Source organism: Heterocephalus glaber, unplaced genomic scaffold (assembly GCF_053883595.1).
Source record: "Heterocephalus glaber isolate CG9 unplaced genomic scaffold, H.glaber_assembly_v1.0 deba00001531, whole genome shotgun sequence".
Lineage (NCBI taxonomy): Eukaryota > Metazoa > Chordata > Mammalia > Rodentia > Bathyergidae > Heterocephalus > Heterocephalus glaber.
In genome coordinates this window covers 18,148,932-18,436,306 of record NW_028258329.1, presented here as the reverse complement: position 1 = coordinate 18,436,306, position 287,375 = coordinate 18,148,932, and the positions used below count along the sequence as shown (strand labels likewise).

Below are 287,375 nucleotides of genomic sequence, written 5' to 3'. Positions count from 1 at the left end.
CTACTGATTTTTAAAATCCCAACCTACACAATCAAAGAAATAGATGACCTGCATTATTAGCAGGATAATCCAAGCAAGAGGGAGTAAGATACATCTGCAGGAAAGCTTGATATTTTTACACACAGCCTCAAGGGAGACCCAAAGGGGTTCAGGAGCTAAAAAGAGCATTCAAGGAAAGGGCCCCCTCTCTCCCTTCCTGTGTATTTAAGCAAGAAGCCTAGCTCTCCCAAGCTCAATTCTGCGGTGCTTTTTCTGTAGTTAAATGACGTTAATGTGATGTTAATGTACCTCTTCATCAATGAAACCTCTGAAAAAGATAACTTCCATTTAAAAAAAATTTTGTCATTGGACCCGAGGTGAAATAAATCAAAAACAAAAGTGCAAAAAATATGTAGGTTTTTAAGAAAGAGGGCCAGGGATATAGCTGCCACCTCCAGGTGCCTGAGACAGCAAAGATAACAGCTGTGGGGTAGGACGGGGGTGAGTACAACCAAACTTGGGAGTAAGAGCAGGGGCCAGGGCCAGAAAGCAGAGGAGACAGGTCTTTTACAAAAAACGACCCCAGGCTCCCCGTCCCCAAACTTCCATCCAACTTGTTAACTCCACCCGAAAAGAGAGAGAAGGTCCAAGAAATGTCTCCCTGTGCATTTCCATGTCATACAAAGAACCAGGGTTTGACCAGAGGTGGAGGAGAGCAGTTTGGCTCATGGCACCCCTAACTCATGAGGGGAACAAAAACTAGGTTGCAGGCTGGGTAGGTGGAGAGGCTGGCCAGTGAGAGAGTGGCTCCGTTGCCACGAAGATGGAGGCAGAGAGGAAGTTCTAATTAGCGCAAGCAGGCACCTTCCATTAATAGCTCTCCACCGCTTCTGGATGCCACTGAGGGCAGCCAAGTTGGAAGGCGTGAGGCTCACCTGTCCCCAGCTCATTAACAGACCTTGGGTGAGAACAGGGCTCTCCTGCCCAAACCTGCGACCTCCCCGAAAAAAATCTAATTACAGCTCTGACTTCTGTGCCCATCTAGAGGGAGTGTATTTAAGCCAAGTTCAATGTTCCTGTACATACATTCAGACAGGCTTTGCAGGACAGTGTTCCCTCTAAACTTGAATTCTTTCTAAAAAAAAAAAAAGTGCTGGCACACATTCCATTTCTATGAAACTCTAGATAGAAAAAAGTAAACTAGGGACAGAAGATATCAAAAGTGGGCCGCAGATAGGTATTTGGCGAGAAGAGGCAAGGGAGAAGTTTCTGGGGACAGGGAAATGCTACCTTGAGTGTTGGCTGCATGGGTGTAAATGTGTTTCTCAGAACCTATGGAGCTGTATTCCTTTGCCTATTTCTAAATGGAAATTATACCCCTAGGAATACTATATACACGTATAGGTTTATGTAAGCGTGTGTGTCTGCAGATCACACACACACACACACACACACACACACGCATACAAAGGTCTCAGCCGCTGACTGATCTCTCCATAGTCTGATCTCCTTGATGTGAAGGTTCACACCCTTTTCAAGGGTCACAGTGGAAAAAGGGGCCAGAGCAGATGGGGAGACAGGGCTGTGCACATCTCAAAACACAGGGCCTTGGCCGGTGGAGTGGGGAGAAGGAATGTCTGAATTGAATCAATTAGCTGCAGAAAACTTCAGAAAAGAAGTAAGGCCCTTCATAAAAACAAAGCCCGCTCCTTAATCCCCAAAGGCAATCCTCTCCCCATTCCCATGGCCATTCCTCAGTAAACAAAGAAATCCCTCCTTCCACATCCACACCTCAATATTCATTATGAGCTGACATTTGAGGCGCATTCCAGCCTCCCAGAGTGCCCTAATGACTGGGAACTCTAGGGCACGTGACAGAGGGGTTTTCCTCTCTCTCTCTTTCTCTGTGCACCTCCTCAGCCCTTCCCACGACAGCCTGTTTTCTTTCCTCCTCCTCTCCCTTTCTTCTTTTCTTCAAATTAGTGAATAAGCAAACCCATACCAAGCAAATCAAAGCAAAGACATCACTAACTCCACTTTGTTCATTTATTTTGACAAGTGCAGTTTAATTTTAATTATTTATGATAATACTTCATAGTAGATGAGTAAATGTGCTGGGGTATATTTGGTAACATTAATGAAGTCTGCCTAATAGGAACCTTCACTCCCGCACCCTGCCTAGAGAGCTACCTGGTGGAGAGGTGGGTGAGACCACTGGTCTGTGGTAGGATTTGCAATATTTTTGGGGGGCAGGGAGGGGAAACTTAATGGGTTTGAGGATTAGCAGAGGGAAAATTAACCTGATTCTAGAGAAGAGGCAAATAAGTAAGCCCATAATCGTGTGTCGATGTGGATTGTGTGTATTTAAACACTGAGAGAACACACTTTGGCGATAAGAAGGCCCAGGCTTGTGAACATGCCACATGCATATTTACACATGAATCTCAAATGTTCAGATCAGCAGAGGCCCAAAGAAATTAGGCTCTGGGCAATTAAAAATTGAAATAAAAATAGAAAATGGGATACACATAGTCCTGTATCTCTTCAAACTAAGGTTTCTCCTACTTATCACATGCCTCAAGTAGGCAAACACAGGGAAAAATTTGGAAGATAATAAAATGGTAGGCCACTTCTCCAGCTGATGGTTACACAGGAATGGTCCCTTCAACACACAATGAACCATGAAATGCAAGTCTTGGTCCACATCACGTCTTTTTTTGGGGGGGGTACTGGGGATCGAACTCTGGACCTTGTGCTTGCAAAGCAGGGGACGGAACCACTGAGCTAAGTCCCTGGCCCCACCACATCATTTTAAATAGGGTTGGGCTGGAGTGTAGCTCAGTGGTAGAGCCAATGCCTGATAAGCAATTCCTGGGTTCAATCCCCAACACCACAAAAATAAATAAGTATGGCTCATTTTATTAACCCCCACTCTGATTGCTAATGTAAGTGTATGATTCTGTATGTAGGCTACACATACACACAGAATGGGTATGTTCTATCTACATCTGTGCAATCATTGGGTCCAAACAGATAGGTATCTGGTATACCTCGAGATCCATGCTGTAAAGCATTTACATTAAAATTATCTATAGTAAAAACTATTTAAGTCATAACAAAATTATGGTTGATGAGACTATAAAGAAATATTTGACCCTTTATTAAAAACAAAAACGTACCAAGGGGCCAGGAATTTAGCTCAGTGGCATAGCAACCCTAAGTACAAGGTCCTGAGTTCGATCTGGGTTCCAAAAAAAACAAAAAAAGGTAAGGAGGGCTTCCTGTTTGTCATCTCTGCAGGGTCTGCCCACACCCAGGACAGTTTAAGGATATTTTAAGAGAGAGGTGAGGCACTACCTGCCTCAGGGCGAGTTGAGGATTCTCCCAGAGATGAAAGACCTGGGTTTGGTATAGCTTCTGGGGCAAGAACCATGAACTTTGCCTTTCCTAGTTTATTTTACTGATGATCCCAGTGGGGAAACCAGTTCCTCTCCACAACTAAGGGACCCCAAAGGCTAAGAGGAGGAGCTCCTTTCTTGGCACACAGCCCTGTGAAGTTAGTAATGCGGCTCCAGAACTTGCTTATCCCTGAACCTGGGCACCCCTAAGGTGTGTCACAACACTCTCTCTGAGCAGATGGCGGTCTTGGTCAGTTGAGATTGTCATGGGTCCAAGGCACCTGGCCCTCAGCTTTCTTTCTCCGTTGGCCCCAAGCTCTTCTATCCCTTCTCCTTAAAGCCATGGCCTGGCTCTGGCGTGGGAAAGGCGGCTTGGAGCTTTTCACAAATCCAGTATCCCCTTGAACCAAAACCAATTAGCCTGGCCCAAGGTCCTGTCATTGAGGCCCTGGCCCTCTTTTCAAACCCCCGCGGCTCAATTGCGGTGAGGGGCTGGCCAGTGAATGCAGGGACCACTTAAAGTGGTGCTTAAGCCGGACCAGGCTGGAAGGAAGGAGCCAGTGCTCTAGGAGCTACAGCAGCCCATTCTCAGCGCCACTGACCAAGGTTTTGTTTCAGCCATAGCCCCCACCCACCCTGGCTCTATTCTGAACGACTCTCCCCTCCTCTCAGATTCCCAGCTGTCTGGAGAAACGAAAAGCTGGCTCTAAGAAGCTGGTGAGACACCCAAACTTGGCTGCTCTGGATAGAAAAGGCATCCCCAAAGGGGATGAATCCTGCCCCCAAAGCTCTTGCCTTCCCTGCAATGACAGACCACCCACTGTATACTCAGTGCTTGTCATAGATGCCTCTCTCTGCACAGCTGCCCATCCTCTGGATGAAAAAACTAAGACTTGGGAGAAGTGACTTGCCCCAAATCACAAGACTTAGCAGTAAGGCAGTTTGAGGGAGCCTTTGGGAGGGGGGGGTTCTGAACACCACTTTTTTAGGAACAGAGAGAAAAAGACCAAGATAGACCTTCATATCAAGATGAGAGAAACCAAGGCAAGCTCGTTCTCCGAGGATGAAAAACTTACAGAAAAGCAGCTCCAGGGTGAGCCCAGCTCCCTCAGAGGCCCTGTCCATATCAGCTATTCTCCAGCACTGGACCCAGCAGAAGCAACCCTAGCCAGAATGGGATGGGCGTGGGAATGAGGTGCCATAGCCCACCTTCAGGCCCCCAAAATTGCACTTGTCCTCACCTTTCCTTCACATCACTTTAGGTGGAGTGAAGACTCTCACCCTCTATGATGAGTAGCACTGCCAGGGTGCCCTGGCAGTCGCCATGGTGATGCACATCCCACCTTAGGCCAGAGCTGGTTGGTCATTTATCTAGGCTGGAGGGGGTGTTGGTGGTTCAAATCAGGGTGGGATGGGGGACAGAGATACCCTCCAGATATACACCATCAAACAGGCACTTGGGAGAAGCCAATGGGGAAGAGGAAGGCTATTAAAATGGCGCCTCCGCCTTGGCCTCCGCAGGGCTGCAGCTCAGGGTGCACGCACCCGGGTTGGAGAAATCCCAGACGTTTTCTTGGCGGCCTCCTCTGGGCCTAGAGGGTGCAAAACCCTGCCTGGGCTGCTCCAGGGCTCCTGGCCCGTCCAGGTCCAGGGCACACAGAGCACCTGGGCCAGCAGCACGAAGGGTGGAGGAGTCCTGGGCCACAGGCCCAAGGGCATGGGGCAGTGGCTTGCCTCTAATCCCGCTGCGTGTGGGATCGGCTGGATCAGGGAATTAGTGTTGTAACTTCGGATTAGTGACGCTCGCTAAATGAGTGCCTAATTCTGACCCTTCATGCTTTTCAGCATCTCCGCTGGGTCCTGGGAGGCCTCCTGGCCTGGCTCCCTCTGAGCTCTCCTCCCATTTCTGGGAGGTCCAACTGTGGCCCCAGAGGACTCTCCGGCCAGGAGGGATCAGGCCTTGGGGTGGCACCATAGCTACCTCCTCCGAAGGCAGATGCCTATCTGTCTTAAGGTGTTTGGGGCTGAGACTTCATGGGCCAGGGAGAAAGATGCCTCTCCCACCACAGTGGCTGCCCTGATTGCTGTCCTGCCAGGGGGCCTGCTGTGCAACCTTTGGTGAGACACTGGGTCTTTTTGTGCATGGTATTTCTAGGTGTAACCTGAAAGGGGCTGGATGACCAGCATCTCTGAGACCCCAACCAAGTCCATCTTCCAAACTGTAGTTTCAGCCGCATCCTCAGGATCCCCAAAGCCTTTTTGGATGGAGAGGGAGTATCACAAATTGGAGGTACAAGTGGAGTCCAAACTTGGGGAGCAGTGTCCAGAGGAGGCTTGGAGCTGACATCAGAATAGAGGCAGAAAAGGCTGAGGAGGACTCAGGCCCTGCTAGCCCCTCCAGGCCCAGATGAACCAGAGGGGTCAATGAACGAAGTGCCAATTTTTGAGCCTGTGCCTTGGGCTTCAAGTACCAAGGGATTTAAACATGGCTCTATTAGGGGAGAGTATTCACACTGTGTGTCTAAAATGGGTGGGTGTTGGGAGATCAGGATTTGGATGTTCTTCCTTTTTCCCCTGCTACCCCCGTCTTCTCTTTATAGAGGGAGGTTTGCATTAGCAGATTTTCGTAGAAAGCGGAAAAAACGCTGAATTCCCCATGGCTCAGACTTCTCCTCCATCAGACCCCCAACCGGGGTCCAGGCCTGCCCAGACAGCAGTGTGAGAACCTGGTATTTAAAAACAACACTCATTTGAACTGTGTAGACACAGCTGTGAGGCTGCAGAGCCACTTGGCTCCTGAAGGACTGTTTCTTGCAAAATGGCAAAGGAGTGGGGGTGGTGGGAGGAAAACACATAAGTCCTGGGGTCCGGGACCTGCCCAAGCCTCAGCCTGGCCATGAGAGATGGAGGCAGGGAGCACTGGGCACACAGGCGGGAAGTGTTGCTCTGGTTTCCTCCAAAATGAGGTCACCATCGGAGCACAGGCTCCCAGGTAGCTGGAAAGGGAAGGCAGGCCCAGGGGAAGCGGCACTGGGCCTCGTGGGTCCCAAAACACACTGGGCACCCTTCATCAGCCTCTAGCCAAGAAAAAGAGAGGATGACCTTTCAACGTGGGGGAGGGAGTACAATAGGATTCATGAAAATCTACCCTGTGGTAATCTCTGAGGATGAGAGCTGGCAACAAAGGTAGGAAACCAAGAGACTTTCCCTGCCTGATCTTTTGTTTGTTTTGTTTTTATTTTAATTTTATTGCCAATCGCTAGCACATTCACCTGTTTCAAAATCTGAAAGGAAATGCAGTGAGAAGTCTCTCTCCACCCTCTGCCTCGGCCACACCGCTCCCTCCTCAGAGCTGATGGGTTTCCCTTTTGTACCTTTTGAATTTTTGCCTTTTACACACATAAGCTTTTTTTCAAAATAATTTTGTTAAGCAGATCATAAAAAGGGCTTGAAGGAGTGAAGGTAGAAAAAGATTTCAATGATTACAAGGGGACTGGGCAGGTTCTGGAGAGAGGCAAGGAGGAAAACAACAACCTTATAAACTGAGGAGAGGCTCTGGGGTAGGAACTGAGCCAAGGTGCCGGAAGGCGGAAGGCGAGCTAGGGCCCTGCTCTGCACTTCTGAGCTGTGTGACCCTGAAGGGGTCACTTCCTACCTGATGGCCTATGTCTTTTTGTGTGCAATGGACAAGGAATGAGGTCAGGTCTGGGTGGTGGCTCAAGTGCCTTCCAGGTCATCATAGCACTTACATACTCCTCTACCCAGAAAGCCCCCCAAGCCACCAGAGTCCATTCCCTGCAGCCAGGCTTAGTAGATCTCCAACCACTAAGGGGAGAGCCCAGGGGGCTTCCCAAGCTTCAGGACCAGCCAGAGAGGGGAGGGAAGAGAGTGTCAGGGAGGAGAATGACCCAAAGGCAGATAAGAACCTCAAAAGGGACCCTGGTGCTACACGAGGCCTAGACCCCCATGCAAAGAGCAGTGGCACGCCCCACTCCCTGAACCCAGCTAGGAGGGGTTGGGAGCCTGACTGGCCGGTGTGCAGCATTGGGTTGCCATGGGAACGGAATTCAGATTTCCCCCAATTGCTTTTTTATTTGCTAGACATTGTAATACATCTTATGTTGCCACGACTTGGGGTGGGGAGGAGGGAGCTGCAGAGAGCTTGCCTGCACCTTGGCCACTTGGGGAAGTTGGGGAGGTGACTGAGGGAGTGGCCCGGCCAGGCAGGGCTGGCAAAGAGGTAAGGGCAGACTGGGCTCGGGCCCTCCCGCCCATCGCCCACCCGCCCATCGCCCACCCGCCGGCGCTTGGTTTGTATGCAGGGCAAGGCAGGGCCGGTCGGTCTGGGAGGGAGGCTCCCGCCTCGGCCCCTTGCCATTGAGCACACTCCCCGCCAGTTCTGCTCCGCTTCACGCTGCACACAGACCCCCCAACTGCACACAAAGGCAGCTGCCAGAGCCGGTGAAAAGTGATCAAATTATCAAGAACTTGACCTCACCGAGGGGCGAAGCTCCAGCAACCCCCCAGCCGTATGCTAATGGCGCTCAGGGGCTGACTCGTCGAATAATTCGATAAAGGCCGCATTGTTAGCGGCAGGGCAGCCCCCTGCCCACTCCTTCACTCCCTCACCCCACCCCCTACCGGCCGCTGTCTCTCTCTCATCGCATTTGCATCCCAAAATCCCCGTCCGCAGCTCCGGGCGCGAATTGTTCGAGCCTGATTTATGGGGTGAAGGCGAAGACTGGCGCCTTCCCCGCCAGCGACCCTTCTGCAACCCCAGCCCCCTCCCTGTTCCCAGCCCGCTCCACTTTGGGGTTCCAGCTCCGGCACTGGGGGATGGGAAAGAGAAGGAATAGTGAGGAAGCCGGGCGAGCTCCTCTGGGGTAGGTACGAAAGTGGCCCCGGAGAGTTGAGGTCAGATACCTGGTCCGGGCGCTGCCGCTCCATCGGGCTGGACTCCGCTGGGCCGGCGCGAGCTCTTCTTGGCTTCTCTGGCTCGTGCCGGCCGGGACGGCTGCCCAGGCAGTTGATCGCACGCAGAAGTTGTGAGAGTCATTTCTACTTTCGGTTATCTAGCTTTATGACGGCTCTGTGGCACTCATACAGCTAGATAACCAAAGAGAGAAACCGGCCTCCCTTCGCTGCTGCGCTGTGGGCCCAAGTGCCGCTGCCAGCTGGGCCCGGGGCCCGGAGCGGGAGCAGCTCCCGGAGCCCGGGGCGCACGCGGAGCACCAGAGGGGACGGACGGACACACAGACACGCTGACTCCCGTGAGCAAGGCCGGCAACCCGCGCCCAGTTCCCTTCCTCCTCTCCCTCCCAGCATGTTCCTCCCCGGCTTCCCGTCCGTGCGCTCGCGGTCCGCGCCGACGGCGTCCCGGGGCGCATGGAGGGCACCGCGCCGCGCGCTTCGGCAGCCCCGGGCGCCCTGGCCGCCCCCGGCGCACTGGACCGCCAGCCCTCCTCTCACAGACTAATCGCCCCGCGGGGAAGTGACGTCAGGCCAGGGATCGGCCAATCGCAGGCTCCCATTCAAATCCCAGCCCCCTTCCCGCGCTCGGCACCACCCTGCCTTACAATGGCCTCGGCGTTCACGGCTTCCCCGCCCCGAGGGCAGGGGAACGACCCCTCTGCTTTCCGAAGCGTTGGAGCTTCGTACCTGGGTGTGCATTGCTTGGCTTTTCTCCCGAACTCCTCTGCCTTTCCCCAAGGCCTGGGGAGAAGGGCAGCCACCGAGGATCACCAGTTAGGGAGTCAAGTATTCAGGTGAAGAGATTTGGGGGTGCGCGGCGTGGGGCGTGGTCGCTCCAGGGCGTGGAGCTGCTAGGTGGACAGTTAGAACCATTTTACCTTTAACTTCTCTCTTCCTCCCTCCCTGCCTAGCACTTTGCGGTAGATTCCGTCCAAGCTGCGGAGACCGGAGTTAGGGGAAGAAATACATCCTAGTGTGTGGGGGTCAGTGTCACACAAACAGCGCCTCGCTTGCAAAGATGCCTAAGCCATGCTCCAGTCTGGCCAAGCCCAGTCCTGGCCCTCGGTACCAGGCCACTGGGTCCCTCTTCTCCCGCTGTTCCAGGTGCATCTAAGGGTATACAACGGGATTTTGTCTGGAGTCTTAGAGGTGTCCTAGGCCAGAACTAGGCTCCTGGTTAAATCCCTATTCCATGGAAAAGAAAACACAAAGCATGTATCTGCCTCTTTCTCCACCCTTAGCACACACCTGGCCGCACACTGCCAGTGGCAGCGATAAGGCAAAAGGACTGGATCTCCCAGAGCCACCCTACAACGGAGCCTGGCAGGAGAACTGGTGCCCTCGGGCAGCCTTCCAAATGAGCCTTCTTGCTCACCCCACACCACACCCTTCCTCCTTGCTGCCGTGCCAGCTCTCTTGCCTGGGGCCCTCTGATTCACCTCCACTTTCCAGCCATCGCTGGGCACAAAGGGTTAAATATGAAAACAGCACTATCCTTGCTCCCAGAAAAACCTTATGTTTAAGAGCTACAGAGACCACCCGACCTGGAACAGGCTGGTGGATTCCCAGATTCCCGCAGTTAGCATAGGACGAGTCCCAGAGACCTCGCTTCTGCAGCATTCCCCGGAGCCACAAAGACTTGGGCCGATGCGCTCAGGCAGATCCATTTTCTTGGGGCCTGGGGTGCTGGGTCACTCAGCCAGACAAATCCCTGCAGAATGGGTTCCAAAGGAGAGGCTCAAAGTGGGCCGTTTGGAAAGGACTTCACTATTTTTCTACACACTCCATTCTCTTGTATTCTCTAAAAATGACATCTGGATCTTGTCAAGCTTATCTCTCATCTGTTCTCTGTTCATTCTGACCCTAAATCTAAGGCAGGCTGCACCCTATACCCACCCCAGCCAGTGGGGTATGGTTGAACTAGCCTAGCATTCTTGTGCCTCCCCTCCAAATCTCATTTTGCAGACACACCCCTTTCTCCAGAAGGTGAGCAAGGGCCAGACAGAGCTGAAAGAGCAGAGAAACCAAGAGGCCTGCGGATCACAGGGCTCAGGAAGGAACTGCTCGAATTTGGGCCTGAGACAGTTAATTCAGAAGGATTTCTACAATTGGGAGGCACCCCTTGCATCCCCTCCTCCAGGAGCTCCAGGAATCCACACCCTCTTTCCTCCTAGATGTGGTGTCTGTGTGGGTGGCCTCCTGAGCCCCAGTCCTTCTGTCCACCCTGGGGTGGGAAGGGAGGGGCTGCAGAGGTGGGGGAGGGGTGCTGGATGGCTCACCTGAGAGGGAGGGTGGGGAGAGAGGGAGCGAGAAGGAAGAGAGAATGAGCAATGAGCCCCTCGGAGTGTGATTTAAGCTGGATGCCGCACAAAATGGCTCCTCAGTGAGGTGCATGGTAACAGCACGGGAGACCCAGCCTGCAAGCCCAGGGCTGGCTGGGGCTCTGAGAGAAAGATGAAAAACTCCATTTGGATTCAGTTCAGATGTGGGAGGCCACTGTCACCAGATCCAAGTCTCTGCTGCCTTTTTGGGAAACCCAGTCTCTTGTGGGGAGCAGGGCAGCCAGAGAGAGGCTCCCACACCCTGCTAGGTGGAACCTGTCCTGGATCACTGAGCCCTCCAACTCCACCTTCTGACACCACGTGGGCCCAGGAACCCCCACTCTCAGCAAGAAGGCTCCAGTGACACTGGCCCTCAGGGCCAGAGGCTGCTGCTGGGAGGAGCTGTTCTGGTGGGTCAGGGAAGCTGAGTGGCCATGACCCACAGCTAGTGGCCAGCACCTGTACACAGCCTGGATGGCATCCAGGCTGACATCGAGCAGAGACACACTGTGCGGGGCTGGGATCCCAGCTGAGTGTCAGGCTAGCTACTGGGCAGGCCAAGCCTAAGTAAGGAGAAGCTGACCAGCCTTGGCTCTGACGGCTGCTCATCTGCACCTCAAACTGGGTCCGAGCTCTGTGTGCTTCTTCCCAGGCCACATCTTTGGTCTTGGCCTACATCCCTAGCCAAGCCCCTAAGTCCCAGGAGAGCAGGTCTCTCGGCCACTGGTAGCTGTAGCCTGGCCCTGGCCATGGTGCTGAGAGCTGCCCACCAGTCCTCCCTGTGAGGTCCCATTTGCCCCTAGCTTCCTCTGTCTCCTTGCTGAGGTCCCCACCTGAGCTCCAGGGTGCCTGTGGCCAGGAGAAGAAGCTAGCAGACAACCCTGATGACTAGGCTTCTCCACCACAGGAACTCCATTTTCCATATCAAAACCTCCACTGAGGAACAGAGAGCTCTTTGGCTGGGAATACCTTCTCCTGTGTCAGGATCAACAGAAATGCCCATTTTTGGGGCAATCTCCACATGTGCCCTTTGACACTGGAAATGTGCACAACACTCCCTTGCACACCTGGCCCAGATACGGTGCAGCAGCTGGCTCGGGTCGGTAACTGCTACCTTGCCTGTGCATGTACTTGTGCACACAAATGCCATGTGCTCCTGTGCCCACCGGCTGGGGTGGCCACTTGAATACCCAGCTGGCCTTGGCCCAAGTTCCTGTTCCTTAACAGTAGTTACACAGCTCAGTGCAGAGGTCCTGACAAAGGCCTGGAGTAGGCCTCCTCCCTTTTCAGGACCCAGCAAGTTAAGGGATTAAGTGGCAGGAGAGGGGCAGTCCAGACCCTAAGCAACCACCCTGTGCAGACACCCTCCTCCTGCAACCAGGCTTGCCCTGGTTCAGACACTGGGAGCCTGAGCTCAACAGACAATGCAGCCCCTTGGTCTGACATTTGGCCTTGAACTGGTGTTCCTTTCCAGAGCTCTCAGGGTCTTAGTTAGGGGGCTATATCCAGCCACAACCCAGGCTGTCCAGGTGTCCTATTTCTCTCCCTCCCTTGCTCCATCAGGCCCAAGCTTTCATTAAGCTGATCTTCCTATTGTCTGGAGGCTGCGGGGACCCAGGGCTGAGTAACCCAGTGTTGGGCTAGTTCAGAGGGAGCCTGCTCCTCGAACCCAGGGGTGCTGAGAAGCCTCTATACTCTCCTTCTCCCACGAGTGACTAGTTGGGCAGTAGGGCCCTCTCTGGCATCCATATCCAGCCTCTCTCTCCTCAGCAGCTGAGGGGTAGGCAGCCAGGGTCTGGGCTCCAGGGAGGCCTAGGCTGAGCAGGAACCTGGAAATACCTCTCCTGAGAAGGCTTGGGCAAAGCAGGGGCCCTCCTCTGGGATCTCCAGCAATCACTGTTGCTCATGGAGGCTGGAGGTGAGCCCAGTATGACATGTCCCATCTCGGTGCCCACTAGCCTACCCTCTGGTCTCTGCCCCTTGATTGAAAGCCAGACCCTCTAACTCCATCCTCTTCTCTGTGGCTTAATTCTTCACCTCCTCCAGGATATGATGCTCAAAAAGGGTCTCCCCTTCAGGCCTCGCACCTCCATTTCTCCCCAGTCACCAGGGCTCAGGGAACGCATTTCTGGATCACCTACTGCTCCTGCGATGTGACCCCAGCCTCTCCCTGTTCCGCTTCCTCCCGACTCTGCTGAGGCCGGGCCGGACCAGCCTTCTCCCAGAGAAGCCCCACCAGTCTCCACCTCTTGGCCACCCTCACTCTTCCCCAGCTCAAAGAAGGGCAGGCTGGAGGAGGCTGCAGACACTCACACACGGATCCAAAAGGCCTGTTCTGGAGCAAACAGAGTGGGGGAGCAGTACAGAAAGGATTTCCCAACAACTTCTCATCTCAGGGGGGAAAACATATCATAAATCTTGTCTAGAGTGGGTTCTGTGTGTTGTATTTCCCCCTAATGTTCTGTTTTCCTAGGAAGCCACTTTCTAGGTTACTTTGTGTGCGGAGGGGGTGGAGGAAGAAAAGAGAGAGAGCCAGGGGTAGGTGCCAGGGAAGGACCGGGACTCCCCAGGAACCTCACTTCAGAAAGATTCTCTTTTCTCCCAAACCTGTCTTCAGGCCACAACTTCCATCCCACCCCAAGTCCTCACCTGCAGCACTTCCCACTGTCCCACGACCCTTGACCTTGGCCTTGCAGGTTTGCCGGGGACAACTGAGCCCCGGCTCCCACCCGCCGGGCAGCCAAGGGAAGCCGGGAGCCTCGGGAGCTGCCCACGGGGGCGCGCAGGAATGCCCCAGCCCCCTCGCCCAGTCCAGCCCAGCTCCTAGCCGCTGCCCTAGTCCAGCCCCCCGACCTGGCACCCTAGCCCTGGCTCCTCGGCCTTGAGAGGCAGCAGCAGGCAGTGGCACTTACGGACCCGGAAGGGGGCCAGGGCCCCACGAGGCGACGGCGGGGGTGGGGCGGCTGCGGTGACAGTGGCTTCGCGGTCCCGGATCAGGCGAGTCCCCGGGCTCAGGCCCAGCTCCGGCCGCCCTCCAGGCGGCCCACCCTGCGCGGGCGCATGGCCGAGAGTGCTGGCGGCCGACGCGGCAGCGGGGGCACGGGGGCTCCGGGCCGCGCGCCGCTTCTCCGGGCTCTGAGCGGCTCCCAGCGCCGCCTGCTCGGGCGGGCACGGCCCGCAGTGACGTCAGCGCGGCTCCCCCCGCCCCCTCCCTTCACCCCGACCAGTGCGGAATGGAGGGGGCGGAGGCTGCTGCCGGGGGGCGCCCCAGCCCCGCGCCCCGGCCCTCCTTGCCCCCGCCGCCGGCCTCCCTGCCTTTCCCGGGGAGTCGCCGCGTCCTCGGCCCTCACCCTACGCCCCGCGCCGCTAGGCTCTCCCAGAGCCACCAAGGACCCGGAGGTGGCGGCGAGCAGCCCGTTGGGAGCCTCGCCGGCGGCTCCTGGCTCAGAGACCCCGGCTGCTTTTGGAAGAATGGAGGGCGCAGAGGCTGGGGGGCGACTGCGCTCTGGGTGCAAAGAGGGCGCTTTATCCCCCCTCCCCCCGGAGGCTGAGGGTGTCCACGATGGCTTAGCCGGTCCTGGGGTCCTCACTTGGGCTCAGAAGGTATCTCTTAGCTCTTGGGAACGTGTCTCGTTTGAGACTGGGGGTGCTGGATTCCAGGTTGGGTCTCCCCTCCCCGAGACCCAGCGCCTTGTCCACCCCCACGCCGGGGCCGCGCGCCTGCAACTCTCCGGGCTAGGAACTGCCCCGCGCCGCTGTCCAAATGCTGAACCCGGCCTCCCCGGGGCGCGCTCCCGACGCCCGGCCACCCACCGCTCGGCGCCGTCGCAGGGGCAAGCAAGGGGTCCTGGGACCTGAGGCGCGGAGCCCCTGCTAACTTTAGAGCTCCAAGAAGACGTTGGGAAGCTCCAGGAAGGGGGGAGAGAGGTCAAAGGGAGGCGAGAGCCGAGAGGGCCGACTCAACCGAGCGCCTGCCACCCTGAACCACCGTCTTCCCCACGAGCCTGGGTGGCTCGTCCCAGGAATCTCCTCAGTCTGTTACTGTTTCTCCCACCGTCACAACAGGGAAGGTCCCTCCGGCTGAACTTGTCAGTGGGTCTCCCCATCTATCTCGAGCCAGAAAGACAGACCAAGTTCATGAGCAACGCCGTTAACCCCTTGCGACCGACCGCCTCACCGCGGGGTCAGGGAGGGCGGGCTCTGTCTCTGATTCCAGAGGCACCGCCTCCCAGAAGCGGTGGCTGCTGCCGCTCCTTCCTTCTCTCTTCCTTCTTTCCTAACCATCTATTCTGTCATTTTATTTATTTCTTTTGGTGTCCACTCTCTTCATTTCCTCTTCTTCTAAGTTAACTTGATACCAGCATAACTGTTTCTAAAGGCCCTCTTTCCCTCTCATTTTGTGACTATGCTCATTATGGAAAATTTAGTAAGTTCAGAAAAATATAATAAAATAATACTTGGCCTTAATTTGTACACCTAGAGGCCTGACCTTAAAATTTAAAAATGAATATCCTCATTAGGTGAATGTAGATTGCTTGTTTGTGTGGATTGGGAGGAGAGAGAGAGAGAGAGAGAGAGAGAGAGAGAGAGTAATTAATCTATTTTCTCTGCTAGAATGGGGGAAGGAACAACAAAAACAAGTTCTGAGAAAACCATTAAGGGATCAGAATTGGTGACCTGTTCCAGAGTCTTTCTAGAGGGATCACAGAGAGACTTGTGACACTGGGCTAGACACAGGGACCCAAAGAGAGGCTGGAGTTAGAAAATATGGTGGGAACCAGGGCAGGGCTGGAAGCTTCCTCCCACCCTCACTCACTGGGCCCTACTTGGGCCTCTAAAGCCCAGGGAGGCCAGGGGAACCCTGGCCAGACCAGCGTAGCAACTTGGCCAGGAGCCTGTGTGTATGCGGAGTGCCCCTGCCCGGCCTCGCTGTGGAACCCCAGCCATCTCCCCGGAACTTTTCTCCCTTCCCTCCCTGCGATCTGCAGACTGGGCGGCTCTTCCCCCTCCCCCACTTCCCATTGAATTCCTGGCGTCTGGTAGCTGGCGGCAACTAGGGCGACCTACCAACTTTTCCCCTGGGCATTTTCTTACCCCCTTCACCCCCCAGTGCTTTCTTTTTTTTCTCTCAGCGCTCCTTTTGAAAAGAGGCACCCAGGCCGAGAACGTGTTCTGCAGTTTAACTACTTCCAAATTCTTTGTTCAGGTCACCCCGGGACTCCATTGTCCGCTACTGCGAGCGCGGGACTGCTGGCGGGTGCGCCTTGCCGGGCAGGCCTGAATCCATTAGGCCGCCGCCCGGGCCCCTGCCCATTGACGCACCCGCTTCCCGCTGGCACCCGCGGCCCCGCCCTCCGGGGCCCTCCGCTCCCGCCCTCCGCTGCCTTTCTGTGGGCACAGTGGTGGAGTCCCAGGATGCTGTAGGTCCGCATTGGGGGTTAGCTGGGTCTCACCCTGTCTGCAGCGAGTGGGGCTCAGCCCAGTATGATGCTCGCCCACCCATCCCAGCCCGACGCCCTCATTCTCTCCCTTTCAGGCCCCCGTGCCTTGCGGCTGGGCGCTTATCCTGCTGGGTAGCGTGTGAGGGTCAGCAGGCCGGACCTTGGGGGGGAGCAGCAGGTACCTCCTCAGATCTCTCCCGCTTCCCCGCTGTGCTCTTACAGCTTGCTTTCCCTTCCTCTTTGGGGACCACACCCCCAGTTCGTGTTCCAAAACCTGTCTGGAATTGAGAGAAGAAAGCGTCCAGTTTCGGGGTACAGAGTGCCACTCGGCTTTGTGCCAGGAGTCACCCTTAGAGTCCCGTCCCGGCAGCATGGCGACTCTTCCCCAGCCCAGTGGGGAAGGGGGAAGAGATGCTCTGATCATGCTGTCCAGGCTCCTGAGGTACCAGAGCGAAGCTGAGAGCCCCCCGGGACTCAGAGCACCCCATAATCTCTTCCTCTCCTCGCTCAGATGCCGGGGAGGCAGAGGGGTCTAAGGCCCGCGGGGAACTGAGCTCAATAGTGGGCGCCTGGGAACGGACTCCGAGGTCCTGCACCCTGCCAGCGCCCAGCGAGCTGCGGTCCCTGAAGCCCTGTAGGGACAGGAGAGGCCGAGGGTTGGCCTTGAACCCACGGAAGAACGAGAGGGTTGAGGAGGATGCCGTGCCCAGAGCCGGCGCCCAGGTGAGGGCTGGCTGCTGTTAAGGTATCTATTTCTGAGCACGAAGGTTCCTTTCGCTCCGAGGCCTCGCAGACTCCAAGCCCTGGGCCAAGGCCGCGGGGGAGCGGGATGCAGAGACTTCGTGGAATCGGCTGCGGCCGGGATGGGTGGCAGGGCGCCCCCGAGCCGCCCCACTCCACCGGGTTCCAGGCCCGACACCCTCGCAGCGGAGACCTGGCCACACTCCACGAGGCTCTTGCAGGAGACCCCCACGCTCTAACCCAATGCCTCCTCCCCGCGTCCTCCCCGCCGGCGCCAGGATCTCCAGTGGCTGTCCTGAACCGGCGGCGGTGGCGCAGGCTGAGCGCTGTCCAGCAGCGCGCTCTGGCGGCCCTTCTCGGGAGACGCAGGTGCACGCGGCTCAGGCTGGCGTGTCGGCGGGGAAAACTCGGGAGGACTCAGGGTGTAGCGGGCATGAGGGAGCCCGGGGAGAGCCGGCCATCTCGCCCCGCTCCTCTTTGCATCTCAAACTCCACCGGTCAAGTCACTGGCATTCGAGGGTCGCCAGGACCTGGGATTTCAGGATCTTGCCCCCGATTTGTGTACCCCCTTCAACCGAAGCATCAGTCCCCTCCGGCTGCACCCTCTCCGTGGCTGGGGAATGCTCAGTAGGGTCATTACTTGATCAAGGTCACCCAGCTAGAGGTTGACACGGGCAGAACTCGGCCTCAGGCCTGTTCTACTCTACTCCCCCTCATCTCCTTTCCCACCTGGATGAGCACAGTCTTCTTCTAGAACTCAAAGTCCTCAGAATGCTGGGAAGAAGCCTATTTAATAAATGCGCATTTGATCATGGGTCTTTCCTGCTTGAAATCCTTCCTTGGGCCCTATCCAAGTCCCATGTCCCTCATAAGCAGACCCTATGACCTGTGACCTGACCCCATGCCAGTTCTGCCACACTCCCACCATGGTCTCCCCAAGGCCAGGGTCTGGCCCAGGCCTGTCTTTGTGTGTACCTTCAGTTCCTCTGCCTGGGATGTCTCTCTCCCAGGGACCTTTACAATTCTGGGTGGCCCACACTCTGTGAAAGCTCCAGACCCAGACATACCCATCCGAGTTCCCTCCAGTGAGGAGGCCACATGGGCACCCAGCCCAGTCCCCAGCCAGCCTGAGTCTCCCAGGTCCTCTTCTGAGCACTAAAGGGAGACCCAGGCTGGGAAGTCAGCAGGGGGCAGGGAGCCTAGGGGAGTCTGGCCTTGTGGCATTGGTGACATGCTCAGCCCAGGGAGCAGAAAGCCAGAGGGGCAGAGCAGAGAGACACCCAGGGGCTTCGGGGAGAGAGCGAGTCCTGGACCCAAGACCTGGCATTGTTCCAAAGCAGTGCAGCCCAGGGGTTTCCAGTGAGGCCTGGGCATGCACGCCACCATGTGGCAATTGTGACAAACAGTTGACAGTCCACTTGGGCTCTGGTTCCCTGGGACAGACTTGTGGACTGGGTGAGGACTGCTAACAGTTAACACTTGCTGAGTGGGTGGGTTGTCATGCCACATGTGGTGCTCGGCGCCTCATTTTTAATCTGTTATCTAAGCCTCAGCAATAGGTGCTGCTGTTATACTCATTCAACCAAGGGGGAAACCCAGGCACAGAGAGGGTAAGTGATTTGTCACAAGTCAGCTAAGTTAATGGCTGACTCACGATAGGGGTGTCTAAATTTGTAACCACTATGTTACACTGCCTCTTAACAATAGTCTTTTATTGTTCCTTTTCCAGTTTAAAATAATCCAAATACGTGTAAAACCACCCACCCAGAACTTATCAGACTCTGCTGTAAGCCTTTCTCAACTCTTCTCCTTCCTCTACAAGGAAGGAAACCTGTCCCATCCAACTCCACATTCCCAGCTCCTTGCAGAGAAGACATGTTCAACATTTAAGACCTGAGAAGCTGTGGAAATACCTGACCTTTTTCTGCATATTTTCACTGCTCCCTTAGCAAGGTCTGGTATCTCTCTTCCAGAGACTCCAACAAAAAAGGCTTTGAATATTCCACACACAATCACCCTGTACCATGTACCCTGGGGAGAGTTTTGGAGGAAAAATAAATCCAGGCTTTCTTGTGACCACAAACTTATTGCAAAACAATAAGTTGCTAGCAAGGACACTAAACATGCTAATAAAATGCCAGGCTGTGCTATATCAACGGTTCAAAAGTCTGGCTCAGCTCTGATATTGTGCTATACAAATGGAAAGCTAAAAAACTTTTTTTATCTGGACTCCCTGGAAGCTTGGATTCTGGATATGAATTAGTGGTACCAGGAATCAAACTCAGGGCCTTGTGCTTGCCAGTCAGGCGCAGCACCACTGACCTAAAGCCCTGGCCCAATAATCCCACTGTTTGGGAAGCTGAGGCAGGAGGATCACATGTCTTGCCTGGGGAGCTTAACAAGAGCCTATCTGAAAAAATAAATAAATAAAAGGGGTTGGGGATGTAGCTCAGGGCAAAGGCCCTGGGTTCAATCTCCAGCGCATATATATACATATATATATATATGTACATATATGTATATATATGTATATATATGGTAAAAATATTAGCCTTTTTTTTTTTTTTTGCAGTACTGGTCTTTTTTTTCTTTTTTTCTTTTTGGTAGCAGGGATGGAACTCTGGACCTTGTACTTTCCAGGCAGGCATGGTGCCACTAAGCTACATCCCTGGCCCTTTTTGCAGGGTCTCCTGCATGCCTGGCATGTGCTCTACCACTAAGCAACATCTCCATTCCATGAATTTTCTCGTTTTGGGGATGAGGTCTTGACAAGTTGCCCAGCTGTCTTTGGATTGCAGTCCTCCTGCCTCAGCCTCCAGAGTAGCTGGCATTACAGATATGCAGCACGGCTGCCACCTAGATGTATGTTTAGATTCTCAAGTGCTCCCCAGGAGGGCGCAGTGCCTACAGTGCTCATCAGTCACCTCTGGGTTGCTGTGGCCCCAGCTTGTGCCCTGCACCCTGTGACAATAGCACAGTGAGCTCAATCTGCTTATGATGCAGTTCTCAGAACATGTCCCTGCCACTACGGGATGACAGCATGAGGCACACACATGTGCATGCGTCTGTTCACAGGTGCACCTCACCCATTGGTCCTGCTTCTCTGGGCAGCCCCAACTACCACATCTAAGCTGGGCCAGGCCGGGTCAGCAGCAGTGAGGCCGGGCCACAAGCCCAATTCAGGGCTGGGAGGGAGGGGGATGGCACCTGGGGACACACAGGCAAGGACCCAGCCCGAGGTTCCCTGGGACAGGCTGACACACCTGACCCCCAGCCCAGCAGACACCACGAGACAGTGGAACATGGTGGCCTCTTCAGAGCCTTCCCAGTGCCACCAGGGAGAAGAGGGTTGGCCTCCCTGGTGCCTATGGGGGTGGGTGGAGTTGCTCAGCAGCTCTTCTGGGGACCCTGAGCCTGTACAAATATCCTGTTCTCCACTCTCGTCCCCAGTCCCCACTTGCTGCTCATCTACTGTGGGGCATGGGGTAACTAATAACCTATTTATAGCTGAGTTGTCACATCTGTAAAAATAGGTTTGGTGGCAGTCCCCTCTTGAGGGGCTAGTAAAAGCATTGAGCTGGGGTTGTGGCTCACACCTGTAATCCAAACACTCCAGAGGCTGAGGCAGGAGGATTTCAAGTTTGAGTCCAGGCTGAGCAACTTAGAGTTACCAAGAATTTTTCTCAAAATAAAAAAGGACTCACAAGGCTGAGGCAAGGAGGACTGTAGTTAGTTTGAGGCAGCCTGGGTTGCATAGTGAGTTCAAGGCCAGCCTGGACTGCATAGAAAGGCCTTGTTTCAAAAAAAATAAAATAAAATAAAAATTAAAAAGGGACTGAGGTACTGAAAATCCTTGTATGCTTGCTATGTGACTTGCTCCCCCATTTGACCCCCATTTAATCAATACTACCTGCTTGACTGTACTTGTAATCTTATTGGTTGGTTGTGGTTTTGTCCCACCTCATGCCCACCTTGTAAATTTCCATTGGGTCTTTTTTTTTTGGTACCAGGGATGGAACTCAGGACCTTGTACGTTCGAGGCAGGTGCAGTGCCACTGAGCTAAATCCCCAGCCCAAATCTTTTTTTTTGGTACTGGGGATGGAACTTGGGTCCCTGTGCTTGCTTAGCAGGCGGTGAAACCACTGAGCTAAATCCCCGGCTCTATTGGGTCTTATAGTTTTGTTCCACTTTGTACCTGCCTCACCACATGGCTTTCCTGTATAAAACATCTTTGAAAAGTGGAGTGAGAGCGGGCAACCCACTTTCCTGTCCTCCTTCTGGTTCTCTTAAAGAGTGAAACTTTCTTTCTCTCAATAAATTTTTCCTACTCTTAAAAAAAAGGAGGGGGGGGGGACTGAGGGAGTAGCTCAGTGCTATGGCCCTGGGTTCAATTCCCAATACTGTCAAAGAAAGAAAGAAAGAAGTGAGATAATTATTAGAGAGTGCTGGGTACAACACCTGCATCAGGTGATCAGTCCCTGTCAGCCACTGGCTTTTCCTACAGCCACAGCCCACTGTTCTCTTTGATGTGGCCTGAGAAACTAGGACTGCATAAGGCAGAGGTTGTCAGTGGCTCCATCTGCCTGGCCCGGCAACAGCCTTCTGCTGGGTAGTAAGCCCCCCATTGCTGTAGGTAAGTAAGCAGAGCCAAGAGCGTGTGAGAATCAGGCAGGGATGACCTTGGGCAGCAGCTCTTCTGGGGCTTCAGGAACTGTGTTAAAGCCTGTGTGCTGTGCACAGATTTCAATGCATTGGTACCGCTGCTGTCCCCACCTTACAGATGAATAAACTGAGGCCCAGGAGGTTAAGTAACTCGTTGACGTTCGCACAGTGCTAGGAAGTGGTACAGGCAGGACTCGGATCTAGTTCTAACCACCCACTGTGTCCGCCCTTCACGGTTCCCCTGGGTCTTGGTTAGAACTGTCCTTCATTGCTCAAATGGAGATGCCAGGAGTTCAGGGTGTATTCTAGGGACCCGCTGGCATCGATAGGTCTCCATGGGTCGACAAACTGTGTAACTTGTCCCTGAATCCACGTGAGACGTTCCCGGGGGCTCAGGAATAGAGGACTTCGGTCACCGCCCAGAGCCCAGGAGGAAGGTCCATCGGCATTGATGTAATTCCAGCTATGTCCACAGGGAGGTGCTACTGTGACAAAAGCCTCGGACTAAACAAGGCACCCCCAAATCTGTCGTGGTGGTGCAGGCCTGCAATCCCTGCACTCTGAGAGGCTGAGGTAGGAGGACTGCAGGTTCAGGCCTAGCTTGGGGAGCAAGTACTTACTTAGCAAGACCCTGATTCAAATTAAAAAAATAAAAAAGGGCTGGAGGTGTGAAAGCCCTGAGTTCAATCCCCTGTACTGCAAAAAGAAAAGGAGGAAGAAGAGGAGGGGGAGGGGGAGGGGGAAGGGAGGGAGGAGGAGGAGGAGGAAAAAGAAGAAGAAGGAGGAGGAGGAGGAGGAGGAGGAGGAGGAGAAGGAGAGGAAGAAGAAAAATGCAGAGTCCCTTGTTCCCGACCCCATTTCCCTCAACCAGGGCACTTCAGGACCTGCCTCAGTACTATGCTTGGGGGCACATCTTACACAGCAAACTCAACAACAACAAAAAGCACACCAAAATACATAAATAAAAAATCAGTCCAGAACAGGCTCACAAAGGAGATTTATTTCCACCTTGAGAACTGAGCTGAGAGGGCCGGTTATCGCCTCATCCAACCTCTCAGGATTTCCAGCCTGAGGGTCAGGGTTGGGGGTGGGTGGCCGAGCGCTCACCCGGAGCTTGTGAGACCCTGGGTTCCATCTGCAGCACTGCAAAGCAAAAAGGAAAAAAACTGCCACTCTGTGAACGTTCTCAAATGAGTGTTGAGTCTGGAGTTACAAACAGGAGGGCAGACAAATTCACAGTGCAGAACCCATGACTAATATACACTGACTGTATGAAGTGTATTTTCTAACATTTTTACAGTCAATCGTTTTTATGAAAGGTTTTTTTTGGGGGTAAATAGCCAAAAATATTGATTACTAAAAAAACCCTGGGAGTTGGAATGCTCACTGATTAAGCTTTCACCTCCTGGTGTTTCCGCTTGCTGCCCGGGTTCCTTAGGTGGAGCTCAAGTGGCCGAACTCTGGTCCAGGGAGGTGGCCTCAGAATGGGATATGGCAGGGGCAGAGGAGGACACATTCCTCCCAAGGGTGCCCCAAATTCGGACGTGGGCAGGGAGCAGGTAGAGGAGGGAATAGGGGTTCTCAAAAGCCCCCATCTAGGGGCCGGGGATTTAGTTCAGTGGTTTCGCTGCCTGCTACGCAAGCATATAGACCCAAGTTAGAGCCCCGGTACCAAAAAAAAAAAAAAGCCCCCCTCTAACAGTGGTGAATGTGGCCCTGGCCTTCTCGCTGTCATCCATGGGGCTGCAGGCTGGGGGCTCTGGTGGACGCTCTCTCCCCTCCAGAGATCCTGCAGGGAGCAGCAGAGCTTGCAGCATGGCCACATGGAAGTCCCCAAAGCAAGGGGTATGAATCCTGTCCTCACCTGTCCACCTTTGTGCCCTTTTCCCCCAAGCTGGCCGGCCCAGCACTGGGTCAGGTGACAGCAGGATGGGACCCGAGAACCTGGCCAAATGACTTCTCTTCATGTGCCTCAACCTCCAGAAGGCATTGTCCCAGGACTGAGCCAGCCTGCCTGACCCCGAGCAGGGACAGTCCATGCAGAGGGCCCTCTACCCCTGAGCCTCGATGGCCACACTGAGGCTAGAGCCCTGCCTGTCCTAGCGGCAAGCACACTGGGACACCAATGCCAGAGCTACCTCACAGACCAGCCAGGCCCCAGCATCTCACAGAGGGGAAAACCAATCACTTAGGATTCTTGGCCACAAGCACCAGAAACCTAATTCAATCCAACTTTGGCAGGCAGGAGGGGAGTTGATTGGGAAGCACCGCCAGACTGCAGAAAGGGAAGGGACAGCAGGAGCCTGATGTCATCGGGGCCCTGTCTGCCCTCCACTCCTCTCTCCACATCACATGTCCACTGCGGCAGCAGCGGTGCTGACCTTGCAGCTGCCCCTCTTTGGCCTGGTCTTCTGGCCAGTGACAAAAATCCCAGCTGCAGCCTCAGATGGCCTGGCTGAGATCAGGTGTCATCCATGCAGGCCTGGGTGTCCTCGTTGGAGCCTGCAGCTCTTTTCAGACCACACGTGGGAATAGCAGCATGTGCGTCTGGAGGAGGAGCAGCGACACAGATGTGGTTGCCACAGGAATCAGGCTGACTTGAGCACCACCGCCCCTGCCCACTATCAACTATTCCCTGGTTATCTGGAGAGAGAATGACTGTTTTTTTCCCTTCCTTCTTTCTGTCCCTTCTTCCTCTCATCTAGGTGAGGATTTTACCACTGAGCTACATCCCAACTTCTAAGTAGTTTTTGGAATGAGTAGAAAGTTCAAAATTCAAAACTGGAAACCCAGGTATGGTGACACACGCCTGTAATTCCAGCTACCTGGGAGGATGGGCAGGAGGATCACAAGTTGGACTCCAGCCTGAACAACTTAGTGAGACCCTGTCTCAAAATTAAAAATAAAAAGAGATGAGGACGTCGCTCAGTTGTAGAACACTTGGCTCAGTCCCCAGTACCACCCCCCCGCCACACACACACACACACACACACACACACACACACACACACAGGCTACAGCAGAGCAGGACTGCAGTGAGAGGCCTCCTCTCCCAACCACATTCCTCACCGGGAGACAGGGCTGTGTCCTGGTTTTCAGGGGAAGGGGTGGAGCCTTGAGCCCCTCAGGAGTTTCCAGATAGATATGAGGTCTGGAGATGACGGAGAGCCACTGTTTGCCGTTTCCTCAGGCCCAGGGGGCTCTGGCCTCCTCTCCCCTGCCTCGGGCCCCCCAGCCGAGCCTTGAGGGAGGCCCAGGTGACCCCATGCCATTCCTGACAGGGGTTGGAACTGTCTTCAGCCTCCACAAGGCTTTCCCCTCTCTGCCCCCAGCTGGTGGGGCTCAGAAGCAGATTCTGGGGCTCCAGCCTGACAGCTCCTCCCCCATGTCCAGGTCTCTCTGCAGCCCATTAGCCCAGGACTGGCATGGAGCCAGAGCACCTTGATAGGTCCTCAGAGACTGGCCTGTGCCAGGAGTGGCCCTGAATGAGGACAAACCAGGACAGCCAGATCCCACCAACCCCATGGCTCAGGGATGGGGATCCCCACACACATCCCAGGTTCGTCTGTCAGACCCTGGCCATGCTTCCTTGGCCTTTGCTGACATTTGAGATAGCTGAGTCTCTCTGCAAACCCACGGAGGGTAGCTGATCTGTCTTCATTTCCTGTGAGTTCCAGGGGCTACAGGCCTCACCCAGGGCCCCCACACTGGGCATCCCCTCGTCTGGGCCCACCTGGCTCCAGCAGCAGTGTCCCCAGGGTGCCTGGCCCAGGCTCCCCTGGCAGCCATGTCTTCTGCTTTCCAAGGTGCTGCTGGTCCCTGAGCTGATGGGTTTCAGGTCCTGGCCCCTGTCATTCAGCCCCTCCTCCCTGTGGCTCTGAACTCAAGGAGTAGGGCTGGGGCTGGTGGTGGTTGCTGGCATTTCTAAACATAGCCAGGCAGCAACTCTCTGGATCCCTGTCCCTAGGTCCCATGGAAAATATGAGCAACTTGGCCAGAGATGTGGATGGGGCACTTGCTCTCTGATGGATGCTGTGCTGGGCACAGGAAGGTCCCCAGTGTTTATGAAACAGTTCCTGCCCTCAATGCTGGGAGCCAGGGTGTTTCCTCCCACATTGAGGCTGAGTAGAAGATGATACATGTCATAGCAGATGTGCAAATACGATTGGACGGCTGTGTCTGCTGCATGCTGTGTATTGGAAAATGGCTCCATTCCCAGCCTCTTCTTTGTTCCCCCAGGAATTACAGGGGCGTGAAGGCTAAGAACTGCATTTCCCAGAAGCCTTTGCAGTTAGGGTCTTGGTGCTACTTACATTCTGCCCATGAAGAGCCCTGATGGGGCCTTGGCACATGTCAGTAAGCTCCTGACAGCAAGACTTGGTGGAACTCAAGCCCACAGGTCACACTGTCTGGTTACCTGCTTCATGTTGTGGTGGCAGCAACAGTGGCAGGTGGAGCAACAGTGACCTTCTTTCCTCCAGAATTTGGATCTAGATAGCAGCTGTGACAGTGTGACCTTAAAGGTAGTCACCATCTGAGGGCCACCCCTCCATCTCTTCTGATCACCTTTATTCACATAAGTAAAGCCTTGTATTATTTCTTTTTTGCTTGAAGTAACAGAAATGTTTCCTAGTTCCTCCTCTGAACTCTAAATGATACAGTGGGCACAGATAGAGGTAAAAACAAAATGTATCCAGGGCCAGGGATTTAGCTCAGTGGTACCACACCTGCTTCTCAAGAGCAAGGTCCTGAGTTCGATCCCCAGTACAAAAAAAAAAAAGAAAAAGAAATGTATCCCACTAGGGAAATTCATTGGTTCTGTGACTATTAATCATGGCATGTCAATGTGAATGGATTAATAAACACAGATTAGTGGAGCACGATTTTGGGCATGTCTGTGGATGACTGACATGGAGACCAGCAAACTGAGGGAAGAGAGTCCACCCCGGATGTGGGTGGCACTGACCAATAGGCATGTAGCTTGGACAAGATAAAAAGAGAAAGAAGGAAGTGTCCCTATTTGGAAGACCTCTTCTTCTCCATCACCTTTAGACATTGGGCCCCTTCCAATATGGTTTCACACCAGTAACTACAGAGAGCTTCCAGATCTTCAATCTTGGACTTATGCTTCATCCTGGATCCCTTCCTCTTGTTCTGGAGCTTTCCTCTTGGGCTGAGCAGCTAGCTGCTGGGTCTTCTGACTTCCCAGTGGATTGTCTCACATCTGATTCCATATACATCCACTGTGGAGTCTCCTGTCTCTGACCCTGTGAGCCTACCTCATACACCCCCTTACATAAGAATATGTATATATTTTATATTGATTCTGTCCCTCTAGAGGACCCTAACTAATCCAAGTCCATTTGACAAATATTGATCAGGCACCTGCTTTGTGCAGGCTGAGTGCTGGGTACCAGGCATATGAGAGAGTCCAGACTTAGCCCCTCCCTTGGGGAGCCCCAGGTTTGGTGGGGAGAGAGTTAAACAATCGAAGCCATGTGGTCCATGCACAAGGGAAGTGGGCGCTGGGGTCCGTGAGGATTCACCTGATGGAAACAGAGACCTGTCCAGATATTTAATTAGAAAGAGACCTAGCACAGGAAATAAGGTGCTTACAAATGGTTGGAAGGGCTGGATTGTGCTGCGTGTTGTAGAGAGAACTGCCCAGACTTCCAAGGCTAAGAGGGCCTGCCAGCTGCTTCACTATGAACACACTGCAGCTCTGGTGACCCCGGACTTGTTCCCTCAGATAAGATGGGCTCCGGTCTCCTCTCCTGCTTCTTGAAAGAAGACACAATTGGGATGCTTTGCCACGGTCCAGCTAGGCTCACCTGCCCTGGCCGAGCCTCACTTCGTTGACCTTTGGTCTCTTTCAAATCTGGCTGACCCATGGCTACCTTGGCTCAGATACCTGTGGGGATTCAGCCTGCTGTGGCCGGGGAGCATACCCATGTCCTGGGAGTGGGGGCTGAGAGGTGGTGGGCCCTGAAGGAAGGACCTGGGGCTGCTGACCTCATCAGACGCCAATCTAAGCTTCACCCTCCCTTTATGCTGGGACAATGACGCTAATGTGGTCACACCTAATGGTCCCACCGAAAGCACAGAATAGCACTCTATAATGATCGAACAGGGCCATCATCTTCCCTGAAGGACAGAAGACAGAATCTTCTCTTAAAATTCTGACAACCAAATGCAAAAGCAACACAGCCATTTGCTTCCAGCCTCAGGGTGTGGGAGAGGATGTCCTCCCCCAGACACCTTCCTGCAGAACCTTGCTTTCTTTTTCCTTGCTTTTTGTTCCTGTGATGGGGTGGACCACGTCTACAGAAGAGCAAAATTATTTACCCAAAGGAAATGTCTCTGCTGGAGAGATACATGGTTCTCTCCGTCCCATTTGCACTCAGGACTCCTGACATCTTAAACTGGACACCTGTGACAAACAAATTGCAAGAAACTCGTTTACCACCGAAGGCATGTAGATTGCTGCTGTAGGTCTGGGCAGCTGCTGAAGGTTAAGGCTGTTAGCCCGAGGTGGCACCATGTTCTGCACACCTGGCTGGCCTGCGGGGTTTGATGTCAGCACTTGCAATGAGCAGTTTTACAGCTAGCAAAACAGGCCACAGGGCCCTGGCCAGGACTCAGAGCCCACGGATGTTTCAATCCTTTGGGAACAGAGGGTTCTGCCCTTCTGTCTGGAAGGACATGCTGCCCAATGACGTGGCACCCAGGATAGGACCTTGCATTTCAGTGTCTACCTTTATGGAGACTTTTTTTTTAGTAATTGATAGAAATGTCATTTGGAAAAGTCAGTATATCCTGGGTGTGGTGGGACAGAGCTGAAGCAGTTTGAGACCAGCCTGGACAATTTAGCGAGACCCTGTCTTAAAAATAAAAAAGGGGCTGGGGACAGGAGTCAAGCATCCCTGAGTTTGATCCCCAGCGCTGAAAAATACTATGTGAAAGTATTCAGAAGTGTACCAGAGATAGCAATCTGATTTTTTCCCCTTTTAAAAAAACATATACTTAGATTGAGATTCTTAGAGCAATTTTTTTTTTTTCAGTGCGAGGGAGCAAACCCAGAGCCTCAGGTAACTCAGTTATGCCAGGCAAACACTCTACCACTGAGCTACATGCCTAGTCTGGTCATCAAAAATTTAAAAACTAAATTATCTTAGTCAGGCATGGTAGCACAAGCCTGTAATCTCAGAACTCTGGGAGGCTGAGGCAGGAGAATCACAAGTTCTAGCCCAGACTGGGCAATTTAGCAATTTAGGGAGATCCTGTTTCAAAATAGAAAGAGAGGGAGGGAGGAGGGAGAAGGGCTGGGGACATAGCTCAGTGCAAAGCCCAAGGTTCAATCCTCCTACTGAAAAAACAAAACCAACAAAAAGCCTGAACCAAATTGTCTTATTGATTCAGAACTTTGTCTTTGTCTCACACTAAGAGACCTGGACAGACTACTTCTTACATACTATACTGTTCAGGAAGTTTCATTCTTCTGATGGAAGAACTTATTTTTAGGTTTGGATTGTAAACTGTTCGGACTTTTTTTTTACCAGGACTTGTTATTTTTTATTTCATGTGTTAAATTAAATTGTACATTAGATGCATCTTGTATATTTTAATGTATAAATGATATATTATGTATTAGTAAAATATATAAAATACATTTATTTTTGAGACAGGGTCTCAAATTTAGCATTTCCTTCAGTTATGAGCTTAGTCAAACAGCCACAGTGGCATTAGAAATATCCGTGACTTTGTCCCCACGGGCAATCACAGATCATTTCTGAGCACATTACAGTTGCTGCAGATTTTTCAGAATGTTGTTTATATGCATAGTAATGGTTAGAAAGCTACATCAGAGACCCTGTGATTTAGTGAATTAACAAAAAAGCACATGTATCATTATGTTTCCTACTTATTCCTTCTAATATTCCCGTGTCTCCTTTCCTATGGTATCCCTGTGTGTTTTATGCATTCAGGAGCACTGGGTCTGACTATCTTGTCAAGTAGGATGCTGCTGGGCCTGCCGGGTGTCATGGGACCTGGAGGACCCCCCTGAGATCAGTCTCAGGAGACAGGTGGCCATCAAGAGTCCTGCCCCTCTCATAAAGCTGCTTCAGGCCAGCCTGGTTCCCTTGCCCTGGAATCAGAATCTTCAGCAAGGACAAAAATGGCTGAACCTGCTGATGGTGAGGGACCTTCCTGCCATGCTATACCTACTTTGTTTTGGGGTGCTGGCGATCAAACCCAGGACCTCCTGCCTGCTAAGCAAGCGCTGTAACCCTGAGCTGCACCCCAGTCCAGGTCTTTCTCAGCCCAGCTCCTCCCCTTTCCCTCCATCCTTTTCTAGGAATTTCCCTGCATTCTCCCGGAAAAGTCTGTCCCTAATGGTAATAACAGAAAAACCAGGCACATTTTCTTAAAATCCTTGGACCCTCTCCCCTGACACAGCAAGAGACAACGTTCCTTAGGACTCCCTTCCCCCAACAAAACACTGAGTTTTTTTTTCTATAGCATGCACCTCGATTGTAACTGAACGCATATTTATTTTTTCCAGTACTGGGGATTGAACCTGGAGCCTTTGCACTGAGCTACATCCCCAGCCCTTTTTATTTTTTCTTTTGAGAAAGGATCTCATTCTTGCTCTGTGCCATGGGCAGGCGATGTAGACCCTGATTTAAGGTCTACTCCCTGATTTAAACTGAGAGCTTTTCCTCTGGCCTTTTGTAAAAATGTAAAAGGTATAAGGTTATGTGATAACAAAAATTCCAACGTTGTAAAATCGTGCATTTCCAGTTGATTTTATTTTTTTTCCCCAAATACCACTGTGTATATTAAGTACACTTAGAAAAGTGTTTTTCATTCTTGAAAGACAAGATATGTATAGAGAGGGACCAGGGTCACTGGGCCAGCAGCTTGTCTCTTCCCCCACCTAAGGGGCAGGAGCAGGTAGGGCGCGCCCCAGCCCGCGGCGCCTGCGGAGGGGCGTGTTTCTCCGAACCTCACTCCTGAAAATGTCGAAGTCAGTTCTCGGCGTCTGGATATACCCATGAGCTGAAAGGCAGCTCTCATTTTGTTCCCGAGCAGCTGTGTGACCCCAGTCAGTCGAAAACGCCCCCGAGCCTCCCTCCCCACCCGGCTCTGGTGGTTGACACAGTGCCTCAGCCACGTGGCGCTTTAACCCAGCGGGGCGCGGGCAGCCGAAGCTCCGGGAGCACCAGGCGGCGGACGCGGAGACGCCTGGGGAGACCTGCGGACCTGGAGGCGGATCCAGTGGGCGGATCCAGTGGGCGGGGGCGGTGAGGGCCTGTGGGCAGAATCGGGTTCCTCCAGCGAGATCGCCCGGGCTAGGGGAAGCCGCACGGTGCTGGGTGCGGAGAGAGCTTCGCCTCGGCTACGAGTCCCGCCACGCGGCCACGCCGCCACGCCGCCACCTATCAGTTGATTATAAATCGGCACTTCCGCCTGGGAGATGCCTCACCAGCTGCGTGGGGCTCTCTGCTGCGCTAAGTTCTGGAGGTGCGCAGTCGCAACCTGGACACTAAGGCGGGCCCCTTCACCCGGACTCTGAGTGGGCGTGAGGGGTCAGCAGTTTCTGGAGTGTCCGGATTTGAAAGTGCGGTGAAAATCCGCAGTAGCGCTTACTGTACACTGCACGCTATTTCTAATGAGAATAATGGAAAAACGAAAAGTTAAAGGTACCCCTTTTGCGACCGCGGCAGGACTCGAACCTGCAATCTTCTGATCCGAAGTCAGACGCCTTATCCATTAGGCCACGCGGCCAACCGGCGATTGGTTTACTACAACTCGCTTACAACTACAAGTCGCTTACAGCTCCCAGCTCGCTCGGGACCGACTCACCCGCTTCATGAGTAGGGGGGTCGAGTCCCGGCGCCCGGCGTTCCGCAGGGAGCACCCGCCCGGAAGTCCCCGGCCCACCCCGCGTGCGGGCCGCTCCATTCTCGCCCCTCTTATTGGTCGCATGGAGTGCCTCCGCCCGCCTCCGGGGCAGCCGCGGGACTCAGCGGCCGCTGACGGGAAGTCACTGCTGCCAGCGAAGCGGGCTGCTCGACTTTGCCCTGCACGCTAGCCCGAGGCTGCGTAGGCCGCGCGGAGAGGGGTTTCGCATCTTCCGCCGGGGATCAGGGGTGTTGCGGACTGGGGAGCACTTGGCCGAGCGAGGTTTCCTGCGGGCTCGGCGGGGTGCAGTCGGCCCCTGAGCGGCGGCACGGTTCCTCCCTCTCTGGGCGGGGAGCGGGGCGGCGGCCAGTGCCAGGGTGGGGTGCGGACCCCAGGGTGCGGGCGGGGGGTTCGGGGCGCGGCTGCCGCTGGCGGATTTGAATCCTAGGGCCGAACTTTTCCGCTCTAGGCCCTGGGGCCGCGGCGGCCGCGACAATGGCAGCTGCCATCTGCCGAGCTCTTGCCGAGGGGGAGGGCAGGGCCGCGCGACTTGTGCGCCCGCTGTCCCCGACAGCAGTCCCTGGTGACAGGAAGACCCCGTAACCCCATTTTGCAGAGTAGGCAGTGGGGGCCTAAGGAGCTTGCCCAAGGTCACGCAGCTGGGGAGAGCCAGATCTGAGAACCAAGCCCGCCTCTTGCTTCTCCCGAAACCCCGCTGCAGCTCCCCAGTTCTCTGAGGAGCTCGTGTGGACCTGTTTCCCCGGGAGGGACTTTGGGATTTTTCCAAGGTGGTTTGAGGTTTAACAGAATATGTGCCCAAAGTGCCTGGCACAGGACCTGGGACTCCGTAAATGGTCAAGGAGCGACGGCTGTTAATTCAACACACCACACGTGTGATAACGCCTTGTGTCATCTATCTCCTGTAGGGTTTGTGGGAGGAAGGCAGGCATGGTCAGCCGCACTTCACTGCTTGGAAAACAGAGACAGGACGAGTCTCTCAGCCTGTAAACGCAGCCAAGCTGGAGCCCAAGGCCAGGTGTCCTGACTCCCAGCGGGGAGCTCCCTGCACTAACCATGAGCCGCCTGCTCTGGAAGAAGGTGGCCAGCGTCACCGTCGGGGCAGGGCCAGTTCCAGTATTGGGTCGCTGGGCCTCCAGCTCCGTCCACGTCCCCGTCCCCAGCGACGGGCAGCTGCAGTCGCAGCAGTTGCAAGGGCCATCCTCAGAGGGCGGGCAGCTACGGCACAACCCCTTGCACATCCAGATGCTCTCCAGAGGGCTGCACGAGCAAATCTTCGGGTGCGGAGGACCCAAGCCCGACGAGGCCGCCGTGCGCCGCAGTGTCGAGCACTTGCAGAGGCACGGGCTCTGGGGCCAGCCAGCCACGCCCTTGCCAGACGTGGAGCTGCGCCTGCCGCCGCTCTACGGGGGCAGCCTGGACCAGCACTTCCGCCTCCTGGCCCAGAAGCAGAGCTTGCCTTACCTGGAGGCGGCCGAATCGCTGCTGCAGGCCCAGCTGCCCCCCCAGCCCCAGAGCTGGGCCTGGGCGGAGGGTTGGACGCGGTACGGCCCCGAGGGGGAGGCCGTACCCGTGGACATCCCCGAGGAGCGGGCCCTGGTGTTCGACGTGGAGGTCTGCTTGGCAGAGGGAACTTGCCCCACATTGGCGGTGGCCATATCCCCCTCGGCCTGGTAAGTAGGGGTCAGGGACAAGGGAGGTTAGCTCGAGTAGGGGGCCCAGCTTAAAGGTTTGGTTCAATGAGTCTGCTGAGCCCTCGCTATGTGCTGGGTGCTCATCTGGGGACTGCTGGTGTGGTCAAATATGCAGGCTTTCCCCTGCTTCTGTGGGGCTCACTTTCTGGTGGGAAGGTGCCGGCAGTAAACAAACACCCAAGTGAATGTCAGGTGGAGATAGGACCATGCAGGGATTCATACAGTGTTTTGTACTTGAGAGCTACTGGGCCACTTGAGATGACCAAGATTTGGCTCCTCCACCCTCCCTCCCCTAATAGCTTCGGGAGAATTTAGTCTGAGAAGACATTGGCACGGTGTTTCTGTTTGGGCATGCTGTTGGTTATTGTGGGCAGGAGGAATCTCCCTTTTGTGGGACCATCCAGGCAATGTAAGATGTTCAGCACCCCCAGCCTCCCCCATGAGTGCCAAACCAAATCCCCTCCACCACTTCCAAATGCCCCCGGAGGTGGCATGCCCTTCACCACCCCTAGCTGAGACACATCCTTTCTTCCCCTAGTTTCCCAAGTGAGCATTTTGGTCCCAAACAGGTATATATCCAGTCTCTTTCTCTGCTTTTTAAGTAACTTTCTAAGTGCTACCCAAGTTTCTTTTTCCAACAATGATGGCAGTACTGTTTCTCCCCTTTTTTATTCTTCATTCCAGGATTAAAATACTATTTACAACCTTAATGCTTTCAGGCATGGCCAGCAAAAAAAGTTGGCAGTTTCTTTATTCCTATTGGAAGCTCCATCTTTGTAAAGAAAGCTGCGAAATGTTATATATGCAGTTGAAAATGGTGAAAGCATGGCTAAATAGATAAGGTAGGCATTAATGGCTGAAAAGAGCAAAACTGGATGATTTTGGATTGATTTAGTTCCAGTTATAATAAGAATCACAGTGCTTATTATGTAACTTGATGGTCAAATAAAGGGAAATACCGGCCATCATTTGAAAAGATGAAGTAGGCTTTGGTGGCTGAAAGAAAATTAGGAGACCAGTGACAAGAAAGATTGCTCTTTTGATCTGTTGGTCCTTTTTGGCCACTTTACTGAAAGTTCCCTTTTCTCTTCCTCCTCTTTTCTCTCTTTAACTTCTTCCATCTTCTTTCTCTTCCTGTTCTTCCCATTCTGCCCTCATTCTCATTCCATTCTTGCCACTGCTTAGGCTGCCCCATGGCGGAAGTCATTGTTGAGGACAGGGCTGTGCTGGGACCTCCCCTTAGTGGTGGTGGTGGTAGGGGTGCCAGATGGCATCCCATAGGTGCCCCACAGCTGTCCACTTGTAGCCCTTGGCGTGCCCCTGCCCCATGGCTGTGTGACTTTAGGTAGCTGAGTGGCCCACAGTTCCCAGGGCTGAAGGGAGCCTGAGCCTCCCACAGAGCGGCTTCAAAGGCTGCTGGTGAGGCTAGAGGGGTGTCACTTGGGGCCCCCGCATTTACTGGAAAGTCACAGGAAAACTGTAGGGTTAATGGCATGGATTCCAGCTCATCTTAATCTTATCTAGGGTGTGTGCACTTTGGGTTTTCTTTAAAATCACACATAAGTTTATAAGATGACTTCATGCACAGCTGTAGTCCTGTGTCTTGACACCAGTGTGGCTTTTTATTATAACTAAAGTCTCTCATGTCACCAAAGCCTCAGATATTTGGCATTCTTTACCCTTTTCTTCAGCGTTGTTTTTCAGCATTGTTTTTAAGGGCTTTGATGTGCTGGTGTAACTTCAGCTTGAGTCCACTGTTCAGAGTCTGAATTCGATTTTTCTGGGTTTGAAACAGGAACCTTTCTTCCAAAAAAACCAATTTTGTGTCATTGGGACAAATCTCCTGTCCCCCTTTCCATCAGAGTGCAGAGAGATCCTCCACAGCTGTGGTGTCCACACCACACATGTGGCTTGGCCACTCACCGATGCTGAGTGGGCCTTGACCCTAGGGACAGTCAGTGGCCACCTCGCACCCCGCCTGTGGGTCTCGAGCAGATCGCAGCCTTTCCCTGGTTGGTGTCAGGCCCTGTGGGCAGCGTTCATCCTCCACTCCCACCGGCACATATGCATACATCTCCCATCCCGGCGTCTCCTGCTCTCGTGAGGGAGTTGCTTCTGTGAGGTGCATGATTTGCTCTTTGTCCTTCAGAATCTTTGCAGCCGTCAGATGATTCATCCTCTACGTGTGTGCAGCATTTGTCATTTTTTTGTTTTTTGCCACTTTGAATTAAAAAATCTTCACTTTAGGTTCTGTTATTATCATCTTTGTCTCCTTTACTAGCACTTTGAACCCTGGCTGATTTGTGCTTAGACATGAGGGGTTGATCATATTTGTAAAACACCCAATGCAGATTCAGAATGGGCCCTAGAAATATTTGGATGACCCAGACCCAAACACCTTCGCATGGCACCCAGTGCCATGGTACTGGGCACCATTGCTATATGTGGGAGTTTGAAAGCAAAGCAGCCTGGTGATCCCTTCCCATGATGCAGCCCCCTCCCCCAAGGGTGAGCAGCATCCCTTGGTCTCACTTGTGTCCCTAGCTGCTAGTGCGGGACCTGGCATGCAGTGGTAGTTGTGCAGTGGGTAATGGAAAGTGGATGTGCCGTGCCTCCACACTCAGCCTGCCTGCTCTGCCCTCCCTCAGGTATTCCTGGTGCAGCCGGCGGCTGGTGGAAGAGCGTTACTCTTGGACCAGCCAGCTGTCGCCGGCTGACCTCATTCCGCTGGAGGTCCCTGCTGGTGCCAGCAGCTCCACCCAGCAGGATTGGCGGGAGCAGTTAGTGGTGGGCCACAACGTTTCCTTTGACCGAGCCCATATCAGAGAGCAGTACCGGATCCAGGTAAGGCTGGGGTCTGCAGTTCTGTACGTGGCAGGCAGGAGCCCCAGTAGGGTGGGGAAGCCATTGCTTCTGTGGCCACTGTCTCCATTTGATGCAGCAGCTGCAGGGTCTCCTGGTGACCCACTCTACATGGTCTCTGTGCCCAGTCTGTGGCAGCACTGGAGTTGGTGGCACTTTAGAGCTTAGCATAGGACTTTGGGGGGTCTGAGCCACAGCCGTGCCCCACACCCTGCCTCAGCCATAGATGTGCATGGTGAGTTCCTTAACCTCTCTAAGCCTCAGTTTCCTTTTGATAAAAAGAGGGCTGATAGAAACTCCCTTGGAGGATTTTTAGGAAGGTTTGAACATGCATACATGTCAGACACTCAGAACCATGCCTGGCATGCAGAGATGACAGTTTTTAAATTTTATTTATTTACTTTTTTTTTGGCGGTACTGGGGTTCAAACTCAGGGCCTTGCACTTGCAAGGCAGGCACGGTGCCACTGAGCTAAATCTTCGGCCCAGGTTTTTTTTTTAAAATTTTGATTAGTACATGATGATTACATCATTTGTTGGGAATAGGTACACATACATGATAACCCTTTTTTTTTTTTTAGTACCAGGGATCAAACTTGGGACCTTGCACTTTTGAGACACCAGGTGGCAGAACCACCGAGCTAAATCCCTGGCCCATAATAACACATTTTTTTTGGTACCAGGGATTGAACTCAGGACCTTGCGCTTTTGAGGCAGGCATAGCGCCACTGAGCTAAATCCCCTGCCCTGTTTTAATTCTTTTTATGTTCTCTTATCTTCCCCTTTCTGAAATGCTCTTTTTTCATTGTCTTCACAGTAGCCCTAGGAGAGAGGCAGGGCAGGGGAACTCACCCTTAGCCTGGGTGTTTGTGAGTAGCAGGGCTGGGCCTGGGGGCCACACTGGTAGTTCTGAAGGTCTTGTTTGGCCACCGTGTGCCTGGGTTGCTTGGATCTGCTGCTGGAAGCTGGGACTGAGCCAGGCCTGCACCTCCAAGGGTGGTAGGCTGTTGGCCCTAGGGCAGGCTTCTCACAGGCTGAGAGCAGACGCGAGCAAGCGTGAAGATTCTTTGTTGCTACAGTGGCTGTGTGCCAGGAGGGGAGGCCATGTGAGGAACTGAGGTGGGGCTGGGTTCAGGACCACTGCAGCAGTGGCTGCTTGACCCCTTGCCTATAGCCTGCCCTCCTTTCCAGGGCTCCCATATGCGATTTCTGGACACCATGAGCATGCACATGGCCATCTCAGGGCTAAGCGGCTTCCAGCGAAGTCTGTGGATGGCCGCTAAGCAGGGCAAGCGCAAGGCCCAGCACCCCACACAGCGAGGCCAGAAGTCTCCAGGCAAAACCACCGGCCCAGAGGTGAGACCCCACAGGGGATGGGTAGGAGCCTTCAGGCCAGCCTACCTGGCTGGCCACTGTCCAAGCTGACCTGCCATTCCCTTGCTGTGGTCCCCAGATCTCCTGCTGGGATTGGGTGGACATTAGCAGTGTCAACAACCTGGCTGATGTGCACAGCCTCTATGTGGGGGGGCCTCCCTTGGAGAAGGAGGCCCGCGAGCTATTTGTCAAGGGCAGCATGAAGGACATCCGGGAGAACTTCCAGGTATGGAAGGGAGCTCCAGGGTCATGGGCTGTGGCAGGCAGACCTGCAGCTGAGTGTGGGGAGGTTTAGCTGCCATTCCTGACCCTGAGACCTGGCAGTGGTAGTGGGTGCCTGCCCACCCAGAGCCTTCCTGTCACCTTGTGCTAGGACCTGATGCAGTACTGTGCCCAGGACGTGTGGGCCACCTATGAGGTTTTCCAGCAGCAGATGCCACTCTTCTTGGAGAGGTGAGGGGGAGGCCATGTGGGATCCCTGGGGATAAGTGGGTCCTGGTAGCTGGAATCAGGTGGCACCGGTTCTTGCTCAGGCTAGGGACTTAGCCTGTCTATGCAGAAAGAACAGAGCTCCTCTGTCTGGCGGTGTCCGTGGACCCCTGGACTCTGGGTTATGCTTATGTCTTGTGTGCCTGGTCCTGGTTTGTTAAACATCTCTGTACCCAGATCCTGAGCTGAGGGCTGAGGTTTATTAGTGAGTCACAAGCACCAGCCAGACCTGGCCCATGACTGACTTATCCTGCTCACTTGACTTGGGCAAGTTTCTTGGTTTCTGTGGGGCTCAGTGTTCCTGTTGTGGAGACGTGTGGACATGCTTAACTCCCCATGTGATCTTGGGGTGTGTGTGGTCATGCAGCAGGGCGTGGCCACTCTTCTGTGATCTGAGACTACCACTTTAGGCTGAGGATGGTAGCTTACTTCTGTGTGACAGATGAGGGACCTAATGCAGGGTTGGGTATCAGCCGAGCTGACTTCAGGGCTGTGCCATGGGGCTGGGTGGGGTGAACTTGCTAAACTGGCTCAGATAATTGGGCCAAAGCTTTAGCTCACATGGTCACATATGGCAGTGATGGTGTTTGTCCCCAAGGTGCCCCCACCCGGTGACTCTGGCCGGCATGCTGGAGATGGGTGTCTCCTACCTGCCTGTCAACCAGAACTGGGAGCGTTACCTGGCCGAGGCACAGAGCACCTATGAGGAGCTGCAGCGGGAGATGAAGAAGTCGCTGATGGACCTGGCCAATGATGCCTGCCAGCTGCTCTCAGGAGAGAGGTACCCGGGCCGCTGTGGGTGGGGACAGGCAGGCAGGAGCCCTGGCCTTTGTCAGTCTTAGCACCACCCTGCTGTGCAGATACAAGGAAGACCCCTGGCTCTGGGACCTGGAGTGGGACCTGCAAGAGTTTAAGCAGAAGAAGACAAAGAAGGTGAAGAAGGAGGAGCCTGTCACAGCCAGCAAGTTGCCCATCGAGGGGGCTGGGGCCCCTGGGGATCCCACGGATCAGGAAGGTGGGGAGCATGGGCGGGAGATGGGTCAGGGTGGTGCCTGGGATGGTCCTAGGGCCCAGGGGGCCCTTGGAATGGGTTCCTCCAGCCTCCTGGAGAGGAGTAGCCTGGGCAGTCTTCCTGAGAGTCCTTCCTCCTGGTCCTGACTCCCCGGCCCTGCACAGACCCCGGCCCCCCCAGTGAGGAAGAGGAGTTTCGGCAAAATATCACAGCTCAAGCCTGCTTGCAGCAGCTGAAGGGCACCACAGAGCTCCTGCCCAAGCGGCTCCAGCACCTTCCTGGACACCCTGGGTGAGCCTTGTCTCCCAACATATCCAGAGGCTGTCCTTGCACTGTCCCTACAAGACTGCTTGTCAGGGCTTCTGCATGAAGGCGACATGCGTGTTTGGTGCTATTCATTTACTCCATCTCCTGCTCCTGCTCTTACCAGCCCCACCAGCTCCCTCATCAGGTGCAGAGCCCCGAACACCTGCAGTGCCACCTGTGGCAGCCACCAGGGTGCAGACAGAGCTCCAGGCCTCCCTTTCAGTACAGTAGCTCTGTCTCCCTGGGAGGTGCAGGCATGCAGACAGTGCAGCAACAGGGGCCCATTAGTGAGACGCAGAGTGAGCAGTTCTGAGTGCTGAGAAGGGAGGTTCTTAGGGGAGGGATCTTCATCTGAGCCTCAGAGAGTGGCAGAGCTGAGGAGAAAGCAGCCAGAGTGAAGAGCAGGGTGCAGACTTGGTCCTGTGGCTTTCTCAGTCTCTGACAGTGAGTGCCTGGCACCTGCTGGCCTCTCATGGAGACAGCTCGGGAGGACCTGGTGGCTCAGGGTAGCAAGGAGGCAGATCTGTTCCCTTTGTGTGGAGGATATGGGAGACTTGGGGTACGGTTGGGGATCCTGAGCTCTTCCTAGTCCCATTGGGCTGACAGTCTTTCCTTTAGAGACAAAATCATTCTAGGAGATTCCATGGGAGCCTAATCGAAGTATCTCAAAGGAGGTGATGGTGACTTGTAGGCCTGGGTCACCAGAAAGCCCCAGGGCTTTGAGGGTGGTTGGCTGGGTCATGAAGACACGCTTTTCCTCCTGGTGGGATTAGGTGGTACCGGAAGCTCTGTCCCCGGCTAGATGACCCTGCGTGGACCCCGGGCCCCAGCCTCCTCAGCCTGCAGATGCGAGTCACACCTAAACTCATGGCAATGACCTGGGACGGCTTCCCCCTGCACTACTCAGAGCGTCATGGCTGGGGCTATCTTGTGCCCGGGCGGCGGGACAACCTGGCTAAGGTGCCAGAGTCGGCGGGGGTGGCCTGCCCCTACAGGTATGGCTCAGGCTGGGCTCTGGGAAAGAAGGGGCTGGAGGCTAGAGACCCTGGGCCTTTGCTGGAAAAAACAAGGTCAGCTCAGGCTGGTGGGAAGAACTGGGGTCCAGAAGTCTGGGTTCTAGTTCTTTTTTTTATGACTTACCTGACCCTATGGGCCTCCCTGCCCATATGTGGGGCCACTGAGGCATCAGAGTGGGGATGAAGGCCCATGCAGAGGGAGGGCTGTTGGAAGTGGCAGGGGAGAAGAAGGACTTTTTTTCCGGGTATAATTTGAGTCCTAATTATGTGGCAAGCCCTGTGTTAAAGAGCCCTTTATAAGGCTTACCTCATCTGTTCCCCAAGCAGCCTCATGAGATAGGGTGGTTACCCCATCTCATTGGGGACCAAACCCAGGACTCCCTACTTTGTGCATGCTAGGCAAGCACTTTGCCACTGAGGTACACCTGGTACCCCCGTTTTATAGTTGACAGCAGGCCTGTGGAAGTTAGTTGTGCTTGAGACCATAAACCAGTGGTGGTAAACCTATGGCACACGTGTTAATTGGTTTTTTAAGACGAAGGATGTTAATGTATGATTTTTTTAAAAAACTAAATCCTCAGTATTCAGGTTTAATTACAGTGTTAGCACTTTGTGATAATTAAGTGGGTTTTGGGTTGCAGTTTGGGCACTTATCCCCAAAAGGTTTGCCATCACTGCAACCCTGAGCTTTTGACAGGCAGGTGGAGGACAGTCATGGTACTTGAAGTGGTCTAGAATTAAGGGTCCTATTGCTTCGTGGCCTTTTGGCTAAGATCAAGTGTAGAATTAAGGGTCCTGGCTTCACAGATCAGAGTCCTTTGCACAAAAGGAGCTGCTCTGGGCCTTGTTCCTTTGAGGCCCTTGTGGATATTGAATTTGTTTTTGTTTTTTGGTACCGGGGACCAAACTCAGGTCCTTGCACTTGCAAGGCAGGCGCGGTGCCACTGAGCTAAATCCCCAGCCCTAGCCCTTTGTGGATAAATGTGCAGGAGCCAGCTTGCAGTGGGCCCTTGAGTCCTGACTTCCACTGCTCTGCGCCCAGGAACCTGGTGTACAATGTGCTGTGCCATTTTCAGTTTATCATTCCCTGTCTAAAAAGCAGGGGAAGCCCTGTCACTTGTGGCTCAGGGCAGATCCTGGGGACTGGGCAAAGGGGATTGTGGGAGGCCTGCAGAGTGGCTGCCAGTACTCAGGCTGCTGCTGTTCTCTGCCCAGAGCCATCGAGTCACTGTACCAGAAGCACCGTGTGGAACAAGGGAAGCAACAGCTACTGCCCCATGAAGCAGGATTGGCTGAGGAGTTCTTGCTCACTGACAGCAGTACCATGTGGCAGACGGTAAGTGCAGGCTCTGACCTAAGCTCTGGGGGCCTTTGGACCAAACCCTGGCCTGTCCCACCCGAGTACTGCACAGAGAAGGGCTGGTGGGTATGGGGCTGTGGAACCCCTGCCTTACTCCTCTGGTCCCTGGGCCCTTCCAGGTGGAAGAGCTGGGCTGCTTAGACCCGGAGGCAGAGGCCATTGTGGAGAACCTGCCCGCTGCAGGGCCAGCTTTGCCCCTAGTGCTGGTTGGTGAGCGGGCCTCAGCCCAGGGTCTCTGGGTGGATCCTGGGCAGCAGGGACTCCCTCATGCCCATGTAGCTTTTCCCCACCAGTGCCCCTAAGTCTGTAAGGGGGGTGGAAATGCTGTCCTACTCCCCCCACCTACCCTCGGGGCTCCACCCATGTTAGGAGGCCGAGGAGGAAGCCTGAGACCTCATACCTTGCTGTTGCTTCCCAGCTTACCTGGTCCCAGTTTCAGGCCCTTTTCCCACCCCCACCCCCTGGCCCTTGCTGAATGCAGGTGCTGGAACAGGGCATGATCTAGATGTGTGGCCCCACAGACTGCTGCTGGTGGCCCCAAAGGCAGCCAGCCCACGTATCACCATGGCAATGGACCCTACAACGATGTGAATGTCCCTGGCTGCTGGTTTTTCAAGCTGCCTCACAAGGTGTGTGTGCAGGTTCACACCTGTCCCCTGGCATCCTATGTGCCAGGCCCACAGCAGGCCTCCAGAGCGACTCAGACTAGGAGACTGTCCTTTCCTTGGGATGGCAGTGGTAGCAGACAGTGTTGTCATCTCTCTGAACTTCGGTTTTTCTTCCCTTGAACATTGGATGGCGAGGGGCATGGAGGTGGAATTAGGTGACGGGAATGGCAAGTGTCTGGCACATCTGGTGTAGGATAGGTCCTGTCAACTGAATGGTATTATTGTGATAGGAACAGGGTTTCCTTGTGTCTGTGTCTCTTAGTGCATGTATGTGTGTGTGTGACTGTGAGAGAAGGAGAAAAGATATTGTCCCCAAGTGTTTGAGGTTCTAGGCTCTTTGGGGAGGATCCAGGGTCTCCCCCCACCTGCCTCCTGCCACAGCTTCCTTTGGCTCCTCCAGGATGGTAACAGCTTTAATGTGGGCAGCCCCTTTGCCAAGGACTTCCTGCCCAAGATGGAGGACGGCACCCTGCAGGCTGGCCCAGGAGGTGCCAGTGGGCCCCGTGCCCTGGAAATCAATAAAATGATATCTTTCTGGAGGAATGCCCATAAACGTATCAGGTGGGCCACTGTGGGAGGGTAGACTTGGGTTTCTCCAGCCCTGGGATGACTCCCCCCGCTCCCCCCACTCTGCCCCCGGCTTCCCACCCTGACTCAGCCTAGGCCACCACAGAGGGACGTTGGAGGACCTTGATTGGCCCTCCCAGCTCCAGCTGAACCCCTTGGTTTAACAACCAGAGCCATAGGGTGCAGCTAAGGGCCCCGGAAGGCTGATGGCCTGTAAGCTCTGTGGCGGACTGGGAGTGAGGTCCTCTGGAGTGGGAATGGCAGGTGGATCTGTCTTGAAAGTCACAGGCTCACTCCTCACACAGTGGGACCTTGACAGGTGGGGCAGTCTGGCCTGGGGGAATGGGGGACAGAAGCATCCCAGAGGCCTGGCCCATCCCTAGATGGCCCACATTTCTGGTTGGTGTCTTGTGGAGTCCCAGGCTTTGGCTGAGCCAGGCAGTGAGGGGTCACAGCGACCCTGAAACTGAACTGGTGTGGGCTTTGGTAGAGCGTGGGTGGATTGTGCTCCCCATAGCTATGCCCGAGCTGCAGCCTGTCTATCTCTACAGCTCCCAGATGGTAGTGTGGCTGCCCAGGTCAGCTTTGCCCCGTGCTGTGACCAGGTATGGCTCTCTGGGTGGTCGTTGGGACAGCTGAGTGGAGAGAATCCTAGAGCCAGTGCAAGCAGCTGATCTTTCTGCCCCTCGCCCCATCCCAGGCATCCCAACTATGATGAGGAAGGCCGCTATGGGGCCATCCTGCCCCAGGTGGTGACTGCTGGCACCATCACCCGCCGGGCTGTGGAACCCACATGGCTCACTGCCAGCAATGCCCGGGTATGTGTCCTCTGCACCGGCCCCCATTCTTCCTCTCCCAGGTCCGGATTTCAGAGAGCCTCTGAGGATTTAGCAAGGAGCATGTGAAGGAACCTGAGGTCTGAGTCAGGTGGGACCCCCGTGTATTCCCTCAGCAGATGTGACTGGTGCCTGCTCCTGCCAGCAGTGGCAGGCATAAGAGCCACAGCTGTCATGGAGTTTGGATAAGGCCGTGAAGAGGAGGTGGCCAGGCACAGTGGGCTCCCTCACTGCCAGCCTGTTGCTGGGGACACTAGGCCTGGAACTGGAGTCCAGGGCAGTGCTGTCTGACCTTTTCTAAAGCCACCCCCTCACATGAGGCCCTAGTATGTGGTCAGGTCTGGCCCCAGGAAACACAGGAGGAGGAGTCATTTCGCTTTGATATCTGGTTGGGCCTGACCTCTCTCTTCCTGTAGCCCGACCGTGTAGGCAGTGAATTGAAAGCCATGGTGCAGGCCCCACCCGGCTATGTCCTCGTGGGTGCTGACGTGGATTCCCAGGAGCTGTGGATCGCAGCAGTGCTTGGAGACGCTCACTTTGCTGGCATCCATGGTGAGCTGGAGCCAGGCAGGGCTGAGGGAGGCAGCCCAGCCCTGCAAGCCTAGTGCTGGGCAGATCATCTTAGCTCTCTCCTGCCTTGTTCTCCAGGCTGCACAGCCTTCGGGTGGATGACACTACAGGGCAAGAAAAGCAATGGCACTGATCTTCACAGTAAGACTGCCTCCACCGTGGGGATCAGCCGAGAGCATGCCAAGGTCTTCAACTATGGCCGCATATATGGGGCTGGGCAGCCCTTTGCTGAGCGCCTGCTAATGCAGTTCAACCACCGGCTCACAAGGCAGGAGGCGGCTGAGAAGGCCCAGCAGATGTATGCCATCACCAAGGGCCTGCGCTGGTGAGGGCCCTCCCTGCCCACGTCAGCCCCCAGGACCTCAGGCCTGCTCTATGCTCCCCTTTTCTCTTGCCCACCACCTGAGCATGCTCTCCAAACCTCTGATCTAGCTGTGGGTGGCTTGTCTGTGGAGTGTGAGTTTTCCTAACAAGGTGAAGCTGTACTTCAGGTAGAACATCTACAGCATACAGTCACATTGGGGGTGTGTCTTAGACTGAGATGCCCACAGGAGTAAGAGCAAGCAGGTATGAGATGGTTGGCAGAACAGTGTGGGAGACTGGAGTGTAGACTGAGCGGCTGATGGAGGAAGCCTAGCTGGGTTCTAGTTTACTGGCCGGCTCTTGGGTTTATTTCCTCTGATAGTACTACACACTACATGCTCAGGACAGTCTGTGCAAGCCAGGGAGCAGAGGTGGAAGTTCATCTGTAGCCCCTTTAGGGAGCAGTGTATGTGTCCACCTTTGATGAGCTAACTGTGGAAACACTCCTCATGTAAGACTGAACACGAAGGAAACCATGAGCAGGGCTGTGACTGTCGGCACAGGAAGGGGAGCGAGCATTGTGCAGAGCACACAGGCGTTGGCTGAGGCTCGTGCTGATGGGCTGTGACTGGAGGCAAACGGCAGTGATGACAGAGGAGGCTGAGCCTTAGTTGTGGAGACCTCGAAAGGCATCAGAGTCCTAGATCACAGCCCAGATGGTGGGCAAACCTTGGTCCTCCCTAAGCAGGCAACACGTGGCTGTTGAGCCCTAGGGTCTGCAGGCTGGAGGGAAGCAGGAGGAATAAAGGGTGAGCCAGGTCTGGCTCTCCAGATGCCTTCTCCCACCCAGGGGTACCCATCCTCACCCTGCTCCCATCTGCAGTGCTGGCTGTGTCCCCCTGGGACAGCTCTGTCTGCCACCCAAGGACAGTAAGAACAGTGATGGCTCATGTTGGGAGTCTGTTCCTTGGGCTCCCATGGCGTAGCCCAGGCTTAGGGCCACAGGACCCCGAGTTCCTGTCTGGGCTGTACTTCTTCTAGTGCATGGCCCCAGCCCATCACTTAAGTCTCTCTGAGCCTGTTTCCTCCCCTGAATGTCCAGCCTGTGGGGGAGCAGCTTGACCCCCAGGGTGTACTCCCATGGGAACAACCACGGTGACAGTACCCCGACACTACCCCCAGGTATCGGCTGACAGAAGAGGGTGAGTGGCTGGTGCAACAGCTGGCCCTCCCCGTGGACAGGACTGAGGACGGCTGGGTTTCCCTGAAGGATCTGCGGAAGATCCAGAGAGAAGCTATAAGGAAGTGAGAACCTTCTGTGTGTCTGGAGTGAAGGGAGGGGTGCGCGCAGTCCAAGAACTGGGCCGCTTTGGGTTTTAGCTCTGAGATGCGGAAGACAAAGCCTGCCTATTTCTGGTTCCCCAGGTCACGCAGGAAGTGGGAGGTGGCTGCTGAGCGAGTGTGGATGGGGGGCACAGAGTCAGAAATGTTCAACAAGCTGGAGAGCATCGCCATGTCGGACACACCTCAAACCCCAGTGCTTGGCTGCCGCATCAGTCGCGCCCTGGAGCCCTCAACTGTCCGGGAGCAGGTATCTTGCTACCCTGGGGGCAGGCAGAGGTGGGTGTGGGACAGCACGGCTCCTGGTGGGCCTCACCCGACCCCAGAGCCAACTGCCTTGTGGGAGAGCCCATCTCACCTGCCCGCCTGGCCTGTCCAGTTTATGACAAGCAGAGTGAACTGGGTGGTGCAGAGCTCTGCTGTGGACTACTTGCACCTCATGCTGGTGGCCATGAAGTGGCTGTTTGAGGAGTTCGCCATTGACGGCCGCTTCTGCATCAGCATCCATGATGAGGTTCGCTACCTGGTGCGGGAGGAGGACCGCTACCGTGCTGCCCTGGCCCTGCAGATCACCAACCTCTTGACCAGGTACGAGGGGCCTGTGGCTGCGTGTTCCTGTGTGGGGCTTTGGGGAGACGCCTGTGGCATAGCCAAGCAGTCCTGAGTTTCCATTAACCCAGAAATGTTTCAGTTGTTTTAAAATTACAAAAGTTTATGGAAGTCCTAAAAAAATTGGCATCAACTTTAAGTTTTGTTAGCTTTGAAACGGTTGTAAACCAGTACTAGGTGACTGAGGTGGGTCAAGGTCAGGGAGGATGTCCCAATTCTGTTCTGAAAATCAACTGACAGGAGACTTGTCTCAATTTATAGGAAAGTGAGATGTTTTTCTTTTTACCCATTAATGTTTTAGAAAATATTGTCAATGGGGAAACACAAGTGTGACTTCTGAGCTGTATCTTCTTTATTTCTCAAATGCTGCCCCAGTGCAGTAAATCAAACTGGTAGCCTTTTCTACCAGTGAAGTTTGCCACACTGGAAGTGTGTGTTGGGTCCCTGCATGCATCTCAGCATTAGCAGGAATGCTGGGCTGTGGGGAGGCAGCACTGGCTCTGCTTCTTGTGCACAGCAGGGCATGGCTGTGACAGGAGACTGGTATCTTGCAGGTGCATGTTTGCCTACAAGCTGGGTCTGAACGATTTGCCCCAGTCAGTCGCCTTTTTCAGTGCGGTCGATATTGACCGGTGCCTCAGGAAGGAAGTGACCATGGATTGTAAAACTCCCTCCAACCAGAATGGGATGGAGAGGAGATACGGGATTCCACAGGGTGAGCACAATGCATCTGTTCTTTTACTCGCAGAGTGGGAGGTGGGAGACCAGAGAGTGGTCAAAGGCAGCAGGAAGCCTGGGGCCCCAGAGAAGAAATCTCACCTCATGTTGTATCAAGGCTATTTCAGTTTGTAAGGTACCTTTGGTCCCCAGTGCATGTGATGTTCAAATAACAAAGGGAAGTCTTTTTCCAGAAAGCAAGTAAATGAAGGGGGTTCCAGAGCTTCAAGTATTTCACCTGCACCTGTGCCCTCTTCAGCCACACCAGAAATGTTTAAACAGGATTTATTATGTAAGTCGAAGTGCACTGTTAGGTGAAAAGAACCCTGTACTAGAAATGTCAAACAAGTAAAACCCGAACAATAGATTTTAGAAGAAAATAAGATGAACTTACTTCATACAAGACAAAACAGATCCACCCAACACTACCATTCCTGCAAATGGTTCTCAACCCTTCCACACACTCTTTTTCTTAAATTTTAGTTTATGGTTGTCCAACTTCTGAGCTCTCAATTTTAATTCTCCAGGAAGCCTCCTGACCAGTGTGTGCTGTCTTTCAGGAGAAGCACTGGATATTTACCAGATAATTGAACTCACCAAAGGCTCCTTGGAAAAGCGAAGCCAGCCTGGCCCATAGCTCTGCCTGGAAGCCCTGTATTTGCTCCCGTGGAGCTTCATCCGGGCGGTGCAGGCTCCCAAATTCAGCCACGGTTCAGTAGAGGACCTGCTAAGATGACTCCTGAATGAAGGTGCAGTTGAGTGCAGTGGGTTCAGAACCAAGGTGCCAACATCGGTGAGGGCTTCAGGACAAGGGGCACTGCTGCTTGGTGATACAAAGGAATCAGAAGCCCCGAAGTTCATGTTAACTCAGGCATTTCGTTGTTTTCTTTTCTTCTTGGCTGGTTCTTGGTTCTGTTCCCTGGGCTCCGATGCAGTGCCCTAGAAGGGGAAAGTAATAAAGCTGCTCTAGGGCAGCGGAAATAAAACAAAACAAACCCCTTTGTTGTCTCTTCTGTCCCCCTTCCCACTCACGGGCAGTAATTCTGTTGAAGTGACAGGGGAGTTCCAAAGTAGAAGAGTGAGTGCCAATTGGCCCTCCTTGAACTCATGCCAAAGAGGTAAAGGTCCTGCGGCTGGCCTACAGTGTGATAATCTCAAGAATGCAGGTTCAACACTTTTGAGAAGCCAGAAAATCCACAATGTTTTATGTGAACTTTCACTTCTGAAATGGGGGTAGGCCACTGATTGTTACTTCTATTTAAACCTTAGATGAAAATATTAGGTCCTGGAGGTAAGAAAACACTGGGCTCTGTTTCAAGAACGATGCAGTGATGGGGGTGTGGCACTGTACCTGGTCAGACAGAAGGAGAGAGACAACACAGGGATGAAGTGGCAGAAGCCCTACCCACAGTATTCAGAGTGCTTGCTCCGAGAGCATGGGAAGGATGTAAACTGGTTACTGAGCCAGAAGGCTGGAGGAAGGAAACAAGGAGAGGCTCCAGGACAAGACTGGTTACTACTCTTTCTAGAAATGTCTATAGTCAAGACGTCATGGGACTTTGAACCTTTCCCTTGAGCTTCCTTTGCTTTCCTCTGATTATTGTTGCACCCTTTCCCTGGCTGTTGGTTGCTACCCTCCCGGTAATCTGTGGCTGCTCCCAAGCAGCCAGGAGGTGTGAGTGGGGCTTGCTGTGCGTGTTCCAGGCAGGAGCAGCACTGACCTCTTCATCTGCCTCCTCCCCGTCCTCTCTGAAAACCATGTCCAGGATGTTTCCTTTGATCTTGAAGTCTCGTGAGGTGCTGAGCTTCATGTGCTGCATCAGGTTCACCTGGATGGATTGCAAGCACAGGAACATTATTCACAGGTCTGTTGGGGCAGCAGCTGACACAATCTTAGCGTAGGCCTCTCTAGCCCTTCTGTTCCCAGCCCCCATCAGCTTCCCACCATGATGCTAAGTTCAGGCCATCTAATCAAATAGCAAAGAAACAGGAATGGATTGTGGCCTGATTTTTCTCCCACTGCAGCTGTGCGGGTTCCATTTGCAGATCCCCTCAACAGAGTAAGGGAAATGGGAACAAATAATAGGGTGTGTTTACCTTGGACTTTTTGGAAAGCTGGATTAGAAATTTTTCATATTGTTCTATGGCAAAGATGAGGTTAGGGATTGGCTTGGTCTCCCGAAGAACTCTGGCCTAAGGAAAAGAACGTAAGATTTACATTTCCAGTTCTATGGTTTTGGAAATTTTCCTGTACAGCAGAACTGCACATGGCTTTCGGGGGGAAAACTGGACTATTTCACAACTAAATGTAATTTTACTTATATACCAGTAGTCTTGGCAGCTAAATCTCGAAGGACCTAAATGCTAGTAGAGGTTGCACTGAGTCATTGTCTCATTTGTAATTCCTCTCTGTTGTCCAGAGAGGGACTATGGGCAGGGTCATTTGCAGAAATTAGCTGCCTGACTTCCTCTTTTTAAAACAATGAGTCCGGTCTGGCACTTCCTCTTTCCTTTTTGTATTCTGCACATGAATTCTCACTGCAGGGATCACATGTTTTTGCCCTGCATTTGAAATTTTTTATATATATTATATATTTTAATATATATATATTATATATATATTTATATATATATATAAATATATATATATATATACTGTTCAAGCCCATAAGGAAAAATATATCTTTTCATCTTTTAAAAATTATCTTGAAATAATTCTATACTGAATGTTCCGATTCATATTTTTTCGTAACTGCAGAATCCAGCCTTATAAATGTAGTACAATTTATTTAGCCAGTCTTCATGTATCCCATCCTGAGAGTATATTAACATTCTGAGAGTTTCAACAGGGTGCCATTTGGGATGACAACCTCCTATATATAGGCCTTTATAGTTTCTATATCCTAAAAGTGGAATTGTCAAATCAGTAGTTACTGCCAAATTGTCCCCTATAGAGGCTGCACTAATTTTTCCCTTTGCCAGAGAAGCACTCACTTTCCTGCATCCTCATCGATTCTTAAGAGATCCTGTCCTATAGGGAGTGTCTTCTGCACTCACCAGCTTTTCCTAAAAACAGTTTTAATGAAGAACTAATGACTGGCAACTATATTTTAGTGTCAGTAGCTTACCATGGCTGTGGCAACAGCAGTTTTCTCCTTTTTCTTTTCTCCTGAGTATTTCACGTCGCTATTCTTATTCTAAAGAAACAGAAACACATTGTCTCATTCCTAAAGGTTTTTCTGTAGTTAGAGGCTAGTGGTAACTTTCCTAGAAGGTAAGTACAATGGACAATGGGGATCACATCTGGGCGAGGACGATTTTCTTTGTAGCAGATGCTGGAAGATGAGAAAATTTTTGTGATGCTTGGTGATCCTCAGATGTTTCTGTGTTTCATGGTTAGGTGGGAGATCTGTTGCTCTTCGAGTTAACACACAGAAATAGAGGGCAGGACAGCCATTACTGTCCTGGGCCAGCCAAGGGACTGGTGAGGTACCAAAGGACAGTTCAAATGGGGGTTATCAAGGTGGTAGCAAGTGCAGGCATTTTCTTGCTGGGCTGATGGCTAAAAGGGCTCCACAAACAAGAAGCAGCCATTCCAGAGGCCATATATTTTCTAATTAGAGGCAATCACAGCTATATTTTTGGTGCAGTGTGGTTATCGTGCGCAACAAGAGTGGAAAGGGCCATACAAATGCTTCCCTGCACTGTAGATTACTGGGTAATAAAGAGCTCCTGGAGAGGAGGAAGAACTGATAAAGCAACCAAGAAGTGCAGAGTACCAACAAGGTAAAAGAATCACCACCTGAGCGAGCAGAGACTTGAGGGAAAAAACACCCAAGTTTAAAGTGTATGAAACACAGGAAGCTTCCACCTCAAAGGGTTTTCCATACCTTCTAGGAAAGGAACATGCCGTGTTCCACAGCAATAAGAAAGAGAAAAAGACCATGGGTTGGGGATGTAGTTCAGGGGTAGAGCACTTGTCCAGCATGCAAGAAGCCCTGGGTCCAATCCCTACCTTAGCAATGCCAAAAACAGAAACCAAAAGACCACCCAGAGCAATGACCCGAAAGTGCAGAGAAGCTATACCGCTGGAGGCAGGAGTGGCAGGGGGCTTATTCCACATGCTCTGTTTTGGAAAATAAGGGACAGCAGACTCTGAAGGGGCTGGCGGGAAGAAAGCTACTTTTGGCCCTGGAAGCCAGGGTAGAGAGGGAGGGGAGGGGAAGGAAAGCAGCCACAGACAGACCTCACTAGACTGTCGGGAAGTGAGCTGTCATCTAGCATGGTACCCTGCTGAGACTCCCTGAATGTAACCCTGTCTGCTGCCCACCCCTGCTGACATAGAAAGTACTAAAAATTAGAGCCGTGGGAAAAAATAGGAAAACAAACAAAAAGCTTAGAAAAGGGTATTAGAGCCAAAAGACAACATCACTGAAGGTTTGCATCTCTGGCAGGATGCTAAAGGCTTTGGTACAGTGGTTTTCAGTGTTTTCTTCCCAACAACTGTTGAACTAAGGCAGTGTGTTTGTGGTGGTGGTGGTGGTGGTGAGAATGAGAGAATTATAGCTCTGAAAGACACGGTGAACGTAATCCCCATTCCTACATAAGAGCTTGAGTTAATGGAAACACGGGCTATTGCCCAGGGTCACTCGTTAAGTAGATCACACAAAGAAAAATGGTTGGCTTGCATTGTCAGTAGGCATTAAGGCAAATAGGGAAGGAATACGATGCCCAGGGATAGAGGAAGCTGATTTTTGTGTAATTTAGGAAAAAGAACAGAACCTCCAAGATATCTGGGGCTTGACAGAAGAAAATGTGTGAGAATGGGGTGAGAAACACAAAAATCGCAACCGTCCAACATTTTACATGTATACAAATAGCAAATGATTCTACAGTGGCATGCACGGTGGCGGCTCGGGGGTTGGCAAACTACAGCCCATAGGACAAATCCAGCCCATGACCTTTTTTTTTTGGTCGTACTGAGGATTGAACCCAGGGCCTCAGGCATGCTAGGCAAGTGCTTTACCACTGAGGTACACCCCAGCCCTCTTCTATTTTTAAGAATAAATTTTCACTGCAACACAGCTATGTTCACTTACTTGTACTCTTGTCTATGGCTATTTTACAGAGTCCATGACCCACAAAGCCTAAAACATTTACTATCTGGCCCTATATAGAAAGTCTTCTGACCCCTGGTATATAGCCAAACTAGCTGGGGTCAAGTCTCAGCTGTGCCTCTTTTTTTGGGAGATACCGGGGATCGAAATTGGGACCTTTTGCTTGTGAGGCAGGCACCGGAACCACTGAGCTAAATCCCTGGCCAGCAGCTGTGCCTCTTACTAGCTGTCTGTTCTTGGACATTTCAATTAACCACTCTAATACAAGGCTAAATACTGATCACAAAACATAGCAGGGTGAATGAGAAGAACTGAACCATACAGGTGTAAGGCAAGGGCTATTAGTTGTTCTAACACATGAACAGAAACAGTGACATCTGGATTATAACAAGGTTGCTAAATATGGCCTAAGAGCAGTGTTTCCCCAGCTGAATTGTGGAACACTATTCTGCCAAATAGTAACATTTTTTTTTTTTAAGTTCTCAAATTTGTTCAGAAACTACCACTGAAGTTCTGTTGGACCTCTCCGGACCTTTCACATGTTAATGGGCACTGTGAGTCTCTAAGACAAGGAATGTGGTATCAATCTGTTTCTGAGAACTGTGTCAGTCTCTGGGATACTTTGAAATGCGGGCTTAAAAACATCAATAAGACCTTGGAGGCTAGGAGCTAAAAACCCCAATTTAGAAATAGAGGGTTATACCCTGTACAGACAGCAGATCTGACAGAATGGCAACCACATGAAAATTTACAAGCAAGAAGCTTGACAAAGCATGCCCACCAGCATTTGGGGGAGATAAAAAGAAAGCACTGAAAGTAAACTTAATGGGAGTAGGTTATAAACTGGCCAGAAACTGGATGACACATTCTTGACAGAGATCACAAAACTGGCCTAAAGGCAGAGTTACAGAGTGCCTCCGTATCTGCATGGTACTGGAACTCCTTCAGCTAAAGCCAGATGACAGGCCACTGGGCCACTGACTCTCAAGGGGAGGCGAGCAAGCTACCCACAGGAGGATGTCAGGCCTACAATGATGTGGGGGGAGTGATCAAGTGAAGCATCATTATCAAAACAGTCACAGACCATTACTTTAACAAACAGTTCCAGGATCCTGGCCAAAATTGACACTTAGTGGACCATTCTCTCTCATTCTCTAAAGATCAGTGACAGCCCTGAGTATGTTTATTGCAGCGACAAAGTAAGTGACCTTAGGAGACAGTATGCCTCCTGTCACTTCATGTGTTTAAGGGAGTGCTTCTCAGCCATGGGTGATTTTGCCCTGTTAAGTTCACTGGGTAATTTCTGGACAATTTTGCTTGTCTCCTACCAGTGTCTGGTAGGTTCAGAGGTCCAGGACACTGGTAAATGTCCTAACATGCACAGAATAGGCCCTACAGCAAAGAATTATCTGGCCCAACATGTCAACAGTAGTAAGGCTGAAACTCTGATTTAAGCAAAGAGTAAAGGAGGTTAAAATACTATAAGAACCTGATGGTATTTATGACCAGGTGACACTTAAAATTTCTCCAAACTCTGAAAAACTTTTACTTTATTAATTTAGAGGGGGTCAAGGCAAATGATAGAAGGGGCCCATAACCCTCTGTATCCCCAGAGGGTACTGCTGCTCCCTCAGACATCTGACCCCAGCCTTCTTCAGGTGGCTGCTGTCACAGGTACTCACACTCTGAAAGGGTGCCTGATGGCATGGATTTTCAGTCACCTAGAAATGAACCAAGCCACACAGCCAAAGCAAGCTTATTCCTTTCCTGCTCCAAATGCAAAGATATCAAATGCTTTCTTTCTCTAAATCAAAATGATTTCCTTGGTATGAATAAAAAACCTCGCTGCTACAAAGTCTTCAAGTCTTGGCTTAGTCTCAGATGGGCACTTCTGGCTTATGGTAAGTACAGAAAAAAATCTATGTGAACTCAAGCCAGGTGACCAAGTAGCCCCCTGGGAACACAGGGTCTTTCTTGAAGACAGACTTTGATACTGCCTCTGAATCACTTACCTGTACATAAGAAATGTAGGAATAACACAGGGGGGTCAGATGAGAACCAGACAGCTTTACCTGCAGCAGAGGAGGAGGAAATCAATGTTAAGTGTAGCAATAAAATGCTCTCCCATTCTTAGGAAAGCCATTCTCAACTTACCAGCTTTTCCATATTTTTTGGAATTCTTCCTGCACTCCGACACACCTGGAGATACTAATAACAAAAGATTCCCAGATTTAGCAGACCATCCTATGAAGCACAGGTGACTCTGTGGGGAAGCTTATGGAGTGTGACTCATCACTGACTAGAGAGAGCAAAGAAAACTCCATACGAAAGCCATGAACAGGCTTCCTTTTTCCCCTCTTCCAAAACTCCTAAGCTTCCTAGACAGCTTTCTGACTTGCTCAGCTCATTGTTTAGAAAATCTTTCAGACTGAGAATCTTTGCATCTTAGCAAACCAGCAACTTGGCTATTCCCTAAAAATGCCAATGAGAGGAAGAGGCTCTTAGTATTAACACTACAGCACCTTAATAGCCACAGCTGCACATGTAGCTAGAACTGCACATTCTAGAGATGGCCACACTGCTGTTTGGTACACTGTGGGGTGGTCTATGCCTTTCTAAGTATTCAATATAGATCATTTTATAGAATTAAACTATCTGCTTCCTATTACGTTCTGAATCTGCTGAGGACCAGAATACTGCAAGTGTTTCACTTAGTCCCTGCAATGAATGTACTGCAGGACTGTTTTGATCTTTCAAGAATCAGTGAGAATGAGTCGACTAAATACCATTAACTGACTAAGTGTTAGACTTTGTCAAGAGTGTCAAGGAAAGAGCTCTGTGAAAAAGAGTTCTCTTTCAATATGGTGTTGCTTACACACCAAGGAAATACAAGGTTCTGAAAGCAGATTTAGAATAATGCCATCAACTATTTTCTCCTGGCCTGCCCTACTGACCAAAGTAAAATGAAACCAAAACTTGCAAAGATACAGGCAAGAGCCCTGTTCACAGGTATTCTAAGCAGTGGGCTGCTGTCCCAGCCTCTGTTCCTGGCTAGTTGGGGTAGAGTGGAGGTGGGAGTGGCAGGGAACTCTGTCTCTCAGATACTCACATATCTGACAAGTGCCGTAAGGATGGTGTACATTCTGCACAAGTCCTTCAATAAGGTGTCCACACAGCTGCCTGAAGGCAGGGCCGTCTGCACCAGCTCATGGAAGAATGTCAGGAGTGTTCCCAGTTGCATGATGATGGCTTTCTCAGTGGGATGGTTTAGTAGGGTTACTTGAGAAGATGCCTCTTCTGAAGAGAAATAAGATTGGTATATTTCAACCAGTTTTATTTTCTAGTTAATAGTAAAGAAAATTAGGCATCAACTAAATACCATTAACTAGAAATGTGGTACAGAAAAGATCATTCATTTTGTAAAGTGAATCAATAATCAATCATGCTGTCACAAGCCACACTACCTTCTACTTTCATCACATCCGAATTTACCTCAAAAACAAAACAAAATAAAACACAATAAGGAATTTAGCTCAAGGGCTCTACTTTTATGCAGTCCAATTTAGATTCTGCCTTCATCACAATTCCTGGAGCTCCACCTGAAGACATTTTACCTGGAGGGGTTTCTTGGCTCACTTGTCCCTTAAGCCTAGCAATCAGCCAGTCCACTTCTTCCAGGACCTTCTCAGACTGACTCAGAACAAGTAACTGTGAAAGAAAAGAACATATGGCATAAGTCACTACACACAGTCGCTGGGGTAATATAACCATGGCTTCTACAAGTGGCATGCAGGCCTCAGGACAGAAGCTTCTGCAACTGACTTCACAAAGAGCAGAACAGAAGGAATGACAAGGTATTTCCCATGGACTGGGATCAGCACTTACACAGACAGTGGGAGCAGCTGTTTTCAAAGTCACCATTGCGAAGTGGTTTGTTTTTTCTACCTCTACATCCTGGGGAGGGAAAGAAGAGTAAGGCCCAAAGGCAGTAAGGCTGGTCCCTTGACCTCCATTCCCACAGAGGACACTGTACTGAAGCTGTGCTGCAGTACCCGGTCTATGTCTCCCAGCTGCCCGTGAATATCCTGGGACACGTCACGCAGCAGGGTGACAGGACTCTTAACCAAAGCATGGAGGCTGAAGAGCAAGCTCATCAAGCTCTTGCAAAACGAGGCATCTTCTAGGGGTATGAAAGAAAGAAAATTCAAGATAAGTTATAAACCAATCAGGTCGTGTGTGTGTGTGTGTGTATGTAACCAGAACAATTAGCTCATCATGCCTCAGTGTTGCACATACCAGACAGCTCCACTGCAGTCGCACCCCTTTATCCATGTGCCCAAGAAAGAAGTCACTCCCAACTAATAGTCACCATCACTGGGTCACAAGCACTCACATCAAGCACATTACCAGCACCCTAGCCCCCCACCCCACCAAGGAAACAGCTATACTGATGTTTAACAACACAGATGAGTTAATGATTCTGAAGTATGTCTAAATATAATCATACAGTGGGTGGTCTCTCTTATGCCTGGCTTTTGTTCTGCACTGTTTGTGAAATCCTCTCCATGTTGCTGTGTGCAGTCAGTGTTCGTGGAGCTATGTAGTTTTCCACTGTATAGCATCATAATTCCTTCATCCATTCTGCTGATGTACACCTCACTTAGCGTTCATCTTCACTTACTGAAGTAAGAGTGCTATGAGAATTCTTCCGCATACCTGCTCTGGCATTAGAACTGCTAGGTCATGGGTATGTTTAATTTTAGCAGGTAGATATTGCCAAACAGTTTCTAGAACAGTTACACCAATTTACTGGCACCAGCAGTGAATGGACAGAGCGGCTCTACATTCTTGCCCACACTTGGTAATTATTATGTACCTTCTTCATGCTGGCCACTCTGGTCAATGTGTAATGGGAGTATCTTTTCTTTTCTAAAAACTAGTTGATGACGATTATATATGAAGCTTTTAGGAAAGGTAGCAGGATACTTACCCTGGCTGTTTTCCTTGCAAATCTTAGATGTCCAGGATAACATCTGTACAAACTAAATAACAGATCGTTTAGATATTAAAGAAACATGCTAAAGGTTTAAGTGCTGTCAGAACAGAAGAGTCCTAGGCCTTTCCAAGTCTAGGCAAATGACCTTCCAAAATATATGCCTGAAGTGGTAATGTAAGAGAGCATAAAAATAAATCCAAACTTATGAGAATTATGAACACTATTCTAATGCAGCATATGACTTAATTCTCAGTGTCTGTGCATTAGTGGCCCAGCGTTCTGTGTCTGGATCCTACCTGAGCTTCCTCTGCCCCTACCATAGTGGTCTACAGCTAAGTCTCCTCCCCCATACTTCAGACAGCTTTAAGAATGCAAGACTAACAGAGAGGTGTGGGAGATGAAAATCCTTGGCTGTAAGGAAGGCAGAATTAGCTTCTAGGAGTCAAGAGGCCAAAGTTTAGAAGAAAGGAGACTTAAGTTTTGGAACAGCAGACATCTGAATCACCAGACACTTTCAGCTACAGCAGTTCTTTTATTGTTTGTTTGTTTTTGGTACTGGGGATTGAACTCTGGTCCTTGCACTTGCGCAGCAGGTGGTGAAACCACTGAGCTAAATCCCCAGACCCTATAGCAGTTCTTTGGAACAGGCTTTCAGCTACAAAGGCTCTGAGATGAAGTGAAACTTAAGTGCAAATGGCTGATAATTCAGTTTTCATTTGTTGAGAAGAGAAAGGTAAATTAAGAGACTAACTGAAAAAAAGAAAAGAGAGAGACTGAAGGTTCTTTATGAATTGACATTAAAAAATCTCCAGAATATAGCATTAAATGAAGTAAGCAGAAAGCAGAAGCAGCTTCCGTGCCAAGAGGGGCATGGCGGGGAATAGGACTCCAGCTTCACATTGGCTTGTACAGGTAGAGAAGCTCCTGAAAGACAGGAGACAGTGTTTACTTCCTTGGGAGGCAGAGGAGCTGAACAGATTGAGAACAAGACTGTGAGCGACACTTGCTGTAAATATCTTTATAATTTCTCGTTTTCAAATCACAGAACTTCACTACTCACTCAAAATTCAAATTAAAAATTAATGTGGATGGTATAGTGGCGAAGAGCAAATTAAATTTGTTCCTGCAACTATTAGCCTTTCCAAACGTATTTGTTTTCCCCCAAACTCCCTACAGCTCAAATTTCTGTCTCTGTGGTTCTTTCCCAGTCCTTTCCTCTCTACTGCGAGAGTTGCCATATGAAAACAAGAAGCTGAAAATCCAGTGGGAGTGAGCTGCTTGGAGCTGAGATGAAAATGGTAGAAAAGGAACTTTCTTCAAGATAACCTGCAACTAGGACATTAAGAGTCAGGCAGGTCTGCTTTCCAGCACTCACAGATCATAACCCGTCTGCCCCAGAGCAGCAGTTCCTGTGCAGAGGCTGACAGGAGGTGGCTTTTGAATGGTCTTCCTCACAGATCAGTATGTGGTTGGAGCACACAGTCCTTGCTCCTGGGATGCTCTTTACCTTCCAGCTGGGAAATACTGCCCAGTGGAACAGATCTGCCAAACATGGCCTTTCTCTTATTCCTGTGTGTAGATGCTCGTGTGGGTGGCACAATTCTAAGTGCATTTGTGCAAACCTACATGTACTTACAGACAACCTAACTCTACACTTGTTTCTGCTTTGGGACTATGGTCACACTTTCTGACTTAATCATCCTTTGTTGAATTCTCCCCAAACTAGTACTATACAACTTCACTCAGAAATCCAATGCTGAATATCAACTACTTTCTTCATAATTAACGTGCTTTCATCTTGGGAAAGGAGTGAACATCAAGAGATATCAAGACTGGGTTACAAACACAGAGACAAGCTGTGTGATGGCACATGCATGTAATCCCAGCACTCTGGGAAATGGGGCACGAGGATCACAGTAAGGAGGATCATAGTAAGATCCTATGTCAAAATAAAAACCAAAAATGGCTGGGGATACAGCTCATTGTGAAGATCCTGGGTTCAATTCCTAGCACTAGGGGCAAAAAAAAAAAGAACACTGAAAGCAACGATAAACATGAGAATATGAGGTTTTTTCTATAGTTTACAGTTTACTCCTCACAGCAGCCAAACAAAAGCCCCAGATGGCTGAATGTTATGGGGTAGAAATATTTGTAGGAAAAGATACATCTTAACTTTTTTGTTATATTCCCAAGGTGTTTTTTTTAATTAACTCAGATACATAATGAAATAGAGTATTTTAAATATGCTAGACTTCAGGAGGCTATGGCAATACATACTTTTGCAATGCAGTAATATTGCCTTCTGAGGGTTGCTAAAAGGCACCAAACAAGCAGCATAGTACCTGAGGAGATGAGGGCTCCAGGATCTTGGCCAAGGTGGACAGAACAGTGACCAGGAGGAGAGCTTCTTTGGTATTAAAATCTTCTCCACTGCTAAGTAAATTCAACAAGGACCTCTGAAAAAGGAACGTATTCACAGAACATTAGCAGACATGTTCCTAACAGGGAGAGGAGGCATCTAGCCAGAGATTCCTAAGATGGGACACAACAATTCAGAGCTACCAAATTCCCAAGAGGACAAAATATGATCATAAACCTGCATTGAGCAGTAGTTCTGTTTTTAAGTACAGACTGCAACTTCTCTAGAAACTATGAACTCTTTCTTCTCCAAGACCCTGTCAAATTTACATCAGGAATAAAGTGGCACACAATTTCTGGCAGTTCTCACCTCCCTGGATCCTATCCCTTTGCTCCAGGCAGAGACCATGCCCCGAACCCAGCATTCCCTATGCACATTCCCTAATAACTGAAATGCTACGTATTTTACCATTTCTCAGACTCTTCCTACTACAGTGGAAGCTCATGAGGGCAGACGTTTTCCTTTTCACTCCCTGCTATATCCCAGCAGCCATTCCTGGCACACGGTGAGTGCTTTGAAGGGCTCCAGGCTGTCTCTTTGTCACCTCAGACAGGGATTCTTGAAGGAAATGAGTTCTGCGGGATGTGGTGACCAAATCCATAGCCTCGTTAGGACCCTTTTAAATGTATTACCTCTCACTCCAAGAGCTAAGTCCTCTTGCTGGCATGACCCAGAAAAATAATTTTCTGTCCAACTCTGCTGTCTGTCCTTTGCAAGTGTCCTCAAGGTCAGTGTGGCAGCTTCCCAAGGCCTCTCACCTGAAACTGTCGGATCTGGAATGCTGCTCTCTGAGTAACACTGACTTCTGCATCTTCTTCTCCTTCCTTCTCTGTGACCTCTAGAAATAGAAAAGAACTCTGTCATCTTTGAAATTGACTCATTCTTTTTTGGTCTTTTAATAGCTAAAATTTTAGAAAGCCAAAAATGTGTGAAGGCAGATTTAAATGTATTTCTAAAATGCCATAATTTCCTTTCTTTTCCTTCCTTCCTCTCTTATCCTTACCCTTCCCTTTCCTGTGTGTGTTGGGGGGGGGGGGATGGAAAGTGGGGATTAGACCCAAGGTCCTTGCACTGAGATGTATCCTCAGCCCCTTCCTTTTTTTCTATTTTGAGACAGGGTCTCATTAAATTGCCAAGGTCTGTGTCACTAAATTGCTAAGGTCTGGACTCACACTTGCAATCTTCCTGCTTCAGCCTCCCAGAGTGCCATCACACCTAGCTCAAATTCTGTAATACTATATACCATTTTCCAGTCATTATTTATAGTTAAATGCAATCTAGTAAATGCCACTCCTGAGTCCACTGGCTGGCATTCCTTAGCTCTCAGGTGTCCTCTAGTAGGTGAACAAAGAGAATCCAGAGGTTTGGGTAGGAAGGAGAAACCTTCTTATCGATTCGAGCTGAAATGCCCACCCAGAGCCCTGAGAAACTGCTGAGTCCTGGGCTGATAGTACTGCTGTACAGCAGTGAGTATCTTCTGCAGACCCTCCAAGCACAGCAGCGAGATGCTCTTTCCTTTCTCCTTCTTCCCTGACTCTTCCACAGAAGTAGGAATTGAAGTGTATCTCCACAGCAAGACCCTAAAATGGGAGAAGAAATTTATTTGTAAAGGCAGTCTCCTTAAGGTAAATCTACATAGAGAAAAATTTGTGTCCTACAAGTGAACAGTTCTGTGAACTTCTAAAAACATACAGGTGTGAAATCTCCTCTCAATTAAGATATTTCCATCACTCCAAAAGTTCCTTTGGGCTCTTGGTAGTCAATTCTTTCTTCCCATTTCCAAACAACTAACAATCTAATTTTTGTCCCTATGGTGACACTTTTTACAAACTATCCTTTAAGGTGGTACCATGTAGCCAGGTGTGGTGGTGCATCCATTACCCTGGGACTCTGGAAGGCTGAGGCAGAAGGATGGCAAATTTGAGCATAGCCTGGGCAACTTAGCGACTTAGTCCCCATATCAAAATAAAAAATAAATAAAGGGCTGGAGACAGCCCAGTGTGAAGGCCCTGAATTTAACTCCCAGTACTGGGAAGAAAAAACAAGTGGTATCATTCCTTACCTAACCTTTTTCTTGGTACCGGGGATCAAACTCGGGTCCCTGTGCTTGTGGGGCAGGTGGCAGAACCACTGAGCTAAATCCCTGGCCCCTTACCTAACCTTCTGAGCCCAGCTCTCCATCTAGCGCATGCTTGTGAGAGTCACCCCGTTGCATGGATCAGTGTCTGTTCTGTTTTAAGGTTGGCTGTATCCCATTGGCAGTGGACAATTTTTGTTCTTTCTGAATTTTGCTATTACAAATAAAGCTGCTATGGACCTTTGTGTACAAGGCTGTATATGGACAGCTGCTTTCATTTCTTTTTGGGTAAATACCAAAAAGGGGTATGGGCAGATTACATAGTGGTTGTAAAACTTTTTAAGAAAATGTCACCAATATGCCATGATATATATGTATTACAAATTGCAAACATATACTAATTTAAAAAAAAGAAGAAAAATGTCACATTTTTTTCCAGAGTGGCTCTATCAGTTTACATTCTCAGTGGCAGTGTAGAAGCTCAAATTCCTCCACATCACATTCATGGCAACACTTTGGTATGGTCAATCTTTCAATTCTAGACATTCTGGTAAGTGTTTAGTGGTATCTCATTATGGCTTGAATGTATTTACTCATGTAGTAACACCTCCCCCCTTTCTGGTAATACAGTAAGATTTATATGTGGACTAAAAATCCACACCAAAGCAGGACTAGAAAAACACCAGTGATTGAAATTTCACTTCTCCTATTCTCCCACCCCAATCCTAGAGACTGAAACCAGGGCCCTCCCACTGAGCCCTTTAGTTTTAATTTTGAGACAGGGTCTCACTAAGTAACTAAGTTGTCCTTGTTGGGCTCAAATTTGTGATTCTCCTGCCTTAGCCTCCCAGAGTGCTGGGATTACAGGTGTATGGCACAATGCTTGGCTCACTTTCACTAAATTACTTTTGTTCCCATCCCCATTTCTTCTCTTGGGGACAGCAAGCAAGCAACCAAGAGGTTTTTGAGACTGGGAGCTGCTCACCGAGTTATGTCGCAGAGGTTCTGAAAGATCTTGTCTGGGTTTTGGCCATCAGGGCCACACACATGCCCTGTTTCTTTCAGCTGCTGCACCTTCTGCAGGGCCACATTCACTGCATAGCGCATGAACTCATTGCTGGACCTCAGAACAGACAGGCTCTCTTCATGGCTTTGGATATTATCTCTGGAGAGAGAGGAAAAGACAAAACAAAACAAGAAACATTCCCCTATGGTACTATACTTGGATCTGGAATTAGGCTTTCTAGGGACTGTTTAGAATGGCAGCAGCCAGCAAACCAAAAGGCAGGCTTTCTGGGCAGTCCAGGGTCTTTTATGGTCAATCTTAGCATTTCTTCATTTGCTCTGCCCTCCCCTAATCCTCTACACTTGGATAAAATTTCAATTTCAATTTTTTTTCTAGTACCAGAGATTGAACTTAGGACCTTGCACTTGCCAGGCAGGCACAGTGCCACTGAGCTACATCCCGGCCCTAAAATTTCAATGTTAGTCTTAGTCTTTTAGTTTTCTTGGTTGCCTCTCCCCTTTTTAAAATTCCATTTTTTCCTTTCTTCCTTTTTAATCTGTTGTGTTCAAACTATTTAGGTAGGTTTTCTTACAACACTTCACTGGAATTTATCCCTCTCTTTTACTGAGTAGTCCAGGCCCCCCTGCCCAGTACCGGGGATTGAACTCAGGATCTTGTGCTTGCGAGGCAGGCGTGGTGCCACTGAGCTTAATCCTGGCCCTAGGTTCTGTTTTTCTTTCTTTCTTTTTATTTTTTTGGTACCGGGAATCGAACTCGGGTCCTTCCGCTTGCGAAGCAGGAAGCAGAACCATTGAGCTAAATCCCCGGCCCAGGTTCTGTTTTTCTTTAATAATTTGAGGTACCTCTTTAAAATGCCTAACCACGATTGTCCCACCCCACTTTCATTCCAAGAACATTAAAAACTCCTAACATTTCTTACTGTGCACCTCGCAAGAACTGTGATGCTAAACTTGGGCGGTCCAAGTGAAACTGGGTAGGCAGTATCATCCCAGGCTACATTTACACATGCAAATAGAACCTTACCTGAAAAGAGCAGTGAGAAGATCAGACACAAATTTCATGGACCAAAAACTATCGTGTGTCTTGTTGGTCATTTTACCTTTGCCTTTACCAGCTTTTTCATTAAGGATATCAGAGAGTTTCTTGTAACACATAAACAAGCTCAGAATATCCTCAAATTTATGCTTACTGTGTAAAAAGAAATGAGATCATCAAGGTGAGTCATCAGAATATCGTGGTTTACTTTCATATACAATAAGGAAATCACAATTTTTCCCCCCACTATTGGGGGTTGAACCCAGGGCCTTCAAACTGCGTTATATCCCCAGCCCTTTTCTATTTTTTGAGACAGGCTCTCACTAAGTTGCTAAGTTGCCTGGGGTAGGCTTGACCTCGATCCTCTTGCCTCAGCCTCCATGTCTGGCACAATGTTTTTTTTAAACGTCATATTTAACACATAACATTACAAATGCATTAAGATTATTCCCAGATCACACCAATCTATGTAGATCTTTGTTTTCCCTTATTTGTACCAGTCAAGGCAGAGCACAAAAGTCTAATATTAACACTAATAAAAAATTCCCCTATTAAAATCAGGAATACTTGAGTCAGGATCTGGGAAATTTTGAATAAATAGAAGCCTGCAAGAGGGATAACATTCAAAGGCCCAATTGGCATATCCTGTGGTGTTTCTCTGGTGGAAAGAACATAGTTTGGTCTTATGCTAAATATCCATCTAAGAGACATTATCATGTGTTGTCTATGTAGTACCTAGCATACTGCTAGAAAAAAATCTCTTTAGATTTAGATATTAGAGTATTCGTTAAACTGTAAGTACAGTCATAACACCTTACCTGAAATTACTTATGGAGAAATTATATTCTATTAAAACCTCACAGATTCCCATCACAAGAGATGCACAGATATTGTTTTTGGTGCCAGTACCAGTGCTCTGAGAAAAATCTGCTGATTTATCCTAAAAGACACAAGATAAAAAATTAATGAATTACTAAAAAACTCCCTGATTCAAAACACCTGAGGATTTAGCTATTACCAGTTCAAAGTCTTCTAGCTCACTCTTAATCATTCTATTAGTAATGGACTCCAACATATCATCTAGTTCTTGGTAGAATCCCTCGTCTTCCTCCTCCTCATCTCCCTGCTGGAGGGGCAGCACTCTACTCTTGTACCAGGCCAAACAATGCTGAATGCAACACAGCAAGTAATCCTGTAGGAGAAAATAAATACATTAAGTGAATAATATTCTGAATGTTAAGGGACAACCTATAAACCTGCTGATGATCAGCCAAAATTCTTATAGATGAGGCTTAAGTTATTCATTAACATCATAAATTAAGTCTGAATTAGCAACTGAATAGTGGAATTGTTTTCTAAACCTTTCCCAAAGGAACTGGCCTCATAGGGTAGCTTACAGTTCAGAACGTGACATCAAATGTGCTGTCTTTCGTTTGACACGAGGTTTATAAGTTCACAGTCTCTAGCTCCTGAGCTCCAGGGACCATTGTAAAGATACAGGTATATGGTGATAGAATCTTTGGGAGACCAACACAGCATCTTAAATCTAAGCTGGGGATATCTCATAGCACAGAAGGTACAAAATGAAAACAGGATGTGACAGCTCAATCACTCCTCTCTTCCACCTCACCTGCCATGTGTTCTAAGTCACTTAGGGTGGGAAGTTTCAGTTTCTGTCCTTTTTTCTTATCTTTCTGAAGCAAAATAACAAGAATGGAAATAAAATTATCCGAAATCCTCTGAAGGTCCAACAGAGTGCCAATTCTAGCTCAGCCTACATCATATATTCCCCTTTAGATTAAGGAAGCAGGTCTCTGGGTTCAGGGTTCATCTGCTCTTAGGCAACACTGCCATTCCAAAGACACTTTTTTAGTATATATAATTGGAGATCCATTAATGAAAGGTAAGATGCTTTACAGAGGAAATTGTAAATGTCATGATTTATAAAGGGCTAACATTAAGAGATCTTCCCGAAAGATAAAGGTACTAATGAGTCTGAAATGATAAGCAGGGAAAATTTAAGAGTAAATATTCACTGGAAGAACTAGAAAGTGTTCTACAGGGAAAGGTATCTTTCTGAAGATCAACCTTTTCATTAACAGTAAACATAATGGTTATACTATAGGAGGAATACAAGGCTTACCAGTGGTTCTTGTAGAGAGATCTGATCTCCTTGGGCCAGAATACAAGCTTCTAATTTCAGAGGAGGCAGCAGATCAGGTTTCGGCTCATAGAACTGTTTTAACTGCATACAGTAAGGGTAAAAACCATTGTGCCTCATGAATACTTGTCATTTTTTTTTTTTAAACCGGTCAAGCTAATGGTACCTTCAATATCAAATCCCTCTAAGATACATTCCTCAATTGTCCAAAGAACAGTGTAGCAAAATTTACATTGCTTTGGCTCATCTATGTCTTCCTGTTCTTGCTTTAGGCAAAGTAGCAAAGTAATGGTAAGTATTATCTTTATTTCACTTTTACCATACTCTCCACCAATTCCTAAACTTGCACGGCAATCAGCATTTTCAGTAAAGCCCAGTGGTGAAAACAAAGGCTCCAGAGGGAGACTGTCTGAGTTCAAAATATCAGTGCTGTCTTTTTTTAAAATTTATTATTATTATTATTATTTTTGGTACCGGGGATGGAACTCAGGACCTCACGCTTGCCAGATAGATGCTATGCTGCTGAGCTAAATCCCCAGCCCAAATAAATTCAGTGCACACCACCCCGCCCCGCCCCATACCAGGGATTAAACTGAGGACCTTGCACTTGCAAGGCAGGCACCACTGAGCTAAATCCCAGCCCCACCTTTTATTATTATTTTGATAGTTATCCATATACCTTGGTTCTCACTTGAAAAATGATTATATTGTTAACATGAAGGCTATATAAGGATTAAACATGACAATACACATAGTGTTTCAACATATCTTGGCATACAATAGGGCTGAAAAATACTATTATTTATTTTTCTCCCCTTTTCTTTTGAAGTCTGAAGAATTTTATTGGTCTGTATGTTAACTTAAGTTGGGAAGCACTGCTCTATACCATCAAGCATAATTTTTTATTCTTTTAAAAAGTTTTTTATTCTTGTTAAACATGGGACTATAGATAATTTTACATAAGATTAATGCCAAGTTCCAATGAGAAGCTTTATGGACAGCTAAATTTCCACGTATCTAAGACCTTAATTTCAGCTTTTTTTTTGGTACCGGAGATCGAACTCGGGTCCTTGCACTTGTGCAGCAGGCGGCTAAACCACTGAGCTAAATCCCTGGCCCCTAAGACCTTCATTTCAAATGGAGCTTTCTTCAGAATTATCATGAAGCAATGGCTAAAGAGCAAAAGAGGGAATGAGTGAGAGTGAGCATGCTCCCATTTCTAGCAAAATGAATTAAAGGTCTAGACAATCCCTTCTGGTAGATAGCAATAAAAATTAGACAGCATATAGATTATATCTCAATAGAGCTACTTAAAAATATAATGCGTAATGAATAAATGTTGATAGTTTTATTTATATTCTCCATCTGAATTCCTCTCATTGTGATTATCCTTTGAAGTATTTCATAATGTAAAAACACCACTTTTAAAAACTGAGAAGTACAGAAAATGACCCAACACACACCCATGCATCTATGTCACTTGGAATGAACACATTTCAGTATGTTACTACACTTTCTGTAGGTCTTTTTCTTTCAGAGATATAACAGATACAGCTGCTGACAGCCTCTGCACAAATGGCTCTTCAACACGTCCTTCTACATAAGATGCTGACTGCTAACTCACAGGGGTTGCAGTTAGATGATGGCAACATGGCAGGCAGTCAGAGATGACTGAAATACAACCAGAATAGCATAGCATAACCAAGCACGTTCACAGCTTATTGGTTGGAAATTATTTTATATTTTGAGAAGTCTGGAAAACATCAATCACTTCTCAATATCTCATTATCTGATTTCCCTGTACTATCCATAAAAAGTATATTTTACCTGTGAGAGCAGAGTCTGCATAATTGAATTAGCCAGCTGCGAGTTCCTTCGAAGAACATCATAGAACCCCTAGGAAAAATCAGATCAATAAATAAGCTATTTCTTTATCTTATTCTCAGTTCTTTGATAAAAATGGAAACCACATTTGATAGAGGAAGAAACAATTCTGAAAGTGTAGGTTATCTAAATTAAAATTAGACCTCTTCATGATTACTCTGGCTTTGGAGTATGGGGATACCTCAGCTGTTGAACTCAGTTCATTCCAAATGCGTGATCAAAACCAAAAAGTTTGAGAACTGAATATATTCTTCCCATAACAACAGAAAACCAAATAATTGGTTCTGAGGCCCAAAAATTACACTTATAAATTCATTTTTCCAGGACCTTAACAAATTTCACAGTGATTTCTTTATGGATTCAGTTTTTTTTTGGTACTGGGGATCAAACTCGGGACCTTGTGCTTGCAAGGTAGGCAACGGAACCACTGAGCTAAATCTCCAGTGATTTCTCTTTATTTTTTTAAGTTTAATTTTTAATTTATTAGAACCAGTAAGTGATGATTTTAAAAGCAGAGTTCCCATCAAATTAACACGTAATTCAGGGCAACAATACATATAAAAAACCCCTAAATCTTAAGGCAGAAGTAAAACATTATAAAAACAGCACGTCTTTTACAGACTGTAGAATGTCAGATTTTTAAGAGATTCACATAGTACTTTATAGCACTACAATGTGTTAATAAAGTCAAAAATAGTATCCATTGGTCCAAGATTTTTTAGCCTGTAAAATGCCTCAGCTGCTCATTGAAGAAATTTTGCTGTTAAGTAACAGCTGTCACATAACCAAGAGACCACTTTTTTTTTTTGGTACCGGGGATGGAACTCGTGTCCTTGCGCTTGCAGGGCAGGTGCTGGAACCACTGAGCTAAATCCCTGGCCCCAAGTGACCATTTTTTATGTCAAAGGAACTATGGCCAGTAATCTTATGGTTTTCATTTGTAAAGATTTTAGAATATTAAATATGAAGTATTACTAGAAATATTTTTAGATTTAATCTCCCCATGCTAATTCCCAAAGGATGTATATCACTTCCCTTTAACTCCATTTAAAAATTCTGTGAACTGTTAATATCTATTCATTGTAGGCCTATCCTACTGAAAATGAAGGCATAAATTATTTACTTTGATATGGTAGAAAAACTGTAGTCAATTACTGCATCTTTTTCTGGTCACTAACTTCAAACTGAAGTCAAAGAAACTTTGCACCTCAACAAGTGAACTTGTACAAGTTTCAATTATGACTGGAACCTGGGCATGGAAGGCAGGGGGAGTTCGTGTTTGTTTGCCTGTTTTGTGGTGCTGGGGACGAAGCAGGCAAGTGCTCTATCACTCAAGAGATACTTTCAGCCCAATATTTCATACATACAGAGAATTAATAGTAGTCCTTCTGAAAAACAGAGTTAACAACCTTAAATTTCCTTCATGATCAACACCTTTTGTTTTTAGGGGATGGGATAAGGTGTAAAAGTACTTTAATCAGAAAACAAGGATTAACTAGCTTACACATTCTATTGAATAGTGTCAAAAAAGACAAAACGTATTTAAAATAATTTTGTAAGTCAAGCAAATGAGGTTGATGGCATCTTAACATAGTAATTACAAAGTTTCCTTTTTATTACAAACTTTAAGCTATTTTTATAAAATGGCTATACTTCACTGTACTTCTATCCTTATTTTTGCATTAATAAAAACTTGTTAAAATTTCTTGCGTAGCCAGGGATTTAGCTCAGGGGTTTCGCCACCTACTGCACAAGCGCAAGGATCCAAGTTCGATCCCTGGTACAAAAAAAAAAAAAACCTTGCGTAGTATTTCTGAAAAATACAGTCAAAGAGAATCACTAAAACTTTCAGGAAGGCTTTGAAATCCTGATTGTAAATTCATTTCCAAGTATATTTAGCCCCTTTCAGGACCTGGCATTTAAATCATGAATATCTTCTCCAATGCAAACTGTGAAAATAAAACTTCAGTCAGTGCTGACTATAAACAGTACTGGTATTATGGGGGAAAAAATGAAAATGCATTCAACAATTTCACGCTAAGTAAAAACAACATAAATATTTATGTCTTTGAAGGTTATCTCAACTTTCATGAGTCTTCAACTGAAAGCTAATCTGCCCAGACACATCAGCACTTATGTAAAATAGAAGGAGTAGGAAGGTAATTTTGTATACATGTTGCACATGCTTGGCACCCAGTTTCCCTTCCTTTATGTCACTATTCTAGGCATAACTCCTGGAAGAGCATGAAATGAAGGGCAGTCAGAACAGCACACCTGTTGGGCTCAAAAGAATACATTAGTGTATAAAACCTTCTCAGCTGAGTAACTGCTCTTACTGTGGTTATGCTATGTGCAACATATCATCTGTACAACCAGGTTCTCTTGCTATTTGTGGAAAAAATTAAGCTTAATAAAATGTGAAATATACATTAGTTTGCTGTAAATGCAAAGATTAACCATTTTTGGCTCAACTGTATCATAACCAAAAAAGTCTCTGCTTTAATAATACAATACGAAAAAATTCACATACGTACACAGGTACATTCCTTCATTAAAGGTTTTCCTTCAATCTACCTCAATGTATCTTTACAACAAAAGTGAAAAATGACAAAGTAGAAATGATTTCATTTTACAGCACTTTAGGTTTTGTGAAATTTTCCTTTAGGATTTAAAGGATATCATTGAAACACTGCTTTCCATAGTCTGCAGGATCCATCTGAAGCTCTCCTTCTTCATTTTGCTTCAACTTGTGGAAATCACCAACTCTACCCTTGGTGGCTTGCTTTAGTATATCCATTGGAATTCTGGGTTCTCTCTCCAAGTTTGAGCCAGGATTTAAATGCTGAAGAGGATTGGAAGGGTTCTGTTTTGAGGTACCAGGGTTGCCTTTGTAGTTTACATGTGAATCTAGACTCATATTTGGGGTGAGAGGTTGTCCAGTTGGAAGATGGGAGATTGTCTGATGATTTTCATGTTGAGAAACTAAAACAAAGGGCTTCCTTAGAGGTGGGAAGATCATCCACTTTAGCTAGGTCATTTTCTTCTACTCTAGGCATCCCTGCATCACCATCTTGTTTGATCTGCTCTTTTCCACGTGGAATATTATTACTTGAGGGTTCTTCATTCTTATCTGCAGCATTCTCATCTACTTTTGGAATATTTTTAGGTACTACATGATTGCTTCTACCCAATTCTTTTTCATCAGATTGAACCTTGGGGGCCTCTTGCTTTTGTTCTTGCAAAAACTGAACTGCTAACTTTTTAATATTTTCTTCATGCTGTGCTTAGTTCCTTGATCTGCTGTCCACACTGAAAACTTTCATATTCTAACCTCTTCACAAGGTTAAGTGTTGTTCTTTCTATAGTCCTGAAGCTGATCTTCTTGTCGCAGAAACTCCTGGTGAAGCTCAGCAAGTTGCTCTTTCATTTATTGATTTTTTAAAATATATATATTTATTGGTACATTTTAGGTATAAAAGACATTTACATTTATCATTGGGTGTTTGTATCAGAACATGATGTATCTTAGTTTTTATTTTTTTCTCCCATGTCTCTAGTTTCTCATTCTTTATGGCTGAGTAGTACTCCATTTTATAAAAAAACCACATCTTCTTTATCCAGTTTCCAGTTGATGGGCACTTGGGCTGTTTCCAAGCTTTAGCTATTACAAACTGTGCCATTATAAACATAGGTGCACATATATCACTGTGGTATGATTCTTTTAATTCTCTGGGGAAGATTCCCAGTAGGGGAATAGCTGGGTCAAATGGGACCTGTAGTCCTAGTTCTTTGAGGTATCTCCATACTGATTTCCACAGTGGTTGCAACAATCTACATTCCCACCAACAATGGAGAAGGGTTCCTTTCTCTCAACACCCCTGGCAGCATTTGTTATTGGTTGATTTCTTGATAGCAGCCATTCTTTGTGGGGTGAGGTGGAATCTCAGTGTTGTTTTCATTTGCATCTCTCGAATGACTAGTGATATTGAACATTTTTTCATGTATTTATTTGCTGTTTTCACTTCTTTGTCTGAGAAGTGTCTGTTCATTTCGGATGCCCATTTTTGAATTGGGTCTCTGAATTTGGGAGGCCTGATTTTTATCAGTTCTTTTTTTTTTTTCCCATTAAGTTTATTGGTACATTTTCGGTATAAAATAGTTACATTCATCATTGGGATCTTGCACCTTTACATAAGTATCTTGGTTCTTATTTTTTTCCCCTTCTCTTGCCCTCCCTTCACTGCCCCCCTCCACCCTTCCCTATTTGCAAAGACTTTGTTTCCATTTTTTTCCTTTTCTCATATTTTTTCTTTTCCCCTACTCTTCCCACTTCCCCTGCTCCTTTAGACCTTTTCTTCCTGTTACACAGTATCAATTATACATTTTTTAAATTACAATACCAAGATCTAGGAGACATTACCACAGATTTAACAGAATTTAAAAGGATACAGAAAGCATATTACAAAAATCTGTTTTGAAATAAATGTGACAACTTCTAAGAAGTACCTTGCAAGACAAATTAATGAAACTGACTCTGGAGGAAATATAAAATTTGAATAGCACCTATAAAAGAAAGTATATTCCTAGCTTGAAAACCTACCTATATGACAACAGCAGGCTCACAGACATTTTAACTGATAAATTATATCAAAAAATTAAAGCAGAAAAAAGAAGTAACACTTCTCCCCTCATTTTAGGAACTCAACATTGTGCTAATCCTAAAACTAGATAAAGATAATAGAAGAAAAAAGTATGAACATGGATAGAAATTTGTTTAACAAAACAAATAGAAGTCAGATCTGGCAGTATGTAGAAAGTGGTTTTGTTATAGGGATGGCTGTGTTGGTTCAGCATTGGAAGATCCATCCCCAAAAGTCATCATTTTAACAGAGGAAAGGAAAAAGCCGTATGATCCTGTCACTAGTTGGAGAAAAAGTATTGGACTAAATTCTACAGCTGTTCATGGTAAAAGCTATCAGAAGACTAGAAGTAGAACAGAACCTTGTCAACGGATTAAAGACATGTACTCCATTACTTCCTGCAAGAACGCCTTATATGAATGGAGAAGATACAATGCTTTCTCCTTAAGGTGGGGAACAAGGGCAGATATGCTTATTCTTTATCTGTCCATTAAACTTTGAAACCTAGGCCCCACCAAAATAGTCTGGCAATAAAATGACACAATTAGGATAGGACTGGTAAGGTAGAAGCAAAATCTTTATATGTCGATGAAATGATCAGCCACAGAGAAAATACTAAGAAATCTCTAGGAGCCCCTAGAACTTGTATTTGAATTTAACAGGATTAGAAAACACAAGGTATATATGAAAATTCAGGTCTATGTATACTTGCTATAAATGAAGAATTGGATATTGAAATTTAAAAGTTATGTAGGAGTACAAAGGACCTAGAAAAGTTAAAAAAAAACAAAACAGTGTTGGAAGACATTTAGTACCTAATTTTAAGACTTCTTCTAAAGCTACAGTAATCAAGGCAGTGTTGGTGTAAGGAAACACATATAGATCACTGGAATAAAACAGAGAATCTAGAAATAGAACCACACATATATGGTTCACTGAGTTTTGAAAGATTATTTAACATTAGCATTTTATAGAATATAAACTCAATTCAAGAGCAGAGGAAGAGATAGTGTTTTCAGCAAACGGCACTAGAACACCTGGTATCCGTATATAAAAAATTAACCTCAACCCTTTATTTCCATACATGAAAATAACTTGAAGGGATCTATGAACCTAAATAAGAAAGCCTAAAAGTATAAAACTTTAAGAAGAAATTATAAGGGAAAATGTTTATGAATTCAGGGTAGGCAAGAACTACCTAGGATACAAAAGACATGATGCATAAAAGAAAAAAATTGATAAATGAGATTCCATCAAAATTTAGAACTTTAAATGACATCATTAAAATGAAAAGTAGTCCTTAAACAGACCATATAACCTATGAGCAGAATATATAAAGAATTCTTAGAGCTCATTAATAGACAACTCAATTAAAAAGTAGACATAAGATGATAAATAGCCAGTACAGCACAAGGAAAGGTGTGCAGCTCTAGAATCAGAAAAATACTAACCAGTACAATAATAAGATTGAATTATATACTCATTAGGGAGATGAAATTAAAAGTTTTAAAAGCCTTGTCATGTCATGACTTTTTCTTTTTGTTGGATTCTCCCCCTTTGCATTTAATTTGTCATGCCCAATGGATTCATTCTGCTGGGCTTCCTGGGGTTGTGATCCTCATTGTCTTTTCCTAGGACATTGTCTAAAATTTTTTGGAGTGCCAGTCTGGTATTCATGAAGTTCCTGAGGTGCTCTCTTTCATCAAAGTATCTTATTTCTCCATCAATTTTGAAAGATAGTTTTGCAGGGTACATCAATCTGGGTTGGAGGCTGTTTTCCTTTAGGGCTTGAAATATGTCACTCCAAGCTCTTCTTGCCTTGAGGGTTTGCATTGAGAAGTCTGCTGTGATTCTGATGGGCTTTCCTTTGTATGTGATTTGTTTCTTTTCTCTCACTGCTTGTAGAATTTTGTTCTTCCGTTGGATTTCTGGAATTCTAACTATTATATGCCTATGTGTAGATTTTTTTTGATCAAGGCTATTTGGAGTCCTATATGCCTCACTTATCTGTATGTCAAGTTCTTTTCCCCTCCTTGGGAAGTTTTCTGCCATCACTTCTGCGAAGAGTTTTTTATGTCATCTGCACTCTCTCCTCTTTCTTCACTGACTCCAATCAGTCTTATGTTATTCTTCTTTGCATTGTCTAGCAGCTGCTGGATTGATTTCTTGTGTTCCTTTACAATTTTAAAGCATTATTTCTTTTCCTGGTCACTAATTGCAAACTTTTCTTCTATATCTGAAATTCTATCCTCACATTGGTTCATTCTGCTGCTCAGACTTTTGATGGAGTTTTTAATCTCCTGGAAATCTGTTTGCATCTGTTTTATGGATTCTATTTGTTTCCTATGTTGGGATTCCATCATGTTCCTCAGATCCTCTATTTTTTTTATCTGTGTCTTCTCTAGATTTATTAATCGTGTCTTGCACAGTGAGCACAATCTTTGCTGTTATCTGAGTAATTATTTCTGATTTCATTGTTCCCAGATCCTCTTTTGTTGCCAGTTCAGAGAGCCCAGGTGGTTGAGTATCAGATTGTTCCATCTTGTTTCCCTTTGGGCTTGCTGTAGGTGATCCAGAAGTCTGTTTTTGAGGCTTGTTTATGTGTCTTCTCATTTCCACGGGGCGGGGGGGGGGCTTCTGGCACCCGCATGGCTCCCCTTCTCTGCCCTAGGAGCTTGGGATGGCAGCGGGGGAGCTTCCTTCCGGGTGCTGGGACCAGCTCAGCTTCTCTGCCCTGGGAGCTTGGGATGGAGGCGGGGGAAGCTTCCTTCCGGGTGCTGGGACCGGCTCACCTTCTCTGCCCTAGGAGCTTGGGATCCTGGCAGGATCTTTTTCAAAGCCTTTACCAACAGATGGGTTGAGATCCACACTCACCTGTCCTGCCTCACACACCACTGAGTCTAGTCCTCTCCACACTGCTGAGGCTGCTTCTGAAGATCCCCACGGCCACGTGGTACCAGTGCCAGGACGGGTGCATAATGAGTGTGTGCCAGGGGGCCGCCAGGCAGCCCTCAGGGGATAGAGGTCCCGGTGGTGCAGGTCCCAGCTGCAGCGAGCTCCAGAGCGAATGCAGCACTGAGCCCGGCAGCTCCGGCTCCAGCAGAAAGCTTCAGTTCTCTATATATTCTTGATAGTAGACCTTTGTCTGGGCTACAGCTGCTAAATATTTCTTCCCACATTGTAGGCTGTCTCTTAACTCTGTTGGTGGTTTCTCTTGCAGTGCAGAAGCTTTTTAATAAGATGAGATCCCAGTTATTCTTTGTGTTAGCTTCGGTGCTACTGAAGATTTGTTCATAAAGTCTTTTCCTATGCCAAAGTCATCAAGAGTTCTACCTAACTTATCTTCCAGCAAGTTTAGTGTTTCTGACTTAATATTTAGATCTTTAATCCACTTCGATCTTAGTTTAGTGCACGGTGATAGGTATGGGTCTAGTTTTAACCTCTGACAGGCTGAAATCCAGTTTTTCCAACACCATTTATTAAATAGGCTAACTTTCCTCCAATGAGGGTGGTTGGCTCCTTTGTCAAAGATGAGGTGGCTGAGTATGTCTGGAGTTGTTTCTGCATCTTCTAATCTATTCCACTGATCTTCAGGTCTGTTTCTTTGCCAGTGCCATGCTGTTTTTATCACAGTAGCTTTGTAGTATAGTTTCAAGTTGGGGATTGTGATGCCCCCCAGCCATGTCTCTGAAGAGAACGATACAAAATACCAATGAATCAAAGAGTTGGGTTTTTGAAAGAATAAATTTAGCCAACCTTATCAAAAAAAGGAAAGAAAAGGCTCAAATTCATGCAATTAAGAATGAAAAAGGTGAAGCCACAACAAATCCAAAAGAAATCCAGAGAATCCTCAATACCTACTTTGAGAACCTGTACTCTAATAAAATGGAAAACACAGAAGAAATGGACAGATTCCTAGATACATACGAATTGCCAAAATTAAATGAAGAAGATATAGAAATTCTAAACACCCCAATAACAATGAGTGAAATTGAAAATGTAATAAAAAACTTAGCAACAAAGAAAAGCCCAGGTCCTGATGGCTTCACTACTGAATTCTACAAGACATTTAAAGAAGAACTAATGCCATTACTCTTTAAACTCATCAAGGAAATTGAAAGGGAAGCAAGGCTTCCAAATTCATTCCTGGAAGCAAGTGTTACTTTGATTCCAAAACCAGGGAAACACCAAACCCAAAAAGAGAACTACAGGCCAATCTCCCTAATGAACATAGATGCAAAAATCCTCAACAAGATACTGGCAAACAGAATACAGAGGGTCATTAAGAAGATCATACACCCTGACCAAGTTGGATTTATCCCAGGGATGCAAGGATGGTTCAACATACGTAAATCAATAAATGTAATATATTAACAGAGTCAAGGCCAAAAACCACATGATCATCTCAATAGATGCAGAAAAGGCATTTGACGAAATCCAACACCCATTCATGATAAAAATGCTACAGAAAATTGGAATAGGAGGTCTTTTATCTCAACCTGATTAAGGCTATCTATGAAAAACCAACAGCCAACATCATACTAAATGGTCAAACACTGAAAACTTTCATGCTAAAATCAGGAACAAGACAAGGATGCCCACTAACACCACTCCTGTTCAATACAGTTCTGAAAACATTAGCCAAAGCAATTAGACGAAAGAAATAAAAGGAATAAAGACAGGAAAGGAAAAAGTGAAACTGTCATTATTTGCTGATATGATACTTTACATAGAAGACCCAAAAAACTCAGTCAAAAGTCTTCTAGACCTAATTGACAGATTCAGTAGAGTAGCTGGATACAAGGTCAACACTCAAAAAACAATAGCCTTCTTATACGCAAATAACAGAGCCATTGAGAGAGAAATTTGGGAAATAACTCCTTTTACAATAGCATTTAAAAAAATGAAATATCTAGGAATCAACCTAACAAAGAAAGCAAAAGACCTCTACAACTGAAAACTACAGCACTCTGAAGAAAGAGATTGAAGAGGATATAAGAAAATGGAAAGATATCCCTTGTTCCTGGGTAGGAAGAACCAATATAGTGAAAATGGCCATACTTCCAAAACTACTATATAGATTCAATGCAATGCCAATTGAAATTCCAACAATATACTTCACAGAACTAGAGAAAACAATCCAAACATTCATTTGGAAACAGAAGAAACCTAGAATAATAAAAGGAATTCTAGGCAACAGAGGCAAGTTGCTCTTTTAAATGATGTGTGTCTGCCATCTGATGTATGTTGTTCTGTAGTTTAACCGTGTCAGCCTCGCACCTCCTTCCCAGGCTGTCCCTGGCCTGCAGCCAGCTACTGAGGCAGTCATAGTTGGTCTCCTTCTGGTCGATCTGTTTCTTGTGCGTGTCCACCAGGAGCAGATCTGGGTTGCGCTTCTCTAGACGCCTGTGGGCCACCTCTGTGCCCTGGATCTGACCCTGCAGCTCGGCCACCTCCTCCTGGAGCTGGACGTGGCAGGAAGAAATGCTCCAGTAGCTGAAGGCAAGGACGATGATCACCACGAGGAGCACCACCAGCAGGAAGGAGGGTAGGTGGCCACCGCCCCGGGCCCAAATCCACCATGAGGTTGAGCTGAGTGAGCTGAGCCCTGGGGCCCTGCCAACGACACCTGTGAGCAGGAACTCCTGGGCTCAGCAGCCAAGGTGAGGTGTGTTGGGGGCCAGCAGAGAGGGGCAGGGCCACAGTGATTTCTTTTAACTATCATGTTTCTCGCCAGTTTTCTTCTTAGCTTTACTGCTGGTATCACTAACTTTCTTTGGGGCTATGGTTATATTTTACACAAATAAAGTGAAAATTAAAAAAAGCAAAAGCACAATGATGAATGTTTTAATGCACTAACGCAAGCACTATATGTTGTTTGGAAGAGAGCAGCACTTAGACTGAAGCATCACCCCTTTTGTGCCAGTGGCCAGACAAGGCGTGACTCACTCTCTGCCCATGTAGGTTTTCTCAAGTCAGATTTTTGGTTCAACTATGGAGCAAAGTTACAAGCACTGGGCAGATTTTTTCCAAACTTTGCTGTCTTGAGTAGTGGAAAGTTCGAGTTTGGAGCCATTTGACAACCAGGGTATTACTGCACTTTGACTCCTACTGTCAGGTTTATGCTTAAGTATTTTACTTTTTATTTATTTTAAATATTTTATTTCAAGGGCTGGGGATTTAGCTCAGTGGTTCCACCGCTTGGCCACCTGCCTTGCAAGCGCAAAGGCCCGAGTTCGATCTCTAGTACCAAAAAAAAGTTAAATATTTTATTACAATTTCTAATTATTCAAATGCTAATATATAGAACTATAATTGATTTCTGCATGGTTACTGATCTTATATCCCATAAACTTACTTACTAAACTCATTTTGTTAGATTTTTTTGGTATTCCTTCTTTCTAAATCTGTATGCTTGTATATTTTTTTCTTGTCTTTTTACATCAGATAGGTCAACACTAAAATGCTGAAGAGAAAAGTTGAGAGAGAAAATACCTTTGTTCCTCATCATGAGGGAAAGCATTTTTTTTTTTCACAGTTTATATTAGATGTAGGTTTCATAGACACCCTTTATCAGAATGAGGAACTTGGCTCCTACTCCTATTTTGGTCAGGGTTTCTGAGAGACTTAATCATAAAGGAGTACCAAGCAAAGATTTTTTTAAGTGATTAAAAAATTCATTGGCTCACTGGTATTGGATCCCTAACACTGACTTCTCACCCTAATTTCAGTGCTTGCAAAAGTGTGCCAAGAGGCTTTAAAATGTTTCAGTCTTTTTTTTTTTTAATGTTTTAGTCTTTGACCCAGCACTGTGGTCATTCAAATGTCAGTCACAGTGAAAAACCTACACCAATGCTCCACAATAAACTTTTTTTTTTTGGTATCAGGGATCAAACTCAGGACCTTATGCTTGAGAGGCAGGCGGTGGAACCACTGAGCTAAATCCCCAGCCCACCACAATAAACTTTTAAATTACTATTCATCATTTGACATTAAAAATTGCATTAGGAAAATTTAATGAAATAGAAAAATAACTACATGTTAGGAGACAAAATATAAATCTTATTCCAATTTTGCACTAATATGCATATATGAGTGGTAGAATTAGCAATACTATTAAAATTTTTAAAAATGTTCTCCATTACAATGGTGTTCTCTGAAATAGCATTCATTTAATCTACTTATTAGATTATCTAATGCTCTCTTTCTTTCTGTAAAATACAAATGCTGAAATAAATGACATAGTAAATGACAGAAATAGTAGCATGTCCTCCAAGATCACACACTCAGATCTCACAGGGTGAGTTACACACTAATCAGAAGTGGTAGTTGTATTTGTCACCTATTTTCCCTAACTGGACAGTCATTATGTAATTTATGTGGTAAATCTATAAAGATCTAAAAACAAAGTGCAAAAAAGAAAAGTTGTTTTTATAAAAACTAACCTGAATGTTTTAGAAAGACTTAAGACTCTTAAAACTCTCTAAAAACAATTTCTGATGAATTCAGGGTAAGAAAACTTAATAAAAAGGTGGCAGACTGAACCCATCTAAAAGGTTTCTGTACCAAGTCTGTATCTGAAAAGTTTTTGTACAACTTCCAAGAATTAAGCTCAGTGGCACTGTGCCTGCCTCACAAACACAAGGTCCTGAAAATGCAAGGTACCAAAAAAAAAAAAAAAAAAAAAAAAAAAATATATATATATATATGGCCAGAAGCAATAAAATTAAGGGATGGCCTATACAAGAGACAGGAAGTTACAAAGAGCAAAGTTGCTGTAAATCAAAAGTCTGGCAAATTAGTAGCATATTTGAATATTTCAAATCAAAATATAAAAAGTAGCAACTGTTATTTACAATTACTCACCATATCTTTTTGATCCACTATCACAACCTACTGGTCCTAACTGCATAAGGGCTTAACTACTATACTTTCATAGTCAGAAAAAAAAGTTAACATAAAAAAAATATTATAATGGGGGGCACATTCTTTCCACTTTACTGACTTACCTCATAAAGCATGACTCGAACATCAGCTTGTTGGCCTAAGCATCTCCTCAAACTATCCATAATCTCAAGGCAAAAAGTTTCATTGGCAACAGAATTATAACGGCTGTGAATGTCCACATGAACCTGAAAGAGAAGCAAGTTTATGTCTAGTTTACCAATGTAATTTCCATCAAGGAAGAAAAAGAGCCTATGTTCTTCATCAAAGAAACTTATTAGAGTTGGCTTTCCTATGCTGAAACCCAGGACTGAGACAGACACTATCATTACCATCCAGTGATACATGTCATTCTGGTTTAGAATAAAAGTTTAAAAATATTTTAATAAAATCAACTCTTTCCTGTTCTCTAAGGTTTTCTTGACAATACCAGCTTCTTAGGAAGCACTGATCACTTTATTAGATACTATCAGAATTCGTCTTTTTACTAGCTTAAATTCCAGAGGCTTAGAGGCAGATATTCTTTTGTTCAGAAATGGACACAACAAGGAACTAACATGCTTTGTTTGATTTAAAATGTAATTGGCACTGGGTACGGTAGCACATGCTTGCAATCTCAGTTACTCCAGAGGCTGAGGCAGGTCACAAGTTTGAGGCCAGCCTAGGCAACTTAGTGAGGCCCTGTCTCAAAATAAAGTAAAATTAAAAGGGGGAGGGCCAGGGATTTAGCTCAGTGGTTTCACCACCTGCCTTGCAAGCATAAGATCCCGAGTTCGATCCCCGGTACCAAAAAAAAAAAAAAAATTAAAAAGGGGAAGGGTGGCTGGGACGTAGCTAAGAAGTAGAGTATTTGCCTAGCACAAAACAGGGCTTGGGTTCAATTCCCCAGTACTATAAAAAAAACAGAAAACCACAAAAATACTACCAAGAATTTCCTAATCCTTATTAATCTTTACACAAAGCATTATAGTGAGATATTCATATTGAGATCAAATCCAAGTTCTACCCTTTACTGAATATATGACCTTGGGCAAGTTATTTAATCTCAGTCTTAGTTTGTTTTTTTTTTGGTATCAGGGATCGAACTTGGGACCTTGCGCTTCCCAAGCAGGCAGCAGAACCACTGAGCTAAATTCCCAGACCCTAGTCTTTTTTTTTTTTTTTTTTGGTACCAGGGATTGAACTCAGGTTCTTGCACTTGCAAGGCAGGCGGCGAAACTGCTGAGCTAAATCTCTGGCCCTTAGTCTTTTTTTTTTAATCATTAAAATGGGGATAACAAACAAATGATACCCAGGGTTCTCAATATTTAATCTGTGCTATATGTTACCGACAAAAGTTGAATACAGTTATACTAGGGTAATAAAGGATTCCTAATGAAACTGTGGGATATATCCATTTATAAATTACATAGTAACATACACTATTTACATCATGAAGAAAATTTTATTGCTCCATCAATTTATGGTACATAGGGCCGGGGATTTAGCTCAGTGGTTTCGCTGCCTGCTGCGCAAGCACAAGGACCCAAGTTTGATCCCTGGTATCAAAAAAAAACAACCAAAAAAATTTTATGGTACATCATTTAAATCATGAAGATAATTTTATTGCTCCACAGCCTAGATCACCAAATTATTGTAAAAAGTTTTGATTTCTTAGATTACAAGGGTTAACAGATATGTAGATGCAAAGTAAATAAACTGACTTGTTTGTTTTTTGAGACATGGTCTTATTATGTCAGTCTGGCTGGTCTTGAACTCACTATGTAGCTCACGCTGGCCCTGAACTCATGCAGTCCTCCTGCCTCGACTCCCAAATGCTGGAATTACAGCTGTACGCTACCATGCCCAGTGTATTGACTTATTTTTAAGATGGGTATAATAATAGTATGTATCCTCAGAGAATTACTGTGAAGATTAAATGAGATAAGAAACATGAAGCACTTAAGTGTTAGATAGTGCAGTGCTTTTTAACAAAAAGGTAGCAATTATGAGCCATAAGTGCAAGCCACATATATAATTTAAAATTTTCTAGTAGTCATATTAACAAAGTAAAACACAACTACAACAGGTGAAATAAATTTTAATATATTTAACCCAAACATAACCAAAATATCTCAACATGTAACTAACATAATTACTGATGCTTTACATTCTTTCATTTCACACCAAATCATCAAAATCTGTAATTTTTATATATATAGCATAACTCAATCTGGACTAGCCACACTTTAGTCAAGTGTTTAGTTTCACAGCCACACTGAGGCTAGTGACCACTGCACTGGACAGTACAATCCAGCACACAGTAAGTCTGCTATTAGTAAGTCTTGGCTGATATTATTGTCATCAAGTTCTCAGTTTTAGGATCATTCTTACAACCGTAACAGGAATACAAGAAAATGACTTGCATATTTGGCTCCTGTATCAATGCCAGTGTGAACTTACCTGACTGACACCAATAGACTGACTGCACTGAGAGGATGACAGGCTACCTAAAACTTTGAAGTTCTTCAGGAGTAGCAAAAACCCAGCAACTGCAGACTTTCGGGCATCAAGCTGGCTAGCTCAGAAAATACACAGAAATACACAGAAAAGTTATTGAACATCACTAATTTCACAAGAATACGCAGAAAAATCCAGTTAGTTCCACACAAAGAAGGTATATGTATAAACAATGAAACACAAAACAAAACTGAATTTATATGCTCAAAATAAGCATCAACTGTTCAGATCAATTAGCAGTACAGGAATTCAGCTGGTTTGTTTGACAGCTACCTATCTCATGACTGCCTGTACTGTGCTTATCCTGCTCTTGAGTCTTTGTGGGGATGAGAGTAAGAGTGCTGAAGGGCAAAGGAAATCAAAGACTGCTGTGCCTGAAAGTGCTCCCCTCCACAAGGTCCCTTTCTTCACACAGGACTGCAGGACTCTGTGCCACATTAACCCTTTATCCAGAAAAATGACACATTTATCTGCTGGCTGCACTCAACTACTGATTCTTGTTACAGATGCTATGACACACAATCTTGGTCTATCAGCCATGCCTCTGGGTGTGAGATAACAGAATACTGTCTCTTCTAGAAAGAGATAACGACATGGCTACTTACTAGTTGTTACTCAGGATATTCATGAATATATTACGACATAGTCAACGTGACAATAGGGCTACTTTGGCCTCAACAAATGCTTTCCAAGTGTTGTCTTGTTTTATTTTCAGGAGACAGTATTGTCACCCCTACCTTATATATCATGAAATAAAGGCAGAGCGGCCAGGAGGCACTGGATGAGCTCTAAGCAGAACTTAGCCCCTCAACAAGTGACTGGGTCTATGGGGCCGGGGATCTAGCTCAGTGGTTTCGCTGCCTGCTACGCAAGCGAAAGGACCTGCATTCAATCCCCGGTACCCCCCCGCCAAAAAAACACAACTGACTGGGTCTAACTAGCCACTAGGTCATGTTCACTGAAATGAGATTCTTAAGTATATTCTTAACTAAATGCTTTTCCCTTTGGTGCTGTTGCGAGCTCAAGTGTCAGAGAATCTGGCAATGGAACTTTTCCCTGAAGCTTATTCTAAGGGTGGTACAGCAGAGGACTTGAGATCATAAACTCTGATGTAAGATTACTTCCACCTTCAACTACTGTTTGACCTCTGAAAAGTCACCAATCTTCTCTAAGCCTCAATTTCCTTATCTGGAAATTGGAACTGTTAATTTTTTCACTTCACAGGGTTGCCTTGGAGACTAAATGAAAAGAGCACATAAGGCACTCAGCATAACACCTTACTTAATGAGTGTACTCTGCTGGGTCAGGAATCTGCATGCCACTATGGACGATAGTACTGGGGGACAGCAGAGATATCTTTTAGTCCTAACATTAGAAGATGTAACTTCCTGTCATCACAAGGAATGCTCCATACCTGGCAAACATGGCTTTCCGAAGGACAAGTATCAAGGAGTCTCTCATAGACATGCTGACTTTGAGAAGTGGCTGAAGGAGGAAAATTCAATGGGTAAAAACAGGTAAAATGTCTCATTAGTTTTAACTAATTTTTACTCGATATTGCCAGCATTTGGCTTCTATCAGGAACTTTGGTTGTTTTACAGACATGATTACCCTTAAGAATAAACTGAAATTGCTGCAAATATCTTGTAGACTTACTGTATTCAATAATCTTCTAAGGGATTTTCTATTACTTCAGTAAATTGAAATGAGCTGAAGACAGAGAATAGTGCTATGAAGAAAAGTCAACTTGGTAAATAGTCTAGCTAGTGCTCTTTCCCTTTTAATACAAGGTTTTATATTTCAGACTCAAGGAAAACAGGATTTCTTGAACATATATATTTATAAAAAAATGTACCTAATAAAAAAAAATGTAGCAGTCTTTTACTAGACAATTAAACCAGTTTTGGCAAGTTAACTCGGTGTCAGACTTACCTGCACCGCCTTAAGTAGCCCGTGTACAGTCTGAAGGGGTAGGAGGGACAAATAGTCAAAAGCTTCTATGACTTTAGAAGAACAACCCTGAAGAACTAAGGGTGCATACATGATGACACTTGAAAGCAGGTCTACAAGACAGAATTCATAGTCAACTGCCACAAGTATTTAAACATATTTAAAATAAAAGGAAAATAAATATGGGGAAACAAATGTTAAGAAGTTTTGTTTCCTTTCTGAAGTCAAATATAGTGCAACAAAAAATTCTTACCAATTACACCTACATTCTCTTCAGTCAGTGTAACCAGGATACTTTTAGCACAAGACTTGGAAAATTAAGCCGTCTAAAAGAGCCAGGCACAGTGGCCCATAATCCCAGCTACTCAGGAGGCTAAGGCAAGAAGATTCAAGTTCAAGCCCAGCCTGGGCAACTTATTGAGACCCTGTCTCAAAATAAAAATATTAAAAAGGACTGGAAACAAAACATAACACACACACACACAAAAGAAAAAAACTTGTCTAAACAAAGGAAGATATCTATTGCGTGGCCCAAACAAATAACACATATCTTCCTATTTCAAAGCTAAAATAAATCTGTTAGTATTTGAAAATTTTTATTATGTGTAAACATAATCTGATCCTATTTGGAATATATAAAGCATAACACATGGGTCTCTTCTCTCAAGAATTCTAAGTTTAATTAGAAGCAAAAAAAAAAACTGTAAAAGAATTAAAAGTTACAGAATGATACCAAATATCTAGTAATTCCAAACATTTATTGCCTACCAAATGGTAGAGTTTAAATAGGTTCTCAAAGCAAGAGAGATCAACGTGAGTTGATGTATTTTAGGAAAGCAACGAGAAGGAATTTAAACAAGGTTCTGAAAGATGAGCACCACTCAGATGCACAAGGAACTGGAAAGGTCTATTGTATATAAAAGTACAAGAAAGGTTAAGAATACATTCCGAGGGTGATGGGGAGGTCAGTGGAACTGGGGTGAAGGATTCAGAAAAGTACGTACTTGAAATTAAAGTAGGATAAGTAGGCTGGAATCAAATTGTCACAGACTTGAAGATCCAGAATAAAGAGTTGAGAGTTTATAAATGAACATATTGATGAATTCAGAGGGACAGAATGGTATTTCAGGAAAATTAAATAATCTGGTGCCTATATGCAGGCTGAACTGCTGGCAAGGAAAAAAGAAGGCTTGGAAGCCAGTTAGAAAGCTGCAGCTCAATAAATTTAAGAGAATCAATGATATAAGGTATGTTCTCTGACCACAAATTAGAAATCAATAACAGAAAGATATCTAAAGGAAAAAAAACTTAAATATTTGGACACTAAATAACACATTTCTGGTTAAAGAACAAGTAACAGAAATTTATAAGTATTTGAAACTAAATGAAAATAAAATTTATGAGATGTAGCTAAAGCAATATTTAGTGGAAAAATTATACTTTAATGCTTGTGTTAAAAAAAAGGTCTCAAATTAATGACCTAAACTTCCAACCAAGAGTAAGAAGATTCAATATTGTTAAGACCCCAAACTGATCTACAGACTTAAGTCAACCTCCATTGAAACTCAAGCTATTTGGAACAATCATACTAAGTATTGGTGACAACATGGAGCAATTAAGAAACACTGCTAGAAGAGTGTAAGTAGTACCATCATTTTGGAAAAGTTTAGCAGTTTCTTAAACTACTACGCATGTATCTACTACATGATGTATCCAACTACTACTAGGTATTTTCCCAGGAGAAATGAAAGGAGGTCTATATGAAGACTTTGTTGTTGTTGTTGTAGTTTGTTTAGGGTTTTTTGGAGACAGGGTCTTGCTAAGCAGTCCAGGCTGCCCTTGAACTCATGGCAATCCTCTTGTCTCAGCTCCCATATGCTGCAATTACAGATGTGCACAACCATGCCTGGCACAGCACCTTTATTCATGATAGCCAAAATCCAGAAACAACTATCCCCAGGTGAATGGATAAACAAATTGTAGCTATGTATATATCATAGAATAATACTTAAAAAAGGAACCAACTACTGTATTAATACACATTAACAATCATGGATAAATCTCAAAAGAATTAAAAAAAAAAAAGAATTATGCTGTGTCAAAGAAGACAGACAAAAAGAGTACACTCTGTACTATTCCACTTACATAAAGATTCTTAAAAGGCATTTAAGGGATGGGGGTGTAGCTCCACAGTAGAGTATGTGCTTAGTATGCACAAAGTCCTGGATTCAATCCCCAGCACCAGCCTCCCATGTATGATTTTATAATGACAGAAAATTCATCAAATGAGATGGGAGGTAGAGAAGAAGGGAGACATGGAGAACAGAATGTCAAGACACTAGGAAGCAACTGTGTGTGACACATACATTCATCTTTACTGTGGTGATGGCTTCACAAGGGTATACATATGTCAAAAGAAATTAAATTGTTACACTTTAAATATGAAGATTATATTTCAATTATACCTTATGTGTTACTTTAAGTCTCAAACTTTGCAGAACCCTGACACTGAAGGGTACAAGACATAAAAAAAGTTACCACTAAAGGAAAAGGAAAAAAGTGGTCACAGGCAGGATAAGAAACTGTTATAATTACCAAAGAACCTATCTAAAAAGTTTTAGAGAAGTTGTAAACAGTGTTGAATGATACTGAAAAATTACAAAAGTAGGTGACTAAGAAAAAGGTAGTGAATTTATACATTAGGAGATATGTACTAAAAACAGCAAATTCAGAAGTTACCTAGAAGAAAAGTACTGGCTTCAGACTGTCTAGGGTTACAGTGGTAGAAGGATAGCACTCATTTGAGAAGTAATGGAGAGAGACGGGGAGAATGTTGATGCAAAATGGAAGTTTACTCAGTTAAATGCTCCCTTCCCTACCGACCACCAAAGACCATGTAAGGGGACTTACATCTCATTGGCATCATAACCAAAGGTACTTACTGTGCTACAAGGTACTGCATCATTCAATATTTTTCTAGGACCAAATCTTTACGATATTTAAAAGAGAATATTCCTAAGAACTGTATTCATCCTTTAAAAGTTCAGTACCTAAGGCTGGGGACTTAGCTCAGTGGTTCTGCCACCTGCCTCTCAGGCACAAGGTCCCGAGTTCGATCCCTGGTACCAAATTAGAAAAAAAAGTCCAGTACCTAAGAAATGATTGATGGGAGCAGAAGCTCTGGTAATAACCCTGTTGAGGACTTGCTCCAGAATTTCTTCTCGGATCACCTCATGGATCTAAAAACAAAGAGAACCAATAAAATATTCCTGGGTGACCTTCAACAAAATAAGTGCATCCGTACATGTCAGGCAGGATAAGAATATTTTGGATGTGAGTAGAATTCAACTGTTCATTTCACAGACATATAAGAACATTAATGTGAATCATCTGGAAAAACAGAATCACAACTCTGCCCTCATTCTGTGTTCAGATGATTCATTAACAATGTAATATTATGTTTATCAGCCTAAAAGTACAGATCACACAATACAAATGTGACATCTAAAGTTAGGCATCAAATAGAAATAATTCCACTTCAGCATCCATTACTGACTGCATCCATAACTTTTATTCTAAGAATTAAAATTCAAGGCCTGTGAAAATCTTTAGAAACTCAAAAAAAAAAAAAAAGAAAGAAAGAAAGAAACAAGTCAGGCATGGTGGTGCATGCCTCTAATTTCAGCAGTGTGGGAGGCTGAGGCAGGAGGACCCCAAGTTCGAGCCTAGCCTGGGCAAATTGGTGAAACCCTGTCTCAAAAATCAATCAATGGAACCTGTAGATGTAGTCAGTCAAAGGCCCTGGGGTCAATCGTAAGTATAAAAGAAGGAAAGAGAGGGAGGGGGGAATAAAAAAATTTACTCATTGCTTCTCAGTTTCAAGAAACAGAGCATTTGCGTAAAAAAAGACCCACTTTGAGGTGGGCATGTAGCACATTACCTATAGTCTCAGCTACTCAAAAGGCTGAGGCAGGGCTGGGGATTTAGTTCAGTGGTTCCACCGCCGCCTGCCTCCAAAGTACAAGGTCCTGAGTTCAATCCCCGGTATCAGAAAAAAAAAAAAAAAAAAAAAAAAAAAAAGGCTGAGGCAGGAGAATCCAGAATTTGAGGCCAGCTTGGCCAACTTATTGAGACTGTCTTAAACAAAAACTGCTGCAGATGGAGTTCAGAGTACAATTCTTGCCTAGGTGCAAGGTCCTGGGTTCAAATCTCCAGTTACAAAAAGGAAAAAAAAAAAAAGAAAAAAAGAAAAAGACCCATTCTGAATTTTCATTTGAATTTTCGTTAAAATTCTTAACTTGATTACTTTGAGGAACCGATTAATTTCTTTCAGATTTCAGATTGTTAGTAACTCAGCAATTATATGTTCTACAGATGTTCTACTAAAGCCAAGATCTGTGAAATCAAATGGAATCTTTAGTTTTGACAAATATGAATTTAAAACAAAAGTATATTCTAAGAAATTTTTAGTTATGTTACTATTAAAAAGGGTCATTTATATCATCAAATACTTACAACTCAAGGACTAATCTCTGCTGTTCTGGATAAAACATTAAATTTATATTTATATTAGCCTCCAAATAACATTTTTGGTAGACACTTTTGGTATATGTTTACATTAAACAACTGAATGTCAAAAAGATACCTTGCGGGGCCAGGGATTTAGCTCAGTGGCACCCCGCCTGCCTTGTAAGCACAAGGTGCTGAGTTCGATCCCTGGTACCAAAAAACAAATAAACAAAAAGATACATTGGAGGAATCACTAGCATAGATGCTTAGCATCAGATATGACTTGGCTTTTTTTAATTTAAAAGGCAACAAATTTTTGAAAACTGTGAGAAATTAATATTGAGACGATTGAGACGACAATGTAATTTAATAATGTAAAAAATGTAAATTCCTTCAAAAACAATGAACCAATAAGCTTATTTCTTCAAGTCTGATGTTCTACAGTGACTTAAAAAATTATTTTTTATATAAGCGAAGAGCAGTAAAACAAAATAAAACAAAACCAAGAGTAATTTCCTGCTGGAGGAAGACGAGAAAATCATGCAAAAGCTATTTTGTATTCAAACTTCTAAAGACAGTCAGAAATAAAAAAAAGTTTATTAAACGCAAACTCTACATAAAGAGAGGGCTGGGGGTGTGGCTCAGTGGTACAGTGCTTGCCTAACAAGCATGAGACCCTGGATTTGACACCCAGAATCCCCCACCAAGGTACTGTATCAGACTGGATCTGTAATGTTCCAATACCATCCCCAGTTCTGTCATAAAAACTGTCAAACTACTACAGTTAAGTTTCCTTATCCACCAAAGCCCCAGACAAATGTCTTCTAGTTCTATCATTTAAACAAAAATAGGGAACAGGGATGGTTGTGGTGGCACACACCTGTAACCCCGGCACTTAGGTGGCTGAGGCAGGAGGATCACCCCGAGTTCAAGGCCAGCCTGGGATATACAAGGAGTTTAAGGACAGCCTGAACTACACACCAAGACCCTTACCTCATAAAACCAAAAAAAAAAAAAAAAAGGGAATGGCTGCCAAAATAGGATCTCACCTTGAAAGTTTCCAGCAGGATATCAGCTCCCAGCTTACACGCATGCTGGTTTGGCATTTTAGAAAGACCAAAGTTGGTTTTAATACTTTTTCCATCAAGAATTTTCTTTGGCCCATATGAATCCATTAAAATGAACCCAAGTTCTACCAGGCCCTGAGTAACATGATCCCAACTATTAACACTGCAAGAAAACAAAGCTTAGTTAAAAAGAAAAACCTAGTATGACACCTGCCTTTATACTTACTGTCATGTAACACATTCCTAACCTAACTTGGGTAACTAACACACTTCACATATGAACTTCACCTGGCAGAATTTTGAATTCCTGGATGTACAGTAGTGGGAATGGTAGGCAAGTGGCCTCCAAGAACAGACAGAACATTGAAGAAAAAAATGCAGAATCTACAGACTATAAAACAGTATGTAGAATATTTTTATGTAATAACCATTAAAGATGTCCATTCAAGATTTCATGACAGAAGCTAATTGTTTCTTTTATTCCCCTCAACACACACAACACTTATGAAGAAGCTTACAAATCTGTATTCCTGCCCAGACTGATACCCTCTAGGGTCAAGGTCAACTATAGCCACATTTTTTACCCACAAAGCCTAGCGCAGAAGGCATTCAGTAAACAGCATGAATAATTTATTTCAATAGCATGAGCTAAAACTACCAATAGCCTTTGGAAGACAGCAGAATCCTCAGTGACTATACCACTTAACGTTATCCCCTACAGTGGAAGTAATAAACCTATAACCTTTATATCACTGTTTCTACCTGTTAAATAATGACAAATAATGCAGCACTATGGAATAGGGGAAATAGTTGTGAGTAGATTCTCATAACATTTCAATAGATTTAACAATATTTAAACTCTTAAGAGTTAGGAATCAAGATGGACCATGCACATGCTCCATTCTTCCCACTCCAGTATCTACAAGTGACAGAGACAGAAAAGATACAAATGCTTGTGTATATAATGTGTACTTGTGTGTCTGTGTGTATAGATATGGTATAAATGATACCACACATATATAAGTGCCAGCCTCAAATTTAGCATTTTTTACTCACTTTTAAAGAAGTCAGTAAAGATTCAGGCCAAGAGAGTTGCAATATCACTGAAGGAACAGAGATACCACCCCTCCTTCACTGTCATACTCTTGCTGTCAAGGTGGCTAAGAAATCAGGCCCTGAGACCGAAAGGCCTTATCCGAGGAGAAAGTCTGCTCACCTCATTTTAAGAGATTAAATCACTGATTTAGCTCAGTGGTTTCACCACCTGCTGTGCATGTGCAAGGACCTGAGTTCGATCCCCAGTACCAAAAAAAAAAAAAAGATTAAACCTTGATCTATAAAGCCAACAGGTGTAGTCATCAATTTTCTCTGATGAGCCATAAGCATAGTACCACTCTTTATTTTCTAACACTAAATCCTTCACATACTTTTTGGAATATGGTTCACTAACTCACCTATTCTTCACCACTTCCAGGATCATGGTTGAAACACAAGTTCTGTGAGGAACTAGATTCTGAAGAAATTTTGAACCTTGGAGGAGCTGAAGATCTTTAAAGCTTTTTACAACTGAAGTCTTTAAAAGGTCAAACACCTAATATAATGAAAGCAACACAAAAATGAAAGAAAAGTTATAGAAAATGAAGCAGAAGTTATAGCCCATGCTATGAATCTTAACCCTATAACTGTACCTCCGATCTGCCATTAACATGTATCCCTACAACAACTGCTTTGTTTTGTTTTTTTTGGTACCGGGGATCGAACTCGACACAACTGTTTAACTAGATAAAGACAATATAAAAATTGACTTTCAGTGGGAATTTAAAAGAATTGACCCAGGAATGATCACATGTGCTTACAATCCCAGCCATTCAGAAGGCTGAGGCAGGAGGATTCCAAATTCAAGGCCAGCCCAAACAACTTAGCAAGACCCTGTTCCAAAATAAAATCTTAAAATAGGGTGAGGGCTTCAGCTTAGTGATACAACACTTGCCTAGCATGTGCATGGCCCTGGATTCTATGTTTAGTGTCAAAACAAAAACAAGCCTTCCTTAACAAGAGAAAGTGCTAAAAATCAATGTAAATTTACCCAAAATCTGAAAACACATATAAGAAAAAAAATGGGTAAAGGACTTTATATATATGTTTTTGGTTTTTTGGTTTTTTTTTGGTACCAGGGATCGAACTTGGGTCCTTGCGCTTGCAAGGCAGGCGGCAGAACCACTGAGCTAAATCCCCGGCCAAGACTTTATATATGTTCTTGCAGTGAACCTTATACTCACTAATTTCAAAGGAATCAGGGACAATTTTTTGGAAAAGTCCATTACACTAAAACTGCTGATGGATACCCAGCTCTGTCCCCATCCTGCTCCCTGGGCTGTGACAGGGCTCCACTCTTATTCCCTCCCGGCTACCTCTTGCTGCACAACAGGAAGTGGAAGTATAAACAAAGAATCTGAACAGTCTTCTCTGGCAGCTCCAAGACCATGAAAAATTAAAAGCTGCTACACGTCTTAGAGCAGCTTTGCTGCTGACGGGATCAGAGAGGAAGTGTTTAGGAAAGGAAAATAACACAAACAGATTCTTATACTCCTTCTTAGCAACTACAGAAGGAACCAAAGTGTCATTTAAAGTTACCTGCTCCTCAAATCTTTGTATTCTTGCTACAGAGAGAAGGAGAGCAATACTGAAGGAACATAAGTTGTTACTGGAATCCCCTTGTTGTCCTGCCTAGGATAAACCAAAAAGTCATTATTTACATTTAAAAGCATAGAAAAGCTATGTAAAACTAGATCCTTGAATGGTTCATAAACCTAAATTCTCAATAAGAGCTAAAACTATAAAACTTCTAGAAGAAAATGTACAAAAAATCTTTAAGATTAGGCAAGAATTTCTTAGGTATAATACCAAGAGCATAATTTACACAAGAATAAACTAGATCTCATCAAAATGCAAAATACTTGTGCTTCAAAAGCCAGGCATGGTGGCACTTGTCTGTAATGCCAGTACTCTGGGAGGCTGAGTCAGGAGGATTACCTTAATATTACATGCCCCTTGAAATAACACATACAGCAAAGGTTTATAACCAACTGCCCATCAGCCAAATGAAGTCCAACAATCTATTTTTGCATAGTCAGTGAGCAGAATGGTTTCTACATTTTTAAATAAGTAGGATGGGAGGAAATTAAAGGCTGGGTATTTCATAACATGAAAATTAAATACAATTCAAATTTCAGTGTCTATAAATACAGTTTTACTAGCCAGACATGGTGTCCAATGCTTGTAACCCTAGCACTCGGGAGGCTGAGGCAGAAAGATTGCCAAAAGTTAGGCCAGCATGGGCTACACAGCGAAACCCTGTTTCAAAAAGAAAAGAAAAAATATATATATACAGAGAGAGAGAGAGAGATACAGTTTTATTGAGACACTCATTTGTGAATGCATTGTCTGTGGCTGTGTTCTTGTTACGGTGGTAAAGGTCAGTAGTTGTGACAGAGACTACTCGGCCTACAAAGCCTAAAATATTCAATATCTGGCCCTTTACAGAAAGTTTCTTGACCTTGCTAAAAATCTGAACCTAATCCTAAGGAAATAATGAGATAAATCCAACAATGTGGAACATTACACAAGATAACTGAACAGGACCTTCCAGGCAATCAATCAAAAGGTTAACTAGCTAGACATAATAAACAAAGCCTGATTAGATCCTGAAGGAGAAAAAACAACCATAAATATTTTTGGAGCCAGGTGTGGTGGCTCATGCTCGTAATCCCAGCACTCTGGGAGGCTGGGGCAGGAGGATCACAAGTTTGACTTCAACCTGGGCAACTTAGCAAGACCTTATCTCAAAATAAGAGGTGAAAATAAAACATGCATCTGTATACTTTTTTCTTTAAGAGTTTAAAACATTTTTTATTTTTCTATCTCATGCTTAGTGATTAATGACTTAGTATCACAAAAGTCAATGATACACTACTAGAAATAAACAAGATCCTAATTCATAAATGGGGAAGCAGAAGCCAAGGTTGAGCTGGGTATGTGCCACCATGGCTGTAATCCCAGCACTTGGGAGGCTGAGGCAAAAGGATTGCCACAAGTTGGAGGCCAACCTGGGCTACCCAGTGAATGTAAAGCCAGTCTGAACTATATAATGAGACCCGTCGCAAAAAAAAAAAAAAAAAAAGAACCCAGGGTTGAAGGTCACATAAGATACAGTTAAAATTACATTTTTAGTTTTCTGCTGAACAGTCTTGAGTTTTTATGTTTTTGGTGTTGTTTGTACTAGAACATTTAAAGAAAGATTTATTAATGGACTTTTTGGCTTAAGGGTACAGTGATATCACATCTTTTCTACCTCCAAATTAAAAAAGAAAAAAAAAGATCTTTTAGATCCAGGTCATTCTATAGTATTTATAAAAAAAGGCTTAATGCCAGGTGTGCTGGTACACGCCTGTAATCCCAGGACTCAGGAGGCTGAGGCAGGAGGACTGCAGAGGGTTCAAGGTCAGCCTAGGCCATATGGTGAGTTCAAGAGCAGCTTGGTGCTACCTTCAAGTGCTTTAGAAGTTCTCTGCCTAGTTCACAGTCCAGTTTGATGGCAAACACAGTATGCAGAATCACGGTGCCTTCCACATGACGAAGTTCACCTGATGGCACAGTAACAAGATCCAACAGCCTAAAAGAGTCCATAGAGAAATAAGAGCTATGACTTAGTGAGCCATGTGCAGGTGCTTCAATCAACCAGCAGATCAATTCAAGCTGAGCTCATACAATGACTGCAAGCAAAAGGTAAGCACAATTCTACTGCTCCATTCTCTGTTCCTTTTACAGTAACTTTTTGAACTAATTATCTATAGCCATTACTTCTACTTCATCAGATACTCTCTTGCCAGTCCAACCAAATTCAGTCAGAGCTCTGTCCTCTCCCTAACTTCATCCTTAAAGCCATATGACTATTCCTTTTTCAAAAAATTAATTTTATTGGTACACTTTTGATATATATAATGATCACATTCATCATAGGGAATTTGTATCTGTATATATCTTGATTCTCCTTTTTTCCCCAATCCCCTCCCTTTCCTTTAACCTCCTCATCTACAAAAGCTTTGTTTCCATTTTTTTCCTTCTTACTATTTTTACAAGAGTCATACATAAATGACCTTCACATTGTCTTTTTTTTTTTGGTACCAGGGATAGAACCCAGTTCCTTCTGCTTTCGAGGCAGGCAGCGGAACCACTGGGCTAAATCCCCGGCCCGGCCCGGCCCGACACTGTCAAAACCAATAAAGTTCTATCTTAATTAGCATTCAGCAGCTTTACAATTAACCACTTCCTCCCTGAAAGGCTTTCTGCTCTTAGTTTCCAGGGCACTATCACGGGCCTCTCAATAGAGACCTCAGCCTTTCCCATGGAGTTCAATCTTGGGTTTTCTTCTCATCATGCTTCCCCTATATGATTCTATCTGGTCCTATGGCTTTAGTCCCTTCTATTCTTTATTTCCAGCTTAGACTTGTGCTTAGAAATCCTGATTACCAGCTCAACATCCTCATTTGAGATGCTAACATACATCTCAAAACTAATGTGGTCAAAACCAAGCTCATTCTGGGCTGGGGATTTAGCTTAGTGGCACTGCACCTGCCTCTCAAGCACAAGGTCCTGAGTTCGATCCCTGGTACCAAAAACAAAACAAAACTAAGCTCATTCTCTTCAATACCTGCTTTTATCACCTTTTCCTAATTCAATATACAAGACCATCTTTTTGTTAATTTTTCAAGCCAAATAACTAAAAGTTATTATAAATCAGAAATGTTGGAATTAGCTGGGCATAGTGGCCCACACCTGTAATCCTTGCACTTGGGAGGCTGAGGCAGGAGGATTGCTTGGAGTTCAAGGCCAGCCTAGGCTACCTAGTGAGCTCAAGGACAGCTTGAACTGCACAGTGAGACCCTGTCTCAAAAACAAAAACAAAAACCGACAATATATTGGGATATATCAGAGTTAACAGCATAAACTTTCCAGCCAAACTGCCTATTTCTGAATCACAGCTTCATCACTTCCTGGCTGTAAAACCTTGGGAAATTCCTTAACTTCTCTGTTTCCTGGTTTCTACATGCATAAAACAGACAAAACAGGGCTATGTGATTTATAGTGCTTAAGAACAGCACCTAGCAGAGACTAAGCACTCTACAAATGTTTGCTTTAAAAAAAAAAAATCCTCTTTCTCACATATGCCTCACTGTGTACTGTCTTTGTACTGCTCCTCCATCTGAAAATGTTCTGATTTAAATATTGTGGTTCTCATCAATCAGGCTTGAGTTAAAAATAGCACCTCCTCACAGAGACCTTCCTTGACCCAATCTATGGCAGTGGACACGTCATCCCTTTCAATTACCTTCACAGCACTTTCCCTTCTAATGTTCTCTTCTCAGTAAAATCTAATATTTTGCTCACAGAGCAGGGACTTTCTTGACTTGTTCAGCCCTGGAGGCCCAAGGCCAAAGAGTTATTGGCACAGAGTAAGCTCTTAAAAGTTTTAAATCCACATTTTACAGGACAATTATTGCTATTTTCCTGGAAAGATGCAAATGAAAGCATTCAAGAGGTTGCATTATTTTCTTCACTTTATAACTAAGCAGCTGGGAGGGGATCACAGAAGTCCTGTGCTGAGGGGAAGGCAAGGGTGAAAGAAAAGACACCAATGAAGTAACTCAGAGACACAATGAGAAGAATTTGTAAATATGCTGTTTCGAAATTCTATTACTCACTTGTCACCACTTTGTTCTTCCCTGTGCTGCTTATCTAGCTCATTGAAGAAGGCGATGACTCCATTTAAAGCACTCTTTCTGCTTCCCTGAAAAGTATTAAAATAGGTAAGTTCTCCCAATTAAAGGGGAAGATAATCAAGTACTTTTTAACTTAATGGATTGTAGAGTGTGGTTTTAGATAAACAAGCTACTACCTAAAATCGCAGTAAGAACATATAGAATACTTTCAAGTTGAAACAGGGTTTGGAATATCCATTAATATCAAGTTTTAAAGAGCCTACAGCCCACTCTTTCTGAGACTTATTTGCTTTAGTTCCAAATATGAAACTCTGGTAGAAGAGATACAGCATGTTTCCCTGGGCTGAGGGGCATGATCCTACCAGACCAAATCACCACACATGAAATGCAACCATCTGTGTTCTACTATGTAAACCAACAGCACAAAAAAGGTGAATGGCCATATGTAACCAGTTCTACCACAAGAATTAAAGAGCAATAACTTTTTTTTTTCTATACCTTTGCAGAGAGAACTAGAAGCTGATGGACCAGAGGTGGTATTTCCTGAAGCTTCAACTTGGAGAACATCTGCAACACTTTTCCCACTACACATTTCACCTCTTCTGCAGTCAGAGGGACATCCCTGTGGATCAGAGAGTCTCAAGGCTCTAGCCAGAACCCAGCTGGCTTGCTTTTAGAAATTTAATTCAGGGCTTTACAATGTTTGAAGTTTCATTAAATTATTTCTTTAGAAATAAAATTTAAAAGCAGTGAATAAAGAAAATATTAAAATATCACAACTGCTCCCTTTGAGTTTCTCTCATAAAGAATCTTAAGGGACCTATAATCTTAGGAAAGCAAAGTTCTCCTGGAAAAAAAAAATCACAGTTACACATGAAATAAAGCCAAAAAGTGGGTAAGGAGGAAATTCCCTAACAGAAACCGAGGTACCAATGCTGTTACTGAGCTTGCTATTTCAGTTTCTAGCAGGCAAGATCATAAAGCAGGACATAAAAAAGAGACTAAGAAAAAAAAAAAGGGACTAAGGATGCTTACTTGAACATGGCCGTGAGTTGGATTACATACTGTTGATCCCATCTAGTTAAAGAAAATGAGGAAGAATATCAGTTTATTTCATTTTAATTTATTTAAATATAACTTTATAAAACTAGTGAAGAGGCAAAGGACCATTTCCAGTTTGATTTTGTAATACCAAGAAACAAAATTTTTAAGATACCATTTAAAAGAACAAAATATTAGTCTCTAACCTACTGGGCTGGCAAATGAAAAAGTTCAACGAAACTAAATCCCTAGTAACAAAAAATAAAACCAGCTGGAGATTTAGCTCAGTGGCTCTGCCGTCTGCCTTGCAAGCGGAAGGACCCGAGTTCAATCCCTGGTACAAAAAGAAAGTGCTCAAAAAACAAAACCAAAAAAAGCCTGATGATACCCATTGTTGATGAGATTAGGAGAAACACACACCTTCACATACATACATAGCAACTTTAAAAATTTACTATTTCAAATCTAATCTACATGAGTTCTCAAAGGCAGCCATCTAGATATATAAATGTTCACTGTAATACTTTTTGTAAGAGCAAAAAATTAGAAACAAATAGGGCCGGGGATTTAGCTCAGCGGTTCTGCCGCCTGCCTCACAAGCACAAGGGCCCGAGTTTGATCCCCAGTACCAAAAAAAAAATTAGAAACAAATAATCCAACAACTGGAGATTAGCTAAAAAAAAAAAAAAAAAAAATACTTCGCCACCTGCTGCGCAAGCACAAGGACCTGAGTTTGATCCCTGGTACCAAAAAAATAAAATAAAATAAAACTATGGAGCCACTAAAAAGAATGATGTAAAATTGTGTATACTGAGGTGAACAATGTGTTAAATGAAAAATGTAGTCTATTATACAGACTTGTCTTTATACAGTACTGAATAAACTGTAACTAAAATCAAATGAATAGATGGATAAATATACACATACCATTACATGCCTAAACTAACTTAAGTAGGGGATCTTTTTTATTTTTATTTTTTTGGTACCGGGGATCAAACTTGGGACCTTGCGCTTGTGAGGCAGGCGGGGGAACCACTGGGCTAAATCCCCGGCCCGAGTAGGGGATCTTATTTAAGGAAGCACAAAAGCAGTTATCTCTGGTATAGGTCATCTTGAGTATTTGTTTCCTTTTAACATGACAAAGTATATCATAGTACTATGTAACTGAGTATATATTTTGATTATATAGGAAGAATTTTCATCTTTGATGTAAGTCTTTATCCATTTCTTTTTTTGAGGGGGAGGGGGATACTGGAGTTTCAACTTTGCTCTTAGCTATATCCTAGCCCTTTTATTTATTTATTTATTTATTTATTTAAGACAGGGTCTCACTAAGTTGCCCAGGCTGGACTCGAACATGGAATCCTCCTGCCTTAGCCTCCCAGGCTGCTGGGATTACAGGCATGAACCACATGCCCAGCTTACACATTTCATTTTTAGTGCATATAAATTTCATGGAGTGCCTCTCCCTGAACTTACACAGCTTATATAGTATAATTTATTACATGTCTTTATTATTGTATGCTTATACTGATCACAAATCTGTGTTGAACATGTTCATGTATGAGTAATTGTTGTGTATGTGTGTCAGGCTGGGGGATGAACCCAGAGCCTTCCCACTGAGGTACATTCCGGGTCCTTTCTTTTCTTTTGAGACATGGTCTCATTAAGTCATTAAGTAGTCCAGGCTGTGCTGACCTTGTGATCCTCCTGCCTCACCTCCCTGTGTGCTGGAATTACTACAGACATGTGCCACTATGGCTGAACATTTTCTCATATACTGTAGTCTTGTCTACATAAGACTCCCAGAAATATAATCACTGGTTAAAAGATAAAAACATCACTTATATATTCCATTCCCTCAAAAAAGAGAAAGAAAAAAATATATATGACATAGCAGCAGGGCAAGTGGGATTCCAAATCATGTTTAGAGTAGTACATTGCTAAGTGAAGATGGATAGTCAAGTAAATCGAAACTACAGTTTGTTTTATTTATTTATTTATTTAGGTACCGAGGATCAAACTTGGGTCCTTGCGCTTGCGCAGCAGGCAGCAAAACCACTGAGCTACATCCCCGGCCCTGAAACTATAGTTCTAGAGCAGAGAATATACACAGCAAATAATCTCTTTCTCAAAAATTTCATAGACTATATGGTTTTATACATAAAACCATTGTAAACATTATAAACAAACAAAAAAACAAATAAGGGCTAAAAACTTCACAAACATAAATTCTTGAAATAAATGATAGTTTCTTTTTGGGCCACTTGTAATCCTGAGAAAGTTCTGTACATTAATGAGAAAGACTAACCTTGCAGAACAGAGTGTATTAATCAATTGTTTCTTACATTCTTCCCCACTTGATTTACCTAGAAATGCAAAATACACTGAGAATTAAATTTGATTACGTGAATAGAAAAAGGGGTACTAAAATTGGAAGAAAATTACCTTTTTCATAAGTCAGATTTTCCTTTTTGGTACTTAAGGCAGTAAGAATGATGGGCAATAACTCCAAAGATTTTCCATTCACTAGGCCTCCCTCTCTGATAACATCAACAAACTCATTGGCTAATTCAACCAACAACGGTCCGGGGAAACAGTGAGCCTAAGAGTTCAAAGGACAAAGAAAATCTTTACCCGAAATCCAACGTTTCATATCTCTTCCTAAGAAATAAGTCTTGTGGTGAAATAACTGAATTGATATTAAGACCCAGAACAGCCTTTATGGAATCATGCTGCTATGTTATGCATTTCCATTGCTAAGGATTTCAAAGGCTAGAATATTCCATCAGTTTCCTAACATTTCCAAACATGCCAACACTTAGAAGAGATTTATGTCCATGGTACCTTAAAGATGCTGATACATAAAAGGAGTTTATACTCTATTCATCCACTTTTTTGTTGTTTAATAATAGTTCTTATTCATAAATAGGAACTATGCTAGATTTGGCATTTAAATTTCCCCCAATGAATTAAAACCACCCAAAAATCTACTCCAAAATAAGTAAGTTTTTATCTTAGATCTTACCTCCACCATTAGTAATCCTAAAATTTCAGATGCTACTTCTTTCCGTAAATCTCCTGATTCAACCAACTGGATACAACATGTATATATCTTCCGTCTCCTAAGGGCTCCATCTTTTTCAGAGCAAGGGGAACCTTATTGTTTTAAACAAGTGGTACAGAACAAAGAAAGGAAGAAGTTTTACAAGATTGAAGGAAACAGGAGAAACAAACAGGCTTGTAGTGCAATTCAGAAACAGAATTATTAAACTTCTGATTAATATGGTATTTAGAATAGTGATATGTAGGGGCTCTGAGTAAAGTGCTTAATTTAGCCAAAGTAAAGAGACTAAAATGTCCTCTGTTCTTCCATTTATTATTTTAATAATTACATAGTGCAGGAGGAAACTTAATATATCTTACAACATGAGGGGAGTGGGTTGTTCAATAACCCAAATTTAGTGGCTTTAATATACTTCCTTTCCTTTTTTTCCCCAGCTCTGTGGATGGAACCCAGGCCCTTGTTCCTGCTAGGCATGTGCTCTACTACTGAGACACATCTCCCTGGCAACATACTTTATTTCCTGCCAGCTTGAACCACCGGTGGTATGTGTATGACTATACCATCAGGTGGCTTGAACCATGAGATGGGACAGTCATGCATTACACCAGTGGGAATGTAACATATTCAAATCAGCAGCCAGGCAGCAAGACACATAAATTACAGCCCTATGGTGAACAAAGTAAGTGATGTCAACAGGAATACAGAGTAGTAAGGACTGTGGAAACTCCTCCATAAAAGATATGAGAATACTGACAAAAACAGCCAAAATCAACTTGTTCAAAACTGTGGAAAGGGCCCAGGGATTTAGCTCAGTGGCATCATGCCTGCCTCGAAAGCGCAAGATCCTGAGTTCAATCTGTGGTACAAACAAACAAAAACAAAAACAAAAAAAATCATGGAAATTAGCCAGGCACGTGCCACATGCCTGTAATCCCAGCAGTTCGGAAGGTGAAGGAGGATCTTCATACGAGGCCAGCCTGGGCTAAATAGTGAGCTCAAGACCATCCTGAACTACACAGCAAGACTCTGTCTCGAAAAAACCCAAAAAACTGGAAAATAGCCAAAGGTTTTCAACAATCAAAGGGAGTATCAATTCAAGAAAAACAGCTGAATCACAGTAAAAAAGGCAAGCTTTGTAGCATTTTAACCTGCTGTTATCCCACCCCTGGGCCAGGAGTCTTCAAAGTGGTAAGATATTACATAAGATTTACATTAAGATAACAATGCTTCTCAAACTCAGGTAGATTCAACACAATCACTACAAAAATCTAGATTCTTCTTTTTCTTTTAAGAAACCAACATGCTTATCTTAAAATTTCTATGGAAACATTAAGGACTTATGGTATCTAAAACAACTGTTAAAAGACTGAGTGGTACTCATAAGGAGAGATATACTAACAAGGGAACTGAACTGACAGCCCAGAAATAAACCCTCGTTTACAGGCAATGATTTTAACAAAAGGTGCCACACACACAAAGGAATGAAGTTGAACCTCAACCTTATAACATACACAGAAAGAGTTAAAACTGTAAATTTTCACAATCTTGGATTAAGGTATGACATCAAAGGAACAACAAATAAAACCAAGAAAATAAATTGGCCCAACTTGGTGGTGCTCATCTGTAATCCCAGCCCTCGGGGAGGCGGTACAGGAGGATGGCAAGTTAGAGCCAACTTGGGCAACTTAGTGACTTAGCAAAATCCTGTTTCAAAACAAAAACAAAAACAAAACCCTGATTTTTAAGAGCAAAGGATCTGATGTGACATTTCTTCAAAGTATACAAATGGCCAGTAAGCACATGGAAAAAAGTTCATCATTAACCATCACAGAAATGCAAACAAAAACTAAGAGACACCACTTCACACTCACTCTTGGAGGCTTGGATTAACAGAAAAACAAGTAACAAGTGTTGAAAAGGATATAGAGAAATCCAAACAGCCACTCTGGAAAAGTTTGGTAGTTAAACAATTAGCATATGATGTAGCAATTCTACTCTTAGATATATACTCCAGAGAAATAAAAACATGTTCACACAAAAACTTGTACACAAATGTTCAGTGATATCATTTATAGTGGCAGAAAGCAGAAACAACCTAAATGTGCCTCAATTAATCAATGGAAAAATGTGGTATATCCATACAATGGATTTCCTGGCAGTAAAAAAGATACATACTACAAATGTGGATGCTCCTTGGTAACTTAAATGTGAATCAAGTCAGTCACAAAAAAATTACATATAGAATGATTCTATTTAAGAGAAATATTCAGAATAGGTAAATCTATAGACAGGAAGGAGAACAGTGGTTTCTTACTACAGGGTGAGACTAAGGAATTAGAGAGCTGACAGCTACTGGTACAAAGCTGCTTTTAGGACTAATACAAATGTTACAACTCCTGTGAATATACTAAAGGCCAACAAACTTTACTCTTGAATAAACTATATATCAATCATCTCAATTTTAAAAATTGTGCCAGACATGGGGGCATATATCTATAATCCCAGCTACTTCGGAGGCTGAAGCAGGAGGATCACAAGTTTGAGGCCAGTCTGAGCAACACAGTGAGATCCTGTCTCAAAATAAAATAAATAAATAATAAAAGGGGCCGGGTATTTCACAGAACTAGAGAAAACAATCCAAAAGTTCATCTGGAACCAGAAGAGACCTAGAATAGCAAAAGCAATTCTAGGCAACAGAGTCATGGCAGGGAGTATTACAATTCCCAACTTGAAACTGTACTACAAAGCCACTGTGATAAAAACAGCATGGTACTGGCAAAGAAACAGACCCAAGGATCAGTGGAATAGGTTAGAAGATGCAGAAACAACTCCAGACATACTCATCTACCTCATCTTTGACAAAGGAGGCAACTATCCTCACTGGAGGAAAGAGCCTCTTTAATAAATGGTGTTGAAAATCTGGATTTCAACTTGCCAAAGATTAAAACTAGACCCCTATCTTTCACCATGCACTAAACTAAAATCGAAGTGGATTAACGATCTAAATGTTAAAACAGAAACTAAACTTGCTGGAAGACAAGTTAGGTACAACTCTCAAAGATATTGGCATAGGAAAGGACTTTATGAACAAATCCTCAGCAGCACAGGAACCAGCAAAGAATCAACAACTGAGATCTCATCTTATTAAAAAGCTTCTGCAGGGCTAGGGATTTAGCTCAGTGGTTCTGCCACCTGCCTCACAAGCACAAGGTCCCTAGTTCAATCCCCGGTACCAAAAAAATAAATAATAATAAAAATAAAAATAAATTAAAAAATTAAAAAGCTTCTGTACTGCAAGAGAAACCACCAACAGAGCTAAGAGACAACCTACAATGTGGGAAAAAACTTTTACCAGCTGTTCCACAGACAAAGGTCTACTACCTAGAATATATAAAGAACTGAAAAAAATCAGACCCCCCAAATATAAAGACCCAATTCAAAAATGGGCGTCTGAAATGAACAGACATTTCTCAAAGAAGTAAAAGCAGCAAATAAATATAGGAAAAAATGTTCAACATCATTGGTCATTCGAGAGATACAGATGAAAACAACACTGAGATTCCACCTCACCCCAGAAAGAATGGCTGCTATCATGAAATCAACCAATAACAAGTGCTGGTGGGGTTGTGGGGAGAAAGGAACCCTTCTGCATTGTTGGTGGGGGTGCAGACTGGTGCAACCACTGTGGAAATCAATATGGAAATACCTCAAATAACGAGGATTGGAAGTCCCATTTGACCTAGCTATTCCTCTACTGGGTATCTTCCCAAAAGAATTAAAAGAATCATACCACAGTGATATATGCGCACCCATGTTTATAGCGGCACAGTTTGTAATAGCTACAACTTGGAAACAGCCCAATTGCCCATCAAATGGAGACTGGATAAAGAAGATGTGGTTTTTTAATAAAATGGAGTACTGGGATTCCAGCATGGCTGATTAGAGAAGGAGGAGTGATAGAGAAGCTGGAAGGAGAAGCACTGGATAACGCAGGGACTCTGAAACATGGACTCAAACACACCCAGTGATTGTATAGAAGATGCACATTCAACTATTTGATCTTTGACAAAGGAGCCAAAAATATACACTGCAGGAAAGATAGCTTCTTTACTGGATGGTGTTGGGAAAGCTGGCTGTCCACATGCAGAAGATTGAATCTAGACCCATATCTTTCACTATATACTAAGCTAAAATCAAAGTGGACCAAAGAACTAAATGTTAAAAAAGAAGCATTTAACCTGCTGGAAGCTAAAATAACCCAAAGTCTTGAAGTCATAGGCACAGACAAGGAATTCTGGAAAGAACTTTGGTTACACAGGAAATAGTACCAAGGATCAACAAATGGGATCAGATCAAATTAAAAAGCTTCTGTACAGCAAAAGAAACAACCAAGAGTGAAGAGACAACCTACAGAATGGGAAAACTTTTTTGCACCTATTCCTTAGAGGACTCATATCTAGAATATATAAAGTACTTTTTTGGGGGGTGGGGTACCAGGGATTGAACTCTGGACCTTGCGCTTGTGAGGCAGGTGCCGGAACCACTGAGCTAAATCCCTGGCCCTATAAAGTACTTTTAAAAAAATCAGGCCTCTCAAAATAAAAGACCCAATCAATAAATGGGCAACTGAAATGAATAGACATTTCACAGAAGTACAAGTGGCCAATGGTTATTTGAAGAAATGTTCCACATCTCTGGCCATTAGAGAAATGCAAATTAAAACAATGAGATTCCATCTCACTCCAGAAAGAATGGCTGTCATCAAGAAATCAAATAATAACAAATGCTGGAGAGGATGTGGGGGGAAAAGAACCCTTCTACATTGTTGGTGGGAACGTAAACTAGTACAAATACCATGGAAATCAGTATGGAGATTCCTCACAAAACTAAAACAAGAAATTCCATTTGACTCAACTATTCCCCTTCTACGGTATCTTCCCAAGAGAGTTACAGTCATCATACTACAGTGATACATGCATACCCATGTTTATAGCAGCATGATTCTAATAGCTACATCTTGGAAGCAGCCTATATGTTTTATCAACAGATAAAAGGACAAAGAAAATGTAGTATTACACATAGTGGAATACTACTCTGCCATAAAGAAAGATAAATGACTTATTTGTAAGAATAAGCCCCATTATGTTCCTTTATGTAAACATTATGTACATGTGTGTTAATAAAAATAAAAAAGAGCGAAGAAAGAAATTTTTTTAAAATGGAGTACTGGGCCAGGGATTTAGCTCAGTGGTCCTGCTGCCTGCCTTGCAAGCTCAAGGACCCGAGTTTGATCCCTGGCAAACCCCCCAAGAAAAAAAAAAAAAAAAAGGAAAGGGTGAAGGGGGTGAAGGGAGGGCAGGGGAATGAGGAAAAAATAAGAACCAAGATACATCATGTAGAAGTATACATCATGTAAAAGATACATCATGTAAAAGTATAAGATCCCAATGATGAATGCAACTGTATACCAAAAATGTACCAATAAACTGAATGGAAAAGGGTGGGGGCTGGCATGTAGCTCAGTGGTAGAGTGCTTGGCTACCATGCATGAGGCCCTGGATTCAATCCCTAGTACCACAAAACCAAAAAAGCACAATTGTATAATTTAAGAGGATGAATTTTTTTGGTGTACGGATATTTCAATGGCAACATTAACTACTGGTCACATACACAATCAATTTAACAGTACTGAGATGATTAGAAGGTACTGTAGGCGCCATAAATACTGTACTTGATAAATCATGATACTTTTAAGCTAGGCTTTCCAAATTTATGTTTTTAAATACAGCTAGTAACAAAAATGGGAACCATCATAACTTGTACAGATTTGTCTGACCAATAAACTATTCCTTTTTTTTTTTTTCTGATCAACTATTCTTATCTTTTTTTTTTTTTCGGTACTGGAAATTGAACTCAGAACCTTATGCCTGCCAGGCAGGGATGGCACCACTGAGCTAAATCCCAGGCCCTTGTTAATCTCTTCTACTTAGTATATAGGCAGCTGCCACAGGTAATCCTACAAAGTGTTCAGCAAGTTTCCATAACAGTTGAACCAGCCCATTTTGGAAGTTCTTTTATGAAAAGGAAGACTATCGGGGTTTTGTTTTTTGTTTATTTGGTCTTTTTTGGTACTGGGGATAGAACTCAAGACCTTGCGCTTGCCAGGCAGGAGCTGTGAAGACTACTGTTTTTGCATTCAATTTTCTTAGGGGAAGAACAATACCAAGTTAATGTACTTGTTTTGAGTCCAAAGGCATTTTCATTTTTGCCTTATACAATTTCATACCATCTCAATTTATAAAACCACTGTGAGTCACAATGTGAATAACAAAGAACTGGTCCTTGTTCAAGGTAAGGAAATAAATGTGTCTCACTGGAAATTAAGAATTTCTGTGAAGGGCCCAAGAGCTTCCATTTCATTTAACCCCAGAGCTGCTCCCTCTTGTCAAGCACAGATCAAGTACTAAGCACTGTGGTCACTTCATTACAATTTTACAAGCACAAGTACACCAAAACAGATTTTATGAAAAATACATTCTTTATAGGCTCCAAAATAAGCAATATAAGCTCAGGTAGCCACTCCAACTCCTGTTAATAAAATACTTAAGTATCCTAGACAAGAGGCTGCTGCTTTAGTTGATTCTGTAGAATCCCCAAAACACAGAAAGTATTCTAGTGGGGTTCAAACAGTAAGAAAACAGTGCCGGATGTGAATAAACCTACCAATGAATCCAGTGAGACAGAATGAAAATTAATTATTACCTTTGAAGATGGCTCTCAGGAGTGCTCCAGTGGCCTTTCCTTTCACTGCATGATTCCGAAGGAGATGAGTCAACTGCAATCAAAGAAAAAGCTGCAAGTCTCTGGCAACAGCTACTTTACCTGTCAGGTTCAGATCACTCAGAGACTCCAAATATTACAAATGCATAAATTGCTTAGACAGAGCATGATAGGTCTTAATAGGATCCTGAGCTGTCAATACTAATGCCTATTCAGACATTCATCCTACAACTGAGTATCTAATCAGTATTATATAATACTGTGCCATGTCTAGGGGACCTACCTTCATCAACAAATACTTGTGTTAAATACAAGGGTGAACAAGGTGGGTATTATAACAGTAGGACAGGAAAGGGTGACCAAAACAATTAGAAAAAATTCTGTAAAGGAAAGAGCCTGAGACAGACAAGAATTAAAGACAGGGAGGCAGCTTTGGCTACAGCGGTCAAAGCTTCTGTGAGGTAGGTGACATTTAACCAGAGACTTAGAGGATGAGAGACAGCTAGTTATGCAAAGGGTAACATTCCCAGCCATTATTGTTTTTTTAAGTTTTGAGACAGGACCTCACTAAGTCACTAAGTTTTCCAAGCTGGGCTCAAACTTTTTTTTTTGGTACCGGGGATCGAACTTGGAACCTTGCACTTTTGAGGCAGGCGGCAGAACCACTGGGCTCAAACTTTTGATCCTGTCTCAATCTCCCAGAGTGCTGGGATCACGGGTGTGTGCCAGCATGTCCAGCTAATGTTTTATAATTTTTTATTTTGAGCTAATTTGTGAGACATTCCATTAGATGAACTGAAATGCTTCACAAATCTGTAGAGAACAAAAAGTGATTAATACAGTGGTAAACAGAGATCAGGATGGAGTGAAATTGTTGATCTTGTTAATCTCCTCCTCTATTTCCAGGCTCTTGAAATAGTCAAACTCCAGCTTATGCCTCTGGGAAGGGCTGTACACGTGGTACTCGGCCCTGGCTGTGAGGCACATTTTTTGTTCTCTGGTTCCTGCTGGAAGATGACAACTCAGTTGCCCTAGCTGCCTGTGGCCAGCAGCTCCCCATGGTGTGGTTGAACTTGAACTCCACAGTGGAGATGCTATTGGCTTCGGTCACACAGCTGTAAGCTGTGGTTAATTTTCCTGCGCAGCTGTGTCTGGTTCGCCGGGCGTGCGGGTCCTACCACCACCGCCCGAGCCTAGTAGGGCCACGGGCTGGGGATAGACAGTCTGCAGGTGGCCGCGGGTTCAGGCACTCGTGGCCCAGGTTCATACTCTGTCCAGTGTGCACACTGCCATATGTGCCCCAACAAGGTGGCAGCCCGAGGACCTGCATGTGTGGAGTGGCTCAGCACTGCGTGCTGCCTTTCACTGTGCTGCACTGTGCTAAGAGCCAGGCAGCTGAACTTGGTTTTCTCTTTTACCAATACTTTAAAAATATTTTGGGGCCGGGGATTTAGCTCAGTGGCACCGCGCCTGCCTTTCAAGCGCAAGGTCCTGAGTTCAATCCCTGGTACCAAAAAAAAAAAATTTTTGCACCTTATGAATTTATTTTAAGAGAAATAATGAATGAAAGGGTATCAACAAGCAAAATTAATGCCTCATATCAATGACCAATCTGGATATTACCTTCAACTAGGAATATTCTAAGGACCATAAATGTATATTAATAGGCATTTGTATATATATTTGTAAAACGCATTCTAAGGCTATCTGTAAAAAGCAATCTATTCTTAGGCTGTTTCACATTTAAATTTGGTCATAAATACCCTTAAAGTTGCCCATTTATCTCACCCCCCAATTCCTTTATATCTATGAACTATTATTAAACAAATCTATATCTCTAAGGAGAATGGTGACGAGATAAAGTAAGAGTAAGCTCTTTCTCTTTCTCAAATGCCCTTTAAATCTGTCATCATGCTTGACATTTGCTTTTCACAGGACAGGCTTAATACTCACATCATCTTCTTTCTGGGTTTGAAGAAATTTCTGCAGTCCGTCTACTGTTTTATCTGTTGCTAGTGACAAAATTTTCTGGTCCATTATTGTTTGTATCAGGAAACTGTAAGGAAAAAATGTTAAGAGCTGGATGAAGCTTCCAGAAGTTATTTTTCCTTCCCTGCTTGAGTATTTCACACCTACTGCAGACAACACATATAATGGGTGGTCAATAGGTTAAGAACTACAAACTGGTACATATGAGTAGGTGATTCTTATCTTTTTTTTTTTTTTGGTACCGGGGATCAAACTCAGGTCCTTCTGCTTGTGAGGCAGGTGGTGGAACCACTGAGCTAAATCCCCGGCCCTAAGTGGTTCTTATCTTAACCAAAGTACTCCTTTGGGGTGGGGGAGGCTGAGACAGGGTCTCACTGTGTAGTTCAGGCTGGCCCCAAAGAGGAGAGAACTCCTCTCTTGCCTTATCCTCAGCCTCCTGAGTGCTGGGATTACAGGCATGTGCCACCATGCCCTGCTTAGCCAAAGTAATCTTGAGAATTTCCTTATAGAAATCTATACTCTAATCAAGTGATTTCAAAATTTTTGTCTGCATTTTTAGCATCTATTCAGCACAGTCTAAAATCAAGCTGTTTAAAAATGTATCAAATAAATATATTTATACAAGAACATTAAAAATATGTAATGAAGTAATATTGGCTAAATTAATGAAAAAACCAACAGCACTGTAAATGCTGTGTCAATTAAATTATAAACTATAATTGTGTTCAAAGGTCAAGAAGGCATCCCAACAGCTGGGTATGGCGGTGCACTGTGATCCCAGAACTCTTAAGAGGATTGCTGTAAGTTCAAGGCCAGCCTAGGCTACACAGTGAGTTTAAGACCAGCCTGACTTAGAGTGAGACCCTGTCAGAAAGAAAGGAAGGAAGGAAGGAAGGAAGGAAGGAAGGAAGGAAGGAAGAAAGAAAGAAGGAAAGAAAGAAAGAAAGAAAGAAAGAAAGAAAGAAAGAAAGAAAGAAAGAAAGAAAGACAGACAGACAGGCAGGCAGGCTTCCTAGCAGAGGAAAGCTTGAGCTGGAACTTAAATTTAGCTAGTCAAGACAACTAGGTGATATACATTAACAGGAAGGAGTACCTCATGAATACAGGTGTTCATATGAGAACTGAAAAACTTATTTGGGAAAATGAGTAGACTGGTTGAGACCAGGTTCAAGTAGGAGAAATGTGAAGGTAAAAAGGCTAGGGAACCAAGATATATCATGTACAGGTACAGATTCCCAATGATGAATGTCATCATGTTGTATACCTAAAATGTACCAATAAACTTTATGAATAAAAAAAGGCTAGGAAGATAGGGTGGGAATAAACTAAGCTGTAAGATCTTAAATGCCAAGTTAAGGAATTTAGATTTTATTCTGTAAATAACTGAGAACTATCAAAAACTTGAGCAAAAGAGAATCTGACGAGGTTGAAACTGAATCGTGCACATCATTGTGCAGTTAAACTGGGGAGCAAGTATAGAGAACGAACAGAGGCCAGGAGTCCAGCAGGAGGCTATTTTAATGGTCAAGACAAAGGGTTGTACTAGGGTGGGCTTTGGGGACTGGAAAGGAAAGGATGAAAGGAAGCACATTAGGCAAGTAAGATTTAGTGAGTAGATATGGAAGTAAGAGGGAAATCTGACTGACGGAAAGAAAACCTGTTTCTGCTCCTCCTCCTGTTTCCCATCTCCATAAATGCTACCATCATCCACTCAGCTGCTCTGACCAGAAACCTGGGCAACATTCTTAACTTTGCCTTTGTCCTCCACGTACACTAGCAAGTCCTGTCAATGTGACTTCCTAAACATCTCTCCAATCTGTCTATTTCTCCCTTTCTCCACTACTCCACATGACTCCATCAATCTCTTGCTGAACTATCACAATGAGATTCCTAAGTGATGTTTTCAAAGACAAACATCCTCCCTCCAAAACTATCATCTTAAAAGTCTCCAGTGGCTTAGCATTGCTTTCATATTAGTCCCAGATCTTGAAATCTGGATGAAAAAGTCCTGAAGATCTGACCAGTGTCCATCTCCCCTTCATCGCTCTATATTCTAGTACACTGAATTGCTTTCAGTCCTTCAAATCCCCAAGTCTCTCCTATCACGGGCGCTTACACATGATTTTCCACGTGGAACTTAAATACTCTTTCCTGTATTCGTCCCCTCTAAACTTTTATTGCTAATTCCTACAAAGCTTTCAGAACTCAACTCAGTCCAAACTTCCTTAATGTTCTTCTATTATATCCTACCAACTTTTATATTATTTGTAATTATTAGACTAACGGTTATAGCTCCCACCAGACTATAAACTCCACAAATGCAGGGACTACATCTGGTTCCGCGTATCACTGTATCTTCTTCAGCACTTAGCACAGTATCTAGCTCAAACTAAGTACCTAACAAACACTTACTGAATACTCCTACAATGGCCAAGATACTGGGCCCAGCACTTTATATTCATTAATCAGATACTCCCTAAAACCCTACAATGTATTACCAGCCCCATTCTTTACTTGTTTGAGGTGGAATCTAGGACTTCATTCATGCTAAGCACCTGCTCCAACACTGAGCTACACCCTAGCCATGGCCCCATTTACAGAACTCTGAGGTTCAGAGAGTCAGGAATTTCCCAATTTCCTCAAGGTTAAAGAGCTAGTAAGTGACAGAGAACTGAAATCTAAATCTGTCCAGCTCCAACCTCTAAGATCGCATGCTTTTTAACTATGCCCAGGCTGGAATCTGAGCGCAGAGAGGATGTACATTTGCTAAGATCGGCCTAAAACCACAGCTGACAGGGGGTCTGGGATTTACCTCTGTGGTGCGCCACCTGCCTCGCAAGCGCAAGGTCCTGAGTTCGATCTCCGGTATCAAAAAAACAAAAAACAAAACAAAACAAAAAAACTAGAGCTAACAGGCAGATGGCTGTGAAGTCCCTGTGAGCACAGATTCCTTGCTAAGAGGCCAGGAAGCGTCAGAGACATAAAATTAAGACCTGAGGACAGTGAGGTCCTTCCATTCCCTGAATGTAAGACAAATACGAACTTCTATAAAACGAAGCAGCTAATGAGATCGTTAGCGCTGAGGTCCCTCGGTGCATCCCAGACTGGCTAGTAAACTACATGGGTGTCTGCCCACAGGCACTGAGCTACAAACACGAAATGGGGCTCACAGAGATTTCCCAGAAGTAGGAAGTGAACCTTGACAGTGTGGGAGAATTTACCAAGAGGCGGGTCTGGGCAGGGCGCAGTGGCATACGCCTGTAATCCCAGCACTCTGGGGGATCGAGGCAGGAAGATCCTAAGTTCGAGCCTAGCCTGAACAATTTAGCAAGACCCTGTCTCAAAATTAAAATACAAAAAAAGGGCTGGGGATGTAGCTCAATCCCCAGCACCAAAAATACAAAAAATAAAAGGGCGAAAGGCAGAGTGTCGCACGCCCCAGGAGGAAAAAACTGCAAAAGCCAAGGCACGCAGCCAGCGGACGCCGACCTCCCGGGCCGCAAAACATACATACCAGAACGCCTCGTGGAAAGGGGAGCTTCCTGTCCTCAGAGACTGCTCTCTCCCCGCGGCCCTGTCACTGCCCGGGCAACGCACAAAGGTCCTCTATACAGTCACCTCAACCACCTCCGCAGCCTCAGCGGCCCCACCGCCGCCTTCGGAAAAGGCCGCTCCACGGGACGCAGCTGCACTTCCGTCACCCAGGGCAACAGGTCCCTCCCCCGAAGGCCACTTCCGTTGTTTTAGCGCCCGCGGGTGGGGTGTACCATTAAATTTGAGGGGGTGGGGCCTTCCGGAGCTCTTGGGCGTTCCCACTCACTGTCTTGGGTGGCGTGGCCTTTTCTCTGTCTTCCTCTAGCTCCCCGTGGTTTTGTTGTTGTTGTTGTTTTTCCCCGGTGGTTTTTTTTTTTCCGGCATTGGGCATTGAATCCAAAGCCTTCACATTATGCTACATCCCCAACACTTTTATTTTCAAAAAATTTATGTTGAAACGGGATCCCGCTAAATTGCCCAGGCTGGCCTCGAACTCTTGATGCTCCTGCCTCAGTCTCCCAGAGTGCTGGGATTATAGGTGTGTGCTACCACTATATATACCGCTATAGGTCCATTTTATTGTTTTTTTTTTCTTTTTGTGTATTGCAAGCTTGTCGTCCCCCCCCCCACCCGCCCCAGATTGTTAAACCAATTTAGTTTGAAAATCCTCTTTGAACAAGCTTATTCACAGACTTTGACCTTTGACTCCTGCCCTTATTCCCTGGCCCTGCACAATCTTCCATGACAACAAGGCAGAACTATTTATTTCTTGCGGTACTGGGGTTGGAACCCAGGGCTTTTTCACTGAGCTACATCCCCAAACCTTTTTAAAAATTTTTTATCTTGAGGGGTTGGGGATGTAGCTCAGTGATTCTGTTGCCTGCCTCGAAAGCATAAGGTCCTGAGTTTGATCCCTGGTACCCCCCAATTTTTTTTTAATTTTGAGACAGGGTCTGGCTAAGTCACTAAATTGGCCAGGCTGGCCTTGAACTTGTCATCCTCCTGTCTCAGTTTAACTGGAGTGCTCCAGCAAACCCTGCTGGGGCAGATCTTTCTCAGTAGTCTGAGGCCACCTTCTTGAGGGATGGCTTCTGGTTGCTGTCAGACTCCCTTCCCACTGGGACGCTCACTCATCACTGTGTGGTTCTAAGACGAGTGCAGAACATCTCATTTCTCTTTTCTCATTTCTCAAAGCAGCAGCTGCGCCGGGAGATTCTCTAAGGTCCTTCTGAGCCCAGGACACTTACTACTCTTACTGCTCATGGAAGAATGGAGTCTGCAGTGACCAGACTCTTCCCATGTGGTGCTGCTTCCCCAAAGAGCTGGGAGATGTTGCCTTTCCAGGTGCCTGGGGGCACTTGTGACTCTCCGGGCAGCCACAGCAGAGGCAGCAGTAGGTGCTGAACACTGAACCAGCTTTAGGATGACCCAGACTCCTTTTTTTTTTTTTTTTGGTAGTACTGGGGATTGAACTAGGGCCTTTACACTAAACTACATCCCCACCTTGTTTTTTATTTTGAGACATAGTTTGGCTAAGTTGCTCAGGTAAGACTGGAACTTGCAATCCTGCCTCAGCCTCCCAGATTGTTAGGGTTACAGGTATGTGCCACCACTCCCAGCTTGATTTGCCCATTTTTAAATGGACAATTTCCACAAGCTATAGAGAGATCTGTAACTCTTCCATCTGAGCTCTGATAAACTAAGTCATTTATTCATTCATTTTTAAATGGTCGGATAACATGCACACACAAAAGTACTATTTTGTGAAGTGAGAAAATTATGTAAAATTCACATTTCAGTGTCCACAAATAAAATTTTATCGGGACACAGTCCATTCATTATACCTGTTTTGAGTAGTTGGACATAGAACCCTCTGGCCCTTTGCTGGGGTTGGGGTAGACACTAGATGGCAGTTTGGCTATGGAGATAAAGGAAGCAGGGAACTGAGCTAAGGGAGTGGTCTGAAGCAGGAGGTTTGCAAGTTTCCACAGGTGGTCATATGAGACCTCATTTTGTAGGAGACCTGTGAGTTAGTCCTGCCAGACTCTGTTCACTCCCAACTTTTCCCAGTTTGGTGTTCTATGAGAAAGTGATTCTGATAAAGCAGTTATACACAACAGGTTAGGCCTTTGCCTCCCCCCCACACACCATGTTTTTGTCATAAATGTAACCCTTTGTGCTTCCTATGTTCCTGCCCAATGTATCAAAATGTTCTGTAACTGTTTGTGTTCTGCATTTACCCGCCCAGTGTATCAAAAGTGTTCTATTCAAACAATGTAACTGTTGTACCTCCTACACCTAAGGTTTCAAGAATGTTCTGTGTCTGGAGAGGTTCCTGGGGGTCAAAATTTGGAATGCTTAAAACTTTTCTGGGCCAGCAGTCTAATAAAAGGTTTTTCTCCATCTCTTCAAGTGGCTTTTGGATTCTTCTGTCTCCAAATGGCTGGAGGTTTAACCAAAGCTGTAACACTTGAGCTGTCTCACTCTCCGCCAACAATTTCACTCTACTCCTACCTGGAAGACTAGGGTGACAGCTGAGCAGAACAGGACAGGGCAAGGTGAGTCCCCTTCCCTTCCCCTTGTTGTTCCAGGACTCTTGGGGTAGGAGGAGGCAGGAGAAGGGCCGTGAGCAAAGTCAGGGCCAAAGAAAACTCTTCCCCCAGCCCAATTTTGTCAGGGCCAGGCTGTTGGCTTGGGGGTGTACATTCGTCGTGTACAGGAATGTTCAAGATGGAGTAGTCCATTGCCTGGCATCCACCGAGCCTCTCTGGGGCACCTGTGGGTTCCTCCTGTGGGGCCTTTAAGGGCTCCCACATCAACCACCTCCCATGAGTCTCTAGGGCAGTGCTTTTCCAAATTGCATATCAACAGTGATCTCCTTGTTAAAATTAAACAGTTTTAGGGCCGGGGATTTAGCTCAGTGGTTTTGCCACCTGCTGTGCAAGCGAAAGGACCTGAGTTTGATCCCCGGTACCAAAAAAAAAAAATTAAACAGTTTTAAATAATTAAATTGAAATGAGATCATTAGGACAGGCCCTACTCCAGTCCAGATTCTAATGTGACCTGACTGGGAAGTGCCCAAGACTACATTTTTAACAAGCTTCCCCCAATGCTGTGGTCCCTGCTGATCACTGGGCCACACTTTCAGAGTAACCAGGTTCAAACCAGTACCACCCCTGAGAATTATAATTTGAGGAACACATGTAATTAAAGTTTTAAAAAACTTTGACAAGTAAAAGTAATTCGAATATATTTTTAACCCAATAGTCCAAACCATGAGCATTTGAGAAATTTAAACCATACAAAATTGTTAAAGAAAGACTAGGGGTTTACTCAGTGGTAGAGTATTTGCCTAGCATGTGCAAGGCCAGGATACAGCAATATAAAGAAAAATTGTTAATGAGATATTTAACACTCTTTTCTTTGTACTGTCTTCAAAATCCAGCCTGGCCTGGTGGCACACACCTGTAAGCCAGGAGGTCCTGTAATTCAAGAGGCTGAAGCAAGAGGATTACTGAGAGTTTGAGACCAGCCTGTGCCTCATAGTAAGTTCAGGGCCAGCCTGAACTACATGGTGAGACCCTGTGTCAAAATAAAATAAAACTCAATAGTTATTTTATATGTAGGGCATATCTCATGTTGGACTGTAAATTTTTATGAGAAGTAATTCATCACAAAATTTATACTTGAAAAATAAAATTATGTGTCTAAGTTGTTCCAAATCTATTTAAAAAGTTTTCCAAAAACTGGGCCTCCTATCAGTTTTTAAATTTAAATTTAAATTACTTAAAAATTCAGTTTAAAAGCCAGGCATGTAAAATGATTAAAACAAATAATTGATCATTTGAAATAGGAAGAAAAGGTCCAAAGGGGTAGGGGAAGTAGGAGGGGAAGGGGAAAGAAAAGAAGCGAAAGGAAAAATTATGAGAAAAGGAAAAAATGGAAACAAAGTCTTTGTAAATAGGGCAGGGTGGAGGGGGTGAAGGGAGAACAGGGAATGGGGAAAAAATACGAACCAAAATACGTCATGTACAGGTACAAGTACCCCATGATAAATGTAAACGTATTGTATATCTAAAATGTACCAATAAAAGAATTTAAGCAAAAAAAAAAAAAGAGCCTGTAATCTTAACACTCAGGAGGCTGAACTATAGCAAGGCTCTGTCTAAAAAAAACCTAATTAAATATATAAAATCTCTTAATTTAAAAAAGCAGAATTTTAGTTCTTTAGCTGGGCATGGTGGTCTACACCTGTAATTCCAGCATTCTGGGAGGCTGAGGCAGGAAAATCACAAGTTTGAGCCCAGCTTGGGTAATTTAACAACTTAGTAAGTCTTGTCTCACAATAAAACAGGGCTGGGGATGTAGCTGAGTGTAAAGGCCCCAGGGTCAATCCTCAGTAGTTCAGTAGATCAATCAATCAATAAGTCAGTCAAACATTTCAGTTCTTGGGTCACATTAGCCCATTCAGGCTATGGTAGAAAAGCTATGTGTGGCTAATGGCTACTGTATAGGTTACAGCAATATCAGGATGATAGAAGTGAGGGATCCCCAGCTCCAGAGAGAACTTGGAAAGATAGCAACCCAAGAGCTAGACAGCACCCAAAACAGGAGTTCAGGGGAGAAAGTGTTGGAGCCAAAGAGCTTGGGGTGACTCAGGTGCATCCCAGGATCTCAGCACCAAGCATCGCAGCCTGCTCTAGAGCAAGGGGCTGAGGGAGGCAGGCGAGGGGAGGGTTGGTCCCAGGTGGCTCCTTCTGGACTGTCTCACAGCCCCATGGGTGTCTGCAGAGATCCCACACCTGTCAGTGTGGGATCAAGTAGAAAAGCAAGAACCATGTCTGGGGAAACGATCTGGGGGTGTAGCTCAGTGGTAAAGCACTTGCCTAGGATGCATGAGGCCCTAGGTCCCATCCCCAGGATCACAAAACAAAAAACAAAAACACTCGGGAAAAATCAGAAAGCATTTCTGGAAGTGGTTCCAGAGAATGCTCTGTGCACAGGGGCCTGACCTTGCCCGGGGCAGTTCTGGGAGGCAAACCAGAACCAAGAATAGCATTACAGGAGAACTGTCTGATGCCTCCTCCAAATACCAAAGCAGAGGCTAAGGAGCCACCTGCTGAGGGGTACAGAGTGTCGTCTTGCTGTTCAGAGGGCTGGATAATCATGTTTCCTCCACCAAGGTGCCTCCTGATTCTGCATTTGGAGTAACTGCCTACATGCTAGGCAGCTAAGAGCTTGCACTAAGCACTTTGCTGCCATCTCATCCTCCCTAACACCGCCATGAGCTTGGTCCTCTAACAATCCCCACTTCTCAGAGGAGGAAACGGAGTCATCCAGGGGTGCAGCAACTTTTCCCAGCCAGAAGGTGCTGGAGCTAGGATTGAAAGGTGGGCAGGAGCTAGGAGTATAGCTCAGTGGTAGAGCACTTGCTGAGCATGTGTGAGGTCCTGTGATTCATCTCCAGCAAAACACACATACAAACACACACACACAAAAGTGTGTGCAGTCTGCTTCCCGAGCCTGTCCCTACTTCTGTACCGCACCCCCTAGAACAGGCTATGATTTCCCAACTGGCCCCACTCACTGTGGCTGTGGGAGAGGGCAGGGCACAGCCCTGGATTTGCCAGAGCTATCATTGCACCTGGGATGACACATACAATTTCCCTTTGCCTCTCTGCAGCTCTCGCTCTGAGTAGGAGCCTCTGGGAGCTTGAGGAGCAAGAGGGCTGGGAAGAGGGATGGAGCTGGCCCAGATTCCAGCTTCCACATGGCTGAGCAGAAGCTGGGGCAGAGCAGGAGTACACAAAGGAGAGCTTTGACAGTGTCTCCAGCCAGGCAGGCCTCTCTCCTCTCCCCCCTACAGCTGCACTCACCCGTTCTGGGCCTCCCAGGAGCCCGACTTAATGGGAAACTGTGGGCAATGAGAAGTTCCTTGTGACAAACTAATCCCGACCTGCTGACTGGATATGCCCCCGTCAAGGCTGCCACCAGAGCTCCAGGTCAGTGCAGGTACCAGGTAGCCCCAAGGAGGAGCTGCTGACCTGGCAGGTAAGGGGGCCCTAGATAGGGGCGGGGAGTTGGGGAGCAGAGGGGAACCCGCATCCTAGGCTTCTGTACAACTGAACCCCTGTGTGCCATTCTGCAGTATGAGGACCCATATGATGGCAGCTGTAGCAAATACCAAGACAGAATTCCTGGTAAAATGCAAACATCATGAGGTAGGCAGGTCACAAATCTGAGCCCAGCCTGGGTAACTTAGGAGACCCTGTCTCAAAATAAAATACATTTTTTAGGGCCAGGGATTTAGCTCAGTGGCTCTGCCACCTGCCTCGCAAGTGCAAGGCCCCAAGTTCGATCCCCAGTACCAAAAAAATAAGTAAATAAATAATAAAATACATTTTTTTAAAGGCTGGGGATGTAGCTCAGTGCACAGGTCCTGGGTTCAATCCTCAGTATTGAAAAAAATGCAAATTTCAGATGAATAACAAATCCTTTTTTGGTCTAAGTATGTTCCAAATATTGATATTATCGTGTTTTATCTGGCAACCCTAGATGGCAGAGAACAGCAGGAACACAGAGGGCAGGGCAGGCATTATTTTCATTGTATACAGTTCATAAATAAATGTTTTTTTCAATACCAGTAATTCCCCCCTACCTGAGTTCCTTGGGACAATTCCATCAGCCTCTGCATTTCCATTTCCAGAAAAACCTAAGTGGCACTCAGGAGCCTTTCAGCCTATCTGTCCCTATGCCTGCATGTTTTAATGGTTTACATCTGGTTCCTGTGGGATTTCAGCCCCCAGAACTTTCCTGCTCTTGCTGGGACTGCAGAGTGGGAGGAGCTGGGAGTGAAAGACCCTCAGCTATTCCCCCAGATCCTCCAGGTCTCTCTGTGTGCGTTAGGTTGATGCGAAGACAGAGAAGGGGGACTCTGTCCTAGAGCACAACCCTGAGCTAGGCACATTCCAGAAATGATCTGGTCTTCAATGACAGTTCTTTCCGGTAGTACTGTTATTATTCTCAATTTGCAAATGAGGAAACTGAGGCCCAGAAAGGTTAAATACCTTGCCTCTGGTCACATGTATGACAAAGCCTGATTCAGACCCAGGGATCCCTGACCGGTAAGGTTTCCATGTCACCTCAGCTCTTCTCGGGAGTTTACCTGGTGATGTCTTCACTCTAGGTGTCAAAACAGAATTAATGTCACACAGACTGAAGATTCTAGTTAAAACTTTGCACATGGAACCTGACCAGAGGTAGGAGCAGGATGGTGAATGGTCCTTGAAGGAAGGCGCTGGGGATGTTTAGGCGGGAGACGAAAGAACTGCCTCCAAAAGAATCCAGTGGGAAGAAGCCCAGCTTTGGGTCACGGGAGGGATTTGCTGTGCTGGCTGAACACTGCTTGTGTGGACGTGTTTTAGTTACATTTCATAACCTTTCCATCTGAACAGGGGACAACCAAGACACAGGTGAAATCACACTGCCTTCAACCTGAAGAAACAGAATTGGAACCCAGGTGCCGCTTCTGTTCTGCCTCTGGCTGCCTCTTAGAGCTGACTGGAAGTCCCAGCTTAGGTTTGAGTCCTCACTCCTGGCTATTTTGGGTTGTGTTACCTCAAGTCACTTATTTACTGGGCCTGTTTCCTCCCATGTAAGATGGGAACAATAATGCCAGGCCTAGCTCTGAGATAATGAATTGGAAAATACTTAGTGTGTCAGAAGCACTGGACGTACACCCAGGATTAGGATCACAGAGAAGGAACGCACTGGGAAGCCTCAGGCTGGGACAGGTGGACCACAGAAGGGAGGAGGTATACCTTATCCTGCAGTGATCCCCTCACTGAAAATGGAGCCCAATTCTAGTGTTTTCCTGGCTACACAGCAAGGTCTAAGACATTCGCACAGTGCCCCTTCTCAAAGCAGTGTGGCCCATGATCATCTCCTCCAGAGCCAGCCAGGGTGTTCTGACTTGCAGACTCTTGAGCCCAGCTGGGACCTTCAGACAGAGTCACAGGAGGTGAGGCCCACACACCTGCATTTCTAACAAATGCCCACAGAGGATCTGGGCACACTGAATGTTTGAGACCCACTCTTCTGAGACAATCTCAGAACGGTTTTTCCAAAACCACCGCAGCTCTGACTTCCTGTCCTAGGGCCAGACCAGCTGCAGAGACCAGATCGAAGGAAGCAGGACCCTTGTTTTCCAAGGGCTGTGTCTTCAGAGGGAATATGTCAGAGGGGGTGAGTACCCTGGCTCCCCTCCCCTGTTCGTTTAGGGTCTCAGCAGCCCCATTTGCCCAGCTCGCTCAGGCTGATGGGATTGAGGGCTGCTCTTCCTTCTTCCTGACTCCTCTCTGCCCAGGTGGGCACATTCCGCATGGTCCCTGAAGAAGAGCAGGAGCTCCGGGCGCAGCTGGAGAAACTCACAACCAAGGACCATGGGCCTGTCTTTGGCCTGTGCAGCCAGCTGCCACGCCATACCTTGCAGAAGGTGAGATGGACGGGAGGGCCAGGGAGGGGTGGTCTAGGGGGGCAACACAGGGATGGGGGTGGGTGAGGACATGCCAGCAGCATCCTTACTCCTGTAGAAATGTAGAAATAGCTCATCCTGGACTGCTGGACTGGCCTATTTAGGGCCATCCTGGAGGTCAGGGGTATGGTAGCAGCCAGGCTGACCAGCACTCAGGCCTGCCTTATCCAAGACCACAGCCTGAAGCCTCTGGACTAGGGATCATCCTGGTCTCAGCTATGAAAAGCAGTGTTTTGGAAGTAGCCATAGTGAATAAGGACCCAACTCTGCCCCCACTGGACAGACAAGAGGCCAGAGTTCTGGAAGTAGACCTGCTTGCAGCTTGCTGTGTAGCTTGAGCAGGTGGCTGTCCCTCTCTGAGTCTTGCCTTCTGTACCTATGAAAGCTGGTTGCTGGACTAGTTCAGAGGTGATCAGACTGTGCCCTGGAAGCTTGGCAGGGCTGCCTTAGGGCTATGGGGGAGGGTGAGAAGTGGCTGAGCCAAGTCTGGGCTCCTGGCTAGCCTCTCTGGGCATCTCAAGGACCCCCACCTTGACTCCCCTCCTCTCCCTTCCCCCACTTCCCCTGAGGAGAGCCCTGCCAGGGACTGTGGCCCTCTGGACCCAGCCAACCGAGGGGCCCGAGGCTCTGTGGGAGGAGGTGGGCTGCCCTCTGCTGGGGACCTTCGTTTTGGAAAAGCTCAGAATCAAGACTGGGAGGCAGCTAAAGGACAAAAAGGAGCCTGAGTAGAGTCTGAGCCCTACCTCTTTCTATCTGGATGACCTTGGGCAAGAATATTTCACCTCTAGGAGCCTCATTCTACTCATCTGAGGCATGGGGATGAGAATGCCAACCATGAGAGGTTGTGGGAAATGCATTGAAAGGATTCAGCAGTGTGCTTTAAGGACACAGTGGGTGTGGACAGTTATAATTAGAAACGGGCTGTTGGCAACAAGTCCCCTGTAGATAAATGCAGGACACAGTTTCACCTAACTTTCTCCAACACAACAATCTGGGTGCAGCCAGCACAGACACTGCCCTTCTGCACTGGAGAACAGGAGGCCCAGCAGCAGCCCCTGTGCCCTCTCAGTGGGCCAACTCTGGTAGGAGTGCCACTAAGTGACTTCTGGCTTTCTCCCAAAGTCAAAATGACCATAAAAGGTAAATGTTCTGAATTGATTCAGGACATGGAAGCAGCCACGACAGTGCAACTAATGACACTCAGGAAAGAGGACTTCCAGAACTGCTTCAGAAAGTAGCAAGAATGATGTTACGTTTGAAGCAAGGAGGAGTATTTTGAGGGGGGATTCATAATGATTGCCTTTTACTGTAATATATTTTTATTTAAATTGAAACACTCACCATATCGTCTGATCATACCTACTACATCCTGCTCCTCACCGGCACCCACCTGTAACTCTATGCCCACTCTACTGTGTTTCAGGCCAAGGACGAGCTGAATGAGAGGGCTGAGACTCGAGAGGAGGTGGTGCGGAAGCTGCAGGAGCTGGTGCAGACACAGGCGGCCTCTGGGGAGGAGCTGGCCCTGGCAGTGGCGGAGAGGGTGCAGGGAAGGGACAGTGCCTTCTTCCTGCGCTTCATCCGGGCCCGCAAGTTTGACGTGGGCCGCGCCTATGAGCTGCTCAAAGGTGAGGCCCGAGGTGGCAGGCGGGAGGAGAACATCATGAGGGGTCCACCCTGGGCCTAGCTCTAAGAAGACCCCTTCCTGCCATGAGCAAGTCACTCTGAGCCTCCATATCCTTCCCCACAAAGTGGGTGTGTGTGGGGGGATGGGGGACCAGATTGCCTTCAAGCTCCCTTTCAGCTCTGACAGCAAATAAATGAATGAATGAGTCTGTCAGCACCCGATTCCCGGAGGAATCTCCTCTCGGTCTTGGGGCTCAGTGAGTAGAGCTGGGGTACTAACTCCCCCATTCTCAGACCCACCCTTTGCCCTGGAACCTGCAGGGAGGTGAGCAGGAGCCTCTCTGCCCTACCTTCCCCAGATGTTCATTCCTGCCTTGCTGTGCCAGCTGCTGCTTTAGGATTGTAGTGGAGAGTGACAAGGACCAGAATCCCCTCCCTGCCTTCCTGGACTTTCATTCTAATGGTGGAGATAATAAGCCTGATAAATATAAAATAAAAGTATGTAGAATGGGGCAGGGGATTTAGCTCAGTGGCACCGACCTGCCTCGCAAGCGCAAGGTCCTGAGTTCAATCCCCAGCACCAAAAAAAGTATGTAGAATGTTAAGGGACAAAGTAAAGGAGCCAGGCGTGGTGGTGCACACCGGTGATCCTGGCACTTGGGAGCCTGAGGCAGGAGGATCCAGGCCAGCCTGAGCTACATAGTGAGACTTCGTCTTAAAAAAGGCGGGGAGGGAAGGGGTTAAAGTTTTAGGTAAAGTGGCCTGGGAGGGCCCAGTGCAAAGGGAAACAATCTATTTAATTTTTTTTTTCTTTTAGTACTAGGGATTGAACACAGGGCTTTTGTACTCAGCTACATCCCTGGCTCTTTTGATTTTTTATTTTGAGATAGATTCTTGCTAAATTGCCCAGGCTGTGCTCAAACTGCTGGGATTACAGGTACGTGCAATCACACTCAGTGTATCCAATTTTTTTCCTTTTCGGAGAGGAAGCATGGGGCTCATACAGGCTCAGTGTCCTGCTCCATCACCCACAGGATGGGTGTAGAAGAGCCCAGGTCCTGCCCCACTGGGTGCCTCCCCAGGGTTGGGCTGGCGATGGTTGGCATGGCTCCCTAAGGGGCTTCTCGGCTCCCCCTCTTCCAGGCTACGTGCACTTACGGCTGCAGTATCCTGAGCTCTTTAACAGCGTGTCCCTGGAGGCTATCCGCTGCACCATAGAGGCTGGCTACCCTGGTGTCCTCTCCAGCCGGGACAAGTACGGCCGAGTGGTCCTGCTCTTCAAAATTGAGAACTGGCAGTGTGATGAAATCACCTTCGATGAGGTCAGTGGGTTAAAAAAAAAAGGTGACTTTGGCACATGCCATTTAGTCTTCAAAAGTTTTCTTTTTTTTTTGGTACCGGGGATTGAACTCAGGTCCTTGCACTTGCGCAGCAGGTGGCGAAACCACTGAGCTAAATCCCCAGCCCTTTGAAAGTTTTCTTAGTTACGAGAAATAGTATAAACTTATTTTAGAAAATGATATCTGGGCCCAGGGATTTAGCTCTGTGGTGCCGTGCCTGCCTAGCAAGTGCAAAGTCCTAAGTTTGATCTCTGGTACCAAAAAAAAAAAAAAAAAGTTAAAGTTAAAAAAGAAAGTTCTGAGGGCCAGGGATTTAGCTCAGTGGTTCTGGCACCTGCCTCGAAAGAGCAAGGTCTGGAGTTCGATCCCCAGTAACAAAAACAAAAAGAAAGAAAAAGCTGTCTGGTTGCTCCAACACCACTTATTAAAAAGTCCATCTTTTCTCAAAGACTTGAGGTGTTATCTTTATCATAGTCTATATTTCCATATGTACTAGGATCTATTCCTGGATTTTTTATTCTATTCCATTGCTCTCTTTGTCTATTCATTCTATTCATGCTCTAACACCATACTGTTTCAGTTACAAAGATTTTATGGCATATGTGTAATATCTCTTGGGATAATTCCTTATTGTGTGTGTGTGTGTGTGTGTGTGTGTGTGTGTGGTACTGGAGATAGAACCTAGGGCCTCATGCATGGTTAGCAAGTATCCTATCACTAAGATACACTGCAGCACTCTATCCTTAATACTCTGCTTTTTCTGTGCTTTCTTAGCTAGCTTTTTTTTTTTGAGACAGGGTCTCACTGTGTAGTCCAGGCTAGCCTTCAACTCACTATGTAGCCAGCCCAACCTTGAACTCACAGTGATCCTCCTGCCTCAGCCTCCCGAGTACTGGGATTACAAGTGTGCTCTACCACACCTGGCCTTCCTAGCTATTCTTGAATATTTGTTTTCCTCTGTGAACTTTGAAATTAATTTGTCCAGCTCCAAAAGAAACATTAGGTGTATTTTTTTTCTTTTTTTTCTTTTGGGTACCAGGGATTGAACTCGGGACCTTGTGCTTGCAAGGCAGGCAGGGTGCCACTGAGCGAAACCCCCGGCCCACATTAGGTGTATTTTTATTGGGATAATATTACATATGTAAATGACAAACTCAGGAAGAATCGACACCTTTATAAATGTTATATTCATGGCTACTTGACCCATCCACAAACAGAAGATGCTGTCCACTTTATTCAAATTTTGAATAAAACTATACTTTTGAATTTTCAGGAGTTTTCCTCCTAAATATTGTGCACATTTCTCCTTAAATTTGTCTTCATTATTTATCTTGTTGTTGGTGCTATAAATGGGGCTTTCTCTTCTAATTGGTAGTTGTTTGTATATAAGAAGATTGTTGTTTTTGTGTGTTAATTTGTGTTCTATTGAACTGTTTTTAATGTTTTTGTTTTAAAGTGGATTCTGTGAGTTTCCTAAGTATACCTAATATTATTAAATAAATAATATTTAAATAAAGGTGATACTTTTTCTTTCTTTTTTGGTACCGGGGATTGAACTCCGGTCCTTGTACTTGCAAGCCACGCGGTGGAACCAGTGAGCTAAATCCCTGGCCCAAGGTGATACTTTTTCTACTTCTTATGGCCCTGATGAAAGAAAATTGATTGCATAAGCTGTTACTTCCAACATAGAGTTAAATGGCAAACACCTTATGTTCTTCTTGGTCTCATAGGGGTGCATCTAGTATTTTCCCATGAAATAAGATACTAACTTTAGGACTGAAGCTTCCTTAAGGAAGGTGTTTTTAAAATATTTTTGTTATAAATATTATCTACTCATTTTAGAATACACAAAAATCACAAATCTAAATTTTTTAAAAATCACAAATTTAAAATCATCCGCAATCCTACTCCCCAGATATTTTTTACTTTCTTAGTACATGCTTGCAATGTATCCACTTTACAGTCATCCTGGGGCGTTGGTACCTGTACATAATAGAGCTTGTTTCTGTTTTTAATCTCCTTCCCTCCCCCTCCTCTAGTTTCCCTTTCCCCTTTTCATTCTTGTTGATATTACTAATCTTAGTTCATGTTTATGACACATAATATCCACACCGGTTGAGGTTATTAGGACCTGTACATGACATATCTTCACTCCACCTATTTCCCATCCCCTCCCTCTAACTACTCACCCTAGGTGCCCAGGACCACTTCCCATCTCCAAGAGATCCATCCCCTTGTCTCGTTCCATCCTTCCTTTATTTTTCTTTTAGTTTGTACTTTGCCTTACTCAGAGGAGAGAAACCATATGGTATTCAAGCTTGTGTCTGATTTATTTCACCCAACATTATATTTTCCAGGTGCATCCATTTTCCTACAACTGTCTCAAATATGTCCTTCTTTACAGCCAAGTAGTATTCCATTATATATAGATATCACATTTTCTTTATCCATTCTCACATATTTTTTTTGTTTTATTTTGTTTTTGGTACTGGGGATCAAACTCTGGTCCTTGTGCTTGTGAGGCAGGGGGCGGAACCACTGAGCTAAATCCCCAGCCCCATTCCCACATATTTTTACTACTGACATCCTTTCAATGTGTTTTTCCTACACACACACAGACACACACAAACAAAACAAAACAAAAAAACCACATTTTTTTCTTTTTTTTTTTTCTTTTTTCTTTTTTTCACATTTTTTTCTTTAAAAAGAATGTACAATGATATCCTGTGGACATAGTCTGGCATCATTGATCTTCTGAATCATTTTTAATGCCTCTAGACCTAAATTCCATGTCCTAAACATACTGTCATTGCACCTGTCCCTTATTGTTGGACAATTAGAATGTTTCTGGGAGTTCCACTATTTTGAGTCCAGGATATACACTCTGATGTCCCACCATGGATGTGACATTTAGTGTAATTTCTCGGGAGACACTCACAGAGGGAAGATGTCCTAGATGGAAACCTGGGACAAGTTCTTCCAGTAAAGAATGTGCCAATTAGCTGTCCCTTCAGGGCCTAGAGTCTTAATTATCTTGTGGGTTGGATCTCACATCCTGTTGCTGTGTGTCCCAGATCTTGCAGGCATATTGCTTCATCCTAGAGAAGCTACTGGAGAATGAGGAAACTCAAATTAACGGCTTCTGCATCATTGAGAACTTTCAGGGCTTCACAATGCAGCAGGCTGCCAGCCTCCGGCCAGCGGATCTCAGGAAGATGGTGGACATGCTGCAGGTGAGGGGTTAGCACCTGGAGCCGCCCACAGGTGGTGCCAGTGTCATGATGCTGGCATCATCCTAAGGAGTTGACCACCTGTGCCATAAAGAGCAGTGAGAGCTGAGTGTGGTGGTGCAGGCCTATAATTCCAGCACCTCGGGAGGCTGAGGGAAGAGGATTGCAGGTTCAAGCACAGTCTTGTCCAAATAAAAAAATTAAAAACGGCTGGCGATGTAGCTCAGCATGAAGGCCCTGGTTTCAATCCCCAGCGCCACAAAAAACAAAACAAAACAAAACAAAACAAAAAACAGTGACAACCATGAACACTTGTATAGTGATGAAGAAATGTTTGCCGAATACTCAGTCATTATTTCACTGACTCCTCAAGAGTGTTCTTTCCCTGCTTCCCTGCTTTATTTACCAACCTGGAGGCTGAGGCTTAGCAATGTAAGTGACTTCTCCAGGTCACTCAGTGATAAAATGGTGGAGGCTGGACTTGAATGTACATCTTCTGAGCTGGAACTGCAGGCTGTCTGTCCCTGTGAGTCACACTGCCTCTCTTTGCTTGGGAATTTACCCTGAGGAAGGGTTTCACCTGTCAAGAGCTCAGTCCTGTACACACAGATGTGTCCGCTGCCCTTGCTTAGAGCTGCCTTAGATCCACTCTGTGTGTACGGGGAAAGGGCAAGTGACAGTTGGGAGGCTGCGTGTGGGGGTTGCTGAAGCACAGTGAGGCATGACAGTAGTGTCCCTGTGGTCTGGAAGAGTGTGTGGCCCACTCACTCAGATTGGGTGTGGCAGCACACACCTGTAATCCCAGCACTGGAGGAGACTGAGACAGGAGGATCACAAGTTTGAGCCCAGCCCGGGTAATTTAATGATTGAGCGAGATCCTGTCTCAAAATAAAAATAAAACAGGGCTGGGGATGTAGCTCAGTGTAAAGGCCCTGGGGTCAATCCCCAGTATTGAAAAAAAAGAAAAAGAATTTGCAGCCCACTCTACAGGCAAGTGGATTTGATAAAACTCAGTCACCAAAAACCCAAGCAAAGCTACTATTTCATTTCTTCTCAGCTCTAGGGTATTCTGCACTCTCGGCGGAGGGCTGGGTTCTATGCTTCTGGGGCTTCTTCCTCCCTGCAGTCTGGAGTCCCTGTGAGCAAGGGGCCCCAGCGGCTGGCCAGAGGGTGGAGCTGTCTCCAGGCTGGCCTCGGGAGCAATATGCAGTGCTGGACAAGTCAGTCCCCGGGCCATGGGAAAGGCCTGGGGGTGAGGGGAGCCTCTGAAGCCATCCGCCGTGTGGTGGGGCCTCTCTGTCACTGTAGGACTCCTTCCCAGCCCGGTTCAAAGCTGTCCACTTCATCCACCAGCCGTGGTACTTCACCACCACCTACAACATGGTCAAGCCCTTCCTGAAGAGCAAGCTGCTCCAGAGAGTGAGTTTTCGAGGAGTGTGGGCCAGAGCAGGAAAGAGCTCTGGGGACCAGAGGGGCGGGGTGGTGGGGCAGGGACCCAGCACGTCCACCCGAGTCTGTGCCCTGGTTCTGAGCTGGTGGGGACAGACATGGAGGACTGTGGAGAAAGGCCTTGTCCTCCGGCCCCTTTCCTTCCCTCCGGCCTCCTCCTCAGGGGTCCTCCTGCTCAGCGCTCTCCCTTGCTTCCCTGCAGGTGTTTGTCCACGGAGACGACCTCTCTGGCTTCTTCCAGGACATTGACAAGAACATCCTGCCTGCTGACTTTGGGGGCACCCTGCCCCCATATGATGGCAAGGTGGCTGCTGAGCAGCTCTTTGGGCCCCGGGCCCAAGCTGAGAACACGGCCTTGTGAGGCACTGCCACCATCTGAGCTATAGTTAATATCACTGGCCTCTCCTCCGCTGTCCCAGACCCAGGTTGGCAAAGGGCTGCCTGAGGTGACTGTAGTTTCCCTACCCTCCCTAAGCTTAGGTGAGTTCAGAGGTCACCTTCATCCCAAGTTTGGGGAGGGACAGTAAAGTAGGGGGAGTCCCTTGAACAGAGGGATTGGGGACAGTTATATCCCCATCTGCCTCCGGAAGCAGTAGGACAGTGACTTTGTGTGAAGGTAAATTTCAAAGACTCCAGTTAGGCCTCTCAATAATTTTCTTTGTCACAGAGCTTCACTGCTTAGGGTCTGTAAAAACAGACAAGGAACTGGGGTTATTCCCCCAACAATAAAAAGAGGATCAAAGTGGGAGGACTTAGGCTCAGATGATTTGGCATTCACGGTTATCTTGGTGGCCTGTAGCAGGTGAGGGGTTTTCTGCACAGAATTCCAAGGAGGAAGCAGCTGTGGAGCAGCTCCCCCTCAGTCAGATGTCATCTGATGTGTGCAGTGACAGGAGCTTGGACCTCCTTCATGTCAGGTGGCAGTCATGTCTCCTGCCTCTGTCTTGGAGGGATGGGTCCTCTACACCAAAAGCCCCTTCAGAGACCTGGCCTTGGTATGACTTTAAAACTGGCATCTTCTCAGCTCTCAAGTTACACAGTGGAAGCGCTTGTCTTCAGTATGTTACAGGGAGGAGGAGCTCATACTAGCCAATCTGCATGCTTTGACACATGCTTTCCTCTTACAGAACTGGCTTTTTTCAAGTGGTTAGTGACTTTTTTTTTTTTTTTGGTACCTGGGATCAAACTCTGGTCCTTGCGCTTGCAAGGCAGGTGGCAGAACCACTGAGCTAAATCCCCAGTCCTGGTTGGTGACTTTTGAGTGTGTGCTCATTTTTGTAGGTGCCAACCCCCTGCAAAAGCCTGTTTGCTTGGCTTGAGGCTTCTCTGGGGGAGTGCTGGTTTTATGGGATGGGGCTCCCAGGCATTGGCAGATACTTCTCCCAGGCTGCCACCCTTACCTCCCCAGCTGGAAGATAAGGCCAGACACTCATTCCTGTTGTCTGGCTATTGGTGGCAGGTAAGGTTACCTGGCTGGGTTGTAACCACTGAGGTATCCCAGAATCAGCCCAAGACATCTGCTCTTGCCTGCAGGGTCACCCCCTTCCTTGGTGCCATACTCATCTTTTGTGACTGGACCTTCCAGATGTTTTCCGGATTGTAGGGTCAATCTGGTCCCATCTGCTATCATGCCTTTGAGACTCTCTTATCCAAACAGTTCTCTTTCTTGTTGTATGTATTGATTTCTTCCATTCTTTCTTTCATCCCTAAGGTTTGCAGTCTGTGCTTATTACCCAAGAAACCCTCTTCTTTATAACATTCTCAATCAACAACCCATGGACATCCATGGTATCTACACAGGACTTTTGAGCTGGAGGAAAATCACAGCGAATTATCATTATTGTGGGCAGAAAGCTGGGAGGCTGACCAGTGAGAATTTCTCCTCAAACCCCTCTACACTACTGTTTAAAAGTCCAGGCTTCCCTTTATCAAATCAGAGCTTACATGGGGCCTTAATGTGAAAACCTAAAAAGGATGCTGCTGCTTTGAGTGAAGATTACAGGGGGCTCCCCGAGGGATTTCTGGAGCTAAGACAGTATTTCAAGCATGAGTGCATGGGCAGCTATGTCCTGTGGGCCACTGGGGTCCAGGGGAGACGCATTTGACAAGGCAGAGGGGGGCCCGTGACCCTTGTAGAGGTATTGGTGGTAGAGTGGGGGTGGGGATGCGGTGAGCTAAAGAATTTAAAGGAATGAGTATTTTTTGTTTTCAAAATATATTTCTAATTGTTTTTCAAGAGTTGTATCCCCAGGCCAGGAATTTAGCTCAGTGGTTTTGCCTCCTGCTGCGCAAGCGCAAGGACCCGAGTTCAATCCCCGGTACCAAAAAAAAAAAAGAGTTGTATCCCAAATCTGAGGATGCAGTGGTTGATCCTGTCATCTCTCCCAGCCCTTACTTGTCAGGAGCCCTGTGGGATGCAGACTTTGACCTGTGGTGGCTCTCAATTTGTCAAGGAGATCAGGATAGGGAGAAAACTGCAGGCAGATGTTGGCCCAGGAGGCTCTCGGGCAGCCCTGGCTCCTACTTAAGTCCCAGGGGGAGGCTAGGGTCCCCTTTAAAGTCAGGAGAGCTAGGGCCTTAGCTCAGAGACCCTTTTCTGACAATAAAATCCAGTAGCTTTGAGAAAGAAGCCCCTTGTGGTTGGGACCTGGTGAACCTTCTGCGACTGTGTGCGTGCAGCGCCACCTGCTGGGTTTATTTGGCACTGCCTCCCTGGGGACAATTAGGGCAGGCAGGATAGGGGGCCCCTCTGCCAGACCGGCCTGGAAAAGCAGTGCTGCCACTGGGAGAAAGCCTGTGGAGATCTTGAATGTTAAAAGCTGACATACAGGGCCTGGGATTTAGCTCAGTGGTTTTGCCTCCTGCCTGGCAAGCTCAAGGACCCAAGTTCGATCCCCGGTACCAAAAAAAAAACCCCCAAACAAAAAAAACAAACATACAGTCAGGCGTGGTGGTGCACCTGTAATCCTAGCCCTCAGGAGGCTGAGGCAGGAAGATAGTAAATTTGAGCTCAGCCCCGACAACTTAGTGATTTGGCAAAAACCCTGTCTCAAAAATTAAGCAAATATAAAAAAGGGCTGGGAATGTAGCTCAGTGACAAGGCCTTAGGTTCAATCCTCATACTTCAAACACAAAAAGCAAAAAAAATCTGACATGGTTTTAGGCTCACAAAATCCCAGCTGCTTAATGTGTGTGATTCCATATGCCCCTCCGTACCACCCTGCACTAATGAGATAGAAGAACGGGGACAATAAAATGTGCTTGAAAGCCACAGCCACAGGAAAAGGAACAAAGCATGAACTTTATGACAATCACTTCCTTCTGGAGACATCTGGGATGAGGTGGGGACTCTGCTGAAGACAGTGCCTGGGGTAGAGTGAGAGCTGGCAGGCCTCAGGGCTGCATTTCTGCTGTCCTCTCATGGCCCTTGGAAGAAGGGAGACAGCAGATTCTGGAGGCCAATCACCAGCTGTTGCCAGGGGTCTCAGCAGAGGACTCGCCCCCAGGCTCAATAGTCTCTCAGTGGGATTGGCCACTGTATGAGCCTCTAGCTCATCAGCCACACTGGAGGACCTTGTGCTGCCTGGTGGCCTGGTGAAGGCTCCTGGAAGAGGCGTGCCCTTGTCTTCAATCAAGCCAGCCAGGGAGGGAGGTGGCCATCACCTAAGGGGTGCATTAGATCTTCTCTGGTCCCACTCCTATGGCAGGGGTGCAACTCTGGTGTTGAGGACGCTCAGCAGGGTTGGGTCTCGAAGCTCACAGGATCCTGGGCCCCTCACCATTTTCCTCTCTCACCTGGGAGGGCAGCATCTGCCTTGCTCTTGAGCTCGCTGGCAATGTAGAATGTTAGGCTCTGTCTCAGCCCTGCTGAATCAGAACCTGTAGTTTTAAGAAGACTCCCAGGGGATTGCCCATTAAAGAGCCCATCAAAGCTCCCAACGCAGTGGTCTGTAGCCTCCCTGCCAGTTGAAATCCTCTGGGAGCTTTAAAATGACGGTGGCCTGGGCCCTGGCATAGAGGTTCTGCTGTACTGGGTCTGCCAGGCAGCCTGGCCAAACTCCCCTTGTGGCTCAAACGTGCACTGCGTATGCCTTATGCGTTGACAAAAGGAGGTGAGGCTATGGAAGAACCCACACTGGCAAGTGTCGGTATCTAAGGATTTAAAGGCAAACTTTGCACCTGAGCAGACAGGATAGACAAGCAAGGCTGCCAGAGCCTGGCTCCTCCAGCCTGGGCTATGAAAACCCATGTGGGAAGGCAGCAGCCACAGGCTAAATGTCCCAGACTAAGAGCAAGTTCCTCTCAGAGACTGTGTCCAGAAATACCCCTATGGGTGTAGGTGAGTACACCTTGTGAACATATTGAGAAAGGAAGGAAAGTTTTTGGAAACTATATGTATCCAGCTGTTTCTCTGCTTTCCCTGTGGGCCCATCAGTTAGGTGCTCTGGTATGAAGCTACGCCACAGGGACGCTTCTACATTTCACCCCATCCCACCAAGCGATCTATGAGTGGGATTCAAAGTGAAAGCCACAAAATGAAGAAACACCAGCATACTGAAAATGTTATTTGAGCTCTCAATATCCTGAAGCAGGCACTCTTATAATTATTCCCATCTTTATCCCAAGTAAAAACTCTCAAATCTGACACTGAAACCTTTGTAGGGTCAAAGGACTAGGAAGTACAGTAGTTAGGATAGGACTCCAACCCAGCAACTCTTGCTCTGAATCCTTTTGGGTTTGTTACTGCTCATGTTTCCTCTCAAATGTTTATTTCCCGGGGTGGGGGAGGTGAGGGTAGGAGAGGGGAAGAGGAGCAACGAAGTGAGAACTTGTATTTATGCCAGGTCAGTTTCCTCAACATCCTCAGGTAAGAGGAAATAATTTCAAGAGGAAACCAACCAACATTCAGTGGTGGCTAAAGGGAGATTTTGGGGTACATAGCTGTCACCGGCTAGCTTGAGCTCTTAGCTGCACTTAGTACCGGGGATCGAACTTGGATCCTTGCGCTTGCGCAGCAGGCGGCGAAATCACTGAGCTAAATCCCCGCCCCTAACTATTCATTTTTTAAAGTGGGGGGAGGACAGGGAGTTTAGTTACTCTGAACTCATCCCGTTTGCCCGCCCATCCTGCTTCCTCTTCTCAGGGAATGTACAGACTTGCACCTTTGATTAACCACTTGCTTTCTCCCTCTTTTCACTCTGAAGTACAGTTGCCTGCTTGTTTCCAACAAGGCAGCTACTTCAGTGTCCTATTAGCTCGCTGCCACCTCAGTTACCTGTATACACACCGGGACTCTGGACTCAAGGCAGATTGCCTGGGCTCAAATCCATCTCTGGAGCTTTCTCTGTAGTTCGTTCACTGTTTGGCCCTGAGCAAGTGACACTTTAAGTCCTGTTTGCCCCCTGCCTCGTAGCCACAATGACAGGGGGGTTTATTTGGTCCCTTTTGGGAGGAGGTTCAGCAATTCAAGGCCAAAAATGTCTGTAAATGTCTTTCAACCACTCAAAAAAAGGGGTCCCACCTCCCTGTAACTTCGTCTAAGAATACTCAACAGAGACATGAGGAGGGGAGGCTGTCACACAGAAGTGAGGTGTTTGGGCTGCAGCATGGGAAAGCAGCCGACCAATGGAAGGCATGGGAGTATGTTGGCTCTACTGAGGCAGCCAGGAAATGTCACCGAAGACAATGAGAGGGCTGCCTAGCAGAGGTGTAGCAGATGACATTCTGAGACACTGCTGGCACCAACCTCCCTAACACCCAGGACTTGCAATTTTTTTCCAGGTAGCTCTTTTCATAGGTAGGATTCCCTTTTTTTTTTTTTTTTTTTTTTTGGTACCGGGGATCGAACTCAGGTCCTTGTGCTTGTGCAGCAGGCATCGAAACCACTGAGCTAAATCCCCAGCCCATAGGTAGGATTCTTTGAAGTTGGTTTTCTTGGATCAAAACAGTCTGGCTCTCTTGTGGGCATAGGACATGTGTAGGGGTTGGGGGGAGCTTGATTACCAGAGAGGAATAAAGGTTGAAATCTGATATTGGGCACTCTTGGGTCTTGCGAATGGTACACCTTTCAAAGCCAACACTCCTACCCTGCCCCACTTGTCAACGGTTTTTAATGGCCCAAAAGGGAGGCGGCTCTGAGTGCGAGGATGGGGTGGGGTGCAGCTCTCTTGGCTGAGCCAGTGCCTGGGCTGGGAAACCCTTCATTCAGGCTCAGAGAGATCCAAACGAGAAGAAAACACCATCCCCACCCCACCCAATCCAACCTTCACCTGGTCTTCAAAGAACGTTACTGGAAAAGCATACCATCATTTCCAGCAAGCACTGTTTCCACTTGCCTTGAGTTTATCCACATGGTTCGTTCACTTTAGAAAGTGACTCAGTTGACATCTCACCTAGCTCAGCTCTTGGCTTGCTTGCCGCAGAGTGGGCTTGTGAGGACACAGTCGGCTGGCCAAGCGTTGATATTTTCTTTGCAAGGCAGGGTTATGTCAGGCGTGAGGGGAAATTGGTGTTTCCACCATACTCATGCTTTGGTGAAGACAAAGGAGAAATCCCTTTCAGTAGAAAATCCCCACTAGACAAAGCAAACATACTCAACGCCACATTTTTAGTCTTTATTTTTTTTAAGTAAAGAAATTCCATTGAATCAAAGATAACAAAATTACAGTTTTTGTTTGTAATGATCTTTGTTCACCACCACACAGAATCAAAAGTAATATAGGAACAGAAAATGATCAAGGACATCATTGTTTAGTATAATTTCTTAGTAAAGGTAAATATCCTCATATTTAGAAAAAATTGCATTGCTAGTTGCAAATCTTAAACACCTTGGCGCTGAAGGATCCTGTATTTCTCCCCAAAGATCCAGCAGTGCAGAGGTGCTAGGAACAAGAACTCAAAAATACAGTATTTTCAGGGCAGCATTTGAAGTTTTAGAAAACGCAGAAAGAAACAAACAAACCAGAATCAGGAATGTAAAAGTGATGGTTCTCAAAAATCAATCTGGAAGCAGATCTGCCAAGAGAAGAACATGGCTGAAAGGGGTCTCACGGGGTAAAGGGAGAGATCAAACTGGTGTCCCCCCCGCCCCCCGCCCCCAGCCCCTGGCATCACTAAGGCAGCTGCAATGGCAGAAGTCAAAAGCTCAGGTACAGTGAAGGTCTTCCTGAGGCAGTGGGAGAGACCCAGATCACCTAGAACTGGTGTGGAGAGGTGACAGGCTTCTACATGGACTTGTGCTTTAGGAAAACCAAAGAGGCCCAAATCAAAACCAAAGAGAACCTAACTCCTGCACCCAGGAGCTTTGGTCACTCCTGAGAACAGCCTGGGAGAGAAGAGGTTGGCCCTGGGACCAAGGAGGGCAGCGGTTATTCTAGGTGTTGGTCTGGGAGGAGAATGTCCATTGTGACTAAGGGCAGGTATTTCTGCAAGTGCTTTGAGTGGACTGTCCCCAACTTATGGCAATAGTGGATTTCTTGGCTAATGGGGACCAGAGGGGGAGAAGGTAGGTTATGGATTAGACAGGAGTCCAGTTAAAAACTGAGAACTTCATGAAACTTGGAATGTGAGACTTAACCCACCAGTGTGAAGTTACTTTCAGCTATTTAGCAGAGATACTATACACAAAAGCTCTATCCACATCTATGCTAGGGAAAAAGTTTAGAAAACACGGTGGACTGGCTCTTCCAAAAGGTGCAGCTGTCTGTTTCCTAGGAGTCTAAGAATGGCTGGCGAGCAGCCCTCTGTGGCCTGCTGCCAAGGGCTGCTCTGGGAGCACGAGGGCCATGGCACCCAGAGGCGGTGGGAGCAGTGACACAGGGAGAGCAGGTGGCCTTTGCTTTGGCTGGTCTTCCAGTTCTCTCTGCTAGCAGGTCCTGTTCCCCTTTCCTCAGCTCCAAATACAATTTGGCAAAAGCAACCTAGTTTATGAAAACAGGGTACTTCTTTCTGCTTAGATCACAGAGGTGGAAGAAAGCCTTGCTCTCAACTGCTTGGCCTCAAGATGCTGCAGGCAAGCATCTGGGTAATCCAGTACCCCGCTAATCCAAAGTGGCTCTGAACAAGACCAAGGCCAAGAAGACAGAGGGGTGTCAGAGATGAGGCCTCCTGGTCTGCACTGGTTGCTCGCATTATGGAGGGCTGGGAGGCAAAGGTCTAACTTCATAAGGAGCCTACAGGTCCCCACAGGAAATGCTCTGGTTTGGTTGTGCTTTTGCTTCACACTCCCACAGCAGAACTTGAATTCCTGTGCCACAATACAGTTGTGATATCAAGGGATTTTCTAGAGGGAAGTTAAGGCTTTGTGGGCAAAGACAGCTCCAGATGATACTATGACAGAAGGTTGCCAAACAATTCCTGTCTGCCTAAAGGACAAAGACCTACAAGTTCCTTCAACTTGATGGGCTGTTTCAGTGATCTTTAGCTCTCAGTTAGGGTCAAGGCCACAGCAAAACAATATCCTTGCAGCCAGACATGGTGGTATATACCTGCAATCTCAGCACTTGGGAGGATGAGCCAGGAGGATTGTGGGTTTGAGTCCTGCTTGGGCAATTTAGCAAGACCCTGTCTCAAAATAAGAAATCAAAAAAGGGGCTAGAGATATAGTTCAGTGTGAAGGAAGGCTGTAGTACTGAAGGAAGTCCTCAGTACTGAAAAAAAGAAAAAGAAAGAAAGAAAAAAAGAAAAGCATCTTATACCTCAGGCATCTGCTTGCCCGGCAAACACAAACAAGAACACATGCATTGTTTCCTTGGAGCTGGTGAAACACCTCTCAAACTACCCACTTACAAAGAACGCTCTCATTCAGTTGCCAGCCATACATGCTCAGCAACCCAGGCAGTTCAGCTCAATGAAGACTGTGCTTTAGAATGAAAGGAAGAATTTCTGCCTTGGGAATTCTCCATGCTCTGTCTTGTCCCACTGAAGCATGGAGACACTGTCCTCATCCTGGTGGCCAGCACCTGCCAGTCATGAGACTGCCCTCAGAATCAAAAGAAGACTATGATGACAGTGGAGATTCGGAAGAGATGCCAGTCAGAGACACAAGGCTTTGGCCAATATCCAGTGTTCTAACAGGGAAAAGCTGAATAAACAAGCTTGCTCCCTCCCAGTTCCCTCGTGATGAGCTGTGGGCAGCGACCGCCACCTACAAGGGCTGCAGAGGCCAAGATCAGGCAGATGTTCAACAACGACTAGGCATGGGCTTAGAGATGGCCTAAGGTGAGCTGAGAGCCTGAGAGGTGAAGTGACTTGCTCACTTATCCAACGTGAGTTTGGGACTGTGGGTGGAGGGGCTGGGTCTCCCGGGCCCTGGATCCATGACACCATGTCAGAAATGCTTCCTTTTCAGGTAATTTCCACTCTGTGGTGGGTCCTAAGATTCCCTGCAAGTGTAAAACACTGCAGAGGTTAAGGAATATGACAACAACACACAACTTTCTCTCCTCACTCTGCTCTGGAGTCACTGGTACAGACTCGCTGCAGGAAAGATAAGAGGTTTCCTTCAACTCAGCTAACCTCCCTTCTAACATAAATGCATCAAAGAGACCTGACACTGTTTTTCAAGTCAGAGAATCCTAATCTGACTAGGGTCAGTGTCTTCCAATTGTTTGGGGGGCAGGGAAGACAAGTGGAGAAAAGTGGGTGCTTCTCCCCCTTAGTTTTTGACAAGTTATTGCTGCCAAAGAACAGTCCACAGCTACACAATTTATAGCCTTGATTTGATTTTAAAGTAGAACATTTGAACACTCTTCAAAGATTCAGCTTTGTTTTACCCCAAATAAGACCTTACTAGCAAGGAGAGCATTTGCATTCTCATCAGCCATGAATGACTTTGGGAAGAGCACAGAAGCCCAGAGGAAGCGAAAAGATGACCTACATAGAAAGTGCCAGTCCCTTGAGTAGGCGACTTTGCATCTCTGCCTTCAGTCCCTTTGTACTCTCATTCAGGCACAAACAAGAATTCTCCTGTGAGACAGCCACAGTCCCATGCTCATTTCTGTGCCTGAGAGCCTGAAGCCTGAATAAAGGGCTTCAGTTGGTGTCATGTGAACCAAAATGGAATGTAAGTGCCATTCATTCACATCACACACTGAAGAGATTTCAGCTGGGTGCGCCATCCCCCTGTCCTGGGGGACTCTGGTTGTATGGCAACAAAGGCTGTGCCCTAAGCTCCAAGGACACCCCCAGGCCCTCTGTGTGTGAGACCACAGGGCAGTCTTTTCTCCTGAAGTGAGTGGCACCTGGGCCACCACTCCCGTCTGTAAGTCAAGAGATGGGCCTCAGGCAAACAAAAGGAGCCCCTCAGTTCTGGGGATGGTGATTCAATCCTTTTAAGTTATTGCTTGGTTTACCTGTTTTCACAAAAAGTCTCAAGGGATGAAGGTTGTAGCAGGAACGATGTCTAAGAATCTTTCGGATTATAGTCATGGTTGGGTGGTGGGAGAAGTAACAGAGGAGAAAGACTAGCTTCCAAATTGAAGGGTAGAGGATAAAGTGCTAATCTGTGCAAAAAGAACATGAAAAGAAAATGCACTGATAAAACAACAGTGTGTGTGGGGGGAGCCAGAATTATATAATTTGATGACTGTGAGACATTACACCAAAGCAAAGTTGAGACCACAGCAATCCCAGTCTTTTGAGAGAATGGCTGTTTCTGATGTTATTAGGTGATCTGCTGATTGTCAGGAAATAACTTCTTCAGGTTACAGACGTTACTGTCACAACCACTTGGGCCAGTGCCCAAACTCCATCCAGTGCAGCCCTTAGGGCTAGTATTTAAGTGCTCAGGCGGCCCCCTTCACCCCTAAACAGCCAGGCAGACCCACTAATTATTTCCTAGTCTATCCTGGGGCCAAAGGGGGTGAAGAAGAGAGAATAGCTTTGTAAAGTACCCAGGTGATTTCACTCATAGCGCTGTTTGCTTTCAGAGAGCAACTGCTGATTTTTCAAAGTGCAGGGTTCTTAGATATTCAAGTACCACAGGATTGGAGAAAGTACTTGAAACCTATAGTGACATTTTTCCCTTGAGAAGACATTTCAGAAAGATCCATCTAACAGATACAATGAGAGGCTATTCCCTTCAAAGTCTACTTTCAAATAGTACCTTCTTTGATTGGAAATATCTTTCTTTAAGCTCAGATCCAATTTTTTAATTGCTTGGTATCAAAAACCAGAGTTAAAGGGACCAGGGTTAAAAGCTAAAATTACAATTAAGTGCTTAAAAAGACCCCCAAAACCTCTTTATGTGAAATGAGGGATGGGGGAAAAAAAAGGCAAGTGATGACATCCACGTGGTCCCAGGAGGGATGTTCTCTCAAACCTCAGTAAACTGAGTTTGTCATTGAACTTCAGAACTGGTGGTCATGTCGGCAACCGACCTGGTCCAAGCTCCGCACCCCCCCACGCCCCGTGTCATAGGTGAAGAGACTCAAGTCCAAAGGACTCTTGCAGGGTCATATAGGCGTTGAGAAGCAGAGCCAGGGCTCAGCCCAAATGGCCACTCCTACCCAGGGCCTTTGTGAGGACATCACACTGTGATCACACAGAGCAGCTACACAATACACCTTGCTGTTCTGGAGTCACCTGGGAGTGAAGTGACACCAATGACCACAAATTGCAATAAAACAAGCCACCAAGATGTTCTAATGGAAAGGGGCCTAGAAGGGTGTTTCCCTAGGTTGCCTGGTGATGAGAATCCCCTGGGGCACTTCTCAAAAATTAAAATCCCCAGACCCCTTCCCAGACCCTCTGCAAGGGGAGGGACCGGAGAGGCTGAATTTTTAACAAGTGCCCCATGCGAATCTCAGCAGCAGCAAGGCGTGAGAAACTGCTTAGAAGGTTGGGGAGGGAAAACTTGGTTTGTCTCAGGGAAATTCCTTTGCCATTTGGCCCGGGAGGTTCAGGCCCTTAGATTCCCAAGCTCAGTTGTGTCTTCAGCACTGGCCTAGGATGGGGAGCCCTGTGGAAGGGAACACATAACCACCACAAAATAACACATGTCCTTCACTGTTCTCAGGAAAAGCCTTTTGATTGGGAAAGCAAAACTGCTGTTCAGACACATTTTAAATAGGGAAACTAGATGTACTTGGCTTAAATGCAATCAGATGCTGAAACCCAACAGGGGGTGAAAACCCTGTTTATCACCATGGCTAACAATGCAACGGAGGAAACCAGTAACTAAGCACAAAAATAGCCTGGAGCTCCCAGGGGAGAGCCCCATACTCGAGACAGGTGTGCATGATGAGTGGCCCCGCTGATGGTGTGAGGTCAGATCCAGGTCACGGAGGGAGATGGGAGACCTGAAGCAGCAAGTGAGGGGACGAGGGGCCCAGCGGAGGCCACTGGAGCGCGCCAGAGTCCAGAGGCCTCACTCCAGCTCGGCCTCCACCTGCTCCGTGTCAGAGCACTGCGACTTGTTTCGTTCCCACTGGCAGATGGCGTTGGCGTACTCCACCACTAGCTTATCCATCCACGTCAGGGGCTCGGGGAACAGCACGGAGCCTTCAAAGAAGCCCAGGTGACCCCCGTGGAGGGGCAGCACAAACATAACGTTCTCCCGTTTCTCTGCAGGGCAAAGGCAGGGGGTTACTGCTCCTTAAAGAACTCCAGGTGGGAGGTGCAAGGGGTAGCTTGTCAGGGCGCTTACTCACAGAGGAAAGTCACCCAACCTCTGCTCCCTCTGCTTTGTTCACCAAAGTGAGACAGGACTTTGGTGGGACCCAGCTTGGCTTTGGTGCAGAATGGGCACCTGCTTCAGGAGTCTTCGGAACTCTAAGTCCATCAGGGCTGCACCCAGACTGGGAGAGTCTCAGGGGGAGACAGAGGGGAAGAGCTAAGGAGGGTAGCCCAGGCTACAGCTCCGCGGTGAGCAATTATCCTCCCCAATTTGTGTGTCTGGATCACCTGGGTACCTTGTTAAAATGCAATTCTGATCGAGTAACCTGAGGGTGGGCAGGGTCAGAGTGGGGTTCAGAGCATGTAGACTGTTATTTACTGGAGAACAAGGAAAATTCCGTGGAGACAATGTTTTTTCATTCCAGGCATTTATCTTTAAGAGTAAGGCCTAAGGCTGGGGATTTAGCTCAGTGGTTCTGCCGCCTGGCTCGAAAGCACAAGATCCCAAGTTTGATCCCCAGTACCAAAAGATTTTGGGCCGGGGATTTACCTCAGAGGTTCTGCTGCCTGCCTAGAAAGCAGAAGGTCCCAAGTTCCATCCCCAGTACCAGAAAAAAAAAAAAAAAAAAAAAAAGAATAAGGCTTAACTTAAAGCTGCAAGTTGTGTTAAAGGACATCCAGGCTGTCACCACCACCTGCTAACTGGCCATCCTGAGAGTTAATCTGGAGCTTGACTTTATGAATCCTTAGTTAGGCTGGTCTCACATGGGCTAGGACAAGCTAGGCTAAGATGTGTGTACAGGGCCAGCTAAGTCTGACAGGAAGCATCTGTCTTCCCAGGGAATTCCTGACAGGGCCCCTTGTTAGCTCTCTGGGGCTTGTTCTTGCCTCACTCCCTTTTTGGTTGCTGTTCTAGAAATGTGTGACAGTATTAGCACTGTGGACAGTATGTAGGGGTCCAGAAGGAGATGAGAGTTAGTGCTTTCTTTCTCTCCTTGTTGCACATGTGGCTGGGTGGCACTGAGCCTTGGCTGGAGAAGGGGACGAACATAGCTCCGACCATGTGACAGGTCTCTCAAACACAGCCTTCGCCGTGAGCAGGGTAACAGCCCCGGAAGACTGTGGGCTCTCTGCTGGCTACATCACCTCCTCCTAGCTTGAGGTTCACCAGAGAGCCAGAGGAACACTTTCTCCTTCCAGGTACACTATGATATCTACAAGAGGTAAGGCAACCACAGAGAAGGATTGGGGAGGGTGCTGAGAGATGATGTTCTAGGGGTCTGAAATGACCAAGAAGTAACTATGGATGCCCCAACATTTCCTCCTGCACCCCCCCCCCCTTTTCCTTTTAGCTCCTTACCCAGCACGAAAGGAGCTGCTGCTTATATTTTTATCCTCAAAGCAGATGGAGAAGCTGTCATCAGTGGTAGCAGAACTTGTTTTTTGTTTTGGTTTTCTGGTCAAATTTTTAATCTAAATATATCTTTAAGTCAAACCCTCCCACTTAATAGAACCATAATCCTAATTCAATAATTTCATGGAACACCATAAAAAGCTCTCCTGGTGGGGTCCGGGGATTTAGCTCAGTGGTTCCGCCGCCTGCCGCCTGCCTCGCAAGTGCAAGGTCCCGAGCTCATTCCCCAGTACCAAAAAACAAATCGAAACAAAAAAAGCTCTCTTGGTGATGGACAGCAAGGATAGCCCTGTCTCCTATCCCAGGCTACCCAGGGCCTTCACAGCCCAGAATATCAGACGAGGCAGAGTAAGAACACTGTCACAAGTTGTTCCTCCCCAAAGAGGCTGGCAGCTCAGGGAAGGTGACAGGATTTACTGGGGCAATTTGTTGAGTGCTTGGGGAGCAGTAGGAGAAAACACTTACCTGAAAGAGATTTTGGAATGGTTAGAAGACTTTCATGCACCAAGGGGTCATCAGCTGCGTTAACCAACATGAGTGGTACATAAATCTGCAACGAGAAAATAAGGCAGACTTAAATGACGGATTCCCCTTTCTAGCCCTACTGACTCAGGGCTTAAATTCACTACCAGACATGTCTTTGGATGGATTGATTGTGGTTTTTTTGGTTTTTTGGTACCAGGGATTGAGCTCAGGACCTTGTGCTTGCAAGGCAGGCAGCAGCACCACTGAGCTTTAGATGGGTCTTTGAAGCAAACGGAAAGGGGTTACAGCCCACCTTGCTAAATTGGTGGGTGTATTCACCAGCAGTGGGATGAGTTGTAAGTGTCTCCATGATCACTGCTGGGCAGTAGGCACATGCAGGAGCCGCAGGGGACCTGCATGCTCTGATGGAGAGGAAAGTGCTCAGTGGCATTCACTGTCAAAATATTTTTGATCAGGCCGGGGATTTAGCTCAGTGGTTTCGCTGCCTGCTGTGCAAGCACAAGGACTCGAGTTCGATCTTTGGTACCAAAAAAAAAAAATTCTGATCATTATTATGCTTTCCAGATTAGCCATGCCTTTCAGGTAAAATACTTTACCAAGAGGAATGTATATATTTGTTCAGTTAATAATGATGAAGTGTACCCCACTCCAGATAGAGCAGACTTCCTAGAAGAATCTGAAGTTTGAACACAGGAGTAGGGTGGTGAATGATGGGGGACTCTGGGCAGGCTTGCATTCAGTGATCATTTTAGCAACACAACCAATAGTTTCCTTTTGTACTTGTGTGGCGGTGCTGATGGGGGGCTCAGACGGCTCTGAACAGCCATACCAGGGCAGGGGATGGCTCTGCTGTCCCGGGCCTCAGACGTCAGCACAGTGCAGCTCAGGGCTCCCCAGTGGCTAAAATGCCCAAAGCCTGGATAATGATGCTGAATGATGACAGTTGGCTAAGATAGATGCAGAGCTGCAGTCACAATGATTTATTCTAGCTGGGGGAATGGTGGGCCAAACTAACATGTGGACATCGACAGGGATGAATGGGAAAGTCTCTGTGTGCATAAAAGGAGGAGTTGTACAGAGACTGGCTTTGTGATGGTTCAGGTGAAAAAAATATATAGGGATTTTTGGTTCACCACAAACAATACACACAGTTTATTACTGTAGCTGCTAAAAATTGCATGGATGCAAATGAGTCTATAGACTGCTCCTCTACACTGTGACACAGAGGACCTTGTTTACCCCAAGCTCACCAGGTCTTGGCCGGAATCTGCAGTTCAGTTCTAGGCATTGTGCTATGAAATAAAGCTATAGTCTAGGATGGTGGGAGCCTGAGATGGTTCTCCCAGGAACCATGGCAGAAACCAGGAGGGATTACACTGTCAAAGGAAGTCTAAGAAAGAACTGGATGTTGCAGCAATGTTAAGAGCTTTCCTATAGCCTAGGGAGCAAATCCAAACCCAGCTAGACTGTGGCGGAGCTTCCACCAAGGAATTCAGGAGAGGTAGGTAACTGCTGGACATGAGCGAAGCTACAGGGAGTGACATGAATTCTGAGCCAGTGCTAGCTACTCACCCTGTGCAGGTACCTCATGCAGCTCTCTTCTTCATAGTACTCCTGCAGGGAGTTATACCCATGGAACTTCCTGGAACACATGGGGTGGAGGAGAAAAAGGACAGAACAACATTAGTTGTGAGATCAGAAATGAACTCACCGCCCTGGGTGAAAACATGCCAGCAGCTGAGTTGGGTCTGAATGCCAATCTGATAGTACTATTGCCCCAGGTTCTGTACTGACATAGGCTCTGTGGAGTTTGCAGCATTTGGGGTGAGGAGCACGGGCTTTGGTATCTGGGTTCAAATCCTAGCTCTGCCACTTACTGGCTGTGTGACCTTAGGTAAGTGGCTCAACTTGCCCTCACCTCAGCTGCTCCTCTGTACACTGGGTCTAGAGACAGGACTGTCCTGGGAAGTGCTTATTAGCACAGAGACTGGTCCAGGCAATCACTCAGTGTATGCTGTTTATACTGACTTGTGATGTCACATTATCTGAGGCAGATGACACTACATATGGCCACAGAGAAACTGAAATTCTAAGACATGTCCTAGAACTTCTTTCGAACAAAGTTCTTCCTGTTGGAGTCACTCACTGGACCACTGTGAACTGGAATGAAATATATTGGGACACAGAGATGAGGCAGGGGATGAGTTGCGGTTCTGTGCACCCTCGGAGTGGTAATCAGGGACACATGCCATTCACCCGAGCCTCCAGTGCACCTGCCTGAGAGTCCTGCGGCTTTGCTCTGTGCTGTGCTCCAAGGCTGGCGAGGCTCAACCTGAAGCTCCAATGCGAGGCAGCCCAAGGCAACCCAGCCAGAGAATCTCTGAAAGGCTCCTTTCTTCCTGGCACAGGGGAAGACCTCAGCTCAGAATGGTGGATCTTTTCTGTTTTGGTGCCAGGTTCCAACAAATGCCACCTCCCCTGAAGGGGTGCATTTCTTTCACCTCTGGTCTCCATACACAACCCGCCTGGGAATGACCCACAAAGCTGAGGCTGGACACTTAGGGGCTTTTTGACAGGGATCAGGCTGCATGCAGAAATCCTCTCCAGGACCTTTGTCCTTGTGTAGTTGGTCCCCTTACAGTCTTGGGAAAGTGTTCCCATTCTCCAGGGTGAGGGCTGCCAGAGCAGGTTATAGCCACAAAACTGCTACAATTGAACTTGAATAAAGAGGAGGAACTGTACGGAGGTCTGAGAGCATTCTCTTTGGGACTTAAAAAACTCAGAAGATGAATTGGGAAATTTAAGTGACTTTTTTTCTTACTAGACCTAGTAAGTCATATAACTCACCTAAGTGCAGCTGGTAGGTATGATTCACTCTTATCTTCTCTATACACCAGCAATTTCCTAGTTTCTGTTTCCCCTGAGAAACTGTTAACAGGCACATTTCAAGGTTACTGGGTGCAAGAAGGCTACTAAAATCTCACAAGGAAGAAAAGCATTGATCCCATGGCCTCTGATGGCTATCTGCCTATATCTTGGATGGATAGAGTGGTACCTTGGTTCACGAACTCAATTCCTTCCATGACTGTGGGGAAAATGGTCATGTTTGTGTTTGTGCAAAAAAGATGGCCACGGTCATGTTTGTCACCTGATGTAGAGTTTGCAAACAATTGTGTTCATGAACCGAGGTATCCCTATACTTGTTCACTTTGGATAATATTTAAAGGTACTGAATGGCTGGGCGTGGTGTTGCATGCTTGTAATCCCAGCACTCCAGAGGCTGAGGGAGGAGGACTGCAAGCCCAGCTGGGCAACTTAGTGAGTGAGACCCTGTCTCATAGTAATAAAATTAAAAAAGGGCTGGGGGTGTAGCTCAGTACAAAGGCCCTAGGTTCAATGCCCAGGATTGTGAAAAAAAGATCAAATGTTTCTTCAATGAGCAGGATGGCCTTTTTTTAAAGAGAATGGTGAGTTCAGAGATCAACTCTACCTTTTGAAGCTGACCTTAGTTAGAAACTATTGGTACCAGGAAAGAAGTCTGTCAGGGTCAAGATCGCTGGCACCTGAAAGGGTCAGGGAGGAAGACAGGGAATGAGTGAAGTGGGGGCGGTTTGCATCTTACACATAGCAGTGTTTCCAGGTCCACAAAGAAACAGATTTCATTTGTTTTTGCCTGACACATGGCTCTCTTGGTCTACCTTTTGGTTTTCTACTTTTGATAGAGACTTTGATGAGTGCTAGAACTATTTCCACCTCCTTTGCCTCCATTGCAGAAGCAGATTTGTGCAGCACCTGGTCTTTTCCTGTGTGAGACAGGACAGGTAGGGTAAGGACACAGGATCATGATGAGGATGTGCACACCTGGCTCCTCAGTTCAAGTCTGCTGTGCAATGCAGGATGTGTGGTCAGTTCCTCTGCCTATTTCCAAGGTGTTAGGATTTTTCTGTGAAAAGTTCTGTGTTTAGACATTGGGTACTTTTCTGTTTTTGTTTTTTTGAGACATGGTCTTGCTTTGTAGTTCAGGCTGGCCTCAAACTCTCAGTGATCCTCCTGCCTCAGCCTCCTGAGTGGTGATGCACAAGAGTGCACCACCATGCCTGGCTGGACACTTATTCAAAGGGAAAAAAAAGGCCCTTATCATTAAGGTGGGCCAAGCAGAGCAATGGTGCCAGGCAGAACTGCCTATCCGAGGGGACCCACCGCATCACGTTGTCATCGATCTGTGTCAGGGACGTTGCGGTGTAGAGTCGGCTCAAGTCCGTGTCCTCCAGGCTCTGGGGTTTCTTAATGTGGTCTCCAAAGAGAGCTTGCCTAGAGTGAGACACAGAAGCAAACAGCGAATCAATCACAGGCAGAAGAGAAGCCACTGCAGCAGAGCCGGGACTAGCAGCAAGCCAGGAGTTGGTCCTATCCTGCGGGACCGAGCCCATGTGGTCCCTGGAAACAGAGCTTTTAGCTTTTAGAACAAGTGTCTAGTGTCTTGGGTAACTGCAGCAAGATGAACTCCCAGACCATACTTTCTTTTCCAGGACATCTAGACAAACTAAAGGCTGGGCTTGAAACTGGCTGAATGTTACACAGGGTCTGGGAAGAGGCCTTAGGATGAGCTCTGTGGTGGGTGGGGGGCCAAACACTGGGGAGTCATCTTGTACTGGTGTTGATGCACATCCCCTCTCCCCAGTAGAGCCTCTTTCCCTTTATGAGTTGTTTCTGTTGTTTAAGGAGGAAGACAAGCGCTAACCTGTCAGCATTTGGGCAGTAGCTCTCGAAAGTGTTAGCTAAAAAGGGACCTCTCTCAGATACCAAAATCCATGGATGCTCTAACCTCTTATATAAAATGGTATAGGGTTTATTTTTTGTATTGTAAGAGATGAGGTATTGGTATGTTGCCCAGGTTGGCCTTTTACTCCTAGGCTCAAGATATCCTCTTGCCTCAGCCTCTTGAATAATTGGATTACGGTACACAGGCCTCCACACCTGGCTTTAGAATCTGCAAATAACCCATGGCATCCTTCTGTATACTTTAAATTATCTCTAGATGACTTATGATACCTAATACAATATAAATGCTATATAAATAGTTGCTGTATTTAACAAGAAAAAAATCTCTATATGTTCAGGACAGAGAAAAACCTTTGTAAGTCTATTTTGATTCGCTGTTGGTTGAACCTGTGGATGCAGAAGCCATGGGTACAGAGGGCCAACTGTACTCAGGAAAGTGGTCCTTTCCTGCAGAGAGAGACCCATCTTGACAGGACAACTGTCAAGGAAGGAGTGAAGTGGGCACTGCAGGGTGCCCTGCCCAGCAAGGGCTCTTGGGGACACGGCTGAGCCAGGTGTGGCTCACAGGTGGGAAAGATTCGTTGTGGACACTCAGTTCTGGGATCCATGCACAACTTCTCCAGAAGAAGAGGGATATGTGGGGTTTTTGTTCCACTGACTTTTCCCCCGAAGACAGACAGACTGACTATCTCTCTCTCTATGGGACAGAATCTACAACTTGAAGTTTCCTAAACATTTCTGAGTGTTTGGTTTTCTGAGAAAACTTACAAAATGCTAAATATATTTGCAACACACTTTCTCAATTTGTTAAGAATGATGATACCTCAGGACCATTTAGGAGAAGACTAGGCCTCTAGGACAATAAGTGGTCTGGGAGGAGTCAATCTCCATTCTGGAGGTGAAGACAGAGGGCTTGGATTCAGTATCCATGGCCTGGCTTCTCCCCTTCTGGCTACATGACCTCTGTAGACCCCCTGGCCCACCTAAACCTCAGACAAGCCAAATCCAACTCAGTGCCCAGCACAATCCAGCTCAAACTGCATGAGCTAAGTGGAAAAGCTGATTGTCACATCCCAGGGGACATAGGTTTCCCTCTGTTCTCCATCCACACAATGACCCATGGACATGCCTGAGAGCCAGAGAGGCTGCAAACACCGGCCTTCCTCAGGTGCCCATGACCCCACCCACAGGAAGCCTCAGCTGGGGTGAGCGCCAGCCTGGGCAGTACCACATGTTCTTTGAATCGTTGAAAAAAAAAGAGACTAAGAGTCAGGCATGGTGGCACATGCCTGCAGCCCAGCTACTGGGGACACAGGAGAATGGCTTGAGCCTAGGAGTGGAAGGCCAGTCTCAATTAAAAAAAAAAAAAAAGTAAGAAATCAATGATTTAGTCAGACTGCTTTTCCCAAGGGAGTCTATTCTGTGAATGCTTCTATGTGCTAGACTCTGGGAGAAACTAAAATATGCCCAAACTCTGCAAGGATTCCCAGACACAGGAGGCACAGAGAGGGAACCACAGAGAAGCTGCCTGGGTTTGAGATGGGCCTTAAACAATGGGTTGCTTATTTCAGTTACCCATTTTTGACAGAGTCTTTAATTGAGGGTGGTCTAATCTTTTTCAGTTCTTTATGAATTCTACATATTAGCTCTGTCCGAGGAATAGCTGGCAAAATTTTTTTTCTCATTCTGTAGGTTATCTCTATAACAGCACAATTCAAGATAGCTAAATCTTGGAAGGGGTCTATATGTGCATCAACAGATGAATGGATAAAGAAAATGTGGTATTTACACACAATGGAGTACTAGCCTGCCACAAACAAGGATACACTTGAGTCATTCATAGGAAAATGGGTGTACCTTGAGACTATAATGTTAAGTGAAATAAATCAGAGATATAAGTTTAAATAGCACATAGTTTCTCTTAAGAAACCCAAAATATAAATAAAGAGCAAAATAAAAGATAGATAATATGAAACAGGTAGATCTTTTGCAAAAGGGAAGAGGTCCAACAGATGGAGGGAGGGGGAAAGGAGGAGAAGGGGATGAAAGAAGAGGTGAGAGGTATTATATATTGACAGGATTACAAATGCAGAGGGGGACTGGGCACGTCACCAGTGTGGTCAGCAGAGTCTGAGCCACCCATCTTTTTTCCTGGCTTTCAGTGGCTGTGCGCTGTGTCTCCTGAGGGGGCAGAGGGCTGTACCTGTGCGAGAGAATGATCTTCTTCATGTTGTCGGCCATGAGGAAGTTGTAGAAGCGCCGGCACTGGTCCCACTGCATGAAGGTCTCCTGGGCCCTGGAAGAACCACAGTGACGTGAGAGGCTTGGTGTGAAGAGTGGACGCGGGCTCTCCAAGGGGGTCACGGGGACTGCACTGGCTCCCTGGTCACTGGCCCCACCCTGATGACACTGGAACAGGGGCTTTGATGTGCAGCATTCATGTCTCTGGGAAGGAGAAACCATAACTTAACAGCACTCCTGACACCCGCTTCCTGCCCAGTCTCTCTCAGTCACGGAACCTGCCAGAGGCTGTCGGAGTTGTCACTTGAACACTTCCTCCATGTGGCTACCAGTGCAGGGAAAACCTAAAAAGAACTTCAGCTGCTGACTGAGAGGTGAAGGGAAAGCACAGAATTTAATCTTCAAGTCAGCCTTTCTTTTCATTCACTTGAGGACACTGAAGGGACAGGGACACAGAAGGAGTGGCAGAGAGGCACTGATGCCCTCAAGGTGGGGCTGGCGGGGTGGCAGATGAGTCTTTCCCCTGTTAGGCTGTGCCTGGTGGGCACAAGCTAGCCCACCTGTGGTGAGGGTCAGCCTCAGACCTCCCCGTGCTGGCACAAGGAGGTAAGAGGATCCCTGTATTCCACATCCGAGCTCTGCCACTGCCATACCACAGCTAGCCTTGTCTGCAGATGTCCTTGTCCACTGCTATAGCCATACTCAGCCATTCTTACTCCCCTAGTCTCATGTCCCCCCTTCGCATCATCCCACCTAAGCTTGTCCCACTAACCCTGCTACCCTACCCATAAAAGACCCAGCTCAATAAAATGGGCTCAGACTCTTCTTTGGAAGGACCAGTAGGTCCCACCTGGAACCCCCAAATTTGGGCTAGTGCTGTGTTCTTTACTGGGTCGTCAACATTTACCTAACAGCTAACCATAGCCAGGATTCTGCTGGCAGGGCAGGTGCGGTGAGTGGAGAGCTGGCCGGTGGCCATGGTGAGAGCGGGCCTCAAGTCTGGCTTTGGTGGAAGAGACCAGAAGAGAGGAGGCCCTGGGCTTGGCACACCCTACACCTCAGGGATGGAGATGTCTGCCTGGGGCCCAGGAGACCCAATCAATAAGGGTTAGAGGATGGTGGCTGAGGAGAACACTCAGAAGCTGTGACGACACAAGGTATCATGACAGACAGACTTCATGGATGACAGGCGGAGAACAGTTGTGAGCCAGCGAGGGAGCGGGAAACTATGGAGAGGGGAAGGGACAAAGGACATTAGAGTCACAGGTGGCTATATGCCAATGGCAGCACACAAGCAGAGTGCGAAAGATCTCAGAGGTATTGGGGAGACTGCCTGAGATGGAAAGGAACTTGTGCTGGAGAACGCATGGATACTCCAAATAAGGTCACCTGCCAGGAGAAGCACAACAGAGCTACATGGTAAGAAAGCAGAGATTCCCAGTGTCCAAACACCCCACGGGAAAACATGCAAAGAACAATTGGGTGAGAGCTGGCAGGTCAGGTGGGAGAAATAAATTTTACATTTGAGATGCAAATCATAAGATGGGCACAGGAGCCACATGCTTGACTTGGTTCTGTGTTCTCTGAAAGAGAAGGGATGGCAAGAGCTGCTCCTCAGGCCATTAGACGTGGCCACCACTGGAAACCAGCTAAGGACTCAGGAAGGATGTGTAGAGGCCAGGGAAGAAGCAGCTAAGTCCCTGTTCTGGGGAGGGATGGCTTTGTGAAACCCAAAGGGAACACTTGTTGGCAGGAAGGGAGGTTTCAAAAATGACAGAAAGGATCACGATGGCTCCAAAAACAAAGATAACTCTTGAGAGGTAGGAAGCTTTCAAAAAGTAATGCTGCCACTGAGGTCACTAAGGAGAAGAGCAACCCCAAAGCAAGTACACTTTCACCGGAAGTCTTACATGAGAATGATAACTTGGATTTGTGAAGAGCTTTATCCATCCACCTCTCTACCTATCCATTACCAAAATAAAGTTCTCTTACGGCGTCTTTACCACTCCTAATCACAGTAAGTAATACCAAAATATTACTCATACTCTCTGTTTCCTTTGCTGCCTCGTAAGTGCCATGTTGTTTGGCTCTGCCATGCCTGCTCGTCATCCTTGCCTTGGACTCGGCTGATTATGGAACGAAACCTCTACGGACTGTAAGCCAAACATCACCCCTCCTTCTAACTTTGGGTGTTGGGGATTTTGTCTCAGCGAGAGAAAAAAGGTAACTCACACAGAAATTTGGTACCAGAGAAGTGGGGTCATTGCTGTAACATTACCTGGCCATGTGGGTCAAAAGCCTTTGGAACTGGCTTGTGGGAAGGGGAAGAGTGAGGAAAGATCCAGAGATACTGGCTATAGAAGCAGAGCTGGAAGGCCTTAGGCTGTTTTGTATGGGAGATTCTGGTCAGAGCTCAGCAGACCAGAAATCCAGTAAAGACCAGGATCAGGAGATTTCTGCTGGGAAAAAGGACTAAATTGGCTGTTGGACTCCAGATAATGTGTGTTATGGCTTGGCAGAGAGTTTGTCTGCATTTTGTTCATGTCCAGAGACTTTGCCTGAGACTGAGATGGACTAATTCATCTTGCAGAAGAAATTTCAAGGCAGTAGAATACTGAGGCAGTGGCATGGCTACTGTTGGGGGCTTTTAGCCAGATCTATGTTGAGAATACAGAGCAAAAAGCTCAGAAGAATGATTTAAAATGTTTTAAGTTTGGCCAGAAAGGAAGCTCCAGTAAAGCTGTGAACTGCAAAGATTGAGTGGAGCAGATCTTGACTGCTGAGAAGGAATAGGAGAATAGAAAAGATGGCCTGAGGCCATCACAGAAAGCAGCACACCACCCTTTGCAGCCTCAAAACTGCAAAAGTGAAGGACTTTGCTTTGAGAAGGAAGCCCCAGAACACCATGTTCCAGAATGGTGGTGACCTAGGGAAGTTGTTCTAAAATGGTGGACTAGGGAAGTTCATCAGAATTGGATTCAGAGTGCTCACCAGTCCAGGCTCTGACCCCTATAGCCAAGAGAGAGAGGGAAGGCTGGCTGCTATTGCTCCAGTTGGCAGCAGACCTTGGCATCATCCACGTGGCACCAATTTTAGGTGCATGCAGAATGCAAGAGTTGTGGGGTCAGGAAGGCTTCCACCTAGATTTCAGAAGAAGGCCTGGGAGGCCAGGCAGGGTGCCTCTGAGAGGGCAGTGTGTGAAGCCAAAGGTGCAGTGGAGAGCCCAGATGTTTGAAGAAGCTAGAAGCATGGATCCTCTGAGGAAAACTGCAAGGAGGGAGCAGAGCCAGCCCAAGAGAAAAGCCATGGAAGGTACAACCAACAGAAATGCCATAGGGGCGGAGCCACCCAAGCCCTTTGGAGTTCACAACTTGGCACGGATTGCCTCAAATTTTAGAAGTGGAACTGTGGAACGTAATGTTTGGCCTGCTGGATTTTGGACTTACACTTTGGTCCCATTCCTTTGTATCCTCCTGTTTGTACCTTTGGGAATGGAAATGTCTATCCTGTGCCATTGACTGTTGGAAGTGTTTGACTTTCTTTTCATTTGCACAGGGGCTTACACTTAAGAGTTTGCCTTCAATCTCAGAGGAGACTTTGGACTTAGACTTTTCTGCAATGCTGAAACTTTTAGGACTTCAGCAACTCTTAGAGATGGGGTAAATGCCTTTTACATAAAGGAATGTACATAAGTCTCTGAGTGGCCAGAGGGAGAATGTTAAGGTATGGGGCTGGATGTCCCCTCAAAGCCTCAAGTGGTCATAGGTTGGATCTAGAGTGTGTGAATCTGGAATTCAGGGTGCAATGCTAGGCTCAAGGGCCCTAGGATTAAGGGTGTGAGTGCTTTCCGCTCTAAATAGTCTGAATAAGATAAAAGAGGCAGGGAGACACTGGCAATTCTCTCTCGTTACATTTGCTGCCTTGTGTGTGCCATGTTGTTTCTGCTCTGCCGTGCCTGTTTGTTGTCCCTGCCTTGGAGACGGCTGAAAACTCTACGAATTTAAGTCAAATAAACCCATTCCCCTTAAAAAAAAATATTATCCATACTGATTTCATAGCTATTTGTTTTGACCGGTTGAAATAATTTTAGATAGGTATGGTGGCACACGTCTGTAATCCCAGAACTCTCAGAGGCTGAGGCAGGAGGATCCCAAGTTCAAGCCCACAATGTGGAATTTAGCTACTTAGTGAGACCTTGTCTCAAAATAAAAAACAAAACAAAACAAAAGGGCTAGGGATGTAGCTCAGTGGAAAGACCTTGGGTTCAATACTCACTATTGAAAAAAATTTTTTTAATGTTATAATTACTAGGACTCCAAACAAACAGGCATTTACAATTATGTCCAGAGCAAATGAGCAAAGAAAAGCTGAGCCAACCCTTGCTATGCTGGGTGCTGCTCAGAGAAAGCTCCATCTTCCAACTCCTCAGATGTGCAAAATGAATAGACTAAGCACTAATGAGGGATTAAAATTAGAAGAGAAGGAACCAGGGGAAAAAGTACGCCTGATGCCCAAATGAATGAAAATCTCTGGGCCCCCATGAAGTACACCTCAGAGTGCTGAGAACTGCGGTGATACAGCCAGCGGCTCTCCTGTGGTCTGAGAACACACGCAGGATGAGGAAAGAGAAGCTCCATGTGGCTGGGATGGGCCAGCATGGCTCTAACGTTCCAAAAGTGGACAGGCGGCAAGGACATTGTGAATTAAGAGCGGTGAAGAATGTAGGGGATGTGGATCTAGGTGATATTAAAAGACACCCTGAAAACAATATGCTAATGAAACCTTGAAATTAAAGTCCATTAAGTATTCTCCCAGAATGTTACATCACTAATGTAAAGAACTACTTTTACTTGGAGAAGGAGGGCTTTGCCCATGTATAGTTGGACTTTTAAAAAATGGTGGTAAAAATACTTCATATAAAACTTATCATCTTAGCCAGTTTAATAGTGTTAGGTACATTCACATTGTTGTACAACAGGTCTCCAAAATATTTTTCAATTTGCAGACCTGAAACTCTCTCTTTAGCCATAAAATAATAACACCTCACTTCTTCCTACCTACAATTTATTTATTTATTTATTTGAGACAGGGTCTCACTTTGTAGTTCAGGCTGGCTCTGAACTATGTAGTCCAGACTGGCCTTGAACTTGAAGTGATCCTCCTGCCTCAGCCTCCTGAATGCTGGGATTACAGAGGTGCACCACCATGCTTGGTTTTTATGGTTTTTTAAGAAAGAGTTTCACTGTACAGTTCAGGCTCACCTTGAACTTACTATGTAGTGCAGGCTGGTAATCCTCCTGCCTCAGCCTCCTGAGTCCTGGGATTACAGGGATGTGCCACCATGCCCAGCTAAATCATATTTTTTTTGTTGTTTTGTTTTGTTTTTGTTTTTTGGTACTGGGGATCGAACTTGGGTCCTTGCGGTTGCACAGCAGGTGGCGAAACCACTGAGCTAAATCCCCGGCCCTAAATCATATTTTTAAACAGCTACTTTCCTCTTTAAATTTTAATATACAGAATCTGTCATGTTCTGTTTTTTTGTTTTTTGCTTTTTTTTGGTACTGGGGATCGAACTTTCGACCTTGCGCTTTTGAGGCAGGTGGCAGAACCACTGAGCTAAATCCCCGCCCCTGTTCTGCATTTTTTTGATGTTTTAAAATGAAAGCTGCCTAGCTGGGTATGGTGGTGGATGTCTGTAGTCCTAGCTATTCAGGAGGCTGAAGAAGAAGGATAGCAAGTTCAAGGCCTGCTGGGAGCGATGTGCTGTAGAACACTATGGCCAGGCCTAAGAGGCAGGGCCCGGAGGAGGAGAACAGGCAACAAGAGGGCGTGGTGGAGCAAGGCCTGGCCAAGAAGAGGACTGTCTTCCTTCCTGACCATTTGCCAGAACACCAAGCATGATGTTCTTCAGACCTTAGCTACTCTCCTGGCTCCAGTTACAGACCAGCCCCTTTGACCTCCCCCTGCACTTTCCCTACCTCTACCACTATAAATAAATGTGCAAGGGCTGGGGATTTAGCTCAGTGGCACTTCGCCTGCCTCGAAAGTACAAGGTCCTGAGTTCTATCCCCATTACAAACAAAAAAACAAACAAAAAAACATGTGGCCATTTGCTTGGTGGTTTTTTCCTCCCATGAGTTAGAGCCCCACTCAGCCCCACCTATAACTTATTAAATCTTTTTGTCTGCCTTTCTTAATCTCTCACCTTTGTTTTTCACTCCGAGAACCCTTCAGCCATGTGGGTTGTGGCAAAGGCCAGCTTGGGCAATTTAGTGAGACCCTGTCTCAAAAAATAAAAAGGGGGCTGAGGATGTAGCTCAATGGTAGTGTGCCTGCCTAGCATTTGTGGAGGTCTGGATTTGAGCCCACCAAACAAAAAAGCTCCATGACTTCCCCCACCTTGGTGCATCACAACTTCCTCCATATCCTGCATGCATAGATTACCTCTAACTTGGTGCTGGCAAAAATCAAGACTAGGCCAGGCCCCAGGGATGGGGGTGCACAGAGAGACACATGGGGAGTCCTTGGCAGGAGACTGCCACGGGATAGGGCTTGTGGCTCTGAGAAGGGATGGTGGAGCCTCTGGGCCCAAGAGACTCAGGCTCTGGGCCAGCCACAAGTTGCCTTTTGGGACAGAGGCTACTGCAGAGGTTGCTGTGACCCGCTGGTTCAGCTTGAGAGTGTGAGCAGGAGAAAATCACCCTACTAGGGAACCAGCCAAGCCCAGCTGGGCCTTGTTAGCTCCACTGGAATGGCAGGATGGGGCTCGGAGATCGGGCTCAGACTAGGGTAGGCATGGCCACCCACCAACCTTCTTTCTTCCTTAGAATATTTTCCCTTTGAATGTCTTTTACAGGAATGGATTAAAATCAAAGGGTATGTACACAGCCTTTGATTCTTCTGATTTGAAACAATCAACAAAATAAACAAAACTCACAGGGCACCAAGGGCAAAGAAAGCATCTGGTCGGCTTTACAACCTGATGGTGGAAAAGCTAAGCTCTTTCTTCAGCTGGGGTTCTGCCCACAGAGTTTTACTTAAACTCAGCCATTTCCCTGTTTTTTGGCTCTGATACCAAATTACTGATTATTCCAAGCTGCTTTACAGATATTCAGCTACAAACGCACATTTGAGGAAGGCGCCATATACCAAGGGACTTTATGAATGATAACACTGCTCTTGTCACACACTCATCCACAGTGTGGAGTTTGCCCAGTAAAAGCGAAAGAGGGAACGTGTACAAAGTTTGGCAGAGAAGTGGCCCCTGGCTCTTGCCTGTGGTGGGAGGCCCTGATGAAGACACTGGGACACAGAGGGGACACAGATGTACCCAGCCAGGAGCGTTCCTGTGTTTGGGGAGGTCCAGTAAGGGGCTGCTGGCTGGTCTGGGCACCGTGCTACCATCCTCCCACTGGCCTCCCCCGTGACTGAAGACTTCTTTGGCATCTGCCCACATAGTGGGCCATCTATTGCTAACTGGTATGTCGGTTTGAGGCTTTATGAAATCATTCTATTGTCATTAGGTGCTGTGAGGGCCTCAGGCACAGTCTCCCTTATTTATCAACAAAATGCTTTTAATTGTATAATTATTGTATTCCCAATTCTGTAATGTAAGATTTTTGAGGCCTCCTTGGGAAAGATGCATTGATTTTATCCGAAACCAGACCAACAATGCTTCCCTTCCCTCTCTGTAAGCTTCGTGCGGGCAGGGAGCTCATGTGCTTTGCTCAGGGCTATGCCCAGTACCTAGGAGGACATCTAGTGGTATGAATCAGGGACTGGATAAGTCTGTGGTTAGCCTGGGCTCACTGTACCTCCCTCTCCACCCTTATCTGGTCACTACTCACAGTGGATGAATTTATAATTAAGTGGGGTTCTTCATAATAAAGTTTCAACTAATCAATTAAACCAGAGAGTTAGGGTGCATCTGGCCTAACATTCCCAGGCTGGCAGCTATTCCTGCTGAGGGAACACATTGAAGTCTGCAGACACTGTGCCATGGCAGGGTACTTGTGTCCCCCACCTCCCACCTCTCAGGGCCTAGTACAGGTGAGCTGGCGAGGCAGCAGCCAGACTTTGCTAACTAGAGTAAGCAGATGGCAGCTTCTCAGGAGCCTTCAGTGGGCTCTTGAGGGAAAGCGAGTGAAGGGGTGAGAGGCCAGAGGGTGGGTCTCTGAGGGGTGGTCTCCAGACTCAGCTAGGAGGGATTTACCAGCAGTAAGAGGTCCCAGGCTTTTCGGACACAGCTGGGCCGCCATCACCCTAGTGCTAAAATGGCTCATGGTCCCCAGGTGTTGGCCGGAAGAAAAAAATGATACAGTTCTAGTTTAAATTCATTCAGCATCCGGTTAACAGGCTGAGGGGACCCGAGGCCAGGGCAGCATCAGTGCACATGGCACATGGTGTCTCTCACCTGCCACAAGTGCCCATGTGATCTTAGCCCAAAGGTTAATTCTCTGTGCTCTAGAGAATACAATTGCCTCTTCTCCTCCTTATCGCACAGGGTTGATGGACAAGAGCTAGTTACATATATGAAGCTCTTTGAGGCCTCGGGGAATGGGCTATGTGAACCACATGTCCAAAATACACAGCAACTCAGGTTTCAATTTCAGTTCTTCTCTCCCTTAGAATACCTTAGTTTAACTGTGCTGATCATATACTCTTGCCAACAGCAGATGGCGCTACTGGAGCAAAATGAAATGAAGCTGTTGTCATTTTAAGATTTTGTGCATTGGGGGCAAAAAAAGAAGGAAAACAAACATCCTACATCCTCCTATTTATCAAATCCAGGGCTCTCTGAACAGAGTCAACATTCATAGTGAGTTCACAGCAGTTGATTTAGGAAGGGAATCCGTTGATTCCCATTTTATAGGTGACAGATTGCTGAAAATTGGACCAGCTGTCAGGCGAGAGCAGATGCCATGTTTCTGGCTCCTCCAAGCTGTGTTTTCCAGGGGCTTCAGGAGGCTGGCCCCTTGCTCACCACTTTCTTACCCTAGTGGTTGGGCAGAATAGGACTTTGGTTATTGGGTTCCATATGGCCATGAATTGGCAGTTGAGTATTTCTAGTCAAGCCATGTCCTTTCAGCTGGCTCCCCATAGTGACCACGGGAAGGTTCCCAACAGGAGAACCAGGGCTAACCTAGTCCTGGAACACTGCAGCAGGAGAGACTGCTGAGGTACCCAGCCCAGTGACTGTTAAAGATGGGTGAACATCGGAAGCCACCTGTGAAAGGTGTGCAGAAGGCAGATTCTTAGGTCTCAGGCCTCAGACCACATGAATTAGACTCTCCAGAGGTACAGCCTCCAAAACTGTACTTATTTCTAATAAGAGTCCCCAAGTGACTCTTAACAAAATGAGGCAGTTAACAGTTTACAAGAATGGTTGTTGCAATGCACCGATCTACTCACTTCCTTCATTTCATAGTAAATAATAATAATGACAAAGATAATAATTAACAGTTACGTTCTAGGTGCCAGGCACTGTTTTAGGTACTTCATATAAATTAACTCATTTGGGCCACATAAATAGTGCTAGTGGTAGGGACTTTTTATTATTGTGCCATATTGGAGATCAGGAAAACTGAAACCCAATCCTTGGCCCTAGAGTGAGGAAAAGTTTCATCCAGGGTATTTCTCATGTGTACTTTGGATACATTTAGATCTTCCTTTTAGGCTAGTTTTAAGCCTCATAGGCAGAGGCTGATTTCTGGACCCACATTTGCCTTTTGGTTGTGTTGGCTTCAAATGCCATCACTATATATCTTTTTTTTTTTTTGGTACCGGGGATCGAACTCGGGTCCTTAGCTTTCAAGGCAGGCGGTGGAACCACTGAGCTAAATCCCTGGCCAATCATCACTATATATCTTTAGAAGTACTAGAGATAGCCTCTATCCATCAGAAAATAACAATAGGCTTAACTGAGGCATGGATACAAGTCTTATTTATGTATTTTTTCTTCTCAGTACTAGGGATTGAACTTAGGACCTTGCGGTTGCAAGGCAGGTGTGGTGCCACTGAGCTAAATCCCCAGGCCATAGTCTTATTAATTATATAGTCTCTTTAGCCTTAGACTGGATCATAAGGGGTTTGTTTTACTTGTGAAATTTTGGATTTCTTCATGAGATCTCTAAGAATTGGTCATACTCATCTGTAATACAGAAGGCATTATTGTGAAGAGTGCATACAGGAAAAACTGTGATTATCTGAAGAGTCTGGAAAGGTGTGTGTGTGTAGTGTGGTGACTCAAGATCTGGGACAGCAGTGACAGGGGAGCCAGAGCAGAAACCATGCCCCACCGAGAGTTGTCCTACAGGGGTCTGGTGGCAAGGGAACAAGGGGCACAGAAACCTTTCCCCAGGAGGTCAGCTCCTCTGTGAAGGTGTCTGGGATGCCTAAGAGAGACGAGCCCTTGAAGGTAAAGATGCTGATTAAATGACTTCCACAGACCCCTTCAGAGGCCTCCAAGACTCGAGGGGGACTGGGTCATAAGGCCCAGCGCTCAGACCCTGGATTGCCAGTCCCGAGTTCTCTCATCAGCCATGGTCCTGCCATACTCCTGAAGCACAGACAGATTAAGTCACCTCACAGAGATTCCTTAGGGAAGCAGCACCTATTAAGGGGGCTTTGGTGGATCCAATTACAGACCTGGTTCTAAACTACAGCTACACAGCCCAGGCTGACAGCATAACGTCAGTGTATGAAGCAAAAGCAACACTAGGTGGATCTAAGACTCAGAAACTTGGGCTCTGTCTGCCATGGTGTCACCTAGTCCCATGTCTGGTGTGTTGGGGCATCTTAATAAAAAGCACAGTAACTGAAGGACCCGATGGAAAAAAGCAGTGCCAGCAAGTGGCGGAGACGACTCACCTCAGCGCGCTGTACCCCTGGCACACACTGACACAGCACAGGACCTTTTCCTGGTTTGCTTGGGTCTCCCCCAAGTACTTGCACACGATGTTACCCCCCAGGCTGAAGCCCACGACGACCAGCTGGGTCAGAGGGTACGTCTTCTTAATGTAGTTCACCATGGCTCCGAATTCCCATGTGCAGCCTGTGGGCAAAAGGGTGACGTCACTCAGTCACTTTAGGGTGACAAATATTGGAGAAAATATATGCTAGAGAGCTAGTAAATGGGTGCCAATATATTAAAGGAGAGAAAATATACATATGAGTATGTGTGTATCTGTGTTGAGAGAGTCAAAGAGATAGAGACAGACAGACACTGCCCTCTGACTGCCTGGAGAGAAGTTCCCAGATGCCACCTAGTATTAGAGAACACAGGGCATCATAGTGCCCATGAAAGGAGATATCATGTATTAAATAAATGTACAATGCTCCTTTAAAGGTGGATCAGGAGAAACCTGTTTAGATGCTCATGGGCATCAAATCATATATTCAGGGTGTGCATGAGCACATACGTTCACAGATAAAAATAAAACCAAGAGCAAACCCCTTCGTGATTAGCATCTCGGGCTACAAACAGGGATGCTACACCCATGTGTGGAATGATTCATGGCATCAAGAAAAGTACTAAGTGGATGTTATTTACAGGATTGTCTTGTCAATGTCGAGGATGGAAGGGAAGACAAACTTCAGCCCAGAGGGATGGCCAAGATACTCTGCAGGCTTAGGGTACAATGTTCTTGGTGACGTAGGAATGGGGTGCCCCAGGAGTAGATCCTTTCAGAAATATTCGGAAGAGCGCTCTGAACAGAGAGGGTGCCTGGGCCTGGTTAGTCCAGGAGAGATTATCTCAGCTTGTGTCCCAGGACAGCTGTTGGAACCGTGCAGTCCGAGCAGCTTTGCTCAGAGGAGGAGGCCAACGGCCATGTGAAGGCATTCATCACATCCTTTCAGGTACAACCCCAGAGGCCAGGGAGCTAACTTAGGAGTAAAATCTAATGGGAAAGGTTAGGGATGGTGCCAGAGGGGCGTACAAAGCAGACTGGTTCATGTGAGAAGAGCATGGACTTTCCATGGAAATGTGAGTCGGGACCTGGACACCAGCTCAGTAGTCTTGACATCCCTACAGACTGGAACAGCTCCCTCCCTAGCCAGCAAGCCCTTGGGGGCACTAGACAGCTGTGTTCCTTTCGTAGTGGGACTCAGCCCAAGCTAGGCCAGCATGAGTTCAGTGCAGCAAGCAGGAGTTCAGTGCAGGGACTCAGCAGGACAGGGTGCGAGAGATGGCACTGCTGGCCCTCACCCCCAGTGACGCCGATTCCATGAGCTGTGGGCCAGGCCCCGGAATCTGCATTAAACACGTTTTTGAGTAGGTAACCCATGTGCATGGTACAAAATTCAAATGACATAAAAGATGTGGAAAAGAACATGTTTTTTATACTCTTTTTTTAATGCCAGAGATAGCACATACATTGTTTAGTATCTTGCTTCATCCTTGTAAAATATGTCTTGGAAAGCGTTATGTATCAATACATATAAAAGTACCTTACTCAAACAAAAACAAAAACAAAAACAAAAACTGCCTTACTCAGGGCAACCCTATCCCCCTTTCTGTTTCTTTTAGATAGAAGTTATCTTTCTCTCAATAAATTTTTCCTACTCTTAAAACACTGCCTTATTCTATGTATTTATGTTTTTTGAGACAGGGTCTAGCTATGTAGTTCACATTGGCCTGGAACTCACTATGTGGACCAGGCTGGCCTCGAACTCTTGGTGATCCTCCTGCCTCAGTCTCCTGAGTACTGAGAATACAGGTATGTGCCACCATGTCCAGGTATTTTTATTTTTAAGGAGGCATGTGTATACACAGAAAAATGTGCTATCAGTGAATTTTTACATTTTACACTAGGGTACCACTGTCTAGACCAAGACGAATACTCTTAACGCCTCCAGAGGCTCCTTATGCTTCTTCCCAGACAATAACTCCTATACTTTGATTCCTGATCACAAGCTGAAAGCCCTGGGAGCTCCTGGGACTTGGAAGGTGGCAAAGGATGTGTAAGATGAAGAAAACCAGTAGCCAAAAGCTGCTCCCTCCCAACACGGTAAGGGCCAGGCACCATCTGAGATGGAAGCATGGTCTCTCTGCAGAGAGATCCTAGAGGACCACCTCTCCCACCCCTCCTGGGTGCCACAGAGGCTGGGCAGTGGGTAGGCCTTCCATAAAGATGAGGGATCAAGTGCGTTCTGGCCTCTCAAGGGTCCTGGGGCCAGGCTGCTGAAGGAACAAAAAGCTGGCCCAGAGGGAACCCTGCCCCCTTAACTGTACAAATGAAAGGCCAGTCTTTTATCTCTATGTAGGTCAGATTCATCCCAGTTCCTCTTTCTAAAAAGGCAGCAATGGGAGGAATATGTAGTTCCAGTCAATACTGGGTTTCAGGTGGGAGCTGTGATGTAAAAGGAGGGGGCTCCAAATGCACTCAACAGGTATCTATCACAGATGCTCAGTCCCACAACAAATGAAGAGTCAGAAATGCCATTAAAGAGTCTGTTCACCTCCCTCAGGTCATAAGGAATCCTAAATACGGGGTCTTCAAGGAGCAGCCCGGCCTCATGGCTCAGTGAAGGGACTCTGCGTGGTCCCCATGCTCCCAATCTCCCTCTGATGACAAGTAACCCCCAGGGTAAGGACAATCTACACAGAAACAGGATGGGGCCCGGGAATAGGTGCTTTCAACAAATACCCCAGATGACTTTTTATCCTGACGGAACTTTGGCAAATATTGTTACCTTGGGCAGATTGCCAAATTACTCTCTGGATCTGTTTCCTCATTTGTCAAATGGAGGTAATAACAGTAAATATCACAGAGTTGTTTGGAGAACTGACTAAGGTGAACATATAAATGACTTAGATCAAAGTCTAGAACATAGGAAATGTTTCTTTTTTTCTTTAAAAATATCATTTATGTAAATCTATATTCACAGCAGCATTATTCATAACAGCCAAAAAGCAGAAGCAACCCACTTGTCTATCAATAGATGAATGGATAAACAAAATGTGGCAGAGTCACACAAAGGAATAGCACTTAGCTTTAGGAAGGAAGGAAATTCTGATATATGCTACAACATGGCTGAGCCTTGAGGACATTATGATAAGTAAAATATACCAGTAATAAAAAGATGAAGACTGTACAATTCTACCCGTGTATGTCAAATTCAGAAATAGAAAGTAAAATGGTGGTTGCTGGGGAAGTTAGTTGTTGTGTAGTAGGTACAGAGTTTCAGTTTTGTAAGATGAAGAGTTTGGGAGACTGGTTGCACAACAGTGTCAGTGTGTTTAATACTACTGAACTGCACACTCATAAATGGTTAAGATGGTAAATTTTATGTTTATATGTATTTTACTATGATTTAAAACATCACTTAAACAAAGACTTGTAGCTTAATACTTGAAAATGCCAACCTAAGTTTCTGGATTTTTCCCTAAGAGATGTTCTTCAACCTGGGGATCTTGTACAGCAATAACCACTCATGCCTGACCCTTCCCAGGCTACGGAAATCAGAATGGGACCAGGGTGTGGGTTCTTCTAGGGGATCCCCAGGAGATTCCAATATGAAATTGGACTGAGAACCTCTGATCTACAGAACAAGGTCTTACCAGCTCAGAGCAGCAGGACTAGGCATTTTCTGAGGCCCTGTCTCTTCCATCTCAGGACCATCTCCAGACTCCCTGCCCTTTCTACTTGCAGTAAGCAGCCTTCGCAGATGGGGGCACTGCTCAGCCTTCTGGAAGCTTCTGACCCAGAGTTGCTAGCTGGTGGAGCCTTTTTGAACATTTCCTCAAAGCAAAGTTTCTTTCAGGGGCAGCATCACTGAGCTACACCCCTGGCCCTCAAAGCAAGGTTTCTGCAAGGGGCCTAGTCCCTGTGCAACATAACCAGGCACCTATCAAACACAAAACAAAACAAACTTTAAATCTCTACAACTCCTTTCTGGTAATATTTCTCGAAAACAGTGAATCGGAAAAGCTGCGTGGAGTGAAATTTCACTCTAAGAACGATGCTCTGGCACAGTGGTCCTCCAAGTGTGGTCCCCCGAATAGCTCTCAACAGCATCAGGTTTTCCTGACAACTGTTCAAACTGAGTATCCTCGGCCCTGCTCCAGACTTACCCAATCAGGAGCTCTGGAGGGGGGTACCAAACAAAACTAGCAGGGCCCCAGAGCCTCTGATTCAATGGGTCTGGGTGGGTTCAGAATTCATGTTTCTAACATGTCCTCAGGTGATGCCGATACTGTTGGTCCAAGGACCATGGTTTGAGAACCATTGTCCTAGTTGATGGGAAAGGTGGATGAAATCCTCAATTTTCTGCTTCTTTTGTTTTTTTTAAAGAGGAATTTTTAAAAAATGCCTCATGGTGTTCATTCTAAGAAAATTCAGATGGGTGCCGTGGCACATGCCTATAATCCCAGTTACTTGGGAGGCTGAGGCAGGAGGACTGCCAAGTTGGAAGACAGAGTGGTGAGACCCTATCTCAAGAAGATATAAGCAAATAAAAAAAATAAATAAATGCCTGGGGATGTAGCTCAGTGAGAGAGTGCTTGCCTAGCATGCATAAGGCCCTGGGTTCAATCCACAGCATGCCAAAAAAAAGACAAAGGGGAAAGGAAAAAAGGAAGGAAAGGAGGGGAGAAAGAAAGAAAAGAAAAAATAAAATTGAAATGACCATTAGAAATCAATTTTCACTATCCATGTTAGAAAGGATCACCGAGTTGGCCAATACCCAGGATGGGAGAGGTTGTGGGTACACATCCGTTCACTGCTGAGGGCGCACACTGGTATAGGCCTTGGAGGGCAATATATATATTAACATATACTGATTTTTAAATAAAATCCTTTGGCCCAGCAATTCTACTGTGTGACTTTATACTGTGATATATTTGTACATGTGTACAAAGATATATGGACAAGAATGTTCCCTGCAGTGCAGTTTGGAAAGCACCCACATTTCTATGTAACCAGGATGAGTTAAATGAGGAGGTACTGTAGTCCTATCTGCTGACATGGAGCAACTGAGGCATCTTACTGAGGGTGAAGCCGTGGGATGGGACCGTGGGGAGTGGCATTGGCACCATCTCATGTGTGTGCTTGGGTTGGAAAGGGTTGGGCTGGAAGGTATGTGTGCACATACCGACAGGATTTGCTGAAAAACTGGCAGACATTGCCTTTCTGAGGATAGGTCTAGTGGGGAAAGACACTTTGTTTCATTCATTGTACCTTGGGGCAATTTGAATGTTTTTCAAATAAAAATCTTTAATTTTCATAGAAATAAAATTTTTCAATTTTCAAAAAAAAAATCTTCAATAAAAATCCAGCCATTTAAAAAACCTAGCCCCCTGCCCCCAGAAAAAGAATAACAAAAAAATTTAAATCTCTACTTCGCCATCCTTTCCTTGGGTTTCTGCGTAATGTCACCATCCCTTGGCTAATTATTCATCATCTTATGTTTTGCTCTAACATCAAGTGAGCTTCTATTAGATTATAAACTCCATGAGGTGAAGATGTTCTTGGTCTTGCTCCCTGGTGGACCTGGGAGGCCAGCTGCTCAGTGGACACTCAGCCCCATCACCTAAAAGAATAAATGCGCTGTGTTGCAGGCTCTCTGCTAGGAACTTCGACACAGGCAAGGAAGCAGACTGAAAGGCAGGAAGCCACTTGGCATTCCTTTCAAGTGAACCAGTAAGAGTGCTGGACTTTGGATTCATGTGTAACCGGGAAACCCAAGTCCTTTGCCTTGTATCACAAACCTACATAATTAACAGTACTTTGGGGGTTTTCTGTTTAACTATTAAAAGTCTCACTTTCTCCCTAGCTGATTCCTGTTAGACCTGTCCATCTATCTTTACTCAGGTTAGAGACTAATTACTTGAGACCTGGAGCAGATGTTTAGATGTCACCCGGGCAGTTACAAAACTCAGATTTGCTACACCACTGAGGAGCAATTACAGCTAATTGTGTGGAGGCACTTTGGGAGCCTCCTCTTAATTAAATCTAAACACATCTGATCTGGAAAAAAGGCCAGCCCTGCCTAATGCTGGACAAACTGTTGGGCTCTCTGTGAAGAGTTGCCACCTGTCCCCAGGTAAGGGAAGGGCAAGGACAGGTGTGTCTGCCCAGCTCCAAAATGGCGCTGGGTCTCCTGGGACCACCACCTGAGGTCAGTGACCAACACACTGTGATTTTGGCCCCAACTCGTTCAACTAAACACTACAGTAATCTGTTTTTTAATACTAGGGGATTTTAATGAGGTTCTATGTATTTAATCCTTCTGGGATTAGCACCGATAACAAGATTAGATATCTAATCTTACTATAGCTTTTCAAAGACAGGATGAAATCTGAGACGCTAGCCTGACCTTGGCAAGATGAGGACAGGGCTGTCTTGGAAATCAACCTGCTGAGATCACAAAAGACCCCCTGCCTTTTTCTTCAAGCCCTTGCCTCCAAAGAAAGACAAAGGAAAGACCTGCAGAAAGCTATTATTTGAAAAGCCATTTTCCCAATGACATTAGCATGAGTAAGTACACTAAAATACAGGGCTCAGAGACTTGATGCTCCTTGTGCATGGAAACTTTGAGTCATCTCTGGATTCTCCGTTCCAGGCCTGGCCCTGGCACTTGGTGGGTGTGGCACAAAATGTTAAGGTGATTAAGAAGGAAGTGTGAATCATGAGGAATGAAAGCACACAGTACTGGCCAGTGTGACTGGGCAGAGGGCAGGAAACAAGTACCCACTACGTTTAATCCAAGAGAAAATATGTTCAGGCTAATAGCATGGCTCACTGACAGGTGGGTGGTGGGGTGTGTGTGTGTCCAGCAGCCCCTATAACTTCACAGTAAAAATCAGTGAGTCAGTTCTTAAAAGCCGAGGGGAAGCTCCTGCTAAGCTGAGTCACTCAGGAAGAAAACAGCTATAGAAATCAAGGGAGGGTGCCTTTGCCCAATACATCAGCTCCCCTTGTCCTTGTATCTGAAGCAAAATGAGTAATTTTAACATTGTTTCCTTGGGTGTAAAATGCCCTCTGATAGATGAAGGCAAGCATTAGGAGCTCATCCTGAAAGCTCAGAACCTCTGGTCTTCCACATCCTGCTCTAGCTAAGACTCCCACCACATTCCCTGAGGTGCCCGGCCTGACTCTCAGCAGAGTCTTGCCAAGTGTTTTACTCAAAGATACCTGATCTCTTGCAAATTCACCACCTTCACTTTCAAATTCTCTCTTCCTTCACTCTTCTCTCCTTCCTCCCTTCCCACTGTGTCTTCTGCCATTATAAGAACTGTCCATTTAATGCAGAGGCAACACAATTCATAACTGTTGATCTGGAAACATCTCTGCAACTCCTAATGGAGAGATGTTTTGGATCACGGGTGGTCTCTACAGCGTAGTGCAGAGTGGGTGGCCACACATCCTTGTTAGTCTGTGGTGGTCCTGGAGTTGGTCTGCTGTTCTGATGTGCTGTTTCGTCCCTTTGTACTCTCAAAATGTCCTGGGTGGGGCGCTAAATCCCACAGTCACCCCATAGAGGTCCTCTGTCCTTTGCAAGACTAAAGCACTGATCTCTAAACTAGGCCGTGTTATGTGGTCTTACCTTGAGATTCCAAAAGGTACTTTACAAGACAAAAACCTCCAGTGTTAGTGGATTGGACCTTAAAGAGCTCCTCCTCCCAGCAACAAAATAGATATTGTGATTTCAAGTACTTCCTCTGCTTCATGTCCAAAGTCAGAAAGTCAAGAGTTTAGAGATAAGAACCTATTTCACACTATTCAAACTTACGGGAAAAATCAGTTTAAATTGTTTGAACCCGTTTTCAATGCCAAAATGCCTCAGATTGGTGTTTTGTCAAAGAAGGGTGCTAAGTTCTTTGGAGGTTAGAGGTCCTAAGGGACTCAGCCAAAGCCAGGTTATTTTTATGCCTTTTACTGGTATGGAAGAGACTTGTAAAAAATCCTAGATTATTTTCTCTCTTTGAATCAAGATTAAACTCATAAGACCCTTTATTACCTGTCTTTTAATTTCCTGGTCATAAGACTTCAAGATATAAAGATGTGATACAGAGGCCACAATAATTACTAGTTGGGAAATTCTGGCTTTCAGCTCATCCTGTGACTGCTGGATTTGATCCAGCTACAATTTCTGTGAACAGCAACACTGAGCTGCTGGGGTACAAGGCACTTAGCCAAAGACAGACAGAAGGTGAAGAATGCTCCTGCATTCACTGGCCTGCTACAGTATCTCCAACAAAAGCACTCACATTCCCAATACTGCCTGAGTCAGAAAATCAATTAAGTCATAAAGAGTAAGTCAACACGTCTACTGCCGCAGCCTTCCAACAAAAGATTAGGCTCTTTATAATAAATGCAAGTCAAAAACATCTTCAGAACTTCTCCATCTTCCTTCTTTTCCAAGTGTTACTGATTGATCTCATTCACATGATAGGGATGGACACTTGGGTTGATCCAGCACAGTACCCTCTTTCAATAAGAAATTTAAAAGACAGTTTGATAAATTCCACCCTCGTGGGTGCTACTAGTCATCCTCACAGACATTTTCATCTTGACCAGAACTTTGCTAGTACTAATCTTAAAGAATTAACGCAAGGGCTGGGAATGTAGCTCAGTGGTACAGCACTTGCCTAGTATGAATGAGGCCCTGGGTTCAATCTCTAGCACCACAAAACAAAAAAAGACAGGACAAAGAGAGAGAGAGCTGACTCTGAATATGAAGCCAGAAACTCTGAGCTAGAAGTGTGTGGCCCAATGGGATCTGGCTGGGAGGCCCATCCTGAAAGTCATGGGGCTGGAAAACGACTACTGCATCCTTCAAAATAACTACAGGGCCTGCTCACCACTCAACAGAGCCATAACCCAGGCCAAGCTCAAAAAACAAAACCCAAAGAATTTTCTGTTTAACAAAACTGTCTCCAATTGGTTTTTGCAGAAGTTCAACAGTTCACATGAGGTCAACTGTGAAGCCAAGGTGGAGGCAAAGTCATTTAACTGGTCACGTAAACCAATGCTTTTTCTCCTCCAAGTTGGCTTGGCTCGAAGAAAACACAAAGTTAGAGTAAAGAACTAATAATGATGCTAATCGCTATCATTTTCTGGTACTTTCCGGGCTCTATGCCAGCTGATTTTATCTTACTGTCAATTTTCCCAGCAGCCTTCCTCAGCTCTCTCCTCCAGGTACTTGGTCCCCATCCACTGATCCCCAAAGCACAGGCTCTTGTTTTGTGCTCTGCAGGCCTTTCCTGAGCAGATCTCTCTAAGTAATGTATTGAAGGCAGGAGGCTAACAAGCAGTAATATAATCCTTGGAGACTGAGATCTGGTCCCTATCCATGAAAAGCTTGCCGTTGATAAATTTGTTTGTTTTTTGAGACAGGGTCTTGCTATGTAGTTTTAGGCTGGCTTGAACTCACTATGCAGCCCAGGCTGGCTTCAAACTCACCACAGTCCTCCTGCCTCAGCCTCCTGGTGAATACTTGGATAAACCCAGTGAATAAGTTTAGATTGATCATGGCTGTGCACCCCTCCCTGCTTGTTCCTTGGCTGATGGATCTGATCCAGCTACAGTTTGCTCTGAACACCAATACTGGGCTGTTGCTGAGCTGTTCTTCCTCCTGAGGCTGGAGCTTGAACTCATATCTGTCTTTTCATTATAGGCGCTGGCCCTGTGAACATCTGGAGGATACAAGAGCAACGAAAGGTCAGAGACCAAACCCATCAGGACAATTTCTGTGGCTCCTAGAGGCACTTGAATGCTCTTGCCTTCAATCTAAAATGTACTGAAGCTGGGCATGATGGCATACACTGGGGAGGCTGAGGCAGGAGAACTGTTGCAAGTTTGAGGCCAGCCTGGATTAAATAGTGAGTTCAAGACCAGCCTGAACTGCATAGTGAGACCCTGTCTCAAAAAACAAAAACAAATAAGGCTGGGGATTTAGTTCAGTGGTTACGCCACCTGGCTTGAAAGCGCAAGGACCTGAGTTTGATCCCTGGTACCAAAAAAAATAAAAACAAAAACAAAACAAAACAAAAAAACTAAACAAACAAAAAAGTACTTGTCGGGGAGCTACTTCCTGTTTCCTTAGAAAGAAGAGCAGGGACTCTCAAATAAATGATGAGATTGCTTGGGGTTCGACACCTGTGTCACCCACTCAGTATCCTGAATAGGAAACAAACACTATAATCAAGGTGCTTCTGAGTTGGGGTAAGAAACACATAGTTTGAATGCTGGCTCTGCTGCTTAACATGACTCAAAGCAAGGCACTGCATGTCCCTAAGCCTATGAAGTGGGGACGCTAATCCCAATTCACAAGGAAGTAAGGGTCAAGTGAAGTGACACACATAAAGCCTGGCCCATGCCTGACACTCACACTCACGAGAGTCTTGAAGGACCTTCCTTAATGAATTTATCTTTTCAAGGCAGCACCGAGGGTTCTAAGAATGCATCATTATCCACTTGGGTGATTCTTCTGTGCAAGAAAGATCTCTTCGCAACCATTTCTAATCACATTAGCAAAGGTGGTCAGAAACAAGAGATTACTGCTCATGTGATTTGGAACAGAGTTAGTTTGAAAAGCGGGAAAAAGCTTTCATAATTTTCTCAAAAGGAGAGACTGGAGGGGGTGGATGTATAACAGAAAAAGAAGAGTGCAGGGTTTCACGGCGAGGCCCTCTCTTGTTTTCTTCTGGTCATGATCACTATTTTCGCACAGGAAAGACGCATGTGATCATCACGCACATCTGCTTGAGATATGCTTGTTTGCAAAGTATCACCTTACACGCACACACTATCCTTTCACATCTGTCACCTGGGGCCTGGTTTGGGCAGCAGTTGGCAGTCTCTGATAGAGAGAGGCTTTCTATGGGCTGAGCTAGATTCTGGGCACTGGGGAGCCACAGGAGGGAGCAGAAAGACCACCTGCTCTCATGGAGTGAAAGGGATGGCGAGTCAGGAGGTAGATGTAAACAAATATTATGAAAACGATTGCATACCTTCAAATCTTAAGTGTCTTGAAGAATCCCAAGGGGGGGTGATTAGGCAGGGAATGACTTGGGGGTGCAGTAAGGCCACATTCCATGGGAAAGGGAGCAAGAGAAGGGCTCTCTGAGAAAGGACATCTTGGTTGAGACCCAAATGACAGGGAGAAGCCAAGTGAAGGCCATAGATGACTGAAGAAACAGAACTTGGGCAGGCCTGAGACCAGCAGGACCCAGAGTCTCTCTGGAGTTTGGTGCTTTCCAGGGCTGGTGCTCAGGGTGGGTTCTGGCCTGTCCTGGGATCCAAAGAGTTCCACCAAGGCACCTCCAGTTACCCTCCACAGAGGAGGCTGACTTGGTGGGGGGCCTGCTGATAAAACTGAGGGAAAGAGACTTAAAAGAGGCCTAAGGAACCTATCAGCAACTGCAGTATTTGGATCTGACTTGGATCTTGGATTGAATAAGCTATAATTAAAAAGGAAATAAAACATGGGAACTCAACTGCTACTGAGAAGTACTATTTTAATTGTGATGATACTATTATGCTTATGTTTAGGTTACAGACTAAACGGTGGCCCTCAAGATGCATATGTTGAAGTCTGAACCCCTCGTACCTCAGACCGTCACTGTACTTGGAGATAGAGCTTTTAAAAATGTAATTAAGGGGCCGGGGATTTACCTCAGTGGTTTCGCTGCCTGCTGCGCAAGCACAAGGACCCAAGTTCAATCCCCAGTACCAAAAAATATATATAATTAAGTTTAAAATGGGGTGAGCAGGGTGGGCTCCAATCCCATATAGTCAGTTTCCTTTAAGGAACGAATGCAGGAAAGGACGCAGACAGAGACATGGAGGGACAGGACCACACTCTGAACAAAATGCAACACAAGCCAAGGGGAAAGGTCTGGGAACAAACCAAACTGGCCAATATCTTGATCTCAGACTCCTAATGTAAGCCACCCAGATTGTAGCATTTTGTTTAGTCCCAAACAAATTAAAACAGTTTACAAAGAGTCTGTGTGTCAGAGCGATACACACTGAAACAGTCACAGAGATGACAGGCTGGTGGGGACTTGCTTCAAAATAATCCTTGAGAGGAGGTGGTTTACAGAAGAAATAAGATTGGCCATAAGTTGAATAATTACTGAAGTAGGGTGATGGCAAGTTGGGATTTATTCTGGTTTATTCTACTATTCTCTCTACTTTCTGCCTATTTTGAAAACTTCTATAATAAAAAGTAAAAACAAAAGACCAAAACAAACTAATGAGGAAACATAGGATAAGACCTAGGTCCATGGCTTTGAAAACTTTGGTTCTATTACAGGCTCCCTATGCAGTGGGCCCTGAGCACTGTTGGATCTGTATGGACTCACAGACCTACACAAGGAGAACTAGAAGTTCTTTATAGAGACCTGGAGGAAGATGCCATGTCCCCAGAAGACAAAAATACTCTTCCAAGTTAATTTATAAATTAAAACACTTACTTAAAAATTGTGATTAACTGTCCTAGAGTTTGCCAATACCTACTTTCCCTTCCTGGGATCTCTACCCCACTGAAGGTATAAATTGTGACAGGGAGTGATGGCTATCATTTCTGGGAAGAAGCTTCAAGAGCCAGTGTCTTTCCATGCCCTGGGATGCTGGCAATGCTCAGCTGGTGGCTGCTCCTGGAGCCTCGGTCCTCATGTCAGGAGGCAATGATGGGGACCCAAAACTCCAGCTATGCCATGAGCGATGTGGAGAGGGAGGCAGAAAAGAATCTGTTTTTATTTGTTTTTGGTACCGGGGATTGAACTCAGGACCTTGCGCTTGCGCGGCAGGCACCAGAACCACTGAGCTAAATCCCCAGCCCAAAAAATCTGTTTTTAAACCACTGGGTTTTAGGAGTTGTTTCTACAACATAATCTACTCCATCCTGTCTGATACAGAAATTCAATGCAGAACTTGACTGAATAATCATACAATTCAACTGAAAGAGAAAGGTGGGGAGAAAAGAGCACACTCTGAAGAAGCAATTAGATCTTACCACAAAGCAACAGTAATTAAAAATTAACATTGAGCCAGATGTGGTGGTCTATATCTGTAATCCTATAACTCTGGGCGGCCAAGGAAGGAGGAGGCCAAGTTCAAGCCCAGCCTAGGCAACTTAGTGATTTAGCAAATCCTGTCCCAAGGTAAAACATTTAAAAAGGCCTGCTTATTGTAAAGGCCTTGGATTCAATCCCCAGTACCACAAAATAAATAAATAAATAAATAAATAATGATATGAGTATAGAAAGAAAAGTTCACAGCTATGTACATTAGCGCTTAAATAAAAAGTCCATAATACACAGCTAACACACTTATGAATTTAATATCTATTAACTGTGATGAAAGTTTTTCTGTTCTAGGGTATTACCTTTTGAGTTGCCTCAGTTTACCAATCAAAAGCTACAAACCTGGGCTTTGCTTTAACGTATGAGGCCACCTTGTTTAAGGGAGTCTTGCTCCTTATTCACCTGCCCAGAGAACTATTTATTAGAACAGATCATTTTAGGGCCAGGGATTTAGCTCAGTGGTGCCGCCGCCTGCCTCATAAGCACAAGGTCCTGAGTTTGATCCCCGGTACCACCCCCCCCGCCCCCCCCCCCGCCGAGATCAAACCCAGGTCCTCAGCTCACGAGGCAGGCGGTGGAACCACTGAGCTAAATCCCTGGCCCAAAAACAGATCATTTTAAGCCAACATAACACACATCAATAGCACCTGAGGAAACACTCGTGCCTTCTCTCGTTACTGTCTTCTGAGCTACTGTGGATGTTTTACATTTTAGATCTCATTAAAGTGTCTGCATTCCGAATTTTCTAACTCTTCAGGGTTACATCTGGCTGACCTTATCCCCTAAAGATTAAAAGATGCACCAGTATATAAAAAGCTAAAGAGCACTGCTAGAAAAATCACCCATCTCGTCTAGGTCACCCGTCTTTCTTCAAAATTATCACAGTATAACAAACTATAGGAATTTACTTCTGAAATTCCAAGGAAACAAAAATGTAACAAGAAAAACAAATAAAGGGGATAGAGAAATTACTTTTTAATATTGGGGGGCTGAAGCTTTTCCTATATGGACCTACCTCCTTCCATTGATTTTTCGTGCTCAGATTTAACACACTGGTCCATGCTATTACTATTGTTGTTGTTATTTATTTTAGTGATACTGGGGATTGAACTCTGGGCCTTTGGACTAGGCTATATCTCCAGCCCTTTTAAATTTTTATTTTTATTTTGAGACGGGTCTTACTAAGTCACTAAGATGCCCGGGCTGGGACTGAACTTGCCATGCTCCTGTCTCACCCTCCCAGAGTACTGGGATTAAAAGTAGGCACCACCATACCTGGCTTACCCTATGCATGCTCCCGACGCGAATGGAGCATGGTGCTTTTCTGCTTAGCTTGTCCTCCCAGAGCCTGCTGCCCTGTCCAGGAGCGCCAATTCCTTGTGAGCTCATCTGTTCGCCAGCTCACCAGTGGGGACCTAGCGTGACTCCTCACCTGCCCCTCTCTACACTTTCACACTGGTTTGGAATTGTTGATAGGCCTGTATCTCTCTGCAGAACTAACTTATCTGGGTCACACACAGCATTGCTAACCCCTCACGAACACTAACAGCTTCCAAGTATTTAAGGACAAACCTAATACTATGACTCCACTGTCCACCAAGACCTTTGTGATACACATTTAATTGTAGTCCTCATTACTGTAGCTGGAGAATTGGGAACTTGAACAAACTGCTCCAGGCCACACAGCCAGTCGTGGGCAGGGCTGGCCTCCAGTGCAAAGCCATCTCTCCCTCTCTGAAAACACACCCCACACAGAGCCTGCTTTCCTTGTTCCTTCTGCTTCCAGACCCCCAGACTTGGTAATGCCTTCCATCTGGCCTCCTGCTTTACCACCCACAACACCCTGGGGCCACAGAACCTGGAACCCTCAGGCTCAGCTCTGCTACCAGCTCCAAGAGGGTTCTAGAGGCCAGGGCAGCTGGAGGAGGGCCCCCATCTGAGCTTTCCTATTTAACTGGTGCGATGCCCTTGCCCAAACTCAGTCTCTGGCTAAGCTGTTCAGCAGAAATGATTATCTCCTGGCTGCTGTGAAGTTAAGGGGGTTATGTCTATGGAGACCTTGGCACTGTGACTGGCACACATTAGTGCCCTTGCTGGCATTTCTTATCTTCTGCTGTTGGCATGCTCACTGCTAGATAGCGCTCCCAAGCCTCTGCCTGGCCCTGCTGCCAGGCCACACCTCCCGTCCTCTGCTTGTAGAGATGGAGCTTTATATCCACCTATAAGACCTTATACTTATTTCCCACTGTCTTAGACTTTGTCTATTTCTGCCCTTTTCCAGTTCTTTCTCCCACATACTCATCTGTGCCATCTGTAAGCTGGATATACATCTCTGTCTTTGAACCAGTGACTAAACTGTGAACAGAGCCAGTGTAAATGGGTGTGTGCAGGTATGAGAGTAAGCACAGAGGAGAGTATGGCCAACCCTTTGCCCAACCCTGTGCCTGGCATGAAGCAGCCGTGTGTGTTCACATTTCCCTACCTGCAACCTTCCCACACCTGCCCCGCAGGAGACAGTGCCTGATGTGTTACCAGTGACAGTGTCAGTTGGAATGACCTTGCTGTGCGACAATCTTAAAAGTCACCTCTGGAAATTTACTCCAAAGGAGTCATTAAAGGGAAGAAAAAAATTCTTATATGCACGATATTTGTAACATCATTGTTTAAAATGCTAGAAAACTTTAAATAACCTACATACCCTACAAAGAAGAATGGTTCAATAAATTATAACAGAGTAATAATAGCACTGTGATTGTCAATATGATCAAATATAATGACTGTGTATTTTTATATTGGTGACTATAAAGTTTTTAAAAATAAGTCACTATGTATGTGTGTGTGTGTGTGTGTGTATATATATATATATATATATATATATAGTATGATTACAACCAAAGAAAAACTACATACACATACATTAAGACAATGGGAAGATGAAGAAATAGAAAATTATAGTCATGGTAAGATTATAGACATAATTTTTGTAGTTTCCCATTAAAACATAATTTATTTGGTCATAAACATCCCAAATGTTTGTGCATAGATCCATAATTCTATGTGTTTATCCTTTATATGTGGATACATAATCTGAAGGGAGAGCTAAATAAGAATCAAGGGCAAACAGTCCAGAAGTCAGAGTCTTAGCTAACAGAAGACTTCCACTGACATTCAGAAGCATTCACCTAACCATGAGAGCTGAGTTCTGTCCTCCAGGAACCTGACAGTCCAGGGAGTTGCTGATGTTCCACTGACACTCACGTGCTACCTCACACCTGCCAGTCACAAGAGTCCTGAGGAGTGCCCGAGGGCATAAGTTCTGCTACCCAATCTACCCACTCTTGCACTCACCAGCCAGAGGACCTTGGGCAAGACCTTTCTCTGTGAGCTGCACCCCAGAGCAAGGCATGTGAGGCATGGCATCAGTGATGCCCAGTGCTGCTATTAAATGTGTGCCCCACCATCTCTTGCAGGAAGGCATACATTCTAAACTTAAAAAAAAAAGGGTAGAAACAGAAGTAGCAACACATTAAAGTGAGGAGAGAAAAAGGGGACCTCTATGTGGCTGTGGCCCATGTTTACCGTAGGTGAACATGCGTGGCGAGGTCAGCTCAATGTTGGGTAGGGCTCCCAGGTGGTTCAGCACAGCACACCGATAGCCACTTTTCTGTGCATAGTCAACGAAGGTGCGGATGTATTGCTTCTCGCTGTGGTTGGCAATTCCAGGGCAGATGACCATGGTGACATCATCTATAGGGTAGAGAAAGAAGGGATCCTCATGTAGGTGACTACTATGATATAACAAATAGACTAGTGTCTCCTGGTGTCTTATTTATTTTTGGGTTTTTTTGAGACAGGGTCTTGCTAGATAGTTCAGGCTGGTCTTTAACTCACTATGTAGCCCAGGGTGGCCCCGAACTCATGGTGATCCTCTTGCCTCAGCCTCACAAGTGCTGGGATTATAAGCATGCACCACCATGCCCAACTAGGAGAAGGGAATTTGGATGAGTTTTTTTTTTTTTTTGGTACTGGGGATTGAACTCTGGACCTTGTGCATGGGAGGCAGACAGCAGCAACACTGAGCTACATCCCTGGCCCAGGAGAAAGGAATTTAATGTACATTTTTTCATTCAATTTGCTGGAAAAGATGTCTTTCCTTTTTAGCTGGAGCATCCTTCCCTAACTATTTATGAAGGGTTTATTTTTAAAACTTCCAATCCATCATGGACTTACACTTTTTTTTTTTTGGTACCGGGGATTGAACTCGGGTCCTTGCACTTGCGTAGCAGGCAGCGAAACCACTGAGCTAAATCCCCGGCCCATGGCCTTATACTTTTGAAAAGTACACTAGACATTAATTACTAGAAAAATGAAATAAAAATATATAAACCTCAATTTTAAAAATTAGATTCAATAGATATAAAATTGCTATACAAGTGTCCGAATATCAACTCTTGTATGAAGTTCTGTATGAACAAATGAATGAGTGAAAAACCAGACCCCTCTGACTCAGTGGTTTTATTTTCAGGTATTTTTTTTATAGATTTATCTGTATATATGCAAAACTATATATATATATAGTAGGTTTATATTGGCAAAAGGTTGAATACAGTCTAAATGTCCAGAAACAGGGGTCAGGTTGGATAAATCACTACATATCCAAGTGACAAAATATGCTGTAGCCTTTAAAAATAATGAGATTTTTACATAATCCCATATGGCAAGCCCTATAATATATATTAAGTGAAAAATGCTAGGTCTAGAAAAAGTTATAGTATGCTGCCATTTATGCAGAGAAAAAAAGATATGTACCCTTATAATGCACCCACTAGCTCTAGAATCATACACAAGAATCTCAGCAGTGGCTACCACTGAGGAGAGCTATGAGAGGAGGTGAGATGAAGAGAGACTTACTCTTTCTTTTTTTCTGGTAATGGGGATCGAACTCAGGATCTTGCACTTGCGAGGCAGGCAGAAGCACAACTGAGCTAAATCCCCGGGCGAGACTTACCCTTTTCACTGTAGATCTTTAGTATTTTTTGAATTTTCTATCATGAGAATAAATTATCTATCCAAAGATATGAACACATTTTCTATAAAACTATTTTATTAAATCTGATCATAATTTTCTTTTTAATTAGGATAAAAACAATTGAAAAATTCTTAATGTTAGTAAAGAAATATGACAATAAATAATTCTATAAGATGTATAAAGAGCTTTAAACATTTTATAAACATTGATCTAGTATTCAGATTCTTAGAATCTTGCTAAAATTTTATGTTTAAGACTGCTCAGGATAGAATTATTTATAGTGACAAGCTAAATGCCCAACAATAGAAAAATTTTAAATGATAGTATCACCACATTGTATGCTATTAAAGTTATGTTTTTGAAGATAGTTGGGCTTTTAGTGATGTGAAACTATAATATAATATATAGTAATTCAAATTTTGGAAAAATAATGCACAGAAATGGAAGGAAAAAGAGCAAGATGTTAATAATGGTATGTTGGGTGGTATGATTATGGATGATTACTTCCTTTTTAAATTCTCTATTATCTAAATTTCCTAAAATGAGGACATTGCTTTGTAGTCAGAAGAAAGTCTTGAAAAGGAAAAAAGGGCTGTTGTGCGTGAAGCATTTTAGGGGGATAGATATTGCCTTCCCCAGAATCACCTTCATCAGTCCTTTCTGGGGACAGGAGTGACAGAAAGACATAGACAAATACAACTGAGAACCTTTCAACTCCCCGTTCGGTCCTGGTATAAGAAAAGCAGACTGGTGAGGCTAAATTTTATGCTTCCATGGTAGAAGAAGTAAAAGCATCATAAACAAGAGAAAGGAAACACTGACCTGGTTGTGGTGGAGAAATAAATGTTTGAAGAGCAGCTATGAGATTTATAAACAGAATGTGAGCGCCTGCCCTGTGCCTGTCATCATGCTGTCCATGAGTGTGTGTTGGGAGCTCACTGTCCTGGATCCTGCATTACAGTGGGGAGATGGCACACAACTGCACATGTGACTTTTCAGAGTAGCAGGAACCGGGAAGAACTATAAAGCAGGGGTACAATGGGTCTAATGGGAAGGCAATGCCTGTTAGGGGAGTCAGGACTCTGAGGAGGTGCCATTTGAACTGAATGACAAGGCATAGACAGCCATGTGAAGATCTGGAGATGAGCCTTCCAGGCAGAGGGAACACAAACTTTTGTTAGCAGTCACTCAGAAGCTCCAGCTACTTTAAATAACTGAAGGTTATAATACATTTACTGGAATTTACCCACAAATAATTACCACACTCATTAAAAAAAAAAACTGCTTCTGAATATGCTCTCTTCTGGTAGGAAGAGCACATAAAAGGATGCTGGCACCTTATTCCTCTTCCTCAAAAATCCTCATTACAAAGCATTTTGTCAGGAGCGTTTACTGTATAGATTGGATAGAACAACGCCAATTCCAACAGCAATGGAAATTGGAGTTGTTTCTCATCTACAATAAATATGACCTTAATGTGTCTCTGTCCAAGGAAACCTATGCATACGGCATCTGAGAGCCTTAATGTACTGTTATTCAACAAAGCCAGGCTACATTGCTTCTCCAAGCCTCAGTTTCCTCATCAGTAAAGTGGGGACGGTAAAGCACTGACCTCTCAGGGTTCTGAGGGGATAACAGCAGATATAAAGTACTAAGAACAGTCCAGCCTCTGGTGCTGACATTGACTCATTAGTCCTGGGGGTGCTGGGCTCCAAGCTCACCTCTGTCTGTTACACTATTTCCAGTATTTCCAATATCTCACAAGAGGATTCGAAAACTATTTTGCAATGCTTTCTGGAGAGCTTTCCTCGGGACTGGCAAGCACATGTTGGAGCCAATCCTTGTAAGTTGTTCCTAAGTGATGAATCTCACCAGACTCCTGGCTAATGGGACAGAAGGTAGCATAAGCACTTGCACCATGTTCCCCACTGGCTAATGCTCCTCTGTGAGATAGATTCCTGTGACCTAAACTAGCTCACCTCCGACACAGTGCTCAGCCAAGGGCTCGAAGAGGTCAAATGTTGATGTGGCTCCATCAGACATGGTGATGAACTTCCGGTGGCCATAAGGGTGTGGTGAACTCACCCTTCCCATCTTCCCATACAAGGCTGTCTGGATGTGTCCACTTTTCCCCCAGATCAATGGTGGAATGTATCTGAGAAAGAAGGAGAGGGGAGGTCAATTTTCTCCTTGTTCTTGGACAAAGCTTTCAATCTATTTAAGCTTTTTTCTGACATATTCTGTACACTAAGGATGAACATGTGGTTTTTTTATTACCTTCCATTCATGCCATGATTCATCCTCTTTCCCATTTATTAACACATGCTACCTGCATCAGATTGGCTTCAGAAATCAACCAAGACATATTTATATAGAGATTTTAAATTTAAGGTGTTAAGTAATTCAACAGGGATTATTTCCATAATATAAGAATAAAAAGAATGAAGTGATAATTTTGAACACATTTTAACCAGACAAGCTTAGTCTCATTATTATCAAACTCGGTGCTCACTTCTTTCCCCACCCTTGACAAGATGGGCCACAACTGTCACCATCGCTCCATTTCTGGAACCTCATGCTCTCGGTGAAACTCGGAATGGCTGCAAACTCATCTAAGACCCAGTAAGTAATTTGCGTGTGTGCGTGGGAGCACCAATTGTTGGGTTCATATAGGAAAAAGGCTTTTTTGTCTACGCAAGGACAACGCCTCCCTTACAACCATCCTTTGTGAAAATACAAGTGAAGCCTGGCCTGAGTAGGAAATTCGAAAAACACAAAGTAGTTAATTACTGGGAAAAGGTGTTCAGGATATAATTAAGTGACCATGGTTCATAACCACAGTACAAGGTGGTCCCATTTACTGAAACTGTTACTGGTTTCTTGCCCATGGCTTTTTGCCCAAGCTTGATGGTTGGCCAGGATGTGTACTCGACATAAAGTAGAGTAATATAATATAGCAGTGATGACATCAGGCTTTCATCTCTGTACTGTGTCACAGTGTTTTATTAATAATTTACCTTAACGTATTTGCTAAACCATGCTTATCATTTCTCTCAAAGCCAGATGATCCCAGAGGCCCTTCTTTGATTTACTTTTTATGGATATAATTAATGAAATCTAGACAGAGTTAAGAGAAGAGACGCTATCACCTAAGTCAGTTCCCAGACAAGCTTCTTCCTGGACTTGGGGAGGAAAGGGAAGAGTATTTTAAAACCAAAGAACATGTAACACTACAGGTACAAATATCAGTGCAGAAGCTATGGCATTTAGAAAGCAGATGAAGGCATTTATAAGAGTTGAGTGGATTATGACAGTAACAAAAAGGCAACCTTATAAAAATTATGTCAATGGGGCAACTAAATACTATATAGATTTAGCCATGTAATCTATAAAGGATCTAAGACTAGAAAGTTGGACTTAAACTGTGCATATGGGGAGAAAATAACCCAAGGAACCAAACTCTTTTTTTTTTTTTGGTACCGGAGATCGAACTCGGGTCCTTGAGTTTGCGCAGCAGGCAGCAAAACCACTGAGCTAAATCCCTGGCCCTAGAAGATGCAGAAACAACTCCAAACATACTCAGCCATTTTATCTTGTTTTTTTTTTTTTTTTTTGGTACCGGGGACCGAACTCGGGTCCTTGCACTTGCGAAGCAGGCAGCGAAACCACTGAGCTAAGTCCCTGGCCCCCCAAACTCTTGATTATGCTTAAAGAAAAATTTTTAAAAAACTTTTTTTTGCTTATTGTTATGGTTTAGATCGAGATGTCTCCCAAAGCCTCATGTGCTCAGAGGTGGGAACTTTGGAAGGCAATTGAATTTTGAGGGGGATCATGGCTGATTTGCTTTTTAGGAGGTGACGTTTACCAGGTCACTGTGGGTGTGACCAGGAAGGTTAAATCTCCCTAACTCCTCTCTTGACTTTTCTCTGCTTCCTGACCTCCATGCTGTGAGCAGCTCTCCTCTCCCATGCCATCTTGCCTTGGAGCCAGCTGACTATGGATTGAAACCTGAGCCAAAATAATCCCCTCCTTGTTTAAGGTGTTGAGTATTTTGTCCTAGAAATGAGGAAAGAGGCTAAGAAAGATTTTGGTACCAGAGAAGCAGGGTCATGGCTGAGATGCTGCCTGATCATGTGGTTCAGAAGCCTTTGGAATTGGCTTAGGAAAGTTTTGGAGATGGTAGCTAAACAAGTCCTAGGATGCTTTAAACTGAGTTTAATGAGAGATTCTGGGTGGTTCTCAGAAGACCAGAAAGCTGATAAAGATGCAGATGGAGGCCAGGGATGTAGCTCAGCGGCATAGGTCCTGCCTGGTAAGTGCAAGACCCTGAGTTTGATTCCCGGTACCAAAAAAAAATGTAGATGGAAAAGGCCGAGCTCAGGAGCTTTCAGATGGGAAGAAGGACTGCATTGGCAGCTGGACTCCAGGTCATGTGTGCTATGCTCTGGCAGAAAATTTGTCTACATTTTGCTCATGTCCTGAGACTTTGCAGGAGACTGAGATTTAGGGCAGCAGACTAATTAATCCGGCAGAGGAAATTTCAAGGCAGCCCAATGTTCTATTTATAGAACAGTTAGTGCTTGCTGCTTTTAGTGAGACTCACTGTCAGAATCAGAAGCAAAGAACTCATTTCAAAAGTTTTCAGTTTTTCCCAGAAAAAAAGCACCCACAAAGACATAGCAGAAGACAGCTTGGTTGCTGAAAAGTTTAGCATTAAAAAGAAGCCAAGTACTTTAGATCAAAACAACAGGAAAAATGGCTTGAGGGCGTCAGGAACCCGAAAGACTCTTCTTTTGAAGGTTCAAGGGTGCAAGGCTGTAAAGCTTTGCTTTGAGAAGAGAGCCCCAGGGCACTCTGGGGACACCTAGAGAATTAGTTCCCTGGGATTCATTAGCAGTGCTTACCCATCCAGACACTCAGTGGCCTCTGCAGCTGCAATTCTAGGCAGCTTGGCTATGGCTTGAGCTGATGACAGAACTTGGTGTCATCCATGTGGTCCTGATTTTATAGGCATGCGGAATGCAAGAGTTATGGGATCAAGGGCCAGGATTTAGCTCAATGGCACTGCACCTGCCTCACAAGTGCAGGGTTCTGAGTTCAATCCTTGGTTCCAAAAAAAAAAAAAGAGTTATGGGGTCAGAGGCTTCTACCCAAATTTCAGAAAAAATAAAAGCCTGGGAGGCCAGGCAATGTGACCATGAAAGGGCAGCATGTGAAGCTGTGAGAGTGAAGCCTAAAGTGTAGTGGAGACTCCAGAAATTGGAGAAGCCAAGAACATGGAATGCTTGAGGAAAGCTTTAAGTGAACAGAGCCAGCTCATGAGAGAAGCCATAAGAGCTGCAACCACCACCAATGCCATAGGGACAGGGCTACCCAAGCCCTTTGGAGTTTACATCTTATTGCAGCTTACCCTGGGTGCTGGACTTACAGCTACAGGATTTAATGTTTCCCCTGCTGGGTTGTGGTCTTGCTGTGGTCCCATTGGTTTCTATCCTCTTATTCCTTCCCTATGCCTTTGAATGTCAGCAGTGTTTAACATTCTTTTTTGATTTTCACAGGGGCTCACAGCTAAGAGTTTGCCTAACATCTGAGAGGAGGATTTGGACTTGAACTCTTCAGCAATGCTGAAATTGTTAAGACTCTGGTAACTCTCAGAGATGGACTAAATGCATTTTACATAAAGATATGAGCATAAATCTCTTGGGGGCCAGGGTAGAATGTTATGGTTTAGATCTAGATGTCCCCCCAAGCTGCATGTGCTCAGAGGTGGGAACTTTGGAAAGTGATTGGATTATGAAGGCTTATTGATTATTTGCTTTTCAGAGGTAGGGTCTGGTCAGAAGCAGTGGGTCAATGTGCTCATGGTTGCAAAGGTTATATCTCCCTATGCTGCTCTTCCTTTTACTGTTTCCTGTCCGCCCTGTTGTGAGAAGCTCTCTTCTGCCTTGCCATTCCACCTTGGAACCTTTAGACTATAGACTGAAATATAAGCCAAAATAAACTTCTTTAAGGTGTGGGTGTTGGAGCAATGAGGGAAGTGACAAAGGCACTTATAACATAAATTAGAATTATGCTGAGGTTAAAAATGCCAGAGGAATGGGTAAATTTCCTATGTATATCTTCTGATCTTATTTAGAAAACACATAATCTTGGAAAATATTTTGCATATATTGATGACATATGTGTTCATCCTGATGCCATACTCCTGGTTCAAGGTCATGCCACCTGTTCTGAATCTTGGCAATAACACTCCCAGTGGCCTTGTAGCCACCTGCTCCCTCATTCACCCTGCCAATGGAGGGATAATCTCAACACACAAAGCTGGCCATGGCCCTCCCCTGCTTGGATCCCTGATTGGCCTGGGAGGCTAGCCATACCTCACTGCTTACTTAATTTCTGTATCAGCTGTAATAAACCTAACTCTCTGGGCCAATTCCACCCCAAATAGGCACACTTATGCTGAAGTACCACTGTTCACATTTCCTCTGTCTGGGATGCTCTGGCACACCCAGGTGTCTTCCTGGCCAGAAAGTACTGGTCTCTCAGGACTCACTTCCAATCAGGTTCTCTGCACAGCTCTGTCCTACCAGCCAGGTAGCTTGGTTAATCTGAAAGCTCTTTCCAAGCACCCCCCCCCCCACTCTGTTACCTTTGGGTCTGTCCCCAGGGGACTTGATGCATATTATGTACTGAGGGAAGACTTGCTGAAATAAACAACACTAAATCTAAAGAGAGAAACATATTTAAAATAATAGGTAACATGATAATGTGAATTTGGCTATCACATGATTGGCATTTGGCTACTCTCATCAGCCCACTTAAACAGCCCACTTAACTCCCTTCTCAGACAGGGTGGGATAAAATCTTCAAAGGATGTGTGTGTGTGTGCGTGCATGCATTTGTGTGCGTGCATTTGTGCGCCTATGTGTGTAAGCAGATGTCTTGGAATCCCTTGGGACTTTCTCTATTCAATGTAAGGTCAATTGTGCACAGCAGAAATCACATAATCTTTAATTTTATGATAATACCACCTACTGATAAAAACATTATTTTTAATTAACCACAATAATACAACAGCAGGATTTACAAAAGTGAGTTTTGGGAATGTATTTACTATGGTGGAGTTTTACTGTAGTTTTACTGTATGTTTCTGTATGTATAAAACTTATCCATAGACCACAAGAAAAAGTAAAATGCCAAAAACCAGACTAGTTGCTTCATCACATCACCTAGGTCAAGAGGAAATATGGACCCAAGGGATAAAATATTTTGAATTTCATATAAACATACAAACTGTAAAGAGATGTTGCTAAAATGGTACATGGGAGAATATGATTTATATAACTATATAAATATATATATATGGTAGTTTGTCTGAAAATGTAGCTGACTATAATTCCACTTCGGTTCCTGTCTCCACAAACCATTCTCCATCCTGTCAGGAGCCAGATTCCCTGCCTGTAAATCTAGGCCAGCATGGGGCTGTTGGGCAGATAGAATGTTGGGAAGGACTATTGAGTGGATCTGGACCTGGCCCTTAAGAGACCTGGCAGCTTTTGCTTTTCCCTCCTGGGAAGCCTGACTACCCAGTGTGAGGGGCCATCCAGTGGGAACCTGGAGAAGGACAAATGGAGCTGAGAGTTGTGTGCATTTTAAATTTTACAGATACTGTTATTGCCTTCCCCCAAAAGATGGGTTTGTTTACATTCTCACCAATAATGCATGAAGAGACCTACCTGTCTTCCTCATCCTTATCAATAACTGGCATTATCAATCTTTTATATTCTAGCCACTTTAACAGGTAAAAATGGGCATCTTATTTTAACTCGTGTTTCTTAAGTATGATCGATCCAAACTATGGTTTAAAAAACCCTTTCTTGCTTGAATTTGCATTTCCTTGATTCATATATTTACTAGTTATTTGTATTTCTCTTCTGTGAATTATTTAATATTTTTCCTGTTAATTTGTAATACTTTTATTGCCCCAATTAGGCCATTATCTATTATGTATCACAAAGGTTTTCTCCAAGTCTATTGTATATCTTAACTTTATCTTTCACCTTGCGTAATTTTTATACTTTGTAGTTAAATGTGGTAGTTTTTAAATTCAAACCTTTGAGTTTTGCATGTTGCTTTAAAAAGAGCTACTCTAAAGGGCTGGGGATTTAGCTTAGTGGTGCTGCCACCTCCCTCGCATGCGCAAGGTCCTGAGTTCGAACCCTGGTACCAAAAAAAAAAAAAGCATAAAAAGAGCTACTCTGATACCAATTACAAAGATGTCCCCCAGTGGGTCCTTTTCTTACTCTTACGGTTAGGAGGTGAGTGTGGTGGCGCATGCCTGTAATCCCAGTACTCTGGGAGACTGAGGCAGGAGAACCACCAAGTCCAAGCCTAGCCTGGGCAACTGAGACCCAGTCTCAAAATGAAAAGGGCTGGGAGTGCAACTCAAAGAGAAAACCATGGGTATTGAAAAAAGAAGTATCCTTAAATCTACTTATTTGTGTAAAGGAAATAGCGAATTCATTTTTTCATAATGGAAGAACAAATTGTCTTTATATAATAAATGGTCCATCCACTTCCTACTGATTCCATCTTTTTTTTTTTTTTTTAATACCAGGGATCGAACTCGGGTCCTTGCATTTGCGAGTCAGGCGGCAGAACCACAATCATTTTTTAATATATATCAAGTTCCCAGTTAATTATTTAGATTTGTTTCTATACTTTCTATTGGGTTCATCCATTTATTTATCTATCCATGTGCCTGATAGGTCTCCCACTACCTCAGCAGCTATTATGTGTAGTAGGGACCCTCTTCCTATGGTGCCTTGCCCCCTCCCCTGTGTGACGTCATGCCAAGATGGCTGCTCCCACCAAAGAATAAACCCTTCTTCCCAGCATGCCCCTGTTCCCGCCTAGAGAGTAACCTAATACTCGCTCACCTCCTACCACCTAGTGACATCATCGGCTCCTCCATTCCCTAGTCACTACCTCACTCAACCCTGCCTCAACCCCTACAAACCCCACCCCAGTCTCTATAAAAGACTCTCCCTGCCCCGGCCATATTGCTTTTGTCTCTCCTTTGTTCAGAGACAGCCCTGCAGAGCTATTCCCCTAATAAAGACTTGTTGTGGCCTGGTCTGGTCTTGGTTTTTGGCCCTTTTACCTGACAGTGCCAATATCACTGCTTTAATTAATATATGTTTATAGGATATTCTGAGAGTTGATACCGTAGGCCACCTTCAATGTCCTTTTTCAAAAAATTATTGGCTGGTTATTTTATTTTCCAGATGAATTAGAAGATTAGATTGTTTAATGCCATGAAAATTTTTGGATTTTTGATTGGAAACATACCAAACATGTACTACTACCTTTGGGATTACTGACATCTTTACAATATTGACTTGTCCCATCTAAAAACATGTTGTATCTCTCTTATAGGTTCTATAGTAAACCTGTATAGCTTTCTTCATATTTTCCAGAGCACTCAATTTGACTATGCTCATTTGCATACATTTCTATTTGTAATTTTTAAAGCTATTTTGAACAGTTGAAGCAGCTGTCCATGCTTTACTCCTAACTCCCTGAAAGCAGGAACAATAACTTCTATTTCTTCACTAATCCATATGCTATTTTGCCCAATGTTGGGCTGTGGCCTGTGCTTAATAAATGCTTGTTCCTAAGCAATAAACTTGATCACAAAAATATAGAGGGCAGCCCATCTTTATCTTCTGAACCTATTTATAAACAACATCTGGCTTTACTAACAGAACTGCCCAATGGGAAAAACTGCAAGGGACAATCTGGACCTCCCTCTACCCATATCCCCATACACACATACAGAGCCTCTGGGCAGACGGAACAAGAACAGATGGTTGCCAGGCTCTTTTAAAGAAATGGAAAAATTAAGTTGATTAATGCTCATCTTTGCCCTAAATCAGTGGGTAACCAATTCTTCCTCATAGTACCTGGGTCCATTGGGTGTAGATCAAACTATTTCATAGCTAGCTGGTAAACTCAGGGTTGGCTGCTTTCCCCTTTGGTTTCTCTCATACCTCTCTAACAAATTGGCACAGGCTTTGTTTGGCACACAGTGGATGTTTAGGATATGGTGTCTGAGACTGATTGCTCATATTGCAGTAAGTCGCTTCCAGTAACCAAAGGACCATCAGCAGCTACTTCTTGTCACTTTAAGCTTCTATCAGATAGGATGCTTTGATTAAAGCAACAAAACCTGACTCTAAATTAAGAAGAGAATAGAAGGGAGGCTGGAGTGGTCCCTCAAATGGATGAGGCTGGAGAGTAAGGTGTGAGAAGAGGGAAAAAAAATCAGGGGACTGGTTCAGCAATGTGCTCTTTATACAGGAGATCCCCTCACTCCATTCAAGAATCAATGTCACAGCAGTGAGGTGTCTGGAGGAAGGGATGCCTTGAGTTGCAGAGGGAGTGGGCAGGGACTTTGGTTTATTATTTGCATGCAGTGGGAGAGAATTTTGTCAAAGCAAATTTGTATGCTCTCAAAGGAAGGATGGATGCTTGGCAGCCAGAGGGGACAAATGTCCCCTATAAAGTTTTGGGCTGGATTCGTGTTTGTTTCAAGTGGCTTCTTCAGTGCTCCTGGCACCCCACAGGCCACATCAAACCAACATGTTCCTACCTAGTTCTTCCAGAGTCCCCTGCTTCCTGCTGTCCCAGTCCCCAACCCCACTCCCAACCCTAGCATTTCACATGCTTCTCCCCAAAGGTGTTTTCTTGCGGCATAACCACCTGCTTCACTATAACATAGCCCAATCAGAAGCAGGCAATGCTCAAGTTTTTTTTTTTAATCACTTAAATTAGCACTTATCTTCCTAAAAGCAAATCTTCCCACACCAGTTACTGTTGCTTTCTTTAAAGAAGATATATGGGAGGGGCCAGGGATTTAGCTCAGTGGTTTCACCTCCTGCTCAAGGAGTTTGATCCCTGGTGCCAAAAACAAACAAACAAACAAGAAGATATATGGGAAAGTAGTGCTTTTAAAATCCTGGTCAATAATCTTTACTGATCTCAGCACATTTTGAACTTTTACTTTGTCCCACCACTTTTTAAGGTAAAATTCATATCACATGGAAGGAACTATTTTAAAGTATACAATTCAGTGGTATTTATTTATTTAGAGACAGGATCTTGCTATGTAGTTCAGGCTGGTCTTGAATTCACTATGTAGCCCACGCTGACCTCAAACTTGAGGTGCTCCTCCTGCCTCAGCCTCCAGAGTGCTGGGATTACAAGTGTGCACCACCATACCTGGTTACTCCAGTGGCATTTGGTACAACCACAATATTAGACAATGATCATCTCTGCCTAGTTCCAAAATATTTCATCACTTCAGAAAGGACCTCCCCCATATTAAGCAATTGCTCTCTAGTTCCCCTTCAGCTGCTGAAATACACTGATGTGTTTCAACAGACTGACATATCCTGCAAACTTCGATAAATGGAATCATACAATATGTCCCTTTTATCTTAGGATTTTTCACTTAGCATGTTTACAAGTTCATCCATGTTATAACATGTCATTGCTAATTTATTCTTTTACCTCTATACATTTCGATGTATGGTTTTATATGATATTGTTTGTTTATTCATTACTTGATAAACATTGGGTAGTTTCTACCCTTTTTGTTCATTATATCTGCTACTGTGAACAGCACTGCTATGAACATCGGGGGACAAGTTTTTGTTTGAGTAACTATTTTTTGTTCTTTGGAGTATGTACCTAGAAGTGGAATTTCTGGATCATATGGTAATCCTGTGTTTAACTTTCTACATTTTATAGTCCCAGTAACAACATACAAGGGTCCCAATTCTTCCACATTCTCACCAACACTTGTTTTATCCTATTTAAAAAAAATCACAGTCATCCAGGGTGAAGTGACAGGTCATTATGGTTTTGATTTACATTTCCTTTATTACTAATGATGTCTGGCACTCCTATCTTCTTAACTCTAGGCCATTTCCTTCCACTGTATCTCTGTTTTCATTTCTATTTCTAATATTAATCACAATTTTTAAAAAGTGAATCAGTCAATGTATAAATAAGTACTACAAGTCTCCTGTTGATGTCACAATGGCTATTACTGGTAGAAAAAACTCAACTGACAATAAAATTGGCAACAGTTAAAACTGCCTGTTGTATAGTTTAGGATTGACTAAAAGTTGGCAGAATAATCTAGTTTTCATTAAAACATTTGGACCTGCACAATTTACCCTAAAGAACCAGACTCAGTGGAACTAATAGCCACAGGAGAACTTACTATTAGCTGACACTGTGGTCATAATACTTGTAATAGGCAAAAATAAATGGTTTTTGATTCCCAGGTTTGTAGTAGAGTTTAAGTGGAAAACAACCCAATGAAGATAAATTGTACTGTATTGTATGAAAAGTAACTCATCATGGAATTAAATTGGCTCTGTAGATTTTGTTCCAGAAAATATTTTCTCACGGAAAACTCTTAGCCAAGCATGGTGGTGTGCACCTGTAATCAATCCCAGCTTCTTGAGAGGCTGAAGCAGGAGGACCCGTTGAGCCCAGGAGTTAGAGGCCAGCCTGGGCAACATAGTGAGACCCTGTTCCTCAAAATAACATGGAATAAATAAATTCTTTGATATTAGCATAACTGTGATGAAAATATTTCTATTCAAATATCAAGTATTTTAAATCTCAATGAGAGCGCAAGTGGTTAGATTCCAGCTTATTCTCCACTCCAGCGTGTTCCTTCTCTCCAGACCAACCTGAGACCAGAGACCAACAAAGGAGACGGGTGAGACCCTACACAGTGGGGGAGACCCTACATGCAGGGGCTGTGGAGGGGCTGGGCAGGCCTTTGCTCCTTCCCCATGACAAGGTATGAATAAGGCTCATATTTCACAGAGAAACAAGGAAGGGAAGGAAATAGTTACTGTGCTCTGATTACTTACAAGAATGAGACCCACAGCATGACAAAAACCACCAGAATCTTACTATAGACCAGAAATGACATCACATGGACTGAAACCTGGGCCCCGCCCTTAGTGACTTAAGGCACATTAAGGATATTCCCCCAACAAAGGAAGCCTTTTAACAAAGGATGTCAGGGATGTTGGAGGTACTAATTAATCATGGCTCTATCATCAGGAATTTATTTACTTTTTTCTTTGAACAGAGAAGACTATGAATAAAATTGCTTTTTTATTCATTCACAGCACTGTACAAAAGTCTTTTTTTTGTTTTTTTGGTACACATCTCATTTGCTTTTGATATTGATTTTGTGAAATAGGCTGATGTTTTTAACTCTCTTTTACCATGGGGGTTAAATGGCTTGGTCTCAGTCATACTGCTAATCAACAGCAGAGTTAAGATTCACACTGAGGTCTTAACCACTGTGTCCAGGTCTTACTTTGTGATCAAATAGATGTGAAGAGGACAGATAGATGCTTTCATTCCAGAGATTCTACTAGCGATCTTCAAAAAAATTGGCTCTACTAGAGCCAGTGTAAGTGGGGCTTGTCATAGCTTACATAGTCAAAAGCCAGCCTCTAGTTTAAAAATAGATCAAATCAGCATGTGCATATTCTGGTGTTGGCCATTTTAAAGGCTGTCTCCAAAGGAGAATCATTCTTCCACTGTAACTTCTGCTCTCTTCTCCAGGTCATTCTGTTTTTATGGTGGGGCCATTATCTCACCTGCAGCTTGCTTCTCAAGTTAAAAGATGGAACTAATAACTGTAATCATGTAACACCCTCAGGAAGGGACACACTTTCTCTCAAGTGCAGCCTGGACAGTTCCCCTCCAGTTCCCAGCAGGTGGCTAGGCTGCTGCTAGGCTCAGATGGCTTTGGTGGCTTGTGGCTGGGGCCATGTGGTGAAACAAACAAAAAAAGGGAAAAGACAAAAACACATGTTTAAATGCAAGGATGTAGCAAGGTGGTTTCTGTTAGCCAGGTGTGGTGACACACGCCTGTAATCCCAGCACTCTGAAAGGCAGAGTAAGGAGGATGGCAAGTTCAAGTCTAGCCTGGCAACTTGGCAACTTAGTGTAACCCTGTCTCCAAATAAAAATTTTTTTAAAAGGACAGAGGATGTAGCTCAGTGTGAAGACCCTGAATTCAATCTCCACTGCCGAAAAAAAAAAGTTCCCTCTTGCAGGAGAGGCATACAGGCCCTGGTACTCCCAGTGGGAAGTGAAGTCTGGCCCATGTGGCAGGGGCTTCTGTTCCTAAGTGGAGAGGCTGCAGAAGGGCCAGTATGAATGAAGCTACATGAGTGCAAAGCTGTTTGTGTGACCTTTCTCTTTCTTGATATGAATCTGCATAAATTAAATGTGCATAAAATGAAACTCCCTTGTATGCTAGAAGGCACATAAAGGTAATTTAAATACTGGAAAGTTCAGAAGAGGTAAGGAATGTATCTTTAGTCCCCACTGCTGAAATTCAAAGGCATAAGGGAGAAGGAACACAAGGCACAGGGAAGGTCTGCCTGTTTGCAGGATGACTGGGGCATCCACAGCCACCTCCAGTGCTCATCTGATCTCATTCTTGAGATTTACTTAAAAGGCCACCTGGCAAGACGGGTGACCATCTCTTGGGAGTTTGTGACTATGAAATGTCAGCACCACAGCTCTTTCTGCAGGGCCCAAGGAGAAGCATCTGTGACCCCTGTACCACCTAGAAGGCCTCACAATTCCCAGCCCTGACTTGGTTCCTAACAGGCTGTTCAACTCTACAACCGAGGCTCTGCCACTGCACACTCTGCCTTGAAGAACCCAGGCCCAAAGGGACACTATGGTGACAGGGGCAAGAAGCAGAGGAGTGTGCTGTCCTGGGCTGCCCTCCCAGGGGAATGTTCACTCTGTCAGGGCTACCAAGCTCCTTGCACCCCACCTCTACCCCCTGACCCAAGCTGCTGATGTCCTTGCTGGCTTCATGCCAGGACACCTGGAAGGCTCACACTGGGGGCCAGCTGGGCTGTCAGGAGACATACAAGGGGCGACCGAAAAAATGCCAAAAACACAGTATTTAAATTTAAAAAATATTGCAGTGTTTATTACACATTGCCAAGAACAACGTGTATTTGAAGCCAGGGAGAATATTCTGAGGGGGATTCATGGCAATGTGTATTCTGCAGTAATACTTTCTTTAAATGTAAAGCTCATTGTAGTTGTTGATCACCCTGAGTGTGCTAAGTTTCTGGAGATGCTGCCCCTTAACAGGCCTCCACGCTATGCAGAACAAGCTCAGGGATGGAAAATCACACTCTTCGTTTCCAGGATGATACTTGTCCACCAGGAGGTGATCTTTGCTCTGACCCAGGGACGTGTTTTGAGAGTGGCATGTGCAGCAAGAATGCCTACCTAGGAGAGCACCGTCAGCCCCCAGTGCCAGCTATGGCAGTGAGGGGCTGAGCCTGCCTGCCTCAGCTTTTCTGTTGGCTCTTGCAGATCGACTCAACAAAACTCAACAGATACGGGTGCTGCAAGGTACACAGAGAGTGGAGTTTGACACAGCATCTGCCCTTCCAGGGCTTGTACTCAGGAGTTGGGGACAAGACAGTCACTTGGGCAACTGCTGTCATAGGCAGGAGCACAGGCGATGGATGGATACAACCACAGGGCTGAGGAGTATCAGTTTAACTCAGGCCAGGAGAGGGTAGTTCAGGCTTTTCAGAGCAGAAACATTTCTTTTTCTTTGGTGCTCTTTTCTTTTTTTTCTGGAGAGTCTCACTGAGTTGCCCAGGCTGGTCCTGGACTCACAATCCTCCTACCTCAGCTTCCCAGGCATGCACTACTATGCCTGGCTGGGCAGGAAGGTTTCTGAGCATCTGGTCCATGGCTGGGCTGTCACACTTCTCACCAAATCTCCACAACTCTGAGCAATGGCATTGCCCCCATTTTATGGATGAGAATGACAGACTGGACCCTAGTGTCATAGAGCCAGGACAGAGGGCACACACACTGACCCAGGCCACACACAAGGCTCCCCAAACCCCCAGCTAGAAGATAAAATAACAATTTAACATCTTTGTGCCTGTGTTTTCTTGTCTGACCAACTGTCAAAATACTCAATTATATCATGTTTCTCCAAATCAATAATTGAATTTGCCTTTTTTGTTTTGTTTTTATGGAACTAGGGATTGAACCTAGATCCTTTGCTCTGAGCTACATCCCTAGCCTTTTTCCTTCTTACTTTCCCCCCTTTCCTCCCTCCTTATTTCCCTCTATTAGGAAAGAAAAGAAGGAAAAGAAGCAGAGGTATGAGCTCAACAGGACATGTTTATTGCGGAACAAACCCGAGAGGGACCGCGCTGGCACTAGAGACCAGACCAGCTGCTCTCATACAGGGTTTGGGGTCTTTTGTAGGGTCAAGGGGAGGGGGGAGTTCAGTGAAAAGGGGTTGTGGCTACCTGCCAAGGATGCTTGCCTAAGGACAAGGGTTGAGAAAAAGTCAAGGATGAGGCTTGGGAATGCACAGGGAATGGCAGGATTGAATAATGATATGGGTTGATATCAATAGCAGGACTGATAAAGATGTGAGTCCCCAGGTGCAGCTAATGGGGGTGGTTTAGAGGGGTCTCTAGTCAGGATGGTAGTGGTTGGATTCCTTCACCCTCCTCCTTCCTTCCTTTTTTTAAATTGAAGATAGGGTTTTGACATGTCACTAAGATGTTCAGGCTAGGCTTGAGCTTGCAGTCTTCCTGTCTCAGCCCCTCAGAGTACTAGTGTCATAGGAGTATACTACCACACTTGACACAAATTCATAATTGAATTTGTTGAAACATCTCTATGGTGTTTTCACATGAATTCAACAGAAAGCGATTTCTTTGGCTTTATGTTTTTCACACATCTGCCTTCTGATGTTAGTGCAATTTTTTTTTTCTTTTTCTTTTTCTGCAGAGATACATCTAGAGAGTCATTATCTGAATTCTCACATTCAGTTACTTTTTTTTTTGGTACCGGAGATCAAACTGCGGACCTTGTGCTTGCAAGGCAAGCACCGTGCCACTGAGCTAAATCCCCAGGCAGTTACTTCTAATATGAGGCCAGAATGTCAATAAAATCATCCTGAGATCATGAGACCCTAGAGAGTGATGACAGAGCAGGACAGGATAGAGGTGCTTCTAGAAAGGTGACTGGTGTCTCATTTGAAGGAACACTTTTATCCCGCTTTAATGAGTGAGAATAAACTCAGCAGGTTGGATACCAGTGGTGGAAGACACCAGGAGCAATGGTTTTTATCAACCCTAGAGGTCGTAAAACTGACCTTGCTTGCTCTGGGTATGTGTGTGTACTAGTGTGCATGCGTGTTCAAGGGAGGTGAGAAAGTCAGGAAGGGGCAGAACCTTTAGTGTTTAGGGGATGTTTTGTAGGTACTTATCCTAGATCCAGAGCTGCCTGAGCCTCCCCTCCATAGGTCTGGAACCCAGGACTCCTACTGCCCTTGCCAGATTGCCTTTCTCACTCCCTTTCCAGATGGTCGCACCCAAAGCCAGGGGGCAATAGCAGGTCTGCAAGGCCTCCCCTACCCACTAGGCCACAGCCCCCTAAAAGCCCCTGCTTTCTGGGAGGCAGCTGTGAATAGCCCTTACATGTGCACCACAGCACCCTGCTGGGAAGGGTGGGCGGAGGCTGCAGTGGGTTCCTCACCAGCTTGGGGACAAACATCTTGGGCCTTTGTCTCAGGTCCAGCTTCCCAAACACCCATTAATAGGCACGTCAGAAATATGCTTTGAACACAGCCTTTTCCCCCACGGGAGGCAAATGCTGGCTCCCAGCTGCTACATATTACATTTGCACTGTTGTTGCTAAATGTTCCATTCCTGATTTGCAAGATTCTGTACAGGAAAATTCCAATCCAGAAACTGTTCTGCTTCTGCCGGAAGTGACCAAGAGAGGCCTGAGGAAACAAGATAGAAACCATCCTCAGAGCCTGTGGCTGGTTCCTGACTAAAGGAGGGAGGGATCACTGGGCCAGCTGGAGCCTGCAGTGCAAGCTATTAAACACCTATGTTAGAACAAAACAGTGAGTTCCAGTAACATCACTTAAAATGAAACCACACTTTTTTGCTCTAAGGGAAAAAAAAAACTTGACTTTATAAAGTTCAAAGAGGGCTGGGTATTTAGCTCAGTGGTTCAGGTGCCTGCCTCACAAGAGCAAGGTCAAGTTCAATGTCCCAGTACCAAAAAAAAAAGTTCAAAGAAAACCAGTTAAAAACCTTTAGAATTGTATTCACATGTTAAAAGTATCTGATAGCATTATCTTCCTGTTATACAAACAGCACTTAGGCCTGGTCATGCCCCTCTGTATGCAGATGCACACACAACCCTCATGTATCCTGCATCTTGCCCTGGTTTTTGCTCTATGCTTTAAGATGGGTTGCAGTTCAGTGAGAGACTATAGGGTTCCACCTGACTAACACCACCCATTAAAGAGCCAGTCCTGCCAACAGCTGATCAAAAATTAGTCACCAGGGGCTGGGGATTTAGCTCAGTGGTTCTGCTGCCTGCCTCGCAAGCACAAGGTCCCAAGTTTGATCCCTGTACCGCCCCCCCCCCCCCCAAATTAAAAAAAATTAGTCACCTCTGCTCCGGAGGATGCACTGTCGTTCCTGGGACCAGGCTACCAAAGTGCTGAGCACAGAGCTCTCAAATGCACTGTTTGCCAGACTTTACCTGGAAAACACCATTCTCTGCCTAACCTTTCCTACTACGAAACTATGGATTTGAAAAAACTGCTTGGGCTGAGCAAACAGGCTGCGTGTTGACACACAGAACACCTTTGTTTTGTGCCTGTTACCCCCCCAGTCACCTCTCCTGTCTGGAGGACACATACAGAGAGGTCAGTCATCTGCTCTTTGTCCAAGCCAGGGTTGGCTTTGACTACTTCCCAGCTCAAGGCCACCTCGAAATCTGTACCAGGCTCAAGAGAGAGGAAAGATAAGACTGGAAAATCCCATCATATCTCCCACTCTTCCTAGTGGGGGAAAACTGGAGTATCTAAATGTGAAGCTTCTGGATTACGTAAATACTTTTTAAAGAACTCTTTAATTAAGAGATGACTGAAAAAAAAAAGAGATGACTGTAGGAATTAAATGTTGACATCTGACAGCAGCACTCAATACTCTATCTTGCCTGCCTTCTGTGTGCAGAAAATAACTCACAAGATGGCACACTATGATATTAGAAAAGGAGATGGGTTCTTAAAATGTTGAATAAAAACTATGCTTCCTTTGTCAGTAATTATATAGATCATTACTAAGAAGCCACACTTAAAACCTGACTCTATTGTTGTTCCCAGGGAGTTCACAATCATGAGATGAAGAGTAAGAAGGAAACTTTATAACGCTCTTTAGGCTCAAGGGACTTGAACACATGGACTTGTGATGAAAACAGCAACACAAACATGTCAGTTCTCTTTGGGTAACCTATAAACTAAACAGATACACAATAATAACAAGAGGATTTTTATATTTGGAATTAAAAAATTATTCAAAAGTTTATGTGGGAAATAAGGCAGCTTTAAATAGCCAAGGACATATGAAAGAGAAGACTAAAGGGGGTACCTGCATCTCCCTACTGCTCACAGTAAAACATACTATTCAACCACAGCCTGCTAACAGTATATATTCAGGATCAAACACGTAAAAGGCTGGAATATGCCTAGATAATCCAGGAAATCCAGTTGGAGAAAAAGGTAGCATGTGAATAAATGGGGTAACGATGGATTGTTCGTTCAATAAATGGTGTGGGGCAAAGGGTAGCCTTCTAGACAAAAGCTAAGTTAGAGCCATACCTCACATCATTAATCCTGGAAGGATTGAACATTTCAAAATAAAAATGAAGTCATACCTGTGATGGAAGAAATATCAGAAAAATTTTAATAATCCTGTAGTGAAGAAGACCTTTCTAAGGAAACCAGAAACCCCAGGAGCCAAAACAGAAATGACTGAAAGATTTGACTATGCACACGTTTTTAAATTTTCTGCATGGCAAATGCTACCATGGGCAAAGTCAAAAGACAAACGACAAATCAGGAACAAATATTTGCAATTCATATCACAAAGGGCTAATTTCCCTGGTACAGAAAGAGCTCTTTCAAAGGACCAGGAAAAAGGCTATTGACCAGCAGAAAAATGGTCAGAGGCTACAACAGGCAGTTAATAGAAAAGGAAATAAAAATAGCTCTTAAGTGTATAAAAAATTCACAGGTTCTTTCATCAAAGAAGTACAAACTAAGACTACAGTGAGGAAATATTTGTCATCTACTATCTTAGCAAATATCATAAAGTAGGATTACCTTGATGTTAGTGGATGGCGTGGGGGAGACAGGTGCAGTTATACAGTGCTGACTGGCTAAACCTCAGGGCAACAGCTAGTGATGTTTCCCATGTGCATTCCCTGTGACCCAACAATTCCACTTCTAGGAGTTTATCTGACACTGGCGCATGTCCATCATGATGTAAATACAAAATGATTCACTGAAGCATTATCAAAGCAAAAGATCACAAATAAATGAAAGCGGCATCAGTGATGCACTTTGGGAAGCTGAGGCAGGAAGATCTCAAATTCAAGCCTAGCCTGGGCAACTTAGTGAGAGCTTGTCTCAAAATAAAAAATGACTGGGGATATATCTTGGTGGGAAGGCCCTGGGTTCAATTCCCAGTAGAAGGAGCAAAAAGATTATAAGTAGCTCTTCCTATTTTCACTTGGAAGAATCTTTACATGATATGATGAGAAGATGAAAGGACAAAGATAAGAGCTCTCAGAGACCAAGTGCAACAGTAAAGGACAGAACAAGGTCACAGGTCCTACTGGGACACATAGCCACTGCTTCCTGAGCAGGGTGAGCCTGGAGCAGAAATGCAGAAGGAAATGATGCAGCTGCCCTGGAGCTTTCAGCAGAGGAACACAGTCCCCAGAGCTGAGAGAAGCCACTGTGATGGCCACGGGTTCACCCTGTGGAAGCAGCAGCCCTACCCCACAGTGTGGGAACTGGGGTCAGCATCTCCTCAAATGGGCGACAACTCTACCCTTGTAGGGAGTCGGTGAGCTGGGGCATCAGACCTTCATTCTTGTCTGCAGAGTACCACAAAATCAAGCAGATAAGCATGTTCTAGAAAGTTCTGCAAAAGCAAAGTCTGTCTCTCTTCGCATGTAGAACACAAGCGCAAAGATCAGGCAGGTGTCACTGATAGTTAATCTGGAGTGTCAAGTCCTACAGTCGAGGGTGGCTATGGGATATTGCTTTGACATCCCCCTGGCCCACCTGCATTTTCTCTGGCCTCTTTCTGGAACTGATCTTACTTGGGTGTTAGATCGCCTGGACTGATCCTCTAATTTTCTCTGCTACTTTCCACTGTATTTCTGTCTTTCTATCCTACTTTCTGGGGGAGATTCTTAATTTCACCTTCAAATCCCCCTATTAATCTTCTTGACATCTGCTCTAGAAGCTCTCTCCTGTCCTCTTCCTGCTGCATGCACATGCCTCATCTCTTGTCCCCATGTACCTGCCCTACAGGTTTACTTCCGTTCACCTCAGCCTGTTCTCTCTGCTTCCTTTCTTCTGCTGGTCATGTCCAGGCTTTCCTCAAATGTCCATTTCCTTCAAACATCAATCTGCTCTGCCTGCAAGGTGAGGTGCTAAGATGCTAGCACAGAGCCATCGGTCTAGGCAGGTCTCTCTATTTGGGGTCCCAGCTGTTCTGTTAGTGGACCCCTAAATGACAGTGTTTCTGGGACTTTTTTCCTGGGACAGTCAGTTTCTCCTGAGGGGAATTCTCCCATCTGTTTGGGGAACCAGGCTGTGGGTGGGGACCTCTTGAGTGCAGACTCCATGGCTTGGTGCCTGATCCCTGCCTCAGGCTTCCAGCCTCCCACCAGGCAGAGCAGGACCATCACCTGTGTGAGAGGGAAGAAGAAGGGCAACTTCCTACATCCTTCTTCACGTCATCTGACAGGATTCCCCCTATACTTGCACCAGCCAGTGCCTCCTGGTCCTTGTAGGACCCCCTCTGCAGGCTTCGGCTCCCATTTTCTCAGGTCGGCTAAGTCACTTTGTGCTTAAGAATTTGTTTCTTTTCTTATCACTTTTAATGGGGATTCAGGAAGGAGTGAAGATAAACGTGTTCAATCTATCACTTTCTGTCAAAGCTTTAAGCAGAAATTCTGCATGGCAAATGTTACTGGGGCAAAGTCAAAAGACAAATGACAAACCATGAACAAGTATTTGCAATTCATATCACAAAGGGCTAATTTCTCTGGTTCAGAAAGAGCTCTCTCAAAGGATCAGGAAAAAGGCCACTGACCAGGAATAAACAAATTAATTTTTGTTTAAATTAAACAAATAAATACATTTATTTTTGTTTAAATTATTTCTTTGGGTTAAAGTCATGGCTGTGGAATCAGTTTTTACTGCTTTATTCACGGTCTGTACTTCCACCCAATAAACATTTTTTGAGTACCTACTAAGTATTAGGCACCATCCTGGGCAGTAAAGATGCATGGTAGAAGGAGAACAAGGACCATGGTCAAAGAGAGGAGGGTCAAATCTCAGTTCTGAGAGCTCTGTGACCTTGGATAACTCACCTTGTTTTAAATTGGATTAAGAGGATACAGGTGGGGGAAGGAACAATAACACCTGTTTTGTAGGGTTGTTTTGAAGATTAAAGAAAACATATGGGATAAATTTATGATTAAATAAATTACATTACAAATAAAAATAATGGGACATGATCCCAAGAAAGGGATCTTGACTTGTGGGTTTGTCTTGTGAGACTGCTTGTCCACAACCACCTGGTTTCTATCCTTCGGTTGACACCAAGTGAGAATAGGAGGGTCAATCTCACCTGGATGGAAAACAAAACAATATATGGGAATCACTGAATTTAGTGGCCAATGGAGAGTAGGCATTCATGAAACAAAAGTATTTGCCATTTTTGTTGTTTTTAATGGTAAGTTATTTCACAATTTATTGTAGCATATAGATTTCTAGATAAATTTTCTTTTTCTTTCTTTCCTCTTTTCTCTTTCTTTCATTTCTTTTTTTCTTTTTTCTTTTTTTTTTAACCAGGGATCAAACTCAGAACCTTGCACTCACAAGGCAGGTGGCAGCACCACTGAGCTAAATCCCTAGCCCAAGATTTCTAGATAAATTTAAGACAAATAAATGTAAACTCTCCAATGGCAGTATTGGAGGGTTCCCTTAGTACTAAAGGCTTCTGTCAATGAAGAAGGGTACCACCCAGTCTGAGTGTGGAGAAGGATTTCCTTTAAGGCCTCTTCAAAGAGGGGGTATCTGTGGACTTTGGGTGAAAGATGAGACTCTAGGTAGAAGAAACATGAGTATAAGACACAGGCAGGAGAGAACATGCAGTGTCAGGAAATGTGGAGGACTGATGTGTCTAGAATACAGGGATGTAGGAGAGGTGGAAGCAGGGCTGAAGCTGGACTTCACACTACAGGCAGTAAGGAGCCCCTGCAGTCTAAAGCAGGGAAGTGATGTGACTAGATTTGTGCCTTATGTAGATAATGTGGTAAGCTGGGCATGGTGGTACACAACTGTAATCCTAGCACTCAGGAGGCTAGGGCAGGAGGACTGCAAGTTCAAGGCCAGAATGGGCTACCTAGTGAGTTTGAGGCCAGTATGGACTACATAGTGAGATCTTGTCTCAAAAAATCAACCAATCAACCAACCAAACAGGAAAGAAAGAAGGATGGAGTGAAGGAAAGAAGGAGGATCAGATTGATAATACTTCCAGATTTTGCTCTGAGTATGAAATAATACTTTAGTTTTTAAAGTTTCATTGTTACCAAGACTAAACATTACTTGGTACTATTTGTACTACATTTCCTCTTACAGAAATTATCTATGTATATCCTTTACCAACTTATACACTGAGCTTCTGACATCCAAATATATTTGTATAAACTCTGTGTTCATTATGTCCTTTGCCATTCATATAACTGATCTAGCTAACAATATTAATATATAAATAGCCATAATAATAGCAGCTAAACTCTTATACGTGCCAGGCATCCTACAACTCACTTCACATGCTGTCACTTTTTCTACTCATACTGAACCTACAAAATAAGTGCAATTACTCTGTTACACAAATGAGAAATCAGAAACTTGGCAAGGGGAGGTTACCTAGCTATCAGAGAGCAGAGCTGGCATTTGTGCCCAGCCAGGGTCCTCCGGGGACAGCCTGAGCCCTAGGTCCCCAGCCTGAGAGCTCCCCATCTTCTCCCTTTGCTAACGTGTCCTTCACTGGCTCCTCTGCACCCACCCTTCCAATCTTAGGGGACATCCTCAATTCCACTGAGCCTCTCCAGTTTCCTTCTTGTCCCCCTTCCTTTCCCAGATTTTGTATCCTCAGTAGCTGTGTTGGTTTCTTTTCTCAGCTTACTACTGAAAACATGCTCAAACACCTTGATTCTTTCTGGCCAAGGTCATAGGCCTTTGGTCAGACCTCATCTTTCCTGGCTCGTGGTCTGGCACCTTCTCTTTACAGCTTTTCTTCTCTGGCTTCCAGGACACTCAAGGTTTCCAGTTCTCCTCTTGCTTTGTTGTCACGTGCCCCTGGCCCATGAGCTGGCTCATCTCCCACCCTCACCATGGGCTGCCACAGCCATCAGTCCTCCCTCTGTGAATCTTTTGGCCCCACCACCCACTCCCCAAACTCCTAGACCTATGAAGATCTAGAATCCTCATGTCTGGCCTTGAGCTCAGAACTAAGTTCGACTGCCAGATTTGTAACTCCCACAGACAAGCCCCAAGTAAACAACTCTCCCTAAGAAGGCAGCTTCCCTGTGTGACTTCTCTTTTTCTGTCAGTGACTCTATTCTTCATGAGCTTCCCGTAACCTGGGCACTGCCTGTGATGCAGCTGTTTGCCCCAGTGCCCAAGGCCATTCCATCATCCACCAACACCACAAGTTCTACTTGGGGGGGCTCTGGAGTTTGTCCCATCCTCTTGCCCACCACCACTAGGAGCACACCCAAACTCCTTTCTAGAATTTGAGACTCCCTTCGATCTGACCTCCTCTCCTCCCCTACAGACTTGGGATTCTCGGGTATAATCAGAGCTCTTGTGAACAGAGCATGGCTAGGAGCTGGCCAGGAAGCAATTGCGGAGGCCAGACCAGTGAGAGGGCCAGAAGCTCATTAGCAAACAAACCCAAAGGACACAATGAACAAAGGGCAGACTTGGTGGCAGGTCCAAATGCCAGGAAAATAGCACTAAGTTCATCTTTGGGAATTACAAGAGAGATGGTCAATGTCTAGCCAAATGAAGAGCCATGGACCTGAGACAGGAGTATGAAGGGCTGTGGGTCAGGGTAAAGGAGGAACAGGAGGAAATGTGGCAAGACAGGTGTCCTCTGTCACCTTGGTAACTGGTGAGCAGTCCACAGGACAAAAGGGCAAATGAGGATAAAAGCACTGGCCTAGAATCGAAGCCAGTGCCCTGCCAGCTCCCTTAAGTGTTCGGTGCACTGGCTCATGCTCACACAGACCTCTGTGCCTTCTCTCACAGTCTCACCTCCCCAAAGCCGACTGAGGGGCTCCTCATCCAAGATGTGACAGTACTGGTAGTGCTCCTTCCCTTAACTCCTTTATCCCTGTTTGAATTACTCACTGGGACACTTGATCACATGTTCTACCCCAACACTCTACAAACATCAGTGTGGATGGGTCCTGGGCAAAGGCCCAGGCATGGGAACAATTACAGTTTTGAGGCCGTCTCTGACCTCAAGCCTCTCAGAATACAGTGAGTGGTGAAGAAGATATACACAAGGGAAGTTATTTACACCCCTGTCATTAGGGAAGAGCCGAAGAGACAGCAGATGGGCAAAATTACAGGGTGGAGAGGAGCTAGGACTTGAGAGCCTGGAGGGATGGAATAAGAGGGCTTGATGGGCAGAGAAGGTGGAAGTAAGAGGAAAAGTATGGTGACTATATACAGAAGGTTTGGTGGGTGCTGAGAGTGGACAGACTGGAAAGCAGATTACTAAATATTATTACTAAATATATTAATTGGTGAATTATAAAAATATATTTATAATTATTTGTATTCAAATGCCAAGGAAGAAAAAGTCCATATTTGTCTACTTCTAGCTCATTGGCCAGCACTTCCTTCCACTGTGACCATGGCCTGCACTGGCCATCAGTCCACAGTGTCTCTGTTGGCCCCACCAGTCCTCCAAGCATGACTGGTCTTGAGCTCACATCTAAGTAGGAGCCTATAATGGCTTGGTACACTTTAATTTTTTAAAAATAATAACAACAATACATTTTTCTGGGGTTTCTCATTTCATATTAATATGGAACCACTGTTTAAAACTATGTGATCTGTCTGAACACACAAGTTCGGGATCATCAGGAGGAGGACTTTTGCTATCAGTCACAGGGCCATAGGCCTCCTGGTAAGGTTTCCCAAATGTTTCATGACAGATGTTTTAATGGCTACCTCAGAAGTCAAGTTGCCTGACTGGAGGTATGTGCCCATTCAAACCCAGAGCCCCTATAAACTGTGCCTATAAACTGAGCCTGGGTGGAGATTTAAGGTGAGTCACGGTTGTCATAATGGCTGAGTCACTGCCCTGGCTCACTGTGACACTGCAGGCAGCCACCTTGGGCAGATGAAGAGTTCAGTCTGTTAACAGTTGGTCACATGGACAGCAATGATGCTCCATCTAGCCATGCATACACAAAGATCAGAGTTTTCAGCAGCTTCCTAGAGTTTCAGGGAAGTGTAGATCTTCTCACAAACCTAGTACAATGCTTTCCTTGAGTAACTATTATACCCCTAGTGGATTCAGACCCTGGAGCCAATTCCCTCAGTAGACTCCATTGGTAGGACAAGAATTCTTGATGTTACTGAAGACAAGCAGGTTCCACAGCCAATCACCATCCCCCCCCTCCCCCGCCACTGCTGTTTCCGGTGAGCATGAGGTACAAACTGCAATGAGCAGCTTAAGATCAAAATTGGTAACCAATTAATTGGGGGGGTCAATAAAACATGAGAAGCTGACAAAAGCTGGCTATACTTAGAATTTTTAGACTTTCTAGAAACCAAGGTCCATTTTGTGATGCTGAATATTGGAACAATTTTCTGGCAACTACGCACTGAGAAGGATCACAAACATGGATCCCAGGCAAGATCTACAAAGTAAGTTAGGTTTAAGGAAAGTAGTTTAAATGGAGTAGCAGTTAAGGATGGCGGGTGGGCCAAGATTGACCCTGGCCCCTAGTCTGGGAAAGACTGGAACAGAAGGGCGACTCAGCAAAAGGACTCTTGGTAAGAGTTGAGGCTCAGTTGCTTTTCTATATGTACTGGATTTGATGTGTGATGGAATCCTGGTAGCAGATGTTTCTTTTGCATTTTTGAAGATCAGGAGAGCCTCTCCTCCCAAAATAAACTCAGACTTGATGAATAAAGCAGGCAGTATGAGGGACATACATTTTGGGAAACTGGAATTTGATTCTTTAAGAGTGTATGGCATATGAGAGATGAGTCTTTTCCTATCTGAACTAAATTGAATGAATCTTAAATATTTTGAATTCTGATTCCTTTTAGATACTTCAGGCTTCAATAATGCCTGAAAGAAGGCACTGAGTCTTTAACAAGAAGTTACAATCTGGATCTAGGTTAGAGAGGGTGGATGAGTGTTGTAGCAGATTCATGTTGGTTACCTTGGTTCAATACAAGATGCCTCAAAGATGGCAGCACTTTCTTTCCTGTTGCGGCTAGCCCCTTGAATAAGTGACCTGCTAGGGCAGAGACAGTGCAGTAAAACCAACATCCAGGAGTTAAATTATACCTGGCCACTGGTAAAATAAACATCATCTCCAATGGCACATCATCCACTTACAAAGAACGTCACCATATGGAGCAGAAAGTGTTAGTGCGACCAAGTTATCCTTGTTTCTCTGGGAATTCCTCAGTATTAGCAGAGAAAGTCCCATGTCCCAGGACACCTGTCAGACCTAGGAAAACTGGGATGTTTGGTCAGCCTGGTAACAGAGGACTACATCCCAGGGTCAATAATTCAGCTTTTAAACTTGACAGTGTAATTATAATTAAAATTATTTAAAAATTACTTAAGCAATTTTAAGATGAAGTCACCAGAAAATATGACCTCAGTTGAGGTTATCCATCAATATTCAATCCCAATAAAGATGATCTTGTCTTGTACCTTTCAAGAACTCTTATAATGTAGATTCCAGGTAACCTGTGTCTGAGGACTACATAGTAAGTGCATAAGCATTGCAGATCCACTTGTCAGTTGTTCACAATTTACCAGAAGTATCCAAGAAAATATTTGTATAGCTCTTAAAATGGGTAAAATCAGGTCAATGGAATTAAGGCTCCTGGCAATTAGATATTTATCCTGTGAAAAGGACAAAGATTTAATGTTCAGCCAGGGAGGAAAGAAGCTAAATCTGATCTGGAATGTCTGTAAGCAACAGGAATTTAAGCCCAAGATAATGAAATTCTTTTTTTGGCTTTAACTCACTATAAATAAGCTGTGTTTGCTCCAGAATGTTTACCTAGGAAGGGCCTTGGGGTTGCAGTCTGACTGGAAGGGAGTGTGAGAAACTGTATTTGCCTGAGGTTGTATTTGAGACTGAGAAAACATTAATTGTCTATATCAAGGGCCTTTATCCCATCTTCTGCTTGGACAATGTCATTGCAAATAATCAGTCTTATCAAAAAAAGGCAGGGAGGAAAATGGCAGGAGAGTGGGAGTTTATAAACAGTCTTTTGATCTTTAGATCTGGAAAAGAACTCTGTGCATTGCACTGTCAGAGACCTAAATCAGGGCTTTTTAAAGGTATTTCTAATTATTTAATACTTTCTTGGTACTCTAAGAGAAAAATAGTGTATCTTGCACATTTATGACAAATATAGCATGTGTATACACAGAACTGGGCTTTTATTGGGGCAGATCAAACAAAAATGGATATTTACTGTTAGGAAGTGACTACATATGGAACACAACTGTGAGGAACCAATAAAAAGGCCTCTTGAACGTTGCCACTATGAACAAGTTGTTTTTTTTTAATGATCTTTAAAAAAATTCCTCCCATTGGCTGAGTCTCAGAGAAGTGATCCTCAAATGTTCATGAACTAAGACAACGGGATGACTGTGGCAAGAAACTGAAGACAAGGGCTAACCGGGAAGAGAATGCCATTTCAGTAGGAGTCCTGCTTGGCGAGTGAGGAGAGAAAGGTGGGAAATCACAGAAGGTGGGAAACCATTACTATCTGCAGAAGGGTTCTGGGGTTAGGAGGGCACCATGGCGTGGGAGAGCCAACTGTGTGGTTGGCTCAGTGTTAGAAGGGGTGTGATCCCCACAGTCAAGTTTCGGGTATCTCAACCCATGGAGAACAGTAACGACATCTCTGAGGAATGCAGGTGGCAGCTGGTTGCAGAAGAAAGTGATTAGGTTTTGATCTCTGGGGAAGCAAGGAGCAACAAATGTGTGGCTGTGGTTTTGATCAGACTGCTAGCACTCTCCAGACCCCACAGGGACTCGGTGGTGTCTCCTGAATCCCATGAAGACAGCTCAGCTCGGCTTTAGGTTTTTCTATTAGCAAGGCTCCATCTCGCTTCTCCTAAACGCCTTCGTCTTTAGCCACACTTCGACCCACACTGACAAGCCTGTTAATGAGGGAAAAATGAGCTGCCTGGATTCCCACAGGGGGAGAGAGAAATTTTAATAGCAGGTTCCAGTTACAGACACCTGCTGCCTATCATCACTTTCCAACCTGGATCTGGTGATAGAAACTCCAGCAAAGCCCACAGGGAAGGATGGAGGCTGCAGAATGCCATTTTGCAGATTGCCTTGTCTAATTTAAGAAAAATAAATAAAATTCATCTGCTTCCAGAGATGGGGTAGAGCCTTCCCAGAAACGCAAAGCTCTGAGAGAGCTAAAGGTACACTGATTCCCCAGGGTGTCACTGAACAAGCTGGAGACGGAAGGTTTTTTTGCCCAGTGCACACGGCACTGGCCAAAATGAGAGCATCATTCACCTACACCTGTTTATGGAAAACAAGAAAAAAATTACATTGTACTTGAGATTGGGAATTGCCAGGGACCTTGCTCTGTCTCACCAAGTGTGTGGCTTTTGATCTGGGGCACACGTATTCCAGCAATGGGGAAAAGAGATAGACATGGATTCTGACAAAAACAGATGTGCTAAAGGGACACAGAGGGCACACACTGAGGGAACAAGGGGTGGGGGGCCCATGGCTGAAGGGGACGGGGCGACTCAGGGAAAGCTTCTCAGGACTTATGCTGTTAAGTTTTTCATATATGATTAGAGGTATTTTGGTAGAGAAGGAAGGGGATTTGGAGTAGCCAGAGGACAACAGCTCTTCCTGGCACCAAGAGAATGTCACAAGTGGTAGGCTGGGCAGGTAGGCTTGGGTCACACTTCAGCAAGCCGTAAGTGCTGGCCTGCTTGTTACTAATGTAATCTAAGTTACTAATGTAATCTTGTTACTAATGTAATCTGTGATGACAGATGGGTGGGTCACAGGCAGGGAGGTGACTGGGGCACTCCTGTAAAAGACGAAAGGAGTGGTAGATTACACAGCTGAATACATAGGTAAAAGGTCCTGAGCTGTATACTTAATTTGTGCATTTTACTATATGTAAATGATAGCTCAGAAAAGCACTTTAAAAGGCCCAAGGGAGACTGTGCCAGCCGGTCCCAGAGCATGGGGAATGGGAATAGTTAGGAGAGGACAGATACAAAAAATCTTTCCCTTTAGCTACTTCTCTTGGCCTATAGTCAGGGCCCCCTTCCAGAATGCTCCCTCTAGGAGGACTTCATGATGCTGCTGACCAAGCAAGGGGGCCAGAAGCAGTGGGTGCTGACATTGAAGGGTACTGTTCATGATTTGCCTGTTTGATTTTACAAAGAAGGAAACAGAGCCAGAGGGGCTGTGCTTTTTCCAGGGTCCCCTGGCTAGTTTGGAGGGAAAAGACCTAAGTTTGAATCCTACTCCAAATTTCTCTACACCACTGTGGCCAAAAGCCATGAAGGAATTTGAATGAATGACAGAATTCTGAAGCTGTTAAGAATCAAATGTTAGGTCTTTGCCCACTCTGAGGCACTGACCTCCAGGTCCCCATGCACTGTGAAATTACACAAGTCTCTATTGTCTTTCTTTAGCCCTCACTGTTCCCCCTTCTAGGCAGTTGGAGAATTGATTGCCCTCCAATATTTGGCGCCCGAGGTGGGAGCATGCAATCCTGGGAGGGAAGTTCCAGTGGAGTGGAGGAAAGGACCCATGGTGTGTTAAATGGCAAGAGGACTCCATGGGCAAACTCAGAAGATATCCAAAGAAAAAGTGAAAGGTAAAGCACTTGGCTCCAAAGAAAGTTTCTGTGGCTGGAATGATGGGGAAGAATCAGTCTATAGAGCAGCAAAATTGCATCCAATTCTTGCATAAGCTGCTTAAACAGGCCAGAGCTCTTAGTACTAGCACCTTAATTAAAATGGTGCATCAGATTATTAAATTCAATCCTTGGTCTCTGTGGGCAGAAACCTTAGATTTAAAAGACTGGGATAGGGGCTGGGGATTTAGCTCAGTGGTGCCGCCAGTTGCCTTAAAAGCACAAGGTCTCGAGTTCAATCCCTGGTACAAAAAAAAAAAAAAAAAAAAAGATTGGGATAGGATTGATGAAAATTAAAAAGAGCAGAGAAGTGCCCATCTCTCCTAAGACCTTTTCAGCTTTGGGCCTAGAAAAATCAGTTTGGGGTCCTTTAAACACTACCCCTCCCTGGGCCGGGGATTTAGCTCAGTGGTTCTGCCACCTGCCTCGAAAGTGCAAGGACCCGAGTTCTATCCCCAGTACCAAAAAGAAAAGAAGAATCAAATGTTAGAAGATAGGTTGAAGCATGGGTGAATGCTTATGGCCTAACAAGTGTTAAAACAGGTTACCAAGTAATATGAACACAGCATCCTGGGCTGGGGATGTACGGAGTTCAGTGGTAGAGTGCTTGCCTAGCATGCTCAAGGGTTTGATTCCCAACATCATGTAAACAAAACAAGACAAAAAAACCCCACCAGAAATACAAAGCAAACTATACACTGATTCTGTGCAGAACACACATTGTGTATGCAGAAGATAAAAACCACAGAGATGATCACCAAAGTAGGAATGCTATGTTATCTTTGGGTAGAATTATAGATGATTTTTGTGTGTTTTACTTTCTATTTTTAAAAAATAAAGATGTACTAAATTTTTTATGCAGGAAGAAAATGAAGATTTGTATTACCATCTAGACTTTTCTCAGTTCATGACTGAGCTTTGGTCTGCTTGTTTTACTAAAAGCAAACACTTCTTGAGAACAAAAAACAAATCGCTAGGCAAATATTGATCTGTTGCTAAGTGAACAAGAGGCATATCCTCCCACTGAAGTAAAGTTTTTCTCCAGACATAAAAAGATTCATTTATGATGTAGCTTTAGGTTTACCATCTTAAAACAGATTTAAAACTGACTTTAATGCTAAGTGGGGTGAAAAGGAAGAGTCCCTACTCTCATAGCAAGCTTTCAAAGTTCACTTTTCATCAACTAGTTTCCTGCTGCAGAGCAGTGAGAGGCTATGTTCTGATTTGTACCTAAGTTGTAGTAACCAGCTGCTTGCAGTCAGGGCTACTGAATGAGAGCAGCAGCTCACTATAAATCAGTTAGCTGAAACTTCCAGCCTGGACGAGCACATGTGAGGCTGCAGATGGGCTTCCTCCTAGGAAAACAGCTTCAAAGTCCCAAGGGAAGCATTTTTACCCTGAACAGGCGTTTCCTGCTCTCAGCTTCAAACACATGAGAGGCCATTGTGGAAATGTGGCAAGTGACAGAACATCAGAGGCCAGTGGCTTCCGCCAGAGTGGTGGACACAGAAAGAGTTCACGCGGGGATCAAAGGCCACCAGGAGGCCAGCCGCACTCATGCCTCTCTTGTGGGCTGTTCTCTTCCTGCTTGGGCCTCAGCCCCTGTACTACTCCCAGGAAAGTGCCCTGTCCTCTTCCCCATGGATGAGAAGGGAAACTGGCTCCAGTTTGTGGTTAGCTTCCCTTGGCTACTTCCAGTTTCCTCATTCTTAAAATAACAGGAAAAATGAATCCAACCTTTACATTTTTAAGAGAATTAAATGGCAGAATGTCATTTCAAACACAGTGACATGAACAGGAGAGAGCAACATGAAAACATTTTGCCAATGTGCTACACGAATTCAGGATACAGTTAATTCTAAAATCAGAATCTATATCAGAAATAAGATGTTAGTTAAAAGTGGGAGAGAAAGAATCCCTTTGCCCCCTGGTCATCTGTCATTTCAAGCCAGAGGGAGTTGGCAACTTACATAACGCTCTGACATGCTTTAAGAGAGTTGGTCCTATAAATCAAAGGGATACCCCTTGGAAGTCAATAGTTGGGGGGAACTTGTCTTTTCAGGCCCATCTGTAACCACAGCTAATTCCTAAGCAACATTAGCTCTCCTTTAACCTAGGCCACCAGCACCCTCCTCATCCGGGCTTCACCAGGGGTCCTTGTGATGATGGCCAGTGACCAGAGACTCCACACTGATGCCACAAGCACACAGGTGGATGTCACATTCCCCTCCCAGCCTTGACCTCCGCAGAGATGAGGACAGAGAGGGACTGGACCCTCTTCTATTCCAGGAGGAGGTTGGGTCATCTCAACAGAAGTCACAAGGCACTGGGTCAGCACCTCAGGGTCATCAAGAATGGGTGCCAGGGAGGGGAAGAAGCAAAGGGAGATTATAGGATTCAATGTCTCTGGTTATTTTTAAAAGGAAAATAACTGGCCGGGGATTTAGCTCAGTGGTTCTGGCGGCTGCCTCACAAGTGCAAGGTCCCCAGTTTGGTCCCCAGTTTGGTCCCCAGTACCAAAAAAAAGGAAAATACGAAGAGGTAAAAACTGCCATAATCAGCTTTCATTTACACTTCGAACAATTAGTACACACTCAAACCTTACACATTGTTTCTTCAGAGCTTGGGCAAAGGCTGCTTTCCTGTGCCTTCCTCCTTCTAAGTACTCAGGACCCAAAGCTGGGTGAAAAAAAATTTTTTTTTTGTACCGGGGATCGAACTCACGTCCTTGCGCTTGCGCAGCAGGTGGCGAAACCACTGAGCTAAATCCCTGGCCAGCTGGGTGAAAATTTAATACTCATCTGCATATAAATTTTCAGGGTTTTGAATACAGTGGTGGGTTTGTTTTTATTTTTTTGGTATTGGGCATGTAACCCAAGGCCTTCACACTGAGTTATATCCTCAGCCCTTTTTTATTTCTTTGGGACAGGGTCTTACTAAGTTGCCCAGGCTGGGCTTGAACTTGTGAGCTTCCTGCCTTAGCCTCCCTCAGTGCTGGGATTACAAACATGCACCACTGCACATAGCTAAATTCTTTGGTTTTTAAAAGCTCTCTAAAAATGAGAGTTCCACTTAATTTGAAAGTAGGTTAAAGGTCATCAGGCAGTCCAAATTAGTGATTTATCTTAAAAAGTATTGAAGAAACACTCAGAATACAAGAAAGATCCTGGATAATTTTCAAACAGTTATGTGCATACCCTTTACAGAGCAGATTTCTTTCTTTCTTTCTCTCTTTTTTTCCTTTCCTTTCCTTTCCTTTCTCTCTTTTTTTTACAGTTCTAGGGATTGAACTCAGGGGTGCTCTATCACTGAACTACATCCCCAGTCTTTAATTTACTTTTTATTTTGAGACTGGGTCTTCCTAAATTGCCCATGCTAGGCTCGAACTTGTGATTGTCCTGTCTCATCCTCCTCAACAGCTGGGATTACAGACATGTGTCACCATGCCTGATACACAGCAGATTTTTTGTTTTTTTTTTGGTACCAGGGATTGAACTCCAGACCTTGCACTTGCGAGGCAGGTGGCAGAATCACTGAGCTAAATCCCTGGCCCTCAGGGCAGATTTCTAATTGCAAACACTGCATAATAAAAACACCACATCCTTATCTTGGTGCCAAGCTGTAGAGGCCACACAACATACAGTCACTCAGCAGGGGCAGTTCCAGACTCAATTATGACATTATGCAGTGTACCACACTCCACCAGAATTAAGCACCATTTCTCTTGACACGGGGTCATGGCATCACTCTTGGAACTATGAGGAGACTACACACAAACACCCAAATGCCAAAGCCCACAGTGGAAGGTCTTCAGCCTTGTCTAACGGCCTGTGACAGTCAGCTAGACAAAGCAAGTCCCAAATGTTCAGGTGTCTCTGCTGCCCACTGGTCTGCTAGGAGGGAAGAATCACTCATTCAGTGTTAACAATCCCAAAAAGGGAGTAAAGGGATGAGCTTCTACTATACTACTACCCACCAGGTATCAGAAAGTCTGATAGTCTCAGGCCAGGGATTTAGCTCAGTGGTTGCACCGCCTACCTCCTAAGCGCAAGGACCCAAGTTCGATCCCCAATACCACACACACACACAAAAAGTCTGATAGTCTCATGTTGAGGGGACACAGTTAGAGAAAGACAGCTCTCCAAGCAGCCAGCTGCCCCTCCGAGGCCCAGCAGGAGAGGAGTGAGCTAGCAAAGGCACAGAGAAAAGCAGCAATGACAAAGAGAGGACTTCAGTCTGATTTGGGGGTGGGGTGGGCGTGGAATGCTGTGTGCATGAAGCTTGGACACAGATAATCAGAAAACATCCACAGGGCAGGAGGGGAGGGTGTATTTCACACCACATTGGTTGAAAACACTATGTGTGGCCCAGAATATGGATTCCCTATGGCTTCCTCTGTCAGAAGCAGTGCCCCTCCTGCCACCTCCAAAACACAGTCATGGCCTTTGCAGGGAGACCTGGCCCATGGGGTGAGGCCACCCTCCTTAGGGGCCATCTCTCAGCCAATACTCAGTGCAGTTTCCAGTATGGCAAGGAGAGTATCCAACTAACAGGTCTGTGCCTTTTTATCACTTTTTATCAGAGGATGGTTCTTCTGACCTAGGATTGGCAACAGGGGATTAGCTAAAGAGCTGGAATATTATCAAGTCTTCCATATCTACATAAAAATGACTCTGCTCTCTGCAAGGTCCTTGTCATGGATCAGGACACCATACTGTGGAAGACAAGATGTTTCCAGGCAACAAAGATTTGATTGTCTCTCATATCCTCTGGGATTTAAACACCGGGCTACCACCAGGACTAGCTGTTTTAACACCAGTGAGGCCATCTTCCATCAATGCCTTAAGGACACAATATGAGAAGGTTCTTTTTTGGAGGACAGGGGAATGCTGGGGATTGAACCCAGGATACAGTGCATATTAGGTAAATGCTCCATCACTGAGCTCCCCCGCAGCCTGAGCAGGTTCTTCTCTGAACACCCCCCAGGGGCAAACCAGTTAGCATGTGAGCATATGGAGGGCACATGGTCTACTCACTCTTTGGTCAGAAGGGGACAGGACTTGAGCAGGAAGCGCGACAGCCCTGAGTCCTGGAAGTAGAGGTCAGGTGGGGCTGTGGGGCTCTTCAGGTTCAAACACCGGACAATCACGTATAGCACAGCAGCAACTGCAGCCAGTTTCACCCCGTCAAACACAGCTGGGAGTTCAGGGGTATCCATCATGGCATTCATCTTGATCTGGGGAGCAGAGAACAGATCTGAGGAGGGGTGGAGCGCACCACAGGACAGGCACATCCTGCTGTGAGCAGGACACATGTGTGTCCATAAGAAGATGCCATCAGCACCTTATAACCATCGATGCACCAACAGCCTACTAGTTACAAGTGCACAGCCCTGGGTGCTTATAGACTGGGGCCAGCATGGTTTTCTTTCTCTAATTTCATGAGCATTTTTAAGATAAGCAAACTGGAAAATGCTGATAATTGTGTTTTTCTGAGAGTAGGAAAAATGACTAGTGAGAAAGGCAGGAGTAGGACTGGGGGCAGTGCACTGATTTCTGCAAACAGGCCACCTCAAAGCTCTCTGCACACTTAATCTGCACCTAGAGCAGCAGGTGTGTGTTAAGTGTTGTGTTTACAGCCTCAGGTGCAAACGGATGGGACTCCTGGTGCCAGGTGTGCTGTCCTGCCTGCTTGCCCCACCTCTCTGTTTTTAGAGCAGGCTGAAGAGAAGCAACATCAGCCTGACCCAGCCATCTGTTCTTTGGAGCCCCCGGCACTGGAGTCTAGTTTTAACTCAGCCCAAGTTGCAGTGGCACTGGCTCTGGGGGTTTCAGGTAGTGTGGCAATGAGTGTAGCATTTTTTTTTCCCTGCAGAATGAACCTGGCTATAGCCACTAGTAAAAAATTAGGCTAAAGGTGGACTAAATTTGACTATTAGATAAAAAATTAAAATTATAGCACAGAAACTATACATGCATATATGATATTTCATAAGCAGTCCTAATATTTCACATTCTAAAGTAGCTTTACTTTATATACAACACACATGCACACACATACCCCAGACCAAACAAATGTAACAGTAACAAAACTTTAGCCTTTTCCTTGCTGCTCAGCTGAATAACAGAGCAGCAGATGTTACCTTAAGAATTAGGGAAAATTGGGCTGGGGATTTAGCTTAGTGGTTCCGCCACCTGCCTCACAAGCGGAAGGACCCGAGTTCAATCCCCAGTACCAAAAAAAAAAAAAAAAAGGGAAAATGAAAGCTAATGAAGAAGGAGGAAGAGGAAGGGAGGGAGAGGGATAAAGAGAGATGAGTGGGAGAGGGTAAAGGAGAAGGAGAGGAAGAGAAGAAGAAGGTGAGAAAGAAGAAGAAGGGGAAGAGGAAGAAAAAGAGGAGGAGGAGGAAGAGGAAGAAGAAGAAAATGGTAACTTCCATAGTCTAGGTAGCTATGGCAACTGCTTCCCCTGGAATGATTTCAAGTAGCCTCTGCAAAAATCAGTCATTATGAGAACTCTGGTAGCCAAGGATGGAAACAAAACAGGTAGGGCAAAAATAATCTCCATGGGGCCGGGGATTTAGCTCAGTGGTTCTGCTGCCTGCCTCACAAGCTCAAGGTCCCGAGTTCAATACCCAGTACAAAAAAAAAAAAAAAAAAATCTCCAAAAACGAATGGGGTGTAATTGACTCAACTCCCCTGAGACCTAAGGCAGGTCCAGAGAGGCCTCAGAAAGCCTTTTCTAAAATCAAGGCAACTTTGGCAAATACAGGACCTAAAAATACTGCAGATGATCTCTAGCAAGGGCTCTTGACCAAATGAGGGAAGAAAGTTAATGATCATTTTTTCAGTCGTACTGGAGATTAAACCCAGTACCTTCACATTGAGCTATATCCTTAGCCCTCTTTTTAAAATTTGAGGTAAGGGAAAGGAAAGATGGGAAAAGAAAAAATATGAGAAAAGAAAAAATATGAGAAAAGAAAAAAATGGAAACAAAGTCTTTGCAAATAGGGAAGGGTGGAGGGAATGAAAGGAGGGCAGGGGAATGGGGAAAAAAAATAAGAACCAAGATACATCATGTAAAGGTACAAGATCCCAGTGATGAATGTCACTGTATTTTACACCTAAAATGTACCAATAAACTCAATGGAAAAAAAAAATTGAGATAGGGTCTTGCTAAGATAAGACTTGAACTTGCAATCCTCCAGCCTTAGTCCTCCAAATGCTGGGCCTTCAGGTATGTGCCACAACACCTGGTGAAAGGAATTTTTTAAAACCTCTCTGACACAATTTTGCATCAAGTTAGACCTCAGGATGACCTCTCAGCTGCATTGAGGAGTTTTCTTAAACCTTTACTCCTGGTGACACACCGTCTCACTTCTGGGGTCAGTCAGGTATCCCGAAGGCTGCCTGTCTATAGACTTCCAAAACAAGGATTCTTAACTTAGGGTTTGTGGATCCCCTGTGGGACTCTAGGGTCCAGGAAGGCCCTGATATCATACATGAAAGTCTGTGCCTATGTGCAGTTTTATGGGGGCAAGGCTTCACAGCATTAATCAGATTTCAAAGGGCCTGTGGCTTAAGCAAGTACACAGCACTGCACCTAAAGATGCTCAAGGGGTCACCCTGCAGCCCCCGTTCCTCACTCTGTTGGAGCTCTGTCACCTCAGCTAGACAGACTAATGCCCAACAAATACCCAAGGTGAGACAGCTGGTTAATTATGGCTTTTAAGTCTGGTAAGTGGAAGGCCTACAACAAAAACCTATCAGAAATTCCAAAGTTTCTCTGACTGGTAATATGGAGCTGGAAGAGAAGTTCTGCCATGTCTCCTTTGTTGGAAAGGGAACAGAATAATGCTGTGGGCTGTGGCTCAAGAGTAGGGCTTTTGTCTGGCCTGTGGGAGACCCTGGGTTCCACCTCCAGCACTGAAGAAATATTGCCCAGTAATGCAGAGGGCTGGGTTACTAGTCCGCATTGGTCTAGAGTAGCAACTTTTTTTCTGTCATTAAAAAAAAACCCTGAACTTTATTGGGAGAGTATTTTTGGACAAAAGGAAGAGAATAAGAATTGGGGAGGGAAATAAGGGGATGAATATGAACAAAATATGTTACAGGTATATATGAAAGTACCACACTGAAATGGAATATTTTGTATAATAAGCACTAACAATAGAGTAGTAACTTTTGTGGAATTAAAAAATAAATCCTCCCCTCCCCACTTCTACTCCATGCCTACTAACATATGAGGTGGTGGAGAGAAGCAGGAAAAATGAGTTTTAATTATAGGATAATCTTTTTTTTTTTTTGGTACCGGGGATTGAACTCAGGACCTTGTGCTTGTAAGGCAGGTGGCGGCACTACTGAGCTAAATCCCCAGCCCTAAAATGAGTTTTAGCAACACATACCTATATTGCTTGTTCTTCTCACAGCAGATATTAATTTTCCTTGAAGAGTTGTACCGTTGGGCTGGTCAGGTCAGATCACTTATTCAAATTAACCTAAAAGATGAAAAAAGATTGGAGGGTGATGTTTTAAAGAATTAGAAAGTAACTGTTTAATTGAAACAAAAACATTCTAAATTTCTCTGCATTTAATGTCATGAGGGAAAAAGACAATTTTGTTTTTGAGACAGGTTCTCACTATGTAGTCTAGGCTGGCCTTCAACTTGTTGTGCAGTTCAGGCTGGCTCATAATCCTCCTGCCTCAGCCCCGAGTACTGGGATTACAACTGTGCACTACTATGTCTAGCAAGACAATTTCTTTAATGCATGTACCATCCTTGGAGTCGTTTGGCTACTTTCATGCCTACTGGGAGAAGCGCCGTCTGATAGCCTCTCCATGGCTTCCAGGACAAGTTATCTACCTGCTGTGCTCCTTGTCCTAGCTAAAGCCAACCTGCAATGCTTTTCTGCTTCAGCTCCAACATGCCCTTCAGCAATGCCTAGTAGGGCAGGAATCATATCTACGTGGCCAATGTAATAACTGAGCCAGGAGGCCCTAGACCAAGACAGTATAGCCAGTCGACACATTCCTTCTCTCCCAAACATGTGGCCATGGCAAGAAAAATGTGAGCCGAGAAAAGCAGAAGGGAGAGATGGGCTCAAAAACAAGGTACTAGAACAGAACTCAAGACAGAGCTGAAAGGAATAGGTATGGAGCTGCAGCACCTCCAGGTCTGGGTCTGGACAGGGGTCCCAGAGACCGGCTGCAAGGGGCACTGGAAACAACAAGTGGCGACTGAGAGATGAGGAACCAGATCCCTGAGCCCCCTTGAAAATGTGCTAAAAAATCTATAGATTCCAAAGCAGCAGAGGAAGCCAAAACAAGACCATGAGGAGACAGCCAATGTTTATGTAGTGCTATCTTTGAGCTGATATACACCAAGCTCTGTTCTTCATAATTCATACATACTAACTCTTAATCCTTCCCATGTCCAGCGAGGCAGATGCAATTATTACTCTATTTTACAGATGAGGAAACCGAAGCCTAGGAAGTTTAAATATTTGCTTAAGGTCACAGAGGTGGTAGGTAGAAAAGCCAGGATTCACCCCTGGCTCCAGAGACTATGCTCTTAACCATCATGCTGTGCTACTTGAAAGCACGGAAGAGAGAGAAGCAAGCAAAACAAACTGAATGCGTTTCCCAGAGTCACTGTAAAAGCTGAGCTGGGATTCAAGTCTTGCTTTTTTTCTCCTGATCCCACCACAGCAAAATGATTGAAGAAAAAGCCAGTCAAAGGAGAGACTCAATTAACCTGCTGGCAGAGGAACGGGCCCAGGGCAGACCCAAGATCCCAAACTGGCAGCCCATGAGCTCGTAGGGTATACCAAATTATCAACTTGCCAAGTTATAAACACTGGGAGAGTTCAGATAAAGAAATCTAGAGTTTTGGCTTCACTTTAAAAAATTCTAAGATTTTGCAAGATGGAGCCAGCCTTCCCACCGGGCAACAAAGAACAGGCCTGAGCAGTGCGCCCCTTTGGATAAGGCAGAGGCTCTCTCCAGTCCTAGGCACTCATCTCACCACTCCCTTATTACCTTCAACCCTGCCTTCTGGCCCACTCTAATTGTTTCTAGTACCTAAGCGGGCCCTGTAAGCACTGAAGTATGCAACCCTTATAGAAAACTAAGGTCCCTTCTAGCCCTGGACAAGTCTGTACCGATGGAATATTCAAAAAATGTTTTTTTGTTGTTTTTTTTTAAAATTCTTTTATTGGTACATTGTAGGTATACAACACAATTACATTTCTCATTGGGAATTGTACCTTTACGTAATGCATCTTGGTTCTTATTTTTTCCCCATTCCTAGCCCTCCCTTCACGCCCTCCACCCTTCCCTATTTACAAAGACTTTATTTCCATTAATATATTTCATATGTTTATTTGCCATTTATATATTGGTTTTTGTTGTTGTTGTTTGTTTTTTTTTTTGGTACCAGGGATTGAACTCGGGTCCTTGTGCTTGCGCAGCAGGCGGCGAAACCACTGAGCTAAATCCCTGGCCCTCAAAAAATGTTATTAGTATAAATGCAAATGCAAATTCATAGAAAAAAAGGGGAAGGACAGAGTGGTAAAGGTTACAGGGTGACAAAATGTAGTACCTTTTGTTGGTTGATATTTAACTTTTTTTTTGGTACTGAGGATCGAACTCAGGACCTTGCACTTGCCAGGCAGACGTGGAGCCACTGAGCTAAATCCCTGGCCCAATATTTAACTATTGATTGAAGTCTACTTACACCTTTGAGATGGCTTCAATAAAACACTCTTACTGAATAAATATCTAGAGAGAGAAAGACTTGAAAATGTAGCTGACTGCTGATTCCAAGAGTAAGTTTCCCCTTCATCCTCAGTAACAGAAGCTAGGGTTGTGGAAAAATAAAGAATTTGGAATATGAGAAAAGCAACATACTCCAGCTTCTCTTGCAGCTAGGTGAGTCCAAGGGACTAAATTCTGGCCAGTTGTGGAAGGGTTGGGTTGGTCTATTAGTCAGCCTTTTGTCTCTGTGCCCAAATATCTGAAAAAATATTAACAGCGGAGGAAGGGTTTATTTTTGGCTAACAGTTTCAGAGGTTTTGGTTCCTGGTTGGCTGGCTCCAAGGTACAAATATCATGGTAGAAGGGTCTGGTGGAGGAAAGCTGCTCACCTCATGGCAGCTGGGACACCAAGTAAGCAGGAAGAGATCCAAAGAAAAGCTACTCCCTTCGAAGGCACACTGCCGGTGACATACTTTCTCCAATTGGGCCCCATCTCCCAATAGCCCACTCAGCTATGAACTCATCAATGGATTGAGCCATTGATGAAATCGGTACCCTTATGATCCAATCACCTTCCAAAATCCCCACTTTTGAACATATGAGATTTCCAGGGAACATTTTAGATATAAACCATAATAGTCTGATTTCTAGGAAGGCTCCTGAAAAGGCAGAGAGTTAACCTTTTGTCTTCCCTTTTCCCTTCCTGCTTCCCTGGAATGTAGACAATATGAGTGCAACTCTGACAGCCACCTTGGGCAAGGAGTGACCTTGAGATCACTCTAGGAACCCCATAAAGATGACAGCAGAATAGAAAGACAAGTTATTTGTGTTCCTGACAATTTAGTGGCATCATCATCTCAGACCTAGATCACTTGTTTCATGATTTCTTTCACTTGAGAGAACTGTTTGCATCACTGTTATTTCTGGATCTTTTTATTCTGCAATTTCCAATGATACACAAGGAAATATTATATACCTAAATTGAAGTGCTGGTTATAAAGTACTGGCAATTGCTCTTTTTTTCTGTTTTCTAAAATTCATTATGATTCTAAAAACTATTGTTATTAGAAAAAAAGCTTTAAGGACTGGGGTTATCTCAGTGGTAGAACATATGCCTAACACACATGAGGCCCTAGGTTCAACCCCTGGCACTGCACAAAGAGAAAAAAGAAAAAAAAAAAGATCTAAAATAGCAACATATTAATAAGACTTAAAAAAGTTGAAAACCTGTACAAGAAAAACACATATATCAACATATATAACAATTATGTGTGAGATCCAGCTTCGAATGTCTCCGAGCCTTATGACTGTCGGGGGAAGGAGGAAACCCAGCCAGACCAGTAGTCCCTCAGTGGAAAGTCAGCGACAGTGAGCTTGGCCCAGACACATAACATATTCAGTGGAAGAAGAGCTTTGGGGGCACAGAATTATTTTTAAAATATGTATGACTTTATATAAGGGGACCTTGAGTGGTGTGATAGACAGAGTCCTCCTACAATTTTTTTTTTTAAACAGCGAATGCAGCAGATAATTGTTGCAACCCTTGAAAAATCCCAAGGTTTTAAAATTCAGTTAAATTCAGAGAAGGCAATCCTAGGAGCAATTTAGGGTCACTGTGGCCCATCTATGCAGCTGGGGATCCAGGGCTTGAATTGAGGAGCAGGGCAGTTCTTCCATATGTTACTGTGGCTACTTCCCTTGAATGTCGCTGCCTTAAGTACCTGAATATCTACTGTGTGGTGATTATTGTGCAGGATGGCAATTAAGTGGAATTCACATTTTAACTGAGGAGAAAAGTTTGTATGAAGGATATGTACTTTAGAAACTTGGTGACAAGAATAACTAGTTCAGGAAAAAATAAAACAGGATTTATGGAACGGCTAGATCTAGAACTGGGCCTCAGTGAATGAAGTGTAGGACTAAGAAGTACGTGTGTGTGTGTGTGTGTGTGTGTGTGTGTGTGTATGTGTGTGTCCATATAATTGTGTAATGCATGCCTATCTATCCTATCTATTTAGATATTAATTCAGGAATAAGCAATAATTTTAGAACAAAACTCTTACCATTCATCATTCATTTCAACTTATCTTATATTTTATTCTATGGTGCCCTTTGTCCAGCTTGCCACTAAATATTCATATTCTGAACTTGTCATAGACATAACAAACTCAGATTGCGTGGTACTATTTGGCATGCCCCTGCCCCTTTCTAGGCAGATGAAATCTGGTTGAAAAGAGCACAAGGCAGTCTAGACTGGGAAACCAAGTCAGAAAAGCCAGTAGGCTGAGTATGTGAAGATGGAAAAGGGGTGAAGCCCCAGGGTCTGCCCAACCCATCCCATCTCTATCGCCATCTCAGGATACCTCGTGATACTCTGAGCTTTCTGTGCATCTGAGGGTTCAATCCTCGCACCCTTGCCTCTATTGTATAAGTGGGATTTAGGTGCTGTAACTGATAGTTAGAATCCATTTGTAGTCTCTACATTAACAAAGGAACTTACTGACATGCCCAACAGCTGGTCATTAAAAGAGCTTTAATGTTTCCCTTGGTCTCTAAGCCATGCTCAACCAGTATTTCCACCAATGGTGAAGCCCCAGGCTGTGCCTCCATCACTTCCCCCTGCTTGCCAGAGCCAAGGCCATCAGTTTAAGACGAAGGCACAAAGCAGGGGTGACAGCTCCAGTCTGGGGGTTCTAGGACTTGCGGGCTAGTTTAGCCTGCTCTTTCTCTTCCTGCCCGGTGACCTTGAAAAAGTCACTTAACCTTTGGGGTCCTAAAGAACTCATCTGTAAAATGAGCAGAATGGATTAGAAATAGGTGATGCCAACCAAGGTCTCTTTCAGCTCAAAATGTCTGAGATTCTAGGGACAGAATTGCAGTCCTTGGCTAAAAAGCACAGGAAAAAAATATCTCTACTTTGTAACAGAACACGGGCCCTGCTTTCCACCCTACTTCTTAGACCATACACAACCAAATTCATCAGGACGAACAATGCTCGGGGCCTTTGTTACTTCTTCAAACAAATTAAACATTTATACATTATAGGAGCACCATTTATGCCAATAATTCCATCATATTAATTCAGTAAATGCCCCAAAGTATCAGTTATTACCATTACCACTACTAGATTCTCTGTTTTGCCTCTGTAAATGACCCAATCTGGCAGGTGGAATTCGCCACAAAAGACACGCTTTCCTAACCAACACAAAGGCCTGGCCCATTGCAACACCTAGGTGACTGACTGAATGGACTTCCTCCAATGAGTCTAAAATTAATCCTGGAGGTACACTTCTTCTTTTTTTTTTTTTTGGTACCGAGGATCAAACTCAGGACCTTGCACTTGCAAGGCAGGCACATCGACACTGAGCTAAATCCCTGGCCCTACTCTTCTTGATTCTACAGTGGAGCCGTGTTGGATTTCCTGTTTCTAGGTGAGAGATGGTGATCACCAAGTCCCCGAAATAGTTCCAAAATCTGTTGTTTCTGAGCTAAAAGGGGTCCCTTTTAGCTGCCCCTTAGCCTCCCTGCAGGGAAACCTGCTCAGCCACCCCCAGGCCAGCACAGGGTCCTCTGACAGGCTTTGTCCCCCACAGCTGCCCCTCTTCACAAAGAGGACAGCAGAAGGCCACAGTACTCTGCCACACAAGCATGGCCTGTCTTCACCCTGTGTCAGCCTGATCTTTCAGTCTTTTTGGTGGCCATAAGGGAGCCAACCCTAATGTAGGCACCACGTGTCTGAGGAGAAAGAAGGCAAGAAAAGGGCCAGCTTCTCCCCTTATCTGCTATTTAACTAAGGGAATCAGAGCTGTAATAGCAGAAAAAAACCAAGAGCCATGTTGCAGGAGCTGAGCAACATATGCAGAGAAGATGCTAGAAGGCCCAGCATTCCCTCCTAGATGTGTCTTTCTGCCCACAGTGGGCTCCAGACAGGTCTCTTCCACCCAGAACAGTGTGTCCTTGACAACTTGGGTCCTGTGCTCTCTCCCAGCCAGGACTGATGTCCCTGGGCGGGTGAGCACCCTGGCCAGTAGCTCACAGAACCACCTCCCGGCACATCCATGTTGGTCTAAGCCTGCATGTCACCTTCTGTGGGATGAAGTATTTGGGGTGCTTAGGCACTCCAGGTTCTGAAAGACCCTCCTCCCATGACCACTGCCTACCGCCCAAAATGATGGGCAGGCCCTGGCAACAACAGGCTCAATATTGTTTTTTGTTTTTGTGGGACTGAGGATTGAATCCTGGGCTTTTGCACTGAGCAACATCCCCAGTCCTTTTTTTTATTTCTCATTTTGAAACAGGGTCTGGCTAACTCACTAAGTTGTCCAGGCTGGGCTTGAACATGTGCTCCTTCTGCCTCAGCCTCCCAGAGCACTGACATACAGGCATGTACTTCACCTTGCCTTGTTTCATATTTTTAATTTTTAATTTTGTAGTACTAGGGTCTGAACCCAGGCACTTCTCACTAAGCTGCATCCCCAACCCCTTTTTAAAAAAAATTTGAGACAAGGTCTTGGTAAATCACAAAATTGCTCAAACTGGACTCAAACTTGTGATCCTCCCGCCTTGGCCTCCCAGAGTGCTGGGATTCTAGGCATCACCATCATGCCCACTCCAATCCTGTTTTCAAGAGATGCCAAGAGACATTTAGGGTTGAACACTAATCAATGAGGACCTAACTGCTTCCCTTCATCAGCTACCACCCCAGCTACCAGGGCTGCCCTGGGAGCTCAGAGCAGGTTCTGGCATTGGGAAGTGGCTGGGAAGGGAGGTAGAAAGCAACATGAAGGAGAATGCCCCTTGCTGATCTAGTCCAACATCTTTTACAAAGCAGATCCTACAAGGCCAGACACAGTTTGGTAAAAGAAAAGCGGAGGAACTGACAGATAATTAAATACACTTATGTTAATGTTGCCAGGTGTTCAAAATTAAGACCTTGAAATTGCCATTTTGTACAAGCTCATTCAGGTGATAAGAGTTTATCTAACCATATTTCTCTACAAAGTCGTAAGTTCACTCAACCTGGTCTTAGAAAATGGCCTAGAAGTTCCTAGTACCCAAAGGAAAGTTACTCAAAGCAAGAAAATGTGAACTTCACGTTGAAATGTCAGGAATGGCTACTAACCCAGGAGCTTTCACAACAGAAACTCCCTAACTAAAAATATCTGAATATTGAGTCACCAGTCGACAAGCACATTTAGTTGAGGACTTTCCATCTTCACATGCCCTTGCTAAGATGCCTAAGGGAAGCTGGCCAATCTTTTCCTTCACGTGGAACCCTCCCAACAGAGTTGGACTTTCTCCTAGTGAAGGAACAGAAAGCACTTAAGAAAATCACAAGCAGAACTCTGCTCTCTCTGAGAAAACAATCCATGCCAGAGAGCAGACAAAACCTTAAGCCAGGTGCTTCCTCTGTGGAGTCTAGAACTTGCTAAGAGGATAGGCGCTTTCACAGTGATTCCATACCTCTAAACATTGTATTAACTAAACATTGTAAAAACGGTACTGTACTTAAATTCTGTAATATCAAAAGCAAAACCTCAGTTTACCAGAACCCAACAAACTCAAGTGCCTATAGTTTACTGGCATTTTCAGGGGTACTGCTGAGGAGAATCATAGCTGCAGATTTGTGGCATAAAACAAGCTCCTGGGGTGCCTCCTGGGAACAGCATAGAGCTCAGACCCCTCCCTCCACTCCATGTCTGCAAACATAGAAAGAAGAAACCAGGATGGAGTGGGAGGGAGAGACCCAGTGCCTGGCACCGCCCTTGACAGAAGGATCCTTCACCTGAAGGAATCAGTGAGGCAGGCAGAAGAATTCTCACCCACAGCTCCAACAGCAAAGGACTTACTTCTACCCTCCATTAATAGAAAATAAAACCACAAGGGAGTCCCAGCTCCTGAGTGTTCTGCTTTCCCCTGGCCCTGGTGCCAGATCATGGAACGAGGCTAATACCTATGTTCTTAGGCCTGCAATCGGGGTGTGAGGGAAGCCTCTTGCCCTCCCCAGAGGAGAGACAGTTCTGCCTGGTTGCCTTCCTGCCTCTCCCAGCTCAGTGGTCCTCAGAGGATGAATTCTCAGGCCTGGGCCACCATGCCCTGCAGAGTGAGGCCAGACAGCAGGAGCAGCTCAAGCCTCTGTGTCCTTCCAACACTGAGGGAAGGTTCTAGTGGCAGGAGCAGACACCTCACACACATCTGAACCATGTTTTCCTTACTTTTGCTTTATAAATATCTCGGATACTGTGAGTTGAACAGGATCTTCTACCAGTTTAGAGCATTGGGCTTGGAGGTCACATGGATGCCACGGTGACCAGCTCTTAGAAGATAGATGCTACCAGCAAGTGCAGGTAATATGGAGGACAGATCTGTGCTCAGGGCCTTGGGGTAAGGTGCAAGGGTGCTGTGAGATGGCCACCCACGGGTGCCCCTGTACTGGCCTCTAGGGAGCCCTGCACAGCCTCTGGGAAGAGCTGAAAGGGCCTCACCCCACCTTCTAGGACTCAACCCAAGTGGAAGGGTCTGGAGGTGCTGGATTCTGGATCAGAGGAGGGAGGGGATCTCCTGTGAGTCTCTACACTGCTTGCTTCCAGTGGTATCTACAATTATTCTCCCCCTACACGACATGCTATGCAGCTCTGAGCAGGTCACTTGGCCTTTCTTGGGATTTTGAAGCTCAGTCAAAGAGCCCATGTGGTATAACTGAGTGACACAGGTTTTAGAATCAAAGGACCTGGGTTTGAGCCCAGGTTCTGCCAAAGTAATCTTGGGTGAGTCATCTAAACTCTGGAAGTTTGTGTTTTCTTCTAAAAATAGGAGAAGGGAAGTTCTATTATGGCTTATTGAGGGAAATAACCTGATGAAATTATGTGGGCTAAAAAGTATTTTGTAATTATAAATATCCATAGATATACTCAAGATAAGGGTTGTAAACTGTTTTGAGTTCTTTAGAGAAAAACTGCCTTATTAAAAACTTCAAGATTAAAAAAATGTTAGTTTTGGGCCGGGGATCTAGCTCAGTGGTTTCGCCGCCTTCTGCGCAAGCGCAAGGACCTGAGTTTGATCCCCGGTACCAAAAAAAAAAAAAAAAAATGTTAGTTTTGAAGCAACTGCTCAGGAATTTAAACACGCAAGAAGCATGGAAATTGGCCTCTGGGCAGTCCTGTGTGTGGCCTCCTATACTGAGGACACTGAGCAATCTAGAAAAACAGAGGTTCAGAAAGAAGCACTCTGGGTTGGTATACTTTGGGGTTTGAGCTAAATAAGTTCCTTTTCCAGGTAAAGGGACAGAAGTTCACAACCTCCGATGCCTGCATCTCCCCATGGGTGCAGCCCACGCCCTGCTGTGGTCCTGGCCGGGACTCCTCTGGCCTCTCCCTCTGGAAACATTTTCTCAGCCTTCTTTAAAGCCTCAGGGCAAGTCCTAACTGCCACCCGGGGCCTGCTAGCAGCCTTTGTCTATTAGCTTTGTTTGTTTTTTTTTGAGACAGGGTCTTGTTGTATAGTTCAGGCTGGCTTCAAACTTGCTTTGTAGCCCAGGATGGCCTCAAACTCACAGCAATCCTCCTGCCTCAGCCCCCCAAGGCTGGAATTACAGGTGTGTGCTGCAATGCCTGGCTCTTTGTTGGTTTTGGTTAACATTTGTTGTTTGATTTTGTCAGTTATAATAGGCAGAGGTCTTCTTTGTGTCTACCTTTGGTATGCCTTTATGCCACAGGCCACCCCATGAAGCAGGTGCCCACATGACTCGGAGACATAGAATCACAGCCACACTGCTCTGCCTGGGAGCTCTCCCTCTGCTGAGCTTTCCCAGAACATAGAGCTGCCTCATCAGGTTCCTGGGAGTGAGGAAGCAGCCATCGAGGAAGATGATTTCAGCAGAAATAGCACAAGTACTTCACAACTGGGAAAGAAAATGATCCCATTTACCAACAGTTAATTCACCTGCATAGGGAGCACCTTCTGGATAAGGCAGTGATTGGCAAATGAAGAGGGCAGAACCCACTGGAAGTGTCAGTACTACTGGTGGGGTGTGTTTAGCGAAATGCACCCCCTTCTGACAGTCCATCCTGCTCCCCATAGGTACCAAAGGCATCAGCTTCATTCCAACCTCTGCAGGGGGCTACAAAGCAGTGTCATATGTGGTATCCATAATGTAGGGAACAGTGCAAATCCCTATGTAATTAAGTACTAAATCCTGAAATACCAACTATAACTCGAAGGAGGCCGAAAGAACGTAGACTCATAGTGGTGGAAGCACAGGAGAGACAGAGGCATGGGTGTAGACACCAGGCAGAGCTCATGGCTGAGCCAAGGGCCCAGAAAGTTGGGCAGTCAGGAGAAGGATGATGGGTCGAGAGGGATGGCATGGGAGCGGGGACAGTGAGTCATCGTGGAATGAAGCTGCAGCTCGTCTTTTACAAGGGGATTTCCAGGTGTCAGCAGGGCAGATGGTGCCTCACTAGGCTTTGTGGCCACATGCCCAGGATGTGCACATGATGCTGTGCACGTGAGGGACTGACTCGGGGCTGCAGGTATGACACGCCTTTCCTTGACACCATGTTCCCAGCCCCATGGCTGTACTGAACAAATGTTATCGTTCACCACTGGAGTGACACTGCCAGCCCTCAACAGCATCAAACCAGCTTTTATATCCGCTGAACTAGACAGGAACCTCATTGGGGGCCCATCCCCTCCAGGCCCTAAGATCACAGGTACCCCCTTCACATTCTCCAAAAACCCTCTCATAACTAGAAAACATGTTAGTCTCATTTCTACACAAAAGTGATGATTCCTATCTGTTTCATTGCTATTCTGGGATTCTGGTTGATGCTTTTCTAATTCAATTTTCCCGTTTAAATTCTATGCACACTGAAAGGGCACTGAGCACATAGTGGGCACCTGTAAATATTTACTGGCTGACTGAGTCTGTGGGAAAGGCATTAGCCCAAAGCATCCCCACTGTGATCCCTTGAACAGAAGTTTGCTGTAGGAGATGATTCCATTGGCCTCTATGGGTAACTACCACACCATTGTGTATTGAGAGAAAGCTCAATGTGACCCAGGATGTCAGTAGCTTTTGGACCTTTTAAAGAACATCTTGAATTTTAAGCAAGTAATTACCGATCCCAAATGAGTTTTCTGCTTTCCATCACTCAGAGGAGCTATTGTTCAAGGCCATATTTCTTCTCCCTTTTTCCTGTTTGTCTAAAGAACATCCTAACAGGCTGAAAAAGGTATAAATCTACTTCAGAAACTGCTGTCTCACAAATGAGGAAAGATAATTCAAAGCAAAACCAGGCTGTTCTAAGTAGCAGGAGGAAGAGAAGGCCCCAACAGAGAGGAGAGGTGGAAGCCTTCCCACCAGCTGCTGGCGTTCAGATAAACACTGAAATAGCTTAGAAGGTCTATGACTCCTGCACTCAGTCCAAGAACCCAATGTAACAAAATTGTCTGTGGGATTTCCTAGCTATGTAATATGGCTTTATTTGGTCCAGAAAATATAAATCTGAATAGCATAACCCTAGGTTAACCCAGACCTCAATGCTGGTGGAAATATAAAATAAAGTTCCCTTTTCAATATCTAAAGGAAATCAAATAATCCTCCATCTAATGTCTTTGTGGTGTTCTGAAAACACATTTGTGGAAAGAGGTCAGAACAACTGGTGTTACAAAGATTTGCACTTTGTGGAAAGGCTTTCTCTGGTATACACTGATGGCAAGGGACAGAGGCCACTCACAGGCTCTGGGGACAAGCAAATCTGGCTCAGTCACAGGTATACTGCATACTAGTTTGTGACTTGGGGTGTTTCTTAACCTCTGGCACCTTAGGGTCCTTACCATTAAATGAGGATAATAAGGCCTTCTGTGCAGAGTCACTGAGGCCTACATGAGGCAAAGCAGGTCAGGTACCCACACCAGAGCATTCGGCTAGTGCAATAACAATTAAAAACACCCACAGTGTGAACATGCCGTGGTGTGCTCGGCAGAAAAGGCAAACAAGGGGCTCCCCACCCACCAAGGCTAGAAGATCCCAGTCCAGAGCCAAATGTCTGGGTCCTCCAGCCTGGTCAGTCCAGTCTCTGGCTTGCTTGTGATTAATCATACCAACTTTAACTAACCATCTTGTACCGGTAAAGACTGGAGCATGCGCACATGCATACTTTCCTTCCCTCATTCCAGACCATCCGTTTCTGTATCAGCTGCCTGAAGTTTAGGGATCAGAGGCTCATGGCGGGATACAGTAGTGCTCTTTGGCTTGATATCATTATTTTTACACAAAGGGCAGAAGTGGATGATAATAAAATTTCCTATTAGGGGAGCTCTGCAGTTTATCAAATGTTGTGATTTTAACACATTACCTCATTTACTCCTCAAACAAGTCACAAAATGCTCTGGCGTTGACAATGGAGACCAAGCACATAATTTACTACTCACAAAGCATATTCTCAGACATTACCTCATTCAGTGCTCACAACAGCTAAGTGAGTTATTATGAATGTAAGCAAGGAAACTGAGGCCTGGGTCCTCCCTATGTAAGGCTCTAGGAATACAGAGAAGGAAGGTACAGGCTCATGTTAGAAACCCTTTGTAGACTTGAATGGATCCTACCACTCCAACCCCTGGACAAAAGCCCTATAAGGCCTCTTCCCATTCAAGAGAGATATAAAGAAATTCACATTCTTCTTAGATGCTCTATGGTGGCAAAGTCAAGATTTCACTTTGCAATTTCAGTACAACATCCAGCTTTGTGTGTAAAGTCAATAATAATCACAGGTGGGTGGTATTAATGAGGGAAAGGGGCTGTTCTCTAAATTGGAGAAAATATCCCCCGCTATCATCTACTTGGCACTTTCTAACATCTTACTTTTGTGAAGGGTATATTTTTCAATGTCATTGACAAGAAAGAGTGAGCACTTATTTTACATGATGCTAACATAGGAGGAACTGCAGCCAGGGTATTTGGAACATGAAAGGGTGAAGTCTACAGTGTGAATACAGTGCAGGTCACACAGGGAGGTGTGAGGGGTTGGAAGTTTAGTGCCCATTCATAGACAGCCTCCCCTGGGCCAAGTGTGGGCCAACGGTGGGGCACAGTGAGTCCAGGCCCCAGGATCAATCCTGAGGGCACAGGCCCAGCAGAGCATCCAACAGAGAAAGAACCCATTAATGCCTGCTAAACAAATGAAAAGAAAATAAAACCTTCCCAGTTCTGAAGATTCTAGGGCTCACACAGTCCTAAGAATACTACTTTTCCCTCGGTTTTCAGGGAATATGGATAGCAGTAATATGGATACATTAGAGAAATGTATATGAGAAATGTTAGTAGGATGCCAAACAATATATGTGGCAATTGATTAAAATGCATCATTCTATGTTAGGAGAGTAAAGCAAGGAGCAGAATAATGAGCGCAATATGCTACCATTTATATAAAAAAGAAAAGGATATGAACACACATATTTGCTGCACTATGCATAAAATGGTTCAGCCCACACTTGGCCCAGAGGAGCATTTGCACACCTCTTAGAAGCTCTATGGTGACAAAGTCAAGATTTCACTTCACAGTTTCAGTGCGACATCCAGCTTTGTGTGTACTAAATAATAATTACGGATGGGTGATGCTAATGACAATCCAAGGGAAAGGGACTGTTTTCCAAATTGGGAAAAAATATACAAGGTACTAGTAACAGGCTCCCCCATTATTGCTTCTGAGGAAGAAGGATTTTCACTCTTTACCATGATGCACCTCTTGAATATTATATCATGTGAATGTATTACCCATTCAAAAGGAAAATAAATCTCTACAAGGTACCCAGTTTCTTCATTAAGAAGGGAGGAAAAGAAACGGAGACCCATAGTTTAAAAGACATAAATGGTAGAACAACAAATCACAGAGTGTGATTCTTATTTGAATCCTGATTCAAAAAAATTAAACTTAAATAACCTGATATATTTATTTATTTATTTTTTTGGTGCTGGGGATTGAACTTGTGCTTGTGAGGCAGGCAGTGGAAGCACTGAGCTAAATCCCCAGCCCTAACCTGATAATTGTAAACAACTGGAAATTGAACAATGTCTGGATATTTGATGATCAACATAATTATTAATTTTTAAAAATGTAATAATGGTTGTTTAACAAAGTAGCCTATATCTTTAAAAGATAATATTGAAATATTTATATATGCAACTGTATGAAGTTTAGGGTCTACTTCAAAATAAATGCATGCTGAGGGAAGTGGCTTGGGGAACAGAGGAACCTCCAGTTGTCATGATTATCAGTAAAGCTGGTGATTGCTACAGAGCCTTACCAAATGACTGTCTACTTCTTGTATCTTTATACTTCTCATAATAAAAAGATAAAAAATGAATAAGTGATTACTTAGCAACAGGACAAATACTATTAGTAGCCATTGAGGTCCAAGTTCACCCCCAACTTTCAGCTGCAGTGAAGTTGCCTGATGACAAATAAGCTTCCAGTGGCTGTCAGCTGGGCCATTCTGGCAAGTGTTCAGATCACACAAATATCAATAAGTAAACTTTACTGCTCAAACCAAAAATAAACAAATTACTTTAGGAGGGCTCTGACCCATCAGTGTGAACAGCAAGTGTTGGCTACATGTGCCCACAGCTTCCATAAAGCATCTTTCCCAAACCTAGCCATAATTTTTGTTGCTTTCCTTGGGAGCTTTTCTCAAGTTCTCCAAATCACATTAACACTTACCAGGACTAAAAAAACAGGATTTCCCTAAGGGAGGATGCAGGAACTCCCTAAGGTCAATTAACTCTTCATTTGCACTCAACTAATATTTCTAGAGTTTGACATATGAAAAGGAGCCATGCACAACACAGATGAGACATACTTGTCTCCCAGATTCGTTCACTGGAGTCTTTCAAATTTAGAAACAAAACGGCCCTCGCTGAAGGGAAAAGCTAGTCCTGCTAGATCCCCTTGATTAAATTACTTTGTATTTGATTCTTAAATTTAAATTTAATTACTATTATCTAATTACTTAGCATACTATTTCTAAAAACATACAAACCTAAAACTTGACATAAACTTCTTTTAGCACTTTTACAGTTATGAAGGCCAAAGCAAATTTACAAATAAGCATAAATGAAATTACTAAAACAGTAAAATTCAGATGAACTGCACTGATGTAATGAGAATGAGACTTCTCAGGCCTGACATGCCTACCAGAAATGTCAGTGTGGCCTTGAGCTCCCAGGTCCCTTGAGTTCTGAGAGCTACTGGGCGCAGGTGTGACAACTCCATTCTCATGCCACTTTTCTCCACTAGGACAGCTGCTGCAGCTTTCATCTGCACCATGCTCTGAGCTGTCATTCAGTTTCACTTGATGCCAGTGCATAGCTTCTGTGCTAAGCCCATCTCTGGAGTTTGCCTGACTCACACTCATCAGAACTTCACAAAGAAATGGGAGGTGCTGAGGTCATGCGGGTGGACCCTGATATAATTAGGTATCCCAATATTCCAGGACAGTCCTTTAAAATACTTCCAATTATCATTAACGTGAAACCAAAAAGTCTGAGCATTTATCTAATGAGAACTCCAAAAGATCTCAAGAAAATACTGTGGACCCTGGACAGGGAATTGCTTAGCACAAGGAAAACATGATAAAGCTGTAGGAAGAGACGAAACCATGCCAGGGTCCTGGATGAGAAGTCACACTGTACCTCAAAAACAATCTGAGTCATTACCTGACATGCTACATCATGTATTTGGTAAGTTTAACCACATGCTTCAAAAGAACTGCCCAAGGGTCTTATTAATTCCAGCTGGTTGTTGAGGTCCAGCTTTAGCCTCCTGTGACTCCTTGGTTGTTAAGAGCCACAACATGGCATTTCACACACAAACAAATCTAGACCTCAAGGAACCAAAGAACAATTTTTAATATCGGTTCCTATCACTATAACACACTATAACTGCATATCACTGTGTAGCCCACACTGCCCAAAACAATGAAAACAAGACCCCAATAGAGGGTGCCACAGGGGGGTTTGCCAGACTAAATGAATGGCCTAGTTTCCCAGCAAGAGAATAGCTAGCACTGCCTAAAGAAACTGAAAATGTAGATCCCCCCCTTGAATAGGGTTCTCCAGTCTAGGCTCTCCCAAGTGCTATGATTCAATGGTCATTAATTCAGCCTTTTTAATCAAGCTCTTATATGTCCTGTTTAGGTGTTCTTTATTCTGAGACACTGACCTTCAAATATTTTTGATCCCAAACACTTCTTCTTATATGAGCTGGGGGTGATGAGAGATGGCAGGACTTCTGTATTTCCTTATTTGAAAATTAAAATTGCAAAAAAAATAAAATTAAATTAAAATTGCAACAATTGATGTTGGACTTCCTGATTTTTGCTTTTTACTGCTCTCACTGATATGACTCAGTAGATGATACAGAAATACATGTCTACTAAGATTGGGCAAAAATGGGGCAATTTTTGACCCTAATCTTTTATCTAGGAGAGATCAGAAACAATGTAAGCAATTTCTCTGAGCATAGCACCTGTGGTGCAGCTGAAGGACATGGTGGCTCCAGCAGAAGCAAGCCCAGGAAGTAAGGCCTCTAGATTAGACCAGCTGACTAATACCTTGAACATTCAATTTCAAGGTGGCTCTAAATCAGACTCAAGGTAAATAAAATCAAAATAAAGGTCAAGCCACTTTCAAAGAAAAGGAAAAGTAAAAAACCACAGGCAAAATCTGGGAGCCACAAAAGACAGTAAGACTGTGTTTAACTCAATGTGGTTATTTAAAATACAAGCATAGCCATAGAGAATTCAAACATGAAGAACCTGAAAACTCTAGTCTTAAAATCAGCATCTGTGAAAGCCTTTGTTAGCAAGGCTGGTGCTGGGCAGACCTTGGAAGTGGTAAAGTGATTTGGAGATCTCGGGAAATACCTCTTTCAAGGAGAGCAAAAAATTATACATGGTTTGGGAAAAGTGCTTTACAGAGGGGCGGATGATAGAGGTGGTGTTTCCTGGGGTGAGAGCAAAGATGGAGTGGGGCACTTAATAATGCTCCCCAAACAGGAAGTACTGTGATAAAGAACAGAGCTCCTCTCTGATGCCCAAAGGTGAAGACAAACATAGTGGGTACTGTGGTGCGGGTACTATGGTGCAGATACTGGGCCAGACACAACAGGGATGCTGGAAATGTGCATCAGAGGAGACCAGGGAGAACACAGCCAACTCCTCCACCCCACCCACTTCCAGGATATCCTGGCAGAGGGCCCAAGGTCTACTGCGACATCCTGGAGGAGGGCCCAAGGTCTACTGCGTTGCTCATTCTCCAATCCCCCAGCTCTCTCTTCTCACCATGACCTTGGGGAGCAATCTTTGCCCCACCCAGCCCCTTCTTAGGCCTCAGCTGCAGAACTCGGAGAAGAAAAACATTTGCCCCCAAATAGCCACAAAATGCCTTACAATCTCCATTTCAAAGCTGCTGCCTGAATAAGGCTGCTTCTCAGCATCCTCAGGAACAGAAAACCGATATCTAAAATAGACAGCCTTCATAGAAAGTGATGTGGAAGCTCTTTCCATACTGCCAAGAAATACTTAGTGAAGAAAAACACCAACATTCCAAACAGCATATTGTCCGTTGTATGAAAAGGATGAGTAGGCAGAATATTCATAACAAATTCATTCTGGATATATAAAATATATTAGAAGGGCACAGACCACCTCTGGAGGATGAAGGGATCAGTGACCCTGTTTGTGTCTGAGGTGTAAAACAGGTGGCAGGGAGCAAAGGTGAACAGAGACACATTTTCTCTCTACCCTTTTGTGCGTTTGAAATATTTTCTTCCATCTTATAAATGTATTAGCTACCTTGGAAAAACAAAATTTGATTAAAAACATTAATTTAAAATATGTATAAACAATTTTAAAACAAAATACTTTCGTTGTTTTCCTTTTGGTTCCGGGGATCGAACTTGGGTCCTTGCGCTTACAAGACAGGTGGCGGAACCAACCACTGAGCTAAATCCCCCGCCCCTAAAATATTTTTTATACAACAAAACGCTTATTACTAATCTTGTTAACTGTGTTCTTGGCACACACCAAAAGCTCACTCTGTTGAACATAATGAACCTCCACTTAAAGACAACAAAAGAAAATCAGAAACCAGGCAAAGCTAAGGGCATCAATGTTCCAATTCTTTAATCAACTCTTTACCTGTCTGGTACTTAACTACTATGAAAATTAGAGAGGTCTCTGGGTTACAAGCTCTTTGCCCAACTGTGCACACACTTCACGGGGACCAGGAGGGTCCTTCATCTGTCCACACCAGCTGTTTTATAAACTGAGAAACTTTAATCCCCAAACATGATGCCCTGGAACCAAGACAAGAAAAATAAACCTGCAGCTATAAAAAGGATCCTTACGGGAAATAATGTCAACACCTGTGTGGTATCCATACTGGACTGCAAGCAGAGGGGTTAAGAATGGCCTTAATCACCCACTGGCCCAAAAGGCCAGACCACACTGGAGGCACCCGAATTTCCACTGCTCTGTTCTTGAGGACAGCTTAGCCAGAGATGACACAGAAAGGCTAAAGCACCACATGCTTCACGTCACCTACGCTCTTCAGCTGGTCAAAGAGGACTCAAACCCCACCGCCCAATAAGAATCAGAATATCCTGAGAGTAGGTGGGAACAGAAATGCGGAACTCCCATTATGTTGGAAATGTCTTTCTGCCAGGGGTTTTCACAGAACCAATTTTAGGCAAAAAAATAAGACAGACTCTTCCCCTGACTTCCAAAGAGCCAAATAAAAAAAAAAAAAGGTTGTTCCCTGAGCAGGAGCTCTGGGCGAAGGCAGTGGGAACCACTGTACCTACTGCATGTGGGCCCTGCCCAAGATTACCAACGGAAACCAGGAACGGAGGAAGCAAGGAACATCAGGGAATAAGAAGCCCTTCTACCAAAGCACTATGAGAAAGAGCCTACGTTAATACATAAGCAATAGCCTAAACAAAAAGCTGAAACTCAGAACCAACTCTTAAGAAAAATAAGGCAAAAGAAGGTGCGATCAATGTAAAGCGATCATCTTTCGTTCAATGTAGAAAACAGGTTAAAAAAAAATAGGGAATACAAAACAAAAGGGGACTCGATTTCTGCAAAAAAATAAAAGGTGACAGGCATCTCTCCAGTGAAAGAGAACTGGCTGACCTACTGAGGGGCCCTATTTATCAAAACCAGAGAGCCAGGGAATGAAAGTGAAAATAAAAAGGGAAGAATGGGAACTCCAGCTGGAAGGGAAGGAAAAGAACTCTCCTTTGCATTTGCCATTTGGTTTATTTCAAGCTCTGGAAAAGAACAGGCAAAATGTAGATAAGCCAGTGAACAAGCTAGATTACCAGCCAGAACTCACAAGCTTCTTTCTACCAGGCCAGCCAGGCCCTGCTGCTGCTCCCCCTACTCAAATGACTAAGGAATTTGCTTAAATGCATTTGACACACAATCCCTGACTTCCGAAAAGCACTTAATATGGTGGCTCATGAAATCTTAATCTAAAAATGTTCATCCATTTATAATCAAGCTGCATCACACTGACAACTGGGGAGGAAAGCTGAACACATTTGGAAAGCTATTGTGGAGATGGATATCATCACAGACTTTATTTATCACTTGGAGAGATTCCTTCCCATACCCTTTAAAGATAATTTTTAAAAATTGGCATCTAAGAAAAGATTAATTGCAAGGGAACAACTAACAGAGAAACTGAATTATCTGATTGAATAAAAGATACATTATGTACAGGTCAAACGCCCTACGATAAATGTGATCATTATATATATATCAAAAGTGTACCAATAAATTAACTTTAAAAAAAAAAAGAAAACTAGGGCTGGGGATTTAGCTCGGTGGTTCCACCGCCTGCCTCATAAGCTTAAGGTCCCGAGTTTGATCCCCGGTACCAAAAAAAAAAAAGAAAAGAAAACTAGATAAGAAATAAAACACAGCCAAGTGCAGTGACCTATATGTGTAATCCCGGCCACCTAGGGGGCTGAGCCAGGAGGATTAAAAATTCAAGGCTAGCATGAGTAACCTAGAGTCTCAAAGAAAAATAAAAAGGGCTGGGGATGTAGCTCAGTGGCGGAGGAAATAAAATGCAATGTGACTTGGAAACCCCCACAGATGTCTATGCTAAAATGAAATCTAGGATGTTTAATGACTTGGGGTTGGGGGAGGAATTAGATCCTGATAGAAAATACTGGGTGCTAGATAAGGAAAAAAAAAGGCAACAACATTCTAACTGTGTGAAAAGGCAACAACATTCTAACTCTATAGTGGTTACTATGTGGTAGGCATTGTTCTAAATGCTTCCAATATAATAATTCACGCATTTCACAACAACTTTTCTAACCAAAGTACCATTATCATTCTTGTTGCACAGAGAGGTTAAGTAACTCACCCAAAGTCACACAGGTAGTCAAAGCAGGCCTATGACTCAAACCCTGGTACTCAGACAACAAAATCTGTGCTCCCAACCTCTCTGGGGTCCTCCAGAACTTAAACACTGAGAATAAGAGAGACTTCTAGCTAGATATATGGTCAAAGAAATCAACCCTTAGTCATGGCCCTGTGCTGACCAGCTAGCCCTGTTATCACCCCAGCCTCAGTTTCCTTGTCTACACATTGAGAAGACTGAATTGGGTGAGTTCTATCTAAGGTCTTTGGCTCTAAAAACGTCACAAGTACACCCCAACAATCAGCAGTATATGGACCGGACTGCTTTTTGACTGGTTATTTAAAGGTTAATTCAGCCTCAAACAGGCAACAAGTGATATTAATAATCGTTCTCTGCCTCCTGACCTTCAGAAGATCATGTCCTCTCTATGAGGGCAAATGAAAGAAGGTAACGAAGGGGGAAAGATAGATTGTCCCTCTTTCGGACCCTGCTTAATATGACTGTAACCAAATGGCCCTTGAAAAGCTCTGGGCACTGATGATGTTGACTGTCAAACCTGAAGACTCTCAAGGTCCCTCTCCCCACCCTGTTCCTGGAAGCTGCCTCTGGGTTTGGTTACTGGAACGCAGGTGAAACTGACAAACGAGTGCCCCCAAGAGAAGAATTAGGAAGACCAAATCCCCAGTAGTTTAAATCAAGGCCTTTCGTGGTAGTGAAACAAACCGTTTGGCTTATTTATCTTTTGGTAGCATTCATTCTCTTTGCACACACCCACACTTGAGAGCTGAAACCTCAGAATTTATTATGGGCAAATTCAACACCCACTTCAAACTTAATGGACCCTTTAGAAGTACCCGCCTCAATCTAGGCATTAGATGTCACCCAGAGTGCATCTGTGGGTGGAGAAGAGCCTTACAGATGGATCATACAGTCCTCCTTTGGGAGTTCTTCCCAAGCATCCCTGACAGGTGGTTGTCATCCGGCCCCTGCCTGGACGCTTCCAAGGTCGCGGCGCTGGCTGCTGGCCCGGCGGTGCTGGACAGCTCTGCCGTGGGAAGCCCACGAAGCGCCTAGAACAGTGCCTGGCGTGGGCCGTGCTCACTAAGGCGCCTCCAAGTGGGTCAAAAGCTGCCTCCCTACAACTTGAACCCGATGGTCCCGGGTGCGTCCCTGGAACCCCCAAACGCAGAGACTCCTGGAATTTCCGGGGCTGTGATCAGGCCCCGTGGTCTTCTCCTTCCAGCTGTGGACCCTGGACCTTCACTGAGCCCGGGCCCGGAGACCCCAGAGTCTGACCCCAGAGGCCCTGGGAGTGAGTACGACGGGGTGGGGATGGCCGCCGGGAGGCCGCGGTCGGGGCTGTCCCTATCTTAGGTCCCCGAGCACAAGGGGACAAAGGACCTTCCGGAAGGCGTATCCCCAGCCGTCCAGGTTCCTCTCGTCGCTGGGCGAGCCGGCCCTCGGGACCCCCCGCGGTGCCGAGTGACAGCCCCCTCGAGAGTCCCTGAGGACCCCGGGCGCACGGGCTGCAGGGTGACTGGCCGGGCCACGCTGGGGACCGCGGGCTCTGGTTTGGGCCCGATGGCTCCAGGGCGCGATCTTGGGCCCACGGAGCTCGCTCTGGCCGTGACTTTACCTGAGCGTAGTTGGCTACTGCTGCCCAGTTCGTCCCCAGCCGGGTCCCCACAGCTCCGCTACTGCCGGCTGCGCTCATGGAGATAAATGCAGCCGGAACCCCTGGCCTGAGCGTCTCCCGCCGCTACCGGCCCCGCCCAAGCAACTGCTGCCACGCCCCTGGTGACGGACTCTGCCACGCCCCTAACCACGGGAACCTGCCTATTCATTGGGTAGCTCAACCGCTACTCTACTTGTCCGGCGCTTTCTTTGCACCTTGTTGGCAGTTTATTGGTCAGCAGAGCTGCTCCTCAGAATGGAGGCGGGAGCCCATAGAGGAGAGTTCTTTGACAATTGGTTGCTTTGACGTCTTTGGCCCCTGGGCCAAGACGCTATTGGATAAGACCCCCGGAGGGGGCGGGGAAAAGGGAGCAGGGCTAGAGGATGGGTTGTGTTTTGTGTTGATGTGGGCGGGGTGAAGAGGGGCGACTGTGACCGCAAGCTAGTTTAGGGGGTCTGGGTGAGATGAAGTGTCCTCTGGGAATGGGAGGAGGAAGGTTGGCTGCTAGGTCAGCTGCGGGGTTCTGGTGGGTCCAGACCGAACGACTGACTGACTCATCTCCAGCCCGGTACAAAAAGGGGCGATATTTGGGGTCCAAAAAGGGAAGAAAGACGTAAGGTAATGAGTCTCTAGGATAGAAGGAGATGAAAGGATGTGGCAGCAGAATCCTTGCAGCTCTGGAAAAGGTGGCATCTAGACCCCAGTTATTGGCCCACTGTCCTTTCAGCCTTTTTCATCCTTGCCAGTTGGAGGTCACCTGGAAGAAAACAGGGTTAGGCCAGCACTCTGGGAGGCTGAGGCAGGAGGATCAAAAGTTTGAGTCAATTAACCTCTCTGCATACACCCTGGTTTCATTTGGCAACTGGGAGTAGTAGTAGTAGCTGATGAGATTGACTCTGGTAGACATGAACCACGCCCGGCATTCAATAGGCATTCGTCAAGACTGATTCATCACCCACTCGGTTCTAAAATTCTATGACCTTGAAACTGCTTTTTTTTTTGGTACCCCGGATCAAACTCGGGTCCTTGCATTTGTGAGGCAGGCAGCAGAACCACTGAGCTAAATCCCCGGTCCTTGAAACTGCTTTTGCAATGGCATGGGCTTAACTAAGAATAGAACACTTGCGTGACTTGAAATGCAATTCCTGCAGGGCATGTGGGACACACTACCAAGGCACAGTGGGGCTGGAAGAGAGGAAGCAGGAGGCAAAATGGGAGAGCCATGCAGCTGGACAAGGGGAGTGGTATTTGAAACAATGCTATTTTTTCCCCAACACACACTTCAGGATTGTGACAGAAAAAAATGGGCTGTTTCAAGTTTCACAGAGTGTGACCAAATGCCTGTCAGACCCACCTGAAGCCCATTCCTTGCTCTGAAGGTGTGGACATCTCAAAGTGTGGACAGAAATCGTCTCTCAGAGCTCGTGGCTTTTTCAGTGCAAAGAAATGACCTGTATTTGTCTCTGGTTTCTGTTCTTCTCTGTTGTGGCTCTTGCCATATTCTGTTTACTCATATATATATTTTTTATTCTGTAAAGCATTTCTGTGGGAGGCCACTTAGGATGCAGAATGCCATCATTTTGCCTTCAAGTTTAGTAGCCTGTTAAGATTGGGGATTTGGGGAGCCTTGGTCTGGGACAGCCACGTGTTGGGATGTGGCAGTAAAGTACATTTCTGAAAGCATGAAAGAGCCTGTTACAAAGAGAACAGGGGAGATAGTGCATGCCTGCTCACACTGGGCTGGCTAAAGCTCTGGGACTTCATTAAAGCAGGACTATGACTCAGCAGGCCCTCTCTGCAGGACTTATAACACAAGACAGCCCTCGGGTTACCCTGAGGGCCAGTAGGGAGCAGTGGTCCGGCTCATGATGTGCCCTGGTTATTCTCTTTGCACAAAACCAGCAATCCTGCTGCTTTGTCCATTATTGTGTATCCTCAGAAAATGGGTGAGAGGAACTGGCTCTAGACCCTTTGCTCCTGGGGCTGGAATCTTGGTTCTGCCCTTTTTATCCATGTGGCCTTGGGCAAGAACAGTACCTCTGTGCACAGTGCTTCTTTCTGTGAAATGCAAATGACAGTAAAGTGCTTTCCACCTGGGGTCCTGGGAGTAGCAAATGAGTGACTACATGTAAAGTACATCAACAGTGCCTGGCATGCACTTAGCTTTTAATGAAGGTTTGCCATTACTGATGAAAGCCCACTTAAGAGCATTCCTCTAAGATGCTAACTCATTTTTGAAGTTTTGTCCCTTGGACGTAATGATCATGATATATGTGCCTCATTTTAAAAGCAGTTTTAGATTTACAATAAAATTGAGCAGACAGTAGAGAGTTCTTGTATACACCTGCTCCAACATATGCAGGATTTTTTTACTAGCAATAATCCACCACCTGGTGGGAGAAATTTTCCTTTGGATTATCCTTATCCAAACAGGGTTCAGAGGATTGAGTTATGGTTTTGTGAGATTAGCGCTCATCATAATTACTTAGAGGGAGATGGGAAAGGATAAGCCTCAGAGAATGATAAGAAAAGCTGTAGCCTGGATGCTCAGCCTGGATTCCTCTGATGGCCTGACATAGTTCAGACTGAGAAATCCAATATTGTCACTTTATTGTCACAAGCAGCGCTGCTTATGGGAAGTCCAGGAAGTAGGTTTAGAATGCCCTGTGCCCAGGAGTCCTGGCTAGATTCCCATTGATAATGGACATTGAGCTTGTTTAGGAATTCTCAGTCCCACCATGAACTATTGTGTGAGGACAAACTATGATGAAATTCAAGGGTTTGACTCCTTTTGTTATTGGGAAAAACTGCCTGCTGGGCAGTCAAAATGATGATGAAAAATAACCTTGTCTAACCATTGGGATGCTTTCTTAAACCTATATATGAAGTTGTCTATAATAAAATTATAAAATGGATGGGCCAGGGATTTAGCTCAGTGGTTTCACCACCTGCTGCACAAGTGCAAGGACCTGAGTTCAATCCCTGGTACCAAAAAAAAAAATAATAAAATAAAATAAAAAAATAAAATGGACAGTCCTGAAAAAATTTAATAATGTACTAGAGTGATTTTCAAGTGGTCTCGATTTGGGTAATAAATGTTATAGTAATCTTTATACTTACACACATAGGGCCCAACTCTGAAAATGCTCGTGAAACACACAAATATACACATAAAGCTGGTGGAAAGGTGTTACAGCTAGGCATGCATGCCTATAATGCCAGTAAGGAGGCTGAGGCAGGAGGATCACAAGTTCAAGTAGTGATTTCAAGGCCAGCCTGGACTACTTAGCAAGAGTCTGTCTCAAAACAAAAAAAAAAAGTTACAGTCTTTTAATTAGATACAGTGTCAGGTGGTTGGCTAAAGGTGACTTCTAGGTCACTATGTATTCCTCCTCTTGATGTCATCCTTAATTACAGCAATAAAAATTGAATTCTTCTTGCTATTAATTCCAAAGGAGTCAATAAAACTTGTTCATTAAATAAGTACCCTTTCCTGTGTGTAAATCCATGTCATTGATCTATTTTCAAATTGTTTACATCCTTTTAGAGAACCTTAGATTGTTTTACTATATATTTAAATTAACAGGACAGTAAATTTTTGACTGAGCAAGACATATAGTACTTGTGAGACAGAACCATATATCAAAATCCCATCCCTTCATGGGCACCAATACAGGACAAAGGGGAGCTAGTGAGAGCTCAAAGGACCAAGCAGTAAGCAATAGAGTGCAACCAATGTCATAAATCCTTGTGCAGAAGAGGGAGCAATGTCTTCTGATTTGGATTCATGGAGGTTTGAGCTGCTCCTTGAAGATCATGGGACTGAACTTGGGTGGAGGTGGGTCATATTTCAGGGTTAGGACAACACCAGCAGCAACCTCAAAGTGAAAGAACTTAACTCAAGAGAGTTTGTCCGCAGCAGAGTCCAAGTGGAGAATCAGTAGGAGCGAGAACAGGTGGCTGGGGCCAACACAGAAGCCAGCTAGTGCCTCCATCTTACTTTGTGGCTTCATCTCAGCCACCTGGCACCTGGGTATCCACACCCAGTGTGGAGCAGGTACCCCAAACCCCGGGATCTGAATGCCACCGCCATAATTTTGGCTTTGTCTTTGTACTCCTTGCTCCATTATTAACAAATTCATTCATCTGACTCACTTTTTAAATTGAATATCTTCCTAAACCAGTGGTTCTCAACTGAGGGCAATTTTGTCCCACAGGGAACATTTAACAATGTCTGAAGATATCTTTTGGTCATAACTGGCGGGGGCTGCTGGTATCCAGTGGGTAGAGGCTGGAGGTGCTGCTAACCCTTCTGATATGCACAGCATGGCACTCACAACAGTATAGGCATTGTTCCTGGCCTCAGGTGGCTGGGAATTGCCCATTCTAGGAACTTGGGTGGCTGCGGGGGGCGGGGGTCTAGACAGGGAGCAAACTTATCACTCAACATTGCAAAAAGAAAGAAAAACACAAGTGTAGATAGACTCATCAGGACTTCCCTGCAGGTTAAATACAGGGTGCAAGGGAGAAGGAAGGGCTGGGGATGGTTCCAAGGTAATTCCAAGGGGGTGGGGGGGGGAAGGCGAGTCTGATTTAGATCTGTTGAGATTATGGTAGCACACATACTCAAGGAAAAGAGCAAATATCCCATCCTGACTAGAAAGGGAGGATTGGTGAATAGAAGAGGGGCCAAGTGTTGTAGACAAGGAGAGTTGGCCTCATACTTTTTTTTTTACAAACTTTGCAAAGTTGTCCACATACAAGATGGTGGAGTAGGTAAGTGTTGAGAGAGAGATAAGCAAACCAGGTTAGGTGGGAGAGTGGAACTATCAGGAGGAAGGAGGAGGAAACAGCAAAAGAGATTGAGAAGTTATCATTAAAAAGGTAGGAATAGTCATAGCTAATATTTATCAAACCTTTTCCAAGAGCCTACTGCTGTTCTCAGAGCGTTATAGAATCCTCAGAAGAACTCCACAGGGTACTATTGCCTTCATCTTATATTTCAAGAAACTGGGGCTCAGGGTCACATAAGTGGTATGAAGCAAAGTCAAGATTAAACCTCAGACCTTCCGAGCATGCACAAGTCCCATTCCCAACTATGCACTCAGCAGTGTCACAGAAGTGGTAGCTGTAAAAGCCCAAGACTGCAGACAGCTCAAGTGTTCATCAATATTCGAATGAGTAAATGAATTGTAAATTCATGTTCAACAGAATACTATCCAGCATTGAACATCTTCAAACCGTTACTCTAAGCGCAACATGGACAAAACGTTGAACAAAAGAAGCCAGTCACAAAAGCAACCATTCTATTTATATAACGTGCCGGAAGAGGCAGAGGAGTCTCTGGTGTGAAGAAATCAGGTGGATTTTGTGGGGTAGGAGGGACTGGGGGACTGAGGGGGACTCTGGGGGGCCTATACCATTCTGTTCCTGAGGCAGCTGGTGGTTACCCAGGTATGCTCATTATGAAAACTCACCAAGCTGATTCTCACAACTCATGTATTTTTCTTTGCATGGATAACACTCCAATAAGAAGTTTACTAAAACCCAAAAAAGCAAATCAGATAGACTGAAGCTCTAACTGGAGGACTCATGCTCTTAACCACTAAGCTATCAAAACAGCAAGTATTCTCTCTCCAGTGAAGAAAAAAATGTAGAGGGGGATCCTATAAGATTCTAAATTTAAATTTAAAAGCTGGGCATGGTGGTGCATCCCAGCACTTGGGAGGCTGAAACAGGAGGGATCTGCGGATGTCCTTTCATCTCCGCCCAATTGTTCCACATGCTCCTGCCCCTCACTGCCATATCCAGCAACCAGGCTAAACCACAGAGTAAGACCCTGTCTCAAAAACCTAATAATAATGATAATAATAATGATGATGATGATAATGATGCCATTCTGATCCACCAATTCCCTTGTTAAAAGCCAAGAATACAGCGGCTTCCCATTGCCCAAAGGATAACATCCCAACAAACACTGGAGACACAGGAGAATCTTCAGCATCTCTGCACATCCACCTCCTTTCTACCTTTTTTTCTTTCCTCTCCCCACCCTGACCCTCCCTTCACCCCCTCCATGTCAGCCAGTTACACTATCGGTTTTCTGGAATGTGCCACACTGTTTTCCCTCCCCAACCTTTGACTCCATCTGGAACACCCACCCACACACCTCTCCACCTGGAAACTACTCATCTCTCAGTACTCTGGGACAATCACTCCATCTGTAAATCATCTTGCCCCGCCTTTCCTTGGACTTTATTCATTCAGTCATACATGTTTGTTCATTCAATAATTCTTTATAGCTGAGCCCTGTGCTCAGGCTGAGTGCCAAAGACACTTGTACACGCACACAACTCACACAGTACGTCTAGCTGCCATCTCACCAACAGCATGACTTGACTACATAACATCAGCTCCCCAGCCCTACTCTTGGAGGTCAAGGATGGTGACTTAGGCACCTTTGTACTCCAATGATGATGGGCACTAAAGTATGTTTGTTCAGTTGAATGAAGAAGATTGATGAGAAAAGACCTTTGAGTTTAGCCCCTTATCCTTGATAGTCTTTAGGTATTTACATGGTAAAGGTTAGAGTCAGGGCTATAGGGAACGTGACTTTTCTCCTGAGGGTTAAGGAGAGCCTAGGAACTGGCACCATTCTAGGCCACTTGTTTGAGAAATGTTATCAGTGAGCACAGACAGGAAATGAGAGTAGCAAGATTGAGTGATAGGACAGTTCAAAGCATTTTAAAAGACAAATAGAGAGAAGCCAGTAGGAAGTGGGTTTTTTTTTCCCTCATTAAGTTTATTGTTACATTTTAGGTATAAAATACAGTTACATTCATCATTGGGATCTTGTACCATGACATGAGTATCTTGGTTCTTATTTTTTTTCCCCTTCCCCTGCCCTGCCTTCAACCCCTCCACCCTTCCCTATTTGCAAAGACTTTGTTTCCATTTTTTTCCTTTTCTCATATTTTTTCTTTTCCCCTTTTTCCTTTCCCCTACCCCTCCCACTTCCCCTGCTCCTTTAGACCTTTTCTTCCTGTTACACAATATCAGTTATACATTTTTAAAATTACAATATTAAGATCTAGGAGACATTACCACAGATTTTATAGAATTTAAAAGGATATAGAAAGCATATTACAAAAATCTTTTTTGAAATAAATTTGACAACTTCTAAGAACTACCTTGGAAGACAAATTAATGAAACTGATTCTGGAGGAAATAAAAAATTTGAATAGCACCTATTAAAGAAAGTATATTCCTAGCTTGAAAACCTACCTATATGACAACAGCAGGCTCATAGACATTTTAACTGATAAATTATATCAAACAATTGGTTTTTTTTTTTTTTTTTTTTGGTACTGGGGATCAAACTTGGGTCCTTGCGCTTGCACAGCAGGCGGTGAAACCACTGAGCCAAATCCCCGGCAGAATAGATCTTTTTTTTTGGTACTGAGGATCGAACTCAGGTCCTTGTGCTTTCGAGGCAGGCAGCAGAACCACTGAGCTAAATCCTCAGCCCTTATATCAAACAATTAAAGCAGAAAAAAGAAGGAACACTTCTCCCCTCATTTTAGGAACTCAACATTGTGCTAATCCTAAAACTGGATAAAGATAATAGGAGAAAAAAAGTATGAATATAGATAGAAATTTGTTTAACAAAACAAACTCTTAGAAGTCAGATCCGGCAGTATGTGGAAAGTGGTTTTGTTATAGGGATGGCAGTGTTGGTTCAGCATTGGAAGATCCACCCCCAAAAGTCATCATTTTAACAGAGGAAAGGAAAAAACCATATGATCCTGTCTCTAGTTGGAGAAAAAGTATTGGACTAAATTCTACAGCTGTTCATGGTAAAAACTATCAGGAGACTAGAAGTAGAACAGAACCCTGTCAACGGATTAAAGACATGTACTCCATTACTTCCAGCAAAAACGCCTTATATGAATGGAGAAGATACAATGCTTTCTCCTTAAGGTGGGGAACAAGGGCAGATATGCTTACTGGTTTTTTTTTTGGTACTGGGGATCGAACTCAGGTCCTTGAGCTTGCAAGACAGGCTGCAGAACCACTGAGCTAAATCCCCGGCCCAATATGCTTACTCTTTATCTGTTCATTAAACTTTGAAACCTAAGCCCCACCAAAATAGTCTGGCAATAAAATGACACAATTAGGATAGGACTGGCAAGGTAGAAGCAAAATCTTTATATGTAGATGAAATGATCATCCACAGAGAAAATACTAAGAAATCTCTAGGAGCCCCTAGAACTTGTATTTCAATTTAGCAGGATTAGAAAACACAAGGTATATATAAAAATTCAGGTCTGTGTATACTTGCTATAAATGAAGAATTGGATACTGAAATTTAAAAGTTATGTAGGAGTACAAAGGACCTAGAAAAGTTAAAAAAAAAAACAGTGTTGGAAGACGTTTAGTACCTAATTTTAAGACTTCTTCTAAAGCTACAGTAATCAAGGCAGTGTTGGTGTAAGGAAAGACATATAGATCACTGGAATAAAACAGAGACTCTAGAAATAGAACCACACATATATGGTCCACTGAGTTTTGAAAGATTATTTAACATTAGCATTTTATAGAATATAAACTCAATTCAAGAGCAGAGGAAGAGATAGTGTTTTCAGCAAACGGCACTAGAACACCTGGTATCCGTATATAAAAAATTAACCTCAACCCTTTATTTCCATACATGAAAATAACTTGAAGGGATCTATGAACCTAAATAAGAAAGCCTAAAAGTATAAAACTTTAAGAAGAAATTATAAGGGAAAATGTTTATGAATTCAGGGTAGGCAAGAACTACCTAGGATACAAAAGACATGATGCATAAAAGAAAAAAATTGATAAATTAGATTCCATCAAAATTTAGAACTTTAAATGACATCATTAAAATGAAAAGTAGTCCTTAAACAGACCATATTTACAATGCATACAACCTATGAGCAGAATATATAAAGAATTCTTAGAGCTCATTAATAGACAACCCAATTAAAAAGTAGACATAAGAAGATGATAAATAGCCAGTACAGCACAAGGAAAGGTGTGCAGCTCTAGAATCAGAAAAATACTAATCAGTACAATAATAAGATTGAATTATATACTCATTAGGGAGATGAAGTTAAAAGTTTTAAAAGCCTTGTCATGACTTTTTCTTTGTGTTGGATTCTCCCCCTTTGCATTTAATTTGTCATGCCCAATGGATTCATTCTGCTGGGCTTCCTGGGGTTGTGATCCTCATTGTCTTTTCCTAGGGTATTGTCTAAAATTTTTTGGAGTGCTGGTTTGATATTCATGAAGTTCCTGAGGTGCTCTTTTTCATGAAAGTATCTTATTTCTCCATCAATTTTGAAAGATAGTTTTTCAGGGTACATCAATCTGGGTTGGAGGCTGTTTTCCTTTAGGGCTTGAAATATGTCACTCCAAGCTCTTCTTGCCTTGAGGGTTTGCACTGAGAAGTCTGCTGTGATTCTGATGGACTTTCCTTTGTATGTGATTTGTTTCTTTTCTCTCACTGCTTGTAGAATTCTGTTCTTCTGTTGGGTTTCTGGAATTCTAAGTATTATATGCCTATGTGTAGATTTTTTTTTGATCAAGGCTATTTTGAGTCCTATATGCCTCACTTATCTGTATGTCAAGTTCTTTTCTCCTCCTTGGGAAATTTTCTGCCATCACTTCTGTGAACAGTTTTTTTATGTCATCTGCACTCTCTCCTCTTTCTTCATTGACTCCAATCAGTCTTATGTTATTCTTCTTTGCATCGTCTAGCAGCTGCTGGATTGATTTCTCATGTTCCTTTACAATTTTAAAGCAATATTTCTTTTCCTGGTCACTAATTGCAAACTTTTCTTCCATATCTGAAATTCTATCCTCACATTGGTTCATTCTGCCATGTAGACTTTCGATGGAGTTTTTAATCTCCTGGAAATCTGTTTGTATCTGTTTTATGGATTCCATTTGTTTCCTATGTTGGGATTCCATCATGTTCCTCAGATCCTCTATTTTTTTATCTGTGTCCTCTCTAGATTTATTAATCGTGTCTTGCACCATGAGCACAATCTTTGCTGTTATCTGAGTAATTATTTCTGATTTCATTTTTCCCAGATCCTCTTTTGTTGGCAGTTCAGAGAGTCCAGCTAGTTGAGTATCAGATTGTTTCATCTTGTTTCCCTTTGGGGTTTCTGTAGGTGACCCAGAAGTCTGTTTTTGAGGCTTGTTTATGTGTCTTCTCATTTCCACGGGCCAGGGGGCAGTGCTTCTGGTGCCTGCACGGCTCACCTTCTCTGCCCCAGGAGCTTGGGATGGTGGCGGGGGAGCTTCCTTCCGGGTGTTGGGACTGGTTCACCTTCTCTGCCCTAGGAGCTTGGGATGGTGGTGGGGGAGCTTGGTTGGTAGTGGTTTTAAAATGCTGGCAAGGAGAGACACACGTCCAGGAACAAAATGACAAAGGGCAGGTGTTTTTCTTTGGAGAAGTGCAGGTTGCAGGCCTGGCACAGGCCTAGGACAACTCTTCCTCTAAGATGGGAAGAAAGGAAGGATACAAGGTGCAATAGTGTTACACCTGTTAGAATGGCTATTATCAGACAAAAAAATAACAACTGCTAACAGAGATGTGGAGAAAAGGGAGCTCTCTGACACCATCAGTGGGAATGTAAATTTAGAATAGTCACCATGCAAAACAGTGCAACAGTTCCTCCAAAAATGGAAAACAGGGCCAGGTGTGATGTAGTCGTGGCACTCAGGAGACTGAGACAGAGAGGATCACCATGAGTTCAAAGCTATATAGAGAGACCCTGTCTTAAGAAATAAACAAAGAAACAAACAAACACTTGAAAACAGAACAGCCACATGATCCATCAATCCTACTACTAGATATCTATACAAAGAAAATGAAATCATTATGTCAAAGGGATACAGATACTCATGTTTACTGCAGCACTTTCACAGTAGCCAAGATACGGCTTGAACTGAGATGTTTACTGACAAATGAATGGATAACAAAACTGATCTATCTATCTATCTATCTCTATCACTTGTAGCAAGGTGAATGGAATTAGAGGACATTATGTTATGGAACTGGAGGACACTATATTAAGTGAAATAAAGTATGCACAGAAAGACAAATACCACATCTTCTCACTTATCCATGGAAGAGAAAAAAAACAGTTGATCATATAGAAAGAGAGAGTAGAGTAGAGGTCACTAGAGGATAGTAAGGGGAGAGAAGCAGGATAGAGGGAGAGTGGGTAGTGGGGTCCCAAAATACAGTTATTGGTGGCAATAGTTCCAATGTTCAATAGCACAGTAGGGTCACTATAACCTAAAGCTATTAATTATGCATTTCAAAATAATGAGAGAAGAGTGAAGGTTTTCAACACATAGAAGTGATAATATTTGAGGATCTGGAAATGCTAAAGATCCTGATTAGACCATTACACATTGCCTACATGTAACAAATTATAATACTGTACTCCATAAATAGGTAAAAAAGTTGTATCAATAAAAAAAAACAGTGGAGGCATTCTAGGAGGCGAGGTAGGAAGCTTATGAGTTCAAACCCTGCTTGGGCAGTTCAATGACTTAGAGAGACCCTGTCTCATAAAATAACAATGTTAACAGCCTGGGGATGCAGCTCAGTTTGAAGAGCCTGGGTTCAAAACCTAGTGACTTGAAAACAGACAAACACACACAGTGGAGTGGTCATAGCAGCCACTTTGAATGTCTGACTCATGCCAGATTCAGATCCTTCAAATGTGTATTTTAATCCTCAGACAGTGATTTTTCAGATAAACTTGACTCAAAGTATTTCAGTGGTTTTCACTTGGCTGCACAACAGAAACACACAGGAATATTGAAATATCGGACTCAACCTCACTGCCAGATTTTTTAATTCAGTTAGATCTGGGGAAGAACATTGGCACCTGGGTCAAGTTCTTTGGGTGATTCTAACATAGCCAGAGTGGAGAACCCATGTAAAGAATTTGTCAGAGGAAGCTGGCTTTCTAGGGTGAAATTTAACTCAGCTCTGCCGATTCCAAAGTCCATACTTTTTCCTTCCTCTCCTTTCTTTCTTTCTCTCTTCCTTTCTTTCCTTTCCTTCCCTTCCTGCCTCTTTTCTTTCTGTCCCATCATTCTCTCTCTGTCTCTGTCTCTGTCTGTGTGTGTCTCTCTTTTCCTCTCTCTCTCCCTGTCTGTCTCTCAGTGCAGGAGGTTGAACCCAAGGCATTTACACTGAGCTACACCCCCAGCAGTTTTTAAACTTTTTTTTTTTTGAAACACAGTCTTTCTAAGTCACTAAATTGCTCAGGCTTGCCTTGAACTCGTGATCCTCCCACCTCAATCTCCCAGCATGTTGGGATCACAGTAATGCACCATCAAGCCCAGTTCACATTTTTTCTTTTTAACATTGTGGTTCTCACAGTAGGATCCCTGGAGCAGCAGCATCAGAAAGATCTAGATCCCTTCTAATATAAAAAAATGTACCTTGGAGGGCATATGCCCTCTTTTGGGAAAAAATAGAAATAGAAGGGCTTCCAGGATGGCAGAGTCATGAGCCATGAAGGGCAATGATCTGAGGATCCACTTTTCCCCCAAAAGTAGGACTCCCACCTAGTCAAGAAACAGTCCCCATCCCAGGATAAGGGGCCCCTTGGAATATTAGCCCAAGGGAATTTGAAGATACTCATTGCCCAGTGACTGCCTTGACTCCCATTCTTCCTATTCTAAGCAGAGCATTATTGGATTTACCTATTCCTGCTCTTCGCTTGTCCCCTGGGTGTGGATGGACAATCACTTATCTTTTTAGTTATAAATCTCCAGATCCAGAGGGAACCACATCTGGACCTAATGTAGGAACTGTTATGAGAGCCTAGCCTTGGAGTCTGATGCTACAGTTAGATGGGAATTTGGGTTGTATCCATGAGAGGGAGAGAGTTATTTTGCAGAAAACTGGGGAACAAATATTTGACCAGGGGGAAATGTTGGGGGAGGTTTCTGAAAGCAAATAATTGTGACCAATGGAGAACTCTATGGATGCTTGTGTTATTATTCAAAACACCTGTTGCCTCTCTAGGGACATGCCCTTTGGGGTTCCTCTCTGCATGAAGATTACATGTGCAGCCCCGTGGATTATCAGGCTTCTTAGCTGTGTGACTTGCTTTGGCCAACACAATGTGAGTAGAACTGGTACATGCTGCTTCTCCACAGGATTTTGAAGAGTGAGCACATGACTTGCTCTTGTCCCTTCCTTCTGTGTGGACCCTAATAGTGGCTACTCCTTTATCCTGAAAACCAGAGCAGAGTTACAGCCAATCACAACACAGAAAATGAGGAAGAAACAATTGTTTATAGTTGTAAGCCACTTAAATTATGGTGATGTTTGTTACTACGACATAGTCAAGCCTATCCTACCCAATACAAGAGTAAATAAATAAGTTCACCCCAAGAACACTTCTGTATGATTCCATTCATATAAAGCTTTACAAGCAGGAAAAGCTAAACAATATGTTATAAAGAAAGAAAGAACATGAATAACAAGTGAAGAGAGTGATTATTTTCGGTTGAGGATCAGGAAGGAACAATTGGAGAGTTTGAAATTATTCCTAAGTTATATTTACTCCTTTATGTATGAATGATATAATTTAAATAAAAAGACAGAAAAAGCATGGCAGACTGTGTTTTCCAAAGATGGACACAGCCATGTCTGCTGTCTACATGGTCTCCAGCAAACTTGCTCACTGCCTCTGCCTTGAACCCTGGCAAACTGTGTGGCTGCTCTGAGCAATGCAGCATGGTGCTGCATGATGCTCTGTGACTTTCAGGGCCCCATCATAGAAATGCTGTGCATTTGCATTTTGCCTCTTGGATCCCAGCTCCCAGCTCATCTGAGGGAGTGAAAACCAGGCCCTGTGGAGAGACCATAGGCAGAATCCATGTAGGTGTTTGGGCTGACAGCCCGGATCTGGCTCCAGCCAAGCCACCAGACATGTGGGTGAAGACGCCTCCAGGTGACTGCAGCCCCCACTGCTGAGTCACTTCAGCTTCCACGTGTCTCCAGTGCAGGTCCCAGCCACCAGAGGTCCAGACTAGCCACCATTGCTAGTTTCTGTCTGGTTGCCTGAGCCCAGACCCCATCAGTATAATGAGATGGTTGTTTATGCCACTAAGTTTTGAGATAGTTTCTTATGCAAATAACTTAAATTGCACATAAACACACAATGTTCTTGTTCTTATAAACCCATTGTAAGTCAAAAATATTGGAAGTCAAAAATACATTTAAGACCTGGAAGAGGGGGAGGATTATAGCTCAGTGGTAGAATGCTGGCCTGTATAAGGTCCTGGTTTCAGTCCTCAGTGCTGAAAAGAAATGGCTTTAGTACCCTGCTAAACCCATCACAAAGTCAAACAATCATAAATTGAACCATCTTAATTCAGGGACTATCTGTCAACACATGTAGGTCACATCTGGGGCCTTTAAAAATGAGTTTGGACACACCAGATGGTAGGCTGCCCACAGAACGCCCTGTGGAAGGCCCTGAAAACAGAGGTCTTTCCATGACAAAAAACAACCAAAAAAAGGACCATGAAGTCTAGGGCTGTGGTTTGTGAAAAAGAAACCTCCCTCGTCCATGGTAAAGGAAGGAGAAAATTAATATTTGTGTGGCTAGAGGATCCCACTGGATTGTTTAATTCATGTATTCATTTATTCATTCATTGAAGAACTCATTCATTCATCAAACAATTGCTGACCAACTACAAAGAACCCTGTCTGAAGGTCTGGTCCCTCAGAGCCCAGAGGGGGAAGATGGATCACAAGTAAAGGGTACTCACTTTGAGTTGTGTTAGAATAAGTGTTAGGTTCAAAGTGCTGTGGAGCCTCTCAGTCGATTCAAACCTCCATTCTTGACCCTAACAAATCTGGAGTGGAAAGAGTAGTGCATCTCAAAAACTTTTGCCTCTTTGTTTATTTGGACCCTAACCCTGGTGACCTCACAGGAATCCAGCCAAATGTTCCAAAGGGCGAGCCATCCGAGTAGGGAGGACTAACATACTAGGGCTGTGCCACTGAGCCCAGGGGCTCTGCTGAGGACACCAAAGGGAACTGGTTTGCTGTGGGCTGGCTCAGCCACTCTGCCAGCCCATGGCTCTCTTGACCCTGCCACCATGGGACTCCTTTCACTGAAAAGTATTTTTCTTAGCACATATTTGTGTGCAGCTTTGCTGCTGTGGCTTGGCTTGGAGAAAGATCTCCAGCACCTCCCCTTTGCTTATCTGAGCAGGGAGCAGTGGTCCTGCCTGCCCTTTGAAGAAGATAGGGCAGGTGAATGGCTTGGTGACAAGAATGTACAGGCTGGTGAGTCAAACTGCATGCCACAAAAAGATATGAGTAAATGCTCACCCCTGGTATATGTGAATGTGATCTTATTTAGAAATACAGTTTTTGTGATTGTAGTCAAATTAAGATGAAGTCACATTGGATTAGAATGGTCCCTAAATCCAATGACTGGTGTTTTTATAAGAAAAAGGCGAGGGAGATTTGGATACAGAGACATAGAGACACAGGGAAGAAGGTCATGCAATTACAAAGACAAAGACTCCAGTGATGCATCTAGAAACCAAGGATTGTCAGCAACCACCAGAAGGCAGGAGAGAGGCTTGTGTATTAGTCAGCTTTCATCACTGAAACAAAATATCTGAGGTAATCAATTTATATCTAGAGAAGGTTTACTGTGGCTCACAGTTTGGAGGTTCCAGTCCATAAGCAACTGAGTCTGTTGCTTGGGCCTGTGGAGAGGCAGCCCATCCTCCTTTGGAGGCAAAGGAGAGTGAAGAGGGAGCTAGGGCTCCACAGTCTCCTTCAAGGCCATGCACCTAATGACCTCCCAGTAGGCCCCACCTCATAAAGGGCCCACCATTTCCCAGTATTGCCACCTTGGAGAACAAGCCTTTAAGACACAAAACTTTGGAAAAACTTTATCCACACTATAGCAGCATGGAGGAATTCTCCCTCACAGCCCTTGGAAGGAATCATCTCTGCTAAAAACTTGATTTTTCATACTCTAGAAGTGTGAAAAAATATTTCACACTTGAAATATATTTCATTGGTTGCTTCAAGTCACCAGCTTTGTGTTTCTTATGACAACACCAGGAAACTAATATCCCCAGGAAAAAATTCCAAGTTGTAGTTGTAAGTCTCCCCAAACGAAAGTCGTCACATACACATGCTTTGGTAATACACACACTTCATCAGTCAGTAACTCGATCTTTGGATGCATGATTGGAGCTGAGTTTCCCTATATGCACAAGTAATAAAGCTTACTTTTAAGATAATATCTGTAAAATGCCAGGAACATGCAAGCATTACAGAAATGGTAACTAAATAAGTATATTAGTCTCAGAGTCTATTCTCTGAAATGAACAAAGAAGCTTTCCTTTTTCGAGGGGTCCAAACTTGAAGTTACCTTTTCTTTGGGGGAGGGGCACAGTGCTAGAAGGAAGGGTTAGCATGTGCTTGAGGAAAATCAGAGCTATAGTCTGGTTGGAAGAAAACTGAGGCAAAGGAGAAAGGTAAATTTTTCTGCATAATCATGAAAAAGTCTACACTGTACTTGGGTTAGAAGAAATCTTAATCAAGTATGCTATACCTAATTAAATGCCTCCTTAATGTGCATTTAAACAACACAGTGGCTGAGACCATTGTCTGTTATTAGGAGAGACGTGTTTGTGTATTAATTTTCACAGTACTTGGGATAAAACTCAGGGCCTTATATCTACTTTGCATTGCTCTAACATCGAGCTACACCCCAGGCTGCTATGTACTTTATCCAAGAGCTTCCTACAGGTTGTCAGGCAAAGAAACACTAGCACCTCAGGAGGAAGGGGGAGACATACCATATCCCAGAAAAGGGGGCTCCAGTGGGGTGAAGATGGAGATGCCAAGCTCCACCCTGGCTGACTCTACTGAGCCCTCCAATATGGCATGATTCTAGACGCCTCCTTTAGATTTCTGGAACTGTGGACAATTATTGCTCCAAACAGGAACACCCTGATGGTTGAATGGGGGTGGAGGCAGAGGGTGGAGGGATTCTGGAGTGACATCCAACTTGCAGGCGAAGAAGTTTCACTGAAGTCAGCAGATGTAAAGTGTCCTGATGAGAAGAACAGGACCCTCTGAGCTGCAAAGGAAGTGGGAACTGGGATGCCCCAGCACCCTTGTACTTTCTTTGATCCTGTAGACTCATATGTAGGATCCAGTTTTTTGGGAAAGAGGACACATATTCACATGCTAAAAATACAAAGAAAAGAGTGGGATGACTAACACAAAGGTCAGGACAACGGTGCCCTGTGAGAAAGAGCTGGCCAGGGTCTGCAAAGGGGCTCTAAGGTGCTGATACTGCTGTTTCTTCAGCAGGAGGTGGGGTGGGCTACAGAGGAGAATGTCTTATTATTATCCTTTATGCTTTACATATACATTACATGCTCTCATGTGTTATTTATTGTAAACATTGTTCTTCACTGAAAAGTTTATTAAATACAAATTTGCAAATAATCACGTATCCATTATTAGCAATCTGGTTGATTAATATCATGATCTTAACAGAATACTAAATGGCCCATTAAAATTATAATGTAATCTTACTTTATTGATATGAAGTGATTTTTTTTTTTTGGTACCAGGGATCAAACTTGGGACCTTGTGCTTGCAAGGCAAGCGCCGGAACCACTGAGCTAAATTCCCGGCCCATGAAGTGATGTTTATAATTTATAAAAATGCAGCTGAAAAGTTGGGCATGGTGGTACATGCTTGTAAACTAAACACTCTAGGAGGCTGAAGCACGAAGATCTCAAGTTAGAGCCCAGCCTGGGGAATTTAGTGACTTAGAGAGACCCTGTTTTAAAATTAAAATACAAAGGAGGGAGGAGGGGGAATGTAGCTCAGTGTGAAAGCCCTGGGTTCAATATCCAATGCCAAAAAAAATTTAGAAAACAAAAAGACAGCTTAAAAACTACTTATACCAAGTGTCTGTCAGTGAATAAAAGTATATATGAAAGGTGGTATATCCATGTGATGGAATATTATTTGGTCTTTAAAAAGAATGAAATTCTGGCAGATGATACAACTGGAAATGAAATGGATGAAACTGGAAGCCAATCTGCCAAGTGAAATAAACCAACTGCAAGAGGACAAATACGATATGACCTAGCTTGGTGAGGCACTTAGAGCAACCAGACTCCTTGAGACAGAAGTAGAACAGCAGCTGGTAAGGGAAGTGAGGAGTCAGTGTTTAGCAGATACGGAGTTTCAGCTGGGAAAGGTGGGAGGCTCTGGAAGTGGATGGTACTGGTGGTCATTCAGCACTGTAAATGTGCTCAATGCCCCTGAGCTGCACTTAAAAATGGTTACAAAAGGGCCGGGGATTTAGCTCAGTGGTACTGCCGCCTGCCTCGCAAGCACAAGGTCCTGAGTTCGATCCCCAGTACACCCCAAAAATGGCTACAATGGTAAATTCTATGTTATACAATAGTGCACCTGCCCAGCATGTGTCAGGCCTGGGGTCCCTGCCCACCAGCACTGCCAAAAAGAAAAGAAAAGAAACTATGTGTATGCGTCATTACTTTTCTGTGTGAATGTTTTTCTCTCTGTGTGTGTGTGTGTGTGTGTGTGTGTGTGTGTGTGACAGAGACAGAGAGAGAGTACATCCATAAGAACAAGAAACCATCTGGGGGGATTTATATCCATATGTTAACAGTGGTTATCTTTTGGTGATCAGGTTACAGATGATTTTTATTTTCTCCTTTATACTTTTCTATTTTAAAAATTGACTTAAAAAGGAAGGAATTCTGTGTTCTATTGAGAAGCAGCAATGGGCACAGATTAGAGAGACTTGGCAGAGTCAAATCAGCAAGATAAAAGAAAATTAAAAGGAAACTGTTCTCCAGTAAAAGCAAAGCATTCAGCAAGCAGCAGAAATCAATTAGGTGAGACAGGCCAGCATTAGTGGCTCTTCTATGACATACAGAGGCCCACATCACAATAGAACATCTGTGGCAACAACCCGATTCTCTTCTCCCCTACCTGTACCCATCACGCTGAGTCTCTTCCTAAGTGTTTTTAAAAGAAAAAAATCTATTCCAAGACTAGTGTGCTGGTGAACATCTATAATCCCAGCACTGGGGAGGCTGAAGCAGGAGGATCTCAAATTCAAGCCTAGCCTGGGCAAGTTAGTAACTTAGCAAGACTGTTTCACAATAAAAAATTAAAATGTATAAAAGAAGTGGGGATGTAGCTCAGTGTGAAGGCCCTGAATTCAGTCCCCAGTACCACCACCACCAAAAAAGGAAGAAATAAAGAAAAAAAGAAAGGCATAGAACAAAAATAGGAAAGAAAAAGAAATACACCATAATATTAAGTTTCCTCTGGGTTATGAGATTACGGATACCTCCTCTGCTTTGTCTTTACACTTATACTTTTCAAATGTTCCATAGTGAGTACAGATCACTTTTATAATCTAAAAGAAAAAACTTCAAAAGACTTCGCATACATAAAAGGAGAAACCATTAAATTGTACTTTAACTCAGTACCCAACTTGACTGCTGGGTTTCTGTTTAGACAAGGGGCCCACTGAGTGTCAGTCTCAGTGGCTGAGAGTGACAGGCTCCTGTCCCTGCTGGGGCACCGGGCAGCCCTGTCTCAGGTGTCTGAGATCCTCGCTCTTCCTGTGCTGCTCTACCATGGGGCAGACAGCTAAGCACTCCTTGGTATGGGGCTTGGTGTTACCCGGAGGCTTTGGGGTGGTTCTCTCAGCTTGGGCGGAGGGACAGGCTTTTCTGAACCCAGGTCCCTCTCTGGGTGGAAGAGGCAGTGTGACTGCCTAAGAGAACTGAGATCCTACAGTCAAGGCACCAGGGCTCTGAGGGTGAGGGTTAGAGGCCAGGGGCATGAGGCAGGTAGGAGGAACTGTGGCTCTGCAGCAGGAGCCTCAAGCTTCCCTGTCCCGAGACCCGAGTCAGGGGACTCCTTCCTGGCGGGGTCCCCTGCGATGGCAATGGAGCCCAGCCCCTGCCCTGGGCTCACGATCTCTCAATGGCACCTGTAACTAGAATACCATTTCATAAACAAAGGGTGATCAAAATAGATGCTGTTTAAATTATTTTTTAAAAATTTTATTACAATAAGATACATTGTCGTGAATCTTCCTCAAAATACTCCCCTTTGCTTTGAACACATGTATCTCGTCATCCTTACTGCATTCTGAAGCAGCTCTGGAAGTCCTCTTTCTTGAATGGCTTTATGAAGTGTGATCAAAGCTATGGTGAGTGCTGCTGCTGGGAGCTATCCAAAAGAAAGTCGGACTTGTAAAAACATTATGGTGCGTTCTTGTCCATTTTGTTCACCATATCTGCCTCGGGTGACTTCTTTTTTTTTTGGTACCAGAGATCAAACTCAGGACCTTGAGCTTTTGAGGCAGGCTGTGGAACCACTGAGCTAAATCCCCTGCCTCGGGTGACTTCTGACTCTTCCCCAAAGTGAAAATGACCATGAAAGGTAAATGATTTGAATTTTGAATCAATTTTGACATTAAGGTAGCCATGACAGCACAACTAAAGACGCTCACAAAAGAGGGCCTCCAGAAGTGTTTTAGAAAGTGACAAGAACAATGGGATAAGTGTGTTGGAATCAAGGAGGAAGATTTTGAGTGGGATTCACAGCAATGTGTCTTTTACTGTGGTACATCTTTAAAAAAAATTTAAATGTTCTTTGTAGCTTTTGATCACACTTCCTATTGTCTGCTGGCCAATCACGTTCCTCAAGAGAGTTAAATTTTCCAAACTAACTTTCTTTCTTTCTTTCTTTCTTTCTTTCTTTCTTTCTTTCTTTCTTTCTTTCTTTCTTTCGTGCATGGAACTGAGGGCCTAACACATGCTCACAAGTGCCCCTCCACTGAACTATGTACACCTCTAACCCTCCAACCCTTCTGTTCCCTTTACATCCATCGTAACCCCTGTAAGCTCAGCATGGTGACAAGAAATTCAGGGCCCTTTCTCAACTCATAGGTCATGACCATCTAACCAACTGTATTAATTTTGATCAGATTTGTTGGTCAGGGAATTGGAACAGGAAGTATTCTGTAGGTGTCCACCCAAGGGACGCCTACTAGCCAGTCTGGGTTTCCTCCAGGTCTGGGGTGGCAGGTGGTGAGGCTCATGCCAGCTTGTCTAGCCAGAAGGCACATTTTGTGGAGGCTACTGAGTGGGTGCCATGTGGCTAACCCGAGTGGGCAGGGGACCCCTCTTCCTGAATGCCTGAGCATATGGGCATCGGTGAGACAGAAGAGTGTGACTAGGTAGATCAGGAAAGAGGGGGACACGGAAGGGGAGCAGGATGGGATGTGCTGGAGAGGAAAGAAAATTTCCACTTGGCTGTCAGAGCTTCTCACCACGTCCCCAGACCACAGCAGCTTGGCGGCCCTCCGAGCACCTCATCACTGGTCTGGCTTCATGAATTTTTTATTTCAGGCCAAGTGCCCTTATCTCTTGCTGGGGCTGCTCCAGGAGGCTGCTTTCCCATCAGCTGGAGACGGGCCAGATAAAGGACTGCACTAAAGCCAGAATTATCTGTCCTCGAAGGGAGAATTGGCGCTCTGTGCTCTTGAAAGGACACCCCTTTCTCTATTGCACATCACTATAGGCCTCTGCTGAACACTGAGCTGCTGTTTGCATTGAGATTTTTTTGAGGGCTGAGAGAGATGGCTTCCGGGGCAGCTACTGTGGTCTTGCCAGATGGATGAGGTCTTCCTAGTGTCAATCATGGGATACAGGGGACGCTGCAGCAGAAAAGAGGAACTATGAGGGGACTTGGCCACTCAGAGTCTAGGAGTCCAGATGCCTAGAGACAGTTCTGGTAATGGAGGGGGATAGCCATGCCATCTCTCCCTGTCCCCACTCCCTGAACTCAGAGGAAAAGAAACCCCCGCTCTCTTCCTCCTCTTCCCACCCAAGACCAGGACTCTGGATTCCTGCCCAGATGGAAGCAAGTCCTCCTCCAGGGCCAGCAAGGACATCTTCTCTGGGTCTTTCTCTCCAAGGTAGAGCGCATTACCAGTGTCCTTGGCCTAGGTCCTAGGAGTGGTCAAGCTGTGGCCATTTTCAGGGCTATAGGGGCCATGGGCGTGGATGGAACTTGGATGTATGAACCTGAATAGCCAGATGTGTACATCAGGGTGGGGGTCTTTGCAATCCTAGAGGATAGGGTGGGCCAGGGCTGGAAGGAGAGGCTCAGATGCACAGGTCTGCAAAGAATCTGGGCATTTTAAATGTCTATGTGGTTATATCTACAAATATAAGAATAAGTAAATCACACATATGAATGTACATGAGAAATGTCTTGCCATGTCGTCTGGGCTGGCTTTGAACTCATTATGCAGCCCAGGGTGACCTTGAACCCTCCATTCTCCTGTCTCAGCCTCCAGAGTGCTGGGATCACAGGTGCGTACCACCTCTCAACCTGACCTTTTAGGTGGTTGAAGGATGTCAGGGTGGAAGACTGGGACGTACTTCATTTAACAGTTGATTAGCTTAACTTAATAGCTCAAAAACATTTAGACACAGAACACACGAGCCCCCACTGCACTTCTGCCCAGGGCCTCCTACATATGGCTGTAATTTGAAAGTGGGATTTGAAAGTTGTGGGATGCCTGGCTGACCAGTTAGAGATTGTGAGCTGCAGGAAACAAATTAGTTCCAGGGAACTAGAGATTTAACTCATTGTAACCTTTGAGTCTATTTTCTTCTTGTTATTTCTCAGCTTTTAGGACAAGCTAGAAGGAAAGTCCTAGCTATCTGGACAGCTGAGCAGGAAGGCAGTGATAAATGGCTGTCATTGAGGAGGGAGCAGCGCCACCCCGAGGCCAGGATGGGAATGGCAGCAGGAATCGGGAAGCGACCTGGATGCAGGTTGCTTGCTAGAGGCGAAAACCAGTCCTTGCAGCTCTGGAAGAATCCAGTCCCCAACTTCCAGTGGCTTCTGTGTAACCCCAATCCCCGCCTCTTCATCCTCAGAAATCCCCACCATCATGCCAAGCACCCGAGTAACTCAGAGAGGCGGAGTGGAATTAGCAATGAGCACAGGGGACGAGCTGACCTGGGCACGGCCTCTGCTGCAGAGCTCTCATGTGCCCAGAATGAGGTTAAATACAGTCTCCCCCTTTCACTTACCAATATTTTAAATCAGACTACTACAGATTAAACTGGGCTAATAATGTGGAACAAAGGGAATGCCTATTTTATTCTATTTTCCTGTAGTTGCTGGCATTTCAACCCTGACAAAGATTACTATTGCCCTATTTTACAGATAGGAAAACTGAGGCCCACAGAGGCTAATGATTTGTTCTGGGTCACCGAGGAGCAGTTCTGGGTCTATCTGATTATTTTCATTGCAATACTCTATTTTCTTCTCTAAAGGGATGAAGTATTCAAATTTCTGCCACAGTGGTTTTTTTTCCCTGTTGCTTCTTTTTTTGTTTTTTGTTTTTTTTTTTGTTTTTTTAAGGTACCGAGGATCAAACTCGGGTCCTTGAGCTTCCACAGCAGGCAGCGAAACCACTGAGCTAAATCCTCGGCCCTTGTTTGGCTTTTTGACACAGAGTTTTGCTATGTAGTCCAGCCTGTCCTTGAATTCACCATGTAGACCAGGCTGGCCTTGAACTCCCAGTGATCCTCTTGCCTCAGCCTCCCCAGTGCTGAGATTACAGGTCTGTGTCGCTACACCAAGCTCTTCTGTTACTTCTTAAGATGGTTTTTATTACAATATTCAAGTTGCAAAATCAATATATTGTAATAGATGTCTCCTACACCATCTTCTGAGGTGGGCGATATTACAGTTTTTGAGGGTTTTTTTTTCTATGATTTACTCTATAGAGATTCAAACAGATGCAAATTTGTAAAAATCCAGAGAAGGATTCCCCATTTTACAAAATTTTAATAAAAAGAAAAAAACATTCTGCAATTAGTTTGTGGTCCATTTCTTCACTTAATATATCATGATAATTTTGACAAATAATATTTAACCATCTCTCTGCTAACAGCAGTCTAAAATCTCATGGCCCAAATGTACCACGAATCATTCCTTCTCTCCCCTGTTGGTGGACGTCTAGGTTCTTTCTGGTGATTTTTTGCTATGACCAATAATACTGTAATAAACATCTGTATAAATAAATTCTTAGAAACCAATGCATTACTTTGGTGGGTTATATTCCTAAATGTAGGCTTGTTAGACTGAGGGATAGACTTGTTAAAACTGGACACCAGTTTCCAGCAAAAGGAGAATGACTAAGCACATCCCATGCAATGAACGCCCACTACAAACAATGACAGTTTTTAAATTAATTTGGAAAAAATTGTTTATTGGAAGCTGTCTGGAGAAAAGCCATGTTATAAAACAGCAGAAATAGCATTGCCTTTTTGGTAAACTATTTACATAGGATAAAAAACTTCAAGAGAGAACAATCACTGAGATATTAACGGTGGATGTTTGTGGATGGTCGGGTTACAGGTGACTTATTTTCTTATGTTACCCCGGTTGTGTTTCCTAAATTTTCCAGAGGGATCCTGCACTGCCTGTGTAGAGGAATGTGTTAGGCTGTCTTGGGTTGCAGATACAGCGCAGATGTCTCTCCTGGCATGGACGAGGCTATTTACAGGCTCAGAGGGGAGGTGGAGACACTAGACCTCTGGGAGATGCACATTATTCAGGATAAATGTAGCTCTGGTGCTCACCAGCCCTCTAGGAGCCATGGGAGACCACTTCCTCATCCCCCAGCACAGCAGGAGCACTCTGGCTCCAAGAGACCCCTAGTGTGTCTTGGCCCATTTTTCCCTTTTTATTATAGTTCCCCCTATTCTCTGCATGGCCAGCTCCTGCAAGCCTCCTTCTCTTGTTTTAGGTCCCTCCATAACTTGTATGAGATGTGACTGAAAACTGTGGTGAATGTTTAAATTTTTAAAAAATTATAGCTGGTTGTGGTGGTGCACACTGTAATCCTGGCACCCAGGAGGCTGAGGCAGGAGGATAGCTGAGAATCTGAGGCTATCCTGGGCTACATAGTGAGTTCAAGCCCAACCTGAACTACATAGTGAGACCCTGTCTCAGAAAACAAAACAAAACAAAACAAAATTATTATAGTAAAAGACACATGTACACGAATCCCTCTCATTCTCGCCACTTTATGAAGGAGTTCTAGAAGCTCTCCTTCATGAGTGTCTTTAGTCTCACTGTCGTGGCTGCCTTGATGGCCTGAACTGATTCAAAACATTTGCCTTTCTTTCATGGTCATTTTGACTTTGAGAAAGTGTCAGAAGTCACACAGTGGCAGATCCAATGACTAAGGTAGATGAGGACACAGCGTGCATTTTCATTGGATGGTGCTTTACTGTAGTTTTGGTCACACCTGGTAAAGACACTCAGGAAAAAGAACTTCTAGAACTGCTTCAGAAAGTGGCAAGAATGATGGGATAAGTGAGTTAAAAGCGAGGGGGAGTAGTCTGAGGAGGATTAATATAATGTGTCTTTTACCATGATAAAAATTTAAAACTGAAACATTCACCATGTATTTTGATCAGCTATTGTATTCCCCTTCTCTGAGGGTCTTGCACTCTCTTCAACTTCCCCTCTCCCACAAGTGATCTGGTTGGGTGGCCAGTCTCAGGAGCAGCTGCTGGGCACAGCCCTGCATGACACAGGCCATGTCAGAGAGCACCGGGAACCTCCAGATGCCTGCCTGTGTTCCTGCTCGAACCTGGAGCCCAGCCAGCTGCAGCTGGGATGCTGGGAGCCTGCTGGCTGTCAGTGACCTATTGCTGTGCTCTGAGGCTTTTTTTTTGTTTGCTGAGGCTGCAGCAGCAAAGGACCAGAGTGGCTTCAACAACAAAAATCTATTGTTTTATAATTCTGGAGCCTGAGAGTCTGAGGTAAAGGTGTCAGGAAGGTGGAAGAGATCTATTCCTAAGAAAGTTCGTTTGTGGGCAATCTTTGGACTTCCTGTGATTATAGGGACATCACCAGATCTCTGCCCTCTTTGTCACATGGCCTGGGTATATCTGGCCCTGTGTCCAATGCTCCCTTTAATACAGACCCCAGGCATACTCCATTGGGGGATTAGAAGACATTTACATCAAACAATACTGCTTGGCCACATGAAATTCTAAGACTCACCTACTTGCTGATTTGGTAGTAATTTGGAGTTTAATCTCATCACTACCTCCTACAAAATGAATACTCTAACATGCAATTATACATGTATGTCAGTTGAGAGTTTTGTTTTAAATACAATTAAATCCAGCCTTGTGATTTCTGAGTTAATTTTCTCCTTAATCATACCACACCCCTCTCAGAAAGACCTTGGGTGATAGCAGTACCAGCCCCACACCAAGGAGTGGTGCCACACGGCCCCGTCTGCCTGAACCTTGAACCAGCTATGACCATGAGTAATCCGGTTGGCTAACCTCATGGGCTAAATCTGTTTCCATCCTCAGGCCTAGGAAGCCAGCCTCCATTTATGGTACTGTTCCCAGGAAAAACACATTCCAAATTCCAAATCATGGTTCGCCCGTGAACTTCTACTCTGGGTGCTGGTGATGGCTAGAATGTGTTCTCTTACAGCTCAGTCTTCAGATAGCTTCTCAGGAGTCCTGTCCTTTGTTTCCCTCTTCAACCCTGGCTCCCCTATAAACCCACTCAGCCTTCATGTGGTTCCTTTTCTGTGAAGCCTCTCCCTTCTGGGTTCTTTAGACTAGGCTCAGTGCTTACCTTGTTCTACCTGGGTTGCAGAGAGCTGTGCATGAAGGCCTTGACCTTCTTCCAGGACCATAGGATCCTTGAGAGCAAAACTGTGTTGTCCTTACCTTTATATCCCTCCAGGAAGGAGGTGAAGTGTCTAGCATTTATGAAGCACCTAGTCTAGAGCCTTGCATAGTTAATGCCTTTAAATTGATGTCATATCCCCTTCTTTGCCAATCTTCCCAAAGCCAGCCCCCTTTGCTCCATCTCCAGGCCACCTGTGTGTACTCCCTGACTCATGCACGCCCTCCCTCCAGGCTCAGGGAATGGGCAGGTGACACGATTAGCAACCTAGGGAACAGTCATCTGGTGTTGGAGAGAAAGCCAGCCCCTCCTCTGCACCTCCCCTCCAGCAGATGGGACCTGGTGTGCCTGCTGGCTCCCCTGTTCCAACGAGAACGGGACAGATTGGATGCCTGGGTCTCATACTGGGAGAACATGTGGAATGCATAGAAACCTCAGGCCACAATTTCAGAGGCATGTGAGGTTTGACTTCACTTTCCCTAAGTCCACGAGTCTGCCAAGCTGAGGAAAAGTCCCTGTAGTTCTTGGAGAAGTGTTCCCTGCTCCTCCCCGTCTTCCAGCCCATGGTTGTACTTTGGCTCTTGAATCCTGGCAGTGCCAAGCCATTTTATCACTGCACAGTTGTCCACCTGGTTACTTGTAGACACCTGTAAGCCCTGTCCCCTGACCTGCAAGCCCAGAAACCCTGCAAGTTCCATCTAAGCACCCTCCATACACATTGCTGCCACCTTTCCCTGGGGTCCTGTGTGTGACTGCTGAGGTCCACCCAGGAGCCAGGCCTGGTTGTCTGTGGTCCCTGCCCCCAGGGTGGGTGCTACGTTCCTTTGCCCTTCTCCAAGTCATTTTGTCTCCTCAGTTTTCTCTCTCCACCTCAGGGCCATGGGCCAGAACTATGGAGACAGTTCAGGAAATGTATTGGGCAGTTGTATTTTCTACCCTGCCACAGCCCTGCTCAGTGACAATGAGCACAGAGCCACCCTAACATGTGGAATTGGGGGATAGAAATGAGAAAACACAGGCATGGAGGGGACTCATAGATGATTATGTCAAACTATCCACTGCACCCAGGCAACCCCCAGATGGCCTCCAGCCCCAGCGCTGTAGCAAGCTCGCCATGTCTAGGGTCCCAGGAAGAGCTGGGGCAGGGCGGCTGCCACCCTTGGAGGGACTCTGTGTCCTACTGTCATCTGTCCTCTCCACTGGCCTATTGCTCACCCTTCCTGGCCACTCTGGTGGTGTTGGGAGAGCGTTCACCAGAGGGAGCAGGCTCATCCCAGTGATCAGCATAGGTATAAAAGCAGACCACGGTGGGCCAGGGATTTAGCTCAGTGGTTTTGCTGCCTGCTGCACAAGTGCAAGGACCCGAGTTTGATCCCTGGTACCAAAAAAAAAAGCAGACCATGGTGACCTTGGCCTCAGAGGAGGGCAAACCAGTGGCTCAGGAAAGGTTAAGAAAGAAGGGCTACATTTGCAGGAGGGAATGGTTGGGAGTCTTCCTGGAGGAAGTGACACTGGGTATAGGGCTTAGACGGCATGGGAGGCAGGGGAAGTGGGAGTGGCTGGTTGGGGGGCAGAGGTGGTATGCTGGAGCTCGTGCTCCAAAAGCAGGGGCTTTTCTTTCCATTTGCAGGGTTGGGATGAAACCCAGGGCCCCATGCATGCTAGGCAAGTGCTCTATCACTAAGCTGAAGTGTTGAAATGGAAAGATGTAAGAGCAAAACCAGGGGGCTATGCCCAAGATGGCAAAATCCTTGATCGAGCCACAGGGTCTGAGCAGGCTCAGGAGTCAGGGTGCTGGAGTCACTTCCTGGCTGTGCACCTAGCAGCTGCACCTCCTTCAGCAAGTTACAAACCCATGGCTTCTTGGCTGCAATCCCATAAGAGGGCTGTGGGTGCACGGAGCAGTGGCACATACATAATCCCAGCACCTGAGAGGCCAAGACAGGATTGAGAGTTCAAGCCCAGCCTGGGCTACAAAGCAAGACTCTGTTTCAAAAACCCCCAAATAAACAAAGGAATAAACGAGTGAATGAATGAGCTGTGAGAATGTATAAAGGGGTTAGACCACCACAGTAATGGCACAGAGGATATTAGCAAAGTCGGTGACATTGGTGACACAGAGAGATGACAGCCCAACACCTCTGGTGACTCATTGGCCCCAGCCTCTCCAGGCCTCCTCCTCCAGTGTTAGGCCCTGCCTGTGCCTCTGATTCCAGGCAGAGGAAAATGCTTTGCTCTTCCAAGTCCCGGTTCCATATCCTCTGGTCACCTGGTCCGCCCTGTGGATGCTGGCTCTGCCCCAGGGTGGGGCCTGGATGAGGTGGGGCCTGCTGAGGAGGGGCTTCAGCCTGGTCTGCAGGGGACAGCAGGGCACTGAGACCTGCCTCAGCCTGGCTTTCTCCTTAGCAGTCTCCTTGCATGTCTACCCATGAGCCCTGACAGAGGCACAGGCTTGGCCTACTTCTTACCGCCAGCCATCCACCCAGCTGACATTTATTGGATGTTATTACGTGCCCAGCACCAGGGACAGAGTGTGGTTAGACACAGGAGCCATCTTGACCCTCAGTGAATTGGCAGCCTGGGGCTGGGTGGAGCTCAGTGGTAGACTGGGCGCTTCGTGTCCAACACCCAAAAGAAAACAAAACAAAAGCAAATGAAACCTTGCTGTCTGGTGGGGGAGACAGTTATGAATCAAATGACCATTTCAAAGAACCATTGCTATTGTAACTGTGACTGGCACCGCCACTGCTGAGGCTCACGACAGGCTCTTCACACTTCCTGCTCCGGTATTTTGCCCGCACTGCTCCCCTTGCTGCAATGCCTGTCTCCTTTCCCCATGTGGTGCCCCAGGTGTCCAGGAGACCCCAGTCCAGCAACCCTGCCCTGAACTCAGTGCTGGCCTGACTCCCCACCATCAGAGAGATATAATTACTCCCTTATTTATGTGCTAGTGGTGCTTAGCATAAACTTCTAGTAGAGAACATATCAAACCATACTATGTTACATGTTTGTGTCTCTTAGATTGTAAGCTTAACAGGGCCCAGAATTCCATCTTCAGAGCCTTGGATCTAGTTAGTGTGCAATTTAAAAAAATAAAAACAAAGAAAAAGAAAAAGTGACCATTCCTGACAGGCAAAAATATCCCTGGGCACCCACAAGGGGGCAGGCATCTTTGTTCACACTCAGTTTTTTGTTACTCTGAGACAGGGTCTACTTTGTAGTCCAGGCTGACCTTGAATTACTGTGTAGCCCAGGCAAGACTTGGACTTGCGATCATCCTGCCTCAGCCTCACAGAGTGCTGAGATCATAGGCATGCACCATCATTTCCAGCCCTGCTCAGTTCCTTTCAAAGTCTCTTAAAATCTATTTCACGATATAGATGTTAAAAATAAACTCAAGCAAGGCTGCAAAGACTGAGCAGGAACTAAAGCAGGCAGGCGAGGCACTAGGTGCTGCCAACCTCAGCTTGGTCCATGGTGCGGCACTGCCAAGTTGCCAAATGACACACTCCAGGAGGACAGGCACCAAGCTGACTTCATCTCTGCACCCTGGCATCCAGCAGAACTGGCACAAAATACATGTTGGGCCAGGCATGGTGGCACATGCCTGTAATCCTAGCACTCTTGGAGGCTGAGGCAGGGGGATTGTAAATTCTAGCCCAGCCTGGCAGTTTAGCAACTTAGCAAGACCCTGTCTCAAAATAAAGAAGGGCTGGGGATGCAGCTCAGTACAAAGGCCCTGGGTTCGATCTCCAGAAAAGAAAAAGAAAGAAAGAAAGAAAGAAAGAAAAGAAAGAAAGAAAAGAAAGAAAGAAATGAAAGAAAGAAAGAAAGAAGAAAGACTGAGAAAGACTGAGTTGGCTTTTTGGAAAGTTCAATCACATACAAATAGTTCATTTTGAAGTTATAGTAAAAAAAATGAAAGAAAAAGGAAATATCTAAAATTTCTGAGCTTTTCCTACAATGCTGTTAAATAACTTATGTTCTTAGCTTGGATTTCCCTCATTATCGGGTGAGAAAGCCTGGGGAGGATGAGGAGTTAACATTATCCTTGTGGAATCGGAGTGCTGTTGGTATTGGCCTATTGGTCTAAAATGTTAGTTTTCAAACTCTAGTGTCCACCAGAGCTGCCTGCAGGGCTAACATAGATTTCAGGGATCCATCTTGGGAGCTTCTGCTGCAGTAAGTGAGCTGAGGCCTAAGAATCTGCATTTCTAAGCTGGGCTATAACCTCAGCTGCCTGGGAGGTCAAGGCAAGAATGGCAAACTGGAGCCCACCATAGGTTCTCTTCATAGAGAGAACCTGACTCAAAATAAAATTTTTAGGGCCAGGGATTTAGTTCAGTAGTTCCGGCGTCTGCCTCCAAGTGCAAGGTCCTCAATTCAATCCCTGGTACCAAATAAATAAATAAATAAATAAATAAAATAAAATTTTTTAAAAGGGGTAGGAGCTGGGTATGGTGGCACATTCCTATAATCCCAGCACTCTGAGAGGCTGAGACAGGAGGACTGCAAGTTGAAGTCCAGTCTGGGCAACTTAGTGAGGTCACGTCTCCAAATTTTAAAAAAGGGCCAGTGATAAAGCTCAGTGTGAAGGCCCAGGTTCAATCTCCAGCACTTCAAAACAAACAAACAAATAAGATCAGTGGTAGAGCACTGCCTAGTATGTATGAGGCACTAGGTTTGATCCCCAGTGCAGAAGTGGAAAAAAAAAAGAATTTGCATTTTCTAGTCAGTTCACAGGTGTCTCCGCAGCCCGGTCTCCATCGTGTCCCTGGGAGCCAGTTCCTGGTGAAGTCCCTGCTGAGTCCAGTGGGCACAGGGTTTATCCTGCTCATCCTTTTGGGGGCTGTTGTCCTGCCGTCCTGGAAGGCTGTCTGACCTGAAGCCACTGCTATGCCTCCTTTATCTAATTCAGAGAGGGGCAGCAGGCAGCTAAGTAATCATGCTTCCATCTCTTGTTTTATCTAATTGATTATTCTCTATATTAATCAGAATCAGTTCGGATTATGCTGCAGTAACAAATATCCCCAAATCCCTGGAGATTAAGACAAGAGTTTCCTTCTCCCAGCCACTACTGTTCCAGTGCAGGGTAGCAGGGGGAGGCTGGGGAGGTTCCTCGTGCTCACTCAGGGATGCAGGGGGATGCAAGTGTCCTCTCTGCTCTTGTTGCCATGGCCACCTGCAGTGGGGACCAGAGCACAGCTCTTAGGACAGAGCTAACTCCATGTCCTTGCCCAGGTGCAGGCCAGAGGAGGCCAGAGGAGCACAACCCTTTCCTGAGCTTGGGAGGAAAGGAGAGAGCAGCTGGCAAGCCCTAGAGGACTCTGTGGCATCTGCTTTCATCCCCTCCTCCCTGAAAATAGCCATTCGATGTGTTGGATGTGTTTGCTTTTATTTGGATGTGTTCTTGCAGAATGTGTCGTGTTATTTTATGGGCATGTGCTCTTGATTTCCATGGATGTATAGTATGATGGAGCTTATTAGATTTCTTTTGTGTTTATTCAACACTATGTTTCAAAATATCCACCAGTGCTGCTAAATGTGCAACTGATCTGTTACTTCTAGCGGTTGCATGTTCCACAGTTTATTTATGTATCCCCCTGTGATGAGCGCCTAGGTTGTGTCTCTTTGTTATCACAATGCTACCTTGAACATCTTTTTAGATACACTTACATGAAATTGTAAAAGAATTTTTTGGAGAAATTAACTTAGGAGCAGAAGTGCTGGACTATACAATATGGATATTATTGAACTGAAGAGTCCCAGCCTGGTCCCCTGCAGCAGCCTAGACTTCCGGTGTCACCTGTGAATCAGGGTCCTTCCCTTTCCATATCCCTGCCAGCCCTGGACATTGCCCGGCTTTCTAATTTCGGACTTTCTGATGGACATGCACACAATGTCTATTATTTTCCTTTGTACTTCTTCAATTTCTAATAAGTTTGAGCATCTCTGAATGTTTGCTAGCCTTTAGGGTTTTAATGCCTGAGAATGACCCGTTTACAACTTCTGCCCATCTTTCCTTTCAATTCCCTACCTTTTTTTTCCTTTTCCAATTAGAAGGAATTTTTATATCTGTGAAGCTAACCTTTTGGTCTTGGCATTTGTATTTTGCCAGTCTCTGAGAGGTATGTTAACTTTCTTCATGACATCTCTCACTGAATTGGAATCCTTACTTTCATATTATCGAGCCTCTCAATGTATGGGCCTGTGGCGAGCGTGCAGAGCTGGGTTTTACGCCACCTTTCCACAGGGTCCGCATGGCTGTGCTTGTCACTGGGGGCAGGGACACCAGTGCAAGACGGGAAAGAAGGCAAAGGTCATCCTGAGGCCGGACAGGCAGATTTGATGGGGAGTTTCCTCACTGGCTCAGACCCTCTTGGGGGTGAATTCAGCTGGGGGCTGCCTCTCATTTCTGCTTTTGGTTTCTGTTTGCTTTGGTGCCAGGGATGGAAGCGAGGGTCTCACACATGCCCAACACGTGCTTTGCCACTGAGCTGCACCTCAGCCCCTGTCATCTTGGTTTTTTAATCCCTAAATGTTCTCTCAGACTCACTAAGCCGGAAGCCTGGGAGCCCAGAGTATTCCCTGGAGGAACTTGCCAGCCCGGAGTTTTCTCTAAAGTGGAAGCAGCGGGCCTGGCACACTGTGTCCTTACCCAGCCTGTGCCAGGTCTCTGTCCAGTCCCCAGTCCATGGTTCTTGGAATCTGCTGCTCCTCTTTTGGAAAAGCAGAGCAATCTTTGCCCATTTCCAGTTAGGTGTGGCCTTGCCTGTTCTTCACAATTCCTCCCAGGGTACAAACATCCGTGGGTCTCAGGGCAACCAGCCAGCCTTTGTTGACTTTGGCTTTTTTCTTTTCTTTTTTTTAAAACCAGCCTCATTCCCTTCTGTGTTTTCTGGTCCCTACACTCTTTTCTTTTTCTCTTTCTCAGTACTGGGAATTGAACCCAGGGCTTTTGCACTGAGCTACACCCTCAGCCCCTTTTTACTTACTTACTTACTTATTTTTTGAGACAGGATCTTGCTAGGTCACTCAATTGTCCAGGCTGGGCTCAAACTTGTGATTCTACTGCCTCAGCCTCCCAGAGTGCTGGGATTACAGGCATGGACCACCACGCCTGGCTACACATTCCCTGCTTATGATACTCCATCATTTCCCCCCTCTTGTTATTACTCCTTTTGCCCTCTCAGTTTTTAGACGGTTGTCTTGACCCTCAACTTCAAAACAGATCCAGACTCCTGCTTCCCACCCATCCCCTGGTGTCCGCCTCTGAGAGCTCTCGGGCTCCCACGCAGCTCTGTCATCTCAGGTTGGCCACCTCTTCCCTCCATGTCTCAGTGCTCCCTGCTGGAAAACAAAGGTGTTGAACTCCATGGCCACCAAGGTCCCTCCGAGGATGAGTACTGAATGTCTTGTTGGGGACCCCTTTTGATAGTTGCTTAGAAACTGTGGACCCTCGTTCCAGAGAAGGCGACCACACGGCTTTCCTGGCTTCCCTAGTTTTGTTTGCTAAGCCCACTGTGCCCCTTCTTTGGGAGACATTTCTTCCCAGCCCCAGCTACTTGGCTCTAGATGACTATCAATAGAAGTTCCCTGCCCCCCTGGCTGGAAGAGGGGCTCTTCTTGTCCACTTCTGTTTTGTTTAGATAGAACCGGAAGATTTCTTTTCCTCTTTGGCAGGGGTCCAATGATATGAGGCCAGAGCTCGGGGCTGTATTTCCTGCTGTGCAGAGAAAGCCCTTCTGTTTGGAGGAGGAGGAAGGCCACAGGCAAAGTCCAGAAACTGGGGGTATAGGTGGGGGTAGGGGGAAAGGAGAGAGGCCTTCTTCCTGACATTGTAGTCCTGGGTCCAACTGTCTCTAAAGCTGCCTTAGCTCAAACCTCTCCTTGTCTATCCCTGGGTGGATGGAAGGATCCAGGAGGACCACAGGTTTGAGCCTAGACTGGGCAACTTAGTGATTTAGAAAGACCCTATCTCAAAATTAAATATCAAAAGGGCTGGGGATATAGCTCAGTGGGAAGGCCTTAGGTTCAATTTTCAGTATCACAAAGAGAAGAAAAGAAGTATTATCCAACTTATACAAGTGCTCAATATTTTTTAAAGACAGGATCTTGCTGTGTAGCTCAGGCTTGCCTGGAACACATGATCCTCCTGCCTCAGCCTTGCAAATACTGGTATTACAGGCATTTGGCATCATGCTTGACACTCGGGTAGCTTTAATACAATCAGGTTAAATTTATTTTCTCATACGTTCTGGTGTTAGCACCCCCTTTATCATGGACTATACATTTTTGGGGGCAGGGGTACTGTTTGGTAGTGTTCCTGAAAGTTCCTGAAAAGCACTGAGCACGTAGGAGGGGCTGAGAAATACTGGTGGTGGTGACGACGGTAATGACCATTCCATGAGTGGAGCCTGCCAACCCTGTCACTGTGAGGTCTTTACATGAGCTGTGACTGTGGGAGCCACTGAGGGGCTGAATCCAGTGACTGAGAGGTCACATGGCAGTGGGGATCTCTCTGCCAGGAGTCCTGGGGTCACACAGAGGGCCCCCATAGGCCCTGGGAATCTTAGCTAGCTGCTGAGTCTGGCCCTGGCCAGTCACAACCCCTGGGGGCTGAAGCAGTGGGTGTCCCCACCTGGCCAGTGGGTCCTGGACCTGAGGCCCTGGAAGCTCCTGAATGATACCAAGGGGTCAGGTGCCCAGTCACAGCCATGCATACCATATCACGCACATGCCAGGGATGCCATCATTGTCGTATCAGTGACGTGCATTAGCCATCGCTGAAACTGCAGTTACTAAGAAATGTTTTCCCAAGAAATGAGTACTAAAAGCACTGACTACGGTGAGAATCTCAGGAGTAGGGGTGGATGTAAGAAGATGGGATGGGGTCAGGGAATCAGGACACCTTTCAAAAGGGTCCTTCAGGGCTGAGCTGTGGCTTTATGCTTGCATGCTTGCCTAGCAGGGAGTTTGAGCCCCGGCACTGGAAGGAAAAAAGTTCCTTCATATCAGAAAACAGAGGGCCGGGGGTTTAGCTCAGTGGTTTTGCCGCCTGCCTTGCAAGTGCAAGGACCCGAGTTCGACCCCTGGTACCAAAAAAAAGAAAAGAAAAGAAAACAGAGAGGACCATGGTTGGCTCTGCTGTAACAAATGCCATCCCCAAACAGGGGACCCTTGGAAGAGTGGCAAAGGTTAAGTCAGCTGGTCCCAGCCTTGTCTGGTTCTAAAATCCCGATGCCCAAATCGTACCCAGATCAATTAAATCAGAATCTCCCCGCCTATAATCCCAGCACTCTGGGATTGCAAGTTCCAGCCCAGCCTGGGAAATTTAGTGATACCCTGTCTCAAAATAAAAAATAAGAAAGGTCTGGGAGTATAGCTCAGTGCAAAGACAAAGGGTTTCATCACCAGTACTTCCAAAAAAAAAAAAAAGGTAATAATAATAATCAGAACGGGATGGGAGAGCGGCATCAGCATGCTTTGCAGCTCCTGTGCTCAGTCAGGGTTGGGACCCACAAGGTGGAGAGAGGCAAGAGGGCCGCAGGTCCAGATAACCGCGAGAGGGAGCCATGGAGCAGCAAGCACGAGGTGGGGCCGACCTCTGGCACAGGTGGAGACTGGGTACTCCGCTGGCAGCAGCTCTCCTGTGCCCTGCGGTGCCCTCCGCTTCCAGGAGAGGCCGGGGAAGTTCCGCGGCGCGCGCGGGGCAGGGTGAACGGGCTCCAAATTGGGCTGCTGCCTAGGGCACCGGGGAGGGAACCTAGGCGGCGAGGGGACTTGGGGAGGGCAGGGAAGGAGAGGAAGTCAGACATTTCTTTCTTTTAAAAAATACTGTTTTAGTTGACAAACAAAATCTATGTGTATCGATGGTGCAGAAACATGATATTCTGAGATGTGTGTGTGGTGGAATGGCTAAGTCAAGCGAAGTAAGAGATCATGGCCTCGCATTTGTTTGCCCTGGGGACCCTAAAAAGCTACTCTCTCCCGTTTCCAAGTAGGAAATGTGTCTGTACTGATGATAGTCCCCGCGGTCTACAGTGCATCTCTTGAATTTGATCTACCTGAAATTCTGTACACATCGCCTCCACTGACCTGCCTTTTGGACAGAAGCAGCCTCAGATTTTCCAGGTGATTGAGTGTCCAGGAAGTGACCACAGAGTCGCCTCCAGGAGACTGAGTCATTCATAGGGAAAATGGCAAAAGAAGGTGTTTGCTGAGACCTGGAAGCATTTTACCCAGAAACTGAAAACAGGCTTTTTCCAAGGCTGCCCTGCTGTTGTCACTGGCAAGGGGGACAGCTCAGTGGCTGAGGAAGACGTTGCTCCCTTTAACTCTTTTGGGCAACAGATCATGGCTCCGGCTGGGGGACACACTAAGGGTGCTGCCCCTACTCCTTAGAAGGCTTAATGGAAGCCAGGAGTGGAGATGCAGGCCTGTAATCCCAGCACTCTGTGAGGCCGAGGCAGGAATATTCTAAGTTCTCACCCATCATAGGTAATTGAGTGACTTAGAGAGATCACTTTTGAAAATAAAAATAAAAATTAAAATTAAAAAAGGGCTGGGGATGGAAAGCAGCGAGAAGGCCCTGAGTTCAATATCCCCTTTTGTTTCAGAAAAACAAAAAAGCTCACTGGAAACTTCCCCCTTTGAACCCTCAACCCCAGTGCTTCTACATCAGCAGAGCCCTTTGCCTTCTTTGGAGTGAGCAGCTGCTGACCCTCAGCTGGGTCAGGAAGCATTTATTAAGTGCTCTAGACACAGTGGATTAGCTATGTGCAGTGAACACTTGTTTCACTGAGAAAATAAAGAGCCTAATTTATTCTTTCATTTCTTTCTCTTCTCCCCAAAATTTTACATATTCTTTCTCTCTCTTTTCTTCTTTTTCAAACACCATAAAATTCATCTTTAAAGTGTTCAGTTCAGTAGCTTTTCATATATTAACAGAGTTGTGCAACATCCTCCAGTACCTAACTAGCACGCTCTCGTTACCCCAAAGAGGCACACTGTACTCATGAACAGTTATGCCTTATTCCCCCTGCCCCAAAGCCACTAATCTTTCTGTCTCTGCAGATTTCTCATTTTCAGCATTCATATAAATGTAAATGATATGATACGTGACACTTTGTGACTGGTTTCTACCTCTTAGTATAATGTTTTAAAGGCTCTTTCATACTGTAGCATATATTTAGTGCTTTATTTCTTTTCTTTGCTAAGTAGTATTCTATTGTATAGATATACCACATTGTTTATCAGTTCAGCAGTTGATACTACTTGGACTGTTTCCTCTTTGGACTATTGTGGATAATGCTCTTGGGTTACACTGATATACAATTTTTATGTAGTTTTATGTTTTCATTTCTCTGGGTATACTATGTACATGGTTTGGTGAGTCTTATGGTAACTGTATGCTTAATTTTTGACAAATTGCCATACTGTTTTGAATGTGGTTGCACCATTTTATATTTCCATCAGCAGTGTATGAGGGTCTTAATCTTTCCACATCCTCACTGACTTTTTTTTTTGGCTGTACTAGAGATTGAACCCAGGTCCTTTACACTGAGCTACATCCTCAGCCTTAAAAACATTTTTTAAAAAAAATTTTGAGACAAGGTTTCACTAAGTTGTCTGGGCTGCGCTCAAACTTGCGCCTTTCCTGCCTCAGTCATTTCACCTAGGTTCACTAGCACTTTTTATTATCTGTCTTGTTGCTTACAGCCAGTGGGTGAGGAGGAGTAGCCCTGTAATTTTGAGTTGCATGTCCCTCGTGATTGGCGTTGAACATCTCCTTGTGCACCTACTGGCTATTGCACGTGTTTTTTTTGAGAAATAGCTACTCAATTCCTTTGTCCACTTTTAAATTGAGTTGTCTTTGGTGTTGAATTGTGAGTTCTATGTATAATCTGGTTATTAGACCCTTACCAGACATAGGATTTGAAAATATTTTTCCCATTTGGTGGGTTGTCTTTCACATATTTAGTATTGTGAAGCGCAAAAATGTTTAGCTTTAATAAATTCTAATTTATCTTCTTTTTATTTTGTTGCTTGTGGTTTTAGGGTCTTATCTAAGAAACCATCACTGATACCAAGATCACTAAATCATTCCTCAATTATCTTCGTCTGAGAGTTTTATAAGTTTAGCTCTTACATCTCTTCCATTTAGGTTTTGATCCTTTTTGAGTTAATTTTTATATATGGTGCAAGGCAGGGGGTCAGCTTCATTTTTTTTTTCCTGCCTGTGCATGTCCAGTTGCCCCAGCAACGTTTGTTGAAAAGATGTTTCTTTCTCCCAATGAATGGGCTTGGGCTCTTTGTCACCAATTTCCCATAAGTATGAGGATTTGTATTGGAGACCCCTGTACCAGGTTCCGATCTCTTGGTCAGTGCTTTGGTGTAAGGCAAGAAGAAAAACTTAAAGACAGAGCTAAAGAGAGAAGTGGTGAGCCAGGATGGCCAATGCTGAGCAAGCAGCAAAAGACCCTGGCCTTCCAAAGCTGCTGATGTTTATTGGTGCATCATAGTTAGGTTAGGGTGAGAGGGATACGTGTGGTTGTTAGGGATATGTTGTTGATGCAGGCAAGGTTTGTAAGAGAAGAGACAAAGCATTCTTAATTTTGGGAATGGAATTTGAGTGCTGATCACTCTGACCTTGGCTGCCATGTTATCTAATCACGTAGGCTTTGATTGGACTCACTTCTCAAAACAAGCTAGTTGGGGTTAACTCTTCACAGCCTGCACTGCTCACAGCCTGCACTGCTCACAGCCTGCTTTGAGCATAATCAATGGAGTGGTCCCCTACAGTTTGCTTCTAAACTCTCATTTCTATTCCCTTGATTTATACATCTATCTTTATCTCAGTTCCATATATCTTGATTACTATAGATTTGTAATAAGTTTTGAAATAAAAAAATGTGCATCCTTCAATTTTGTTCTTTTTCAATATTATTTTGGGCTATTACAGGTCCCTTGGACTTCTATGTAAATTTTAATTTCTTTTTTTTTTTTTGGTACCAGGGATCAAACTCAGGACCTTGCACTTGCAAGGCAGGCACAGTGCCACTGAGCTAAATCCCGGGCCCACATTTTAATTTCTGTAAAACAGGTGGCTGAAATTTTAATAGAGATTTGCTGTGGTTTATATGTTAGTCAGCTATCTTTCCCTGTGACAAATACTTGAGAGTAACCACTTAAAGGAGAAAAGGTTTACTTTTGCTCACAGTTACAGAAGTTTCAGTCTGTGGTCACCTGGCTCCATTGCTTTCAGGCCTGTGGTGAGACAGAAACCTCATGTCAGAAGGGTGTGCTAGAAGAAAGCTGCTCACCTCATGGCAGCTAGGAATCAAAGATAGAGCCAGAGAGAAGAGGGCTAGTGACAAGATATATCCGGAAGAGCACAGTCCCATTTAACAGGCCCTACTTCCTGAGTTTCCATCACCTCCCCGTAATACCAGCAAATTATTTGTTCACAAGTAGATGAATCCACTGAAGTCAGAGCCCTTAGGATCTAAAAGTCCCACCTCTGCTATTGCTGTATTGGGGACCAAACTTTCAACACAGGCAGCTTTGGGGGACATATTGTTATGCCCAGATCGTGAAGTCCCAAAGACCACCAGGAAGCCGATTCCGATGTAAGCACACGAGGGCCGTTTACTCAAGCTCGAGCAGGGGCTCCCAACCGTCACCGACTCAGCGGATCAGAATTGAGAGCCCCGAATTTCAAATTAGCGGGGTTTTTATTGTGGTTACAGCAAGGTTTGGAGATTTTTCACTTAGCAGTTACATGATTGGTTGGCATTTAGCAAGCATGAAGTGTATATTTCTGATTGGCTAGGCCCATCGGGGATTTGAGGGGTGGTTACATGTAGGTTTTACGGGGGAAAAGAGGGACAAAGGTTAGTGGTCGACTGTCACGTACTGATGATGGTCAGCACATTGACAGATTGTTCTATAGATAGTGGACCCGGAACGTTCATTTCCTGGGCAAACAGATGGTTGAGTAATTAACTTAGGAATTTTGCTTCGTTACAGATTGTGTCTTTTGTCCCAGAGCAAGCACATTTTAACCATTAATTTGTGAGGACAATAGAGACTAGGGGAATGGTGGATTTTAGCAAAATGGAGTCGCTTTGGTCTCACATTCCCCCCTTCTCATGATGCTACAGAGGACCAATCATGGGCCTCTGGGGGTTAATTCTATTAGGTCTGTAGAAACTGGCTGGTATTGGGACCTGAGTACCATCAGCTGTACAGTGTTAATCCGTTCTCTGATGAACGAGACTAATCTATTGAGTATACAAGGTCCAAGGGTTAACAGTAGTAACAGATTAAGCAAGGGGCCCAGTAGAGTAGAGATCAGAGTAGTCAGCCATGGGGAGGAATTAAACTAGGATTCAAACCAACTTTGAGTTTGTTCTCGCTCTCACTTTCGTCTAGCGATACCCTCTCTAACTTTGGCCATAGATTCTTTGACCACTCCTGAGTCGTCTACATAAAAACAACATTCCTCACCTAAGGCAGCACAGAGCCCTCCCTGTTGTGGAAAGATTAAATCTAGCCCCCTTCGGTTTTGGAGGACCACTTCTGCCAGGGAGGTTAGTGATTCTTGTAGGTGGGAGATGGAGTTTTCTAGCCTCTCGATATCTACATCTATGGCTGCTCTCAAATCATTGTAATGTTTATTTTGTAACACTAATGATGAGACCCCTGTTCTTGTCCTACCTAATCCTAAACCTAGGAGAACTGTCAAAGTGATGGCTGTTACAGGTTCTCGTTTGACTCTACCTGGGGTCCTAATTAAGTAATTAAAAATATCTTCTTCTTGGTGATATAATAGTCTAGGAACTAATTGTACTAGCACACAAAAGTCTCCAGTCTGGTTGAGCACCTTCCCATTTGCGCAAGGGGTAAGCCCTGTGGAGAAAGCCCACCATCCATCAGAAGGGGGTATGAGGTATTTTTCTGAACTAGACTGATAGGTTTGGTTGCAAAGGTGTTGATGAGTGGCTGGGACACTACCAACACAAACTCCCTGTCCAGTCACAGATTGTAGGGTGAGCCTGGCTGTCCTCTTCTGTTGCCACCTGCATAGAGTAGGACTGTCTGACTGAGTAAAGTTTCCTGAGAAAGCTATTCCCTCGTAATAAGGGGGCTTAATGTCATAGCATAGCCAACAAGACCGGGTAAGGTCAGGTCTGGATGTATTTAGGGCTTTAAAAGTTCTGACCGTAAGCTCCCAGAGAGGGTCATCTGGGTTCCGGTCCTGCTCTGGGTCCTCAACAATTTTAGTAACACTTCGAGAGGGAAACTGAGGGGTGGTTTCTTTTGGGGGGCTGGTTGGCCTGAATAGAATCGGAGGCACTAAAGATTGGTTAGGTCCTACAGGATGAGAGACTATTGGTGTTCTTATCAATTGGACAGTGAACAGAAGTCCCGGATGGTGGCCAAGAGTAACCCGAAGCCAGAGGCCCCAGGTTTTGCCTGCCTCCCACCCTTGGGTTTTTTGTCCCTTTGTCGTAAACTGTAACTTAAACTTTGATGACCCAAGGGGGTGGGTCAGAGTAATAAGGTCACCCCCTTTGACTGACCAGCCTCCAGACGTACTAGTCTCACATCCCCAGGTTCCACAAAAATAAGTCTCCAGGCCTCCACATTTGGAGGTTCTCTTACCTCCAGGACATGCATAAAATATTCTCCAATGGCAATCAGGATATGAATCCTGTTTGGTCCACTGGGTATTTGACCCTCTGCTAACTGGCAAAGATCAAACTCCAGGTCTGGGAACCACATAGTCCTTGGTCCTACTGAGAAAGCCAAGGGCAGTCGGAGTCCTGTCTCTGGGTTATAAATGGTTCATGTCCAATTGAAAGGGGCATGGGGGTTTATTCCCCTTCCTTGTGTGCAGCAGGAGGCAATCAGCATCCAGATCATGTACGTTTGGACTTGAGTTCTAAGGGGTTGTCTTTGTTTCTGGGCACCTGCCATGTTGGGATGAAGTCTCCTCGAACCGTGGAGGGATCCGCTGGCCAGACATGCATGTAGTGCACCCAGGTGGCTACCCTGTCAACCTTGAGAGCGGTGGGGCTCAGGAGGCGGTCCAGACTCATACAGGGCTCTCAATTTGGGCCAAATGTCCTTGTGGATCAGCTGAATACCTCTTAAAGAAAACAATAGCTCTTGATCATCAAATTCAGCAAGTACTTTAGACTGGAGGTTAGGGATAATGGGAGGGGGTACCCCAGACATAATTTCAGAGGGAGTCAGTCCCATCTTATAGGGTGAATTGTGCACCCTGTAGAGGGCAAAGGGAAGGAGAGCCACCTGGCCACCACCAGTCTCTAAGGCTAATTTAGTTAAGGTCTCTTTTAGGGTCCTGTTCATTCTCTCTGCCTGTCCTGAACTCTGGGGTCTGTATGCATAATGTAATTCCCAATCTGCTCCAGTACCTGCTCTAAGCTTCAACTCACCTTGAAAATGAAGGCGGGTCCATTGCCTGTCCCTAGCATTACTGAGAAACCATACCTTGGTAGGATGTCTTCTAAAAGCTTTTTGGCCACAGTCTGTTCCATTTTGTGCTTGGTGGGGAAAGCCTCTGTCCAGCCCAAGTCCTCATGCAGGGCTTCGTCAAAAATGGTGGGGGAGTTTTTAAATCCTTGAGGAAGTCGGGTCCAGGTCAGCTGTCTGTTGATGCCCTGCTCAAGGTTGCTCCATTCAAATGCGAAGATGTGCTGGCTTTTGGGTGCCAGCGGAAGGCTCACAGAGGTCCTGCACTGGTCGATAGTCATCCGAGTGGGGTTTCCACACCAGCAACAAGGGGGTGTCCCAGGCCGATTGACAGGGCCTTAGAATACCCTGAGCAAGCAACCTCCTGATGTGTGGAGTTATTCCTTTGCGGGCCTCTAGGGACATGGGATATTGGCAAACTGGTGCAGGGTCCGCTCCTGGCTTTATCTCTATGAACACAGGTGTCCTGTATGCGGCCAGCCCCATGCCCCCAGTCTCAGCCCATGCTTGTGGGAACATGGCAAGCCATTGTTCCACATCAGGATCAGGAGGGGACTGCTTCTGATGTAGCAGATATTTGTCCTCAAGGCTCATAGTTAACACTTGGATGGGCTTTCCCTCCTGGTCAAGGACCTCCACGCCCCCGGGCTGAAAATGGATTTGGGCTCCTAACTTAGTGAGCAAGTCTCTTCCAAGTGGAGGATAGGGGCAATCAGGTATAATCATAAATGAGTGGGCTACCTGGCCCACTCCCAAGTCCACCATTTTTCGGGTAGTCCATGAATACTTTTTCATGCCTGTGGCTCCTTGGAACCAGGAAGTTTTGTCAGATATATGGCCATGTGGTTTAAGCAGAGCTGAATGTTGAGCGCCGGTATCTACCAGGAACTCAATAGGCTCCCCCTCCACTTTAAGGGTTACCCTGGGCTCGGGGAGGGGTGCTGAGCCCCATCCCCTCCTAATCACTCAGTTCATCCATAGCCAGGATGGGGGCCTTGGGGCAGCTTCCCAGCTTCTTAGGACATTCTCTGGCCCAATGGCTTTCCTCTTTGCAATAAGCACACTGATTCTTTTCCAATCGGGGGCAATCCCTATGTTCTCCCTTACCTTGTCCTTCTGCCACAATCTTTCTCAAATGACGTTCCCGTTCCCTCGGCTCTCCCGCAGTGGTGGCCAGAAGAATTTGAGCCAGGTTTCGGGTCTGGTGGTCATCTGCTTTTACCTGTTTTTCCTCTGTGGTTTCCCTGTTGTTAT

General features: G+C 45.3%; 4 protein-coding genes, 1 non-coding gene and 1 pseudogene across 15 annotated transcripts; 2 read left to right on the top strand and 4 right to left on the bottom strand.

Moving 5' to 3' along the window:
- Nucleotides 1–31,230: 31,230 nt before the first annotated feature.
- On the bottom strand, nt 31,231–31,303 carry Trnar-ucg (transfer RNA arginine (anticodon UCG)). The gene has a single exon. It is a non-coding gene; the product is annotated as a tRNA-Arg (tRNA).
- A 252-nt stretch (nt 31,304–31,555) lies between these two features.
- Nucleotides 31,556–48,160, top strand: Polg (DNA polymerase gamma, catalytic subunit). Of its 3 annotated transcripts, XR_002397558.2 has the most exons (24): nt 31,556–31,702; nt 32,347–33,111; nt 35,781–35,976; nt 37,185–37,349; nt 37,447–37,593; nt 37,741–37,820; nt 38,455–38,637; nt 38,717–38,871; nt 39,033–39,159; nt 39,948–40,169; nt 41,406–41,526; nt 41,670–41,756; nt 42,072–42,179; nt 42,619–42,779; nt 43,337–43,390; nt 43,486–43,603; nt 44,038–44,173; nt 44,270–44,516; nt 45,677–45,799; nt 45,920–46,085; nt 46,215–46,423; nt 46,999–47,159; nt 47,356–47,453; nt 47,722–47,908. XR_002397558.2 is itself a non-coding variant. In XM_004852760.4 (23 exons), exons 2-23 carry the CDS (start codon nt 32,495–32,497, stop codon nt 47,796–47,798), a joined length of 3,660 nt encoding a protein of 1,219 aa, XP_004852817.1. In that variant the 5' UTR covers nt 31,556–31,702; nt 32,347–32,494; the 3' UTR covers nt 47,799–48,160. The 3 variants fall into 3 exon arrangements, 2 of the variants coding, with proteins under 2 accessions (XP_004852817.1, XP_012930533.1); XM_004852760.4 differs by lacking the exon at nt 47,356–47,453 and having other exon boundaries at nt 47,722–48,160; XM_013075079.3 differs by lacking the exon at nt 47,722–47,908 and having other exon boundaries at nt 47,356–47,644.
- Nucleotides 47,431–113,846, bottom strand: Fanci (FA complementation group I). The gene is made up of 38 exons (XM_004852762.4): nt 113,657–113,846; nt 110,107–110,209; nt 108,136–108,208; nt 101,335–101,465; nt 100,755–100,911; nt 100,618–100,675; nt 98,301–98,342; nt 97,764–97,887; nt 97,248–97,333; nt 95,032–95,158; nt 93,121–93,213; nt 91,941–92,077; nt 90,469–90,649; nt 88,062–88,149; nt 84,893–85,023; nt 84,375–84,445; nt 82,904–83,018; nt 80,527–80,649; nt 67,821–67,889; nt 65,976–66,077; nt 64,851–65,024; nt 64,651–64,772; nt 63,821–63,985; nt 62,756–62,935; nt 61,107–61,273; nt 60,452–60,531; nt 59,617–59,730; nt 57,269–57,320; nt 56,331–56,458; nt 56,164–56,232; nt 55,893–55,986; nt 55,388–55,575; nt 54,433–54,486; nt 54,291–54,350; nt 50,290–50,358; nt 49,259–49,354; nt 48,883–48,990; nt 47,431–48,100 (listed from the first exon to the last, which is right to left on the bottom strand). The coding sequence occupies exons 2-38, from the start codon at nt 110,188–110,190 to the stop codon at nt 48,029–48,031; spliced, it is 3,984 nt and encodes a 1,327-aa protein (XP_004852819.1). The 5' UTR covers nt 110,191–110,209; nt 113,657–113,846; the 3' UTR covers nt 47,431–48,028.
- Nucleotides 70,413–80,429, bottom strand: LOC106009989 (protein GOLM2 pseudogene; annotated as a pseudogene).
- A 2,237-nt stretch (nt 113,847–116,083) lies between the features above and the next one.
- Rlbp1 (retinaldehyde binding protein 1) lies at nt 116,084–130,599 on the top strand. 7 transcript variants are annotated; one of them, XM_021264809.2, is made up of 11 exons: nt 116,084–116,234; nt 117,122–117,250; nt 119,543–119,678; nt 121,131–121,195; nt 121,833–121,920; nt 122,042–122,170; nt 123,633–123,837; nt 124,979–125,157; nt 128,250–128,408; nt 129,714–129,824; nt 130,057–130,599. In XM_021264809.2, exons 3-11 carry the CDS (start codon nt 119,646–119,648, stop codon nt 130,213–130,215), a joined length of 1,128 nt encoding a protein of 375 aa, XP_021120468.1. In that variant the 5' UTR covers nt 116,084–116,234; nt 117,122–117,250; nt 119,543–119,645; the 3' UTR covers nt 130,216–130,599. The 7 variants fall into 7 exon arrangements, with proteins under 7 accessions (XP_021120468.1, XP_087044503.1, XP_004852812.1 ...); XM_087188377.1 differs by lacking the exon at nt 117,122–117,250 and having other exon boundaries at nt 116,100–116,234; XM_004852755.3 differs by lacking the exons at nt 116,084–116,234; nt 117,122–117,250 and having other exon boundaries at nt 119,357–119,678.
- Nucleotides 130,600–136,454: 5,855 nt separating this feature from the next.
- On the bottom strand, nt 136,455–257,636 carry Abhd2 (abhydrolase domain containing 2, acylglycerol lipase). 3 transcript variants are annotated; one of them, XM_004852753.3, is made up of 12 exons: nt 242,705–242,845; nt 236,852–236,929; nt 220,283–220,375; nt 216,915–217,114; nt 182,438–182,613; nt 179,009–179,176; nt 162,262–162,445; nt 151,355–151,447; nt 148,570–148,680; nt 145,942–146,011; nt 144,349–144,433; nt 136,455–142,418 (listed from the first exon to the last, which is right to left on the bottom strand). In XM_004852753.3, the coding sequence occupies exons 4-12, from the start codon at nt 217,106–217,108 to the stop codon at nt 142,222–142,224; spliced, it is 1,278 nt and encodes a 425-aa protein (XP_004852810.1). In that variant the 5' UTR covers nt 217,109–217,114; nt 220,283–220,375; nt 236,852–236,929; nt 242,705–242,845; the 3' UTR covers nt 136,455–142,221. The 3 variants fall into 3 exon arrangements, with proteins under 3 accessions (XP_004852810.1, XP_004852811.1, XP_004852809.1); XM_004852754.4 differs by lacking the exons at nt 236,852–236,929; nt 242,705–242,845 and adding an exon at nt 257,591–257,636; XM_004852752.3 differs by lacking the exon at nt 236,852–236,929 and having other exon boundaries at nt 242,705–242,874.
- Nucleotides 257,637–287,375: the final 29,739 nt, after the last annotated feature.

Coding starts and splice junctions, on each gene's coding strand:
- Fanci (XM_004852762.4), bottom strand. CDS start 110,190: ATGGACCAGAAAATTTTGTCACTAGCAACAGATAAAACAGTAGACGGA. Junction 108,209..110,106: donor AAACCCAGAAAGAAGATGAT/GTGAGTATTAAG, acceptor CTTTGATTGCAG/TTGACTCATCTCCTTCGGAA. Junction 64,773..64,850: donor AGCTAGAAGACTTTGAACTG/GTAATAGCTAAA, acceptor TGTGTCTTTTAG/GATAAATCAGCAGATTTTTC.
- Polg (XM_004852760.4), top strand. CDS start 32,495: ATGAGCCGCCTGCTCTGGAAGAAGGTGGCCAGCGTCACCGTCGGGGCA. Junction 37,350..37,446: donor GCAAAACCACCGGCCCAGAG/GTGAGACCCCAC, acceptor TGTGGTCCCCAG/ATCTCCTGCTGGGATTGGGT. Junction 47,160..47,721: donor GAGATACGGGATTCCACAGG/GTGAGCACAATG, acceptor GCTGTCTTTCAG/GAGAAGCACTGGATATTTAC.
- Rlbp1 (XM_021264809.2), top strand. CDS start 119,646: ATGCCCCCGTCAAGGCTGCCACCAGAGCTCCAG. Junction 121,921..122,041: donor GAGGGAATATGTCAGAGGGG/GTGAGTACCCTG, acceptor CTCTCTGCCCAG/GTGGGCACATTCCGCATGGT. Junction 128,409..129,713: donor AGATGGTGGACATGCTGCAG/GTGAGGGGTTAG, acceptor CTGTCACTGTAG/GACTCCTTCCCAGCCCGGTT.
- Abhd2 (XM_004852754.4), bottom strand. CDS start 217,108: ATGAATGCCATGATGGATACCCCTGAACTCCCAGCTGTGTTTGACGGG. Junction 179,177..182,437: donor GGCTGAGCACTGTGTCGGAG/GTGAGCTAGTTT, acceptor TCTACCCTATAG/ATGATGTCACCATGGTCATC. Junction 144,434..145,941: donor GCATGAGGTACCTGCACAGG/GTGAGTAGCTAG, acceptor TTCTCGTTGCAG/ATTTATGTACCACTCATGTT.